Source organism: Schistocerca cancellata, chromosome 6, assembly GCF_023864275.1.
Source record: "Schistocerca cancellata isolate TAMUIC-IGC-003103 chromosome 6, iqSchCanc2.1, whole genome shotgun sequence".
Classification (NCBI taxonomy): domain Eukaryota; kingdom Metazoa; phylum Arthropoda; class Insecta; order Orthoptera; family Acrididae; genus Schistocerca; species Schistocerca cancellata.
In genome coordinates, this window is record NC_064631.1 from 198,701,584 (window position 1) to 198,989,941 (window position 288,358).

The 288,358-nt window shown below is 43.5% G+C and overlaps 1 pseudogene; it reads left to right on the plus strand.

Annotated features, from left to right (window-relative positions):
- Positions 1-179,913: 179,913 nt before the first annotated feature.
- LOC126089568 (5S ribosomal RNA) lies at positions 179,914-180,031 on the plus strand (annotated as a pseudogene).
- The last annotated feature ends 108,327 nt before the right edge of the window (positions 180,032-288,358 follow it).

Here is a 288,358-nt window from a genome sequence, read left to right on the forward strand (position 1 = left end):
ATGTTCTCTAAATCATTCTCTGTGTTAGGAAGCCGAATTTGGAACAATCTTCCTCAAAATATTAGAGAAATAAAAATCATTTCAAACTTCAAACCACAGCTAATGGCCCATCTTCCACCACAATAGCTATCTCTTCTGCTGCTGATTCTCGCCAGCCCTTCCTACCACACCACTTTTCCATCACCTTGCCTACAGAGTTCCCCATTGAAATTCTCTTCTTTCCTAACAACCATTGTCACTTTCCTTTCATTCTTCTCTCTTTAATTATCCCTTCCACTTCCTCTAATACCAAACACAGCTTCACTAATCAATTTCATTCTTAATGCCTCCACTGTTTTGTTATTATTATTATTATTAGTGTTGCTATTATTATTGCCAATTATTACTTTTAGTTAATAATGTAAATTATTATTGAGTTTGTTATGTAATGACTAATCAGCATTATTCTTAATTTTCCTCAATTCCTTAGTATTATTATTGCCATCACTTGTTGTTTTGGTTAATAATGCAAATTATTCTTCTTGTGATTGTTTGTAATATTTGTCTGAATGTGTTGTTTCTGGTCAGATATAAGAGAGAGCCTTAAGGTCCTAACTCGTTCAGGTTAAATAAGCAACAAATAAATAAATATATGGAGATCAAAGAAAATAGAAGTACTGCAAATCAAGACTCAATACATCAAGACTAATGATGTGCAGAATAGAAGTAGTTATAAAGCTGAAAAGAAACAACCACAGCAGACAAGAAGTCGGAAGCGTAGATTTTGAGATTTTATTTCAATATGGGGGTGTATACCAGATTAAAACTAGTAACAAGTTCAGCATGTTAGAAAATGGAGATTGTACTGACATAGAAGAAAGGAGCAATTATTTAACAAAGTGGCTTAGTCAAGCAACCAAATACACAGTAGGTTAAGGAAACCAAAACAAAAACTGATATGGATAAAGTTAACTGTTAAAGAGAAGACAAGTTTCAACCAAACGATAACAGAAGCATATTTGTAGCTTAGTTTCTGTACAAGTTGTGAATAGGTTTCCACTCCCTTTATTTTGTCCCTACTACCTCAAAATTTAAAAAAGGGTAATCCTGTCAACATCCTTAAAATCTTTCTCTAAAGCTACAAATCTCATAAATGTAGGTTCGCCTTCCCTCTAGCTTCAGGGTCAGTATTGCCTCCCATGTTCCTGCATTTCTATAGAATCTAAACTGTTCTTCGCAAAGTAGGCTTTCACCAGTTTTTTCTATCTTTTGTAGGTATTTGTATCACTGTTTTGCAAGAACGACTTATTAAACTCTATAATATGGCACATGTCAACAACTGTCTTCTTTGTAATTGGTATTATTATATTCTTTCTGAAGTCTGAGTTTATTTTGTCTGTCTGTTATCTTTAACACCAGGTGGAATAATTTTATCATGGCCGGTTCTCCAATAACAGAGAGAATGTCGTCTACCCAGGAGCCTTGGCTCCACTTAGGTAGATAGACGATTTAGAAAAAACAAAAGCTTCAAAGTTGGTTCTATAAACAATGCCAAAAACTAAATATTAAATCGAAATATGTGTATATGAAGTCAAGAGGAACCTCAGCTGCCACAAAAAAGCGATTACGCACACGAATTCTACGTGGAAGAAGAGAGGTGTTAAAAAGTGGTTTGCATGATTGACAAGGTGAGTAAGCATCTTAAAGTGGCACAATTTGGAATCACGCACCTCAACACCATATGAGTTTAATGTTTGTGACAGAAAAATGTGCCAATAAGTGCTTCAGCTACTTCACGGCACATTCTTATGCCAAAAAAGCAAGATATGTACGAGTAGCTCTCGCGATCGCAATGCAAGCATATCCACAACTCGAAAACAAAAGTTTTCAGAACGAGTAGTAAATCTTTAAGAAACAATACTTTCCGAAAAGCAGTTTGAAGTGTTAAGAAAATGTTCAAGTGTACTGCTTCCCATAAACATACAAGAAAATAGCTGAATGTGTTGTCAGTGGATATGGAATACACTTCAGATATGCAGAGTGCAGTTAAATACGTAACAGATCGTGAGCTATCTATAAAAATGTTTTGATTTGAACATCCTTGCATTGCAACCTGTGAACCTGAACGTCTTGAAGAGCTTATAAAGAAAATTGCCCAAAAAACATAGTTGGTGCGATAGCACCCAGCATCTTTTATGTCGGCTCATCGCGTTCAAATATAATCTTACCAGATTTCCAAATTCCTTGAAATTCTCCTTTAAGAGACAAATTCAGTTCTTCTCGAACTGTTGTTCACACAATCCTGGATGGCGACTGTTGCTTTCAGAAAATGGTTCAAATGGCTCTAACCACTCAGTCCCCTAGACTTAGAACTACTTAAACCTAACTAACCTAAGGACATCACACACATCCACGCCCGAGGCAGGATTCGAACCTGCCACCGTAGCTGCACTGCGGTTCCAGACTGAAGTGCCTAGAACAGCTCGGCCACAACAGCCGGCACTGTTGCTTTAATCATTCAGTTAATCACTTGGTTACAGAACTCCTGTTGGACAAGAAGTATAGTTGCGACCATGGGAGATCGACCAAAACTGTGGCATGAAAACACGGACTCACCAAACGGAATTGAAACTGTGCGGCATCACTCTTCACTACCCGTTCATTACGAGCTTTCGTTCCGGTCATTAAGAATTCAGCTTTATGACATTGCTATTCGTTGTGGGCTAAGAATGTTTGTTACTGCACAGGCTTGCTCTTGGACTTGATAGCACAGAGCAGAAAGTAAAAATAAACGTAATGAAATTAAGCTTTTCCACTTCTGTCTCGACAACCGGTCCTCGCATGAAGACTGCAGTCATTCTATCCACAATCCATCCGTGGACAGAATGAGAAGGAGAAACAATTTGCAGTGAGGAAAAGCTACCCTCTGTCACGGATTCTGTAGAGTGTAAACGTAGCTACAGTGAACCCTATCAGCAGAAAAGGAAATTTCACTGGTATCTCAACTCCTTTCTTTTATCTTTGTTAGTTCAAAAACGCGGATGACTTTTCCCTTGGTCAATTCATCGTGCTAACACATTTAGCTTGGTGGTAGGGTGATGACGTGAGGGGCGCTCCGTGTATTTACGTCTCCATTAACCGAGTCACAGCAGGTGTCGCTCGCAATAAATCGACGCCGTCGCGTGTATTCTGGCGTTATTCGAGGTGGTATCTCACAGCGGGAGTTATGGTCCGCGTGTTGCACGACCTTATTACTGCTTCCGTATTTTTCACTCGGGGCACGTTTCTGGGGTCGTTTGCTTCATCGCCGCCGTGCGTTACGAAACCCTCTGGCGGCCCTAGCAGCTCATTAGCGCCTAGCTCCATTCTTCCCGACTGCCTCATTAACGGCAGCTCCCCGTCCAGTCTTCCCGTCTATAAATAGACGCAGCAGCAGGCACGGCGGCTTCGTAATCCCCCTCTCTCTGTCGTTATGAATGCAGCCGTGTTCAATAGTGGACATTCAAGCGGGATAACGCGGTTGAAGACGTCAGAGGCACAAGCGAAGCGATTCGAGTCGTAAATGGCTATGTAATACTCGTGCAAACAAAGCTGACAACCGGCGCAGTGCCTGATGGGAGCGATTGTAAATGGGAAATGCCTTTATGGTCGCTCCCATCAGCCACCGCGCCGAGTGTCAACTTTGTTTGCACGTATAGTATACAACTCCGTCATTGCCTGTCCAAAGCCCGGTGACCAATCTCGCAAGTCATGGGGAAGGAGGAGGGGTAGGAGTAACAACCTCGTGAAAGAACCTGGGTTCATCAGGCTCCGGATGGCAGCACCGAGTTGAGGCCCCTACATAGGGTTACAGGCGAAGCCCGGCCAACGGTTTCGAAGGCGGAAGAGGAACGTCGCTTCCCAACGGCAGAGAGAGCGGCAGAGCCACTGAAACATCAGGTAGCGGCTGTACTCCACGTTATGGGCGGCTACCAAAGGGGTCTGTGTTCCCATGTCAGGGGCGGCCTGAACACATCTTCTGGGGATAACAACTTCAGCTGTATAACTGGATGAACACGAGCCGTCCCATCAAAAAAAAAAAAAAAAAATGTAGCGCATGGAGTGGATCGCACTATAGAATCGGGATTACCTCAGGGGGACAATGCCCCGTTGACCAAGGTTGACGCAAGTAGGCATTCGGATTCTGGGGGACCTTCCAAAAAGTGCATAAGGGAAGAGTCGGAGCTCCCAAGAACCTCAAAGACTTCCAGAATTGGAACCATAAATGTACAGACAATGACTAAGACTGGTAAACTTAAACAGGTAATAGATGAGATGAAAGAGAGAAGCATTGGAATATTAGCGATGCAAGAAACAAGATACAGTGACGAAGATACAGTGGAGTCAGAAGGCTTCGTAATACTGAAGGGGAAACCAGGAGTTAGAGTGGGAAAGGAAAGACATACACCTAGATGCTTTGGTACAGGGTTCATAGTAGACAAGAGATACGAGGATGGCATAACTGAAATGAAGAGTAGGTCACAAAGGATATCAACACTGGCATTTCAAGCAGGGAACAAAAAGTATACAATAATAAATGGACATGCACCTACAAATGACAAGAACAGGAAAGACAAGAAAGTTGCAGATAGTTTCTGGGAAGAGCTAGATGATACACTGACAAACATACCATATAGACATGTAAAGATACTTGTAGGAGATTATAATGCACAGATTGGAAGAGAGAAGCAACGTAAAGGAGTAGTGGGCGAGTACCCTGTACATCAGGGGACAAACAAAAATGGAGAAAGACTAATTGAACTGTGTCGAGAACACAAAATGAGATTGATGGTTCAAATGTCTCTGAGCACTATGGGACTTAACATCTATGGTCATCAGTGCCCTAGAACTTAGAACTACTTAAACCTAACTGACCTAAGAATATCACACAACACCAAGTCATCACGAGGCAGAGAAAATCCCTTACCCCTCCGGGAATCGAATCCGGGAACCCGGGCGCGGGAAGCGAGAACGCTACCGCACGACCACGAGCTGCGGACTGAGATTGATGACAACACACTTCAGGGCCAAACCATGTAAGAAAAAGACATGGGTAAACCCATGCACCCGCCTTGGGGAATTCCAACTTGACCACACAGCAATCAGCTGGACAAACGCTAAAGAGATCATGAACACAAAGGTCAGGAAGAAGACAAGAATAGAATCGGATCACTATCTTACATAAGTTAAGTGCCTTAGGATTCCAAACAGGGACAGACTGCCGCAGACGAAAAGAGGAACAGAAAACATAAAGGTAGACAGAGACAAATTAAGACACAATCGATCCAGATATGAGGAAGGAATTGAACCATTCAATGAATGGGACTATATGAAGCGAAATATGGCGAAACAGGCTGAACTATGAGGAATGGAAGAAAAGAAACGGAAGCACTGGTGGTGGAACAAGGAATGTGAGGAAGCGGTAGAGACTCGCAGAAGAGCTTGGAGAGACTGGAGCATCAAGAAGGACCTGGAAAAATGGGAAGTTTTCTTAGGAGCAAGAAAGGAAGCGGCCCGAACAATAAGATGGACCGGAAGACAGAAGATGAAGCAGGAACTGGACGAGATTGAGACCAACTTCAGAAAAAACAACAGCAGACAATTTTTCGGGAAATTCAAAAAGAGTCTGATTGGATACAAGAGAAGAGAACTGTTTATAAGAGATAAGAAAGGGGAGCTGGCTGTTAGTGCGAAGGAGAACTGTCGGATTTTTGCAGAGCAGTTTCACGACCTGCTGAACCGTGAAACACCTGACGAACAGCTGTAACTGGAGACTGACACAGAAGAGAGAGAGCCACTCCCTCCAACCAGGGATGAAGTCGCACATGCCATAAGCGATCTAAAGAATAATAAGGCAACTGGAGAAGATGGTATAGCAGCCGAGATGATGAAGTAGGGAGGCAACAAAGCGATAGACAACATGACCAACATAATTCACCAGATCTGGAGAACAAAGAAGTTGCCAGAAGGATGGAAGAATGCAATTGTAGTACCAATACACAAGAATGGGGACAAGAGAGATGCAAACAACTACAGAGGAATATCGCAACTAGAGGTCGGATACAAGGTACTGTCAAAACTACTGCTCAAGAGAGTAGAAGAACAGGTAAAAAGTACAGTTGGCGACTACCAAGCGGGATTCAGGAAGGGAAGAGGTTGTATAGAACGTATATTTATCCTGAAGCACCTAATAGAACATACGGCCTTAAAAAACAAAAAGACAGTAATAACCTTCGTGGACTTCACAAATGCATATGACTCCATCAACAGACAGACTCTTGTTAGGATCCTGAAGAACAGAGGACTTGATGGAACTACACAAGAACTCATAAAAGAAATTCTGACAGACACAAAAGCAAGGGTGAGATTCAGAGGAGCACTGTCAGAAGAATTTGAGATCAAGACTGGTGTTAAACAGGGAGATGGATTGCCACCATTGTTGTTCAATATAGCACTGGACGAAGTATCAGGCAGTGGAGAGCAATAAACGAGGAAATGGGAATACCAAAGACCCATGTTGGGGACAAAAAGGACAACAGGGCTCAATTGGACTGCCTAGCCTTTCCAGACGACATAGCAATAGTACGTGAGACGGAAGAAGACGCAAAGACACAACTCAACAACTTAAGTAAGGTAACCAGAAAGGTGGGACTGAGGATCGCCTATAATAAGACAAAGACATGAAATACCATTGCAGACTGGGAAACACCGGAAGGCACTGTGTAATTGGTGGACAAATTTAAATACTTGGGAGAATTTATAACAAGAAGGAACAGGAGCAGGGAGGGAATAACAGAGAGGATAAAGAATATGAGGCAGCCTTCTGCATGACGAGAGAGATATACAATAAAAAGAATAGATCCACAGAGGAAAAGATACGCCACTACAAGGCAACGGTGAGGAATGCAGTATTATATGCTGCTGAGACGATGACACTAGGAAGAAATGGGGCAGAACAACTAGGGAAAGAAGAGAGAAAAATACTGAGAAAAATACTAGGTCCCAAAAGAGGTGGAGAGAGGTGGATGTGAAGACCTAGGGAAGAATTGTACCGGAACATAAGAACAATATCCGGGGAAATCAGACTCAAAAGGGCAAGGTGTTCTGGACATGTAGTTAGGATGAGTGTGGACAGAATGACGAAGAGAGTGTGGGAAACAACAGCGAGGACAAGGGGAAAGACAGGAACCAAGTGGGTTGTCGAACTTCGGAAGGACTGGTTGGAATTGGGGATCAAGGTCGAAGGAAAGGAAGATTGGATGAACAAGTATACACTGACCAATATGCCGGAGATCAATGACAGAGAAGAACACAGGAAAAGATTAGTGTCACCAGTGGAGCCGACAGGAGAAAAGGACACTGAAGATCTCAGAAGAAGAGCGGGAGAGAAGAAGAGAAAGAATGAAGAGGTTCTGGAAGAAGAGGAGGAAAATGCAGTCCACGAAGGGGCTACCCGTGGTCCTACAGAGGCCGTAACGCAATACGAACAAGAAGAAGAAGAAGAAGACGTATAGTATACGCGCTTTTCTTACAGACTTTCCAGCAATCCAGTTGTCTACAAAATTGACACGCAATAGAAATTAACCTTAGTCGTCTTCGGTCGGTCATCCTTATTTAGACTTTCCATGTTTTCCCTGCATCACTATTGGGATGTTTCCATTGTCAGATTAGCCACGCAGCAAGAGTTAGCAAATGCTACGAGTCCCGCACCTGGATCTGAAGAAATCTGTCAAGTTAGATATGAATACTGTTCTATCTACCGTCGAACAGAAAGACGGTAGTGGCCAAATCCACAACGAGAAGTAACAATGGTTCAAATGGCTCTGTGCACAATGGGACTTAACATCTATGGTCATCAGTCCCCTAGAACTTAGAACTACTTAAACCTAACTAACCTAAGGACATCACACAACACCCAGTCATCACGAGGCAGAGAAAATCCCTGACCCCGCCGGGAATCGAACCCGGGAACCTGAGCGCGGGAAGCGAGAACGCTGGAAGTAACAATATTTTAGTTGATTATTAAAAGTATCTGTCGGAATTTGACAACACCGCAAACTTACAGCGGATTTCCCTAATGTTATCCGAGCTAATCTTAAAATCCTGATCAATTAAAGAGGGGCCTACTGATCACCAATAAGACAGTAATTAATCGATACTGTGTTTACTATTGTAAGTTTACTATTCCAGTCGGCTATATTTGTTGCAGATTATTTACTTTTATCATGATACTTCCATACGAGCCGTCTAGAGCACAATTCCCAAACTATGTTGGTGGCTTTTTCTTTTTTTGAAATTTTGACGATACTAATTATTTTTTAAATGTTTTACTGTCTTTTTTTGTCTTTAGGTGCGATTTAAAATTGACGTAATCGCTGAATAAAATAAGTTTTTCTCATTCTACCAAAAATTTATTAACCTCTAAAATAAAGGTATTCCATCAAAGTACCAGGATTCTCAAAGTGTTCTGTCGAGGAAAAGTTTGGGAACTCCTGGTCTACAGTGAAAGTTGCTTTCTTGAGGGGTGAACTATCGTTGTACACATCTTGTAGTTTCTCAGTCCCTGCGTTTCCTTTGCGCCGATGTTTCTTTGCAGGTCGCTGAGGAGTAATGGGTTACAATATTTGTTTTTATTTTATTTATTTATTTAACCTGTTCTGATTAGGGACATCAGGCACTCCTTTAGGTCCGACCAGAATTTCGCACGTGCAGTACCTTTTTTACATCATAGTCGCCAAGAAATACTACTGTTTAACAACAGTAGAAGATAGAATGAAATGTGATTTTTATCTAGTGACTGCAAAATTTGCCAACAGGAAAGTGAGAAATACTGTGGAATAAGGTTAACTTACTTGTTTTATAAATCGTTAGATGGGTATGTCCAGCAATAGTATTCACATGTCCAGATGAAGCAATAAGGCAAAGAGCTGACGGGCAGTGAACAATTTAAGCAATAGACTTCAAGAGGACGCAAGTGAAGTACACAGAATAGCCATATCAGCGGCTCAGCTACATTCGATTAAGTTTGAGAAAATCAAACACATGGAAAACATTTTTAAATTCAGATATTTATTGTCGTAACTGACAATGTGCTATTTGCATTAGCTGATGCGTGGAAGATGTATGATCAAGGGACTAGTGTATTTAGCATACTTCTGAAGTATTTAAGTTTTTAACAGCCTAAGAGAGCCGGCCGTTGTGGCCGAGCGGTTCTAGGCGCTGCAGTCCGGAACCGCGGGACTGCTACGGTCGCAGGTTCGAATCCTGCCTCGGGCATGGGTGTGTGTGATGTCCTTAGGTTAGTTAGGTTTAAGTAGTTCTAAGTTCTAGAGGACTGATGATCACAGCAGTTGAGTCCCATAGTGCTCAGAGCCATTTAAACCAACCAAACAGCCTAAGAGATCTTGAAAACAACTCCAATTATCGTCAGTGTTTACACAGACGATTGAGAAGAAAGCCTGCATGACGGACTGGTGCAGTCTGCTTAGCTTCTCAAACCAGACGTGGAGGCTGCTATTGACAGCAGAAACCACAAGCTTGAGCCAGAATCCGTATCGAATGGGCCCAATCCGGCAGGGGACCGTGTTCTACGGGTAGGACATTTGGTGATTGTATGCGACAACCCACACGTCCAGAATTGCTACAGAGTGGCTCCAGCAACATTCTTCTGAGTTTAAACACTTGACTGGAACAACAGTAGAACAATCTCTGTGTCGACTTTGATCAGGAGAGCACGGGTAACATACCGTCTTGCGTTATCTTGTTAAAAGATAACACTGCAGAGATAGGTCACCGCTACCGACCATAATACGTAGGAAATGTAACGGTTGCTGTCCAAATTACAGGCTATGTGAATCAAAAGTGATCGTGTTATGCACCCAGTGGCACCTCATACCATCACGTCAGGTGCTGGGTCAACATGTTGATGGCGGTGGTCATCTGGCAACGTTAGTTCTCGTTGAAGTTTCCGCACCTGCATGCATCCATTGTGATGCTGTACACCGGACCAAGACTCGCCTTAAGATACGACCGTGTGTCATTTTTGTGTCCCGTATTGTCACTGAGAACATCAATGTCAGCGTATTGTAACAACGGCTGTACAATCCTGCACGGCCAGGTGAACAATATGTCTGTCCTCTAGGGCGCTAGCCGTGTGTGGCTGCTGAGCTCGTGTATGGCAATGAGTATGGCCCTCCTGCAACCACTATCAGTACCCCCTCCCCAGGCGAAGATCCTAGTTACGCTCATATCATCCATCCATGTTGAGTTTTCTGTGGCTTGCCTCAGTGCATAATCCGAATACTGGGATGGTGCCTTTGAACGGGCAGGGCCGATGTCCTTCCCCACCAATCCAAAATCCGAGCTCGTGCTCCGAGTATAACTATGTTGTTGGCAACAGGGCATCATTGACTTCGCTCACCAAAAGTGACCTCTTCACGAGGGTTCAGTTTAAGCTCACAATAAGCCCCATATTTTAATACTCATTACCAAAGTTGAACCTAGTCATTGTTTGGTTAAAAATGTCGATGTTGGACAGAACAGTTATGAGGTACATATGTAAATTTAGGCCAAAAATATTCATGTTGCTTCAGCAAGAATAGAAACCAATTCTGCCTTCATGGCAGTGGCGACTGTTGTGTAAGAGCACAGGGGCACGTGAAAACCCTAACTTCTGACACCTTCCGGGTTTACTGGTTATTTTTCCTTGAATGCTGTTAAATGTAATGTAGATGTGGTAATCCGAAACACACGGCACTAAATCTACCAAGCTGTGTTACATTGCTCCTGTAGACTAAGTGAAAGTTGGCATCAGGGCCGCGAGCAGACCTTCACTCGTGCACGTTTTAAGGAGCTTCTGCGCATGCGCAATTGGTGGGACATTATTGCCTTATGGTTCAAATACATACGGATTTGATACAGTCAGCGCACAGTTCACGGCGTGCACTGCTAGCCCTTACCAATAAACTACAAGTTTATGTCAATCAAAATGGCTCTGAGCACTATGGGACTTAACTTCTAGGGTCATCAGTCCCAGCCGGCCGGGGTGGCCGAGCGGTTCTAGGCGTTACAGTCTGGAACCGCGCGACTGCTACGGTCGCAGGTTCGAATCCTGCCTCGGGCATGGATGTGTATGATGTCCTTAGGTTAGTTAGGTTTAAGTATTTACAAGTTCTAGGGGACTGATGACCTCAGAAGTTAAGACCCATGGTGCTCAGAACCATTTGAACCATTTCATCAGTCCCCTAGAACACAGAATTACTTAAACCTAACTAACCTAAGGACATCACACACATCCATGCCCGAGGTAGGATGCGAACCTGCGACCGTAGCGGTCGCGCGGTTCCAGACTGTAGCGCCTAGAACCACTTGGCCACCACGGCCAGCTTATGTCAATCCACCAGGTGGGGTACACTGCAGCAGAGTTTAATCTACGTTCGCTTGGCATAAATCCCACTAGGCATTAGCACACTCCACAGACATGCCATTTCACTCACTATATAGCAAAATTAGATTGTACATCAATACATGTTATAGCGATACGATAGGAAAACCTATTCTGTGAGATTCTTAATGAGATATAGCACATTAATTTTTGGGTTTTATCATACAGTAATCCACTTGAGGCGCTGAGAACCAAAAGCATATCATCATCGATTGTGAGACTGTACCATTTATTCATACTTCTGATATCTATTGATCTTATGCTGGGTCATGTTTATCTGTTCTGTAGGCCCACATTGTACGTATATATGAACGTTCCCGAAAAGCTGTCTCACTTGTTTTTCTGATATTCCCTTAAATACGGGGTCGAAGACGGTGTGCTTTTGGTCCTTATGGCTCTCAGAGCTTCATTTGTATTTTAGTCAAGTGAACATGTTGGGTGGTAGTGCTACTTGAATTTAATAATTTCCACAAATGGCATTTTGTGTCTGGAGTTGGTTGTCTACTGTTGCGTAATCGACTGTCCTGTCCTGTGTCTGTTGAACCTGTATTAATCGCTAACAGAAAAGAAAATTAGCAGGGAAAGTTAATCAAAGGAAGTAGAGCATCCCATACCTGATCCGTTGCCTGAGAAAGTGTAGAAATCAAATAAGCGTCACTACGCGCGAAAATTTAACAAAGAAGTGTACAATAAGTGTAAGTTGTTGAGTGGGTGCAACGCAAGAATGCCGACTTTCAGACCACAGGCTAATTCGTTAATGAACCATGGATCTCGTACATGTCCGAAAAACTAAAAACGAATGAAAACTCCCGCTTACACAAAAATGCGCAATCGAGATTAGCGAAAGCTTAAATACTATTTCCTTCTTGCCCCAAACTATGCATAATTAAGTATAAGGCAACAAAATTCCGCAAAAACAATTCTTCCTTTTTCAGAAAAGTTATGCATGTTACTATTATTATTATTATTGAAACTTTCCCTTTGAATGTAAGCAATCACTGTGCTCGTAAACTTCTACGTTATTTGGTACAGAAACAGATGAGTAAAACTGAACGTACTCAGACAGTTTTCTCTTTACTTATTCTGATCATTTCTAAACTGACACACAATATTTTTCGCGCAACGCAATCTGACTTTCATTAATCCCTACAAAAGAATAGCCCTGACCAACAATAGCCTATACCCATCATGAATCACTTACCTCACAAAAATCTTCGTTACTCGAACTACTGCGCAATACAGCGAGCGCCAATACTCCCAGCTAAATAAAAGATTCCAACTACTGAAGGCATTAACTGCTGATAGGCATGTAGTTAGCAAATGAAAGATTGTGATAGGGAACAAACAATGTATTTACCTTAATAGTGTTCAAAAGACATAATATATACATATATATAAATTCTTGACATCCATTTTGACAAAGTACCTTTTTCTGACGGACACACGTCCAGATCGTCCGCTCATATTAACATCTCAAAACTCTGGCATCTTTCTCCCAACATCCACCACTGCTGCCGGCTCACCTCCAACTGCCCAACGCTACGCGCTGTTCACATCCAACTGCCCAACACTACACTACCGAATATTCCAACAATGAGTCCAAGCAGCCACAGATTGCACACAGCGCAGTCAGCGATTTTAATACAGAGCACTACATGGCGTCACCTACATAGAAACATAAACAGCCTATTTCCGTTATTATTATTACTATTATTATTGACAGTGGCTGAAGTTTTATAAATATGTTGATAAGCATAAATGTTGTACAGCAGATACTATTAGTTTCGCACTCTCATATTTATCAGCTTATAAAAATTTGCCAACACCCAAAATGTGTACGTACGAGCCGCCACTTCTTCAAGGTATCGGATACAGCCTTCAAAAGATTAAATGATGTAAAAACAGGGAAACGAGGCCCTGTGTGACTGCAGTCTACTAGACGAATGACAATGAGTGTTCACAGAAAGTGTATCTCTGCGCCAGCCGGTGTGGCCGAGCGGTTCTAGGCGCTTCAGTCTGGAACCGCGCGACCACTACGGTCGCAGGTTCGAAACCTGCCTCAGGCATGGATATGTGTCATGTCCTTAGGTTAGTTAGGTTTAAGTAGTTCTAAGTTCTAGGGGACTGATGACCTCAGATGTTAAGTCCCATAGTGCTCAGAGCCGTTTGTTTGTATCTCTGCGTGTTGCTGTTTAAATGACTGTCCACCTTCGGTGATGGTGTCGATATCGACAGAGAGCGAAGCTAAATACGACACTAGAGGGTCAACTTTTTCCTTCTGTTTACATTACGTTTCTCCCGCCTCCACCAGCTTCGTCATGACCGCCGAGAGCTAGGCATAAAGGCTGCCGTGTTACGGCGGCGATGGCCCGCTTAGATCCTGCAAGTGGACAGCGGCTGCAGCTTTAGCTGTCTGGCTTTCGTGTCCCTCGAAAGCGCGGCGTCACGTCACGTTCCTTTGGCAGCAGTATAAGTTGCTGCTCTGTAACACCCACACTTGGTTATCGATCTTACTGGCCTGTGGTACACTGTAAAAACAAAGTCAGTGTACTAGAGTCCAACGATGCAGTGTGGCGAATGTTAGAATGTGTAAAATAAAATGCTGAGATTACGGAGCTATACTGAGTATACGATTTTGACAGTGTGTTTAAATCTTGATCTGGCTCCCAAGAGCTTTCAATCGTCGCTATAGCGTGCGCGTCTCCATGTGGTCGAAGAAGAGCTTCTAGTTTTAATTAAATATGGTGTTCTTAGTGGCTCCACAGACAATGACCTAAAGGACGCCGTTGGGGGATTGCATAGTCCTTGTAAATGGACCTGCCCTACCCATATGTCGTTTTAGATATCATCCACGTCAAATCAAATGCTGTGACTACAATGTGCACCACTCACAAAACACTGAATCTTGTTATTTTCAACGGACCGTACTGTACCACGTCTGAAAAAAGTGTACTGAATAAAGATGAATGTAGATGCAATCCACAAGACGTGTTCAGAAAATAAATGGATCTACCAGACAGCCATCTACATTACTGCCCATTGAAATTGCTACACCAAGAAGAAATGCAGATGGTAAACGGGTATTCATTGGACAAATATATTATTCTAGAACTGACATGCATTGTTACGCAATTTGGGTGCATAGATCCTGAAAAATCAGTACCCAGAACAGCCACCTCTGGCCACAATAACGGCCTTCATACGTCTGGGCATTGAGTCAAACAGAGCTTGCATGGCGTGTACAGGTATACCTGCCCGTGCAGCTTCAACACGATACCACAGTTCATCAGGAGTAGTGACTGGCGTATTGTGACGTGCCAGTTGCTCGGCCACCATTGACCAGCCCTTTTCAATCGGTGAGAGATCTGGAGAATGTGCTGGCCAGGGCAGCAGTCGAACATTTTCTGTATGCAGAAAGACCCGTAAGGACCTGCAACATCTTGTAGCGCATTATGCTGCTGAAATGCAGGATTTCGCAGGCATCGAATGAAGGGTAGAGCCACGGGTCGTAACACATCTTAACTGGAACGTCCACTGTGCAAAGTGCCGTCAGAGCGAACAAGAGGTGACCGAGACGTGTAACCAATGGCACCCCATACCATCACGCCGGGTGATACGCCAGTATGGCGATGACGAATACACGCTTCCAATGTGCGTTTACCGCGATGTCGCCAAACACGGATGCGACCATCATGATGGTGTAAACAGAACCTGGATTTATCCGAAAAAATGACGTTTTGCCATTCGTGCACCCAGGTTCGTCGTTGGGTACACCATCGCAGGCGCTCCTGTCTGTGATGCAGCGTCAAGTGTAACCGCAGCCACGGTCTCCGAGCTGATAGTCCATGCTGCTGCAAACGTCGTCGAACTGTTCGTGCAGATGGTTGTTGTCTTTTAAACGTCCCCATCTGTTGACTCAGGGATCGTGACGTGGCTGCACGATCCGTTACAGCCATGCGGATAAGATGCCTGTCATCTCGACTGCTAGTGATACGAGGCCGTTGGGATCTAGCACGGCGTTCCGTGTTACCCTCCCTAACCCACCTATTCCATATTCTGCTAACAGTCATTGGATCTCGACCAACGCGAGCAGCAATGTCGCGACAAGATAAACCGCAATCGCCAACCTTTATTAAAGTCGGAAACGTGATGGTACGCACTTCTTTCTCCTCCTTACACGAGGCATCACAGCAACGTTTCATCAGGCAACGCCGGTCAACTGCTGTTTGTGTTGAGAAATTGGTTGAAAACTTTCCTCATGTCCAGACGTTGTAGGTGTCGCCTCCGGCGCCGTCCTTGTGTAAATGCTCTGAAAAGCTAACCATTTGCACATCACAGCATCTTCTTCCTGTCGGTTAAATTTCGCGTCTGTAGCACGTCATCTTCGTGGTGTAGCAATTTTAATGGCCAGTAGCTCACTCATTTGTTACATAGTTTAATTCTTAATTTACACTCCTGGAAATTGAAATAAGAACACCGTGAATTCAATGTCCCAGGAAGGGGAAACTTTATTGACACATTCCTGGGGTCAGATACATCACATGATCACACTGACAGAACCACAGGCACATAGACACAGGCAACAGAGCATGCACAATGTCGGCACTAGTACAGTGTATATCCACCTTTCGCAGCAATGCAGGCTGCTATTCTCCCATGGAGACGATCGTAGAGATGCTGGATGTAGTCCTGTGGAACGGCTTGCCATGCCATTTCCACCTGGCGCCTCAGTTGGACCAGCGTTCGTGCTGGACGTGCAGACCGCGTGAGACGACGCTTCAACCAGTCCCAAACATGGTCAATGGGGGACAATCCGGAGATCTTGCTGGCCAGGGTAGTTGACTTACACCTTCTAGAGCACGTTGGGTGGCACGGGATACATGCGGACGTGCATTGTCCTGTTGGAACAGCAAGTTCCCTTGCCGGTCTAGGAATGGTAGAACGATGGGTTCGATGACGGTTTGGATGTACCGTGCACTATTCAGTGCCCCTCGACGATCACCAGTGGTGTACGGCCAGTGTAGGAGATCGCTCCCCACACCATGATGCCGGGTGTTGGCCCTGTGTGCCTCGGTCGTATGCAGTCCTGATTGTGGCGCTCACCTGCACGGCGCCAAACACGCATACGACCATCACTGGCACCAAGGCAGAAGCGACTCTCATCGCTGAAGACGACACGTCTCCATTCGTCCCTCCATTCACGCCTGTCGCGACACCACTGGAGGCAGGCTGCACGATGTTGGGGCGTGAGCGGAAGACGGCCTAACGGTGTGCGGGACCGTAGCCCAGCTTGATGGAGACGGTTGCGAATGGTCCTCGCCGATACCCCAGGAGCAACAGTGTCCCTAATTTGCTGGGAAGTGGCGGTGCGGTCCCCTACGGCACTGCGTAGGATCCTACGGTCTTGGCGTGCATCCGTGCGTCGCTGCGGTCCGGTCCCAGGTCGACGGGCACGTGCACCTTCCGCCGACCACTGGCGACAACATCGATGTACTGTGGAGACCTCACGCCCCACGTGTTGAGCAATTCGGCGGTACGTCCACCCGGCCTCCCGCATGCCCACTATACGCCCTCGCTCAAAGTCCGTCAACTGCACATACGGTTCACGTCCACGCTGTCGCGGCATGCTACCAGTGTTAAAGACTGCGATGGAGCTCCGTATGCCACGGCAAACTGGCTGACACTGACGGCGGCGGTGCACAAATACTGCGCAGCTAGCGCCATTCGACGGCCAACACCGCGGTTCCTGGTGTGTCCGCTGTGCCGTGCGTGTGATCATTGCTTGTACAGCCCTCTCGCAGTGTCCGGAGCAAGTATGGTGGGTCTGACACACCGGTGTCAATGTGTTCTTTTTTCCATTTCCAGGAGTGTATTTGCGTGTTTTTGGTACTTGCATTGTTTAATTCATAAATTTCGGGCGTATTATAGTATTTGAGAGTTGTAGCATCGCGTTTTAGTACCTGAATAGTGTAAATTCGCGTAGTCGTCTGTCTTCCGTTTTTGTTTTGTACGGCCAGTGTCGGTTGGTCACAGTCAGTGTGCTCCCTGCCGCCGTTGGATAAACAGCTGCAGCAGCAAGTCGTATACTCCTAGCTCACTCATTTGTTACATAGTTTAATTCTTAATTTATTCGCGTGTTTTTGGTACTTGCATTGTTTAATTCATAAATTTCGGGCGTATTATAGTATTTGAGAGTTGTAGCATCGCGTTTTAGTACCTGAATAGTGTAAAATCGCGTAGTCTCCTGCCGCCGCCGAGCAGTGTGTCAGCAGTGCGCAAGTAGCAGCATTACTGCTTTTACTAGGCAATATTGTGTTTTAATAACCGTTTAAATTTTGTGTCGATTTGTTTGCGCTCTCTGTAGATTAGTTCAGACGTTCTTTGCACAATAGTTTTTAGCATGGATAGGGACTGCAACTGCTGTGTTCGGATGCAGGCTGAGTTGGCATCCCTTCGCTCCCAGCTTCAGGCAGTGTTGGCTTCGGTCACACAGCTTGAGGCTGTTGCCAATGGGCATCACTGTGGGGGTTCGGATGGGAGTTTGTCGGGGACGGCCAGCTCGTCCCACGCATCCCCCGATCGGACTACGACTGTGGTTGCCCGGGATACTGCCCACATTGAGGCTGATCCCTCACCTTTGGTGGAGTGGGAGGTCGTCTCAAGGTCTGGCAGCGGGCGAAAGACATTCCAGAGGGCTGAACGGAAGGCCTCTCCACTTTGTCTGACGAACCGGTTTCAGGCTCTGTCTCAGGCTGATAGTGATCTTCGGCCTGACATGGCTGCTTGTCCTGTTCCAGAGGTTACCCCTCAGTCTGCAAGATCCGGGCGGTCACAGAGGGTGGGCTTACTGGTAGTTGGGAGCTCCAACGTCAGGCGCGTAATGGGGCCCCTTAGGGATATGGCAGCAAGAGAGGGGAAGAAAACCAATGTGCACTCCATGTGCATACCGGGGGGAGTCATTCCAGATGTGGAAAGGGTCATTCCGGATGCCATGAAGGGTACAGGGTGCACCCATCTGCAGGTGGTCGCTCATGTCGGCACCAATGATGTGTGTCGCTATGGATCGGAGGAAATCCTCTCTGGCTTCCGGCGGCTATCTGATTTGGTGAAGACTGCCAGTCTCGCTAGTGAGATGAAAGCAGAGCTCACCATCTGCAGCATCGTCGACAGGACTGACTGCGGACCTTTGGTACAGAGCCGAGTGGAGGGTCAGAATCAGAGGCTGAGACGGTTCTGCGACCGTGTGGACTGCAGATTCCTCGACTTGCGCCATAGGGTGGTGGGGTTTCGGGTTCCACTGGATAGGTCAGGAGTTCACTACAGGCAACAAGCGGCTACACGGGTAGCAGGGGTTGTGTGGCGTGGGCTGGGCGGTTTTTTAGGTTAGATGACATTGGGCAAGTACAGAAAGGGCAACAGCCTCAACGGGTGCGGGGCAAAGTCAGGACATGCGGGGACCAAGCAGCAATCGGTATTGTAATTGTAAACTGTCGAAGCTGCGTTGGTAAAGTACCGGAACTTCAAGCGCTGATAGAAAGCACCGAAGCTGAAATCGTTATAGGTACAGAAAGCTGGCTGAAGCCAGAGATAAAATCTGCCGACATTTTTACAAAGGTACAGACGGTGTTTAGAAAGGATAGATTGCATGCAACCGGTGGTGGAGTGTTCGTCGCTGTTAGTAGTAGTATATCCTGTAGTGAAGTAGAAGTGGATAGTTACTATGAATTATTATGGGTGGAGGTTAAACTCAGCAACCGAGCTAGGTTAATAATTGGCTCCTTCTACCGACCTCCCGACTCAGCAGCATTAGTGACAGAACAACTGAGAGAAAATTTGGAATACATTTCACATAAATTTTCTCAGCATGTTATAGTCTTAGGTGGAGATTTCAATTTACCAGACATAGACTGAGACACTCAGATGTTTAGGACGGGTGGCAGGGAAAGAGCATAGAGTGACATTGTACTGAGTGCACTATCCGAAAATTACCTCGAGCAATTAAACAGAGAACCGACTCGTGGAGATAACATCTTGGACCTACTGATAACAAACAGACCCAAACTTTTCGACTCAGTATGTGCAGAACAGGAATCAGTGATCATAAGGCCGTTGCAGCATCCCTGAATATGGAAGTTAATATGAATATAAAAAAGGGGAGGAAGGTTTATCCGTTTAGCAAGAGTAATAGAAGGCAGATTTCAGACTACATAACAGATCAAAACGAAAATTTCTGTTCCGACACTGACAATGTTGAGTGTTTATGGAAAAAGTTCAAGGCAATCGTAAAATGCGTTTTAGACAGGTATGTGCCGAGTAAAACTGTGAGGGACGGGAAAAATCCACCGTGGTACAACAACAAAGTTAGGAAACTACTGCGAAAGCAAAGAGAGCTTCACTCCAAGTTTAAACGCAGCCAAAACCTCTCAGACAAACATAAGCTAAACGATGTCAAAGTTAGCGTAAGGAGGGCTATGCGTGAAGCGTTCAGTGAATTCGAAAGTAAAATTCTATGTACCGACTTGACAGAAAATCCTAGGAAGTTCTGGTCTTACGTTAAATCAGTAAGTGGCTCGAAACAGCATATCCATACACTCCGGAATGATGAAGCCATTGAAACAAAGGATGGCACGCGTAAAGCTGAAATACTAAACACCTTTTTCCAAAGCTGTTTCACAGAGGAAGACCGCACTGCAGTTCCTTCTCTAAATCCTCGCACAAACGAAAAAATGGCTGACATCGAAATAAGTGTCCAAGGAATAGAAAAGCAACTGGAATCACTCAACAGAGGAAAGTCCACTGGACCTGACGGGATACCAATTCGATTCTACACAGACTACGCGAAAGAACTTGCCCCCCTTCTAACAGCCGTGTACCGCAAGTCTCTAGAGGAACGGAAGGTTCCAAATGATTGGAAAAGAGCACGGGTAGTCCCAGTCTTCAAGAAGGGTCGTCCAGCAGATGCGCAAAACTATAGACCTATATCTCTGACGTCGATCTGTTGTAGAATTTTAGAACATGTTTTTTTCTCGAGTACCATGTCGTTTTTGGAAACCCAGAATCTACTGTGTAGGAATCAACATGGATTCCGGCAACAGAGATCGTGTGAGACCCAACTCGCTTTATTTGTTCATCAGACCCAGAAAATATTAGATACAGGCTCCCAGGTGGATACTATTTTCCTTGACTTCCGGAAGGTGTTCGATACAGTTCCGCACTGTCGCCTGATAAACAAAGTAAGAGCCTACGGAATATCAGACCAGCTGTGTGGCTGGACTGAAGAGTTTTTAGCAAACAGAACACAGCATGTTGTTATCAACGGAGAGACGTCTACAGACGTTAAAGTAACCTCTGGCGTGCCACAGGGGAGTGTTATGGGACCATTGCTTTTCACAATATATATAAATGACCTAGTAGATAGTGTCGGAAGTTCCATGCGGCTTTCCGCGGATGATGCTGTAGTAGACAGAGAAGTTGCAGCATTGGTGGGTTGTGGCGAGGTGCAGGAGGATCTGCAGCGGATAGGCTCTTGGTGCAGGGAGTGAGAACTGTCCCTTAACATAGACAAATGTAATGTATTGCGAATATATAGAAAGAAGGACCCTTTATTGTATCATTATATGATAGCGGAACAAACACTGGTAGCAGTTACTTCTGTAAAATATCTGGGAGTATGCGTGCGGAACGATTTGAATTGGAATGATCATATAAAATTAATTGTTGGTAAGGCGGATACCAGGTTGAGATTCATTGGGAGAGTCCTTAGAAAATGTAGTCCATCAACAAAGGAGGTGGCTTACAAAACACTCGTTCGACCTATACTTGAGTATTGCTCATCAGTGTGGGATCCGTATCAGATCGGGTTGACGGAGGACATAGAGAAGATCCAAAGAAGAGCGGCGCGTTTCGTCACAGGGTTATTTGGTAACCGTGATAGCGTTACGGAGATGTTTAACAAACTCAAGTGGCAGACTCTGCAAGAGAGGCGCTCTGCATCGCAGTGTAGCTTGCTCGCCAGGTTTCGAGAGGGTGCATTTCTGGATGAGGTATCGAATATATTGCTTCCCCCTACTTATACCTCCCAAGGAGATCACGAATGTAAAATTAGAGAGATTAGAGCGCGCACGGAGGCTTTCAGACAGTCGTTCTTCCCGCGAACCATATGCGACTGGAACAGGAAAGGGAGGTAATGACAGTGGCACGTAAAGTGCCCTCCGCACACACCGTTGGGTGGCTTGCGGAGTATAAATGTAGATGTAGATGTAGCGTATTATTATAATGCACGCATTAAACTTAAACTGCTACTGATGGTTCAAAAAGTACCATGGGGATTTTCATTTGCATACAAAAATTGGTTTTGAAAATTCGCTATTCTATCGTTTGCCAATGTTACGTCCTCTATGAAGAAGACTGATGGTAAAAATCATGGCAACAAACGACTGGCAAAAGTTTCCCCGTGGCCAGTGACTGTGAAGTGAGAGACCCCGCACATTCTCAGGACGATTCGGGTACATGAAGTAATTGTGAACTGCACTCCAAGTAGTGCCACCCAGATGGGTCACATGCTATTGCGAGGTACCATAGATTTATACGTGAGTCTCCTTCTGTAGCCAGTAGAACGTGTTCTTTCTGGTTAGGAATACAAAATAAATCATGGCGTGCTTTGGTCCACCATTTGCACTTTTCCGAATCCTAGTCAAGCAACGCGATGATCGGAAGTGGCACAGGTTGGTTGATTCGAATGTCGTCTGTCAGGAAAAGTGATTTCTTTCCGCCACGCATCCTCACGCCCGTTATCATTTGCGTGGCTGCACATAAATATCAGACCTCTTGGTCACAAAATGAATACCCTGTTATGATTGCTACGCTCGCAGGGCCGAATCCTGCCTCGGGAATGGATGTGTGTGATGTCCTTAGGTTAGTTAGGTTTAAATACACTCCTGGAAATTGAAATAAGAACACCGTGAATTCATTGTCCCAGGAAGGGGAAACTTTATTGACACATTCCTGGGGTCAGATACCATGATCACACTGACAGAACCACAGGCACATAGACACAGGCAACAGAGCATGCACAATGTCGGCACTAGTACAGTGTATATCCACCTTTCGCAGCAATGCAGGCTGCTATTCTCCCATGGAGACGATCGTAGAGATGCTGGATGTAGTCCTGTGGAACGGCTTGCCATGCCATTTCCACCTGGCGCCTCAGTTGGACCAGCGTTCGTGCTGGACGTGCAGACCGCGTGAAACGACGCTTCATCCAGTCCCAAACATGCTCAATGGGGGACAGATCCGGAGATCTTGCTGGCCAGGGTAGTTGACTTACACCTTCTAGAGCACGTTGGGTGGCACGGGATACATGCGGACGTGCATTGTCCTGTTGGAACAGCAAGTTCCCTTGCCGGTCTAGGAATGGTAGAACGATGGGTTCGATGACGGTTTGGATGTACCGTGCACTATTCAGTGTCCCCTCGACGATCACCAGTGGTGTACGGCCAGTGTAGGAGATCGCTCCCCACACCATGATGCCGGGTGTTGGCCCTGTGTGCCTCGGTCGTATGCAGTCCTGATTGTGGCGCTCACCTGCACGGCGCCAAACAAGCATACGACCATCATTGGCACCAAGGCAGAAGCGACTCTCATCGCTGAAGACGACACGTCTCCATTCGTCCCTCCATTCACGCCTGTCGCGACACCACTGGAGGCGGGCTGCACGATGTTGGGGCGTGGGCGGAAGACGGCCTAACGGTGTGCGGGACCGTAGCCCAGCTTCATGGAGACGGTTGCGAATGGTCCTCGCCGATACCCCAGGAACAACAGTGTCCCTAATTTGCTGGGAAGTGGCGGTGCGGTCCCCTACGGCACTGCGTAGGATCCTACGGTCTTGGCGTGCATCCGTGCGTCGCTGCGGTCCGGTCCCAGGTCGACGGGCACGTGCACCTTCCGCCGACCACTGGCGACAACATCGATGTGCTGTGGAGACCTCACGCCCCACGTGTTGAGCAATTCGGCGGTACGTCCACCCGGCCTCCCACATGCCCACTATACGCCCTCGCTCAAAGTCCGTCAACTGCACATACGGTTCACGTCCACGCTGTCGCGGCATGCTACCAGTGTTAAAGACTGCGATGGAGCTCCGTATGCCACGGCAAACTGGCTGACACTGACGGCGGCGGTGCACAAATGCTGCGCAGCTAGCGCCATTCGACGGCCAACACCGCGGTTCCTGGTGTGTCCGCTGTGCCGTGCGTGTGATCATTGCTTGTACATCCCTCTCGCAGTGTCCGGAGCAAGTATGGTGGGTCTGACACACCGGTGTCAATGTATTCTTTTTTCCATTTCCAGGAGTGTAGTTCTAAGTCTAGGGGACTGATGACCTCAGATGTTAAGTCCCATAGTGCTCAGAGCCATTTGAACCATTTGAGCCTGTTACGATTAAATGTTACACAAATAAGGCTACTCACCACTACAACACATGTTCCAGGTTCAAGACCGATTATACTGAAATGCATACAGTGTATGTCCACAGGAACATACAGCCATCGGGAATACATGAGCGCATAAGCAGATTGACCTTTATCTATACTACCGTTCTGTTATCTAACAACATAAGTTTTAATTATTAGTTGTTGGATTTTACCTTGAGCTCATTGGTCTTAATTTTCGTTACAATTACAAAAGAAGAAGACTTTTTAGACACCTTTACTTTACTATTTTTCTTGCTTTCGTGTCTGGAGTAAGCTCTTCAAGTTTGTAAAACTATTTCTTGAAATACCACATAAACAACAACGAAGAACGTATTTCTCAAGTCCATTTTCAGTTTCCCACGCTTGTGGATTGCTAGTCAATCGCATTTTACAGTTGATTATTTTTACAGATGCCCATTTGGGTTATCTCAGTTGCTCTGATGCTTTCGTGTTTATAATTTTTTATATTTATCACCAACTCAAGGATGTCATTATATGAATAAGAGATCCTTTTTTGAATATTTTCCAGCTTTGTTTCGTAAATTGTTGATAATTTTTTTAGATATTTGTCTAATCAAATGTCAGTCATTAAGAAGAAAAGATAGCATGAACAGTCATACTAAAGCACAACAATAAGTACGTGATACACACTGTTCACATCATGTGTACCTTTTAGAGGTATGCCGACCCGTCTTCAGACGTACAGATAGCAGAAAATCGTACTCGTCGGCCACAACGAGCGCCTGGCGTAGATGGGGGCACAGGGCAGCCGTGTACCAGGCTGGAAACACGCGGGAAGTCACGTGCAATCACGTGACGTTTTCCTGGCTCCAGTTCAGGGGCTACGCGTTACGTAAACTAACTCTCCCCACGTTGTGTGATGTTTGCTTTCTCCTTCCCGGATATTTTTACGAAACTTCATGACCGTAACTTCATTAAGAGTGGATCCAGCCACTCGTTAGATTTTCATCCTGCTTTATTTTTATAGCGTCATTAAAGGTAATAGAATAATGTTAGTAAATAAGAAATAATAAATATAATGAAAAGCAGGTGTTGACAGATGTGAAAATTACCGAACTATCAGTTTAATAAGTCACGGCTGCAAAATACTAACGCGAATTCTTTACAGACGAATGGAAAAACTAGTAGAAGCCGACCTCAGGGAGGATCAGTTTGGATTCCGCAGAAATATCGGAACACGTGAGGCAATACTGACCCTACGACTTATCTTAGAAGCTAGATTAAGGAAAGGCAAACCTATGTTTCTAGCATCTGTAGACTTAGAAAAAGCATTTGACAATGCTGACTGGAATACTCTCTTTCAAATTCTGAAGGTAAAAGGGATAAAATACAGAGAGTGAAAGGCTATTTACAATTTATACAGAAAGCAGATGGCAGTTTTAAGAGTCGAGCGACATAAAAGGGAAGCAGTGGTTGGGAAGGGAGTGAGACAGGGTTGTAGCCTCTCCCCGATGTTATTCAATCTCTATATTGAGCAAGCAGTAAAGGAAACAAAAGAAATATTCGGTGTAGGTATTAAAATCCATGGAGAAGAAACAAAAACTTTGAAGTTCGCCGATGACATCGTAATTCTGTCAGAGACAGTAAAGGACTTGGAAGAGCAGTTGAAAGGAATGGATAGTGTCTTGAAAGGAGGATATAAAATGAACATCAACAAAAGCAAAACGAGGATAATGGAATGTAGTGGAATTAAATCGGGTGATGCTAGGGAATTAGATTAGGGAATGAGACACTAAAAGTAGTAAAGGAGTTTTGCTATTTGAGGAGCAAAATAACTGATGATGGTCGAAATAGAGACGATATAAAATGTAGACTGGCAATGGCAAGGAAAGCGTTTCTGAAGAAGAGAAATTTGTTAACATCGAGTATAGATTTAAGTGTCAGGAAGACGTTTCTGAAAGTATCTGTTTGGAGTGTAGCCACGTATGGAAGTGAAACATGGACAATAAATAGTTTGGACAAGAGGAGAATAGAAGTTTTCGAAATGTGGTGCTATAGAAGAATGCTGAAGATTAGATGGGTAGATCGCATAACTAATGAGGAGGTATTGAATAGAATTGGAGAGAAGAGGAGTTTGTGGCACAACTTGACTAGAAGAAGGGATCGGTTGGTAGGACATGTTCTGAGGCATCAAGGGATCACCAATTTAGTATTGGAGGGCAGGGTGGAGGGTAAAAATCGTAGAGGGAGACCAAGAGATGAATACACTAAACATATTCAGAAGGATGTAGGCTGCAGTACGTACTGGGAGATGAAGCAGCTTGCACAGGATAGAGTAGCATGGAGAGCTGCATCAAACCAGTTTCAGGACTGAAGACGACAACAACAACAACAGCAACAATGAAACATTATAAATGATTGAATCTAAGTTAAGGAATGGTAGTAAAATATATCGAATTCTCAGCTGGAAAATACTTAGTGCACCGTCCACTCAAACCAACATTTTGAACAATATCAGCATTCCTGCCTACCACTTTAGAAGCGAGAGGTGCATTCACACTAAAAAGGAGGCAAATCGAAGGTATAGAACTGTATGATTAGTGCTACTTACAAACATCTGCAGTTACTTGCAATATCTCGTGATGGAATTTTACGATTACAATACATTATCTCAGCAGAAAGTACTTCGGGCCTAGTGGTCTACTGATAACGCACTTGCCCGAGAACCGGTAGGTCACGGGACCGATTTCCAGTCGAACTACGGAAGCTTTTTCAGTCTTCCGTTAACCTAGCCTACGGTGTCCATCTCATTTTCATTGAAAAAGGGGATATTTAAAATAAATTAGAGAAAAACCTGGGACAATGAAGAAAAACAACGGGACATAAATATTGTATTGCCTAAATTTAATACACACACAAGTTTACCTTTACAACGTGCACTCAGATGATCCCAAATCACTTTTTACAATTATTCTGCCACACTATCACCGTACTTTTCACTTTTATGTCCTTTACCAAGAAGTGCATTTTCGTTTGAAATTGTATCATAAAAGTCAGTACACGATACACCATTAAAGTGTGTTTTGACAGTGAGAAAGGCCCTCACTGTTTCAGCTTTCATTCTGTTTTTTTTATCTGACCACAAAGAGTTCACTAACGACAACACACATTCCACTGCAGTATTTGACCCAGGAAAAGCAACTGGAATCACTCAACAGAGGAAAGTCCACTGGACCTGACGGGATACCAATTCGATTCTACACAGAGTACGCGAAAGAACTTGCCCCCCTTCCAACAGCCGTGTACCGCAAGTCTCTAGAGGAACGGAAGGTTCCAAATGATTGGAAAAGAGCACAGGTAGTCGCAGTCTTCAAGAAGGGTCGTCGAGCAGATGCGCAAAACTATAGACCTATATCTCTGACGTCGATCTGTTGTAGAATTTTAGAACATGTTTTTTGCTCGCGTATCATGTCGTTTTTGGAAACCCAGAATCTACTCTGTAGGAATCAACATGGATTCCGGAAACAGCGATCGTGTGAGACCCAACTCGCTTTATTTGTTCATGAGACCCAGAAAATATTAGATACAGGCTCCCAGGTAGATGCTATTTTCCTTGACTTCCGGAAGGCGTTCGATACAGTTCCGCACTGTCGCCTGATAAACAAAGTAAGAGCCTACGGAATATCAGACCAGCTGTGTGGCTGGACTGAAGAGTTTTTAGCAAACAGAACACAGCATGTTGTTATCAACGGAGAGACGTCTACAGACGTTAAAGTAACCTCTGGCGTGCCACAAGGGAGTGTTATGGGACCATTGCTTTTCACAATATACACTCCTGGAAATTGAAATAAGAACACCGTGAATTCATTGTCCCAGGAAGGGGAAACTTTATTGACACATTCCTGGGGTCAGATACATCACATGATCACACTGACAGAACCACAGGCACATAGACACAGGCAACAGAGCATGCACAATGTCGGCACTAGTACAGTGTATATCCACCTTTCGCAGCAATGCAGGCTGCTTTTCTCCCATGGAGACGATCGTAGAGATGCTGGATGTAGTCCTGTGGAACGGCTTGCCATGCCATTTCCACCTGGCGCCTCAGTTGGACCAGCGTTCGTGCTGGACGTGCAGACCGCGTGAGACGACGCTTCATCCAGTCCCAAACATGCTCAATGGGGGACAGATCCGGAGATCTTGCTGGCCAGGGTAGTTGACTTACACCTTCTAGAGCACGTTGGGTGGCACGGGATACATGCGGACGTGCATTGTCCTGTTGGAACAGCAAGTTCCCTTGCCGGTCTAGGAATGGTAGAACGATGGGTTCGATGACGGTTTGGATGTACCGTGCACTATTCAGTGTCCCCTCGACGATCACCAGTGGTGTACGGCCAGTGTAGGAGATCGCTCCCCACACCATGATGCCGGGTGTTGGCCCTGTGTGCCTCGGTCGTATGCAGTCCTGATTGTGGCGCTCACCTGCACGGCGCCAAACACGCATACGACCATCATTGGCACCAAGGCAGAAGCGACTCTCATCGCTGAAGACGACACGTCTCCATTCGTCCCTCCATTCACGCCTGTCGCGACACCACTGGAGGCGGGCTGCACGATGTTGGGGCGTGAGCGGAAGACGGCCTAACGATGTGCGGGACCGTAGCCCAGCTTCATGGAGACGGTTGCGAATGGTCCTCGCCGATACCCCAGGAGCAACAGTGTCCCTAATTTGCTGGGAAGTGGCGGTGCGGTCCCCTACGGCACTGCGTAGGATCCTACGGTCTTGGCGCGCATCCGTGCGACGCTGCGGTCCGGTCCCAGGTCGACGGGCACGTGCACCTTCCGCCGACCACTGGCGACAACATCGATGTACTGTGGAGACCTCACGCCCCACGTGTTGAGCAATTCGGCGGTACGTCCACCCGGCCTCCCGCATGCCCACTATACGCCCTTGCTCAAAGTCCGTCAACTGCACATACGGTTCACGTCCACGCTGTCGCGGCATGCTACCAGTGTTAAAGACTGCGATGGAGCTCCGTATGCCACGGCAAACTGGCTGACACTGACGGCGGCGGTGCACAAATGCTGCGCAGCTAGCGCTATTCGACGGCCAACACCGCGGTTCCTGGTGTGTCCGCTGTGCCGTGCGTATGGTACATGCACTTGAGCTACGGTCACTTTGGTGCACGGAAGTGCTTTGAAAATCTGTGGGAGACCTGATACTTCAATAACATGCTGAAGCGAATTCATTGTGTCATCGGAGTTTGTAGGCCCCGTCAGCGAGCAAAACCGCCCACTGTGTCATATGCCACACCACTACGTCCCATTGTTCCCAGCAGGCTCAGAGAACTCACTGTCGACCTGCTATAGCCTCTCGTTCGATCTCAGAGAGGCTATGCCTATGTGTTAAACTGTCGACCTGCTAGGGCCTCTCGTTCGATCTCAGAGAGGCTATGCCTATGTGTTAGTGGCGGTCGAACTCACCTCCAAATTCGTGTGCGTGACACCATTGCGACGAGCCACAGGAAGAACGGTGGCGGCAGCCTTTGCTAACCACTTCCTGAAAGAAGTTGGTTCCGTGAAGCACGTCATCTCAGACAACGGAACGCAGTTTACATCAAGACTTTGGAAACGTTTTTCAAGGAAAAGGAAAATTAAGCCAATATTTATATCCTTATTTCACGCAGCCTAGAATTCGAGTGAGCGAACTATTAAGGAAATAAACAAATTGTGTCGTTTATATTGTAGTCGCCATCATCGGTCGTCGGTTACGCACCTACGTACCTTCCAGGACCTTCTAAATGAGTTGCCCAATGCCTCGTCGAAGCTGCCACCTGCCCTAGTGCCAAAAATCACTGAGCCACCGAGTAAGATTAATGAGACTGTGCCTTGGCCAACACAACCGAGGTTACGGCACATAGCTGTGGTAAACCTCGCTTTGAAGAACATTAAAAAGGCGGCTGATGAGAGCATATAAAAGGAAAACTAGAGAAATAAAATTCACACTGGGGCAGAAAGTGCTCGTGAGGGCCCACAAATTGTCAAATAAGCGGACAGGGGTGTGCAAAAACTTTTTCAGTCCGTTCAATGGACTTTACCGAGTGACGCATATTCCACAGCCGAATGTTGTGGAAATAGGACTACGCACCCGAACATCAAAAGGGTTGCACCACACATCGAATGTGAAACCGTTTTTGGAATAGAGGTATTCGAGAATGAGTTATTGTCGCTTAATGAAGAGGTATTTTCTTTGAGGAGACGTAATAATGGACTTGTGTCAAGCAATCTTTAGCAGCAGGATATTTGTATATTATTTCGGTAGTGTTGTGTCAAGCAATCACGTATGAGGCGGTATAGTGTACAAAATGTAACTGTATCTATATTTTATTGTTTTGGTCTGAAGTAAATGTTCAAGGTAGCTCTCCTGGAAGCAGAATGTGTGGCAGCAAATAATTCTGCATTTTGTGGCGAAATAAATAAAAAAAATTAAATTTATTGATTTTTTGAAAAGAGAAAAAATTATGGATATGGAACTGTAACTTTAGAATTTTGAAAGGCGTTTTTACGGACTTTATTGACCGGCTTGAATCCGGACAAATTCAGTGCTGCGTGAAATTAGCCTGTAATGTAATTTACAATTCCGATTAATCACATTTTTGAATTCTACATCATTGTTGATTTAATCAGAGTTCTCACCTTAGACGTAGAATTAGTCCTTCTGCCACAATATTAATTCATTACTCGCCATCGATGTTCTTCTCTTTGTTGACCATGTGCATCTTCCTAAGTCGGCATCAGTTTACTTCACGAAGACGGTGGAAACCAAGGACTACAATGCTACGTGGCTTTAAATAATTCTCGTAAAACGTAGATACTTCTCACTATTTTTTATTCACAAGACAATAAGACTTGCTCTGCTCGTCGCACAAACCATAAATACTAACAAGATGGCTGCCTTTCCGCACACACCAAAAATTACGTCCATCCCCTACAAGGTAACAATCGAAAGTGTATCTTAACTCCTTCTCCGAGTATGAAACAAAAGAGAATCCAATATGAACATTACGGAGATTATATTCTACATCCCTCTCAATTTAATCTTTGCCGCGGCCTTTAAGGTATTGTATGTCTCTACGTCGGAATGTGTCATTACAGTGTACTAAGAGAAGAGGTCAGAAGACTACTGATCATGGTGACATGAAGTACCGAACTTAAATTTATTTTTGCTAGTATGCTAATCAGCAGTTAATAGTAAATTAGTAAATGAATGAATTAGCTCTAAAAAATATTAATGAGTTTAATATAATTGTATGATATAATAAGAATGATTTTTTTCAGACATGAGGTTTTGTGTATGTAATCCTATCAGTGAAATAATGTATGACATTTATGTATGTTCAAGGGGGTGCCAGTCAATGATTTCAGTCGATATCGTGGACTAGTGTTACTGACTCTAGAGAGAAAGACACCACACCACAAACCTGGGTAGCGGTGGTATTCTGTATCGCGCATGTAGTGCACACGGCTTAAATTAGCGGACGAGTTCCGTTGTGGTAACAGGTAGCTTTTGCATTTGATTGTATGTGGGATGCAGTTAAAAGTAGCTAACAGGTGTTGAAATGTCACTAACCGATTTTCCTTGTGCTGTCTTTATTCCTACTCTAAAAATGCGATCACAATCCCGTTTCAAGGAGCTCGAATAATCTTTCTGGTACCATAATTTAAACTGATTTAAGTAATCGCTACCTTTAAAAGTGTAATTGAAGGAGTAAGTCCACGAGATTCTGATATAACAGTTGTAATTTTCTTTATTATTCACAGATTATTGATTTCTTTTCAATATTTCATATTTATTGAATTAGCCAAATAAGTTTTCTTTGATCTGTGAGCACAACGCTCCCATGTAATTTACACTGAGTAATTCACTTTGTTCTTCTTAAGAAAAAGATCAGTGCATCAAACACTAGAGACTATTTTGCATAGTCATTACTGAATATCTGTTTAAGAAAATTGTTTGAACATAAAATTTTTATTCTTGTTCTAATTTTTTTTTTTAATTTCTTGCCCATGGTGCAAGTAAGCATTAAGGATTTAGTCAGAGTTCTATGTCATTCTATTTTATTTTCGATAAATTGGGAACTATGGTTGAAATTTTTAGTCCAATATTAATTAGATAAATGCCTTTTTTATGAAATCGTACTAGACCAGTTAAGTTTTATCCTTTTAACCATGCTTTTTGAGAAACAATGCTAGATGGTGGAGTTTGCAATGGAAATCGTTTACCGTATGTTCAATTTGTCAGTGCAGAATCGTTTGGGTGGAGGACACTGATGAACGGCGCGGCCAGTTAGCAGTGGAAGTCTGAGAACGGGAGATAGTGGTGCTCGGAAAACACTTCCGCTCGGGCGATCTGACGAGATACCTTCGCAGCAGAAGGAAGGCTGGGCAGCTACCACTACCTTCCCCTCCCTCACCACACACAGGCTGGTGGATCTGCCAGAGGCGGTCTCTGTGTCCGAGGGAGCCACTAACGGGACCAACCATCCGAGTCGGGGGCCGTACAGACAACAGATGACAGGCGCTTATGAAACCGATGAAACTGGAGATAGAGAAGGTCTGGCCGGTTGTCAAACCATAGCCACGTGGTCATATGGGCTGACTACATTTCTAACCCGGTGTGGAAGAGGGTGTGCCTGAGAAACTGACAGTTGCACGGGCACGCTGCGTTATTGAAGGACGGAGAAATTGTGGAATGGTCGATGTCTTCAGCTGCCTAGGATGGTGCGCAGAAGAGCCAATTAGCGCCATCCTTGCGCGAGGACATCCTAACAACCACAAATAGTTACTCAACCACAAAAACGAGCGTGACAAGAAGAGTTGGAACCGCAGTTTCGCGTGGCATTGTGAGACGCTGCTGAGGTGCCATCCCACCAAGCTGTCACCTGATACATATTGTGAGCAGTTGCTGCTGGGCAATTCTGGTGGCACTACATATTGGTCGATGCTCTGTGCTGCAGAGGGTGGCACGAAGAAGAGCCAGTCAGTGTCGCTCTCGTGCCAGAGTATCCACATGACCAAAACAGCATAGAGTCACGAGGATGGAAGAAAAGATTTAGGCTGGTTTTTCTGGAATGGGCTGTTCCACGACGCTGATACGCAGCAGCCGCAAGAGATTTGTTTGGCATTCTGAGTACTGAGGACGATATAATCGTCGCAAGTGCAAGTTGCGTCGACAAATTGCCCCCTGAGGTTTCTCAGAGACGACAGTAGCTGGGCGAGTTCTCACTGATGTTTCTGAGTACGGAGAACAATAAAACCGTCGGCAAAATGCACAATTGGATACACCAGTTCGAATTAGGTCGACAAGTTGCCTCCATCTCTACATAAATGTGAAAATTTGGAAGTGTCGAAAAGGATACAGCAATGTGATTGTGCAGTGCAATTTTCAGTGTGGCAGGTGATGTTTTGTGAACGAATGTACAGTTTTTCCAGCATTTTTTTTTTTTTTTGTCATGTTCATCATTCTTGAAAGGCCAAATCAAACAAAGACAGATTACCTTTATAAATGATTGGATGTACATTTTCTAAATTTCAAATGATGAATTTTGTGAATGATTGGATTAATTAACTCTTCAACATATTTGTGTAGTTGCAGTTTTTTTTTAGATATATAGATAAAACTTGTTTAGTCGAGATACCGTGTTCCCTTTTTTGTAAAATGGTATGTTAATGTTCCGGTAGCGTTGAGAGGAATCATTTTGTTGTTCACATGTTTCAGAGAGACGTTTTATGTCTGATGATTTGATCCATACTAGTTTTTTTTGGTGACAAGTCAGAACCTCGTTTCCAAGACTCTACTATGTTTATTACTATGATTTTCGTATGCTGTGTAACATTATGTCTATGTATTGTGTATGTTTATTACTATGATTATCTGTATACTACGTAACATTATGTCTGTGTGTCATATATTCTTACGGTATTGTGCATAATCATTCTGTTGTGGTACCTTGCAAACTAATCAATGTCCCTTTCTCATCAAATGAGGTCCATTTTTAATTCAGTAAATTAGCACCACAATTAACTTTCACTATAACTTTTAAATTTCATTAATTAAATATGATTGCGGATAAGATGTTCTATTGCGCACACTGTTTTAAATCATACCTACAGATGATTTTTGTTGTGGTACCTTGCAAACAAATGAATGCCCCTTTTGCTGACCAAATGAGGTCCATTTTTTAAATTCATTAAATTAGTACCACAATTAACTTTCACTATAAGTTTTAAATTTCATAATTAGGTATGATTGCGGATAAGATGTTTCATTGTGTATACCAATTTGGATCATACAATCACATCATTCTCTTGTGGTACTTTCTATATAAATGTTGTTCCATTGCCGACCGAATGAGGTCAACATTAAATTCTCTAAATTAGTACCACACGTAAACTCATACTATTGTGGTTTTTGTATAAACTTGTATTTATCCTTGAGTTTTGCAATTACTGGTTGCCTGAATGTATATGGTTTTTTTGTGAAATTTGCAAGGTGAAAAGCCCATTGGGTAACGTCATAGCACGGCAATAACGTTCCCTTCACAGTCTTTTTTTTTAGAGGGGGGGGGGGGGTCGGTGTGATGAAACGTCTCTGTGGAGTCGTTTCATAAGACTCTTGTCTCACTGCATCCTATTCTGTCCACCGCCTGATTGCGGTTCAATTTATTAATTCTTCCAGAAAGATTGAGCAAACAAACTAAGGCTTATTAAATGATATTATGTTTGATTTTTTTGTGTGCCATAGGAAAATATGACCTGTATTTATTACGTTTTTCCCTTCACCCTATCCTATGTGTGCGCGAATGTGACTGAATGAGTGTTTTTACGTGTGGTTTCGGGTTTCTTTTGTAGGGGACGCTGAGTTGGTTGTCGTCTGCTAGGAGCAGGTGATGTTTGCTTCTCGTTTGGAGGGTAGCACAGGATGACCAACTTAGGATCCCAGTACCTGGACAGAGAGGTTTACCCCTTTTAGTCTGAGGCTGGTTTGTTTGTCAGGTTGGTGGCGGAAGCCTACCCCTCTGGTAGCTTCCGTTGCATCAGTAGTTAGGCGAAGCTCGGTGGAGAAAGGACACTCTGCAGCTAGCGGTTGGTGAATACAGTTCGTAGCTCCTAGAGAGGGTTTCTGCTGATAGGAAGTAGGTCGAATTAGAACTTCCCTATGTTAAATTCATGTCATGTTTAAGTACTTCAGCTTAACTGAAGCGTGTGTAGTTATGTATTTTCCGAATGTGGCATAATTATTTTGTTAAAAATCGGCGATGATGGTGGATGAAATTAAAAGTGTGGACGTTGCTTTGTTCCTTTCGGACAGTCGTGGGTATGTAGAAGGAATGATTCAATTATTGTGTTCCACTTCCCTTTTGTATGCTTTTCCTTTCTTAATTGCGCTAGTCTACCATTTTTTGGCGAATTATTTAGTTAAATTTTTCATTCAGGCACCAGTCATGTGTGTTTATAGGATGTGCATCAAATTCTGTCATGAAATAAATGTGCTACGTGAAAGATAAACTCTGCGTCCTTTATTACCTGATTGTTTTAAAGTTAATCTGCTTGCTTGTGATGAACAAAAATGGGAAAAAATCTAAGTGAACGGTGTACTGTCTCAAAATTAAGAAATTATCACATCCAATTTAGCTCATATACGACATACAACGCTCTTCATCATGTTAGTTGCTTTAAAAAAATTGCATTCTTATAATTAAATTCTTAATTTAATTAAACTGATAATTTCCAGTTCAGTCTTTTCTTAATTGTTAGGAAGGGCTTGGGCTGGTGGCGACTCTGTAATTTTTAAATTTATAATTGTCCTTGTGAGGTGGCTTAACCAGAAACTGAACACAAGGGTTACATCTCCATTATTCTTGGTACGTAACGTATGTCGAGCCTTGGCTAGGATCCGTTTACAGTTCTACAGACATACTTTACACAACTTAGCGTAGCGAGAGCTTCATTTACTTCCATTTACTCTGCATTAACTGACCATGAAGCAAAACAAATATCAAATTCATCACGTCAACTCTCAGATAAAGTCATAGAAATTCTAGCGTCAAAGTCTTATCTCTCTTCATTCGCTGCATATGACGAAACCTGTTTGGTTTAAAAAATGTTTCAAAGCGGAATTTGTCATCATAATTAGTAGCAGAACCCACGGTGCTGTTTTCAATATTCCTTCTTGTAGCTTTTCTACATTTCCCACTGAAAACATGATACCCGATAATGGCGAAAAAAGGGAGTGACTTGTCGCACGTTAAATTACTGACTGAATCAGAATCACGGATCTGAAACACGAACTATTTTCGGATGAGTCCTGCATCGTACAACAAATTAAATGTTGATACAACATAAAAAAACAGAATCAAATTCCTTTCATGAGAAAGACAGTTTATTCGACGAGAAATTAGTAGTAATTTTGAGATTTCTGGCCACAGGCAGGTCTCTGGAATACTTGAAGTCTGGTGCTGTAATTTCCACAAAAACAATTAGCGAAATTATTATGGAAAACTGTGGAACAATTACATCTGACCTGAAAAGATATATTTTTTGCGTTTCGTGGTTATCTGATGAGAATGGTTTGTATTTGGCAGACATCTCACCAGCCATTGCATGTACAAAGGGCGTTCAAAAAGTTTTGTACAGTCGTATCTAATTTTTTTTATTTTTTGCAGGAGGGGAATGAAACTTTTTGTGAACATACTTACGATATTTAGCTGTAAGTTGCTGTATAAAAGTATTTTCTTTTATTTACAGGTGAGGTATAACGGACCGTGAAGTAGATGTCAGATTGCGACAACTGTCGGTGACGGAGTTCATCTTCAAGACCGGCGATGACTCTGCCACATCGATTCACAGGAAGTTGCTCCCTGTTTAAGGGGAGGACGCAGTGGATCGCAGCAGTATCCATCGGTGGTTGCAGCGGTTTAAAGAAGGTGATTTCTCTCTACTGGACAAACCACGCGCGATAGACCATCGACGGCAGTGAGTGATGTGAATAAGGAGACCATTGATCAAATCATCCAAAATGACAGATGTATGACTACACGACAGCTTGCTGAAATGACACGTTTGTCATTGGGTAGTGTGGTATCGCTGGTACAGTCACTAGGGTACAGACAAATCTGTGCACGTTGGGTGCCTAGATTATTGACAAGAGAAATGAAAACGTTGAGAAAAAATGTGTGAGAGGGTCCCATGAAGACCTTTACTGAAGAGTGGAAATATTGTTTTGACGGCATCATTACCCAGGATAAAACATGGTTGTTTTTGTCCGAACCTGAGAGGAAAAGCCAACGCATGGAATGGCGTCATCTGGGTTCCCCTCGGAAGAAGAAACAAAGACTTTCACGATCAGCTGGCCGAAAGGTGCTGGCCTCCTTCTTCTGGGATCAGTGTGGCGTCATTTTCATATACTTTTGGGAACCTGGCTCCACAATTAACCGGGACCGTTACTGTTTGTCAGTGGACAAGCTGCGACGTGCCATCAAGAGCCACAGACCACAGCTTTAGGGTTAGCTCATCAGATTACACCACGACAATGCCAAATCCCAAATAGCCCTTATGACGCAGGAGAAAATCAAGAAAATGGGTTGAAAAATTGTTCCTCATCCCCCCTACAGTCCGGACTCGGTTTCGTCTGATTTTTACCTATTTGGTCGTCTGAAGGCCCACCTGCGCGGTAAATCATTTGATAGTGAGAAAGACCTTATTTCCTGTGTCAAGCGATGGTGTAAAAGTCAATCCCCAGAATTTTCCAAAGTTCATTTACATCATGCAAAGAACGTTGGGCCAGATGCCTCACAGCTGATGGAGGGTACACTGAGAAGGCTCAATGTATAGCTAATTGTTCCAAGTATGTTCGCAAAAAATTTCGTTCTCCTCATGCAGAAAATAAAAAAAATTAGAGACGACTGTGTAAAACGTTTTGAACGCCCTTTGTATGTGACGTAGTTATCGAAGTAGAAGCATTTTTCCACACCCATGAGTAATTCAAGAAAGTAATACTATGTTTTCAAATTAATAAGGAAAGCCATGACTTAGTGAATCCTCCACTGGCTATTGTAAAGTGGTAAACGCAATGATTACTCCTGCATTGAACTACTGAAACTTTTTTGTATTAAAAAGCTACTTGAAAACATGAATTTGAAGCATGATATACAGGAAGACGGAGAGAAATCCTGAAGACGCTTCGTGGGTGGTTTATGAAGTTACGTCTACATATGAAGGCGAATATTTTCAAAGGTCACTATCGACCTCACACGCTTAGTACTTATTGACAATACTGAGAATATTTCTTGGAGCATCAACACTATTGGTCAATATTTCTGGTATTAACAATATGCCAATACCCGCTTTTAGGCGGTCAATATATTTACTGATTTTATTTATTTGGCCTCTAGCTGCTCAGCTGTTTAGTCACTTATATTGTTTATATAAGAATATACAGCCTACCTTTGCAGGTTAACTTTATCCTTTACCTAGATTTCAACGTTAGTAATAACGTCTTCTTCAGAACCTGCAAACAGTTAATATTATGATGTGCTAGTAAATTATATTAGATATGGTCATCCTACAGGATGCAACGTGTAGTACTTACATAAAATATCATTTAAATGTTTGCCTAAAACAAGCCATGTCCTAAGTCAATTTTATAAAACTTGATGCATAACCATAAGGTTTTGTCACTTCTATTAAACAAGCTGTAGCAAATTCACTTTAAGGCCGTTGTATGGGCCTCGTCGTGTGACTAGAGACTGCGGACTGTGTGCCTCACAGAGGTCGGCGCGCATGCGCGAGACGTATAGAGTCAAACTCTTATTACATACGCGTCAGATAACATTTTTGCTATGAATTAATTTTATACTTTACTATTGTAAGTTAATTACAGTATCCAACATGACTACGTTTTACATTAATATTAACTTTTTGCAGGTTCTGAAGAAGACGTTATTACTAACGTTGAAACCTAGGTAAAAGATAAAGTTAACCTGCAACTGTAGGCTGTATATTCTTATACAGGGTGTCACAAAAAGGTACGGCCAAACTTTCAGGAAACATTCCTCACACACATAAAGAAAACATGTTATGTGGACATGTGTCCGGAAACGCTTAATTTTCATGTTAGAGCTCACTTTAGTTTCGTCAGTATGTACTGTACTTCCTCGATTCACCGTCAGTTGGCTCAATTGAAGGAAGGTAATGTTGACTTCGGTGCTTGTGTTGACATGCGACTCATTGCTCTACAGTACTAGCATCAAGCACATCAGTACGTAGCATCAACAGGTTAGTGTTCATCACGAACGTGGTTTTGCAGTCAGTGCAATGTTTACAAATGCGGAGTTGGCAGATGCCCATTTGATGTAAGGATTAGCACGGGGCAATAGCCGTGGCGCGGTACGTTTGTATCGAACCAGATTTCCAGAACGAAGGTGTCCCGACAGGAAGACGTTCGAAGCTATTGATCGGCGTCTTAGGGCGCACGGAACATTTCAGCCTATGACTCGCGACTGGGGAAGACCTAGAACGACGAGGACACCTGCAATGGACGAGGCAATTCTTCGTGTAGTTGACGACAACCATAATGTCAGCGTCAGAGAAGTTGCTGCTGTACAAGGTAACATTGACCACGTCACTGTATGGAGAGTGCTACGGGAGAACCAGTTGTTTCCGTACCGTGTACAGCGTGTGCAGGCAGTATCAGCAGCTGATTGGCCTCCACAGGTACACTTCTGCGAATGATTCATCCAACAATGTGTCAATCCTCATTTCAGTGCAAATGTTCTCCTTATGGATGAGGCTTCATTCCAACATGATCAAATTGTAAATTTTCGCAATCAACATGTATGGGCTGACGAGAATCCGCACGCAACGGTGCAATCACGTCATCAACACAGATTTTCTGTGAACGTTTGGGCAGGCATTCTTGGTGATGTCTTGATTGGGCCCCATGTTCTTCCACCTACGCTCAATGGAGCACGTTATCATGATTTCATACGGGATACTCTACCTGTGCTGCTAGAACATGTGCCTTTACAAGTACGACACAACATGTGGTTCATGCACGATGGAGCTCCTGCACATTTCAGTCGAAGTGTTCGTACGCTTCTCAACAACAGATTCGGTGACCGATGGATTGGTAGAGGAGGACCAATTCCATGGCCTCCACGCTCTCCTGACCTCAACCCTCTTGACTTTCATTTATGGGGGCATTTGAAAGCTCTTGTCTACGCAACCCCGGTACCAAATGTAGAGACTTTTCGTGCTCGTATTGTGGACGGCTGTGGTACAATACGCCATTCTCCAGGGCTGCATCAGCGCATCAGGGATTCCATGCGACGGAGTCTGGATGCATGTATCCTCGCTAACGGAGGACATTTTGAACATTTCCTGTAACAAAGTGTTTGAAGTCACGCTGGTACGTTCTGTTGCTGTGTGTTTCTATTCCATTATTAATGTGATTTGAAGAGAAGTAATAAAATGAGCTCTAACATGGAAAGTAAGCGTTTCCGGACACATGTCCACATAACATATTTTCTTTCTTTGTGTGTGAGGAAAATTTGGCCGTACCTTTTTGTAACACTCTGTATAAACAATATCAGTTGCTGTCGCTGCATAAAATTGTTAAAAAAATGTCAGTAATTGGCAATCATTTTTCAATGGAGTACTTTTATGGGGTTCATCATTGGAATTAAATGTCTAATCAGCAAAGGGATTAACACTGTACACAGGCAACCAAGCTATTTGACTTTATAGGAGAGGACATCACAGAAAGGCGCCAACAAAACCACTGGCGAAATGATAACCGGCAGAGAGAAGGGATTCGACAGAAAAAGGGTGTCGCGTCTACACCTTTTCCCCAAACGTCGAGGAACGAAAGAGGCTGAAACAAATAGATCCCCCACGTGGCATGGTCCTTTACTCACGCGCTGTGGTTCATATCCTGAACACCTCATCGATTTGGTCTTAGCCGGTCATCCAGGTGCACTTGCGGAGGACTAGGAACTTCTGAACATGTCACTATATACTGTGACAGACCCACACATATACCACCCGGAACAGCACAGCACAAACAACAAGATGGGAATAGTGAGTCCCCCTTGATGCAAAACACTTTGTTATTTGTTTACTTACTTATACCCCACATAACAAAGTGTTTCGCATCAAGGAGCACTCACAATTCCCATATTGTTTTTTCTATGCAAACACGGACCAAATGGAAGAGTTCCAAGATAAAGTTATTAGCACAGCACAATTTCTACGACAGTAAGACGATTAGAACATACTGAATGACCTAACTGATAATGTGTCACGTAAGTTACACGAATTCTACAAACAAGAACAAATGCATACACAAATGAGAAGAACTACGCAAATATGGGAACGGGATAGTTGAAATGACACAGACACAATCACAGAAACAGATTCAGATACTGAAACAGATGCAGGCAGTGAGATTAATATACAGACCTAAATATAAGATAAGACTAAATCAAGGAACACAGAAATGGATCAGCTGTTATTTTAACATAAATAGAAAAGTCTTCACTAATAAGTGTAATTAAAATGATATAATTGGGATTAAACTTGGATAAAATAATACCTGTAATGGAAATGGCGTAATGAAGTAATGTAAAAGTAATTCAACTCATGTCTGTACACATAAATTATCAGATGAGTATTAAAGATATATTTTGTACGCTACCTCGAATATGACAGGCTCTATGATTTACCAAGTAGTCACACCCAAGATAACTATGTGGTGGGACCTATAAGGCAAATCTATTTACTTGCCTGCTATGTTTGATTTCTCCTTCATAAATGCAAGGTTCTTGTTATTTTAGAAAATTTTCCCGAATTTATAGGATGTCAGAAAGTGATAGTATGTTGTAATCTCCTTCTATCTTCCTAAATTTCTGTTCATAAATAAATCGTTAATTTCTTAATTACTTTGAAGTCTATAAGTGCTTAAAGCTGCAGTATTATTAATACCTATAGCAAATAAGAAATATCCAATAAGTTTCACATTTTGTACATGTACAATTTCGTATTATGGAAATAGCATCTATCTTAGTACCTTTTTGGCTGGTCGGTTGTAAAGGTCAGCAGCAAACAAATAAAATAACCAGTTACAAAATAAATGGATATTGTTTCGTATTTTGGTAGCGGTTAATGGTGTACACCTGTAGAGTCAAGCAAGTATTGCAGTGGCTGTAGCTCGATGTCTTCACATCTTGGAATTTAGGAATGACTGTCCGTCTAGAAATGACTGTCCGTCTCTTGAGATTATCATGGGATGTGCACATATATTTTTCGCTGTAGGGCTAAGTTAATGACAGCTGTGGATTGTGGAATTCCCAGTTTGTCCATTGCGGTATAAAGTTTGACCTGCTTACCGGCGTAGTGGAAGCAGCCAAGAAGGAGGTGATCCAGATCTTCAACTTTTAAGAGGTGACTTCGCACTGTAGAGAAGCTAAAACTTTGATTGTGTAGAGGTGTGCAGGATAATACCAGTGTCCGCTTCGCATTCTTACGGTTGATGTAGCATGTGGTCGTGAATGTTTTAACTTTGAACTCCATGGTGTCTTGGGAATCCATTCTTGAATCTCTGTAAGTTTTGACCTTCCGTCACCTGAGACTGTTCTAACAAGGGGAACTCCCCCTCCGATTTAGTGGTAGGAGGGCCTAGTGAACAGCCCTTCAAAAACTGAACACAGATCAAGCACGAAAACAGGAAGGTGGTGTACTAAACTGTGAAAAAAAAGCAAGAAGTCGAAATAGAAACAGCAACGACGTTGTGGTGCAATGGTCACGGTGTTTGGGTCACAAACGGGCCAGCTGTGTTCAAATCTGCCTCGTGTCAACTTTTTTTTTTTTTTCGCTGTTCACTGTATTCAAATTTGTGTCTTGTCTCTGCACAACTACTCTATTAGTAGTCGAAACGAAGTGGCTTTCGAATGGGAACCGCAAACATCTGATGACCAAGCGACATGTTCAACAAATCCTCTACCGAAAAACACATCTGGTATGTCATACACGGCTTTAGTGAAAGTACGCGAGTCATATACACTCCTGGAAATTGAAATAAGAACACCGTGAATTCATTGTCCCAGGAAGGGGAAACTTTATTGACACATTCCTGGGGTCAGATACATCACATGATCACACTGACAGAACCACAGGCACATAGACACAGACAACAGAGCATGCACAATGTCGCCACTAGTACAGTGTATATCCACCTTTCGCAGCAATGCAGGCTGCTATTCTCCCATGGAGACGATCGTAGAGATGCTGGATGTAGTCCTGTGGAACGGCTTGCCATGCCATTTCCACCTGGGGCCTCAGTTGGACCAGCGTTCGAGCTGGACGTGCAGACCGCGTGAGACGACGCTTCATCCAGTCCCAAACATGCTCAATGGGGGACAGATCCGGAGATCTTGCTAGCCAGGGTAGTTGACTTACACCTTCTAGAGCACGTTGGGTAGCACGGGATACATGCGGACGTGCATTGTCCTGTTGGAACAGCAAGTTCCCTTGCCTGTCTAGGAATGGTAGAACGATGGGTTCGATGACGGTTTGGATGTACCGTGCACTATTCAGTGTCCCCTCGACGATCACCAGTGGTGTACGGCCAGTGTAGGAGATCGCTCCCCACACCATGATGCCGGGTGTTGGCCCTGTGTGCCTCGGTCGTATGCAGTCCTGATTGTGGCGCTCACCTGCACGGCGCCAAACACGCATACAACCATCATTGGCACCAAGGCAGAAGCGACTCTCATCGCTGAAGACGACACGTCTCCATTCGTTCCTCCATTCACGCCTGTCGCGACACCACTGGAGGCGGGCTGCACGATGTTGGGGCGTGAGCGGAAGACGGCCTAACGGTGTGCGGGACCGTAGCCCAGCTTCATGGAGACGGTTGCGAATGGTCCTCGCCGATACCCCAGGAGCAACAGTGTCCCTAATTTGCTGGGAAGTGGCGGTGCGGTCCCCTACGGCACTGCGTAGGATCCTACGGTCTTGGCGTGCATCCGTGCGTCGCTGCGGTCTGGTCCCAGGTCGACGGGCACGTGCACCTTCCGCCGACCACTGGCGACAACATCGATGTACTGTGGAGACCTCACGCCCCACGTGTTGAGCAATTCGGCGGTACGTCCACCCGGCCTCCCGCATGCCCACTATACGCCCTCGCTCAAAGTCCGTCAACTGCACATACGGTTCACGTCCACGCTGTCGCGGCATGCTACCAGTGTTAAAGACTGCGATGGAGCTCCGTATGCCACGGCAAACTGGCTGACACTGACGGCGGCGGTGCACAAATGCTGCGCAGCTAGCGCCATTCGACGGCCAACACCGCGGTTCCTGGTGTGTCCGCTGTGCCGTGCGGGTGATCATTGCTTGTACAGCCCTCTCGCAGTGTCCGGAGCAAGTATGGTGGGTCTGACACACCGGTGTCAATGTGTTCTTTTTTCCATTTCCAGGAGTGTATTAGGAGTCTCTTACCGACACATCTCGTCTGTGCACTTAGTGAGGGAGATATGCCAGCTTGCCCGATTTTGCGTTCGTATGAATGTGAATGTGATCACTCCCAAGCAAATGATTAAAATGGCGCAAATGGCTCTGAGCACTATGAGACTTAACATCTGTGGTCATCAGTCCCCTAGAACTTAGAACTACTTAAACCTAACCAACCTAAGGACATCACACACATCCATGCCCGAGGCAGGATTCGAACCTGCGACCGTAGCAGTCACGCGGTTCCGGACTGAGCGCCTAGAACCGCGAGACCACCGCGGCCGGCGCAAATGATTAAAGCATAGCAGTTTGTCACATAAGCTGCAACAAACGAACCCAACAGTTTCACAATCACACAGTTTCTCTGTGCTCGGTCAAAACCTGTGTTTTTAAAGTTTTTGAAATTGCTTTCGGTTTTGGAGGCATTTACTCTTGAGTCCTATGTTGTAACATAGTTCACATCCGTTTATTTGTTGCTTCCCTTTCTGTGAGACGTCTATGTGATATCTCGCCTGCTCCCACTATTCGTCACGTTTACTTGCGACGGTAAAATTTTTTTATTACCGCATGACTCATGTTCTAAACTGAAGAGCCAAAGGAACTGGTACACCTGCGTAATATCGTTTAGGGCCCCCCCGAGCACGCAGAAATGCCGCAACACGACGTGGCATGGACTCCACTACTGTCTAAGGTAGTGCTGGAGGCAACTGACACCATGAATCCTGCAGGGCTGTCCATAAATCCGTAAGAGGTGGAGATATCTTCTGAACAGCACATTGCAAGACATCCCAGTTATGATCAATAATGTTCATGTCTGGGAAGTCCGGTGTCAGCGGAAGTCTTTTAACTCAGAAGAGTGTTCCTGGAGCCACTCTGTAGCAATTCTGAACGCCTGGGGCGTCGGATTGTCCTGCTGAAAGTGTCCAAGTCCGTCGGAATGCACAATGGACATGAATGGATGCAGGTGATCAGACAGGATGCTTACGTACGTGTCACATGTCAGAGTCGTATCTAGACTTAACAGGGGTCCCACATCACTCCAATTGCATACGTCCCACACCATTGCAGAGCCTTCACCAGCTTGAACAGTCCCCTGCTGACATGCTGGGTGCATGGATACATAAGGTTGTCTCCATACCCGTGCACGTCCATCTGCTCGATACAATCTGAAACGAGACTGGTCCGACCAGGCAACATTTTTCCAATCAACAACAGTCCAATGTCGGTGTTGACATACCCAGAGAGGCGGAAAGCTTTATGTTGTGCAGTTATCAAGTGTACACGGGTAGGCCTTCGGCTCCCAAAGCACTTATCGATGATGTTTACTTGAATGGCTCGCACGCTGACACTTGTTGATGTCCCAGCATTAAAATCTGCAGCAGTTTGCGGAATGGTTTCACTTCTGTAACTTTGAACGATTCTCTTCAATCGACGTTGGTCCCGTTCTTGCAGGATCTTTTTCCGGCAGCAGCGATGTCGGAGATTTGATGTTTTACCGAATTCCTGATATTCACGGTTCACTCGTGGAATGATCGTACGGGAAAATCCCCGCTTCATCGGTACGTCGGAGATGCTGTGTCCCATCGCTCGCGCGCCGACTGTAACACCACATTCAAACTCACTTAAATCTTGATAACCTGTCATTGCAGCAGCTGTAATCGATCTAATAACTGCGGCAGACACTGTCTGTCTCATACAGGCGTTACCGAACGCAGCGCTGTATTCTGCCTGTTTAGATATCTCTGTATTTGAATACACATGCCTATATCAGTTTCTTATGCACTTCGGTGTATAACCAACGTATAGTATGACAGTTGCCAAGACTACAGAAAGGCAACAAACATTTCAATGACCGGGCTGACAGTTCATAATGTTGTGAAGAAATAAATGAATAAAAGTAAAGGGGCACAACGTAGTTTTGAACACGAGTCGTCCGTTTCACAGTCCAGCACCGTGAGCACTTTTTTTAAGCTCATTTTATTCGTTATTGTTCAGTGTAGTTGCTTGGGGAGGACGTCCCTTGACAACTGTTGAAGTTCGTCGTTGATCGATTTAATCAGTTTTTTATTACACTGGACAGCTAGTTCTCTCCCCGAACACAATGAGCTACCGTGCCGGCGTAACCACGACGCCGTGTCTGTTTTAGCTCACTCGATATTCCAGTTGTGAAGCTTGGACGGTTCAGTGTTTCTTATTTTGCTTTTTTTTTTCACAGTCCAGAACACCTTCTTCCTGCTTTCAAGCTTGATCTGTGTTCAGTTTTTGACGGACTATCCTCTGGGTCATCTTACCACTAAATCTGAGGAGGGGTTCAATGGGGAGTTTCCCTTGTAAGACAGGTATTCTTCCCGTCATGTCACTCGTTGCTAATCGGTGAACAATTTCATTGTCTTTGATTCCGAAATGGTCTTCGGCCCAGTGAAGTTGCACTCCTTTGTATTATTTGATACACTGACATACAATCGCACCAAAAAGTATTGGCACACGTGCGTATTTATCGGTGCTGGTTACAAACGCCGCACCTATTGGTACACGGCACATGTACGTGCTACCTCACATACCAGACATTACAATTCTGCCCACAGTGCCTACCATTAACAAACAAATGCGCTGCGAAGGGCAAACATGTACCTCCTCTGCACACAAAAAGTATTGGCACAGAGCGTGGCTTCTCTGTATATTGCTGGGTTTTCAGGTACCGGAACGCCATCTGCTGACGCAGTAGACACTGCGTGTTGTTGACGGCCCAGTCGCTAGTATACTGCGCGATAGTGGTCAGCATGGGGCCGAAGAAGAAGGAACATTCAGTAGCGTTGCGTGAGAGAGTGGTATTGCTCCATTCACAAGGGAGAAACTATCGACAAATCGGTGCAGAGGCGTCTGTTAGCTACACCACTGTACGAGCCATCATTCATAAATATAAAGAGATTGGAACAACAGTGAATAAGTGTCGTCCTGGACGTCCAAAAGTCCCGAGAGCGTCGCCGTATCATCGCACTTGCTCGGAAGGGACTTGCTACAAGTAAAACAACTATTGCTGAGGTTGTTCAGACAACGTCCGACAAGACGGTTAGTGTTCAGACTACACGAAACGTGTTGAATGAGGCTGACATGCATGGACGTTCCCTCAGGAAAAAGTCATACAGATTTAAAATTTACCGGCAGAAACGCCTGCAGTTTGGCAAGCACTACATCAGCAAGCCGATGGAGTTTTGGAACATTGTGATATTTAGCGAAGTTCAATGTGTCCGAATTTGATGCAAGAAAGGAAGTTTGGCGCAAGCGGAATACGCACCTCGGCATAAAACACATGCATCCCACAGTCAAACACGGTGGGGGCGGTATCATGGTTCAAAATAGTTCAAATGGCTCTTAGCACTATGAGACTTAACTGCTGAGGTAATCAGTCCCCTTGAACTTAGAACTACTGCATGGGGGCTTAATTATAAAAATGATGAAAATGCAATAATTTTAGTAGCTGTGTATCCGGTTACGAAGTCTCGTAACCGGTTGGCCCTGAGTAGTATTAGTACGCAATCTGACTGCATTAAATAACAATAAAGAATGAAAGGAAATATCCGTTAACACAATTGATTAATTAAGTCCCCTGTAACTATAAAAGATGCGAAACAACAAAGCACAAGTTTAACTGTTCTGTGTGTGGTAGTGTGGTTCAACGTACATGTATCTGGCACGGTTCTTCCTCAATACGACAAGAAATTTTAAACACCATTTACAATGAAGTAATTAAAAAAGTCAGAAATACTATAATTGCACATAGAAACCAGAATTACAGTCTAATACATGAACACAAGCCAGATGCTTTGTTGACTGAACCTGTCACCAAGAGGCATTGTTATTTAGGAAATTTGAAATAAAAAAAATTTTTGTTGCCTCCATATACATTGACGAAAAATACACTGTGATCATTGCAACATCTTCCATCTATACATTACACCAACCGAACAGCATCTACACTCTCGCCCAACAGAACAATAACTGCACACGACATGCTCTCAACTAGTACTGCTCTCGACAGCCTCTCAACAAGCACTGCTCACGACAATCTCTGAACTACAACTGCCAGTGGAGGCGGTGGAATAATACTTCTTGACGCAATCTCTGGCGCTGTGACTCAGTGTAGCCACCTTTCATATGCCCCTCCTCCACGGGCTAGAATTCGATGGTATTTTGGCAGCATTGGTGGTGAAAATACCACCAAATTCGTCCAAAAAAATACAGACAAAAATAAAAGATGATATTAATAAGTAAATATCACATAACTAAATAAATTTTGCCTTTGCATTGAGCCTTCAGTAACCTAATATATAAAATACAGTATGGAATACAAATGCTTGCATACATGTGATTTTACATAATAGTTTACACAAGTATCCTTTGTTAAACAATGTGGTTAAATAATTCAATCAATAGCGTCAGCAATGACGAATAGGTACAGGTAAGAGTCTCATAACATTTCATAAATAGTAAATACACAAAAAAATCTGTTTATACAAATATTCACATAACATCTTTTCAATAGTTCAATAAACAAGTAGCACTCCTGAGAGTAGCTGACAGTTCCAACAGTAGCACCCAGCAATGATCAACAGGTGCAAACAGCAACAAGTGACATCATTTCAGTAGAAGCAGTTCCATCAGTGGCACCCAGCAATGTTGAGCAGGTGCAGACAGCAACAAGTGACATTATCTCAGTAGAAGCAGTTCTATCAGTGGCACCCAGTAATGTTGAGCAGTGCAGGTAAGAGTCCATAATGTTCACTATCACTAATTAGACATTTCATCAGAGTTCATCAGCAGTAATTAAACATTTCCAAGCGGCACCCAGTAATGTTGAACAGGTGCAAGGACGAACAACAGTTTGAATGCACACACAATTGCTTTTACAAAATTATTATCAATGCTCTTACACTAAACATACAAATTATAATAAACACACAAATGATATCAGATAATTGTCATATTAACTATTACAAATACACAAATATCAGTAAACCTATAATAATTATGGGTGTCAGTGCAAGCCACAACAAACAAGTAAAATAATATTTAGGAGATAGGTCGGTACCAATTATTTGGGATTAGGAAAGGAAAACACACAAAACACACTCACTCATCTTTCACCCACATATTAAGTACTACTGTGTAATTGAATAGTGTTAACTGTGTAATGCAATTCTGTCAAAATTTGATGTTCAACATGTGTATCAAGTAGTAGTGGCAACAGTGTATAACAGTCAATAATAGTTAGTCAACGTCATAGTCATCATGTCAAGACCAATGTTTGCCAAGCCAAATTAAAATGTACGGTTGCTGAACGACTGTCAGTGTGCCAAGATATGCAAATACTTCCTCTCTCCAAAAAAAAAAGTATATACTGCTTATTGATTTAACAAAGTGTGTGTGTAGACAATCTTCCTTCCACTTGAGTGTTCTAGTCTGCCATCTTCATCCTCCTTGTTCCATATAAACCAACAACAAAAAATATGCTGCTCACTTACTTTACCTCTTATCCACCAAAACTACAATAATCATCAACTTCACACAATCTCAATACCTCAATAATACCTCTTCAATACGTCGATACTTATAAACCTTATCACCAATATCATTTCACCTTCATAACAACTCTTTCCTCAAGTCCGTCTCCTCGAACAAGTACAGAAAAAATCCTAGTGCAAGCTTCAATTCATCATCCCATACAATCCGAAGACACAATGTCCACACAACCTCTGTGTAATCCACCTGACCCAAATCTTCTACTCAATATGAATTATAAAATACATTTTGGTTACTTTGTCCATCATTAAATAAAAGAAATGCATACATGATCTCTAACAGCCTTTAGTTTGAATAACTTTCAGTAAGTAAGTACGAGTACGGAGAGTGAATGATCGTAATATTTCACAGTGTGAACACCACTTCAAGAATCATGGCAAAACAGAAGCAAACATGTGGAGTATTTCTTGTGTCAAGTGTCACTTGCTATTTCAATTGCTCACGAAGAATGCAGTGTAATAACTGTCAATGGTCTAAACCTAGTGTTGGTATGTCATGTCGTTAGCTTCCTTCCTATTAGCATAAATTTATACAGCTTCCATAAAACGTCCAGCTCATGTGATTTCAATGAAGTTTCTTGTACTAATGTCGTTCGTAGAATTATAGCAGTTCATTTCCTTATCTTAAAATATAAAGCACTGAGCGTAAGCAAAACATGCAATAGCGAGTAAATATACCAGTAGAGAACAGAATGTTAACAAGTGGATGTAGCACAATCCCTATAACGAGGCTCTGCCAAGCGAACAATCTATAATTAATACCAAAGTGTGACCTAAACTCCATGTTCGTATACCGTATATCAGCATTTCTATATACCAAATTAAAGAGTAGTTATGACAACAAAACAAAAATGTGTAAATATGCAATCCATACGCAAGGCAGCAAGTATATATCTTACATAATAAACAGGTCATTTAGCATCATATCAGCATAAGCAAATAAATGTTCATATGTAATCTAAATAAGTAAACATGAAGGCGCAAGCAGATAAATCACAAAGTATGACTTACATACATAACCATATCAGCACGACTAATCAGGTGACAATTATAATTTATATAAATAAGCACAGCGGGCACATAATAAAAAAATATGACATCAGTGAAAAAGCAGAGCAGCCAAGCGATGCATAATATACGTAAGTAACAAGCCTGTTCATTAATCAATCATTGTCAAAATCAGTTAACACAAAGTGTCAATAGACGTTCGCAGTGACCTGTAAGGAACTTCTGGGAAGTTACTGTGGGGGGATGAGACGTGGCTAGCGTGTCCGGTGGGCGGATGTTCGGGTGTTCGCTGGCCGGGAAGGCAGTAGAATTTAGGGGAGGCAGAGGGGAGGGATAGGCGGCGGCGGCTTCCACGACAGGGGGAGATATCGATAGTCGAGCAGCAAATTACGTATAAAGTACTTACCTAAGTAGAAATATGTTACCTGAAAAATAAACTCAATTAATAGTTACCTTTTCAGTTTATTACTTTCCTCTTCGAAATTACATTCTTCCTGAAATTTTCTCGATAGCAAGTCCTCTTAACGTCGGACACACACAGGATTTACCTGAAGTTCTTAAATATTTTATACAACTGTATCCTGAAAAAAACTGAACGTTAATAACATAATTTATCAAGTAACTATAGGTTTATACTGAATTTAATCGGAGAAATTAGACTGCGTATTTGTTTACGGCTGTCAGTGCATTCTCACTGAGCGCTCAGCTGTAGGTACGCGTGACGTAGGAAGTATTTGTTTGCGGTCAACGACTGCCTTGTGCGGCGCGCAGACTTGAGTACGTGCCGCCGCCAGAACACGGCGCGGTATCCTTGTATTCTCTGCGTGTTTACATGTAACTGTTAGTTTCTCAAAAGTATGTCATTCCACAAAAATTCTAACGTTCGATATATGATGTATTCCATTAGAGCGCCGAGATTTAAGAGTTTCTACTTCGACAGTGTTATCATGAATAATTTTGCGAACTCTACATGGACCGTTATAAAGCAGAAAAAATTTGCGACACAAGCCTTTTCCTTTGTGAGACAAACGATGAGACTTAATTAACACCTTTTGACCAACTGACAAGATTTTTAAACGACCAGGACGTTTAGCTGATTTCTCTCTTCTGGCAGCCGCAGATGCAATATTTTGTAGAGCCAGGTTGACAACTTCAGAATGCCGCAGTTTCCGTGTAGGCGGAAAAGGAACTATTTCAGAAATGCGATTTGTCGGTGCTTCATTTTTTAATACCAGTATAGGTGGTAAAGAAGTTGAATCACTAGGGAGTTCATTCAGAATGTTTTGAAAAATATGAAGATACTGATCCCACGTTCTGTGATCCTGCTGACAATAAAGACGACACAATTTATTGATTTCCTTCATCGATCTCTCTGAAGCGTTAGATTGAGGGTGAAAAAGTGAAATGAAAATTGGTTTAATCTTACGACACCGTAGAGTACGAAGCCAAATTTTAGAGCGAAACTGTGATCCATTATCTGATATAACCTTATCAACATGACCCACTTCTTTAAGAAAATGTTTGATGAAAGCATTAGATACTGAACGAGCTGTTGCTTTGCGTAAAGGTGTAAAACACACATATTTTGATGTCAATTACACTACCAAAATGTACGCAAAACCATTAGTAGAACGAACCATTGGACGGAACAAATCGATTGCAGCCATCTCCTTTAATTTCGCTGGAATGATAGGAAACAACGGTGCTCTGTGAGAAATAGTTGGCGGCTTAGCCTTTTTGCATAATTTGCATTTGGCAAGAACAAATCAAATACGTTTTTCCATATTACTGAAGTAGCAATTTTCTCGTAATTTATGAAAGCATTTTCTGGGACCAAAGTGTGCATAACTGAAATGTGTATACCAAATCAATTTATTAACCCACTCATCCGGAATGCAAACTAACCAAACAGAGTTGTCAACCGATTTTCGTTTAAAAAGAATATCATTGCGAACTAAGTAATACTGTCTAATCGCTACGCTTTCCCTTGTCATAAGGCTGGTATCTATTGTCCTGTCTGTTTCGTCTGTCACTTCCAAAATTACCGTTAAAACGTCCGTTCCGATCATTATCCCTTTTCTCTGAAAATCTATTGTGATTACCGTTACTGAAAAAATTACAAGAAGTTCCGTCGTCGTTTTCATACTCAAGTTCTTGTAGCAAAGTCTTAAAAGTTTCAATGTCGTCTTTACATCTTCCGGCTAAAGCAATGTGTCTATCGATTGTGCCAGCTTAGTTAAACAAATGCGAAGTAATTCAGTCGGGCTATAAGGGTTGGAAAGGAATTGATTCTTTCGAATCATGTCTTCGAAGTATTCTGCCGGCGTGCGGAACTCAGACTGTTTAAAATTACGCTGCATAATAAGACTATGTTTGACTCTGTCTTGCGTGTTTCCGGACCAATATGCTGATAGAAATGCATGATAAAAATCATTTAAATTATTACAATCTCTAATAAGTGCGCGCATGCGCGTCGCCGGTTCGTTTTCTAAATATCCACACATAAATTCCAGTTTGTGACTTAGTGGCCAATTTGGTGGAAGTGCGTACATAAATTGATCTAACCATGAACATGGATGTATGTCATTCTTAGAATTGCGAAAGATCGTAAATTTCCGATCAGTTAAATAGTGTTTATAGTCAAAGTTTTCGCCTCGTGACGACAAAGACCTACCGCTTCTGTCCCAGTCCGAATGTCGATTATTGTCAAGTTCGCGCGCCTGGCGCTCTCTTGTTGCATCTCGTAAATGAAATAAATTATTTTCTTCAAAACCCGCTGCTATCTGTGATTCTAAATTTCTTCTACTGTCTTTTCCTACGATTTCGTTTTCAATTTGCTTAACTTGCTTTCGTAACGCCTCAAATTCCCTTTTAACGCGTTCATTAAATTTTCCTTGATTTTCAACATATTTATGTTCTGGTACTCTTCGGTTTCTGCAAATGGCAATGGAGCTGTATCATCTGAATCTCTGTCCCCATTTAAACTAAGACTTGTCAATTTATCTGAAACCTCCTCAACTCTTTCCGATAAGTCACCTATTTGTTCTTTCTGTTTATTTACGTCTTCCGTAAGTGTCGCGACTCGGGTTTCAGTATTCACACATTTAGTAGTTAACTGTTCATATTGTTGTGTTAGGTTATTTATTCTTTCATTTGGCACGGATTCCTCGATTCTTTCAAATATTTCTTCCTTATCGTGTGCACGTTGTAAATTTAACTCTGAAAATTTTTGTACTATCACGCGATCTCTTTCTTCCTGTTCTCTATCCAGTTCCTTTAGTCTAATTTCTATTAAAATTAATCTATTATTGTGAGAATTCAAAATCGGTTGTACTTCTTCTCTAATTTCTTTCTTTAATTCATCTTTCATGTTTTTGAAACAAGGCCCTATTCGTGAGTCTAACCGTGTTTCCATTGTTCCCATCTGTGATCCAAAATTTAATATAGCATCCATCAACTGCTCCATATTAACTGGTTCAAAATTCTTTTCGCCCCTAACATTTCCCGTAAAACTAACTTCCTTCGTCATAGCTGTAAAGCTATCTGTGTTCCATACTATTTCAGAATCTTCTATCGTTAATCTCATATTCTGAAAATTTTCCGATTGTGAAAAATTTTGAACTGGTTCCGGACTATTTTCCCGGCTTATTAAATTGTTTTCTAGTTCATTATTCATCATACTGTTCTCCTGTGTTGGCGAGTTCGGCATGTTAACAATTTCGTCATTCTGACTATCCATCATTTTTGCCTTTTTCATCGATCGCGTAATCATTTACAAAACATACAAAACTCGTCACTATACGAAAATTACACACAATATAACACTTTATCACCAACAATACCATTCACACGAAATGCTTCCCGACAAACACGATTAACAAACAATTTAAATCTTCATAATTGCACAAAATTGTCAAACCCGTATACAAGACATCAAAAATTAAATTCTGCAAAAATACCATTAGAAGAATGACAAGACAACTACAAGTATTCAATTACCAAATCTACACATGCAATTTAGACTACAATTACTAAACTACAAATTATTACAACAGTACTACTGTCTGCTATTTTTACTATCAGAAGAATTCCAAGGGACGATCTTGGCAGGGTCGCCACGCCACGAAAAATACACTGTGAATATTGCAACATCTTCCATCTATACATTACACCAACCGAACAGCATCTACTCTCTCGCCCAACAGAACAATAACTGCACACGACATGCTCTCAACTAGTACTGCTCTCGATATCCTCTCAACAAGCACTGCTCACGACAACCTCTGAACTACAACTGCCAGTGGAGGCGGCGGAATAATACTCTTTGGCGCAATCTCTGACGCTGTGACTCAGTGTAGCCACCTTTCACTACTTAAACCTAACTAACCTAAGGACATCACACACATCTATGCGCGAGGCAGGATTCGAACCTGCGACCGTAGCGGTCGCGCGGTTCCAGACTGTAGCGCCTAGAACCGATCGACCAAGCGGTATCATGGTCTGGGGCTGTATGGTGGCGTCCGACGTTGGAAATCTAGCTGTAATCCACAGTACAATGGATCATACGAGATACATTGACGTGTTGCGAGGTAATTTACACGCTAGTGGACAGACATTGGGCCTTAATGGGGTGTTTCATTTCCAGCAACACAACGAGCCCAAACATCCCGCCATGAAAAACCAGGAGTGGTTACTGTACAATGCCCCCAGAAGGGTTCTAACACCACCTCAGAGACCTGATTTGAACCCCATTGAGAACCTGTGAGCTCATCTTGACACACAAGTCATGAAAAGGCGTCCGTCCGCTAAAAATGACCTGGAGAAAGTGCTCGTGGAGAAATGGTAGAAAATTACCTCTGATATCAACCGGAATTCGATACAGAACATTCCTGGGCGTTTACGTGCTGTTATAGAAGCTAAAGGGATGCATAGTACTATTAGAAGGAGAACATCAATGAAGAAAAAGAACACACTGTCCGATTCATACGCGTGTGTAAATACTTTTATGGATGCAGAAGAGCGATGTTTATTATCATAACACTGTATGTTACTCTACGGACAGATGATTTGGACATATTTCAAAAAATGGTTCAAATGGCTCTGAGCACTATGGGACTTAACATCTGAGGTCATCAGTCCCCTAGAGTTAGAACTATTTAAACCTAACTAACCTAAAGACATCACACACATCCATGCCCGACGCAGGATTCGAATCTGCAACCGTAGCAGCAGCGCGGTTCCAGACTGAAGCGCCTAGAACCGTTCGGCCACACCGCCCGGCGGACATATTTGGAACCTATGTAATGTAAGGTGGCACGTGTCTGGGTTCTGTTATGAAATATATGTTTCGTTTAACCTACAACCCGCCGCGCGGGATTAGCCGAGCGGTCTCAGGTGCTGCTGTCATGTACTGTGCGGCTGGTCCCGGTGGAGTTTCGAGTCCTCCCTCGGGCATGGGTGTGCGTGTTTGTCCTTAGGATAATTTAGGTTAAGTAGTGTGTAAGCTTAGGGACTGATGACCTTAGCACGTAAGTCCCATAAGATTTCACACACATTTGAACATTTTTTTGTTTTTAACCCACAACCACTAAAATGTAACTGTACCAATAGTTTTTGGTGCGAATGTATTAGTTCCTGTACATCGAGCAGGTAACTGCTCGTTTTCAAGTTCCAGGAGTGATGTTTTCCAGCTTTCCGTGGGCGCTCCGCGTATCTGTTACTCGGCGCGCGTTGTGGCGAGCAGATGTGAGGCAGGCGGTCCTGCGACCGGCCGTCGCCCCTGCCGCCTGCCGGCGTTGTTTTTGTGGCTTCGCGTAGTCGCGGGCTGCAGCGCGCTGGGGCGCCGGAGGCGAGTCAGCGGTAGGCAGGCGCCAGCACGACAAGTCTGTCTGTCTGGACACAACCTGCTGCAGCTCTCCCTCCGTACGACCTGCAACATGCTTGTCGTGCTAACCGACCTAATGGACGGAGGTCTGTACAGATAGGAGAAACGCTACTGCCAGACGGACAACACGGATTTAGAAAACATCGTTCTTGTGAAGCACAACTAGCTCTTTACACACACGAAATGTAGAGTGCTGTTGACAAGGGATTTCAAATTGATTCCGTATTCCCAGAAGGCTTTTGACACTGTACCACACAAGCTGCTTGTAGTGAAATTGCGTGCTTACGGAATATCGTCTCGGGTATGCGACTGGGTTCGTGATTTCCTGTCAGAGAGGTCACAGTTCGTAGTAACTGACGGAAAGTCATCAAACAAAATGGAAGTGATTTCTGGCGTTCCCCAAGGTAGTTCAAATGGCTCTGAGCACTATGGGACTTAACATCTTAGGTCATCAGTCCCCTAGAACTCAGAACTACTTAAACCTAACCAACCTAAGGACATCACACACATCCATGCCCGAGGCAGGATTCGAACCTGCGACCGTAGCAGTCCAGCGGTTCCGGATTGCAGCGCCTAGAACCGCACGGCCACCGCGGCCGGCCCCAAGGTAGTGTTATAGGCTCTCTACTCTTCCGTATCTAGACAATCTGAGCAGCTGTCTTAGGTTGTTTGTAGATGATGCTGTCGTTTGTCATCTATTAAAATCATCAAAACAAATTGCAAAACGATTTAGAAAAGATAAATTGTATGGTGTGAAAATTGGGAATTGATCCTAAATAACGAAAAGTGTGAGGTCATCCACATGAGTGTTAAATCCGTTAAGCTTCGGTTACACGATAAAACAGTCAAATCTAAAGACTGTAAATTGAACTAAATACCTAGTAATTATAATTACGAACAACTTAAATTGGAAAGAACACATAGAAAATATTGTGGGGAAGGCAAACCAAGACTGCGTTTTATTCAAATGGTTCAAATGGCTCTGAGCACTATGGGACTTAACATCTGCGGTCATCAGTCCCCTAGATCTTAGAACTACTTAAACCTAACTAACCTAAGGACATCACACACATCCATGCCCAAGGCAGGATTCGAACCTGCGACCGTAGCAGTCGCGCGGTTCCGGACTGAGCGCCTAGAACCGCGAAGACCATCGCGGCCGTCTACTGCGTTTTATTGGAAGAACACTTAGAAAATGTAACAGATCTACTAAAGACACTGCCTACATAACGCTTGTCCATCCTATTTTCGAGTACTGCTGTTTGGTCTGGGATTCTTACCGGATAGGATTAGCGGAGTACATCGACAAAGTTCAAAGGAGAGCAGCACGTTTGGTATTATCACGAGATACGGAACGGAATGTCACTAACATGATACAGGATCTGGGGTGGACATCATTAAAACAAAGGCGTTTCTCTTTGCGGCGGAATCTTCTCACCAAATTTTACACGCCAACTTTCTCCTCCGAATGCGAAAATATTTTGGTGAAGCCAACCTGCCTAGGGACAAACGCTCATCTTAATAAACTAACGAAAATTAGAGCTCGCACGGAAAGGTGTCCGTTTTTTCGGTGCGCTGTTCGAGAATGAAATAATGGAGAATTATTGTGAAGGTGAACCCTCTGCTAGGCACTTAATTGTGATTTGCGGAGTATCCATGCAGATGTAGAAGTAGATATATCCGCAGCCACATCCGCCAAGTCCTTGATTCGCACCCCCTTCACGGATAGTAAAGTTCTGTAAATCACTTCAAACCGGTTTGTCTGGCCGCATCCGTGAGGATAGGCTTGCGCCTGGCCTGAATTATTGTAGGCTGAAGCCCGCACTCGGCTCTGAAACTCTGCTCCGAGTTAACGGCTCCAGTTACAGTACGTGTGGACTTAAAAACGTAAATAACACATTATTCCGGCAGGGCAAGTAACAGTCGTTCAGTTCCTCGACGATAGAAACCCGCTCCTCGGTCACGAACTCGGCAACTTCTACTTGCAGGTAAAAAACGGAACACTCGAATTTGGCAACTCTTCCCAAAGTGCATCCTGAGCGGCACGCACGAATTCGGCAACTTATACCAGTTCGTGGCAGACCAACTGCAAAAACTCAGCAGACTCTTCCAAGCCCGAACGAAGCAAGTGCACGACCTCCACCACTATTTACAACGTCCTTAAAGAGTACTGTAAACACTGGACCAATGAGCAGGACATAAAAGAAAACACATTGCACATAAACACGAAGATTTTATTACAAATTTCACACACAAAAATATGGGTGAAAAACTGCATTTCTTTTTATCTTACGTTGCGTTCGCGGCTGCTTTGTATAAAACGCAGTGTAGAAATTCTAATTTGCCAATTTCATTGTTTCTGTCTTGAGCTTGCCTCTCTTGGGTTTTGTGTCCATTTTTATGATGTGACCATTATTTATAGAGTTAATTGTTATGTAATCTAACCTCCCCATTATACTACAGAACCAAATATCAACTGAACTGTAATTGATCTGAATCAAACTTGACTTTTATTAAATGCGCAAAGGAAGTAAAACAATTATCAAGTCCTAGTCAAAATTTCCACTTACCTCGCGTCTTGACTACATTGTTGCAGATTTCTCGAAAGCACAACAGCAAACAGCAAACAGGCAGCGGCTAAGCTAGATTTCTGGTTCTAAATACATATTCAAATTATTGCATGTGGTGATGCGTAATGACAAACAGTGGGGCGGGAGAGTGACTATTCCTATGAAATTACATTCCAAGACAAAGATTTCAGAATGAAGTATATACTGAAAAGTCAGAGTAAAACTTCGCGTGATCTTAACACATAACATTGGCCTGAACAATACTATGCTTAACAAAGTGAACAATGATTCCAAAATCATACGAAGTTACCAGAGAATTTCTATAAAAATCAAACAGCTTAATCAATTAAAATGTTAATCCAAGATTCAGGGAAGTGGGGTGGTCTTTCTCCCAGCTCCGAACAAGTTAACTAGCTGACAGTAATAATTCCTTGCTGCGCAGTGTTGCAGTCTTACTTCAAACTTCTTCTCTTCAAAAAAATAATGATATTATTCAAAATTTATATTCCATTCACCTTTCAATGTACCCACCATACTCGTCGTTACTACCCTTTCTTCATCTAACAGATACAATCACAAGTCCACAGAGCACTACTAAATACCACATTTCAACTGAGAAGGTACCAGACTGCTCAGAGGCAAAGACTGTGTCACTAGAAGACCAGAGATCGTTTAACAGTAACGTAACTTTCTCTCTCTCTGACGTGCACATCGATGACATACAAAAACCAAATGACATGACCACCTTACAGTTATATAGGTATCATTTTGTTCATGTTTCAGGCTAACGTAAGGAGGAAATAGCGCATTTTATTCGTCATCGGTGTAATTTTCTTTTGCATAATGGACAAATTTGGTGAGTTTTTGGTCTTGTGGTTGTATACTGACCAGGTTACGAAAAACATTTGGCAGATCTTGTGGATTTGAGGAAGCCGAAAGATGTAATGCAGCCACTGGTCTTCTTTTACTGTTTCGGTTTTTGTACATCGAAGCCAAGCCAATTGTTTGTATTTTTCGCCACCTGAAATACGTAGAAAAAAATGTTCGTGGAAATTTTGAAAGACTTTTAAGGTCCGCAACTTAAGCAACGTACATAACCCTTGGTAGCGTGAATGATGTATAGCTAATTTTAGGAATAACTGTCTTCTACTAAAATAACAATTACAACCGTACTAACCAAGTTCCAGCCAATTGAAACCGAAAACCAGTAATGTTAACTAATGGGAAGACAACTTTCATAGTCTAATGGATGGACTGTTCGAAGTCAGTTACCACCGTTTTGGATTAAAAGACAGTTGCGTATTCCTACATTCATCTTGAACACACATTATAATTTTCGGGTAGCTTTCCTTCGTCTTAACTTTTATAAGGCTGAACACTAATGGTACGTACGAACCTGGCCGGCCGGTGTGGCCGAGCGGTTCTAGGCGCTTCAGTCCGGAACCGCGCGACTGCTACGCTAGTAGATTCGAATCCTGCCTCCGGCATGGATGTGTGTGATGTCCTTAGGGTTGTTAGGTTTACGTAGTTCTAAGTTTTCGGGGACTGATGATCTCAGATGTTAAGTCCCATAATGCTCATAGCCATTTGAACCATTTGAACGTACGAACCTCCAGAGTAACTGTGGAGCATGAGAAACTGGAGTAAGCGTTTCGCTGCTCATAGGTAAGAGTCATCCGTCAATATAGTTTCCTGCTGACATAGGTATTGTAGAATGCAGTTGCTTGAAAAAATAACACGGCCATTTTCCATATCATTATCAAGGTAAAAGGTTTTGCCTTTAGAGTTTTCACCTCCATCATCGCGGATTTTGGCGGTTTCGGCATTTCCTTCAAACGAGCGTGAATAATGTTGTTCCGAAAACACCTTAAGTCTTTCTGAAATCCGTACGTATTACAATGTTGGTCAGATCAAACTTAAACCAATATATTTCTGCATCTAAGAGTGACATAAAACATTTTTGTTCAAAATGATGGAGCACAGCAATCAGTCGTCCTTTTCTTTCAGGTTTTATTAAAGTAAATCTAGATTAGGGTAGTGCCCAGCCATTATCAACGCTAAGAAATACAAGAAGTACATAGTCAGGTGATAGCATAAAAAGATACAACTCGTAGCACAAGCTATATCACTTATACATAGATTACAAACCACTATTTCATGGTATCAATACATGTCCTAGTACGTCAGTCCCCTGTTGTTCGGGCTTCTGTCACAGTTCATTCAAGGCTACTGTATAATGAAGGTAGGCTTAGCGGAGAACACATCGATTGGCTATATGGCGCACTCTATACGAACTACGTAATTTGCAACAGTCAAAGAAAAACAGTTATAGTCCGTACTAAAAAGCTTCAAATTTGCATAGGAATAACACAAAATGAAATACAAGTAAAATTATTTACGTTGCTGTCTGAGTTATTGCCAAATTTAACAGTAAATATAGGAGATGTAAAAAACATTTTTCCAAATTCACTCCTTGTGAGTCAAACAATTGTTTTATTATTCTTTGAAACACACAGGTAATAATGTAGGCAAACACCTTTAAATTAAAATCAGTTCTAATAGTCGCAGCATATAGCATGTGCGTCCTTGTGTTCAGTAAATATTTTTTTTAAATTGTTATCATTCTGATGTTACTTACGTGTTTTAAAGAATAACGAAACAACTGGCTCACAAGGAGAGAACCAGGAAAAAAATTTTTTACACCTTCTATGTTTACTGTTCATTGTGGCAATAAGTCAGAGAGCAACGTATATAATTTCATTTTGTGTTATTCCTTTGCAAATTTGAAGCTTTTTAGTAGTGACTATAACTGCTTTTCTTTGACTGTTACATACTAAGTAGTTCATATAGATGGTGCCATACAGCCAAACGATGTGTTCTCCGCAAAGCCTACCTACATTATAAATGTTCAAATGTGTGTGAATTTATAAGGGACACTACTTAAACTAACTTGTGCTAAGAACAACAAGACACACCCATGCCCGAGGGAGGACTCGAACCTCCGACGGGAGGGGCCGCGCAGTCCGTGACATGGTGCCTCAAACCGCACGGCCACTCCGCGCTGCCCCTTCATTATACAGTAGCCTTCAACGAACCATGACAGAAGCCCGAACTGACTGACTACTAGAACATGCATTGATACCATGATATAGTGGCATGTTATCTATTTATAAGTGATATAGCTTATTCTATTAAAAGTCTTTTGCTGAGACCAAATTTCGTACTCTTTTTTTTTTCAAGAATTAACTGTCAGACCTCGAAATTAGACTACTGGATACTTACAATATACTTAATAGAAATGATACATTTACCGACTTCATACCGTACATTCTATATATCTTATGAAATACACAAACAGGTGTCAGACTGTGAGGAGAAGATTCCAATGCACTAGTTGCCCTAGGGAACCTACGCGTCACTTTATGGCAGCTTTCGGTAACTGAGTAGTTGAGCTCTATTACTGCAAAACAAACAGGCATAACTACAAGTTTTCATCTGCGTTATAACAGACGTACAGATCTACTGCATGCAATCCTGTTCTGTGAACGCAAATAGCACAATTTGACGGACATCGTATAACAAATAGGACTATAGGAAACAGAACCTACTTCAGATGATAGTGAATGGAAAATTAATGATTATAACAAAACAATTATTCGACAAAACTACAGTGAAGAGCCACAGAAACTGCTACACCTGCCTAATTTCCTGTAGGGCCCCTCGAGCACGTACATTTGCCGCAACACGACGTGGCATGGGCTCGACTAATGTCTGAAGTAGTGCTTGTGGGAAATTTCACCATGAATCCTGCAGCGCTGTCCATAAATCCGTAAGAGTACGAGGAGTTGGAGATCTCTTCTGAACAGCACGTTGCAAGGCATCCCAGATGTGCACAGTAATGCTAATGTCTGGGGAGTTTGGTGGCCAGCGGAAGTGTTTAAACTCAGAAGTGTGTTCCCGAAGCCACTCTGTAGCAGTCCTGGACGTGTGGCGGGTAGCATTGTCCTGCTGGAACTGCTCAAGGCCGTCGTAATGGACAATGGACACGAATGGATGCAGGTGATCAAACAGGATGCTTACGTGCGTGACACTTGCCAGAGTCGTATCTGGACGTATCAGGGGTTCCATATCACTGCAGCTGCGCACACCCCACACCACTATAGAGCCTCCACCAGCTTGAACAGTCCCCTGCTGACATGCAGACTCCATGGATTCATGAGGTTGTCTCTATACCCGTGCACGTCCATCTGCTCGAAACAATTTGAAACAAGACTCGTCCGTCCAAGCAACATGTTTCCAGCCAACAACAGTCCAATATCGGTGTTGACGGGCCAAGACGAGGTTTAAAGCTTTGTGATGATGATGTTTGGTTTGTGGGGCGCTCAACTGCGTGGTTATCAGCGCCCGTACAATTACCCAACTTTGCTCAGTCCAATTTCGCCACTTTCCTGGATGATGATGAAATGATGAGGACAACACAAACACCCAGTCATCTCGAGGCAGGTGAAAATTCCTGACCCCGCCGGGAATCGAACCCGGGACCCCGTGCTCGGGAAGCGAGAACGCTACCGCGAGACCACGAGCGGCGGACCTTTAAAGCTTTGTGTCGCGCAGTCATCAAGGGTCACGAGTAGGCCTTCGTCTCCGAAAGCCCATATCGATGATGTTTTGTTGAATGGTTCGCATGCCGACACTTCTTGATGGCCCCGCATTGAAATTTGCAGCAATTTACGGAAGTGTTGCATTTCTGTCACGTTGAGCGATTGTATACAGTGATCGTTGGTCCCTTTCTTGCAGGATCTTTCTCCGGCCGCAGCGATGTCACAGATTTGAAGTTTTACTGGATTCCTGATATTCATGGTACAATCGTGAAATCGTCGTACGGCAAACTCCCCACTTCCTCGCTACCTCGGAGATGCTGTGTCCCACCGCCCGTGCGCCAACTATAACACCACGTTCAAACTCACTTAAATGTTGATAACCTGCCGTTGTAGCAGCAGTAACCGATCTAAGAACTGCGCAAGACGCTTATCTTATATAGGAGTTGCCGACAGCAGGCCGTATTCTGCATGTTTACATATCTCTGTATTTGAATATGCAGTTTCTTTTGCGCTTTATTGTATGTTCTGAAATTTAATAAGCTCGAAATAAATTGTCTCTACGGAAGATATATGGTCTGGACTCTGTAGCCTACCTATACTGATGGGTCAAAACGTTATGAACATTGCCCACGACGAGACTGAACTCGTCCTGGTGGCGACCTAGGCACAGGTCACGGTAAGGAAACTATACAATCAGAGCAAAGGCGAGTGGGGCAATCATTCTGGCAACGATGGAGGGGAGCGGGGGCCTAAATGGGAATATCCACTTCCATAAGCGACTTTGACTGCTATGGCCTGGAGCCTACAAATGAGCAGAAAGGGCCAAGCTGTTTGGCTGTTCGATTGATATTGCCGTCAGCTCTGTGAAGAGCTGTTGAAGGGTGGCGACACTACGAGTGAGCGGCAAGATGTTGGACGTGGACCACACTACGTGGAGATCGGAAGTTTGCCCCACTCTGTACGTCGCTATTTACATATTCCTTAAAGCGCGGAATAAAGCGCGCCCTACAGAGAAAGGAAAGAGTCCCGTGTGGCTAGACGTGCTACAAAGTGCACATCAGACTACACGTAACCCAAGAAATCCCAGGTCATACTTATATCTCATCCAAAGTTAATCAGTCGGTACTTTCGCGAAGCAGTCCCTCAAATACTCCTCAATGGTACCCAACTACCATACCAAAAAACAGTAAAAGACCTTGGAATAATCTTGGATGAACACCTAAACTGGGAAGAACAAACAGTCACAGCTTGCCGGAAATCGCTCTCCTCCCTACATGCAATTCAAAAATTTAGAAAAATATTTCCAACCCATGTTAAACAAAAATTAGTCCAAACACTAGTCTTGCCTAATCTTTACTACTGTGATGTAGTTCAACACGGCACAAATAGTGAAAATTCGAGATGCCTCGAGCTAGTGATGAATGCTTGCGTTAGATACGTATGCAATATACGGTTGTATGATCATATCAGTCCTTCATACTCCCAGCTAGGTTGGATACGCCCACATAAGGCACGCGATCTCCACACGATGTGCTTACTTCAACGATTTCTTAGCCACTGGTGCCCCCAATACTTATCTTCTCACATTAAACACCTATCATCATTCCACAACCGCAATACCAGATCGGATACATCTAGCATCTTGGCTGTACCTCTACATAACACAAAATCTTTCTCTGTGTCATTCTCCATCTCAGCCATACGACTATGGAACGCGCTCCCCTGTGATCTGCGTCTTATCCAGAACCACTTAACATTCAAGAGGGAACTCAAGAATTACATATTAGGGACGGTATAGCCACCATTGTCGTGCCCCTCTCATCTTTTTCTTTCTCCTCTCCATCATAGCTTCAAATTTTACCATTCTATTTCTCCTCCTCTAACTTATCTACCTTTTCTATATCTCTTTCACTCCATTCTATCGTCTTATGTCTCTGCTTGATGAGAATAACTCACAAGCTGCAAGAATATAACGAGAAAATTCCCAACTAGCAATAGGACTGACATTCATAAAAGAAAAAATATGTTCATTTTCCTATACATAGTCATTACTATTATTATTATTCTTGATTATTATAATTACTTTTTGATTGTTATAATTATCATTGTAGTACTTTTATAATCTCTAATTTTTTCTGTAACATTAATACTGTATAACATGTTATATGTCCTTAATGTTCTGTAGAAACTGAAATTTGTTGAATCTGAGTATGCCTGGTTAGGTGTAAGAGAGGGCCTGAAGGCCCTAATCTTGCCAGGTAAAATAAATGCATAAATAAATAAATAAATAAATATGTAGTCGTCGAGTGGTAAAAGTATATAAGGAATTTTTGCTTTCTCTGCGGTTTGCTGCATTATATTTCGTGGCAGTGAACAACATGTAAAGACGAAAACGGTAATATTTGGCAAAAAAGAAAGAAAAAGGATGAGCATACGACGGAGAGGGTATTCTTGACATTTCTTCGGAGACAAATTAACGAAGCAGCACTCTGAAAGAATTACAGAAATTACTTTTTCCGATAAGTTAGCAGCTACTCACAGGTGGTTCGTGTTTCCCGTTGTGATCATCGCCGTACGTCTTGAAACCTGACCCATGATTGGCTGCTTCAAGGCCACTCCAGCGGTGGAACGTTTAACGCCGCTAGCTCTCGCATCCAAATCCCCAGATGTCAGACACTCAGATCGGTACCAGAGGTTCTATGGCGGTAAAGCGTGAACCAAAACTTCGATTTAATTTGTACTATGTGCTGTCGTCCAGAAGATGGGCGTAAACGTTAATTAAAAGTAACAACAGAACTACGGAGCACATCAAAAGGATAACTGTGAGTGAATCACCGAAGTTGCTGCCACGTGGAAGTTGGTACAGTGTTAGATCTACCCCCCGTAGATCCCATGTTCACATCCCCGTGGCAATTTCTTTTTCTGTGTTATGCGTGAAGTGTTATATAGGACAACGTGTTTATGACATGTAAAAGAGCTGTTCGGAGTTTATAGCAATGTTCTCTTGGCAGTCTGCTTTCGCTTCGTTTCTTTAGAAGTTCAAAAATGGCTCTGAGCACTATGGGACTTAACATCTGTGGTCATCAGTTCCCTAGAACTTAGAACTACTTAAACCTAACTAACCTAAGGACATCACACACATCCATGCCCGAGGCAGGATTCGAACCTGCGACCGTAGCAGTCGCGCGGTTCCGGACTGAGCGCCTAGAACCGCTAGACCACCGCGGCCGGCTCTTTAGAAGTAGTAAACCTATAGAGCACATTTGTAGTTTCTCAGAACACGCAATCGGTACAGAAAAATAAAGAAACAATTGCATCACACGTGCGGAAGTAATAGTAATAATAATAATTAATAATAAACAAAACAGTAAGATGAATAAAAATTACAAAACGTTCAACTAACGAAGCGAAAGCAGACCGCTGAAGGAACGTTGCTTCAAACTCCGAAAGATCATTTTACACGCCAGGAAAATGTTCCCTCATATAACTGTTTCATGCATAAACAGCTAAAAAAATTTCTTGATGCAATAATTTACCAATAGCTGTATGATTTGTAGAAGTTTCTTTTATTTTATGAACGTGTCTGTGTCGCCTGGCCACCAAGAGCTGTTGCATAACGATTTGATTCACGGATCCAGTTATATGGCCCTTTCCGTGTATAGCGATTTTACAACTATGATGAGTGGGGCCTGAAGATGGCATCAACGTAATGCCGAAACTGGTAGCACATAGAAGTTCATAAAATAAAATAAACTTGTACAAATCATACGACTGTTCGTAAATTATTGCATCAAGCAATTCATGCCAGCCGTCGTCCCACGATCCATAATGGATCAACGAAAGTTAAAAAAAATGGTCATCAGTGGGATTTGGACGCGGGACCTTTGGTACGACGACCGATCGCTCTACCTTCTCACCCACGTGACATCCTCAATACAGTTACTTACAGTTACGATTTTCCTGTGCTGCGCAGCTCTGGTGATACTTTTAATTACCGTTTACGAATGTTTTACTGGACGACGACACACATCATGAACTAAATCGGTGATTTGGTTCATACTCTAGCGACATTCCCGGCGGGCAGCGAGCAGCGAGGCTGCAGCGTAAATGCAACAACGCTACGGGCGAGTGGCGTGGCGAGGTACGATGTGCGAGCAGCGAGGTGACAGCAGCGAGGCTTAACGTCAACGTACGGTCAACCCTCCCTCGGTCCCAAACTTTTCGTAACTTCGTTGGGTCGCAATATGCCAATAAAGCACAAAATTTCAAACTGTCTTAACGACCATTCCCTTTTGGATCTTGGGGACGTACCTGGGTACTCGATTTCTTTAGGATCAAGATTAAAGAAGTAAAAAAACTGAAGGAAAAAACTTTTTCCTAGGCAAAACACACGATTTTAAAAATAACCATTTTTTAGCCTTCCACTGCACTTGACCGAAAACTTGGATTGAAATGTCATCTTGAAACGTCCCCTTTTGAAGAATTGTATACGAGACTGTGCTTAACCTGACACACAATATTTTTAGCGCAACGCAATCTGACTTTCAAAAATCCCTACAAAGGAATAGCCCTGACTAACATTAACCTATACCTTTCACAAATCACTTACCTCACCAAAAATCTTCGTTGCTCGAACTACTGCAAAACAGCGAGCGCCACTACTGCCAGCTAAATAAAAGATTCAAACTACGGAAGGCACTAACTACTGATAGGCATAGTTAGCAAATGAAAGATTTTAATAGAGAACAAACAATGTATTTACCTTAATAGTGTTGAAAAACCATAATATACATGTTCATGACATCCAGTCTTACAAATTTCCGAACTCCGCCATCTCTCTCCCCACATCCACCACTGCTGGCGGCTCACCTCCAACTGCGCAATGCTACGCGCTGTTCACATCCAGCTGCCGCTGCCCAACACTACAATGGCAGACAACAATGCAAACTAGCCACAGACTGCACACAGCACAGCCAGCGATTTTCATACAGAGCGCTATGTAACGTTGCCAATAAGAAAACATAAACAGCCTACTTACAATCTAAACGTTGGAAGAAAACACAGAAAACCACGTAGGGACTTCAGTCAGTTTCTGGTGATCTCAGTCCTCCTCAGACAGGCAGGACTTAGGTTCCTCAGAAAAAGTTGGAAGGTTGGCAACTTCGCACTCATCGCAAACCTCGTTTGCATGTGTGTTACAGATCGACTTGCCACGACGAAGACATGTCCACACGGCAAACTCCTCAGATCAGTTTCACGCACTTATGCATCTTCAAGGATGGTTCGACTTTATGATCATGCTGCTGAACTTCCTCAGGAAGATTCAGAGGATGGAGGAGTTCCGTGCCTCTTCTAGCTCCTTCTCTCCAGTTCTGGGAGACTAAATTTATGGGCCAACTTTCTGAGGAACTCCCTCCTGTGCAATGCTGCAAGATCATTGCCAAGATACACAAAGATGTTCACCTCAGCCACATTCATAATCAAATAAAAGATTACCATTGTCCAACGCTTGTTATTTCTGGATACATCATGAACACATTTGATCTCCACCATTTGTAGTGTTGTAGGATGTTATGGTCTCTGGCTTCTTGGCCTGTCCAGATGGAGGATCAATAGCATCGTCATTATAAAGGGAAGAAACGAAGATAACATCTTCTTACTCTCTTGTAATGTATGAGTCCAGAACTATAGCATCGTAGTACCCGAACATACTGTCTTACTGCTTCTTTCCTTTCAGATTCACAAAGGCTAGAGGCAACAGTCTCTTGTATTTCCTTACCATACCAACATAGGTGAGCTTACGCTTTGTGAACTCATCAACAAGCTCAAAGTCGGTAAACCACTTGTCTGAAGTGATATGCCGTCCACTTACCAATAAGGGATGAACCATTCATTTGAAGACATAGTCTTCTGAAATCCATTTCGTTGATGGTGACCTTTTCTCCAACATAATAGTTCTTTTGACAATTCCAGACAAATAGTTCAAAGATTTCACAAATAGAACAGAACCTGTAATACTTTTTTTTTCCTTCGCTCTAGGGAATTGCAATCGTCTAACCAAGGCACCTGTTTAAAGCGTCTTCGGATCAGGATTTGACAATTTTTTTTCAATTCCGTCGCTTTCACGACCCCAGAGCTCTTCCAAACTTTGACAGTTTCCTTTATAGGTTCTTGCGAGGTACAGTAAACCAACAAACATCCGAAATTCAGACGTATTTGTTGAACTAATGTCTCTCGCACAGTCAAAGTTCCCTTTGATGCTTTCCATATAGTGATTGGTGTATTTCACTATCATTCCAAGCATGGTATCAGTGAAAAGTGATTGCAACACTCAACTGGGGTTTTGCCAGTCTAACTGCTCCTACGACCCCTGGAAGTTGAGTGATAATATTTTCAGGTCCTATACTTACCCCTGTTTGGTGGTTCCATAGCCCAGTTTGTCTTCTTATCCTCACCTAATGTGAATGGTGCATCTTCTTCTTCAGTTTCACAAGCCTCTTCATCGTCAGAATCGCCAGTATACTCTTGTTCAGTAGCCACGTAATCTATTTTTTCTTCTGAGGCAATATCGGTTTCTTCGCCTAAATCTTCTGTTAGCACAGGATCCTCATCATCATCAGATTATTACCTCCTCGACATCCTACTCTTTAGTCAAATCGAATGTCTCTTCTCCATATTATTTAAGAATTTGGAACAAAGGACAAACGCAGTAAATTAGTTCGACATAACGAGTTCAGTCGCAATGTGCAAATAATGCACATCTCTCGATAACATCCTCGTTTTCTATACATTCGACAAAATAACCTTATAAACTGATAAAATAAAACCAATGAAGGTGAATGCACGAAAAAAATTCAAAATATGGACCTGGGAAAGTCTGACGCCTTGGGCTGCAATGTACTTTTTTGAAGAAACTTCCTGGCAGATTAAAACTGTGTGCGCGACCGAGACGCGAACTCAGGACCTTTGCCTTTCGCGAGCAAGTGCTCTACCAACTTTTTTTTATTATTCTTTGACTCAGTTTTTTTATTACAGAGGGCACGCAGCCCTCTGACCGAACACGCTGAGCTACCGTGCCGGCTTTCGCAGGAGAGCTTCTGTAAAATTTGGAAGGTAGGAGACGAGATACTGCCAGAAGTAAAGCTGTGAGGACCGGGCCTGAGTCGTGCTTCGGTAGCTCAGATGGGTTCGTCGGCACGGTAGCTCAGCGTGCTCGGTCAGAGGGCTAGCTGCCCTCTGTAATAATAATAAAAAAAACTGAATTAATGGATCAACAACGAACTGAAACGTCTTTCGACGTCCGCCCAGAGCAGATACAACGAACGAAAACGAACAAAAATGAGATTTTAAAAAAAAAAGATGACAGAGCACTTGCCCGCGAAAGGCAAAGGTCCCGAGTTGGAGTCTCGGTCGGGCACACAGTTTTAATCTGCCGGGAAGTTTCATATCAGCGCACACTCCGCTGCAGAGTGAAAATGTCATTCCACTTTTTTGAAGAATTGCTGTGGCTCCGCTTCCTGTGACAAGTGCAGTGGGAGGTTCGGGAAGGCCTACCCCAGCCAGGAGAGTGTTCGGGAGGGTGGAGCCACGTGTCGCCTGTGAGCAGAGCAGCCGACAGAAACACTGTAGCTGTGCTCTTTTTTTCACGAGTAGGTTAAGGCAGCACAAGTTTATATGCGGACTAGCTCCAGTTACTTAAGGGAGATGATAGTTAAATTGTGATGGGTGACTGGATTTCCGTACTAGGAAGAGGAAGAGAAGGAAAAATAGTAGGAAAAGGACTTGGAGAGTAACCTTTCTTAGCCCATTACCCCTGAGTACAATTAGACATTAGCTAGTTTCCCCCCTCCCCTCCCCTCCCCCCTCCCCCACCGTCTGTTGCCCTCTCACCTCCCCTAGCCCACATTATCACCAACTTTAGCACCTAACTAAACTGTAGAATGAAAGATTTTCCTTAAAACAATTTTTTTTTAAATGATGAAAGAGGAATGAACCGCAGTGAGGGTACACAGTTGTTACAAAACATACTTCCCCTGCATTACTGCTATCCACTGCGGCATTTTGTTTAGTTGGGCACTGCAACCCCATTTAAGATCAACTATGTTAAAATGTGCGCACTATAATTACTGTTCGTAAATCACTTGATTGCTGCACCCCTTAATTCTGAACTGACAGAAATTGGAAGACTTCCGGCTGTTAATGCTTTGTGTCTCACCACAGCCACTAGTAGTAATAATAATAATAATAATAATAATATTATATACAGCACTATAGTAGCCCTGATGTAGTTACTGCTGTATCGTGTTGTCGTTTATCTGTCTCTGGACTACTGCAGGTACTATCCCCAAAAAAGTTGGAGAAGATATTTTCGTGAGATATATAGCATTTGTTGCGTGTATGCTTCACGTTTATCATAAGCGATGTAGGGGACAAAGCACAACATATGTATGTAGTGGGTCGACTACGTGAGGAACCTGTTACCTTCACTGCATTAAAGCTACGTAATTATTGATAAGTTATAAAATCAGATATTAGAGTCTTACAAAACTGTGATGATAGCAATGATGTTTTGAAAATCATTTAGCTTCGTGAGGGTAACAGAATCGATTCGTTTGGTTTTTACCCCTCAGAAAATTTCATTTAACCCCTCACGGGGTAATTACCCCCAGGTTGGGAACCACTGGACTAGGAGAAAGGAATGAAAGAAGAAGACTACTGGTAGAATTTTGTGCAAAGTATAATTTAATCATCCCTACCTTGGTTTAAGAATCAAGAAAGAAGGGTGTTTAGGTGAAAGACATCTGGAGACACCGGAAGGTTTCAAATTGATTATATAAATTAAAAGAGAGAGATTTAGGATCAGATTTTAAACTGCAAGGGACTTCCAGGAGCAGATGTGGACCCTAACCGTAATTTACTGATTATGAACTGTATTTTAAAAGTGAAGAATTTGCACAAAGGTAGGAAATTAAGCAGATGGCACCTGGATAAGTTTAAAGAACCATACGCAGTTGAGAGTTTCAAAGGGAACACTGGACAACGATTGACTGAAGTAGGGGAAAGGAGTACAGCAGAAAACGAATGAGTAACTCTGAGAAATGAGGTGGTAGAGGCAGTAGAGGATCAAATAGATAAATAGACAGGAGATATCGAATGTAACTGATGAAATGAGAAAATATGAAATGGAGCAAATAAAACAATCGAAAGGGAATACAAACGTTTAGAAAATTAAATTGATAGGAAGTGAAAAATGGCTAAATAATGGTGGCTAGAGGATTAATGTAATGAGAGCATATATATCTAGGAGAAAGACAAATACCGCCCATATAAAAATTAAAAACCACCTTGGAGAAAAGAGAAGCAGCTGTGTGAATATTAACATCTCAATAACGAGTATTAAGCAAAGAAAGGGAAGCTGGACGATGGAAGGAAAACGTAGAGGGGGCTGCACAAGGAAAATTAAGTTGAAGGCATTATTATAGAAAGAGAAGAAGGAGTAGATGAAGATGAGATGGGAGATATGATACTGAGGGAAGACTCCGACAGAACACTGAAAGATACCCAGAGACCCTGACGCCTGAGGTAAACGACATTCCTTCAGAACTGCTGATACCTTTCGGAGAGTCAACCAAGACTAAACTATTCCCGCTGGTGTGCGAGGTACATAGGAAACAGGTAAAGGCCTCACACTTTTAGAAGAACGTAGTAATCCCAGTACCAAAGAAAACAGGGACTTACTGGTGTAAATATTATCAAACTAATAATTTAACAAGTCATGGCTGCAAAATACTGACAAGAATCATTCACAGAAGAATGGAAGAATTAGTAGTAGACAACATTGGGCAAGATCAGTTTTGGTTCCTGAGAAATGTTGGAAGACCAGAGTCAATACTGAACCTACGACTTCTGTTTGAAGACAGGTTAAGAAAATAAAAACATACGTTTGTAGCACTTGTAGATTGGGAGAAACCTTTTGACAATGTTGACTGGAACACACTCTTTAAATTTTTCAAGGTATCAGGGATAAAATACAGGAGCAAAAGGTAGTTTACAATTAGTACAGAAACCAGAGGGAAGTTATAGGAGCCGAAGAGCATGAGACGTAAGCAGCAGTTGAGAATGGAGTGAGACAGGTTTGCAGCCTATCCCTGATGTTATTCAATCTGTATATTGAAGGAAAGCAAAGAGAAATCGAGCTCATCGAGAACAAATAAAAGTCGTGAGGTTTGACGACGAGTAATTCAGTCAGAGACAACAAAGGACTTGGAAATCCAGTTGAACGGAATGGACAGTAACCTGAAAGGAGGCTATAAGATGAACATTAACAAAAGCACAACAGGGATTTGAAATGTTGTCAGATAAATCATGCAATGCTGAATGAATCAGATGAGGAAATGAGACACTAAAAGTAGTACATGGATTTTGCTAATTGGGCAGTAAAATAACTTATACCGGCCGAAGTAGAGAGGATATAAAATGTAGAATGGCAATGCTAGAAAAGCGTTTCTGAAGAAGAGAAATTCATTAACATCGAATATACACTCCTGGAAATTGAAATAAGAACACCGTGAATTCATTGTCCCAGGAAGGGGAAACTTTATTGACACATTCCTGGGGTCAGATACATCACATGATCACACTGACAGAACCACAGGCACATAGACACAGGCAACAGAGCATGCACAATGTTGGCATTAGTACAGTGTATATCCACCTTTCGCAGCAATGCAGGCTGCTATTCTCCCATGGAGACGATCGTAGAGATGCTGGATGTAGTCCTGTGGAACGGCTTGCCATGCCATTTCCACCTGGCGCCTCAGTTGGACCAGCGTTCGTGCTGGACGTGCAGACCGCGTGAGACGACGCTTCATCCAGTCCCAAACAAGCTCAATGGGGGACAGATCCGGAGATCTTGCTGGCCAGGGTAGTTGACTTACACCTTCTAGAGCACGTTGGGTGGCACGGGATACATGCGGACGTGCATTGTCCTGTTGGAACAGCAAGTTCCCTTGCCGGTCTAGGAATGGTAGAACGATGGGTTCGATGACGGTTTGGATGTACCGTGCACTATTCAGTGTCCCCTCGACGATCACCAGTGGTGTACGGCCAGTGTAGGAGATCGCTCCCCACACCATGATGCCGGGTGTTGGCCCTGTGTGCCTCGGTCGTATGCAGTCCTGATTGTGGCGCTCACCTGCACGGCGCCAAACACGCATACGACCATCATTGGCACCAAGGCAGAAGCGACTCTCATCGCTGAAGACGACACGTCTCCATTCGTCCCTCCATTCACGCCTGTCGCGACACCACTGGAGGCGGGCTGCACGATGTTGGGGCGTGAGCGGAAGACGGCCTAACGGTGTGCGGGACCGTAGCCCAGCCTCATGGAGACGGTTGCGAATGGTCCTCGCCGATACCCCAGGAGCAACAGTGTCCCTAATTTGCTGGGAAGTGGCGGTGCGGTCCCCTACGGCACTGCGTAGGATCCTACGGTCTTGGCGTGCATCCGTGCGTCGCTGCGGTCCGGTCCCAGGTCGACGGGCACGTGCACCTTCCGCCGACCACTGGCGACAACTTCGATGTACTGTGGAGACCTCACGCCCCACGTGTTGAGCAATTCGGCGGTACGTCCACCCGGCCTCCCGCATGCCCACTATACGCCCTCGCTCAAAGTCCGTCAACTGCACATACGGTTCACGTCCACGCTGTCGCGGCATGCTACCAGTGTTAAAGACTGCGATGGAGCTCCGTATGCCACGGCAAACTGGCTGACACTGACGGCGGCGGTGCACAAATGCTGCGCAGCTAGCGCCATTCGACGGCCAACACCGCGGTTCCTGGTGTGTCCGCTGTGCCGTGCGTGTGATCATTGCTTGTACAGCCCTCTCGCAGTGTCCGGAGCAAGTATGGTGGGTCTGACACACCGGTGTCAATGTGTTCTTTTTTCCATTTCCAGGAGTGTAAATTTAAACGTTTTCTGAAGATATTTGAGGACTGGAGCAAAGTGAAGACAGAAAGATGGTGGGACAACAGGGCTGGGGCTGGGGCTGGAAACTGTTTCAATTGTTACTGGTGATGATGTTGATAATTTGTAGCCTGTACGGAAGCGAAAGTCGACGATAAATAGTTCACACAAGAAGAGATTAAAAGCTTTTGAAATGTGGTGATACAAAAGCCTGCTGAAGATTAGATGGGTAGATCACATAACTAATGAGGAGGTTCAACAATGTAGGAAAAGATAGGCTGCTACTTACCATAAAGAAGGCACGTTAAGTTACAGACAGGCACGATTAAAAGACACTCACATATAGCTTTCGGCCACAGCCTTCGTCAGTAAAGACACACACATACACACACACACACACACACACACACACACATAACATTCACAACGTTCATCTTTCCTCCGAGATGCTGGAGGTGGCAGTCGTGGTGTTTCAGGTGTGCTTGCTTGTGTGTGCATGTGTGTGTGTGTGTGTGTGTGTGTGTGTGTGTGTGTGAGTGTGTGTGTGTCTTTACTGACGAAGGCTGTGGCCGAAAGCTATATGTGAGTGTCTTTTTATAGTGCCTGTCTGTAACTTAACGTGCCTTCTTTACGTTAAGTTTCACTCTATCTTTTCCTACATTGTTGATATTCCTAGCTGAATTTTCATTGTTTGATTAATTAGGAGGTTCTGAATATAACGGAGGAGAAAAGAAATTTATGAGATAACTTGACGAAAAGAAGGGATCGGAACTGAGACATAAGGTAATCGTCAGTTTAATATTGTAGGGAAGTGTGGGGGATAAAAATTGTAGAGGGAGCTAAGCGATGAATACATTAAGCAGCTTCAAATGGATGTAGGTTGCAGTAGCTATTTAGAGTTGAAGAGGCTTGTAGAGGATCGAGTAGCATGGAGATCTGCAGCAAACCAGTTTTCGGACTCAAGATCACAAGTAACCCAGATGGGGAATACATAGCTGAGATTATGCCCTCTATTTTGAAACACGCTGTAGAAAAGTCACGCTCCCAGGAAAGGGTAACGAAATTCAAGAAGACCTGTAGAGAATCACTGCCTTATGGCCGTTGCCCCTGAACGTAAATGTATGGAATAGCAGATAAACTGCGAAGAAGTTTCGCAATTTTTTAATTATATTACTTTCCATTACTCACTGGAAATACCAGCAATCAAATGACATCTAGGAAAATGTGTACGGCAGGCCTAAAGTGGAACAGCCTGTCAAAATTAGTTGCAGATAAAGTAGACGTCAGACAGAAATTTGTTGGAAGTGACCTAAAGGAATATGTTTTGTGGACGAAAGATGTACTACACTATTTCTCGTGTGGCGGATCACTGCATTTTGCTCGTTAGTTCAAAAATGGTTCAAACGGCTCTGATCACTATGGGACTTAACATCTGAGGTCATAAGTCCCCTAGAACTTAGAACTACTTAAACCTCACTAACCTGAGGACATCACACAAATCCATGCCTGAGGCAGGATTCGAACCTGCGACCGTAGCGGTCGCGCGGTTCCGGACTGAAGCGCCTAGAACCACTCGGCCTCAACGGCCGGCCGCTCGTTAGTCATGTGACTCTTGTCAGTTGGGATTAATAGAAAAGATGTAGAATGTGAAAACTATCTCTTAATGTAAAAACAAAAAGTACAAAGTTGTGCCGGCTTAGGTGACCGAGTGGTTCTAGGCGCTACAGTCTGGAACCGCGCGACTGCTACGGTCGCAGGTTCGAATCCTGCCTCGGGCATGGATGTGTGTGATGTCCTTAGGTTAGTTAGGTTTAAGTAGTTCCAAGTTCTAGGGGACTGATGGCCTCAGAAGTTCAGTCTCATAGTCCTCAGAGCCATTTGAACCTTTTTTTTTTTTTTTTTTTTTTTGCAAAGTTGTGCGAGTCTCGAATCGTACAGCAGTGGAAACTTTTGATAGCAGGATTAATTAATTACATCATACCCGAGGCAGGATTCGAAACTGTGACCGTAGCAGCAACGCGGTTCCGGACTGAAGCGCCTAGAACCTCTCGGCCATAAAGGCAGGCTTAAACTAGTCAGTTGCGTGTAGAAGTAACTGTGGAAGTTACAGTGTGTGGAGATGATAAGTGCAGTGAACGTACAGTCTCCGTTATAGATAAAGCAAATGATGAGGTACGATTTATTGATAGGATCCTGGAAAAAGAGACTACATACAAAAAATTGTACGAGCCATTATTGAATACTGGTCAAGTATCTGGGACCCATATCACAGTGAACTGACAGGACCGTTGAGTATGTACAAAGAAGGGTTGTGCAAATGGTCAAAAGCTTGTTTTACTAGCCATACGGTCCAACCGGAATGGGAAAAAATTCCTATGGGACCAAACTCTTGAGGTCTCAGTCCCTAGGCTTACACACTACTTAATCTAACTTAAACTAACTTACGCTAAGGACATCACACACACCCAAGCCCGAGGGAGGACTCGAACCCCCGACGGAGGGAGCCGCGCGGACCGTGGCAAGGCGCTTAGACCGCGCAGCTACCCCGCGTGGCAACTGGAATGGGGACAAAAATCTTAATTGGAAGAGGCTCCAAAAAAGACATAGATGTACAGAATAGCAGCGCGTTGCATCGTTGTTTCGATTAATAAGTGGGGGATCGTCACGTAGACGATCACTGAACTACATTTGCAGACGTCTCAGAGAGGCGATAAGCTTCACCTAAACGTCTATTGTTAAAATTCCGTGAGCGTTGACTTCCAATAAGAGTCAGGCAGATAAGACATTTGAGTTCACACGCAGCTTTACCGGCGGACGTGCTCGCCTCTCACTGTACGCTAATGAGTCAAGACAGATTGCAAATGATCGTGATATCTGAAGTACCCTCCGCCACAGAAATACGTGAAAGGTCCTAAGGTTTTATTTTACAACTTTTCTCCCAGTAACAAAGATGACTTTGACACTCCACGAACGTTCTACCGCTGTATAAAAAACTATTTAACGAAAACAGGAAATGACTCGAGCTCTCCTGGAAATCCCACGACATGAGATGTCCTCGCAGCCTTTTCGTAGAATCATCGAGACAAAGCCGGTTCGCAAGAGCCGGCGCCGTCCGCCGCGTTGTGGTAATCTGCGACCAGCTGTTCGCAGAACGTGGTGACGCTTGGGTGGCGTACTTAGCACAGAGCCAAAGGCTTCTAGAGAGATGAACAAACGAATGGCTTTTTTTACCACTGTTCGACTAATTTTCCGATCTGTCTCATTCCTAAAAAAAGATTTGACGCAACCCATTGGAACACCAAAAAATTAACGTAGCCAAAGATGTGACGTAGAAGAGACGTATATTTATGAATCACTGATAGGAGGTGGCAATGATAACAGACTTGTGTTGTGTGCTGTGTATGAACAACGTGGGGTACTGAAAGTGGAAACACTCAGCCCTTAATATCTGCGCAAGACTTGCTGAAAGAGCACTCTGTTCTTTCGAGCATTGCATTCGGTTAGTAGCCAGCAGTAGCTCCGTCATTCGAACTCACAAGTGTAAGACAACTTCAAACGTTTGATTATAACGGCAAATGATTAACACTTTCACTCATTACATTATTTTACAACACTTATTGTAAAATAAAGTTAAAGTATTAAATATTTGCCGTTAAGCATGCAAAAAAATGGCTCTGAGCCACTATGGGACTTAACTTCTGAGGTCACCAGTCCCCTAGAACTTAGAACTACTTAAATCTAACTAACCTAAGGACATCACACGCATCCATTCCCGAGGCAGGATTCGACCCTGCGACCGTAGCGGTCGCGCGGTTCCTGGCTGTAGCGCCTAGAACCGCTCGGCCACTTCGGCCGGCTAAGCATGTAAAACCTTTATGGTTGAAGACCATGTAGTTTCTCACGCATCTCGATGTTTACAACGTCATTCTTCCTGAACTATACATTGAATACAAACACACATATGTCACACAACTAGCTTAGCGCCGCTGCTCGCTCTCTTAGACTGTATGACCTGCAGAGATTTTTCTTGTTTTATTTTAATCGTATTTTTACGTTGTTCACAAATTGCAACACTTTCTCAACTTTTCACGCTAATTAAGGTCATATAAGCATGGTCTTTTCCGAATGAACTTCTGATCAAAAAGCGATTCTGGTTGCTGGGGGCCGTGTCATTTCTGTTCCTACATTGACATTGTTTATTGCAGCTAAATGATAATATGGAATGTAATACACGCCACACGGCGTTACGATATTTCAGTGTGGATGCACAACAGTTTCTGAAACTTTGTAGGAATACGATTAGGTTGCGAGCGAGTGGATTAAGGATACAGGGTGCTTACAAACGGTGGAAAAATCGATTTTTTTATGACTTTGTCAAATTCTATAGACTGTCCTGGTTACATTGATATATACATTTTATGGTTTCAAATGAAAAATGACCTATATATACCAAATTTCAAAGTTAGTCATGTATGCAGCCACGCCCCCTTTATTTCTGTTACAGAAACCAGTATTATTTTGAAAAGAACTGTGACCTTTCTGTTTCCAGCGATTATATGTATGATACGTTGTATATGTTGGTGACAGTGCAGGTTTCTAGTGTCTGTAAATGATTATCTTTGCTAGTATTGACTTTTGTTTCGCTGAAGCAGTTCGTTCACGTGTTATTGAATGTTTGTTGCCCAAGTGCTATTTATATTTGTGGAAGTACATATCCTTTAGTGTGCAATAAATACGAACTGTGCCACGCACCAAGAAATTCAAGAAAAGGAAATTTCGCGGTAACCAGTTCACAAACTAAGCAAGCCAAACTGTTGAAAGTAACGTATGTATTAGTTCTTCAGGGAAGAAACTCCCACATGTCACACACCTGGTGATTCAAATTTTTGTGTTAATAATGACGCTGTTTGTTGTGGATTTGTTGTTGTTGATGTGGTCATCTTATCTTCTTTGATAAAGGAAGTGGCGTAATGTAAACAATGGGATGGTGTAGGCTGTCTGAAAATTACTGAACAACAAAGTAGCAGGAATTGTTAGCGTCAAAATTAGTTGTTTTCCGTGTAGATCCTGCAATAAATCTACCTCGAAAATGACTTCGAATATTGTGCATAATTCATATGATGTGAATTTGAAGTTAGCGTATGCAATGCGTGCAGTAGGAAAACGGAAAAAAGGCTGCTCAACCGTTTTGTGGTTTGATGGACCTTCCACCTCCTGTCAGTATGTACATAAAAACACTTTTCAGTACCTGGACGGTTGTGTGTAAAGCATCTATGAAACGTGCAATAGAAGAAACTGCAAATATTAGTGGAACCAGGTAGATTGTTGTTGAACTTGATGGGACATGGAAAGGTCGAAGACATCGTTCCTTGAGTGGTGGTGTAAGTGCTACTTCTCTGGAAAATGGAAAAGTTGTTGATGTTGAGTGCTTAAAGTACTGCCACACCTGCCATGGTAACACTAAAGTACATACTGAACATCTGTGTTCTAAGAATTATGATGGTTACGGTGGAGGTATGGAGTGTGATGGAGCTCTAAAAATATATCAGAGGTCGGCGCCCTTTTATAACGTTAGATATACGAAGTACCTAGGCGATAAGGACTCTATAGCTTTCAATAAAATTAGTGAGTTCAATGTTTATGGTGACACCTTGGTAGCAAAACTGGAGTATTGTGGACATGTGCAAAAGAGGATGGGTGCTAGATTGAGGAAGCTACGAAGAGAAATGAAAGGAAAGTTGCTGTCTGATGAAAAATCTCTGTTGGTCTAGGCAGAGTGACAGAAACTCAGACCTTCTTCAGAGTTATTATGGACTGCCCATTACACGAACTGCACCTCTGAATGATGTTACAGCAATGAGAAAAGCTGTATGGGTACCTACTTTCATAAGTTGTCCACAGATGACCACCCTGGTCACGGCCTTGGCCTAAAGGAGCAGATTCTTGGGGTGGTTACAAAAAGCAAAAGAAAGTGTTCAAATATACCATCATAATCATTCTCTTACTGAGCCTGTTATGAATGAAATAAAACCAATTTTTTAGAGACGTGAGTGATCCTGTTTTGCTTGTCTTCATGGGGGCACTCAGAATACAAATGAAAGTTTCAACCATGGCATATGGGAAAAATTACTCAAGAATGTTTTTGTAGGACTAAATACAAGATGCCATGATATGTTTCAATAATGGAGTGATACGATGGTTGGAAGTCCTGAGAAATTTAAGCACAAAATGTGGCTCTAATATGGAAGATCAGTTGCTTGTGTGTGACAGACAATGAGTGCATGAAGCTGAAAGATTCGCTCTTACCAAAGAAGCAAGAAGTGCTAAAAGGAATTCCAAGAGGAAGCTTGAAGATGAACTAATGCTGCAGGATGGAGACCATGCTTCAGGAATGTTCTGAGCCATAGTTTAATTAGACTCATATCTTCATTCACAATTTCCCACAAGTTGTATTTTTCAGAATTCAGATACAAATATTTCCTAAAGTTTGTCAAGCATTGCTCTAATTTTTTTTGAAACTTGCAATAGCCCATATTTGTGTAGCAGACTTTAGCTTTATTGCAGAATCAACTAAATTATAGAAAAAATAACATTTTTATTAGGAAAAAATTATAAAAATTAAAATATAAGATATGATATTTTTTATCCTTGTAATACACATAATAGGTGGAATTAAATAGGTCTAGTACCTCAGCCATCACGTCATGCATATCTGGTAAAAATTTGGCCTCCTTCAAATGTATAACAATGGATTAAATGGTACCTCAATTTGAGGAAGCATTTTGGGGTAAAAATTGCATCAATTTCTTTGTAATTTTTTAATAACCCTAAGCAGGTTCAAAAAATTCAAAATACTTCTAATTTGTTTAGGAAGTGTGCTGCATTATCTGATATCAACAAAAAACCTGTAAAATATACACATTATAAACAGTGCCTGAAAGGAATAGGTGTTGATTTTTACATATATTGAGCAGGAAAAGTTGTAAGGTGTCAGGCAAATCCAACACCTTCCATGAAAACCCTAACGTGATAAGCAAATCCAGCAGTATGTCACATAGCTCCGAATAAATCGTGATGTTAAATTACCCAAAGTAAAACGAGTAACGAGTGAGCAAATGGAATATCACAGACTAACACAAGAATTCCTAAATGCATATCATACCTTCCCACTGTGAGACAGACGCAGTTCCGAGGGGAGAAACGAGAACAGAAGCCGAGAGCAGAACCATGTTAAGCTGGAAGGCCCTACGATAAGGGACGGACGGACACCCACGTCGCCAGCTAACTGCTAGGACCACACCACCCGCAAGTTTTTAGCGTGAGACTTTTTCGCGTCTCTGTTATGTCAAGACCACCCCCCAGCCAATGTTAAAAGCTAGAGCCCTCCAGAAGAACAGTATAGATCTTACGATAACACAAAAAGGGCTACACCACCCGCAAGTTTTAGCGTGAGACTTTTTCGCGTCTCTGTTACGTTAGGACCACCCCCCAGGCCATGTTAAAAGATAGAGCCCCCCAGAAGAACAGTATAGATCTTACGATAACGCTAATAGGACCACACCAGCTGCAAGTTTTAGCGTGAGACTTTTTCGCGTCTCTGTTACGTTGCAAACTTTAAAAACATTGCCCCGCCACGAAAAGTATAACGTTTCTCATTGGATAGACAGAATTTTTGTAGGCAGAGCTTAAGGTTAACATTGAGACCCTGATTGGTCAGATGAAAACACAGCCAGATAGTCTTTTTTTTAAACCAACTTCGGTAAATTGTAGTAAGGAAAAGTTAGGAGGGAGTTGCTTCCGAGAGGGCGAGCTGGACGGAGCTGCGCCGGTCGCCGCCCCCTGACGAACACCGACAAGGTAATGAATGCACGCGATGCCGCATTTTTGAGCGCATAAGGCTTCACTCAGAACTGCAGAAGTCTCATCTGTTACAACCCCTTTTTGCATAATACTAGTGTCGATCGTCAATTAAAGCTCATGGTGTTCACATTTGCCACTTGAAGTAAAAATCTGAAACGCAATGATTTTTCTGCTATATAGTTATTGAGAAGTCACATCAGCCACTCTAATTTACAACAAGTTAGATAAGTAATTAAAGATAATTGAGGGTCACTATAGACCATTTTGATAGTTTTCTCTTTTGTGAAACTTAATTCAAACCTAGATTATAGATGTGATATGGCATAGGTCATCCTTCGATCCATTGTAGAACTTGGAAACCCATTCAGGGAATATTCGTTCACATTTTTGTTGAACGCAGTTGGTTTTTACCATCCTGTATTAAAACATTTCCTTTTATCAATAGTGCAATTTATAAACGATGTTTTGTGAGTAGAATAAAATTTCCAATGGTAAACTTAATTGCTTTTTCGACGTTATTTTACCAGCCAACTAAAAATAGGAAAGCCTTGAACCCATTCCGCTAAATTTAGTTAGTATTAAGATTCTTTTACAGGGAGCGCAGTGGAGCTGACGCTGAAATCATTAAGTATTTGGTTATATCATCGCTAGTCTCACTGAACTCTTCTGAATTCTACATGTCATGTGTGGTCTGACGTCTCCTTACCAGCAACAGGTCCCAGGTTCAAACTAGTCAATTCCCTAAAAAACACACTCAGAGCGTCGTTGCGCGAAAGTGGTAGGGAGACACGATATAGAACAAAGAGACACCACGCAGAATGTTTAGAAAGCACCCTGTATCCTTAAGGCGACCGCTTGCGTAAAATGGGAAATCTGATTTCTTTAGTCAGATATGTCTGTGAGTGTCATGACTCTAATTGGGGTAATTTGCGCGTCGTGAATTACGCCCCCTCGACACATATACTCAGTTTCACTTTAATACTGACTTGTGTTTTTTTTAAATTCGGTCAGTAATTATATGAAACACTAAAAATCTAATTTTTGTTTTCCTGGATGTGGTTAGATAGGCAGCCTGCCACTAGAATCTGGTAACCAGGTGACCGTTTTAGCCATTAGTAACACACATAGCTTGTAAACATCCAGCCCCTTTTTTTTCATTCGTAGGTCGAAGCTACGGAGATCTGCATGAGATCGTGCACATACGGCTCAATACTTTTCAGCCAGTCGCAGCGATCTCACAGGGATTAAGGCATTACAAGTTGCAATGGCTGGGAAGCGATCACCATTACCGGCATTTAGCACACTACCGGGAGGAACCACCCGAATATCTTCCTCGAAATCGGAGGATCAGCGTTATTTTTAGTTCTTTTCTGGGGCGATATATCCGAAACAAAAATATGAAGGCCTAGTGTGTGTTTATTTGCCTGTGTATGTAAAAAAGCGAGGAGGTTCGATGACCTGCCCGCCATGTGACGCGCATCGTCGACGAGACGTTCTTGTTGTTGTTGTGGTCTTCAGTCCTGAGACTGGTTTGATGCAGTTCTCCATGCCACTCTATCCTGTGCAACCTTCTTCATCTCCCAGTACTTACTGCAACCTACATCCTTCTGAATCTGCTTAGTGTATTCATCTTTTGGTCTCCCTCTACGATTTTTACCCTCCACGCTGCCCTCCAATGCTAAATTTGTGATCCCTTGATGCCTCAGAACATGTCCTACCAACCGGCCCTTTCTTCATGTCAAGTGGTGCCACAAACTCCTCTTCTCTCCAATTCAATTCAATATCTCCTCATTAGTTATGTGGTCTACCCATCTAATCTTCAGCATTCTTCTGTAGCACCACATTTCGAAAGCTTCTATTCTCTTCTTGCCCAAACTATTTATCGTTCATGTTTCACTTCCATACATGGCTACACTCCATACAAATACTTTCAGAAACGACTTCCTGACACTTAAATCTATACTCGATGTTAACAAATTTCTCTTCTTCAGAAACGCTTTCCTTGCCATTGCCAGTCTACATTTTATATCCTCTCTACTTCGACCATCATCAGCTATTTTGCTCCCCAAACAGCAAAACTCCTTTACTACTTTAAGCGTCTCATTTCCTAATCTAATTCCCCCAGCATCACTCGACTTAATTCGACTACATTCCATTATCCTCGTTTTGCTCTTGTTGATGTTCATCTTACATCCTCCTTTCAAGACACTGTCCATTCCGTTCAACTGCTCTTCCAAGTCCTTTGCTGTCTCTGACAGAATTACAATGTCATCGGCGAACCTCGAAGTTTTCATTTCTTCTCTATGGATTTTAATACCTACTCCGAATTTTTCTTTTGTTTCCTTTATTGCTTGCTGAATATAGAGATTGAATAACATCGGGGACAGCTACAACCCTGTCTCACTCCCTTCCCAACCACTGCTTCCCTTTCATGCCCCTCGACTCTTATAACTGCCATTTGGTTTCTGTACAAATTGTAAATAGCCTTGGCTCCTTGTATTTTACCCCTGCCACCTTCAGAATTTGAAATAGAGTATTCCAGTCAACATTAGAATTTGAAAGAGAGTATTCCAGTCAACATTAGAATTTGAAAGAGAGTATTCCAGTCAACATTGTCAAACGCTTTCTCTAAGTCTACAAATGCTAGAAACGTAGGTTTGCCTTTCCTTAATCTTTCTTCTAAGATAAGTCGTAAGGTCAGTATGGCCTCACGTGTTCCAACATTTCTACGGATTCCAAACTGATCTTCGCCGAGGTCGGCTACTATCAGTTTTTTCATTCGTCTCTAAAGAATTCCCGTCAGTAATTTGCAGCCGTGGCTTATTAATTTGATAGTTTGGTAATTTTTATATCTTTCAACACCTGCTTTCTTTGGGATTGGAATTATTATATTCTTCTTTAAGTACGAGGGTATTTCGCCTGTCTCATACATTTTGCTCACCAAATGGTAGAGTTTTGTCAGAACTGGCTCTCCCAAGGCCGTCAGTAGTTCTAACGGAATGTTGTCTACTCCCGGCGCCTTGTTTCGACTCTGGTATTTCAGTGCTCTGTCAAACTCTTCATGCAGTATCGTATCTCCCATTTTATCTTCATCTACATCCTCTTCCATTTCCATAATATTGTCCTCAAGTACATCGCCCTTGTATAGACCCTCTATATACTCCTTCCACCTTTCTGCTTTCCCTTCTTTGCTTAGAACTGGTTTTCCAGGTGAGCTCTTGATATTCATACAAGTGGTTCTCTTTTCTCCAAAGGTCTCTTTAATTTTCCTGTAGGCAGTATCTGTCTTACCTCTAGTGAGATAAGCCTCTACATCCTTACATTTGTCCTCTAGCAATCCCTGCTTAGCCATTATGGACTTCTTGTCGATCTCATTTTTGAGACGTTTGTATTCCTTTTTGCCTGCTTCATTTACTGCATTTTTATAGTTTCTTCTTTCATCAGTTAAATTCAATATCTCTTCTGTTACCCAAGAATTTCTACGAGCCCTCGTCTTTTTACCTACTTGATCCTCTGCTGCGTTCACTACTTCATCCCTCAAAGCTACCCATTCTTCTTCTACTGTATTTCTTTCCCCATTCCTGTCAATTGTTCCCTTATGCTCTCCCTGAAACTCTGTACAACCTCTGGTTCTTTCAGTTTATCCAGGTCCCATCTCCTTAAATTCCCACCTTTTTGCAGTTTCTTCAGTTTTAATCCACAGTTCATAACCAATAGATTGTGGTCAGAGTCCACATCTACCCCTGGAAATGTCTTACAATTTAAGACCTGGTCTTAAATCTCTGTCTTACCATTATATAATCTAACTGATACCTTCTAGTATCTCCAGGATTCTTCCATGTATACAGCCTTCTTTTATGATTCTTGAACCAAGTGTTAGCTATGATTAAGTTATGCTAAATTCTACCAGACGGCTTCCTCTTTCATTTCTTACCCCCAATCCATATTCACCTACTATGTTTCCTTCTCTCCCTTTTGCTACTGCCGAATTCCAGTCACCCATGACTATTAAATTTTCGTCTCCCTTCACTACCTGAATAATTTCTTTTATCTCATTATACATTTCATCAATTTCTTCATCATCTGCAGAGCTAGTTGGCATATAAACTTGTACTATTGTAGTAGGCATGGGCTTAGTGTCTATCTTCCCCACAATAATGCGTTCGCTGTGTTGTTAGTCCTATTTTTTATTCATTATTAAACCTACTCCTGCATTACCCCAATTTGATTTTGTATTTATAACCCTGTATTCACCTGACCAAAAGTCTTGGTCCTGCTGCCACCGAATTTCACTAATTCCCACTATATCTAACTTTAACCTATCCATTTCCCTTTTTAAATTTTCTAATCTACCTGCCCGATTAAGGGATCTGACATTCCACGCTCCGATCCGTAGAACGCCAGGTTTCTTTCTCCTGACAACGACGTCCTCTTGAGTAGTCCCCGCCCGGAGATCCGAATGGGGGACTACTCTGCCTCCGGAATATTTTACCCAAGAGGACGCCATCATCATTTAACCATACAGTAAAGCTGCATGCCCTCGGGAAAAATTACGGCTGTAGTTTCCCCTTGCTTTTAGCCGTTAGCAGTACCAGCACAGCTTGGCCGTTTTGGTTAGTGTTACAAGGCCAGATCAGTCAATCATCCAGACTGTTGCCCCTGAAACTACTGAAAAGGCTGCAGCCCCTCTTCAGGAACCACACGTTTGTCTGGCCTCTCAACAGATACCCCTCCGTTGTGGTTGCACCTACGGTACGGCCATCTGTATCGCTGAGGCATGCAAGCCTCCCCACCTAAGGCAAGGTCCATGGTCCATGAGGGGGGGGGGGGGGAGGTCGACGAGACGAATCAACCGAATTGGGGTCAGGTGCGCCTACGTGAGGCTCGTCCGCCCTTCCGAGCATTTCCCCGTCCATTGTGAGTGATAGTAGATCCTATTTATGCAATAATGGTGTAAAATAAGAGTTAATCAATGATTTATGACTTTCCAAGTAAGCACACCAAATAAAAAATTAATCAGCCTCCAGGAGCCATCATGCTGATAGAGTGTTACAGAATGAAATGAAATGATCGTATGGCATTGTTGGCTGGGAGGCCCCATGCGGGGAAGTTCGGCCGCCGTATTGCAAGTCCTTTAGTTGACGCCATTTCGACGACTTGCGAGTCAGTGATGAAATGATGATGAACACACAACACCCAGTCATCATGAGGCAGAGAAAATCCCTGACCCTGCCGGGAATCGAACCCGAGAACCCGTCCGCGGGAAGTGAGAACGCTACCGCAAGTGTTACACAGACTATACGGAAATAGAAACACTTACGGTCGTCTGCATGATGTCACTGAAAGGGTTAACGCCATCCGTATACACTATGCATCACTGCCCAACATAACTGGCTTACGCTGAGTAAACTGTAACTACCAAGTTTGGTACTTGTGCGGTAATTAGTTTCCGTGCTATAACGTGTTAAATAGGGAAAGTTTAATTACAACCACCCGGTACATTGAAGTTGTTCTTTATAGTCTAGGCGTGTACTGTGACCATCCTACGGAGATAGAGAAGTATAACGTTACATGGTCGCTTATTGGTCTTCTATTCAAATTTTTTTATTCAAATTAAATGGCTGTCATCTTGTCGTGTGCTCAGTTAGATCTATTTCTATGGCTCACTGGATCTTGTTAACCACTGTTTACAAGTTGGAAAGAACACTTAAAATACATCATCACAATAAACTGTAATGTGCAGTAGGACTAATATGGCGGCCAAAACGATGCTAGTTTCTATTTAAATATCGATGTGTCTATCCTGGTGTTAGCTGTCACATTCAGTGAAACAAAGTATCGTTTGCATGGACTGCCCAGTAAGGCGTTTAACATGCCGTGTGTTCAGTCTGGAGGTTGTTCCGTGATGTTTTTTTGGCGTGTTTCTTCCCCCAAGCATTGGACCCACTTATTCAGGGTCCCGTATACATGAACCAGAATGTTTATTTGAACATTCTCGGTGACCAAGCGTTGCCCTTCCTTTCAGATCGTCATAATGAGCATGCTGTGGACTGTTACAGAGCCTTCCAGGACGCACGTACATGTTCATGGTTTGAAGAACACGCAGCTCCCCTATCGTACTTCAACTGTCCCGCTGAATCAGCCTACGTTAACCGCAAAGAAAATGTTTGGGACTGTTTGGAACAGTGGATGAAGCGTAGCAGTCAAGGTCCTCGCAGTCTGTTACCTCTGCAGGATCTGATCATCAATGTATGGCTTCAGCTGGATAGGGCCGAATTGAGGCGTTCATCGAGGGTAGGGCGAGAGTCCCCATACCCTTGTAATGCCTGTTTAGTGTCAAATGTTATTGTGCCGGTTGATAGCTATGTTACTTCTTATCAGTTGTTGGAATTCATCTTTACATGTTTTTATAATATAATCGCAGTAGCAGTCGAGTTTTAATTTGTGGCTGTGGCAGACAGCATAGGTAGTTACACTACTAGTGACAAGGTGCCGGCCGAAATGGCCGTGCGGTTAAAGGCGCTGCAGTCTGGAACCGCAAGACCGCTACGGTCGCAGGTTCGAATCCTGCCTCGGGCATGGATGATTGTGATGTCCTTAGGTTAGTTAGGTTTAACTAGTTCTAAGTTCTAGGGGACTAATGACCTCAGCAGTTGAGTCCCATAGTGCTCAGAGCCATTTGAACCAGTTTTGAACTAGTGACAAGTGTGTGGGTGCTCAAACGACAACACACAGGGCAGGTAGAAAGACATATTATGTGAGCATTCCAGGGAAGATTTAATAACGTTCACCGCGAAAGGCGACTCTTCTGGATTGGGAAATACGTGCTTCTGCTTTTGGCAGTGTTAAAGACTGACGACGGAGTGGAAGGAAGAAGACACGATAAGAAACATTTGCCGGAGTCTCTGTTTCGACTGAACCATCTCATATGAATTTGGTATACCGAGAACAACAATGCGAGATCACATGAAAAAATACTTCTAGGTCAGGCCTTTTCGATGGACGTACGTAAACGACTTACCGGATACAGACCAGAATGATGGATGGAGAGATGACATCACAGTTACAGGCAGTCAGCGTAAACCAGTTACGTCGGCCATTGATGCATAGTGTATACGGATGTTGTCACACTTTTCAGCATCAGCAAAGGCGTGAAGATGGTGCACTCAAGCGCCGAAACTGGTAGGTGTCATAAGGACGACTGTGGGCGTTTCATTTTCTTACAATAGTGTACGCCGTATTCCCCCGTACCTCTACTCCCAAGGATTGAAATACAAAAACCCGACTATACAGTGTGGGCGAGGAGTCGCCGTATCCCCTAGTATCGAATACTAATTGATTTTATTTGTTTTAGTGCAACTAGTTACTTGCGTCTTACGTGTCCAACATATCGATATGGTCCCCATCATGCTGTAAACACATTTCCAAGCGCTTCCGCGTTCATCCTCAACAGCGTAGCACAGTACTTCGTTTGTATCATAACGACGTGCATATACGTGCGCCTTAATGACTCCCTATAACAAGTTGTCAGGTGTGGTGAGGTCAGGGTTTCTTGATGGCCATTTCAAGCGGGCTGCTACTACTGATAAATCAAGGCTTGTCGTCTGTCCTGGAAAGTGTTCATTTAGAAACTCACGAACTCTAGAAACATATTGAGGGAGCACTCCGTTTTGCTGCAACCTTATGTGTTCTGCCAGCCCCTTTCCTCAATCAGAGGTATTAACCCTGTTTATAACATGTGTAAATACTTTGCGCCTTTCACATTCCCGTCAAGAAAGTACGGTCCAGGCAGATGTTGCGATGTCATCGCTGCCCATATCATTACACGAGGTGGGTTCCCTCCTAACACGACTGTGTAATGAGGAATCTCTTTGGCCCAAAGGACTATATTTCTTGCATGTGAGCAGCGATAAATGGCACATTCATCTGAAAACATAACCTTGGCACGCATGACTGCCTTTGCAAAGTGAGTTAATAAAGCACAGCACGCTAGACCACTCTCGTCAGTCGAAAAGGCATGACCTTAAAGTCTTTTTTCATGTGATCTCGCATTATTGTTCTCGATGTGCCGAATTCATATGAGACGGTTCAGTCGAAGCTGAAACTCCGGCAAATGTTTCTTATCGTGTCTTCTTCCTTCCACTCCGCGGCCTGTCTTTAACTCTGCCAAAAGCAGAAGCACGTCTTCCCCAATCCAGAAGAGTCGTCTTTCGCGGTGAGCCTTATTAAATCTTTCCTGGAATGCTCATATACGAGGTGCATTCAAGTTCTAAGGCCTCCGATTTTTTTTCTCCGGACTGGAAAGAGATAGAAACATGCGCATTGTTTTAAAATGAGGCCGCGTTCATTGTCAATACGTCCCAGAGATAGCAGCACCGTATGGCAGATGGAATTTTACCGCCAGCGGCGAGAATGAGAACGGTTTTAAATACTTAAAATGGCGACGTTTTCCTTACTTGAACAGCGTGCAATCATTCGTTTTCTGAATTTGCGTGGTGTGAAACCAATTGAAATTCATTGACAGTTGAAGGACACATGTGGTGATGGAGTTATGGATGTGTCGCAAGTACGTTCGTGGGTGCGACAGTTTAATGAAGGCAGAACATTGTGTGACAACAAACCGAAACAACCTCGAGCTCGCACAAGCCGGTCTGACGACATGATCAAGAAAGTGGAGAGAATTGTTTTGGAGGATCGCCGAATGACTGTGAACAGATCGCCTCCACAGTTGGCATTTCTGTGGGTTCTGTGCACACAATCCTGCATGACGACCTGAAAATGCGAAAAGTGTCATCCAGGTGGATGCCACGAATGCTGATGGACGACCACACGGCTGCCCGTGTGGCATGTTGCCAAGCAATGTTGACGCGCAACGACAGCATGAATGGGACTTTCTTTTCGTTGGTTGTGACAATGGATGAGACGTGGATGCCATTTTTCAATCCAGAAACAAAGCGCCAGTCAGCTCAATGGAAGCACACAGATTCACCGCCACCAAAAAAATTTCAGGTAACCGCCAGTGCTGAAAAAATGATGGTGTCCATGTTCTGGGACAGCGAGGGCGTAATCCTTACCCATTGTGTTCCAAAGGGCACTACTTCCAAAGGTGCATCCTGCGAAAATGTTTTGAAGAACAAATCCCTTCCTGCACTGCAACAAAAACGTCCGGGAAGGGCTGCGCATGTGCTGTTTCACCAAGACAACGCACCCGCACATCGAGCTAACGTTACGCAACAGTTTCTTCGTGATAACAACTTTGAAGTGATTCCTCATGCTCCCTACTCACCTGACCTGGCTCCTAGTGACTTTTGGCTTTTTCCAACAATGAAAGGCACTCTCCGTGGCCGCACATTCACCAGCTGTGCTGCTATTGCCTCAGCGATCTTCCAGTGGTCAAAACAAACTCCTAAAGGAGCCTTCGCCGCTGCCATGGAATCATGGCGTCAGCATTGTGAAAAATGTGTACGTCTGCAGGGCGATTACGTCGAGAAGAGTGGCCGTGCGGTTAAAGTGTAAATAGGCTGTTAATATTTTCTTATTGGCAACGTTACGTAGCACTCTGTATGAAAATCACTGGCTGTGCTGTGTGCAGCCTGTGGCTAGTTTGCATTGTTGTCTGCTATTGTTGTCATGAACGCCTATAGCTGGATGTGAACAGCGCGTAGCGTTGCGCAGTTATAGGTGAGCTGCCAGCGGTGGTGGATGTGAGGAGAGAGATGGCGGAGTTTTGAAATTACATATATTATGACTTGTGATGATATTAAGGTAAATACATTGTTTGTTCTCTATTAATATCTTTCATTTGCTAACTATCCCTATCAGTAGTTAGTGACTTCCGTGGTTTGAATCTTTTATTTATCTGGCAATAATGGCGCTCGCTGTATTGCAGTAGTTCGAGTAACGAAGATTTTTGTGAGGTAAGTGATTTGTGAAAGGTATAGGTTAAAGTAAGTCAGGGCCATTGTTTTGTAGGGATGTTTGATAGTCAGATTGCGTTGCGCTAAAAATATTGTGTGTCAGTTTAAGCACAGTTTTGTATAAATTGTTCAAAGGGGACGTTTCATATGTCGACCCTTAGCCGAGGATACCTCACTGGAATCTTCTGTTTTTTTCTTGTAGTTTGTGTATTTAGCGTAGATTTTGTTTATTGCTAGCGCGTAATTGTAGAGAGAATCTCCTTGGTAGTTGTGGTTTTTCATTGTTGCACAGTAAAACAGTTGTGGCATGCATGTAGATTTGCACCAAGCATTTCGCAGCTGCAATTAACTAGATACTATTTTCAGTGCTATGTTAATGTGTTCTCCTATTTTTGCACTTCAAATTGTGCTTTTCTGTGTTATCGTGTGAAATATTGAGACAATAATGGCGTGTGAAAAACGTAACACTAGGCTCCAAACTAAACTGAGAAATAATAGTGACGACGAGCGAAGCTTATCAGCACCGCCGAGTAATGAATTTACTAATGTTCAAAGTAGTAATTTGGTAACTGTGCATAGGGAAATGGAGCGGGCGTCAAATAATGGTGTAGACAGTGAAACAGGTAGTGAACAGGGAAGCATTATCGATCGATCGGTCGGCAACAGCTCGCCTCAGGAAATGGGACAAACACAGCAAAAGCTTCAAAAGTTAGACACAATGGAACAAAATCAGAGACAAACACAGCAACAGTTAGACACAATGGAACAAAATCTTCAAAAGTTAGACACAGTGGGACAAAAGCTTCAAAAGTTAGATTCAGTGGAACATAAGCTTGAACAAACACGTGAAGATTTAACTACTGAGTTACATAACATTGAATCGAAATGTCAAAAAGTCTGTAATGATGTAAAAACACAAATTTGTGAGCATTTTCAACCTATTTTTTCGCGGCATGAAAATGCATTATAGAATCACGAAGCAGCCATAAAAGAACTCCAAACTATTGTTCATGAAAATCATGAGACCTTGTGGGCTAAAATTGACCCAGTTGCATCTACCGATTCGGTTACGCAACTTGCAAAAACTCAGGAAAACTTAAAGGACACAGTAGAAAGACACATGGAGGAAATTAGTTCATTATCAGAGAAAGTAGTTGAACTTTCGGATCAGCTAAATAATTTATCTACGAAGGTAGATGTGAATCTGAATGACGCAAAACCGGTAGTCCTTAATGACACAGAAGAGAGCGAACAAATTAGGAAACTGAAACAAAATCTGAATCAAATTGATACGCAACATCAAAGAGAAATCCGGGAAGTACAAGATCAGCTGACACAGGTAATACAAGAATTACGTATTTCAGAGGACACTCGCGCTCCAATACAGGAAGAGGGACATAGAAATACGGAACAGCCACAAATTAATAACACAGGGCACTTCGGAAATTATGAAAGAAATTGGCAAGGTACACCGAATTTTGAGATGGAACCGCCGAAACGACGTAACAATGACCGACATGCGACTCGCCGACATGATGATTTTGATTATAAGCTGTTCATTACTACACGTAAATTCAAAACGTTTAAGAACTCTGCCAACGACATTCATCCACAAGCGTGGCTCCATCAATTCTCTCATTGTTTTCCTCCCAACTGGTCATTGGAGCACAGGTTAGAATTTATGTGTGGCTACTTGGAGAATGAACCAGCTGTAAGAATGCGATCGGTCATTCACGATTGTCACAGTGAAGGAGAATTTTACCATGCGCTCCTCTCAGCATATTGGTTCAAGCTACACAAGACCGAGTAAAACATAGCATCATGATGATGAAACACTTTGAACAATCTGAATTTTCCAGTCTTGTTAAATATTTTGAAGACATGTTGCACAAGAATCAGTACCTGTCAAACCCATACAGCCCCTCAGAACTCATCCGCATTTGCTTAATCAAATTACCTGAACATTTACGGCATATTATTTTGGCAGTACGTTGCAAAGACGACATTGAAGCTTTTCAGGGACTGTTACAAGAACTGGAAATTGACACTGACAATCGCGGAATGCGAAAACAGGAGTACAACAATTACAGGTCACATCTGTCACAATTCCGCGATGACAGAAATAATACACGACAAGGCTATTCCTATAACATAAATCGCGACCAAAACAGACACCACCCGTATGACAACCACTGGTAGAGTAATAGTTACAGAAAAAGATCACATTTCCGTAGTAATGAATATGACAGAGATTACCATAGAAACAGACAATTTGGCAGCCAGAACAATTATTATCACGAGAGACAGAATAACTTCAGACGCAACGGTCCACCGTGTAGTGGTAATTCAGGGAGAAATTCTCCACCACATGATCGACAAACAAGAAACTATGTAAACTACCGACAAAACGACAGACCTGAATTCCATCAGAACTAGAGAGCTTTAAACAGAGCTGGGCCCTCTCAGCAAGGCGAATTTGTGGAAGTTAGGCCTCCTAATCCCAATAACGGCGCGCGCCAACAAAGAGGTAGCAGACAATGACTCGCACCGCAGGCACCCGCGTGCGCCGGCTGGCTCAGAGAAAAATAACATAGATGCTAACCTTGAGAAAAATTCCAGTATTCTTTACGGATGAATACCGCATGATAATTGCATTCTAGTTGAAACTCTGTGTACTGAGAAGAGCAAAGGGTTACACCACATCTCACATGTGATTTATTGAGAGATAAACTGTTTTTTAATTTAGTCTTTGCTATAAAATTTTTCACTTCACGTTACTAGTACTCTTTGTCACACTTACAAACTGTTAACATGCAACTATGTTTTAAAGCTAACTAACTATCCAGTCAAGAAAATAGGTAACTTAGACAAGTAATTGCGAATGCATTGTTATTGCGAACAGACGACACAGTGTTGTTATTTATACATTCTTGCTTGTTAGTTGCACGATTATGTAACGACTATAAGGCTCACATACTTGGAACATATACCAGCACTGCTAATGAAATTTTCATGCAACATTTTGGTTTGCTTGAGAGTGGATTCTGGATTTAAGGTACTTTCAGTGAGATATCAGATGAGACTGATTAGTTTATGTGACAGCTACACGATTTTATCATGACGCTACTAATGAGCGACAATTTACAATGTTGCTTTTGCGGTGTATCTGTTTGATATCTGCACAGTTTTTCTGAATTCTTCTGTAAAGTAAAACATGTTTTAGTAGTAACTTTTGTGCTATTGCTACAAGGAGACAGCCTTTTCCGTAGGACAACAATATGTTACAGCACAGTACTTTCATCATCACAACAATAAGCGTAATAACTAAGATATCTCTACGCAAAGCATTTCACTGTTTATCATGAGGTAAGTACTTTGGTTTCTGCAGAACTTAGCTTTCGGAGGACGATAACTATGACACTCCCACAGAGATTATCTTACAGCAAGACGCACATTTAGCGCTACAGGACATGTATTTGAGTGATTAATTTCGTACTTAAAACATTTATTTTTAAAGATTTTTGAATTACAAAGAAAGTTTTCCGTGATACATTTCATTCCATTGCTGTAATCTGTAACACCTAAGGGTATAATTACATTAATCCTCAGGGGGGTACATGCTTACTTTGTGTACCATGTGTTTGGCAAGCACAAGGAGCCCTAGCTAATATGGTATTTGCTTATACAACTTTACACATCGGTACCATATTTCTCTAACACAAATTACACAGCTATCTGATCATTTAACTGAGAGAGACAAACTTTTTTTACTACGTCAGTGACACATGTTTACGCAATTACAGAGTTGGATTACTTCACACATACGAAATTGTATTTTGTCTGTACTTTGTGAACTGTTCATATTTTTTCGGAACCATTGTGATACTATGAGAGCTTTGTCTGTACTTTGTGAACTGTTCATATTTTTTTGGAACCATTGTGATACTATGAGAGCTTTGAATGATGTATTTGGTATGAAATCATGATTTTTAAAGTACGTTTGAGGCAGATGACACTATTGAAATGAGCAGAGGATATTTTTTATGGTTTGAAATTATTGCAGAAAGCTACGACTTTTTTGAGATTTGACTGAGGTGTTATGATGTTATTTTTACGACGACGATGTGTATTATGCTGTTGAGGTATGTTTATGTCAATAAGATGATGCTACCATATATGAGGAATGTGATTACGTGTTTATATGTATATGAATAATGAAAGAAGTTAAGGACTCTTGACTTGTGAAAAAGGATGTTGGAAACCGAGAATCGTACTTTAAGAGTTATGAAATGTGTGTGTAAATGCGTGAATGTATCACAATGCCGGCGAAATTTTTTTTGGACACTGTTCTATTCATAGGATTTTGTTTCTACACACTTGTGACGTAAATTTTCGACCTGTGAAATTTTCATATGAGACTGTCACTGTAGCGGAAACTGGTGTTGTAAATATTTCCGTAAGAAAGTTAAGTGACCACCTGCACGTAATGCGTCGTGAGCACACAGCTGTGTCAAACACCTGGAGAACAAGCCATTAGGGTGTGCCTTTCCGGAAGCACAGGTAGAAAAAAAAGAAAAAAGGCAGGCCTTTATCCTCGCCATTGACATTCCTTTAGAGAAAATATTGCAAATGCGACACCCTCATTACTTCCATTAACCTTGCTATTGACATTCCTTTGTAGAAAGCATCGCAAATATTACATGCTCATTACCTGAAAACATATGATTACTCGTACTTTGTGCTAATTACTGAAATGCTTATGAATTGATGGGAAATATTTGTACATCTGCACACCTGATTATGACAAGTGTCTTTCTACGAGAGTTGAGAGCTACTGACTTGCGAAATGCCACATGACTATTGAATGATATTTTTATGCTTTTGTTTGCGTAATTGCTTATTTCATTTGATATCTGGTTTCCAGCTGTGTTGCAGCATTGCTTTTATAAAATAAAATGCATTTGCTAATGTGAACACTTTCTGTCAACAGATCTATTAAATAATTATTTTATGATCCACATTCTTTAAAAAAGGAGCACTTGGAAAGGAAAGAACAATAAGAAGGAACTAGTAACAGTAACACATAATTTTCTTTTCAAGTACGTGGTAATATTTTTTTTACAATAAGTTGTTGTGGTGCACCACTTTAATTACATAGACATTAAGATGTGAATAGATATTTCCCTTGTCTGCATTGTTGTTTTTACTGTAATATTTTTTCTGCTTGAGCTTTGTCATGTTTAGATATAAGTTGCTGCTGCTGTTTGCCAGGCATAGTGCTACTGAATTTTAAATTGTGTTACTCTGTTAAGCTAGTTTTACTGCTGACTTATATTTATTGTTGCTGCACATTGGCTCATATTAGTTGTAATGTTGCATTGCTTGGTAATTTAGATTTGCTGTAGCTTGCTTTGCAATTTTCCATTTTTTTTGCATTGCTGTTTGTGTTAATTTGTTACATGATGCTGCATTGCCTCGTCCCTTGGTATATATATCTGAGCTCAGTAGATTTAAGTTAGCTTACGAGGGGTAGACTATATAAGAAACTAACTATGATGACTTGGAAGAAATGTATTGAGAAGCTATATGAAAATGATTTGTGCAAAGAAAAAAAATGGGATACTGTACAGTGGAGAAAAACTATTTTTGACAGAGGATGTGGACAGAATACAGAAAGCAAGCTTAGATAGTACTTTTTGGGAATAATGATGAATGAAGGGAGATCTCCAAGAAGCAAAGAAAGTTTTGTTTGCAAAATACTGCAGTACCAAATGTTACACTGAAAACAAAACCTGTCCTTTCCTTGTGTTATCCCACAATGTGTTTGTGTACCCTTGTGTATTTGTTTTCTTCCTGTCTCTGTGTAGTTTCATAGAATTTTTTCTTCTTTTAATATTAAGCTGTCTCTGTGTAGTTTCATAGAATTTTTTCTTCTTTTAATATTAAGCTACATTCACTATGATGAGGAATACTGTTATCCTCGAATATAATTGGCATTAATAATATGTTATTTACTTTGTAAAGATGTTAGACATTATTTATTCTGTTTTGTTTTAATGCTCATGTGTGAAGTTGATGTTTCGCAAGTTATTCTGATCTTTTATGTATTTACTTATGTCATAATTCCTGTAACACTGATGTATATGTTTATTTCTATTGTTTTTTAGAGCCTATATTACTACAAATGTTATCTGTATTGTTATGTTTTTAATGATGTATTTTGTACCTTTGTAATTGTATTCTTACGTCATAAAATTGTAATTGACACCAGTTCATCATATTATTAACTTGTAAGCATTCATTTCACTGCACACTTTTCTGTTGGTCATACTATATGGACAATATGTGAGAAGTAGGGACTGTTAGTGTTTGCACGTGTGTTACTAATTCAGCAAGGGACTGGATAACAGCATTGCTGGTTCTAAGGACAATTCCATAAACTTTGTGTGTGCACAAGTGATGGTTATGGACTTGCTATATTAACTGCAAGACTCTTCCCTGGTGATTGTGCACCCGCACAGTCACAACAGATGGCTGCTGGTCATCTCTACCAGGACTACAGTGGGCCTGTCCACTATTTCTACAAGGACTGCAGTGGGTCTGCACCTCTGGTGGCCCACCAATACAATACTCTCTACCAGGACTACAGTGGGTCTGCTCTGTGACGACCTACCTAACAATCTTCTTCAAAACGTCGAATGACTCTGCTGTGGGTTTGCTCTGTTGTGGCCCATTACCTGTCAGCATTTCAAGAGTCAGCACTCTCTTTCCGTTGGAAGGACAACACTACTTCTTCAAGACTGCATGGAAATCCACTACTTCTGTGTGCAATTTCTTTTACTAATGAGACTTTGTGAAAAACAAAAACTGTAATTACTATTATGATGAACAATCTTGACTGTCTTTATGGACTGTGAGAAAATTTTAGCTTTTGACCAACATTGTATAAATAAGTGTGTGCATTTGATATCTTTGTTATTGTAATTGTGAAAAATTTTTTCAAATCTGTATTGGCCACTGCCCAAAAAAATTTGTAAAATTTTTGTGGGGAGCATGGGGGCTATGTAAGTAGGCTGTTTATATCTTCTTATTGGCAACGTTACGTAGCACTCTGTATGAAAATCACTGGCTGTGCTGTGTGCAGCCTGTGGCTAGTTTGCATTGTTGTCTGCTATTGTTGTCATGAACTGCTATAGCTGGATGTGAACAGCGCGTAGCATTGCGCAGTTAGAGGTGAGCCGCCAGCAGTGGTGGATGTGAGGAGAGAGATGGTGGAGTTTTGAAATTACATATATTATGACTTGTGATGATATTAAGGTAAATACATTGTTTGTTCTCTATTAATATCTTTCATTTGCTAACTATCTCTATCAGTAGTTAGTGACTTCCGTAGTTTGAATCTTTTATTTATCTGGGAATAATGGCGCTCGCTGTATTGCAGTAGTTCGAGTAACGAAGATTTTTGTGAGGTAAGTGATTTGTGAAAGGTATAGGTTAAAGTAAGTCAGGGCCATTGTTTTGTAGGGATGTTTGATAGTCAGATTGCGTTGCGCTAAAAATATTGTGTGTCAGTTTAAGCACAGTTTTGTATAAATTGTTCAAAGGGGACGTTTCAAAAGGCGCTGCAGTCTGGAACCGCAAGACCGCTACGGTCGCAGGTTCGAATCCTGCCTCGGGCATGGATGTTTGTGATGTCCTTAGGTTAGTTAGGTTTAACTAGTTCTAAGTTCTAGGGGACTAATGACCTCAGCAGTTGAGTTCCATAGTGCTCAGAGCCATTTGAACCATTTGAACGTCGAGAAGTAACGCCAGTTTCATCGATTTCGGGTGAGTAGTTAATTAGAAAAAAAATCGGAGGCCTTAGAACTTGAATGCACGTCGTAATATGTCTTCCTACCTGCCCTGTGTGTTGTCGTTTGAGCAACCACAACACTTGTCACTAATAGTGTAACTACCACTGTTCACACCTGCCACGCCTCCAAATTAAAACTGCACTGCTATCGCGATTATGAAAACATGTAAACATGAATTGCAACAATTGATTCCAACAACTGATAAGAAGTAACATAGCTATCAACCTGCACAATAAAATTTGATACTAAACAGGGATTACTGGGGTATGGGGACTGTCGCCGAACTCGATGATCGCCTCAATTCGGCCGTATCCAGCTGAAGTCATTCATTGATGGTCAGATCCTGCAGAGGTAACAGACTGTGAGGACCTTGACTGCTACGTTTCACCCACTGTTACAAACAGTCCCAGACATTTTCTTTGTGATTAACATAGGCTGATTGAGCGTGACAGTTGAAGAACGATAGGAGAGCTGTGTGTTCTTCAAACCTCGAATACGTACGTGCATCCTAGAACACTTTATAAGTGTCCACAGCATACTCATTTTGACGATTTAAAAGAAGGGGCAACGCTTGGTCACCCCGAATGTTCAAATAAACATCCTGGTTCATGTTCACGGGACCCTGAATGAGTGGGTCCAAAGCTTGGGGGAAGAAACACGCCCAAAACAACAGGGAACAACCTCCAGACTGAGCTATGCCCTGCACACACAGCGTGTTAAACGCCTCACAGGGCAGTTCATACAAACGATGCTTTGGTCCACTACATTTGACAGGTAACACCAAGATCGACATATCGATAGTTAAATCGAAACAAGCATCGTTTTGGCCCCCATATTGTTTCTACTAAACATTAGAGTTGATTGTGATGACGTGTTTTAAGCGTTCTTTCCAGCTTATAAACACTGGTTAACATGAACACAGCTATTTAATTTGAACAAAAAAATGTTAATAGAAGTCCAATAAACGATCGCGTAACGTTATACTTCTCTTTCTCTGTAGGATGGCCACAATACATGCCAAGACTATAAGGAACTACTTCAATATACCGGTTGGTTACAACTAAACATTCCCTATTTAACACGTTATAACGCGGAAACTAATTATTGTACGAGTATCAAACTTGGTAGCTTTAATGTCAAGGACATAGGGTAGAGGAATAATGCAGATAGTTTCAATCGAAACACTTTTAATGTGCTGCTATGTTACATCATACCATTACATACTGGTGCTATTGACTACTACAAAATGGGCTCAATATGGCACCCATCAGTGTCCAGAAGAATCTGAAGACGCAGGATAGCATTGCAAAACGAAGCATGTCCTTAGGTACGCTGGCTACCTCTCTTGATATGCTCGACTGATAATTCGATCGTTTCCAAAAGTGTTTCGGAGAAGCAGTTGAACTTCGCGAGCGATGTGCGGTGTGGCCCCGTCTGTTGACCTCAGTGCGTCTCTCTCTCCTGTAGGGAGGGTATCACATGCTGGCGAAGCATTTCGCAGTAACGCTTGTCAGCCACACTGCACGTCTTTGGTCCTTGAGCGCCAACCTGTTCAAAAAAGATGGGCCAATGATGAACGTAGCCGTGAAGCCATACCATTTGGTGACACGTTCGCCATACAGAGGAAGTTTATGCACAGTGACTGGAGATGAAGATCCCCACACTTGGTAATTCTGTGTGTTCACCTCACCAGTCAGAGAAAAATGAGCTTCGTCTGCCCATAGGATGGTCCGTGGCCTTCCGTACAGTGGACCACGGGATGTTTAACTGCCGTGACACGGCACCCGCACTGCCTGACGATCGGGAACTGTCTGCCAAAGCAACAGCGATTTCATCAACCGCCTGTGGTGCAATCGGTCGTCGGCCTCTTCCCAGAGCGATGCCCAGTTCTCCTATTGGTTCGAACTTCTTCATCGTGCTCCGCACAGTAGGTGGAGAAAGACGACCCTTCCATAATCCTTTCAGCCGACGCTATTCTCGAAGTGCAGCTGCAGCATTACTCTTGCTTTGATAATAGAGCTTCACCAATAATACCCTGCCCCTTTTGTCCATGCTCGTGTTGAGAAGTCAGTAAGTGCACTGTGACTGGTCATGTGTGTAAGATTATGAGTCATGATGACTGATCACGGCAGCTGGTGGCCATAGTTGGAACTGACCGGTGGCACTGTTACGATGGAAATCATGCACCCCACACTCTGGACTTTAATGCTACCAAGTGTAGCACTCTTACGGTAATTAGTTTCCGTGTTACAACGCGTTAAATAGGGAAAGTTTAATTATAGCCACCCGGTAGAGTAAACTTTCTTTCGTACAGCGATTGTGGCCTGAAGATGAGGTTAATGCCTCCAAACAGATTACTTTATTCAGTAATCTAAGTACGTCAACTGTCCGCCCCCGCTCGCTGAGTGGTCAGCGCGACAGAATGTCCATCCTAAGGGCCCGGGTTCGATTCCCGGCTGAGTCGGAGATTTTCTCCGCTCAGGGACTGTGTGTTGTATTGTCCTAATTATCATCATTTCATCCCCATAGACGCGAAAGTCGCCGAAGTGGCGTCAAATCGACAGACTTGCACCCGGCGAACGGTCTACCGCCGGCCGGTGTGGCCAAGCGGTTCTAGGCGCTTCAGTCTGGAACCGTGCGACCGCTACGGTCGCAGGTTCGAATCCTGCCTCGTGCATGGATGTGCGTCATGTCCTTAGGTTACTTAGGTTTAAGTAGTTCTAAGTTCTAGGGGACTGATGACCTCCGATGTTAAGTCCCATAGTGCTCAGAGCCATTTCTTGAATGGTCTACCGACGGAAGGCCTTCATCACACGACAGCAGCAACACAGTACGTCAACAAAAGTCTGTGAGTTGTTGCGGCCTGTGAAAAATCTTTTTATGTTTGTGAAACAGTGACGATCGATTAAGACTCAATATGGCTTTAAATAACTGGCCGAATAATGTTGTCGGGTGCAAAACGACATGTGTATTCTTACTGGTCGCATGCACCGAACAGCAGTTTGCAATGTCGTCAGCTGTCTGCTAAAGAATATAGCATTCTTTGCTTGACACTGAAGTAATCTAGGCCACGAGACTCATATATATGTTACAGCCTTAAGCCAGTTACGAGTAAGATTTGTAGGTCTTATTTTCTCGCAAATGTGACTAACCGCACTTTGTGTCTTAATAGCAGCAGGTGACTATAAACTCGACGTTTTGCCATGACCTGGCTCCAGTAGCAGAGGCCAGTAGGCGCAGCCTCTCCGGTGTACTTTGCAGAGGGTCGTGGGGAGGGGAAGGGGGGAAAGGGGGGTGACACTGAGTGACAGCCAGCGCCTCTGCCCACTCACGGCCTGGTTTCATTTTGATGAGCGACGGACGGCAACCCAGGCAGGTGGAGCCGTCCACCGTGAGCTGGGGTGAGCGGCTAAAAGAGGCGAACGAGCAGCGCTTAGCCAACCCCCTGCCGACGGCGATTGCTCTCTGGTGGAGCGCGTAATGCGCGTTAACTCTGCACTTCAAACACAGGTGGGGGGCACGCAATTGAACACTTTACATTGCTGCGACACAAAGGGTACTCCAGCCATTGTGACTTACGAACAATTTAGAACTAAACACTCTTGGCTACTAAAATGGCAACACCGGAAGGGATAACATCGAAATTTTACCTGTTGTATGTATATACGCTAACGGAAAAAATAGCAACACCAAAAAAATAATTAAGTAGAGTAATGAAACTTCGGGATTACATTTCCTACACCATCTTTTCTGGACAATATGCATGGCTCTGTAATCTCCGATGGTGGTACACCAAAACCATTAAATATAAACTGTAGTATAAGACAAATCTATGTGTGGGCATCTAAACTTTTCGGAACTCGGCTTTGCTCCAAGTGACTTCTGAGAATTGCAGTGTTGGGGTATACCTGTACACTACGAAAGACGGAAAGCTTTTCAACGTCAATTTTCTGAAGAACAAGTCAACTCCTATATGCTGATGACGCTGCAATTGTTGCGAACTCTGCAAAATAGCTGCAAGAGCTAGTATCAAGATTTAGTCATGCATGTCGCCTATTGCCTCTGAGCACTATGGGACTTAACATCTGAGGTCATCAGTCCCCTAGAGTCAGAATTAGTTAAACCTAACTAACCTAAGGACATCACGCACATCCATGCCTGAGGCAGGATTCGAACTTGCGATAGCAGCAGCAGCGCTGTTCCGGACTGAAGCGCTTAGAACCGCTCGGCCACAGCGGCCGGCCATGCCACCTCTTCTCGATGAGTATAAACAGCAGTAAGACCGTATCTATCGTTCAGGGAGCTAGTACACATCCGAATATCACATTAGATGGAGCTCCTCCGCAAGTCGTGGATAGCTTCTGTTATCTTGGATTCACGATAGAATCAAACATTTCTGTTGACTAGGAGATTGATGCTCACGTTCGAAGAGCTTCAACAACTTTTGGCAGTCACTCTAGACGTGTTTGTAAAAAAAAAAAAAAAAAAAAAATCCGTCTCTTTGACCACCAAAAGTCTTGTATATCAAACTTACGCCCTCAGCATTCTTTTGTATATTGGGAAACATGGACAACATTTACCAAATAAGAACGTCGCCTTAATACTTTCCACATGCAGTGCATGATATCCATCGCCGAGTAGTGTGGAAGGACCGAGTGACAACGAAGCAGTACTATCGGAAACTATCTAGAACAGCATTCCAGCTATCTTCAAGCAGAGAGAACTCTGCTGGGTGGGACACGTCTACTGTATGGATCCTGAGAGATTACCACGTGTGGTGGTGCTTGGAGAAATTTCTGCAGCCAAAAAAAACCCTAGGGCGTCCTGTATTGAGGTTCAAGGACTCCTGTGAACGGAACATACAGAGCTTTGGCATCAACACCAACAGGTGGGCGGCATGGCTAGAATGAGAGCAGAGTGGTGTAATGATATATCATCTGGAATGTCGAAGCATGATGAAGGCTTGCTAGACAGATTGAGGCAGAAAATGCTTCGCAATGCAACCATTGCTCCTGTCTCAGCAGCTGGATGTATTTGTGACATGCGACAAGAGATGCCGTGCTGCAGTTGGCTTGATAAGGCATACGAAAAAATATAACTCATAACCAGAAGGACATTGTAACAATCTTCTGTCAAAATGTTGTCACCAATAAATATTTATTATACTCGTTTCTATACTGAAGCGGCAAAGAAACTGATATAGGCATGCGTATTGAAATACGGAGATATTTAAATATGCAGAAGACGGCGGTGCGGTCAGCAACGCCTATATAAGACAAAAAGTGTCTGGCGCAGTTGTTAGATCGGTTACTGTTGCTACAATGGCGTGTTATCAAGAAATAAGCCTTTGAACGTGGTATTATAGTCGGCGCACGAGCGATGGGACACAGCATTTCCGAGGTAGCAATGAAGTGGGGGTTTTCCCATACGAACATTTCACGAGTGTACCGTGAATATAAGCAACCCGTAAAACATCAAATCTCTGACATCGCTGCGGCCGGAAAAAGATTCTGCAAGCCGGGACCAACGACGACTGAAGAAAATCGTTGAACGTGACCAAAGCGCAATCTTTTATTGATTGGCGACTCCATGTTGTCTTGTGCACTACAACCAGATAACAGGTATACTTGAAAAAAGAGACAGCATTGGTCGTATATTTTTTACTATCGCAAAATCGATTTTCTGTCACTGAGTGACCATCTTCAGTGCTATATTGTATAACTTAAATTAGGATGCACTGTTGTCACTAAGCTTACGGCAATCACATAGACTCTTTCGGAGCCGAAGGCATACTTGAGTACCGTTGATGACTGGACGACACAAAGGATACACCTCGCCTGAGCCCGTCAGCACCGACGTTGGACTGTTGACGACTGGAAATATGTTGTCTGGTCGGACGAGTCTTGTTTCAAACCATATCGAGCGGATGGACGTGTACGGCTATGGAGACAACCTCATGAATCCATGGATCCTGCATGTCAGATGGGGACTGTTCAAGCTAGTGGAGGCTCTGTAATGGTATGGGACATATGCCATCGAAGTGATATGGGACCTTTGATACGTCTAGATACGACTCTGACAGGTGACACGTACGTAAGCATCGTGTCTTATCACCTGCATCCATTGTGCATTCCGACGGACTTGGGCAATTCCAGCAGGACAATGCGACGCGCCACACGTCCAGTACTGCTACAGAGTTACTCCTGGAACACATCCAGAATTGCTACAGAGTGGTTCCATGAACACTCTTTTGAATTGAACACTTCCGCTGGCCACCAAACTCCCAAAGTGTGAACATTATTGAGCATATCTGTGATGCCTTGCAACATGCTGTTCAGAACAGATCTCTGTAGTCTTACGGATTTACGCACAGCCCTGCAGGATTCACGGTGTCAGTTCCTTCCATCACTACTTCAGGCATTAGTCGAGTCCATGGCGCATCGTGTTGCGGCACTTCGGCGTGCCCGCGGGGGCCCTACACGCTATTAGGCAGGTGTACCAGTTTCTTTGGCTGTTCACCGGTATATGAAAATGTTAAAAATTGAGGACAATATAAAAATTTTACATCTAGCAGACAAAGGAGCCACTATGAATATATTAGAGGAAATTGAAGTACACACACACAAAAACAGCACCCCAGACTATATCCTTATTGAACAAACAGAGTTAACTAACACTCCTTTCCTGAAAAATTTCCAAAAATTATTTTCCAATCTCCAAAGCAAATAATACTAGTACACCTATCTGCAGATCAAGTAGCAAATTTATATGTTACTATAATTCTCATAATGCTAAATGTAATTAAATAATGTAGTATTTTACCTATACAGTACTATAAATATATGTATAAAAAACAACTTTATAATTAATGTAACAATATCGACTAAAAAAAATCAATATGTCTGTACTAGTGTAAAAGGCATTACAGTTGCGTAAATGAATATATGATCCTTTCCGAACATAGGACATCATCGTCAAATGTTACGATATATCATAGCATATTTGATACTCATACCTTTGCAAGCTCTTGGTATGTATCAAAACATATGGTGTGTGGTAGAAATCTTCTCAGTGACAAATTTAAAGTGTTCACTGAGAAAAATTTACGTGTGCTACAATAAGAATGCAGTGGAAATGTATTCACATCTGTTGGACGAATGCTATGAAAACAAACACTCCAAACGAACATTTCACGTAAGCGCATGCAACGAAAATCTGTAACGCAACCATCTGTGTGTGGCGTGTTTATAATTACGTATTATTTATATTTTAGGACAATTGATCTGTAAAAAAACACACCACATGTCATAAAGAAAGCGTCTGAGGATGAATCACAACGATTCGAAACCGGTAACGGTACCCTTTGAATAAAGGATCTGAAAGTAAATTTGTGGCTGGGTGCTGTCCCAACACCATCAACATCTGTCTTCAGACAACAGCCACGGTCTCCATCATGTCATCATATGACAAAATTGCGTTAAAAATTTAGTTTCAGAAAGACCTTACGATCGTAGCAACTGACAAGGGAAACTCCCCGTCGCACCCCCCGCAGATTTAGTTAAAAGTTGGCACAGTGGATAGGCATTAAAAAACTGAACACAGATCAATCGAGAAAACAGGAAGAAGTTGCGTGGAACTATGAAAAAAATAAGCACAATATACAAACTGAGTAGTCCATGCCCAAGATAAGCAACATCAAGGAGAGTCTGAGTCCAGGAGGGCCGTGGCCCTGTGGTTAGCGTGAGGAGCTGCGGAAGAAGAGGTCCTTGGTTCAAGTCTTCCCTCAAGTGAATAGTTTAATTTTTTATTTTCAGACAATTACACTCCTGGAAATTGAAATAAGAACACCGTGAATTCATTGTCCCAGGAAGGGGAAACTTTATTGACACATTCCTGGGGTCAGATACATCACATGATCACACTGACAGAACCACAGGTACATAGACACAGGCAACAGAGCATGCACAATGTCGGCACTAGTACAGTGTATATCCACCTTTCGCAGCAATGCAGGCTGCTATTCTCCCATGGAGACGATCGTAGAGATGCTGGATGTAGTCCTGTGGAACGGCTTGCCATGCCATTTCCACCTGGCGCCTCAGTTGGACCAGCGTTCGTGCTGGACGTGCAGACCGCGTGAGACGACGCTTCATCCAGTCCCAAACATGCTCAATGGGGGACAGATCCGGAGATCTTGCTGGCCAGGGTAGTTGACTTACACCTTCTAGAGCACGTTGAGTGGCACGGGATACATGCGGACGTGCGTTGTCCTGTTGGAATAGCAAGTTCCCTTGCCGGTCTAGGAATGGTAGAACGATGGGTTCGATGACGGTTTGGATGTACCGTGCACTATTCAGTGTCCCCTCGACGATCACCAGTGGTGTACGGCCAGTGTAGGAGATCGCTCCCCACACCATGATGCCGGGTGTTGGCCCTGTGTGCCTCGGTCGTATGCAGTCCTGATTGTGGCGCTCACCTGCACGGCGCCAAACACGCATACGACCATCATTGGCACCAAGGCAGAAGCGACTCTCATCGCTGAAGACGACACGTCTCCATTCGTCCCTCCATTCACGCCTGTCGCGACACCACTGGAGGCGGGCTGCACGATGTTGGGGCGTGAGCGGAAGACGGCCTAACGGTGTGCGGGACCGTAGCCCAGCTTCATGGAGACGGTTGCGAATGGTCCTCGCCCATACCCCAGGAGCAACAGTGTCCCTAATTTGCTGCGAAGTGGCGGTGCGGTCCCCTACGGCACTGCGTAGGATCCTACGGTCTTGGCGTGCATCCGTGCGTCGCTGCGGTCCGGTCCCAGGTCGACGGGCACGTGCACCTTCCGCCGACCACTGGCGACAACATCGATGTACTGTGGAGACCTCACGCCCCACGTGTTGAGCAATTCGGCGGTACGTCCACCCGGCCTGCCGCATGCCCACTATACGCCCTCGCTCAAAGTCCGTCAACTGCACATACGGTTCACGTCCACGCTGTCGCGGCATGCTACCAGTGTTAAAGACTGCGATGGAGCTCCGTATGCCACGGCAAACTGGCTGACACTGACGGCGGCGGTGCACAAATGCTGCGCAGCTAGCGCTATTCGACGGCCAACACCGCGGTTCCTGGTGTGTCCGCTGTGCCGTGCGTGTGATCATTGCTTGTACAGCCCTCTCGCAGTGTCCGGAGCAAGTATGGTGGGTCTGACACACCGGTGTCAATGTGTTCTTTTTTCCATTTGCAGGAGTGTATTATCTGTCCGTCCGTCCGTCCAATGTGAGGTAACTGCGCCGTAGTATGAGGACGCTACAGCTAAACGGAAAAATTTGAAAACGTTTTGACAGAGCAGAGGGAAAACTGTGCGACTGTGAAACTGTTGCATTCATTTGTTGCAGTTTATGTGACAAACTCTTATGTTTTCATCACTTTTTTGGGAGTGATTATCACATCCACAAGAAAACCTAAATCGGGCAAGGTAGAAGAATCTCTTTACCCATTCGCGAAGTGTACAAGTTACGTGGGTCGACAACATATTCCTGTCATGTGACGTACACGTCGTCACCAGTGTCGTATAGAATATATCAGACGTGTTTTCCTGTGGAGGAATCGGTTGACCTATGACCTTGCGATGAAATGTTTTCGGTTCCCATTGGAGAGGCACGTCCTTTCGTCTACTAATCGCACGGTTTTGCGGTGCGGTCGCAAAACACAGACACTAAACTTATTACAATGAACAGAGACGTCAATGAACGAACAGAAAGATCATAACTTTGCGAAAGTAAAGAATTAAACTTATTACTCAAGGGAATACTTGAACCAAAGACCTCTCATTCCCAAGCTGCTCACGCTAACCACGAGACCACGGCGCTCCTGGGCTCAGACTCTCCTTGATGTTGCCAATCTTGCTCATGGACTACTCAGTTTGTATATTTTGCTTATTTTTTTCATAGTTCCACGCAACTTCTTCCTGTTTTCTCGATTGATCTGTGTTCAGTTTTTCAATGCCTATCCGCTGTGCCAACTTATAACTAAATCTGCGGGGGGTGCGATGGGGAGGTTCCCTTGTGAGGTAGGCGCACAGAACGCGGAGAGCGGCGGGTTGCCGCAGTGTAGAAGCGGGCCAGCGGCTGCCAGCTGTGAGAATGAGCAAGCAGCCTGTGGCCGAGGCACGCGCGGTTGGCCGTGAATGAGGGCGGCCTGCAGCCCTTTGTGTGCGGACGAGGGCGTGGGTGCCGGGGCGGCGCCGCCACAATGGGTGCTTACCAGAGGCCGGCGGCCACAGCGCCGCGCCGCCGACCCGCCTCATCGCGCCTCCTCCCTGCATCTGCTGTGACACACGGCTCACCTGCCACTCCTTCACCTACCAACACTGCGGACACAATCTGGCTGAAAATCGCCTTGCCACAACACTCACAATTCGGCAGGGACTTTCGTGTTATTTGGCTAATTACGAGGGCAGTTCAATAAGTAATGCAACACATTTTTTTTCTCGGCCAATTTTGGTTGAAAAAACCGGAAATTTCTTGTGGAATATTTTCAAACATTCCCGCTTCGTCTCGTATAGTTTCATTGACTTCCGACAGGTGGCAGCGCTGTACGGATGTGCGTTGCAAACAACGGGCAGTGATCGAGTTTCTTTTGGCGGAAAACCAGGGCATCTCAGATATTCATAGGCGCTTGCAGAATGTCTACGGTGATCTGGCAGTGGACAAAAGCACGGTGAGTCGTTGGGCAAAGCGTGTGTCATCATCGCCGCAAGGTCAAGCAAGACTGTCTGATCTCCCGCGTGCGGGCCGGCCGTGCACAGCTGTGACCCCTGCAATGGCGGAGCGTGCGAACACACTCGTTCGAGATGATCGACGGATCACCATCAAACAACTCAGTGCTCAACTTGACATCTCTGTTGGTAGTGCTGTCACAATTGTTCACCAGTTGGGATATTCAAAGGTTTGTTTCCGCTGGGTCCCTCGTTGTCTAACCGAACACCATAAAGAGCAAACGAGAACCATCTGTGCGGAATTGCTTCGAACCTGAAACAAAACGGCAATCAATGGAGTGGCGCCACACCCACTCCCCTACCAAGAAAAAGTTTAAAGCCATACCCTCAGCCGGTAAAGTCATGGTTACAGTCTTCTGGGACGCTGAAGGGGTTATTCTGTTCGATGTCCTTCCCCGTGGTCAAACGATCAACTCTGAAGTGTATTGTGCTACTCTTCAGAAATTGAAGAAACGACTTCAGCGTGTTCGTAGGCACAAAAATCTGAACGAACTTCTCCTTCTTCATGACAATGCAAGACCTCACACAAGTCTTCGCACCCGAGAGGAGCTCACAAAACTTCAGTGGACTGTTCTTCCTCATGCACCCTACAGCCCCGATCTCGCACCGTCGGATTTCCGTATGTTTGGCCCAATGAAGGACGCAATCCGTGGGAGGCACTACGCGGATGGTGAAGAAGTTATTGATGCAGTACGACGTTGGCTCCGACATCGACCAGTGGAATGGTACCGTGCAGGCATACAGGCCCTCATTTCAAGGTGGCGTAAGGCCGTAGCATTGAATGGAGATTACGTAGAAAAATAGTTTTGTGTAGCTAAAAGATTGGGGAATAGCCTGGTGTATTTCAATGCTCAATAAAACAACCCCTGTTTCAGAAAAAAATTGTGTTGCATTACTTATTGAACTGCCCTTGTATATACACAGGGTGTCCCAGCTATCTTGTCCACCCAAAATATCTCTGGACCAAAACAGCTACTGGAAAACGGCTTTCACCGGTATCAATGTAGGGCTGGGGCCCATGAATGTACATATTTGGAAACATTCTAAAACTAAAGCATATGTGTTTTTTAACACAAACTTATGTTTTTTTTAAATGGACCTCCTATATTTTTTCTTCAGCAATCCATAGCATGACAAAGCACATACACAATAGCGTTGATTGCACCGCAATATTCCCATTACATCCCGAGCTATTGAGACGCGAAGTTGGCGCTTGAAACACCCGACATGCGCTGCTAGCGCACGTCCTGAGGCTCAGGCGTGAACCCCATGCTGCCCGTAATGTGATTGACATATGTAATCACACCTCCATACTTATCAAGAGGTCCGAAACAATGGTAAAACTTTTAGTCCACTTGCTCGTTTCACTAAAACCATCAACATGAATTTTACTATTACGAGTGAATGATTAACTGTCACTCGCGCTAGATCTACAGCAAAGTAAAGTTTTAACGTTGAACGGCATTACCTTTTTAGTAACGGATTAACGATAAGCGAAGTTAACTTTGTGACTAACGTTGCGGTACACAGATATGTTACAGAACCGCATCACCCCTAGCCTATGGGATAAATACCTGCTGGAATGTACGACGTTAATGCAGGATGGCAGCAGACCGTATTATTCGTTTCGGACCTCTTGATAAGTATGGAAGTGTGATTACGCATGTCAATCACATCGCGATTACGGGCAGCATGCGGTTCACGCCTGAGCCTCAGGACGTGCGCTAGCAGCGCATGTTGGGTGTTTCAAGCGTCAACTTCGCGTCTTAATATCTCGGGATGTAATGGGAATATTGCGATGCTATCAACGCCATTGTGTATGTGCTTTGTCATGCTATGGATTGCTGAAGAAAAATATAGGAGGTTCATTTGAAAAAACATAAGTTTGTGTTAAAAAACACATATGCTTTCGTTTTAGAATGTTTCCAAATATGTACATTCATGGGCCCCAGCCCTACATTGATACCGGTGAAAGTCGTTTTCCAATAGCTGTTATTGTTCCAGAGATATTTTGGGTGGACAAGATAGCTGGGACACCCTGTATATATACAGGGTGTTACAAAAAGGAACGGCCAAAGTTTCAGGAAACATACCTCACACAAATAAAGAAAAGATGTTATGTGGACATGTGTTCGGAAACGCTTAATGTCAGAGCTCATTTTAGTTTCGTCAGTATGTACTGTACTTCCTCGATTCACCGCCAGTAGGCCCAATTGAAGGAAGGTAATGTTGACTTCGGTGCTTGTGTTGACATGCGACTCATTGCTCTACAGTACTAGCATCAAGCACATCAGTACGTAGCATCCATAGGATAGTGTTCATCACGAACGTGCTTTTGCAGTCAGTGCAATGTTTACAAATTCGGAGTTGGCAGATGCCCATTTGATGTATGGATTAGCATGGGGCAATAGCCGTGGCGCGGTACGTTTGTATCGAGACAGATATCCAGAACGAAGGTGTCCCGACAGGAAGACGTTCGAAGCAATTGATCGGCGTCTTAGGGAGCACGGAACATTCCAGCCTATGACTCGCGACTGGGGAAGACCTAGAACGACGAGGACACCTGCAATGGACGAGGCAATTCTTCGTGCAGTTGACAATAACCCTAATGTCAGCGTCAGAGAAGTTGCTGCTGTACAAGGTAAAGTTGACTACGTCACTGTATGGAGAGTGCTACGGGAGAACCAGTTGTTTCCGTACCGTGTACAGCGTGTGCAGGCGCTATCAGCAGCTGATTGGCCTCCACGAGTACACTTCCGCGAATGGTTCATCCAACAATGTGTCAATCCTCATTTCAGTGCAAATGTTCTCTTTACAGATGAGGCTTCATTCCAACGTGATCAAATTGTAAATTTTCACAGTCAACGTGTGTGGGCTGACGAGAATCCGCACGCAATTGTGCAATCACGTCATCAACACAGATTTTCTGTGAACGTTTGGGCAGGCATTGTTGGCGATGTCTTGATTGGGCCCCATGTTCTTCCACGTACGCTCAATGGAACACGTTATCATGATTTCATACGGGATACTCTACCTGTGCTGCTAGAACATGTGTCTTTACAAGTACGACACAACATGTGGTTCATGCACGATGGAGCTCCTGCACATTTCAGTCGAAGTGTTCGTACGCTTCTCAACAACAGATTCGGTGACCGATGGATTGGTAGAGGCGGACCAATTCCATGGCCTCCACGCTCTCCTGACCTCAACCCTCTTGACTTTCATTTATGGGGGCATTTGAAAGGTCTTGTCTGCCCACCCCCGGTACCAAATGTAGAGACTCTTCGTGCTTGTATTGTGGACGGCTGTGATACAATACGCCATTCTCCAGGGCTGCATCAGTGCATCAGGGATTCCATTCGACGGAGGGTGGATGCATGTATCCTCGCTAACGGAGGACATTTTGAACATTTCCTGTAACAAAGTGTTCGAAGTCACGCTGGTACGTTCTGTTGCTGTGTGTTTCCATTCCATGATTAATGTGATTTGAAGAGAAGTATTAAAATGAACTCTAACATGGAAAGTAAGCGTTTCCGGACACATGTTCACATAACATATTTTCTTTCTTTGTGTGTGAGGAATGTTTCCTGAAAGTTTGGCTGTACCTTTTTGTAACACCCTGTAGATATTTACTTTATTTACGGCCTTCATGCCCTCTCTTACATCAGTCCAAGGTTTTATCCTACACCTGGGCAATAACGATTACAACCATACATGGAAACACAAGCGCCGAAAGACACTCCTTAGGGACTAACCATCTATGGTAACTTCGTAACTACGCAAACGACACAATAAGGCGAGCCCCTGCACATTAGCCACTGACTAGCTTGCTAGCTGAGCCTCTGCCATGAGAACTGGTGTAGCATTCATTTCACACTAGGTGAGGAGAGCCCTACTTCAACGTGACGAAGGCACGCGTCATCATGAGTTCCACGAGTTGTCCTATCGACTGCTGTGTGCATTCTGTATGCATCGACTGTTGTGTGCGTCTTGAATCTGCACTGTTCATTGCTCTAGGTTGATTTATAACATGAAGGCAAAATTAAATGGAACTATATGGTTTAATATTTCCAGCAACATTCGGAATTACTTTCAACTTCAGTTTCTCAGCTTAACGTTTCTGCCACACATGAATTATGTACAATTCATTGGCTTTTATAAAAATACGAAACACTTTAATTTTTCCCTATTTCACGTTTTTATCCACATGATTTATGCACGATTAATCGGACTAAAAAAATGCCTAGACACTTTCGTTATAGTTGTGATTCCTTCATTCAGATATTCGTTATGTTCATGAAAAACGCAATAACATCACACATTCTTTGGATTGCAGCTTAATAATTAATTATTTCATGTTTCTAGCCACAGGATTTAGACATGATCCATCGGATTTTTTTAAAAAAATGGGGAGCATTCATTTCAGGCTAGAAAAATAACAAAACACTTTCGTTATGGTTATGATTCCTTCATTCAGATATTCGTTATGTTCATGAAAGACACAGTAACATCCCACATTCTTTGGATTGCAGCTTAATAATTAATTATTTCACGTTTCTATCCACACGATTTATGCACGATTCATCGGATTTTGTAAAAGAAATTGACTTAAAGCTTTTTTTTTTTTTACTTTCGTTATGGTTCCTTCGTTCAGACATTCATTATGTTCCTGAAACACACAATACCATCCCAAATTGTTGGGATTACAGCTTAATAATTAATTCAACTGGGATGAGCGTAACAGATAACTCCTGTCACTTCGTTTGAACACATGTATTTACATTTACCTTTGACGTTATCGGTACAACCGCAAAGATCGATATACGCACTCATGTAGTCGATTTAGGTTATTTACGTCACGATGACGTAGTGTTACGTCACTATGACGTAGGGTTCTCCTCATCTAGTGTGAGATGAATGCTACCCTGAGAACTGGCAGTCGCAGGGAAGCCAAACACACCTCCCAACACGTATCACACTGCCAGTTCTTTTGAGGACCATCGAACTGACAAACCTACAACGACATGGCTATGTTACAGGAGCAGCAGCAGCAGCAGCTGGCCCAGGAGACATCGTCAGCTCCAGCACGAGCAGCGCTCACCTCCTCGACAGGACTGATCATTTTATGACAGTCTGGCATTGCTTCTATCGTAATGCTGCATGATACCCAACCACTAACATAACCTTACCTTGCACGATCTGTCACAGACAGCAAGAAACCGCTACTGCCGTACTACCCAACCTGACACTGTCGCAGAGGTTTTTTTCCCTTGGCACTTGCCTTGGCAATTTTTTCCTTCTGCCCTTAAAACCGCTCTTCTTTCAAGCTTGATTCCGTCAAGCCCTTTCGACCACTTCTATCACCCAGATGGGCCCGTATTAATGGGTAATATTACCCAGACGTACGGATAAAATCGCAGTTCGTCGCTCCTGCGATCTCCTCGATTCTAAATACTAACAATGCAGAGGTGACAGTAGGCCTTTTGAGTTGGTCACCATGCTTGTGCGAGCGTGGATGGGCTCACACCTTAAAAAAAAGGGTTTCACACATACAACAGGATGTTGCATCACAGTTACCTAGTTCGTAACTGAGTGTTCGGCGAGACTGAATGCCATACTGAGTTCGATTCTGTTCTGTCAGGGGGTTTTCCTTGCTGGGAGGACTGGAATGGGGTGCAATCAGCCTCGCGAAGCCGACTGAGTTACTCGACCGAGCTGTAGCGGCTCCAATTTCAAGAAACCCAACAACAACTGGAAGAGAGGTGTGCTGACCACATACCCATCCATACCGCATCCAATGACGACACTGCCAGGAATGATACGGCGGTCAGTCGAGCGCGATCGGATGTGTTTCAACTCAGAATAATGTTCCTGGAGCCATCCTGTGGCTATTCTGGACATGTGGGGTGTCGCACTGTCCTGCTGCAATTTTCCAAGTCCATCAGAATGCACAATGAACATGAATGGATGTAGGTGATCAGACAGGATGCTTACGTCATCTATCAGAATCGTTTCTAGACGTGTCAGAGGTCCCAATTCACTCCAATTCTACACGCCCCACACCATTACAAAGTCTCCACCAGCTTGAACAGTCCTCTGCTGACAGCAGGGTCCATGGATTCATGAGGTTGTCTCCATACCCTTACACGTCCATCTGCTCGATACAATTTGAAACGAGATTCGTCTGCCGGCAGGTGTGGCCGAGCGGCTCTAGGTGCTTCAGTCTGGAACCGCCCGACCGCTACGGTCGCAGGTTCGAATCCTGCCTCGGGCATGGATGTGTGTAATGTCCTTAGGTTAGTTAGGTTTAAGTAGTTCTACGTTCTAGGGGACTGATGACCTCAGATGTTAAGTCCCATAGTGCTCAGAGCCATTTGAACCATTTTTGAACCGACATTCGTCTGACCGGGCAACATATTTCCAGTCATCAACAGTCCAATGCCGGTGTTGACGACCCCAGGCGAGGCGTAAAGCTTTGTGTCGTACAGTCATCAAGAGTACACGAGTGGGCCTCCGGCTCCGAAAGTCCACATCGATGATGTTTCGTTGAATGGTCCGCACGCTGACACTTGTTGCTGGCCCAGCACTGAAATCTGCAGCAATTTGCAGAAGGGTTGCACTTCTGTCATGCTGAACGATTCTCTGAAGTCGTTGGTTCCGTTCTTGCAGGATCTTTTTCCGACCGCAGCGATATGGAACATTTGATGTTTACCAGTTTCCTGATATTCGTAGACTCGTAAATTGTCGTACTGGAAAGTCCCCTCTTCATCGGTACATTGGAGATACTGTGTCCCATCGCTCCTGCGTCGACTACAACACCACGTTCAAACTCACTTAAATCTTGATAATCTGCCATTGTAGCAGCAGTAACCGATCTAACAACTGCGCCAGACACTTGTCTTATGTAGGCGTCTCCGACCGCTTCGCCGTATTCTGCCTGTTTACATATCTATGTCTTTGAATACGCATGCCTATTCCAGTTTCTTTAGCGCTTCAGTATAGTAAGGTGCACTACTCTGTCAATTCCGAGAAAATCGCAAGAGAAGTTTTAAGACTCTATTACGTAACGGATGTATCTGTGTGTAGGTCCTAGATGTTACAGTTCGCCGGCCGGAATGGCAGAGCGGTTCTAGGCGCTACAGTCTGGAACCGCGCGACAGCTACGGTCGCAGGTTCGAATCCTGCCTCCGGCATGGATGTGTGTGATGTCCTTAGGTTAGTTAGGTTAAAGTAGTTCTAAGTTCTTGGGGATTGAGGTTAGTTAGGTTAAAGTAGTTGTAAGTTCTAGGGGACTGATGACCTCAGAAGTTAAGTCCCATAGTGCTCAGAGCCATTTGAACCATTTTTTTTTTTTGTTAGAGTTCATTGTGGTCAAGTGGTTAGCGTGTAACTGGCTGGGAAAGTCAGTTCAAAGGTCGTACGAAGACAAGACCACAACACCGTGTTTAATTACAGGAATGTGGTATTCAAACCAACCTTCGGGTCAAGCACAGCTTTAAGTTATTTACATGTAACAAGAACAGGAGCGTAACGCTAGTGATTTATCCCTCAGCCCTTTAGCGGGTGCAAGTATTTAGCTGGACTCCTTATTTCTTATTAATTAAGAATGGGTAAACTAACTAGATAATTTTCAAAGCAAAATATTTCTGATTTTTAAAAATACTGTTGGATTTGCGCAATGAAACGATTTAGCCTAAGCACACAAGTTTTTTTGTCATTTAAATGTATTATTATGTCGTTATTGAAATCTGAATGGTCAGCGTAAACATCCTTTCATAATTTTTTTTTTTTTTTGTCATCAGTCTACTGACTGGTTTGATGCGGCCCGCCACGAATTCCTTTCCTGTGCTAACCTCTTCATTTCAGAGTAGCACTTCCAACCTACGTCCTCAATTATTTGCTTGACGTATTCCAATCTCTATCTTCCTCTACAGTTTTTGCCCTCTACAGCTCCCTCTAGTACCATGGAAGTCATTCCCTCATGTCTTAGCAGATGTCCTATCATCCTGTCCCTTCTCCTTATCAGTGTTTTCCACATATTCCTTTCCTCTCCGATTCTGCGTAGAACCTCCTCATTCCTTACCTTATCAGTCCACCTAATTTTCAACATTCGTCTATAGCACCACATCTCAAATGCTTCGATTCTCTTCTGCTTCGGTTTTCCCACAGTCCATGTTTCACTACTATACAATGCTGTACTCCAGACGCACATCCTCAGAAATTTATTCCTCAAATTAAGGCCGGTATTTGATATTAGTAGACTTCTCTTGGCCAGAAATGCCTTTTTTGCCATAGCGAGTCTGCTTTTGATGTCCTCCTTGCTCTGTCCGTCATTGGTTACTTTACTTCCTAGGTAGCAGAATTCCTTAACTTCATTGACTTCGTGACCATCAATCCTGATGTTAAGTTTCTCGCTGTTCGCATTTCTACTACTGCTCATTATCTTCGTCTTTCTCCGATTTACTCTCAAACCATACTGTGTACTCATTAGACTGTTCATTCCGTTCAGCAGATCATTTAATTCTTCTTCACTTTCACTCAGGATAGCAATGTCATCAGCGAATCGTATCATTGATATCCTTTCACCTTGTATTTTTAATTCCACTCCTGAACCTTTCTTTTATTTCCATCATGGCTTCCTCGATGTACAGATTGAAGAGTAGGGGCGAAAGGCTACAGCCTTGTCTTACACCCTTCTTAATACGAGCACTTCGTTCTTGACCGTCCACTCTTATTATTCCCTCTTGGTTGTTGTACATCGTATCTCCCTATAGCTTACCCCTACTTTTTTCAGAATCTCGAACAGATTGCACGATTTTATATTGTCGAACGCTTTTTCCAGGTCGACAAATCCTATGAAAGTGTCTTGATTTTTCTTTAGCATTGATTCCATTATTAGCCGTAACGTCAGAATTGCCTCTCTCGTCCCTTTACTTTTCCTAAAGTCAAACTGATCGTCACCTAGCGCATTCTCAATTTTCTTTTCTATTCTTCTGTATATTATTCTTGTAAGCAGCTTCGATGCATGAGCTGTTAAGCTGATTGTGCGATAATTCTCGCACTTGTCAGCTCTTGCCGTCTTCGGAATTGTGTGGATGATGCTTTTCCGAAAGTCAGATGGTATATCGCCAGACTCATATATTCTACACACCAACGTGAATAGTCGTTTTGTTGCCACTTCCCCCAATGATTTTAGAAATTCTGATGGAATGTTATCTATCCCTTCTGCCTTATTTGACCATAAGTCCTCCAAAGCTCTTTTAAATTCCGATTCTAATACTGGATCCCCTATCTCTTCTAAATCGACTCCTGTTTCTTCTTCTATCACATCAGACAAATCTTCACCCTCATAGAGGCTTTCAATGTATTCTTTCCACCCATCTTCTCTCTACTCTGCATTTAACAGTGCAATTCCCGTTGCACTCTTAATGTTACCACCGTTGCTTTAAATGTCATCAAAGGTTGTTTTGACTTTCCTGTATGCTGAGTCTATCCTTCCGACAATCATATCTTTTTCGATGTCTTCACATTTTTCCTGCAGCCAGTTCGTCTTAGCTTCCCTGCACTTCCTATTTATTTCATTCCTCAGCGACTTGTATTTCTGTATTCCTGATTTTCCCGGAACATGTTTGTACTTCCTCCTTTCATCAATCAACTGAAGTATTTCTTCTGTTACCCATGGTTTCTTCGCAGTTACCTTCTTTGTACCTATGTTTTCCTTCCCAACTTCTGTGATGGCCCTTTTTAGAGATGTCTATTCCTCTTCAACTGTACTGCCTACTGCGCTATTCCTTATTGCTGTATCTATAGGGTTAGAGAACTTCAAACGTATCTCGTCATTCCTTCCGTATCCCACTTCTTTGCGTTTTGATTCTTCCTGACTAATGTCTTGAACTTCAGCCTACTCTTCATCACTACTATATTCTGATCATAATTTAAATTGTAAATAAATTGACAGCGCCATAACGTGTTTACCGTCTTTGTACAGTAGTGTAGAATTTTTTTATCAGTGTTCTTGTGCAATATATTTTATTCTCACTCTCTTGCAAGTTATAAATTATCCAATAAAATAAATAATTCCCTTAATTTTTGTTAACTTATGGTCCCCTCCCAACGTGTCAAACCAAACCATTTGTTAATATCTGTCAGTATATGTTCCATAAAGTGACTTGTAGTAATTTTCAGTTTAGCATCTGTGTAAACTTTCATAACCATTGAAGTCCAGATGGAGGGAAATGCGAATTTATTCTGCTAATCTTTAGTTTATGGCTGAATGCGTTTACCGCCGGACGAACATAAAACTGATAGGATTTATGGTCCTATATCGGAGCAGAGAAAAGGTCGTTATTTCCTGCTGTCATCCGTTGCCACAACTCAAAGCGACGTTTATACGTTTATCGATCTGTTAAGACCCCACTTGTTGCGCGTTTATCAGAATATCAACAGTAGAGTTCTGTGTCTCGTTATGTTGCCTTTGTTATTTCTTCTTTGTGTAAGGCCGAAGAACAGCGAGCAGATCACGCGTGTTAATCTGCGTTAATGTTCCTGAGTACACATTAAGCCTAACTCGCGATAAAGAAAAACAGAAAGAGATGCCCAACTGTGCAGAACTAGGCTTGTTCATTGTGGAGTCTGAGGCAACGAGGTAAGCGTGATACACGAATGATGTTATGTGCCGCCTGCAGATTGAACCTCCATAATGTTTGTAGAACGATACTCGCGGCAAACATCGCATCTCATTTTATTGCCAGAGAAATATTTTTAACACCCAGAGGTGTAGCTGCTACGGACTTGCTTTTGACACACGGTAATAGCCTCATACCAGATTGCCCGAGTGTATGGTTGAAGGGCGCGCATAAATGAGGCAGTAAGGCAAATTTTGTCGAATGTTGTGTTTCTGGTGGAACAGCGCTGTATATGGCGTTCTTTTACGCAAGTGGCAATAGTTCTCATTGCACGTGTCCTGCTGCAGAACTACAAGGGATAGCAAACAGATATTTTGCAAGCAGTACGCCAGAAGGAGGCGTGAGCAGCAAGCGATAAAGGAAAATTAGTACTGGCCGGTGGCAAAACATCAAAACGAAAATACTCTAGCAAGGTAAACTGAAGCACTCACCAAGAAAAGGAAAACTCGTCGTGGTGAAATAACCAGCAAGGAACGTCAGTGCAAGAACGATTTTTTTATTTATTTACTATTGGCTTCTAACATTCGTTTCAGCTGTCAAAAATTGAAAGGAATGACAAATACAGCAAGATAACATTTGACCTTTATCATGTACACATTTTAGGGCACACATTCGTAAATTTATCTTTAGACTGAAAATGCTGTATGTAATCACTTAATCTACTATATACAGCTACCAGGTAACCACTCGTTTCTGGTAACTGAGTTAATTCGTGAATTAAGTTCAGTGGCCACCATTCCTTTCAGATTTTCATGTCTTCTTGTGATGTAAACCTGGCTATGGCATCATATGCACCCACGGTTGTGCCTTCAGGAATTTTCCATAAATACTTAGAGCTGTTATTTTGAAATTGTAGTAGACATAATTTTACTTTCACTGAGTGAAGGAGTCTTACTACTTTTTGAGCTTTCATCACGTTCAGACTTTCTCTTTGACTATACGAAGCAAGCATACGTGGCACAGAGGATGTCTGATTGCATTGGGGGGTGGCGGTGTGAATGGAATAACAAAACTTCCGATGTGAAGAAATAGCACACCAGTTGCGTTAAAAAACAGTTGTTAATGCAACTAGTGTGCTGTTTCTTCACACCGGCTTTGTTCAAACACAGTTTCTGAAAATGATGAACAAAAATCTAAATGACAAATTGGTCTTTATGGTGGGCGGAGAAGTGTGAGCGGAAATGCGGACTTAATCGGCACTCAGCGCTACGAACAGGAACTACAACGTTTAGATTCACCACGAAATTTTGTCGCTACAACTGCTATGTCGCTTGTATTGACAGAAGTGAAAAGACAGGCAAGTCGACATGAAGTGTTCCGGACAAATCCGATATGTGACGTACAAGCAGTTACTATTGTTACCAAAGTGGCTATAGCCAAACGTGAATGTGCATCGTCTTCCTTTCAGATCTTGTTCTAAAGAGCGATAGGTAGATAACTAGTTTGTTGACCTACAGAATATCTAATAATAAATCAATACTCAAAAATGGTTCAAATGGCTCTGAGTACTATGGGACTTAACATCTATGGTCATCAGTCCCCTAGAACTTAGAACTACTTAAACCTAACTAACCTAAGGACAGCACACAACACCCAGTCATCACAAGGCAGAGAAAATCCCTGACCCCGCCGGGAATCGAACCCGGGAACCCGGGCGTGGGAAGCGACAACGCTACCGCACGACCACGAGCTGCGAACAATCAATCAATACTCTCATTTAGAATGTGCAGCCTTATTTTTATAGCCAAGTAGTTCGATGTCTGCTCCGTCGATATATCGATATGTCGATACGTTTTCCCGACATATCGGTAGCCGACAATGATATTTTTTTAAATAACGATATCTACATGTACATCTACATCCATACTCCGCAAGCCACCTGACGGTGTGTGGCGAAGGGTACCTTGAGTACCTCTATCGGTTCTCCCTTCTATTCCAATGTCGTATTGTTCGTGGAAAGAAAGATTGTCGGTATGCCTCTGTGTGGACTCTAATTTCTCTGATTTTATCCTCATGGTCTCTTCGCGAGATATACGTAGGAGGGAGCAATATATTTCTTGACTCCTCGGAGAAGGTATGTTCTCGAAACTTCAACAAAAGCCCATACCGAGCTACTGAGCGTCTCTCTTGCAGAGTCTTCCACTGGAGTTTATCTATCATCTCCGCAATGCTTTCGCGATTACTAAATGATCCTGTAACGAAACCCGCTGCTCTCCGTTGGATCTTCTCTATCTCTTCTATCAACCCTGTCTGGTACGGATCCCACACTGGTGAGCAGTATTTAAGCAGTGGGCGAACAAGTGTACTGTAACCTACTTCCTTTGTTTTCGAATTGCATTTCCTCAGTATTCTTCCAATGATTCTCAGTCTGGCATCTGCTTTACCGAAGATTAATTTTATTTGATCATTCCATTTTAAATCACTCCTAATGCCTACTCCCAGATAATTTATGGAATTAACTGCTGCCAGTTGCTGACCTGCTATACTGTAGCTAAATGATAAAGAATCTTTCTTTCTATGTATTCGCAGCACATTACACTTATCTACACTGAGCTTCAATTGCCATTCCATGCACCATGCGTCAATTCGTTGCAGATCCTTCTGCATTTCAGTACAGTTTTGCATTGTTACAACCTCTCGATATACTACAGCATCATCCGCAAAAAGCCTCAGTGAACTTCCGATGTTATTCACACGACACTCCCCTGCGGCACACCTGATATCACTCTTACTTCGGAAGACGGACTCACGGCATTTTTAAAAACATCAACAGTCCTAGTCGAAAGAGCATCATATAGAAGTATTCAGTGGATGACTGGAAACGAGTGAGTTGCACTGATGGATCACGACGGACACTGTGGCACTCAGATACGTAGAAGGGCTTGGGTCTGGTGAATGCCTCGAGAACTTTACCTGCCAACAGTGAAGTACGGAGGAGGTCGTGTTACGGTGTAGAAGTGTCTTTTGTGTTTAGGGTGTGGTCCCCTTGCTGCGCATGACAAAACACTACATGCGGAGGGCTACGAACACATTTTACAATTTTGTGTACTGGGTACAGTAAGCCCGCCCGGTTAGCCGAGCGGTCTAACGCACGGATTTCCGCAGTGGGAAAGAGCGCCTGGTCCCCGGCATGAATCCACCCGGCGGACTTGTGTCGAGGTCCAGCGAGCCGACCAGTCTATGGATGGTTTTTAGGTGGTTTTCCATCTGCCTCGGCGAATGCGGGCTGGTTCCCCTCATTCCGCCTCAGCTACACGATGTCGGCGATTGCTGCGCAAACAATTTCTCCACGTACGCGTACACCACAATTACTCTACCACGCAAACATAGGGGTTACACTCGTCTGGTGTGAGACGATCCCAGGGTGGGAAGGGAGGGAGGGGGGGGGGGTTTCCACCGGGGACCAAACCGCACAATAACTCTGCGTGCAGTGTGGGGTGGTGGAGTGGTGAAGTGGACTGCTGTAGTCGTCGTGGGGCTGTAGACCACTGCGGCTACGGCGAGGACGGAGCCTGTCGGTCGATCCTAGGTCCCCTGTTACCATACAATACAATACAATACTGGGTACAGTGCAGGAACAGTTCAGAAACAACGATTCTTTATAGCAGTATAACAGTCCACCCTGTCATACAGCAGCAACTGTGAGGATATGATTAAATGGTTTGAGGACAGTAACAACCCCGAAATGAAGTGCTCGCCCAGAGGCACGACCTGAACCCAACGGAACACCTTTGGGATGAGTTAGGACGTCGAGATCGCTGTAGACCCCGGCGTCCAACGACACTACCTTCTCTGGTTTCTGCTCCTGAGGAAGAATGTTGTGCCATTTCTCTACAGACATTCAGACTCCTCACTGGAAGTGTCCCCAGCAGGGTCCAAGCCGTAGTAAAGGCGAAGTGTGGACACACCCTGTATTACCGTCCAGGTAGTTGCAGTCCATCCCCAGAAACAGGAATGTAAGTCACCAACTGGAACACAGCCTTAATGGAGAACTATAATAACACAGGCATCAATCAATCGAATGTTTTTTGTTTGAAAATGACGTATAATGCAAGACCACCTGAACACAAAATGGACAGAATAATTACATCGGTTTCAAAACTAGGTAGACACCTTACTTCTGTTCTATTCTCAGCATCGTCTGCGTAATCCTAGTGGCTTCTTTAAAAGTAGATATAAGGAGATACATCTGGAAGTCAGGTTACAGCTGTACCGATAAAACCATAATTATACTTAACGTTGAGCAGTCTTTGTTCTTTATGAAACCGAACGAGGTGGCGAATTGGTTACGGCACTGGACTCGCATTTGGGAGGACGACTGTTGAAAGTGCATAGAAGTAAATGAACCACCTCGATCGAAGAAATATAATCAGCATGGGGCTAGACAATATCACGAAAGAGAAGAAGCGAAATCTATCAAATACTGTCATTTTCCTGCTGACAAAATACGACCATTTGTACGAAACAGTGAAATTTGACCAGTGGCTCTAAACGTTGAAGGTACCTTTATTGTTCATTCAGCAGCTATGAAGAAAAGTTTATGTTTACTATTGTATTACGATACACAATGTGCTACACTTGCTTCCTGTTAGTTTAATAAAGCTGTGAATGAAGAAATACTGGCAATGAGCACTACAATGTACAGGAAACTCGTCACATGAAATAACGTTGTATATCTATGCTATACAGCGATACTCTTCCATATAAAACAAAAAAAAACGGCAAAACAACATTCTTAGGATCTATTATTAAGCCCAGATTTACCATTTCACTCCAGGATTAAAGCAATTTGCTAAACGATTCCTTTTTTATTATTTCTTGAAATCAGACGTCTTTTCCCATTTCTATTAAATGGTGAGCTGTGCCGTACACAGGAAGTGGTGCAGTGGGGTGAGGTGACACATAATTTCCAGCTGGCAGGCAGCGATGAGACAGAGTCAGGAGAGATAGGAGCTGGAATGGAACATGAAGTGATGAAATGTGCTGCGTTGGGATACGGACCCTCTAAAAGCAGGCAGCGATGAGGTGGGTCAGATTAGACAGAGGCTTCGGCAGATCTAATGAAATGGAGTCGGGTCTGACATGCATTTTATACACAGCATGCAGTGATACAGAGGAGTGGGCTGGACCCATTGTAGGAGGGTGTGAAATGTAGCTTCCATTCAGTGGTTAGTCATTCAGTGTAATGCGATGGGGCAGGATACTGCACACACCAGAAAGGAAGGCAGGGGGATGGGGTCGAACATACATTTTCCATAGAGCAGACAATATCACAGTGATGTGTGTTGAGATGTGCAGTCTTAACACAATTAATGATGCACTCTATATGATGGGATTGTGCTTCCACACAGCGGAGTAGTGAAGCAACTTAAATCACCTAATAAAAGCAAGTCTTCCGGTCCAGACTGTATATCAATTATGTTCCTTTCGGAGTATGCTGATGTATTAGCTCCACAGTTAACAATCATATACAACCGTTCGCTCTACGAAAGATCCGTACCCAAAGACTGGAAAGTTGCACAGGTCACACCAATATTCAAGAAAGGTAGTAGGAGTAATCCACTAAATTACAGGCCCATATCGTTAACGTCGATATGCAGCAGGATTTTGGAACATATATTGTGTTCCAAAAATATGAATTACCTCGAAGAAAACGGTCTATTGACACACAGTCAACATCTATTTAGAAAACATCGTTCCTATGAAACACAACTAACCTCGTTATTCACATAAAGTGTTGAGTGCTATTGACAAGGGATTTCAGATCGATTCCGTATTTATGGATTTCCCGAAGGCTTTCGACACTGTGCCACACAAGCGGCTCGTAGTGAGATCGCGTGCTTATGGAACATCGTCTCAGTTATGTGACTGGATTTGTGATTTCCTGTCAGAGAGGTCACAGTTCGTAGTAATTGACGGAAAGTCATCGAGTAAAACAGAAGTGATTTCTGGCGTTCCCCAAGGTAGTGTTACAGGCCCTTTGCTGTTCCTTATCTATATAAACGACTTTGGAGACAAGGTGAGCAGCCGTCTTCGGTTATTTGCAGATGACGCCGTCGTTTATCGACTAATAAAGTTATCAGAAGATCAAAACAAACTGCAAAACGATTTAGAAAAGATAACTGAATGGTGCGAAAAGTAGCAGTTGACCCTAAATAACCGAAAGTGTAAGGTCATCCACATGAGTGCTGAAAGGAACTCGTTAAACTTCGGTTACACGATGAAACAGTGAAATCTATAGGCCGTAAATTTAGCTAAATACCTAGGTATTACAATTACGAACAACTTAAATTGGAAAGAACACATAGAAAATGTTGTGGGGAAGGCTAACCAAAGGCTTCGTTTCATTCGTAGGACACTTAGAAAATGTAACAGGCCTACTAAGGAGACTGCCCGCACTACGCTTGTCCGTCCTCTTTTAGAATACTGTTGCGCGGTGTGGGATCCTTACCAGATAGGACTGACGGAGTACATCGAAAAAGTTCAAAGAAAGGCAGCACGTTTTGTATTATCGCGAAATTTGGGAGAGAGTGTCACAGGAATGATACAGGATTTGGGCTGGAAATCATTAAAAGAAAGGCGTTTCTCATTGCGACGGAATCTTCTCACGAAATTCCAATCACCAACTTTATCCTCCGAATGCGAAAATATTTTGTTGACACCGACCTAGATAGGGAGGAACGATCACCACGATAAAATAAGGGAAATCCGAGCTCGTACGGAACGATATAGGCGTTCATTCTTTCCGCTCGCTATACGAGATTGGAATAATAGGGAATTGTGAAGGTGGTTCAATGAACCCTCTGCCAGGCACTTGAATGTGATCTGCAGAGTATCCATAGAGATGTAGATGCAGATGTAGATGTAGATGTAGATAGTGATGCGGTATAGTGGGTTGTGACAGGCTCATACACATAGCAGTCAGGTGTGCCATTCCACTACACTGAATCACCGCCTGCTGAGTGGAAGCTATATTTCACACCTCACTACAATGAATCACTGACTGCTGTATCGATGCTCCTATCCCACGCAGCCTTCATACAGCAGATCATGAAGCAGTGTAGTGAGGCATGACAAGGCATTCACAGAGCAGGAAACGGTTCAGTGGGATAGTGTAGTGCATATTAACTTACACATAACAATTAGTAATGCAATGATGTGGGGTGAGGTACTGGTTTCCACAGAGTAGGAAATCATGCCATGGTGTGGGGTATGACATGCAACTTCTGCACAGCAGGCAGTGTTATGGTGGAGTGAAATGGAACATGGACTTCGACAAAGTAGGATATGAAACACTGCAGGAAGCTGGGACATGCGACTTCCACATAGCAGAGTGTAATACAGTATTGTGGTTTGGGATAGAGGCCTCGACAGAGCAATATGTGATGCAGTGTAGTAGGGTGGAAAGTGATATGCAGCTTTCATACATCAGGAATGATGCAGAGTTATGAAGAGGGACAGGGTTATCCATATACCAGGATGTGCTGCATCGTACAGTAGTGGGAAATGCAACTTCCACATAGCAGACAGTTATGCAGTGTAGTGGGACAGTAGAGGAACTTCAACATATCAGAAAGTGAGGCTGTGGGGTGGAATGGAATGTGGAGCGTCCTTACAGCACCCACTGATGCACTGGAGATGGCTGGGACATGTATCTGACATAAAACAGTGATGCAGGTTATGTGGTGGGATTGTGGTGGAATTGAGCTTCCATGCAGGAGAGAAGGATGCAGTGGAGCAGTGTGGGACATTGTTTTGCACAGAGCAGGATACTATGCAGTAGGGTGGGGTAGTCATGCAACTTCCACACAGTGGGCATTGACGCAGTGGAGCAGGGTAGTACATTGTACTTCACAGAGCAGTATGTGGTGCAGTTTTGTATGATGGGTCATAGGGTTGTGGTGATTCCATTTATGGGATTTATGGGGAGCAACACATCAGTGGCAAGTGTCAGTTAGCACATGTAGGTCCCAGCGAAATGAAGTCTATGCCATTGTGGTGCCAGAAAACAGACTACATAATGTATCTTCTCTGTATGTTATGTAGACGTAGTTTACATCCTCAAAAACGAAATTTGAGTGTTAAAATAAGCTGCACAGACAGGTGATGGAGATTTTATGAACTGATCTACTTAGTGGTCCTTACCAAGTTATCGAATCGAATGTAATCTCATTTCAATAAAATTGACATATACATCCCTTGAGTGACATCCTTCTTCAAAACGTTTAAACCACACAAACACTCATAAATGACTTAAACAATTATCTCAGTAATCCTTTTTCATGGACTCAAATTCTCCATAGTCACTTTACAGAGTAAAACGTGAAATGGGATCACTGCTCGTTGCTCTGTTGCAATTTGTGGCGCAACAGTTGTCACACTACAGCCGCACGAAGATTACTTGTCACAACTGACTGGTTGAATGCACATATGTTGCTTACAGGTGTTATCTCAAGCTGTTACTGACACCGCTTGTACGTTAGGTCCCAGAACGTTTTGGATGGACTGTGTATAAAGCACTGTGTAAACGCTTTGATACATATCGCACATAACGATAACTATTCAACTGACGTAGCTTGGAAACTGAAGGAGACACAAGCCTAGACTGTAGAATTAAGTTATTGTCATCAGCCACCAGCATCTCAAAATAATAACGCACTGTGTTTACACAATTTAGTGTATTGGTGGAAATAAACATTATGAATGGAAGAATTAATGTCCCATTCATGGTGAGCACAAACTCGGAATGAGGAAGCATCGGGAAGTAAATCAATGCAGTCCATTTCAAAGGAAACATTCCAGCATTTGCCCTAAGCAAGTTAGAGAAACTATGGAAAACTTAAATCTGGATGACCAGACACGAATATTAACCGCTGTTGTCCTGATACGAGACCAGTGTTTTAACACCACTACTCTACCTCGCTCAGTGTGGCGGAGTCGAGACTGAATGTTGTATTCTGAGACACCTGTAAGAAACACCATAAGCTTTTGTTCACTAGGCTACTCAACATTTCAGACTGTAGATATCACAGAGGTCTAGAACATGTAGGTGACAGTGTGACAATTGGAAGTGGAACTCGTCCGGAAACAATGCAATTTACCGCCCAGACAGCCTGTAACGGCATTCATGGTGTATTTGCAGTCTGAACCGTTGGTGACGTCTGGACAACAGAAGCAAATTCAATGCCACATTTTCAGTCAGTTGACGTACTATAGTGTCACCCAACAGTATGGATGAAGGTATAGGGGTCCGTTATGACCATGTTGTTTGACATTCACATATGTAACACACCTACACAAAACGAAGTCTAGTGTTATTGCTTCACGACTTAAATTTTGACTTTTTTTACTTGAAAGTATGTACATATGGTGTATCTCCGTCTTTTACCGTTCATTTCGTTCACGGACATGAGTAATTTCAATTTTTATAGTAGTGCCTTAAACTCACATTTTACTCAAATTTCTTCACTTTCTAGCACAGAGGCCGGCAAGTAATTTTAGAGGGGGTCCGAAAATTTTTATCGAGGTGCAGAAGAAAAATCTCTAATTCCTTACTAATTTTTTATTTTAATTTTCACTCACAAAATAATATAAAATACGATAGATAGCCATATTTGTGCAGAAAAATCCAGAAAATAAACTGAATATTCAGTACTATTTTTTATTTTAATTTTCACTTACAAAATATGAAATACAATCGAGAAAAATATTTGTATTAACAATCAATGTGAGAAATTACATTTACGGACTTGAGCCAGTTTCCTGAAGGTAGATTCGCGTGGGGAGCACCTTATGCGAATATTGTCTTCAAGGTTAAGGTGGCACAGCCAGCGGTACAACCCTGACGCGAGGCTAGAGGTTTGCGCCCCCGTGACAGCTGTTCACATGCATCCTACTGCCCCCATAGACGCACAGATCTCAGCAGGATTGGTTCGGGACCACCATACCAGAATCCTAAGTGATTTACTTCCTCAAGCATGACAAGACAACCGAGAGATACAACGCAAATAGCTATGGATGTCTTCAGCTATTTGACAACAGTTACCACCCACTTTGGTATCAGAGGACGTGTTTACCTAGTTGGTGAGAAGCTTCTAGAGACGTCACGGAAGCGTCTGTAACGGATACCTGGCGAGTTTAATCCGATTGCAGGAAAAAAGTTACTCAACATGCAAAGGGACTCACATTATCAAATTAATTAATTAGCCTATCAATCTGATATCGATTACATGCCATCGGGCGGGTGGATGCGAGGGTGACACTACCGCAGGTATGATTCGAGAGTTGGAGTATTAAGGGAAGGTTTACTATCTCTGGCCCGAAAAAAGCATGTTCTTTGAGAATTTTTTTCTCGGTATATGTTATAGATATCAATGTCAAGTTTGATTAAAATGTTTATTGATATTTCCTCTACAAACTGGAATGTTTTCGACTGGAAATGTCGAACAGCACAAGTGGAAGAGCCGTCGGAACGAAACAAAATTTCGATGTAGACCTCCACGCGCGGTATGTCACATGTCAGCCGGCTCGTCTGAAATCCAAAATGAGTTGACGTTAGCGAAGTATATAAGATTCTGTAGGAGTTGTACCTCGCTTAATTTATTTGGACCATAGGAAACAAAATGGCGGCCATTACAAAAAAAGGATTTTTTCATCGATTTTTCGACTTCGTCACCCAATTAAAAATATTTATAGTTAATGGATCGGAATAAAAGTGGTACAACTCCTAGAATATTTAGTTAGCTTCGTCGGAAACAAAGAACCATGCCAATCGGTTCAGTAGATTTGAAGTTACCATACCGCGGGATAAAAAAACAGTCATTTTGAGAAAAGCGCGTTTGAAATTTTGACTACATATAAATGCAATATTATGCAACTTACGTTCAATCTGCTATTCCGGGTCCATAAACTAGTCCTTCCTCTTCCTCACAGAGGGCGTTCTGCTCGATCTGGGCCATCCTGCGCTGCTCCAGAGCCGCTCGAACGGCCGGTGACAAGCGGTTTTCGGCCGCTTGAATCCGGTGGTCGTCCGAATGCTTGGCGAACTGCGTCGAATAGAGTCCCAGGGTGACGTCCATCGTTGTCATGGTCTTCAGAATTGCTGAATACGCTTCGTTGAAGCTGCCACTGCCAGGAAAGTAGCAATCTCCACAGTCTTCGGACCAGAATGCAGATGCTTGCGGGATAACTTCCAAACACATGCGTTCAAACTTTCATTTGAATTTTGTGTATTTGTTTCCAAGCTCCGGTACAATAACTCGTCCTCCGAAAGGGCCTTGTAGAACTTCTTTGGAGAGCGGTTGGTCGTATTGATATTCGTCCAGATGTCCGGTAGCCTCTGCATGCGCCACTTGCACTATCTAGTTTCCCCAGCCTGACAATTTTGGTGTTGTGCGTGGTCATCCGTCGAACACTTGTGGAAATACGTTGCCCAAATTGCCTCCTTCATCTGTTCCACCGAAATGGAATGCCGTCGGATTGCCAAGCCGTAGTACGTCGTAAACTCCTTGATCAATTTATCAGTTTTAGTCCTGGGCAAGCACATAGAATAATTTTTCGCGGCTAGAAAGTCGAAATTCCCGAGAAAAACTTGTGGGTGAAAATGACCGATTTCAGGCAGGTGCATTTTTTTGTTCAACCATATTCGGAAAAACTGTTTCAGGGGTGTATTCCAAACACTTATGGATCCAAAAATGCAATTTTAAAAAAATCGATTTTTTGAACCAAAAGATAGTAAACCTCCCCTTAATCAGGAGTTTTTTCGTAGTGGTGAAATCTTTTAGCGAGACCTACACAGAATGAGATGACCATCATAATAAAATCAGCTCTATTGCCGAATAATTTGCATGTAGTATAAACCTGATATTTACAACTTCTCTGTGCACTTACCTTGAGAGATTTATGATCAACACATGGCCATCTCTGGTACCGAGGCAGAACCAGCTTCCATCAGAAAACGCCACAGACCTTGAGAGGTGGCAGAAGCTCCCTCTCATATTTCTATCTCACTCTGAGTAATTCGATTTTCCTCTCTAATTGCACGTGGTGAAAAGTTGCTATTCCTTCACATGCAGACTTCCCATGCAGCGTCTCTCGTCACCCAGGTGGTCCGGTGACAGGCGGGCTCTGCTGATCTTGAAGGGCTTAAGCCGACGGGTGTGAGGGAGTCGAGTGAATGCTTTCCAGACGCTGACATTGCCATAATAGCGGCGGAGACACACCCGCAGGGGCCTGAAGAATCGGCTGGGCTAGAGGTTCCGTTACTTCGCAGAAACGTAGTGGAAACACTTTCTGGCGGACAACCAGTGAGGCGTGGGAATGACTTGTGTACCCAGGCAGTCTTGGCGGAAAAAATTCCCGCGTTTTCTGCAAAATCATAACTGTGATTGGCTTGCTCAGGGCATAGCTCCGTGACGTAGAAAAATCGGCGCAGAAATTGACGCCAAGAATCCCCATTGGTGGAATGGTAGTGCTTCGGCAATAGAGTGGAATTTTCCGCCAGTTTTCGAGTTGCTGATTGGAACGTTTAACCACGGCCACTGTCGTGGGGGCAGGAATGTTCTGTGTTCGGTTTGTACGGGTGCTCTTGTGGGAGTCGGCTCTAGCCTTTCGGTCAGAGTAGGTTACAAGACTGAGCTCCCGCTGCTCTGGACAGCCTGCCTTCCGTTGGCTGTCTAATATACTTCTATTTGATTGTAACTGTTTGACGAAGTTGCTGAAGTTTCGACTTCAACATAAGTTTCCGAGTACAGTTGGCAATTGAGCGTTCTGCGTACAAGCGGCCTATGTTGTCCATCTTGGGCAGTTTTGGCTAAAGTTGACTGTATCGGAGTTACTGTGAGACTTCGCTTGTTAAAATCAATCACTGTACCATCAGTGATTGTATGGCGGGCCTTCTTGGTCTCCCTCAGAGGCGTATTTGTGTTGCTAGGAAGTCTTTAGTCTGGAACAACCAGACCAGGAGAATTTGTTTCGGGCTATACTCACGACACTATCATCACCACGTGGGACGTCGAATCAACCAGCCATCGCCTCCGGTATGCCAGATAGTGTCCTTGCAGTTAAGAAGACAACTTGGTAATGTATGTCCACAGCACCAGCAAAGCAGGCAATTTTGCTAGGTGATAATCAGAGCTCAGCAGAGCGCGCCTGTTCGTCTTTTCTAACTTTGTTCTGTCTTGGGTGTTCATTGTCTGAGTTACCACTACTGTAGCAGCAATTAATGTTGGGTTCGCTGGGTGTTTCTCTAAAGATCTGAGTCGCAAGGAATTGGTACACATACCACTTCGTCATAAATGTCACAATCTAGTTTATGGACAACTTCACCTTCACAGCATTTATTTGAGTATCCAGTTTGATCCAATTTGATGTATTGTAAATGTTTCATGTGTTTTGTTTATGATTTTGAGTTTATTCATAATAAATCAAATTGGTATTTTGGAAAGAACTTTCATTCTGCTAAACAGTAGAACAACCCTTTCATTTCTCTCTACGTTACTGAAACTTTCCTTTATTTAATTAATGTCTATCAAATTAAATTATTGCAGGTGCCAAACTCTTTTCTACTCCACTTGCAGGGTCGATTACAGTCAGTTCGCATTTCTTCTTAATCCATGTGCAACAGCAAAAGTAGGAGTTAGAAAAGGGGAGGCTTAGAGCATCATTTGGATATGAAGATTCGAGAAGAATTTAGTGTTAAGTACACTGCTAGCCCCGGCACCTCGCATAAAATGGCGACCCTTAGCCTCGGATCTTTCCTGTGAATCACTGATAAGCAAACAGTATTCTTAGCAGGAGCATTCAAATTTTTTTTCTCTACTTTTTTTTAACGATTAATACCCAACTTCTTTTTCTTGTAGTTCCGTGATTAGTTTTAAGTAGCGGCGCATGATTACAGTTTTTGTTTTCAGTGTATATATATTTTTCATTGTTTTTTGTGTTTCTTTGATGTGGTGTCCGTACCACATCGCACTTTGTCGGGTTTGTGTGCGGTTTCTGTACCACATCAAATTGTGCTTGTAATTACAGCGTTGGAACGGCGTTGTTGAAATTTTATGTCTATGTGTAAAAATACAGGAAGTAGATTATTTTTATTGTGCATTTTAGATAAATTTTGTTTTTCATGAATGATCACAAGAAGTAAGGCACGACTATTAGTGAGTGAAGCTAAAACAAAAGTGGATACCTTAATGGATAAGGGGCAGGTTACTGACGAGGATAGGTTCGGAGATGAGATGGGCACATTTTTAGCAGGACAAGGCGGCAGGTTCATTGATGAGGAAGGTGATTTGGACGCGATCTTAGAGCAACGTCGCGGCCGTGATTATGATAGTGAGGTAGAGGATGAAACAGAGACAGGCACACAGGTCGAGACGGTAGCAGAAGTTTATAATCAAACGAACGAGAGCAGACAGAGGCCAGCTCGATCACGTGAGAGCTCTAGCGCCCAGGTGTCCAGAGTTACATCGCCCATATGTGACGAGGATCAAAAAGATGACATTAACCCAATACTGAGCTTCCTACGATCAATGAAAGAAGAAGCTGACGAACAACGTAAGAAGGAGAAGGAAGAAGCGGACGAACAGCGTAAGAAGGACACTCAGACTATAGTTTCGCATATAGGGGAAATTCGAGGGGAATTACTAACAATAAAAAAAGAATGTGTGTGGAGAAGCAAAACAAATGTCAATGGTAGCACAAAAAGTAGCAGGCCTAGCCAAAACGGCAGCAACAGGAGCAATAAAAATCGCAAAAGCAACTTCTCAACTCGCAGGTCGCTTGCGACGTGCGTCACAAGCCCACTCAAAATCCCTAGCGTTCTTAAAAACTCAAGGTAATGTCGCGGTTACGAACATCACGAAACGAATGGAAGAAGTAGAGAGTCGGATAGCAAAACTAGAGCGAAACGGGCACACGAGCACTGCGCGTTCGGATACCAATGATGGAGTGCACAGAATTATGTCTCCGAGGAAAAGCCCGCCGTGCTCTAGCCCAGTGACAGAGTGCGGAACTAATAATGCACACGCAGAAACAGGTCGTAATAGCTCCAATAATTGTAGCCCACTTAGAAGAGTGAATGCTGAATGCCACGTCCACTGTGATACAGAGGTAGCAAATCACAGTTATCAGCAAGATAGATCAGGACACTCAGCAGACGTGCAAGTATCGGAGTGACAACACCAGTGCGAGGATCGGACAGGATTTTGATCAGAATCACTTCCTGTCGATACTAAAATTCCAGAAGTTCAAAGATAATGGTGGGTCGATGCATCCGAAGAGCTGGGTGATGCAGTTTACAAATTCATTACCGTCGTCATGGCCAACCCAGGCAAAATTAGAATTCATGTGCGGACACATCGAAGGCCAAGCCGCGGAAAAGATGCGGGGTGTGGCAGCGACGTGTCGGACTTATCATGAATGTGTTGGTGCATTCCTGCGGACCTACTGGTCAAAGGAAACGCAAGACGGGATTAAAGAGGAAATAATATTTTGTCCTGAACTGGAAGTGTCCGGGCATAGGAGCGCAACCAAATTTCTTGATAATTTACTCAAGAAGAATGAATTTTTAGGTAGTCCATATAGCAACGGAGAAATCATTAAATTTTGTTTTTCCAAATTGCCAGTTAGGTACCAACAGACACTTGTCGGCAAGTGTGGATCTGACATAGAAGCATTCAAGAGTCTATTGCGCGAACTCGAAGTAGCCTTTGATAAACAAGACGCAAAGGACAAGAAGAAGGGGCAAAGTAACAAATACCACGGGCCAGGAAGGGAGGACGACAACAGATCGCATAATCGCACTGGTCAGTTAGGAAACCAGGGTTACGGAAGTCAAGGTTACGCTATTCAAGGTTATGGAAACCAGAGACACGGAAACCAGAACGTCAGGGAACAGGGTCAATCTAGACAAGGAATCTGGGATAGGAGGAATAACGAACGGCAAAGCGACCGTAATTGGAGAGAGCGAAACCAAGGACAACAGGAGAACCAGGAGATTGAAATTAGACCCGCAAATCCTAATGCACGTCAGAGGAGGGGGAGTTTGACAAGGGATTGGCGCTAGTCCATAGGACTCCACAACATCTCTCACACAAAGAAGTTCGTGGAATAATAGTAGTTTAAGTGGTGTACATAGTAGAATAGGCAGACATATGAACCTTTCTTCGGGGAACAATAATCGTTGCATTAATAGATCAAGATTGTTAAACTATTAACACGCTGCCTTTTCTCGCATAAGAATTTACTGCTGCTAACTTTTTTTTGTTTATGTTCGCGATCTCCTCTGTCGATGGGATAAGAGGCACTACCTTTCCATGAGCAATGTTTTTGTCCTTTCCTGTCTGGTGTCCATGTTAAGGGATAATGATGAGTGAGGAGATGTCGCACAAACGGGTGCATACAAGAACTTGCTCTTAGAAGCGTTCTGAGAAGACGTGATACGCTCCATAACGGCTACAACCAGTGCGTGAGACGTTCATACCAATGCTTGCAGGCACGCGTCAGTGCACTGCAAGAATGTGGTATATTGCGTGATTTCGAGGATGAGTATGGGCATTATAGTTTTTACAGTGATGCGCCAGCATCGTTGTCTTGCAAGTCGGTGTGGACCTGTGAGCGTTTGACTCCAATGGTGCCCTAGACGGTAGAAAGGCGGGCATAAAACCTACCATGCCAATGTGCTGGTTGGGGATTTAGCGTTCTGCTCGTGACTGTCACAGATGAATAACCAAGGAATTATTCTTGGAGATTCCTGACATACTGTGTAGCTGGCGTGTGTTGGGCGACTGAATCCGCAACAGGAACCAGTCCTGGCTTGGTCATATTACATTGCCTCTGGAAACGTGTGTTTTGATCGCGAAAACCGCATCACATAGAAAAAGAAGTTACAACTATAAATTTATTGTCTTGTGTAGCCATGGCTAACCCAGTCTCTGGAGTTTCAGTGAGGCGTAGTGAGAACTCGGAGGCCATGTCGTACGGCGCGCACATCACTGCCGTCGTTAATAGCGGCGAGCAGCGAGACATCTCAGCATAACAGGAATTATGTAAGAGTAGTGTATAAGGTAAAAAAAAAGGAGAGTACCATATACAAGGATAAGTTAAACTTTAGAATTTAACAATAACTAGATCCTTAATATTGTGGGGGTTTCTTACCACAAGTGTTTGGCACGCGCCTGTTGGGATGCTATTTTGCAGGTCACCAAACCACAGACCCGAGATGGAGGGGCGCCGGGCGAGCGAAAGTAGAATAGTTGCATGTTCTTTATAGCACAGTAAAACTTCCACCTGCATAATAACATAATTTATTCCAAAGACATAGAATGTAGATCGTTGGCAAATGGTAGTTAATTCTTGAGCATATCTACTGTCGATCTATATAATTAATAGTAATATTAGTGTAGGCCCACACATTTAGTTGTTCATCCAATACGTAGCATCAGTTGTCACACACCATATACAATAGTGAGATCGGTCTCTACACAAATATCAAGATAAATTATTTCCACGTCTAGATTAGATACACCAAGATTTTGTTATAATGATAGCCATAGATTAATAATTATAAAAGTAAAATAAGAGTGTCTGAAACGACCGACCATCAATGTGTCGTTATGTAAATTTATTATAACATAGAAGGTCATGGGAAAAAGTTAGGCATAAGATATTTGTCAGAATTGTGCAGATGACGGGTATCCTGGCAATGCACAGGCCAGCCGGAGCAGAAACAAGAGGTCTTCGGCTACCTGCAAGAAGGGGAGCGTCAGCGCGCCACCCAACGAGAAGGGCGCGGGAGTGTCCGGTCCTACAAGCTGACAGTCACCGGACCGTATACCTGAGGGATTAGGCGGGATCCTCGCCGGGCCACAAGCGAAAGTGAGGCTGGCTGTTGACACTGACACGCAACCCACACGCAACAGCTTTCACCACGAGTGAACGCAAAACACCCAGAATGGAATTCACGCATACGAAATCCCAACGGCAAAAAACTGTACGAATATTCACTAGGCAGAAACTACATTATACTAGCGCCAACTGAACCGACGCACATTCCCTATCAGAGGGGACACAGGCCAGACTTGATAGACATAGCCCTCATCAAGGGCATTACATCGACACTCAACGTTGCCGTTGAAAACGATCTGCCCTCAAACCACCAACCTGTAATACTATACATCGAGGAAACACTGCAGCACATGGAACAACGCAAGATGTTGGACTACGGGCGTGCGAATTGGACATTGTTCAAGCAAACGCTCGATAGCCACATCCCACCTATACACGAAATTAATGAAACAGCACAAATTGACGAGGCAGTAGAAACCCTCACTAACGCCGTCCAGGACGCAATGGCAGGCACCATACCTGATCGCACCTCACAACAACGCAGGAAATCCTGGGCCTAAGCTCAATGAGGAATCGCCTCAGGAGACAATGGCAGCGCTCCAGGCGTTCGTACTTCAAACGCCACATTAACAGGCTACAGGGCATCATACATGATAAAATACAAACACATAGAGCACAACTGTGGAACCAAAAACTCGAAGGGCTGGACACCGCACGACCTGGCGTGTGGCAACTAGCCCGACACTTCACCAGGGAGAAAATATACACCCCAACGCTTCAAGGACCTGACGGACCTGCATACTCAGTGGAAGAGAAAGCAGAACTAATGGCCCGAACACTCGCAGCGTCACCTGGTACCATCAGATCCAGTGTTCACACTTGCTACTGACCAGGAGGTTACACGCATTCTAGCCCAACCATCGCGCGACGACATTCGACATGCTAGCACAGTCGAAGTCTTCTGGGCTATAATGCACTCCGCTGCTAGGAAAGCCGCTGGTCATGATGGCATTCAAAACCGTGTCCTCCAGGAGTTCACGGATATAGCAACTGAGTACCTAACACACATAACGAATGCCATGCTAAAACACCAACACTTCCCCGCCTTTTGGAAGACGGCCAAGGTCCTGATGTTCAGATAGCCGGGGAAAGACCACAGCCTCCCACAAAATTACCGACCCATCAGCCTTCTGAGCTTGCTCAGTAAGATTGTTGAGAAGGTGATTCTCAAACGCATCACTAAGCACTGCATAATAAATGACATCCTGAGACCGGAGCAATTCGGCTTCAGGAATCACCACTCCACAACAAAACAACTCCTACGGGTCGTTGAACATATAACATATGGCTTCAACATAAACAAAGGTACAGGGGCGGTGTTCCTGGACATCGAAAAGGCTTTCGACCGTCTGTGGCACAACGGCCTCATCCGCAAACTCAGCGATGCGGGATTCCCCGACGGGCTGCTGCGTCTAATACACTCATACCTCACAGACAGGAGTTTCAACACTGACGTGCAGGGAAAACAATCAACACGACACGGTATACACGCGGGAGTACCCCAGGGAAGCATCCTAGGGCCCCTACTGTTTAACCTCTACATAAACGATCTCCCAACCACACACAACACAATGATGGCAATCTATGCGGATGACACAGCCATCCTTGCGCAAGGTTGGAAACCATCAAACATTACGTCACGCCTACAGACTGCACTCAGAGAGGCCGAGCCTTGGTTGGAGAAATGGCGTGTTAGAGTAAACGTCGACAAGTGCGAAGCCGTTCTGTTCACTAGAAGACCGAAGCAACTGCGCAAACACCGCTACTGCAAACCAATAACTCTACATGCACGTCCAATACGTTTCCGCGAGAAAGTCAAATACCTCGGTGTCTGGCTGGACCGGAAATTACTCTGGGGGGACCACATACAACACATGACCAACCGAGCTAGCGCGAGGCTCAAACAGCTCTATCCTATGCTCAACAGGCGTAGCACACTGAACAGAAGTGTGTCGAGGTCCATGTCCATGACACTTATCCGACCCCTGATGATGTATGCAGCTCCTGTCTGGGGATACGCTGCGCCTACACGCCTGCGCCGTCTGCAGCTCATACAAAACAAAGTACTCAAAATCATAAGCAATGCTCCACGATACACACGCATCGCGGACCTTCACCGGGAATACCGACTTGAGACTCTCACGGAGGTAATCCACAAACTCACCACAAGACTATACAGAAACTCCAGACATTCGCAGAACCCGTTTATTCTGAATCTGGGGAACTACGACCACAACCATAGATGGAAACATAAAAGACCAAAAGACATACTTGTAAGGACATTACATCTATGGCCAAGCATACGCAAACATAACGGCACAGGCGTGCCCCTGTTAATTAGACGTCATTACTGGATATCCAGCTGAAATACACTGCCGAATAACTGGCACCACACAGGGAAGCCGTACCGTACACTGCATGCAAACAAGCTCCACACATCCCCCACACAGTGAGATGATCTATGGCCGATATCCCACTACTGTATAACGACCTTGATTGTTCCAGGAATGTAGCAGCTGCAGCAACTGGGACACATCGCCATCGCTTGTCACGGTAATGATGCATGATACCTATACTACCTTGCATGAGCTATCGCAGCTAGTAAGCCACTACTGCTCTTACTACCCATCCCACTGTCGCAGAGGTTTTTTTCCCACGGCACGAGCCATGGCACTTTTTTCCCTCTGCTCTTCAAATCGCTACCCTCACTCGCGTTTCGTCCACTATCTATCACCTGATGGACCGTGTTAATGCGTAGCCTTAACCAGGCACACGGACAACATCACAGCCCAGCATCCTGTGATCCACTTACTAGAAAACTAACATGTTTACGGAGGTGGCAGTAGAACTAGTAGTTTGGTCACCATGTTGGTGCGAGCGTGGAGGGGCCCCATCTCTATTTATTTATTTAGCCAGCTAGCTCTCCGTACGCGGCAGCCGTTTGGAGGGATTCCCTGCGGCAGACCACGTAGTCGTGAGTACACGAAGATCACATAAGGTGTCAGAACCTGCGCCTCATATGCCTCAGGACGCTATATAATCACCTTTTTCAGTTTTTACAACTCACTAGCATTGGCCGATCTGCATACACAATGCAGTATCGTGCCACAAACTCTAACAAATGAATTGTCTCATTTCTAACTTCTCACTTAGAGAGCAGTTGTATCAATCGTCGCTCCTAGTTCGATGCTGTCTGGATGACCTCACACACTTGTGGAGTCACTCCACGTGCCATCATCCCTCGTCGAACTGCAATATTGGGAAACGTAAAGTACTGTCCAGGGAGAGAAGAGACCTAGACTAGTGATGTATCCCAACTAGTAGACCTCAAAGACAATTCATAGACGTGAGGAGATCCTATCATTATGTCTTCCTATCATACTGCCATGATCATATGCGTGGGTCTTGCTGCAATCTCAACAGCATACTGCAGATGCTCCAGCACACTCTATTGCTGTTGCAACAACGTAGCAACAACACCCGACGTTTAGCCCTATGTGATGTCAGTACTGTGGCCCCATCCCGAAAGCCCCCTCCAATGCTCAAGACATGGAACCACGTGCATCAATGCATATGACTCAACATACCAACCCTCTCAGAGAAACTACCGAATTTGTGAAGAGTTTCGAATATTTCCAACAATGTGATTTAGTGCCTCATTCTCAGCACAGTCGTGAACATTGTGCAATGTGCAAGCACAACTTGACACCCCATTAACCTTGTTTTTTTTTCTTAAATTTCTTTCTCTACTGTTGTTTTTGTAATGTATGTTATACCTTGTATGTGTTTGTGAATTTTCACTGTAATTCTTATGTATGTGATAGAGTAGGGCGCACAAATTACAAATTACTGTATTGTTTTCTACACCATGTTTTTTTTTTTGTATTCTGTACTTATTGTTGTGTGTATGCAAACAGTGTGCCTAAAGTCCCCAAAAACTGAAGCAGATACCACCACAGTCTTTGTGAATGGACCATCAGTTCAGGGAACATTTTGTAAAGGTTGTTCTTGCTGCAGGGAGACAGAACGAAACGGGGGTTGTAATTAGATTCTGAAAGCTCACAAAGAGATTGTTAAATTAAATAGTATCATGTGTGATTGAGTTCAGGCTAGTTAAATGATTGAAATTGTTGTAACATCTTGGGCATTTAATTACGGAGCACTCCAACTCTGATTGTAAAGAATAAACTACTCCTTTGGCTCACGTGCCCGGGCCATATTTAGAGCGTGAATGTCTGTGTGAATAGGTGTTTGGAATAGGCTCCCTGGGTATGAATGTGTGATGTGAGTGTTAGAGTTCCATATTAAGAAGGTGAAGTTGGCTACATCATAAATAATCCTCCCTCTATGAGCTGCATTTTTCAGTTGCAGTTATTTTTGTTATAGAGTGCAGCATGTGGAGTCAGTTTGCAAGATTGTCCTTGGGCGATTGACTCACTACCTTGCTCCTAATTGAGCCAACCGCTCACCAATTACAATCTAAAATGGCGTAGGGGCTATGAGAGGTGGCATGAGGCCCCTCTCATATTTCTATCTTACTCTGAGTAATTCGATTTACCTCTCTAATTGCATGTGGTGAAAAGTTGCTCTTCCTTCACATGCGGACTTCCCACGCAGCGTCTCTCGTCACCCGGGTGGTCCGGTGACAGGCGGGCTCTGCTGATCTTGAAAGTGTTAAACCGACGGGTGTGAGGAAGTCGAGTGAATGCTTTCCAGACGCTGACATTGTCATAATAGCGGTGGAAACACGCCCACAGGGGCCTGAAGGTTCCGTTACTTCGCAGAAACTTAGCGAAAACACTTTCCGGCGGACTACCAGCGAGGCGTTGGAATGACTTGTGTACCCAGGCAGTCTTGGCGGGCAAATTACCGCGTTTTCTGCAAAATCGTAACTGTGATTGGCTTGTTCAGGGCATAGCTCCGTGACGCAGAAAAATCGGCGCAGAAATTGACGCCAAGAATCCCCATTGGTGGAATGGTAGTGCTTCGGCAATAGAGTGGAATTTTCCGCCGGTTTTCGAGTTGCTGATTGGAACATTTAACCACGGCCACTGTCGTGGGAGCGCGAATGTTCTGTGTTCGGTTTATTACGGGTGCTCTTGTGGGAGTCGGCTCTAGCCTTTCGGTCAGAGTAGGTTACAAGACTGAGCTCCCGCTGCTCTGGACAGCCTGCCTTCCGTTCGGTGTCTACTATACTTTTATTTGATTGTAACTGTTTGACGATGTTGCTGAAGTTTCAACTTCAACGTAAGTTTCCGAGTACAGTTGGCAATTGAGCGTTCTGCGTACAAGCGGCCTATGTTGTCCGTCTTGGGCAGTTTTGGCTAAAGTTGACTGTATCGGAGTTACTGTGAGACTTCGCTTGTTAAAATCAATCACTGTACCGTCAGTGATTGTATGGCGGGCCTTCTTCATCTCCCTCAGAGGCGTATTTGTGTTGCTAGGAAGTCTTTAGTCTGGAACAACCAGACCAGGAGAATTTGTTTCGGGCTATACTCACGACATTATCATCACCACGCGGGACGTCAAAGCAACCAGCCATCGCCTCCGGTATGCCAGATAGTGTCCTTGCAGTTAAGAAGACAGCTTGGTAATGTATGTCCACAGCACCGGCAAAGCAGGCAATTTTGCTAGGTGATAATCAGAGCTCAGCAGAGCGCGCCTGTTCGTCTTTTCTAACTTTGTTCTGTCTTGGGCGTTCATTGTCTGAGTTCTCGTTACTGTAGTGGCAATTAATGTTGGGTTCGCTAGGTGTTTCTCTTAAGATCTGAGTCGCAAGGAATTGGCTCCACATACCACATCGTCATAAATGTCACAATCTAGTTTATGGACAATTTCACCTTCACAGCATTTATTTGAGTATCCAATTTGATGTATTGTAAATGTTTCATGTGATTTGTTTATGATTTTGAATTTATTCATAATAAATCAAATTGGTATTTTGGAAAGAACTTTCATTCTGGTGATCGGTAGAGCAATCCTTTCATTTCTCACTACGTTACTGAACGTTTCCTTTATTTCATTAATGTCTAACAAATTAAATTATTGCAGGTGCCAAACTCTTTACTACTCCACTTGCAGTGTCGATTACAGTCAGTTCGCATTTCTTCTTAATCCATGTGCAACAGCGAAAGTAGGAGTTAGAAAAGGGGGGCTTAGAGCATCATTTCGATATGAAGATTCGAGAAGAATTTAGTGTTAAATACACTGCTAGCCCCAGCACCTCGTAACCTTCACCCTGTAATCCAATGAACTCGCATTTGACACCACTGAAGTAGCAAGTAGCAGTGGCTTGGGGTTAGTGGAATGCACGCTACAGGGCGTCAGCTCGAAGCTACCCTTGAAGTAATCGATTTGTAACCGTTGTGTCACTGTGATGTCAACTGCTGCTCATATAGCTGCGGTCGACGCAGTGCGATGCGCCAGAGCAATATGTCGAATACGATGGTCTTCGCTCTCGGTAGAGCCGTGTGATCGTCCGGAGCCTGGTCTCCTTGCGACTGTACGTTTTCGTGGCCACCCCTGCCAGCAACGATGCACAGAGGCTACATTCCTGCCGAGTCTTTCTGCGATATTGCGAAACAAAAACCAGCTTCTCGTAGCTCTATTACACGACCTCGCTCAAACTACACTACTGGCCATTACAGTTGCTACACCAAGAAGAAATGCAGATGATAAACGGGTATTCATTCGACAAATATGTTATACTAGAACTGACATGTGACTACATTTTCACGCAATTTGGGTGCATAGATCCTGAGAAATCAGTACCCAGAACAACCAGCTCTGGCCGTTATAACGGCCTTGATACGCCTGGGCATTCAGTCAAACAGAGCTTGGATCGCGTGTACAGGTAAAGCTGTCCATGCAGCTTCAACACGATACCACAGTTCATCAGGAGTAGTGACTGGCGTATTGTGACGAGCCAGTTGCTTGGCCACCATTGACCAGACGTTTTCAATTGGTGAGAGATCTGGAGAATGTGCTGGCCAGGGCAGCAGTCGAACATTTTCTGTATCTAGAAAGGCCCATACAGGACCTGCAACATGCGGTCGTGCATTATCCTGCTGAAATGTAGGGTTTTGCAGGGATCGAATGAAGGATAGAGCCACGGGCCGTAACACATCTGAAATGTTACGTCCACTGTTCAAAGTGTTGTCAATGCGAACAAGAGGTGACCGAGACGTTTAACCAAATGCGCCCCATACCATCACGCCGGGTGATACGCCAGTGTGGCGATGACGAATACACGCTTCCAATGTGCGTTCACCGCGATGTCGCCAAACACGGATGCGACCATCACGATGCTGTAAACAGAACCTGGATTCATCCGAAAAAATTACGTTTTGCCATTCGTGCACCCAGGTTCGTCGTTGAGTACACCACCGCAGGCGTTCCTGTCTGTGATGCAACGTCAAGGGTAACCGCAGCCATGGTCTCCGAGCTGATAGTCCATGCTGCTGCAAACGTCGTCGAACTGTTCGTGCAGATGGTTGTTATCTTGCAAACATCCCCATCTGTTGACTCAGGGATCGAGACGTGACTGCACGATCTGTTACAGCCATGCGTATAAGAAGCCTGTCATCTCGACTGCTAGTGATACTAGGCCGTTGGGATCTAGCACGGCGTTCCATATTACCCTCCTGAACCCACCGATTCCATATTCTGCTAACAGTCATTGGATCTCGACCAACGCGAGCAGCAGTGTCGCGATACGATAAACCGCAATCGCGATAGGCTACAATCCGACCTTTATCAAAGTCGGAAACCTGATGGTACGCATTTCTCCTTCATGCACGAGGCATCACAACAACGTTTCACCAGGCAACGCCCGTCAACTGCTGTTTGTGTATGAGAAATCGGTTGGAAACTTTCCTCATGTCAGCTCGTTGTAGGTGTCGCCACCGGTGCCAACCTTGTGTGAATGTTCTGAAAAGCTAATCATTTGCATATCACAGCATGTTCTTCCTGTCGGTTAAATGTCGCTTCTGTAGCACGTCATCTTCGTGGTGTAGCAATTTTAATAGCCAGTAGTGTAACTGAGGTGTTAATAACGCCGTCTTTGTCGCCTTAAAGCCATTCTTGACTGACACCAACTCACCACGTCAAATCTCGAAGGTAACTAATCCTCATTATCATTACAGCGTGCATTTACAGTAAACCTGATATGCATCCTAATAGTGGCGCTATCAGAGCAACTCTTATGCGACTGGTGAAAAATGGGAATAGACATCATCAAATGTTCAAATGTGTGTGAATTCCTAAGGGACCAAACTGCTGAGGTCATCAGTCCCTAGACTTACACACTACTTAAACTAACTTATGGTAAGAACAATACGCACACTCATGCCCGAGGGAGGACTCGAACCTCCGGCGGGAGAAGACATCATCTTTCTGATGTAGAAACACGCCTGTCAACTTTCGTTTATGTCACACAACTCCTTCTTGGTGTTTCTTTTTTTTTTTTTTCGTCTGTGTATTTTAAGAGATTCCAACGCTCCCCTTTATATGCTTCAGACATCAGGTGGAAGTGGATAATACGTTATGAAGTCAGTTCACGTCACAGTCTGGTTTATTTCTTGCCTCATATTTTCCGTACAATTCCGAAATGTACTCAAAAAAGTGAATCTCCCTCCCTCACCTGTCTCCACCAATGAAGTAGGCTGTAAGTTTCACTACTGAGACAATATTCATTAAAAAAAAAACATATCCGAGCGTGTATTCATTTTCTTTACTTTGTGTAATATGTACTTTTCGAAGTCTATATATTGGAAAATGTAAACCCGCCAGGGTAGTCGTGAGCGCTAATGCGCTGCTTGGGTAGGCACGCCAGCCCCGGATCGAATCTGCTTGGCAGATTAACGACGAGGGCCGGTATGCCGCCAAGCCTGGATGTGGTTTTTAGGCGGTTTTCCACATCCCGCTAGTTGAATACTGGGCTGGTCCCCACGTTATGCCTCAGTTACACGCATCGCAGACATTTGAAAACGTTTGCACTATTCCATGGCTAACACTAGACGCTGACAGCTGGGGTACACCCATTCCATCCTGGGGGGTTCGGGGTGTTGGCAGGAAGGGCGTCTCGCCACCCTCTGCAACTAACACTGCCAAATCAATAGTAACACGGCCGACCCAGCGTGTCGCCGGACAAAGGCCCCAAGAAAGGAAATGAAAGGGAAAATGTCAGCATCTGAAGACGCAGTATGAAGGCACTGCGCCTCTTCCAGAGGCAAAAAGCTCGCAGGGAAGATATTTACGTCTCGTGCAACTTGTAACAGGACATTGAAAATCACGAAAAATGTATCCATAGCCTCCCAGAATCTTAGGCAGCAGAGATATTACATTCTCTGCGATTTTTCGTTATGTTTTTGTCTGAAAACATTTCATACGACTTACTTCATGTATCGCTTGTTCTTTGGTGCCTTCTCTGTCTGCGACTGCACAGGTAGCAGAAGTACAATTTACACTATTTACATTTAATATGAAAATGGATCAAGTTGTGTGACTTTATTAATATTTCCTGTACTAGCCTTGTTTTTGAATGTATTTTACAGAACTCTCATCAGGAGCGCAAATGACTCGGGTGTTACTAATATGGTGGTGTTACTGATCAGCAGCCATTGCTAGAGCCTTAAATGCATACTGCATGATTAGTTACAGAATCTGCATTTTCAGCGTTGAAACACTTGCATTTCTCTCCACAGCCATGCGTCGCACTATTAGTAGCGGAACAACGATTGCAGATTGTACTGGTCCATAAATTCGTTCCAGTTATAATTCCGTTTTCTCTCTTTTTGCTAATCGTACGGAAAAAATAGTATTTAATCATGTACCCAAGAGAGAGGAGGAATTGTACGAGGTTCGTTTCAAAAGTCCTGCACATTGCGGTGGCGTGATCAGATCATCATGTGAGTTATGAAAGAGACTTTTGTCGTGATGGTCGTATTGTGTTTGCTGTTTTATGTGGCTGCGTCGTGAGTGAATCAGTTTTAAAATGGAAGCTGCAACCGGGTCGAGTCGGATTACACATAGTGACCAGCGTTCCTGCCTCAAAATCGAATCACTACATGGTAAGAACCCAACGGAAATTTTTCATACTTTGAGATGGGTGTGTGGGAATTGTGTAGTGGATCGTAGCACACGTGGTCTGCTCATTTCCGCAAAGGTAGTGGTAATAACTCAGGACTACCCAAGAAGTGGAATGCCATCAACTGCAACAGACTACACGTCTCAAGTTAGGCCTACTGTTAATTACATGTTGAGAGAGGATCGATGAAAAAGTATGAAGAAATTGTATACGAGGCCAAAATGTCTGTTACTTCAGTTTACACAACCACAAGAGAAAAGATAAAGATGAGAAAATTTGGTAGCAGATGGGTTACGCTTGATCTGAGTGAAGAGCGCAAAGCAAGTCGCAAAAGAATCGCGTAACGATTGCTTCGACGTTATCGAACGGAAGGAGAACAGTTTCTGGGAAGGGCCGTGGCAGTTGATGAAACCTGGACACGTGATTTGGAATCAGAACTGAAGTCTCAGTCGTCAGAATGGAAAAAATTCCTCCACCAACAATTAAAGATGGAATTTCATGAACGACTTAGAATGTAAGTTCTTTGCTATGTTTCCACGACTGAAAGACAAGACTATATATTATATACGTTATATCGATGACATCTCGTTACTGTTAGAGGGGGACAAGAATGAGGTTACCACATTTGCTCAAGCCATAAGCAGCATGCACCAAAAAATAGCGTTTACTACAGAAATAGAAGAAGCGGGCTCCATTAACTATTTAGACCTTACCATTAAGAAGGTTGATAACAGACATAAATTTTCGATTTTCAGAAAGCCTACATGTACAGATACTATTATCGGGGCCAGTTCATGCCATCCGCCACGATATAAAAGGGCCTTTTTCACCTCTATGATACCCTGACTTTTTAGAATCCCATTGGCTGACAATGAAATACGCCAAGAACTTAGTATATTAAGGGAAATTGCAGTAGCCAACGGTTTCTCAGCTAAAGATGTTATGCGCCCATACAATAGGATATAAAAACAGAAAGTAAATAGTAGGTGGACCAACAATCATCTAGAAAAAATGAAGAATAAAGAAAACCTGAAAACTATTCCAATGAAATTTTACGGAAATATGTCCCAACAGATAGAAAAGTGTTTGAGTAAATCTAAGGTTAGATGCGGTTCTCAAGTTAACAACACTCTGAAACTCCGTGTAAAACATAGTTTGAGTAATTCTGATAAATTTGACGGTTCTGGGGTTTACAAGATCGTTTGTAGTAGTTGTGACAAATTTTATATCGGTCAAACTGGCCGTTCTTTTAAAATCAGATTCAGGGAGCATTTGCAGTCACATAACAAAACCGCATTGGGAATGCATTTGGCAAAAACTGGCCACACTGTAGGCAAGATTGAGTGTTGTATGCCTATTCTACAAAGGGTAGAGAAGCGTCGCGCTCTCGCATTGTTGGAGGAGTTAGAGATTTACAAAGTCAAAAAGCATGAACCCACTAGAATGCACAACGCCTACTTTGCTTTGTTTGATAACGTGCTACAAGTACCTACTACTTTTTTTTCTTTATTGTGATTTCATTCCCCTGCCCCATATGGGCAGGGGAGGTCTGTCAGCAGCACAATCCGCCGCTCTTCAGCCGAGTGACACGACAATTAAAACAAGAATAAAATGGTACTCACATAAGGAGATAAAAAAGGGGAACATAAAACAGAGTAAGTGGAGAAAATGGAGGTAAAAAGACACTGACATGGAGACGTTCATGGGGGACAGTTAAAAAAGTCACCAGAAAGTTAAAAAAACTCAGTTGGCGATTCTTAAAACACAGAGAAGACACTGAATGCGCATGTACAGGTTAAAAGTCGGCCACAGTATTAAAAACACTCCGGAACAACACACTTAAAACCCACTTGGAGCACACATGACGAAGAATAAAACTGCCAGGTGGGGCCTGCCGAGGGAAAGGTCAGAGAGGATGAAGGGGAGAGCATGGGGCAACTGGGGAAGCGGCGGGATGAAGAGAGGAGGGGCATCAGTGGGTTCATGAAGAGGCAGGAAACATGCGGGGCGGGAGAGGAATAGGGAAGACAGGGCAGGAGGGAGCGCAGAGACACTGAAAGAAGGCACAAGAGATGGAGGGGGAGTAGGAGGGGGAAGCCACTCAGGAGGAGCGAGGGGGGAGGAGAGGGAGCCCTGAGGAGGAGGCAGGAAGATGGGGTTAGAGTTGGTAGGAAGGGTAGATGTCAGGGCGAAGCTCATCATCCGGGAGGGGTAGATGGTGGAAGTTGTGTTGGGAAAGGAGATGGAGGATGTGGAGATGGAGAGAGGGTGGGACACAGCGGTAAAGGCGCGGCAACTGGTTGGGGGTGGAGAGGAAGGGAGACACCAGGGGGTGAGAGGGATCAAGGCGGCGGACAATATATAGTGTGCGGATGTGTTCAAGGAAAAGGAGAAGGTGGGGGAAGGGGATGAGGTCGTAGAGGATGTGCGTGGGGGACGGAAGGCAGATGCGGAAGGCGAAGCGGAGCGAGTACCTACTACTGCCTCACGTATTTATACCTAGCCTTACTTGATGATTTATGTCGAGAACAGCAGGCATTTGCCTTACTTCCATACAATAGTCGCTCTAATCATGTAACTGATTATGTTCTACCTATTCATGGAATCTATGTCGAGACTATATAATTTTATTTATTGACTGTTAATATGTTGTTAACACGTTTTCTGTGGGAGACATGTCACGATGTATGTAAAGCCCGCTAGTGGTTAAGTTCTTAAGATCGGTGCGTGCCTACATAGCATCCCGGCGGCCAACCCAACAGAGGGCGCTGATCATCGATCTGTCTTTTTGCAGCTCTCATATGGACATTTTATCTTTCATAGGCAATTTATATTAATTGTTGACCTAAATTAACCATAAAAGGGTCGGACCTATTCTCTTCATATATTTCCTTTTAATAATTTTAAATGGGTAACTGTATTCGTCTTTTAATGTATCACAATTGGTTTCTATGATAGTTATCAATATTTAAAAGTCTGCTACATGTGTTTTATTTTATCTAATGTGTTTTTATCAGATTATGTTTTTTGCGTAAATGATGACTACATCCAAGCCCACAGTAGCGACATCTAGGGAGGATGTAGGCAAATAGATTTATGGTAGCTATTGTACTTCAGTAGCCAGTTGTAATAATGTGGACGATGTGGCCTTCTTTTAGATCTATGTGACGATGCTGTGCTGATTATATACATATATATATATATATATATATATATATATATATATATATATATATATATATATATATTATATTGACGATGCCATTATGGCCTAATCATTTTAGGACGTCGTGTAAAAAAGGTACGTTTTACCGTATTTTATCTGTACATTTCCCTGGTTGTATGATAGATATTGTGATACTTATTGCTGCATTATATTGAAAGACACACTGCTCACTAGGTGTATATATTTGTATACTGTAGATCTGAGAATAGTCATTACGGACTGAAACCGATCATCGTCCAAAGAACTGATATTGTGATCAAAGACTGGAATAAAAAACATTTGAAAGATGAAACTGATGATGATTTTTGTGGATGACATGAATGGCGTCACAACTGCAAATAGAGTGCCCCAAGGGACGTCTGTAACAGGCAGATACTACAAGCACTTTCTGCAAACTTTTTTGCGCCTGAAAGGTCATCAAAGAAGGCATGACATGTTTGCAGCTGGTGTCCTCATTTTGTACCATAATGCAATACTGCATTGTCCTACCGGTGACAGAAATATTCGACAGATATGGATAGGAAATACTTCCCTAGTGCTGATATGAGAACACCAGACTTTGCTTTGTTTCCCAAATTTAAGGAATATCTCTGTGGGAAATGTTTTGATACAACTGATGAGGCTTCCAGTGAGGTGACCCGAGTAATCAAACAGCTCAGTAATAAAGGTGCCTTGTTAGGGATACAGAAGTTGCCAAACCGTTGGGAAATTGTCATAAGCAACAATGGAGATTATACCGATGGGAAAAAAGTCATGGGATACCCCATAATATAGTGTCGGACCTCCTTTCGCCCAGCGCAGTGCAGCAACTCAACGTGACATGCATTCAACAATTCGTTGGACGTCGCCTGCAGAATTGTTGAGCCATTCTGCCTCTCTAGCTAGCCATAATTGCAGAAGCGTTGTCGGTGCAGGATTTTGTGCACGAATTGACCCCCCCCCCTCCCATCTATTATGTCCCATAAATGTTCGATGGGTCTGATGTCGGGCTACCTCGAAGCCTAAATCATTCGCTCGAATTATCCAGAATGTTCTTCATACCAATAGCGAACAACTGTTGCTTGGTGACATGTTGCATTGCCATCCATAAAAATTCCATCGTAGTTTGGGAACAAGAACACCATGAATGGCTGCAGATGGTCTCCAAGTAGTCCAGTTGGACCACAAGAGCCAGGCCATTTCATACAAACGCAGCCCGCACCATTATGGAGCCATTCCAGCTTTCACAGTACCTTGTTGACAACTTTATCCATGGCTTCATGTGATCTGCGCCTCACTCGAACTCTATCATCACTTCTTACCAACTGAAATCGGGACACTTCTGATAATGCCACGGTTTCCCAATTGTCTATGGTCCAAACGATACGGCCAAGAGCCCAGGAGAGGCGCTGCAGGCGATGTGCTGGTAGCAAAGGCACTCGCGTCGGTCGTCTGCTGCCATAGCCCATTAATGCCCAATTTCACCACAACTGTCCTTACGGATACGTACGTCGTACGTTCCACATTGATTTCTGCGGTTATTTCACGCAGTGTTGCTTGTCTGTTAGCACTGACAACGCTACGCAAATGCCACTGCTCTTGGTCGTTAAGTGAAGACCGTCAGACCCTGTGTTGTCCGTGGTGAGAGGTAATGCTCGAAATATGATATTCTTGGCACACTATTGACACTGTGGATCTCAAAATATTGATATTCCCTAATGATTTCTGGAATGGAATGTCCCATGCGTCTAGTTCCGACTACCATTCTGCATTCAAAGTCTGTTAATTCCCGAGGTGCGACTATACGAGGGGTGTTTGAAAAGTCCGTGCAAAAATAAAAACTACTTACGTGTTTAGGGTAAACCTTTTTATTTTTCGACATAGTCTCCTTTTAGACTTTACACTTCGTCCAACACTGTTCTAATTTCTTGATCCCTTCCGAATAATAGGAATTGTCCAAGTCTGCAAAATAGCTATTAGTTGCCGGAATCACCTCCTCGTTTGAATAAAATCTTTGTGCTGCCAGCCTTTTCTTCAAATTGGGGAACAAATAGCAGTCTGAGGGAGCCAAGTCTGGGGAATAGGGTGGATGTGAAAAGAGTTGGAATCCTATTTCAAATAAATTTGCGACCACAACAGCTGAGGTGGGTGCTGGTGCATTGTCATGATGGAAAAGGACTTTTTTGCGGTCCAATCGCAGGCGTTTCTCTTGCAGCTTGGTTTTCAAACGGTCCAACAACGATGAACAATATGCACCTGCAATAGTTTTACCCTTTTCGATGAGAATTATCCCTTGCAAATCCCAAAAGACAGTCGCCATAACCTTTCCGGCCGAAGGAATGGTCTTCGCCTTTTTTTTTTTTTTTTTTGCAGGTTCTCCCTTGGTAACCCATTGTTTATATTGTTGTTTGGTCTCAGGAGTATAGTAATGTATCCATGTTTCACCCACAGTGAGGAAACAATGCATGAAGTCCTGCAAATTCTTCCTGAATATTTGCAAACCATCCTTGCAACACTTCACACGATTCCGTTTTTGGTCAAGCATGAGCAATCGCAGGACCCATCTTGCGGATAGCTTTCTCATGTCCAAATGTTTATGCAATATATCATGTACCCGTTCATTCGAGATGCCCACAGTACTCACGCACCTGACCCCTTCTGTCATCCATCACCATATCATGGATTTTATCAATGATTTCTGGAGTCGTAACATCCACAGGGCGTCCAGAACGTTCAGCATCACTTGTGCCCAAATGGCCACTCCGAAAATTTTGAAACCGCTTATAAACTGTTCTAATCAAAAGTACAGAGTCACCGTTATGTTTATCAAGCTTCTCTTTAGTCTCCTGAGGCGTTTACCTTTCATAAAGTAATATGAAATTCTTTTTAGTCCATTTTTTTGACAATCACTCGACTTCCTTGATTCGCATGAATGCCAAACACAAAGAAATAGACCAATATGGCTGAAACTTTGTGTGCATTCTTTTCAAAGATGCTACTAACTAAACATGACCTCGATACGCGCCGGTGGTACCATCTCTCGGACTTTGCACGGACTTCTCAAACGCCCCTCGTAATCATCTCAGAAATCACTTCTCACGAGCCACCTCAGCACAAATGATAGCTCCGCCAATCCACTATCCTTGCAGACCTTGTGTACGCGATACTGCTACCATCTGTATATGTACATATCTCTGTCCCATGACTTACGTCACCTCAGTGTATATTGAAGGTCCAGAAGGTATTTGGAAAAATAAATTATTTTCTTGAATATTATCTCAATGTGGACCCCTGCCACGCCTTCACTGTTGTGTCCCCCTACCCTCCATCTCTACACCCTTCATCTCCTTTCCCAAGGTGGCTTCCATCAACTCCCCCTAACGGATGATGCCCTCTCTCCCTCCATTTACCCCTCCTATCAACTCTGATCCCCCTCCTTTCCTCTGTCCTTTCCCTAGCCTCCCTCTTCCCCCCCCCCTTCCATCCTGTTTCCTCCGCACCTAACCACTCCCTACCTCCCTCCTCTGCTTTTCCCCACTCCCAGTCGCGTCTGCCCAGGACCAACCATCGTCTTATGGGTCCTCATCCTCCATCGGCTCCTTTCCCCCCTACCCCCTTCGTTTTTCCCCTCCTTCCCCCCTTTTTATTTTCCCATCTGTCCAGGATCTCCGCACCTGCCCTCGGCTGTGGTATGTCATACTTGCCAACTTTTTAGGGCAGTGTTCAAGTGAATGTTCAGTGTTGTTCGTCTTTCCAAAGTGTTGCGAACAGAAGTCATCCTGTCGCTGGGTGTGAATTTTATGTCTCTTGCCAACAGAAACCAGACTGTTGCGGTGTTTTTTTAGTTGTCTGTCTATTATTTTACCTGTCTGTTTCATGTGTATTTTATTAGCATCATCATCTCTTTGTTCGCCGGCATGAGTGGCCGAGCGGTTCTAGGCGCTACAGTCTGGAATCGCTTGACCGCTACAGTTGCAGGTTCGAATCGTGCCTCTGGCATGGATGTGTGTGATGTCCTTAGGTTAGTTAGGTTTAAGTAGTTCTAAGTTCTAGGGGACTGATGACCACAGCAGTTAAGTCCCATAGTGCTCAGAGCCATTTGAACCATCCCTTTGTTCATAAATTGCTAAGCAGGGATGGCTAGTGGACAAATGTAAGGATGTAGAGGCTTATCTCACTAGGGGTAAGATAGATACTGCCTACAGGAAAATTAAAGAGACCTTTGAAGAAAGGAAAACCACATGCATGAATATCAAGAGCTCAGATGGAAACCCAGTTCTAAGCAAAGAAGGGAAAGCAGAAAGGTGGAAGGAGTATATAGAGTGTCTATACAAGGGCGATGTACTTGAGGACAATATTATGGAAATGGAAGAGGATGTGGATGAAGATGAAGTGGGAGATATGATGTTGCGTGAAGAGTTTGACAGAGCACTGCAAGACCTGAGTCGACACAAGGCCCCAGTAGTAGACAACATTCCATTAGAACTACTGACAGCCTTGGAAGAGCCAGTCCTGACAAAACTCTACTATCTCATAAGCAAGACGTATGAGACAGGCGAAATACCCTCAGACTTCAAGAAGAATATAATAATCCCTATCCAAAAGAAAGCAGGTGTTGACAGATGTGAAAATTACCGAACTATCAATTTAATAAGTCACAGCTGCAAAGTACTAACGCGAATTCTTTACAGACGAAAGGAAAAACTGATAGAAGCCGACCTCGGGGAAGATCTGTTTGGATTCCGTAGAAATGTTGGAACACGTGAGGCAATACTGACCCTACGACTTATCTTACAAGAAAGATTAAGGAAAGGCAAACCTACGTTTCTAGCATTTGTAGACTTAGAGAAAGTTTTTGACAATGTCGATTGGAATACTCTCTTTCAAATTCTGAAGGTGGCAGGCGTAAAATACAGAGAGCGAAAGGCTATCTACAATTTGTACAGAAAGCAGATGGCAGTTATAAGAGTCGAGGGGTATGAAAGGGAAGCAGTGGTTGGGAAGGAAGTGAGACAGAGTTGTAGCCTATCCCCGATGTTATTCAATATGTATATTGAGCAAGCAATAAAGGAAACAAAAGAAAAGTTTGGAGTAGGTATTAAAATCCATGGAGAAGAAATAAAAACTTTGAGGTTCGCTGATGACATTGTAATTCTGTCAGAGACAGCAAAGGACTTGGAAGAGCAGTTGAACGGAATGGACAGCGTCTTGAAAGGAGGGTATAAGATGACAATCAACAAAAGCAAAACGAGGATAATGGAATGTAGCCGAATTAAGTCAGGTGATGCTGAGGGAATTAGATTAGGAAATGAGACACTTAAAGTAGTAAAGGAGTTTTGCTATTTGGGAAGCAAAATAACTGATGATGGTCGAAGTAGAGAGGATATAAAACGTAGACTGGCAATGGCAAGGAAAGCGTTTCTGAAGAAGAAAAATTTGTTAACATCGAGTATAGATTTAAATGTCAAGAAGTCGTTTCTGAAAGTATTTGTATGGAGCGTAGCCATGTATGGAAGTAAAACGTGGACGATAAATAGCTTAGACAAGAAGAGAATAGAATCTTTCGAAATGTGGTGCTACAGAAGAATGCTGAAGATTAGATGGGTAGATCAGGTAACTAATGAGGAGGTATTGAATAGAATTGGGGAGAAGAGGAGCTTGTGGCACAACTTGACTAGAAGAAGCGATCGGTTGGTAGGACATGTTCTGAGACATCGAGGGATCACCAACTTAGTATTGGAGGGCAGTGTGGAGGGTAAAAGTCGTAGAGGGAGAGGAAGAGATGAATACACTAAGCAGATTCAGAAGGATGTAGGCTGCAGTAGGTACTGGGAGATGAAGAAGGTTGCAAAGGATAGAGCAGCATGGAGAGCTGCATCAAACCAGTCTCAGGACTGAAGACCTCAACAACAACATCTTCATCTTTCTAAAACAAATTCTGTAGGCTGAAGAGCGGCATACTAAGCTGCTGCCAGCCCGCCCCCTTCGGGGGGAATCGAAACTCAATAAAGAAAAAACATCAATGTGCAGAACTTTCGAAGTGACCCTCGTAAACTATCTAAAACTGTCACGAGAAACAGTAGAACAAAGATGAAAAAGCAACAAACGTACAAGAGCTTGAAATGAAACTGAGCAGAACAAATAGGCATTAACAGAGTGCCGGGCTACATTGGATTAGATGATCACGTGACGTCGGAGATCCGTTAACGCAACGTCCAAAACTTCTCGCTCAGAATCTTTGACACGACGAGACGCGAGAGTTGCTGCTCGGCTACAACTGATTTCTCTGCCCACACGACCCTCGCTCTCGCGCTGTTTCTGTACTAAGGAAGTAGGCCGACAGCTTGTCCGCTGACTTGCATGTCCCCGTGTCTCGCGAGCTGCAGCCAAGTGCGCAGTAGCCTCGAGGCGAGTCGCCGTTCGCAGAGGGCATCGTAACGCCGCCTCCCACACGAGTCCGCGACCTCCTTCTAATTCAAATTTTAAAGCCGCACAAACCGCCGACTGCCACACGACCTGAGCGCGCACACTGAACAACATCCTGAACGTCTAGCTGGAATACCGCGCCCAACAATACAACACATCTTTCGCTTAATCCCACAGCTCAGACTCTGCCTCTCACACCATGCTATACAGTGCTCCACGCCTTTCTTTTGTGTTCGTTTACCTGCTGTGGCGTTCGCTGTGTTATTCAGTGGTTTGGTATTTAACTAATTCGTAAATGAAAATGATAATCTTATTTTATTACAGTGTGTAATTACGAAATAATTATTCTCCCGGCTAAAGATTTGGTCAAGTTGCTAAAGAACTCCAAATTAACGTTGTGTTAAAGTGTTGTTTGTAAGTTGTGTAAGTATCATTAAATCACAGTTCATACAGCAGATTCTATACAACTATTTATTATGATGGAAACAGTTATCTTCAGCAAAATGATCATTAAAACCACCGAATATCAGCCGCGACAACACTGACGTATGTTACCTGAAACAATGTTCTTCGCAACTCGTGCGTAATTAATTTCAGCTCCATACATCAGCAAGAAAAGTTTGTTATATGGATCGTGCTATGAGCACTGTTTTTTAAAGAACCAATCTGATTCGAATTATTTTTATTAAAATGAGTTCGGAACCACCGGTGCACATTTATTTTTACACATTTTTATCACCTTCGGCAATTATGTCTGCAGAGTTGCGTAATTTGAATTTGCCGCTGAGATAATTGTTAATATGGCGGCAGACAATTGATAGATTTTCTATTGTTAGAGCAAATTTCCTTTTAACAGGATAAGTATTTGAAATGCTTATTAAAGTTTGCTTTCATATTGTGCAATATTTAGACTAATTTTCATCAAGCAAACCTTTGATACTTTCGTAAGAAACACAGATAAAAACGCGATACAAATCGCTATCATCAATGGCTGCGCTCCTTGCAGCGAAAAGAAATAATTAACACAGATAATGCTTATTGAGAGAGGAATTAAAATTACAAATAATTATTCACTCATATATAGTAATAATAATGAACTCTACTCTCAAGTAATAATTAACAAATAATTACAATTTCTTAACAGACCTCCGTTTGATATGCGTCTTGCGTCCACAACCTACAAAAGCCAACCAACAAAAGGTAAAAACAAAGGAAGGCAAACGCAGATCATAAAAGGAATTTACAATTATCATTGTCTTTGTATGATACACATCGATATGTCCAATTGCATCATAAAATATTATATAAATAATTAGTATTTATCATAATTTATTTCATGTTTTTTCATATGTCGGATAGATAATGTTTATATCTGTTAGAGGCATAATTTCCTCTCGTCGCACTGTAGCTAAGATTGCACTCGCTTCAACTTCTGTTCTGCAGGTAGGATCTAGACATTTACATTACTAGCTGCAGTATCTGGCTTCGTCTAGTCAGAATTAAGGGTCACCATTAAAAAAATTTTTTTACTCTTCTATTTTATCACATGGACTTTTTCATATTTTCGTTACAACACTTCCGTATCTATAGATAAAGTTTTAGTCACCCTCCATGGTATTCTGCGCCTTTGCGAAAACTAGCGTCAGGAACTACTTGAGAGATTTTGATGCGGTTTTCACTAATAAACAGTATGATTCACGAGGAAGATTTGTATACATAATTTTTAATTAGAGTATGATGAATGTGTAAGGTATGTTTTGCTATCCGCCCCCTATTTACTTGGCGTTAGGAGTGTCATCACGCTCGCAATGGTGTCCGATCATCGTGATTTTATATTTTCCGTGACTTCCTTAATTCGCTCCAGGCAAGTGACGGGATGGTTACTTACTTAAGGACACGTCAGATTTCCTTCCCATTCATTTCGTAATCTGAGCTTGCAATTATCGAAGGCCGGTGAACTGCTATCGACTTTTGTAAATTTTCGATATCGGGTGCTTGGGAGACACCATAAAGGACACTGCCAGTTTTCGTATCATATTTTGCGTATTATGTATACTGAAACGCCAAAGAAACTGATCTAGGTATGTGTATCCAAATACAAAGATATGTAACAGACAGAATACGGCGCTGCGGTCGGCAATGCCTATATAAAACAACAAGTGTCTGGCGCAGTTGTTAGATCGGTTACTGCTGCTACAATGACAGGTTATCAAGATTTAAGTGAGTCTGAATGTGGTGTTATAGTCAGCGCACGAGTGGTGGGACATAGCATCTCCGAGGTACCGAAGAAATGGGGATTTTCCCGTACGACCTTTTCACGAGTGTACTGGGAATATCAGGAATCCAGTAAAACACCAAATCTCCGACATCGTCGCGGCCGGAAAAAGATCCTGCAAGAACGGGACCAACGACGACTGAAAAGAATTGTTCAACGCGCAGAAGTCCAAACCTTCAGCAAACTGATTAAGATTTCAATGCTGGGCCATTAACAAATGTCAGGCTGCGAACCATTCAACGAAACATCATCGATATGGGTCCCCTCAAGTACACTTGATGACTGCACGACACAAAGCTTTACGCCTCGCCTGGGCCCGTCAACACCGCTATTGGACTATTGATGGCGGGAAACATATTGCCTGGTCGGACGAGACTCATTTCAAATTGTATCGAGCGGATGAGCGTGTACGAATATGGAGACAAACTCATGAATCCGTGGACCCTGCATGTCGGCAGGGGACTGTTCTACCTGGTGGAGGCTCTGTAATGGTGTGGGGTGTGTGCAGTTGGAGTGATATGGGACACCTGATACGTTTGTTACGATTCTGACAAGTGACACGGACGTAAGCATCCTGTCTGATCACCTACACCTTGTCCACTGTGCATTCCGACGGACTTGAGCAATTCCAGCAGGACGATGCGACACCCCACATGTCCAGAATTGCCTCAGAGTGGTTCCAGGAACTCTCATTCGAGTTTAAACATTTCCGTTGCCCACCAAACTCCCCAGACATGAGAATTATTGAGAATATCTGGGACGCCTTACGACGTGCTGTCCAAAAGAGATCTCCACCTCCTCCCACTCTTACTGATTTATGGACAGCTCTGCAGGATTCATGGTGTCAGTTCCCTCCAGCACTAGTTCAGACATTTGTCGAGTCCGTGCCACGTCGTGTTGCGGCACTTCTGCTTGCTCGCGGGCGTCCTACACGATATTAAGCAGGTGTACCAGTTTATTTGGCTCTTCAGTGTAACTATGCCGTTTCAAGACAACAGCGCATTGAAGATTCAGAAAAACACGTCGTTCTTGGTACAATTTGTTACAATTAAACTCCACATAATGCATATTGGCGATAAAGCGTTCGTGAGATTTGTGATACAGCACAAACACTAAGACTTCGCAACTTCATCGTGGTGTAGTTGTTATGAACGTGGAGTTATAAAGTAAAAAGTTGCTGGTCTCTGTCCTGCCACGTCCAGTTATTTTTCACTTTCGCTTTTCAGAGAGGTTCTGGGTCTTCCTTACGAATTAAATATAAGTATGTTCCGTAATATTCGATGGAAAAAAATTGAAATGTCGTGTGGCTAGGGTCTCCCGTCGGGTAGACCTGTCGCCTGGTGCAAGTCTTGTTAGGTGACACAACTTCGGCGAAAATCTCCGACCCAACCGGGAATCAAACCCGGGCCTCTTGGCATGGCAGTCCGTCGCGCTGACCACTTTTATTTATTTATTTTTTTATTTTGCTCGGTACTGTTCGTTTCGTTCGGTCTGGGCGGACATCACAAGACATCCGTTCAAGTCGGTCGTTGATTTCTATACTCATTTTTCTTTTCCATTTTTTTTTTTTAATTACAGAGGGCGAGCAGCCGTCTTTCCGAACACGATGAGGTACCGTGCCGGTAACCACTCAGCTATCGGGGCGGACATATTCGATGATAGGTACATATAAGAGTGCTATCTCTCTCTCACACACTCTCTCTCTCACTCTGTCATGAGTGAGTTGTTACCGGCAATAATTTATAAAGTAAATATGAAACAAGCAAATTCGACTAAATACTCAAAACACGTTGATCATGTGGTAAAACAGAGCACCTCTCAGAATAAATGGGATAGGAAAGACTGACACATTTGCAAAAGGATTAAAGGGTAACGTAGACTCAGCCAGAAAGTCTTTGACGCTATTTCATATTAGGGCGTTCAAACGGTACGGAATTAATATGCGCAGAGCTTCTGAATATGGTTTGGTTTAGCGACGAAGACCACTTTCATTTGGATAGGTTATTCAATAAGCAAAACTGGCGCATTTGTGGGACTGAGAATACGCATTTCGCGACCGAGAAGTCTCTTCACCCTCAACGGGTGACTGTGTGGTGTGCAATGTCGAGTCACGGAATAATCGGTGTGATATTCCTACCGAACGGTATGAGAATGTTGTGAAGGATGATTTCATTCGCATTATCTAAAGTGACCCTGATTTGGACAAGATGTGGTTCATGCAAGACGGAGCTCGACCCCAGCAGAGTGTTTGATGTCCTAGAGGAGCACTCTGCGGACCGCATTCTGGCTCTGGGGTACCCAGAGGCCACTGGCGTGGACCTCGATTGGCCGCCACATTCTCCAAATCTGAACATATGCGACCCCTCTTTGTGCTGCTATATTAAAGGCAAGGTGTCTAGCAATAATCCCAAAACCATTGCTGAGCTGAAAACAGCCATTCAGGAGGTCATCGACACGATCCATTTTCCAACACTTCAGTGGATCATGCAGAATTTTGCTATTGGTCTGCACCGCCAATGATTTTTTTTTTTTTAATTGTTCCGTGGGACCAAATTAAGGAGAAGTCTCCATGGTCATGGAACGAGTCAATACATGAAATTATAACACGATATTAGAAACAGATATAATGAAATATAAAAAAAACATATTCAGGTGACAAGTCGTAAGTTTAAATGAAGACAATCAACAATGTAACACTGGAATTTGCTTAATTTTTTTAGCTCTTCCAGGAGCTCCTTGACAGAATAGAAGGAGTGAGCCATGAGGAAACTCTTCAGTTTAGACTTAAAAGAGTTTGGGCTACTGCTAAGATGTTTGAGTTCTTGTGGTAGCTTATTGAAAATGGATGCAGCAGAATACTGCACTCCTTTCTGCACAAGAGTCAAGGAAGTGCATTCTACATGCAGATTTGATTTCTGCCTGGTATTAACTGAGTGAAAGCTGTTAACTCTTGGGAATAGGCTAATATTGCTAACAACAAACGACATTAAAAAAAATATATACTGTGAGGGCAATGTCAGAATTCCCAGATTTTTGAATAGGGGTCGACAGGAGGTTCTCGAACTTACAACACATACAGCTCGAACAGCCCGTTTTTGAGCCAAAAATACCCTTTTTGAATCAGAAGAATTACCCCAAAAAATACCATACGACATAAGCGTATGAAAATATGCGAAGTAGACTACTTTTCGTGTTGAAGTGTCACTTGTTTCAGATACTGTTCTAATGGTAAATAAAGCAGCATTTAGTTTCTGAACAAGATCCTGGACATGGGCTTTCCACAACAGCTTACTATCTATCCGAACGCCTAGGAATTTGAACTGTTCTGTCTCGCTTATAATATGCCCATTCTGTCTGATCAAAATATCGGTTCTTGTTGAATTGTGAGTTAGAAACTGTAAAAACTGAGTCTTACTGTGATTTAGCATCAAATTATTTTCCACAAGCCACGAACTTATTTCATGAACTACATTATTTGTTACTGTTTCAATATTACACACAAGATCCTTCACTATCAAGCTGGTGTCATCAGCAAACAGAAATATTTTTGAATCACCTGTAATACTAGAAGGCATATCATTTATATAAATAAATAATAAAAAATAGGCATATCGAAGATGTCACAACGTAAATCCGAATATCTCTAGTGACGTTTACATTTTGAATAGCGTGTGTGCACGCCGTACTTTGTAACTAATTTACGTTTTTCATACAGTTCAGTAATTGTGACTCTGTACGTATAGGTAATGACAAATATACATCCTATTCTACGTAACTTACACTATTTTTCCCCATAGTCCCCACACCGGTTGACACATTTGCCCTATCGCAGTACTAAATTTGAGACCCCTGACCACGGAACCACCGTCGGACTGCTGTCTTCGCTTCATTGTTACTTGTGACTCGCTTTCCTGCCAGGAACTTTTTCAGCGGTCCGAAGACATGCAAATCCAGATAATTTCCCAGTGAAATGCGCAGATCTTTTCGGCAGTTCTTATTGCTACATGTGGTCACGCACTGTCGTGCAGCAGACTCACGTAGACGCCGCAGAGAATCCATCGGCACCTTCGCCTGATGGCAGCCTTCAGAAGTGACAGTGTAGAACAATAACTGTCGGCATTGCTGGTTGCACCTTGTGGCACGATATCCAGCAGGAGCAGTCCACGGCTTTCCGTCACAGGCGAATACCATGCTCTGCTACTTGCATTCCGGCGTGAAATGCAATATCCACATTCCATCACTAATAACAATGCGGTCCAGGAAACCTTCATCCCGCTTCGAGTCTTTCATCATGTCATATAACTGCTCAGGCACCCGCCGACATGAAACCTTCAGGTACCCTAAGGACCCGTGAACGATGTCGTAAGCACTCCCATACGATATGCCAAGCTCCCGGGAAATGGCCGCGATATGCACACGTCGACCTGCTTTCACCATTGCATCCGCGGAGGAAATGTTGCCGTCAGTCAGCGATGAATGCTGCCTCCCCGACCGCTCCTTGTCATACAAGATTGCACGGCCTCACTCGAACTCACAACACCATCACATCACAGTATCCAAAGCGAGACAGTTTCCCCCATAATCGGGCTACATTTCCCGATTGGCGTTCGTCCCTCGCTCCATAGAAAGCGAATCACACCTCGTTTCTGTAACGCCACTGACGTGTGAAGCACAACCGCCATCTTTAATAACTGACAGCAGTAGATATTTGTCACTGCATATTACAAACTAAAGTCCCCCGCCCGTTTTTCTGTCTACCGTGAAAGCTAATCTCAGAAACTGCTATAGGGATTTTGATATGGCTTCCATTAGTATACAGACCGTGTGTGTCACGAGGAAGGTTTGTGTATGTAATTTACTACCGTTGCGCCAGTCAAATCAGAGAGGCTTCTGTAGTCCTCCGGTAGTGGTCTTCTGGTTTTAATAAGTACACTCTTTCCAAATCTCAAGAAAAGAGAAAGAAAAGTATTTGATAATGTAACCTGACTTCAAAAATTTCCAACTTTTTTCTGGTCAGAAATCCTCTGACTCGTATCCCCTGACAACCTCTTAATGTCAGACTAACACTCTCAACCAACGTTCTCAGTTACACTCCTGGAAATGGAAAAAAGAACACATTGACACCAGTGTGTCAGACCCACCATACTTGCTCCGGACACTGCGAGAGGGCTGTACAAGCAATGATGCGGTGTTGGCCGTCGAATGGCGCTAGCTGCGCAGCATTTGTGCACCGCCGCCGTCAGTGTCAGCCAGTTTGCCGTGGCATACGGAGCTCCATCGCAGTCTTTAACACTGGTAGCATGCCGCGACAGCGTGGACGTGAACCGTATGTGTAGTGGACGGACTTTGAGCGAGGGCGTATAGTGGGCATGCGGGAGGCCGGGTGGACGTACCGCCGAATTGCTTAACACGTGGGGCGTGAGGTCTCCACAGTACATCGATGTTGTCGCCAGTGGTCGGCGGAAGGTGCACGTGCCCATCGACCTGGGACCGGACCGCAGCGACGCACGGATGCACGCCAAGACCGTAGGATCCTACGCAGTGCCGTAGGGGACCGCACCGCCACTTCCCAGCAAATTAGGGACACTGTTGCTCCTGGGGTATCAGCGAGGACCATTCGCAACCGTCTCCATGAAGCTGGGCTACGGTCCCGCACACCGTTAGGCCGTCTTCCGCTCACGCCTCAACATCGTGCAGCCCGCCTCCAGTGGTGTCGCGACAGGCGTGAATGGAGGGACGAATGGAGACGTGTCGTCTTCAGCGATGAGAGTCGCTTCTGCCTTGGTGCCAATGATGGTCGTATGCGTGTTTGGCGCCGTGCAGGTGAGCGCCACAATCAGGACTGCATACGACCGAGGCACACAGGGCCAACACCCGGCTTCATGGTGTGGGGAGCGATCTCCTACACTGGCCGTACACCACTGGTGATCGTCGAGGGGACACTGAATAGTGCACGGTACATCCAAACCGTCATCGAACCCATCGTTCTACCATTCCTAGACCGGCAAGGGAACTTGCTGTTCCAACAGGACAATGCACGTCCGCATGTATCCCGTGCCACCCAACGTGCTCTAGAAGGTGTAAGTCAACTACCCTGGCCAGCAAGATCTCCGGATCTGTCCCCCATTGAGCATGTTTGGGACTGGATGAAGCGTCGTCTCACGCGGTCTGCACGTCCAGCACGAACGCTGGTCCAACTGAGGCGTCAGGTGGAAATGGCATGGCAAGCCGTTCCACAGGACTACATCCAGCATCTCTACGATCGTCTCCATGGGAGAATAGCAGCCTGCATTGCTGCGAAAGGTGGATATACACTGTACTAGTGCCGACATTGTGCATGCTCTGTTGCCTGTGTCTATGTGCCTGTGGTTCTGTCAGTGTGATCATGTGATGTATCTGACCCCAGGAATGTGTCAATAAAGTTTCCCCTTCCTGGGACAATGAATTCACGGTGTTCTTATCTCAATTTCCAGGAGTGTATTTCTTGGATATATCCGAATCTCTGACTTTGCCTACAATTTTTACCCTCTGCATCTCACTCTAGTACCATGAAAGAGCTGTCCCATCATCCTGTCCCTTCTTCTTGTCGTTTGCTTCCACGTACTTCTTTTCCCGACGATTATGCGGAGAACCTCCTCCTTTCTTATCTTATCAGTCCATCTTATTTTCAACATCACTCTACAACGCCACATATGAAACGCTTCGATTCTCTTCTCTTGCCGTAGCCGTAGAAACGCTATGTGATCAAAAGTATCCTGAAAATGACTTACAAGTTCGTGGTGCCTTCAATCGGTAATGCTGGAATTCAATACGGTGTTGGCGCACCCTTAGCCTTGACGACAGCTTCCACTCCCGCAGGCATACATTCAGTCAGGTGCTGGAAGGTTTCTTGGGGAATGGTAGCCCATTCTTCACGGAGTACGAAACTGAGGAGAGGTATCGATGTCGGTCGGTGAGACCTGGAACGAAGTCGGCATTCCAAAACATTCTAAAGGTGTTCTATAGGATTCAGGTCAGGACTTTGTGCAGGTCAGTCCATTACAGGGATGTTATTGTCGTGTAACCACTCCACCACAGGCCGTGCGCTATGAACAGGTAGCTCGATCGTGTTGAAAGATGCAATCCTAAAGGTGTTCTATAGGAATCAGGTTAGGACTCTGTGCAGGCCAGTCCATTGCAGGGATGTTATTGTCGTGTAACCACTCCACCACAGGCCGTGCGTTATGAACAGGTAGCTCGATCGTGTTGAAAGATGCAATCGTTATCGCCGAATTGCTGTTCAACAGTGGGAAGCAAGAAGGTGCTTAAAACATCATTGAGGGCTTGTGCTGTGATAGTGCCGCGCAAAACAACACGATCATACCATAACACCAGCGCCTCCGAATTTTACTGTTGGAACTACACACGCTGGCAGATGACGTTCACCGGGCATTCGCCGTACCCACACCCTGCCATCGGATCGCCACATTGTTAATCGTGATTCGTCACTCCACAAAACGTTTTTCCACTGTTCAATCGTCCAATGTTTACGCTCCTTACACCAAGCGACGCGTCATTTGGCATTTACCGGCGTGATGTGTGGCTTATGAGCAGCCGCTCGACCATGAAATCTAAGCTTTATCACCTCCCGCCTAACTGTCATAGTACTTGCGGTGGATCCTGATGCAGTTTGGAATTCCTGTGTGATGGTCTGGATAAATGTCTGCCTATTACACATTACGATCCTCTTCAACTGTCGGCGGTGTCTGTCAGTCAACAGACGAGGTCGGCCTGTACGCTTTTGTACTGTACGTGTTCCTTCAAGTTTCCACTTCACTATGACGTCGGAAGCAGTGGAGCTAGGGATGTTTAGGAGAGTAGAAATCTCGCGTGCAAACGTATGACGCAAGTGACACCCAATCACCTGACCTCGTTCGGCGTTTGTGAGTTGCGTGTAGCGCCCCATTCTGCTCTCTCACGATTGTGACTAATGATGTCGTTGATATGGCGTACCTGGCAGTAGGTAGCAGCACAGTGGATCTCATATCAAAAACGTATGTTTTGGGGGGAGTCTGGATACTTTTGATAACATAGTGTACTTGGTGCTACCCGTGCGAAGCCGGGGCTGGTCGCTCTTACATGCTACATGGGGATCGATAAGTCGCGCACATCTAAAAGTAATCGAGTAATTTGTACATATTATTTCATAACCTCAGATACCGTGTTTATGACATATGCTCAAAATGTATGCACTGTTCTGTAACTCATGCACGAACCTGTTTTACCATGTGTGAGACCACTTTGCAGACGGACACCGACGCCGATATTGCTAACCTCCGTATCTCAGTTGCCTTTGGCAAGAAGAAATTTCTGAGAACCTACTTCCGGAACACACCACTCTATGGTAATGAATGATGGACTCTGGAAAAATGGAGAGAGAAGCGAATCGAAGCGTTTCATACGTGGCGTTGTAGACAGATGGTGCAAATAAGAAGGACTGATAAGATAAGCAACGAGGAGGTTCTATGCAGAATCGGCAACAAAAGAAATATATGGAAACCACCGACAAGAAGAAGAGACAGGGTGATGGGACAGCTGTTAAGACATCAAGGATTAACTTTCATGGCACTAGAGAGAGCTGGAGGGGATAAAAAATGTAGGGAAATGCAGAGATTCGGATATATCCAAAGATAACTGCGTAAGAGAGCTAGTCTGAGATTAAGAAGTTGTCAGAGCAAACGATGTTGAGGTGCGCCACACCAAATGAGTCAGGGGATTTCTCACCAAAAAAAGTTCTAAATTTTTGAAGTCAGTTACAGGTTATAGGTTTTTTTTTTAATTCTTTTCACCCAAACATGTTTCGGCACCTCTGTGTCATCATCAGTGGGTTTCGTTTATTGAAAACTATAAAAAGTGAACATATTTTAGATTGTAACTGACCTTACAAAATGAGGCCTAAAGGAAGTTTTTGTTCGTTTTTCTTCTTACTGTGATTTTACATTATATGATTTTGCAGGACCATCGGTATGGTGGTCTGTACTGATCTGCGATTTGATAACACAATTACATTACAGGCTGCACCCATAGGTGTCCGCAAGGTGGAGGGGGGAGGAGGGGGAGGCGGGGGGAGCCACTCTTCCCCTCCTGGAATCTGGGTACGGGCTTCCTATTCATTTATGAATTTTCTCGAATTTCTAGCAACGACTGTCTGCGACACCACTAAACTTCAGATTAACACTGCTTAGCTTAGTGAGTCGGAAAGCACTGCGACTTTAGCAATTACTAGCTGCCTTGGGATTTTTTTGGTTTTCATGCCAATGACGAGAAATTACACTGATTAATTTTCCTTTGGATATTAAGTCACGACATACACGATCAATACCTCTGTTTATCAACTACGTCAGTGTAAACATAAAGTATAATAAGAGGACGTGAGAACCAAAATATTTCCAAACGATGCCAGTGCCAACATGCTCCCACTATAAACTGCATTCCAAATTTATCAGGATGTGCTACAAAAGACGTCGACAGTTTTTAGAAACTGTGTTGTGGATTCTCTTCCCGCTCATCCTCATAGGAAGTCCATGATGGAGTACGTTAATACGTATTGAATTTCAACTTCGTTTTGGAGCGTGTGTTCGTCCATTGCCCACAAGGCATGGGTTACCTCGTGTGAACAATGGCTTCGTTTTTTTCGAATTTGTAATTAGCAAAATATTGCAAAAGTCAGGTCCAAAACCAACAAAGACTCCCAAATTCTCGTTAAAAATTAAACTTTGACTGGTGGATATCCCACAGTGTGCTTTTATTGTCGTTGTTTCCTACCTGTTCTGCCAGCTACGTCTACCTGTCTTCTCAATCACAGCCGAGTATGTGTCTCCTATGAATAGGGACTACTCTGAAATATCGGACTTCTCCTCTAGTACAGCTATGAAATATACATATTAGAGCCACGAGAGTTATATCCCGGGCATGCAACAACTTCCACAACGACAATTAAAAATGTTATTGTCATAGCTGTGACAGCGGTCTTTTGAATTTTTTTAAAGCATATTGTGAATTTCGCACATAAAGTCCGAGGAGATACAGGTGTGTCAGAACGTGAACGGAACAAACGAATCTAACGACCATTAATGAAATTATGAAATGTCAAAACTGAATCACAAAGAAAAGGTAAATACGCGTAAACGTGTCGTGAGTCAAAAGGTTGTCATGATACAGACACAGATAGCAGATGTGAATCACTATGTTATCACAATCGATTATCATTTCTATGATAGACAGTGACTAAGTAGCAGAGTGATAAGTTACCGAGGAAGAGACCTTTTTCTCCTCTTGCCGCGTATCTTACTCATTATACACAAAGCTCGCAGCTGTCGTGCTCCCCGAAACGCAGTTACCCGAGGCTGCCCCCACCTACACCCACACCCACCTCCCCCTTCTCCCGCCACACCCACAAAACGTGGGAGACATTCCTGACAATTAAAGTGTTTCTTTTGACGTTTCAGTTATCTGTGACTGCGATATTAGGCGTTGTGAGCAGATGAAACTACTTTACTCTGGCCCCACTTGTGAGTTCTTTGATTGCTCTGGGTAAAGGCTCATCATACTGAACATATGAGATACAGGATGATTCAGAAATTATGGTCAATATTCAGGGATATGACACGAATGATGATTCGAAACAAAAAAAATCAAGTGAAAATGGGCTCCAAAACGTATACCTTAAGATCTTCTTCGATACTGTCAAATAAATCTCTCCTACTGCAAGCTCCTTGCTTTCCATATTTTGGGAAGTGGTAGTACGGATCAAAACAAGAAAAAGATGTCCAGTAAACATGTGCTCTAAAATGCATACCTTCAAAGTTATGAGGACTTCTTCATTAGAAGAGTTGTATTTCAAAGTAGTGAAGATCAACAACTAGTTGTAGCTCTTAAGGTATGCATTTTAGAGCACATATTTACTGGACTTTTTTTCTTGTTTTGGTCCTTACCACCACTTTCCAACATATGGAAAGCAAAGAGCTTGCAGTAGAAGGGATTTGTTCCACGGTATCGGAGTTTAAGAATTGCTCATAGCTCTTAAGGTATGCGTTTTGAACCCATTTTCACTTGACTTATTTGTTTCGAATGATCATTCCAGTCATATTCCTGAATACTGATCATCACTTCTGAAACGCCCTGTATTACACTGACGCGCCAAAGAAACTGGTATAGACATGCGCATTCATATACAGAGATATGTAAACGGGCAGAATGCGGCACTGCGGTCGGCAACGCCTATATAAGACACAGTTGTTATATCGGTTACGGCTGCTGAATTGCAGGTTATCCAGATTTAAGTGAGATTGAACGTGGTGTTATAGTCGGGCCACGAGCGATGGGACACAGCATCTCAGAGGTAGCGATGAAGCGGGGACTTTTCCGTACGAACATTTCAGAAGGTTACCGTGAATATCAGAAATCCGGTAAAACATCAAATCTCCTACATCGCTGCGGCCGGAAAAAGATCCTGCAGCAACGGGGCCAACGACGATGGAAGAGAATCGTTCAACGTGACAGAAGTTCAACCGTTCCGCAAACTGCTCCATATTTCAGTGCTGGTCCATCAACAAGTGTCAGCGCGAGAACCATTCAACGAAACGTCATCGATGTGGGCTTTAAGAGCCGAAAGCCCACTCGTGTACCCTTGATGATTGCTCGGCACAAAGCTTTACGCCTCGCCTGGGCCCGTCAACACCGACATTGGACTGTTGCCTGGTCGGACGAGTCTCGTTTTAAATTGTATCGAACGAGTGGACGTGTACAGGTATGCAGACAACCTCATGAATCCATGGGCCCTGCATATCAGCAGGGGACTGTTCAAGCTTGTGGAGGCTCTGTAATGGTGTGGGGTGTGTGCAGTTGGAGTGATATGGGACCCCTGATACGTCTCGATACGACTCTGACATGTGACACGTACATAAGCATCCTGCCTGATCACCTACATCCATTCATGTCCATTGTGTATTCCGACGGACTTGGGCAATTCCAGCAAGACACTGCGATACCCCACACTTCCAGAATTGCTACAGAGTGGCTCCAGGAACACTCTTCTGAATTTAAACACTTCCGCTGGCCGCCAAACTCCCCAGATGTGAATATTATTGAGCACATCTGGGATGCCTTGCAACGTGCTGTTCAGAAGAGATCTCCACCCCCTCGTACTTTTACAGATTTATGGGCAGCACTGCAGGATTCATGGTGTCAGTTCCCTCCAGTCCTGCTTCCGACATTAGTCGAGTTCATGCCACGTCGTGTTGCGACACTTCTGCGTACTCGCGGGGGCCATACACAACATCAGGTGTGTGTACCAGTTTCTTTGGCTCTTCAGTGTACTTCACTTTATTGCATAACTGAATAAAAGATTTACTCAAATGTGACATACTTCTTTTCCACAGACGCAATGGATGATTTAGAGCTTGTCATGAACTGGTAAAGCGTCACTTGATCCATTAATTAACAAACTTTTCTCTTGCAGTAGAATGACCCAAATTTAAAATGAACAGATCCATCAGAAACTTTATCACGTTGGTCCTATACTGTCATGTTGACTGCTGCAGCTGAGGTCTCAAACTGGATGAGCTCTTGCATGCTCCACCTATATTGACCTCAGTGTGAGGGCGCTATTTTGCTGAGAGGGGAGGCGTGCTGTTCAGGAGCGCGTCCCATACGTCGTTGCCGGTCGCTAATGTCTGTGCTGTCGACTCATGTTCCCCTATTTGGTGAGACAACGCAGTCTCCATATGATACCACATTAGGAATGACACTGAGAAAGGCTTTTAACAATACTAATTCACTTGTTTGAGTCTCATGATTACACTAACATTAACTGGTCAAAAGTATCCAGGCGCCTAGTTATGAACATTAATAAGTGGTGTGTCCGACTTTCACCTTTACGACGGCTTGATCTTTGCTGGAGACACTTTTAATGATGGGTCTGAACGTATGTAGAGGAATGATAGTTAATTGTTCAAATATGGTTCAAATGGCTCTGAGCACTATGGGACTTAACTTCTGAGGTCATCAGTCCCCTAGAACTTAGAACTATTTAAACCTAACTATCCTAAGGACATCACACACATCCATGCCCGAAGAGGATTCGAACCTGCGACCTTAGCGGTTAATTGTTCCTCAAGAGACGAATCCCCAGAGCATATTGATGTTGGATGCTGGGATCTGGAGCGGAGTCGACGTTCTGGGTCATCCCAAAGGTGTTCCAGTGGTTTCAGATTGGGACTCTGGGTAAGCCAGCCCATTGCAGGATCGTTATTGTCCACAAATCATTGCCTCACAAACGCTGTTTGATAACAGAAACAATCATCACCTCCGAGTTGTTACTCTCCTGAGAACAGTACACAATGTTGGACAGTTTGTTTATATCCTCTAGCTTATGGCAATTTCTTAAGCGCAATAAGACGACCAGACTCTAAGCACGAAAAAACCCCTAAACTGTAACACCACCTCCTCTGTACTTCAACGTTGGCACTACACATGATATACCCAAATACTACAGTTGGATTGGCACAGAGAACAGCGTGATTCGTCAGTGCCAATCACTCGTTTGCAGCCATCTATTGTGCAATGGCGTCACTCTTTACACCACCTCAAGCGTGGCTTAACACCGTCTACAGAAATGTGGGGCTAATGAGCAGCTGCTCAGCCATTGTACACCACTCGTTTTAACTCCCAGTCAATACGCAGGCTAGACTACCGGGAACACTTCCGAATTGACTAGTGATTTCTTCCTCCGAGTTCATGGGATTTTTTACAGCCATCCTCCGCAGTGCTCGATGGTTCCTCTCCGGCAGTACATAAGGCCTCCTGGTCGTCGTTTAGCTGTGTTTTCCATTTCGTAAATAAATCACCAACAGTCGACTTGAGCAGCTTCAGAGGTGGCGAAATATTTCTCATGCATTTGGTACTCAAGTGTCATTCACTGACTAGTCCACGAGCGAGGTCACTGTGCTTCCTCGACTAACCCATCGTGGCGTTGCTGCTTTTCTGCTGACAGCACAATTCTCCCAACCTCCTTTATACTCCCGTGACATCTGGTGGTCAGTTTCGTATTACGTAGTGGTCTTCCGGTACTTTTGATCAACCAGTTTACATTGTATTTCACGTTTAAGTTCAAAATGGTTAAAATGGCTCTAAGCACTATGGGACTTAACATCTGAGGTCATCAGTCCCCTAGACTTGGAACTACTTAAACCTAACTAACCTAAGGACATCTCACACATCCATGCTCTTGGCAGGATTCGAACCTGCGATCGAAGCAGCCGCGCGGTGCCGGACTGAAGCGCCTAGAAATGCTCGACCACAGCGCACGTGTAAGCACAGCTACAAATAACGACACCTCTCGACCGAATTTAGTTAATACAGTATTTGACAACAAACTTCAGTCCACCGTATTGGATTGTATGCTTACATGTCATAAACTGTCTACGTCAGAAATTTGCACGTTTTAGCAAATCGTGCAGTCCCGTCAGCGACGCCGTGGGAAAAAATCAGCATAGAATTATCTGAAACTTGCCAGCTGATTGGAACTGTGGACCAGACGCCTTTCGTTGGCAGTGTTCTTCCTGACTGGGCTATTCCCCTGTCCTACTTTCCAGATTTCACACAATCCTTCTGCATACCTTGCTAGTTACTACTCCTGGAACAAAAGATATCGTGGAAATTGGCATAGCCACAGTGTAGGGGTTTGTTTCTAGAATAAATCTTTCTGCACCAGTGTCCGCTGTTTTGGATTTTCCTGGCGGGTTAAAACTTTGTTGTGCGTCGGAATTCGAACCCAGAAACTTGGTTCTCGCAAGCAGTGCTTTTAATGGCTTGAGTTACCCAGACAGTGCTCATAATCCGACTTCAGAGCCATCTGACAATCTGCTGTGAAGTTTCAAAAAAGCATCCAACCCGCCGCAGGCTGAGAGATTCAGTGTGGGATCGAATTATCTTCTCAGAAGAACGAAAGATTAGTGTTCAGTGTCTCGACCACAATGCTGTGTAACTACAGGCAGCAGTAGCCGGCCGAGACACAAGCAGCAAAAGGGAATTAACTGATATTGTCACTTTTACGAGTCACTAACCAGGAGCGAATTTTATTATATCATCTGTGTCCTTTAATAGTTTAGTTTCTTGTGTTTCTGCGTGTTAATTTAATATCATTCATAATTAAACTCATCCTCTGGAAGCAGTCTTTGCAATCACGTCACTGTCTGTTCGAAGTATCCACCACTCGTTGTACGTAAAGGAACAATGAAAAATGCTATTACATCCTGTAGTTTCTCAACGGAAACGGACTCGGATGCCACATAGATCGCCGATTTCAGCTCGTCCAGCATGGTGACACGATTCCGAAGGACAGTGTCTTTCAATGCGACCCACAAAAAGCAGTCACAAGTAGCCAGACCTGGCGACTATTGAGGTCAGTCTATCCCTGCCCCACTAAATTTTGAATAATCCAGTGTAATGACTATATTTCCGAAGTATTCACCAAGAAAATAAAACACCTGTTCGGTGCGATGTGGCTTTGGCCCAGCTTGCATGAACCACTTGGTGCCTGGTCCAAATCTAGCTTTGCGGCGGGCGACAAATTGTTCGAAAATTGCAACATATCGTTCACTAGTGACCATTTCTCGCACGAAAAAATGGCCAATAATGCCTCCGCTGCGTGCCGCAGCGCGAACCTTTGGGACCAAACAGTGGTTTTGCTTCACACAAGTGGCGATTTTTCGGAACCCAAAAAACACCAGTTTTGTTCATTCACTACTCCATTCAGGTGGAAGTGCTTCAGCTGCCAACCATATGTAGCCAACATCAAATCCTTCGTTATCAGTCGTTGTGAGAATCTGGTTCGTAAAGTCAGCACTCTATCGCACAGCTCGTACTGGTACAGGCTTGTAGCTGTGAATTTTGAATGGAGATAAATGTAGGCTCTGTCTCAGTATTTTCTGCGTGCTGTCTCTGCTGCAGTTCTTCGGATGGATCCTTGGATTTTGCTGAATATTTCCAGAAACCGTGGCGACATTTTCGGGAGTAACTACAGCTTGCCTGAGGCCAACATTCTCCGCTACAGCATCAGCCACGCTAAAGGTCCGTTGGAATATGACGAAGGGCTTGTGAATCGGTTTCGCATCGGGTTATTTTGTAACTTTAAATCGCCTTTGAAAACTGTGCCTAGTTGCCGTAGGACTGAGTTCCAATGTGTGGTATTCCAGTAGACAGGAGAACGCGTTGTTCAATGGAATACATGATTTCAATCTCTTGCTTCGGTACGCTAACTTTCACGTTGCAACGGTGGAACTGATAGTTCTGAGCTGCGTTACACTATTTATAAAATGTTCAATTGTGTGTGAAATCTTATGGGACTTAACTGCTAAGGTCATCATTCCCTAAGCTTACACACTACTGAACCTAAATTATACTAAGGACAAACACACACACCCATGCCCGAGGGAGGACTCCAACCTCCGCCGGGACCAGCCGCACTATTTGTAGCCACTAATTATTGCGACTACAGCACCATCTGTTAGCAGATTTTCGAACTATTTCGAAACTTCTGTATAAAATTCTTACAGCTTTCACGATAAACACACCGGTTGTAACATTCGTCTATCGATCTTATCTATCGACATATTCAGTTTTGAAATCAGAGGTTCCTTCGCTGGAGACCTTGCACTAGGACTGTTGATATTTTTAAAAAATCGGGAATCCAATATATCGATATTTAAAAAATACCAGCATCGCCTATCGGTACGTCGAAGAAACATCGATTTATAGATATATCGACAGAAAAAATATCGATGTATCGGCCAATAAAACTATTGGCTGCACATTATAAATATTGGCAACGGCCTTGCCGCAGTGGCAACACCGGTTCCCATGAGATCACCGAAGTTAAGCGCTGTCGGGCGTGGTCGGCACTTGGATGGGTGACCATCCAGGCCGCCATGCGCTGTTGCCATTTTTCGGGGTGCACTCAGCCTCGTGATGTCAATTGAGGAGCTACTCGACCGAATAGTCGCGACTTCGATAAAGATTACCATCATAACGGCCGAGAGAGCGGTGTGCTGACCCCACGCCCCTCCTATCCGCATCCTCAATGAGGATGACACGGCGGTCGGATGGTCCTGGTAGATCACTCGTGGCCTGAAGACGGAGTGCTTTTTTTTACATTATAAATATACGACCGGTTATAAAGCTGTATATTTCAATATTCTGTATATCAACAAGCTAGCTGTCTGCTTATCCCCCTTAGAGCACATTCACGCTTGGCGATAACCACTTTGCTAACTTTCCGTTGGTAACTGTAAGTGGCACAATAAAAAGAGTTCGATGGGTCCGTCGTTCGGTTTCGTCATACATGGGATTTGTCCGGAAAACTTTATGTCGACTTCTCTGTGTTTTTCATTTCAACGCCAGCGACCTAGCAACTGTTGAGTCAAAATTACGTGGTGAAGCTGAATGTTGCCGAATTTCTGTCGGTACAGCCCTATTACGTTAGCTTTTCCCCTCTCACGTCTTCGCCCACCGCAAAGAGTAAATCTTGCCATTCAGATTTTTGTTTATCATTTTCAGCAACTGTTTTTGAAGAATGGCGATGTGTAGAAATGGCACATAGTTGCTTTTAAAAATTGTTTTTTAACGCAACTGGTGTGCTGTTCCCTGACGGCGGGTATCTTGTTATTCCTTTCATTCACACGGTTACCGCACAGTCCAATCGAACTAGGCCTGCTATTGATACATATTTTGCAAGACAGGTGGACAGAATGCAGGGAGCACAAAACTGCCAGGCGATGAATAACATGGGGCGTTGACCGCTGAGTCTCCGCCTACACGGCTCTATACCACAGGGCGTGTTCTGTTCAGCGAGTATCAGGTGAGCGCATGCCCCACATGCATCACGTTTTTATGCAACACAACCCGTCTTGCAGGGAAAGAAAAAGAAAAAAAAAAAAAGAACCAAACGCGGAAACCGATATGCTCTGTCTTATTTACATGTAACTGATTTTGCTAGTCCGATCAAATATTTCTCGAGCGTCAGTAGTTCAACGCAAACAGTGTCTGCCAGTCAGCTGCTCCGATTTCGTCAGCACGATGATGAGAGGTTATCAGTGCTTTGTTAATGTTTCTGACAAAGATACAGTACAATTTCCTTATAGATGGTAATGTACTCTTATCAGGGGGGGGGGGGTTAGGAAGATTCCAGAAAGAATATTTAAAAATCTTAGCCACGCCGATAAAAGCTTGAAGCATACAAAACTGTTTTGTTATACTTACACAGAGCGCGTGTGTCGTGGAATAAGTGCGAAGCTATAACAGTTTGAACCTTACTACACCGCAAGTTTTGGGACACCTGGAGTGGCTAAAAACTTCTTAATGAGCGACAGAATTAGCAAATGTCTTCTCACACGCCATTAACTGTGTACGAGAGTTAAATATAGCAAAATATTAACTTCCTGGTCAGTCCAGTATTTCTTTTCGTTCATTCCACGCAAAACAAATTCTACCATATTTCCCTACATAATTCACATTTCAGCTGTGCAAATTATTTAAAGCATTGTATCTCGACTCCAACTGTCAGTTTTACTCTATTCGTCGTACTGTGTAGAGTTTCGGACATGGCGAATTTTCAAGTACACTGAAGGGCCAAACATATTTGCACACCTGCCTAATATCTTGTAGGGCCCCGCGAGCACGCAGAAGTGCCGCAATAAGACATGGCATGGACTCGACTAAAATCTGAAGTAGTGCTGGAAGCAGTTGACACCATGAATCCTGCAGAGCTGTCCATAAATCCGTAAGAGTACGACGCGATGGATATCTCTTCGGAACAGCACGTTGCAAGCCATCCCAAATAGGCTCAATAATGTTCATGTATGGGGAGTTTGGCGGCCAACGGAAGTGTTTAAACTCAGCAGAGAGTTCCTAGAGCCACTTTATAGCATTTCTAGACGTGTGGAGTGTCGCTTTGACCTGCTGAAATTTCCCAAGTCCGTCGGAATGCACAATGGACATGAGTGGATGCCGTTGATCAGACAGGATTCTTACGTACGTGTAACCTCCTGTCAGAGTCGCATCTAGATGTATCAGGACTCCCATATCACTCCAATTCACACGTCCCACACCATTACAGAGTCTACAACGGCTTGGACAGTCCTCTGCTGACATGCAGGGTCCATGGATTCATGAAGTTGTCACTATACGCGAACACGTCCATCCGCTCGATAAAATTTGAATCGAGACTCACCCGACCAGGCAACATGTTTCCAGTCATCAGCTGTCCAATGTTGGTATTGACGGGTCCCGGCGATACTTAAAGATTTGTGTTGTGCAGTCTTCAAGGGTACACGAATGGGCCTTCGGCTTCAAAAGCCCATATCGATGAAGTTTCGTTGAATGGTTCGCATGCTCACACTTGTTGAAGGCCCAGCACCACTGAAATGTGGAGCAGTTTACGGAAGAGTTGCACTTCCGTCACGTTGAACGATTGTCTTCAGTCGTCGTTGGTCCCGTACTTACCGGATCTTTCGCGGCTGCAGCGACGACAGAGATTTGATGTTTTACCTGATTCCTGATTTTCAAGGTACATTCGAGAAATGGTCGTAGGGAAAAATCTCCATCGCTACCTCGAGGATTCTGTGTCCCATCGTTCGGGCGCCGACTATAACACCACTTTCAAACTCACTTAAATCTTGATAACCTGCCATTGCAGCAGCACTAACCGTTGTAACAACTGCGCCAGACACTTGTTGTCTTGTATAGGCGTCGCCGACAGCATATCCGTATTCTGCCTGTTGACATATCCCTGTATTTGAATACGCATGCCTGTACTAGTTTCATTGCCGCTTTAGTGTGTCTGGACAAAAGCATACAACACATTCATCAAATATCGGCGATGGAACACTATTTCATGCTAGTCCCTTTGCACATGTTGTGTCTGATATGCCACTGGTGACTTTTTTACAAGTATCTGCCCGTTGTTGTTGTTGTTGTGTTCTTCAGTCCTGAGACTGCTTTGATGCAGCTCTCCATGCCACTCTATCCTGTGCAAGCTTCTTCATCTCCCAGTACCTACTGCAGCCTACATGCTTCTGAATCTGCTTAGTGTTGAAACGTCCCCTTTGAAAAATTAATTAATTACTGTGCTGCTAAACCTCTAGCACTATTTGATTTTCAAACAGCTGAGCAGAACTGAATGTACTCAGACATTTCGCTCTTTCCCTATTCTGATCAACACTAAACTGACACACAATATTTTTAAGCGCAACGCGATCTGACTTTTAATAATCCCTACAAAAGAATGGCCCCGACTAACATTAACCTATACCTTTCACAAATCACTTACCTCACAAAAATCTTCGTTACTCGAACTACTGCAATACGGCGAGCGCCACTACTGCCAGCTAAATAAAAGATTCAAACTACTGAAGGCACTAATTACTGATAGGCATAGTTAGCAAATGAAAGAGTTTGATAGAGAACAACAATGTATTTACCTTAATAGTGTTCAAAGGTCATAATATATATAGCAGTTCATGACATCCATTCTTACAAATGTACTGTTTCTGATGGACACACGTCCAGATCATCCGCTCTCAAAAATACGCCATCTCACTTCCCCACATCCGCAACTGCTGGCGGCTCACCTCCAACTGTGCAAAGCTACGCGCTGTTAACAGCCAACTGCCCAACACTACAATGGCAGACAACAATGCAAACTAGCCACAGACTGCACACAGCACAGCCAGTGATTTTCATACAGAGCGCTACGTGGCGTTACCAATAAGAAAACCTAAACAGCAAACAGCCTACTTACATAGCCCCCATGCTCCCCAAAAAAATTTTACAAATTGTTATGGGCACTGGCCGATAGATATTTGTTAAGATTTTTTCACAAATGCAATAACAAAGAAATCAAATGCACACACTTGTTGATACAATGTTGGTCAAAAGCTAAAATTTTCTCACAGTCCATAAAGACAGTCCTGATCGTTCATCACAGTAAAATAACACTGTTTTTCTCAAAAAATGCACACGGAAATAGTGGATTTCCATGCAGTCTTGAAGAAGTAGTGTTGTCCTTCCAACGGAAAGACAGTGCTGACTCTTGACATGCAGGCAGGTAATAGGCCACAACAGAGCAAACCCACCGCAGAGTCAGTCGAAGTTTTGAAGAATATTGGTAGGTAGGTCATCACAGAGTAGACCCACTGTAGTCCTGGTAGAGATTACGAGTATTGGTGGGCCATCAAAGATGCAGACCCACTATAGTCCTTGTAGAGATAATGGTATTGGTGGACCATCAAACGTGCAGACCCACTATAGTCCTTGTAGAAATAATGGTATTGGTGGGCCATCAAAGATGCAGACCCACTGCAGTCCTTGTAGAAATAATGGTATTGGTGGGCCACCAGAGATGCAGACCCACTGTAGTCCTTGTAGAGACGGCCAGCAGCCATCTGTTGCGACTGTGCAAGTGCACAATCACCATCGAAGAGTCTTGTGGACAATATAGCAAGTCCATAAACCACCACTTTTGCACTCACAAAGTTTTTGGAATTGTCCTTAGAACCAGCAATGCTGTTAATCAGTCCCTTGCTGAATTATCAACACACGTGCAAACACTAACGGTCCCAAGTTCTCACATATTGTGCATATACTATGACCAACAGAAACGTGTGCACTGAAATGAATGCTTCCAAGTTACTTAATTTGCTGAACTGGTGTCCATTACAATTTTATAACAAGAGAATACAATTACAAAGATACAGAAAACATCATTAAAACATAATAATACAGATAACATTTGTAGCAATACAGGCTGTACAGAATAATAGAAATAAACATATACATCAGTGTTACAGGAATTATGACATAAGTAAATATATAAAATAATGAGAATAGTTTTCGAAACATTAATTTCACACATGAGCATTGAAATAGAACAGAATTAATTCTAAACGTCTTTAGAAAGTAAATAACATAGTATTTGAAAAATTCTACAACATAAATCTTATTAGCTAAACACTTAAAGACAGGAAAAAGACAAATACACAAGGGTACATAAACACATAGCGGAATAATACAAACGGAAAGACAGGGTTCGTTTTCAGTGTGACATTTGGCACTGCAGTCTAACCCAAAACTTCATTCTGTAGATCTTTCCTCTTATTTCAACATTTGTTTCCACCAAAAAAAAATCCTATCCAAGCATGCTTTCTGTATTCTGTTCACATCCTCTTTCAAAATTCTTTTTTGGTCAAACCATTTTCTTATAGCTTCTCAATGCATTTCTTCCAATTCATCACAACTCGTTTTCACATATAGCCTACCCCATCTTAAGCTAACTTAAATCTACTGAGCTCGGATGCTAAACTAAGGGACGAGGCAATGCAGCAGCACAAAACAATTAACACAAACATCAATGACAAAAAAATGGAAATTGGCAAAGCAAGCCACAGTAAGTTTAAATTACCAGGCAAATGCAACATTACAACTAATATGAACCAATGTGCAGCAACAAGAAAAATAAATCAGTAGTAAAACTGGCTTAACAGAGTAATACAAAGTGAAATTTAGTAGCACTATGCCTGGCAAACAGCAGCAGCAAATGCAATAACTTATATCTAAACATGACAAAGCTCAAGCAGAAAAAATATTGCAGTAAAAATGGCCATGTTTAATACCTATGTCACATCTTAACACTAGAGTGATGCATCACGATAACTAACTCTACCAAAAATATTACCAAGTAGTTGAAAAGAAAATTATGTATGCAGTTACTGTTATTAATCCCATCTTATTGTTCTTTCCACTCCAAGTGCTCCTTTTTCGAAGAATATGGATCATTATTTAATAGATCTGTTGGCAGAAAGTGTTCACATTAGCAAATGCACTTAATTTTATTTTATAAAACCAATGCTGCAACACAGCTGGAGACCAGATATTAAACAAAATGAGCAATCTCTCAACTAGAAAGACAGTAGATGTAAAATGTTTCTCATCATTTCATTAGGCGTTTTAGTAAATATCATAAATTAAGAGCTCCACAGTGTAATCATATGTTTTCAAGTTTGAGCGTGTCGTATTTGGGATGCTTTCGACAAAGAAATGTCAATAGCGAGGATAATGACCTCTTTTTTTTTTTCCTCCACCTAATGGCTTTCTTTTGTCAGACGACTATCTCTCCGCTGGGCGCCCAAAACGCATTACGTCAAGGTGACCTACCTTCCTTACCGAAGTATTTACGACATCAGTTTCCGCTACAGTGACAGCCTCATATAAAAATTTCACAGGTCGAGAATTTGCGTTACAAATGTGTAGAAACAAAATCCTGTAAATATAACAGTGTCCAAAAATGTTTGTCGGCATTGTGGTACATTCACGCATTTACACACATTTCATAACTCTTAAAGTACGATTCCTGGTTTCCAACATCCTTTTTCAAAAGTCAGAGTCCCTAACCACTACTCATTATTCCTTACCTTATTACACATATAAATATTCGTCAACACTTCTTCAATATTTCATCATAATAAATACGTAGCATAATCAAATTCCTCATATAGCATCAGCTTATTGATCATAAACTTACCTCAATAGCATAATACACATCGTCATCGTAATAATAACATCATAAAAACGCAGCCAAATCTAAAAAACGTCATAGATTTCAGCTATAATGTCAAAACCTAAAAAAATTCTCTGCTCGTTTCAATAGTGTCATCTACCTCAATCGTACTTTAAAAATCGTGATCCCATACCAAATATATCATTCAAAGCTCTCATAATATCTCAATGGTTCCGAAAAAATATGAACAGTTCACAAAGTACAGACAAAATACAATTTCGTAAGTGTGAAGTTATCCAATGGTGTAATTCCGTAAACATCTGTCACTGATGTAGTAAAATAAATGTTTGTTTCTCTCAGTTAAATGATCAGATAGCTGTGTAATTTATGTGTTAGAGAAATATGGTACCGATGTGTAAAGTTGTATAAGCAAATACCACATTAGCTAGGGCTCCTTGTGCTTGCCAAACACATGGTACACAAAGTAAGTGTGTACCCCCTGAGGATTAATGTAATTATACCCTCAGGTGTTACAGATTATAGCAATGGAATGAAATGTATCACGGAAAACTTTCTTTGTAATTCAAAAATCTTTAAAAATAAATGTTTTAAGTACAAAATTAATCACTCAAGTACGTGTACTGTAGCGCTAAACTGTGCGTCTTGGTGTAAGATAATCTCTGTGGAAGTGTCGTAGTTATCGTCCTCCGAAAGCTAGGTTCTGCAGAAGTCAATGTACTTACCTCATGATAAACAAAAGTGAAATGCTTTGCGTATAGATATCTTACTTATTACGCTTATTGCCATGATGAACGAAGTACTGTGCTGTAACATATTGTTGTGGTACGGAAAAGGCTGTCTCATTGTAGCTATACCACAAAAGTTACTACTAAAACATGTTTTCCTTTCCAGAAGAATTCAGAAAAACTGTGCAGATACAAAACAGAAACACCGGAAAAGCAACATTGTAAATTGTCACTCATTAGTAGCGTCGTGATAAAATCGTGTAGCTGTCACATTAACTAACCACTGTGTCATCTGGTATCTCACAGAAAGTACTTTAAATCCAGAATGTATTTTCAAGTAAACCAAAATGTTGCATTTAAATCTCATTAGCAGTACTGGTAAATGTTCTAAGTATGTGAGCCTTATAGTCGTTACGTAATCGTGCAACTAACAAGCAAGAATGTACACACACAATAACACTGTGTCGTCTGTTCACAATAACAATGCATTCGTAATTTCTGTTTAAATAAGTTCTCTTGGTTCTTGACTGGATATTTAACTTCAAACATTGTTGCATGTTAACAGATTCTAAGTCTGACAAAGCATACTAGTAATGTAAATTGAAAAGTTATATGGCAATGACAAAGTTAAAAAGCAGATTATCTTTCAATAAACGGTTTTACATGTGAAATGTGGTGCAAACCTTTACTCTTCCTAGTACACAGAGTTTCAACTTCAACGCAATTACCATGTGGTATACATCAGATTCTGTAAGGTCCATTGTAAATTAGAAATAATTTGTGACTCAAGTGTTTCTTCTTATGTGACAATGAATGAGCTTTAATGACAACTTTCTGACCAATATATAATTTCTTTGCATTTGCTTTACCGTGTAGTTTTCTCCTTTTGTCTGCTGCAGATTTTATATTTTTAATAGCCAAATCAATTATGTCTTTGTGTCGAAGTTTACGTGTATTCAGGAAAGGTACAAGCTCTCTGATACTGTTCGGTGGTTCTTCATTCTTCAGTACAAGAGTAGGTGGTAAAGCAGTGGAGTCATGAGGCATTTCATTCAGCACGTTTTGAAATAAGTGTAAATATCTGTCCCAATGCTGATGCTTTCTGTGACAACACAGTCTGCAGAGCTTATTGATTTCTTTCATAATCCGTTCGGAGGGGTTACAATGTGGTGAGTACAATGAAATAAAAACAGGCTTTATTTTATGATTCCAAAGCATGCGTGACCAAACAGCAGATCTGAATTGCAGTCTGTTATCTGAAATGACTTTAGCAACGTGGCCAACTTCACGTAAGAAATTTTTAACAAAGGCGTTGGGTACAGACCGTGCAGTGGCTCTGCGTAACGGAGTGAAAGAAACAAATTTTGAAGTAAGTTCAACAGCGACTAGAACGTACGAAAATCCATTCGATGTTCTGGCAAGGGGTCCCAAGAGATCAACAGCAGCAAATTCTTTTAATTTAGAAGAAATGATAGGAAACAACGGAGCACGATGTGAGATAGTAGATTGACAAAGTTTACAAATAGACAAGACTCTTCGAATTCTCTTTTCCATATTGTTAAAATAACAAGTGGTTCGAAGAATGTGATAACATTTTCGTGGGCCAAAATGTGCATAGCTGAAATGAATGTACCAAATGAGCTTATTAACAAAACAATCAGGAATGCAAACTACCCATAGCCTGTCACCAACAGTGCAGCGTTTGAACAGTATGTTGTTTCTAACCAGATAATAATGCCGAATCTGTGTGTGTGTCTTTTCATGCCATTTGCTTTTGATGTCTTTCCAAATCGGATCTTTATCTTGTTCATGAGCAATGTCCTTTAAAGATGTGGTGATGAAGTTTTCAAAGGCGACTTTCTGAATGTAAAGAATACTGAAATTTTTCTCGAGGTTGCCTTCTGTGTTACTTTTCTCATACCCAGCCGGTGCGCGTGACAGTGCGTCCGCAACAATGTTCTCCTTGCCGAGAATGTAGACTATTGTGAAGTGGAATTCTTGCAGAAACAATGCCCAAAGTTTTAACCTGTCATGATTTAATTTTGAAGACATAAGAAATTGTAATGCACGATGATCACTGTATACTTTTACGTGCTTGCCAGAAAGAAAGAAACGGAATTTGCTAAATGCCCAAACGATAGCTAAAGCTTCTAATTCAGTAATGGAATAATTTTTTTCAGATTTTGTTACCACTCGGCTAGCAAAAGCAATGGTTTTCTGAACAGTAGTGTCATTTTCTGTGGCTTCTTGAAGTAAATGGGCTCCAAGTCCGACTTTAGAAGAATCCGTGCTAAGGCAGAAATCTTGTGACAGATCTGGATGAGCTAGTATTGACGCGTTAAGTAGCGATTCTTTCAAAGAATTGAATTCCAACTGTTCTTGTTCGTCCCAGTTCCAAATAGTATTTTTTCCAGTGAGAGAACAAAGTTTTGGTGTAACAAGAATTTGTATATTCAGAAATCGACGCTAAAAATTTACGAGACGTAGAAAACTGCGGACTTGTTTTTTTTTTTTTTTTGTGGATCGAACTGGAATGGCTCTGATTGCTTCTAACTTTTCAGGATCCGGCTGAATGCCTTCAGAAGAAATAATATGTCCGAAAAACTTCACCTTTGTCCTACCGAATTCAGACTTTTCCAAGTTAACTGTAATTCCAGATTCTGCAAAAATATGTAACACGCTGTTGAGGATGCTGTTGTCTTGTTCCCATGAGGCTTCTGCTATCAGAATATCGTCCACATATAAGGTGATGCGACGTTTTAAGAACTTAGGTAATATGGAATTTAGCCCGCGAATGAATTCTGCCGAAGAAATGTTCAAACCAAAAGGAAGTTTCCGAAACTGATAACAAACGCCGAAACAAAGGGAAGCTGTGTATTTTCTACATTCTGGATGAAGTTCGATCTGATAAAAGCTGGATCTGAGATCAATAGAAGACAACACTTTTACACTATTAAAATTTTGAAGAAGTCCATCTAACGTTTGCGGCCTGTCTGTTTCAGGAATGATGATAGTATTGATTTGTCTCGAATCTAAGACAAGCCTGATCGATCCATTTTTCTTCTCAACAACATGTAATGGATTGTTGTATGAGCTTACTGCAGGTTCAATAACGCCCTCGTCAAGCATAGATTGTATTTCTGTTCTAACACGGTCCCTATAATGCACCGGAATTACGTGTGGTCTAACACAAAATTTAGTATGCTCACGAACACGAAATTGGTATTGAAATCCCTTGATTGTTCCTGTTTTGTGAGTAAAAACTGTGGAATGTGCTTGTAAAATCTCAAAAAGGTCTTGCCTATCAGTGTCATTACAATTCTCAATTGTTTGAATTTTATTCTGAATTAACTCATTAATATCAAATGCGCCGTCGATATCATCCCTGTCAGTACTTGCAGAGCGATTGTTAGTGTCAAGTTCCGTCGAAAATTCCGAACTGTTCTCTAACAGGAGGTAAAGCCGATTAATTTCTTTGTCATTGTTTCTTCAAATTTCAAAGCTATTGACTCACCTTCTTTCTCTAAACTTATTTCAGTATCGTGAAAGTTTAAGATTGCTTTGTATTCATTCATAAAGTCTACTCCCAATATAATTTCCGTCGACGATAATTGAACAATAAGAAAGTTCATAGAGAAGCTGGGGCTTTCACAAAAGAATTCTAAGTTGGTTTGTTGGCGTACATCTACACTTTTTCCAATGATTGCACCTTGTAATTTAATCTTACGTAACGGAAGTGTGGGACAATCGTTCGATTTGTTGCATTTGCTAAAGGCTGTTTCACTAATTACTGAAATGGGACTGCCAGAGTCAAGTACTGCCGTAAATTTTACGTCATTTACTGTAATGTGAATCACAGGATATGCAATGTTGTTATGTTTTACGTCGTGTTCCTGGAGTAAGATGTCCCTAATGTCTTCCATTTTTACGTAATTACTAGCTACAGCAGCTGCGTCGGCAGTTTCAGAAGTACGTTTTGTGGCTGCCAGCGGTATGATTCATTGCCTATTGTCTCTTTGTCCACGCTCGTCGTTATTGGGATTTGGAGATCTAACTTCTACAAATTCACCTTGTCGAGAGGGCCCCACCCTGTTTGAATCCCGCCAGTTCTGATGCAATTCAGGTCTGTCATTACGATCATATTGTCTGTCGTCATGTCGGTAGATTCCATAGTTTCTTTCTTGTTGGTCACGTGGTGGAGAATTTCTCCCCGAATCGTAACTGCGCGCTGGACCGTTGCGTCTAAAGTTATTCTGTCTCCCTTGATAATAATTATTTTGGTTCCCATATTGTCTGTTTCTCTGATTGTCTCTGTGATAGTCACTACTGCGGAGAGGTGATCTTTCCCTGTAATTATTACTACTTTGCCAACGGTTGTCATACGGGTGGTGTCTGTTTTGGTCACGCTTTGTGTTGTGAGAATAGCTTTGTCGTGTCCAGTTATTATTTCTTTCATCGCGGAATTGTGATGGATGTGACCTGTAATTGTTGTGTTCCTGTTTTCGCGTTCCGCGATTGTCAGTGTCAATTTCCAATTCTTGTAACAGTCCCTGAAAAGCTTCAATGTCATCTTCGCAATGTCCTGCCAAAATAATATGTCGTAAATGTTCAGGTAGTTTGATTAAGCAAATGCGGATGAGTTCTGAGGGGCTGTATGGGTTTGACAGGTACTGATTCTTGTGCAACATGTCTTCAAAATATTTCACAAGACTGGTAAATTCCGATTGTTCGAAATGTTTCATCATGATGATGCTATGTTTTACTCGGTCTTGAGTAGCTTGAGACCAATATGCTGAGAGGAAGGCTTGATAAAATTCTCCTTCACTGTGACAATCGTGAATGACCGATCGCATCCTTTCAGCTGGTTCATTCTCTAAGTAGCGACACATAAATTCTAATCTGTGCTCTAATGACCAGTTGGGAGGAAAACAGTGAGAGACTTGATGGAGCCACGCTTGTGAATGAATGTCGTTGCCAGAATTCTTAAATGTTTTGAATTTACGTGTAGTAATGAACAGCTTATAGTCAAAATCATCGTGTCGGCGAGTAGCATTTCGTTCATTGTTACGTCGTGTCGGCGGTTCTATCTCAAATTTCGGTGCATCTTACCAATTTCTTTCATAATTTCCGAAATGCCCTGTGTTATTATTTTGTGGCTTTTCCGTATTTCTAAGTCCCTCTTCCCGTGTGGGAGCGCGAGTGTCCTCTGAGATATGTAATTTTTGTATTACTTGTGCCAACTGATCTTGTACTTCCCGGATTTCTCTTTTGTGTTGCGTATTAATTTGATTCTGATATTCGTTGAATTTCTTAATTTGTTCATACTCTTCTGTGTCAGTGATGGCTACAGGTCTTGTGTCGTTCAGATCATCATCTACCTTTGCAGATAAGTTAGTGAACTGATCCGAAAGTTCGGCTACTTTCTCCGATAGTGTACTTATTTCCTCAGCGTGTTTTTCTGAACCAAGTTTCAGAGTGTCCATTTGTGTTGAAATCGTATCTACTGTGTCCTTTAAGTTCTCCTGAGTTTTTACAAGTAGCGTAATCGAATCGGTAGATGCAACTGAGTCAATTTTAGCCCACAAGGTCTCATGATTTTCATGAACAATGGTTTGCTGTTCTTTTATGGCTGCTTCGTGATTCTGTAATGCATTTTCATGCAGCGAAAAAATAGGTTGGAAATGCTCACAAATTTGTGTTTTTACGTCATTACAGACTTTTTGACATTTCGATTCAATGTTATGTAACTCAGTAGTTAAATTTTCACGTGTTTGTTCAAGTGTGGTGTCTAACTTTTGAAGATTTTGTTCCATTGTGTCTAACTTTTTAAGATTTTGTTCCACTGTGTCTAACTTTTTAAGATTTTGTTCCGCTGTGTCTAACTGTTGCTGTGTTTGTCTCTGGTATTGTTCCATTGTGTCTAACTTTTGAAGATTTTGTTCCATTGTGTCTAACTTTTGAAGCTTTTGCTGTGTTTGTCTCTGATTTTGTTCCATTGTGTCTAACTGTTGCTGTGTTTGGCTCTGGTGTTGTTCCATTGTGTCTGACTTTTGAAGATTTTGTTCCATTGTGTCTAACTTTTGAAGCTTTTGTCCCATTTGTTGCATTAATTGTAATAACAATGCACTGGTGTCTGAAACATGTTCCTCAGTGCTATTCGGCAATGCATTTGAACCGGCAATATTCGCATTTTGAAAAGCAGAAAATGTGTCTTGACTTATTTGAGAAAACGGCGGGGACGCAAAACCTGAATCTACAGTATTTGCAAGATTGTGTCCTGTCATTTAGGATTCCTGAGGCAAGCTGTTGCCGACCGATCGATCGACAATGCTTCCCTGTTCACTAATTGCTTCACTGCCTACCCCATTATTTGCAGTTCGCTCCATTTCCCTATGCACAATTACCAAATTACTACTTTGAACATTAGTTAATTCATTACACGGTGTGTAATTGTAATAACAATGCACTGGTGTCTGAAACATGTTCCTCAGTGCTATTCGGCAATGCATTTGAACCGGCAATATTCGCATTTTGAAAAGCAGAAAATGTGTCTTGACTTATTTGAGAAAACGGCGGGGACGCAAAACCTGAATCTACAGTATTTGCAAGATTGTGTCCTGTCATTTAGGATTCCTGAGGCAAGCTGTTGCCGACCGATCGATCGACAATGCTTCCCTGTTCACTAATTGCTTCACTGCCTACCCCATTATTTGCAGTTCGCTCCATTTCCCTATGCACAATTACCAAATTACTACTTTGAACATTAGTTAATTCATTACACGGTGGCGCTAACACACTGCTTTCGTCTTCACTGTCATTTCTCAGTTTACTTTGGAGCCTAGTATTACGTTTTTCACACGCCATTATTGTCACAATATATCACACGACAACACAGAAAAGCACAATTTGAAGATCAAAATAAGAAAACACATTAACATAGCATTGAAAATAATATCTCGTTAATTGCAAGCGCAGCTGCGAAATACTTGGTGCAAATCTACATGCATGCCACAACTGTTTTACTGTACAACAATGAAAAACTACAACTACAAAGGAAATTCTCTTTATGATTACGCACTAGCAATAAACAATAGCTACATTAATTACACAAACTACAAGAAAAAATCAGAAGATTCCAGTGAGGTATCCTCGGCTAAGGGTCGACTTATGAAACGTCCCCTTTGAAAAATTAACGAATTACTGTGCTGCTAAACCTCTTGCATTATTTGATTTTCAAACAGCTGAGCAGAACTGAACGTACTCAGACATTTCGCTCTTTCCCTATTCTGATCAACACTAAACTGACACACAATATTTTTTAGCGCAACGCAATCTGACTTTCAATAATCCCTACAAAAGAATGGCCCTGACTAACATTAATCTATACGTTTCACAAATCACTTACCTCACAAAAATCTTCGTTATTCGCACTGCTGCAATACGGCGAGCGCCACTACTGCCAGCTAAATAAAAGATTCAAACTACTGAAGGCACTAACTACTGATAGGCATAGTTAGCAAATGAAACATTTTCATAGAGAACAACAATGTATAGAGAACAACAATGTATAGTGTTCAAAGGTCATAATATATATAGCAGTTCATGACATCCATTCTTACAAATGTACTGTTTCTGATGGACACACGTCCAGATCATCCGCTCTCAAAAATACGCCATCTCACTTCCCCACATCCGCCACTGCTGGCGGCTCACCTCGAACTGCGCAACGCTACGCGCTGTTAACAGCCAACTGCCCAACACTACAATGGCAGACAACAATGCAAACTAGCCATAGACTGCACACAGCACAGCCAGTGATTTTCATACAGAGCGCTACGTGGCGTTACCAATAAGAAAACCTACTTACAGTGTATTCATCTCTTGGTCTCTCTCTACGATTTTTACCCTCCACACTGCCCTCCAGTACTAAATTGGTCATCCCTTGATGCCTCAGAACATGTCCTACCAACTGATCCCGTCTTCTAGTCAACTTGTGCCACAAACTCCTCCCCAATCCTATTCAATACCTCCTCATTAGTTATGTGATCTACCCACCTAATCTTCAGCATTCTTCTGTAGCACCACATTTCGAAAGCTTCTATTCTCTTCTTGTCTAAACTATTTATCGTCCATTTTTCACTTCCATACATGGCTACACTCCATACAAATACTTTCAGAAACTACATCCTGACACTTAAATCTATACTCCATGTTAACAAACTTCTCCTCTTCAGAAACGCTTTCCTTGCCATTGCCAGTCTACACTTCATTATCCTCGATACTTCGACCATCATCAGTTATTTTGCTCCCCAAATAGCAAAACTCCTTTACTACTTTAAGTGTCTCATTTCCTAATCTAATACCCTCAACATCACCCGACTTAATTCGACTACATTCCTTTATCCTCGTTTTGCTTTTGTTGATGTTCATCTTATACCCTCCTTTCAAGAGACTGTCCATTCCGTTCAACTGCTCTTCCAAGTCCTTTGCTGTCTCTGACAGAATTACAATGACATCTGTGAACCTCAAAGTTTTTATTTCTTCTCCATGGATTTTAATATCGAACTTCTCTTTTGTTTCCTTTACTGCTTGCTCAAAATACAGATTGAATTGCATTGAGGAGAGGCTACAACCCTGTCTCACTCCCTTCCCAACCACTGCTTCCCTTTCATGTCCCTCGACTCTTACAACTGCCATCTGGTTTCTGTACAAATTGTAAATAGCCTTTCGCTCCCTGTATTTGACCCCTGCCACCTTCAGAATTTGAAAGAGAGTATTCCAGTCAACATCGTGCAAAGATTTCTCTAAGTCTACAAATGCTAGAAACGTAGGTTTTCCTTTCCTTAATCTTTCTTCTAAGATAAGTCGTAGGGTCAATATTGCCTCACTTGTTCCAACATTTCTACGTAATCCAAACCGATCTTCCCCGAGTCGGCTTCTACCAGTTTTTCCATTCGTCTGTAAGGAATTCGCGTTAGCCCGACAAAAAAAAATTATCCAGTGAGGGAAGTGATTGCCAACTTGAGTAAAATATATTAAGAACGTGCAGGTATCAGCCTATTTATCAGTCTGACGTTGCACCCTGCCTGGCCTGAGTGCCTCATTCGTTTGAGAACGCTATTAAAGGCCTTTGTGTTCTCTGCTCAGGAAAGCTGGCCCGATACTGCCGTAACTGGACCTTGATATCCTGACTGCCGGCACTGGGATGCAGCTGACGCTCCAGCTCTTTCCACACGTGTTCTGCAAGGGACAGATCTCGTGGTCTCGCTGGGCGCAGAAGCACCTCATCATCATGCAGACAGTTCATACAGAAGCGTTCCGAGTGTGGACGAGCATTGTCCTGTCGAAAACTGGCACCACGATACTGTCGCGTCAGAGGGTAACACGCGAAGACACACAATGTTCGTCAGTTTCCATAGGCGTCGTCAGATTCCCTAGACAACTGGCAACCGCGACATGAGGTCATACCCGATGGCTCCTCGCCCACGACACCATGAGTAACACTGCTTATTTTTTCTTTTTTTTGGGGGGGGGGGGCGGCATCAGTCTTGTAACCGGTTTGATGCCACCGGCCACGAATTCCTCTCCTGTGTCAATCTCTTCATCTGAGAGTAGCACTTGCAACATACGTCCTCAATTATTTGCTGGATGTATTCCAATCTCTGTTTGCCTCTACAGTTTTTGCCCTCTACAGCTGCCTCTTGTACGATGGAAGTTATTCCCTGATGTCTTATTAGACGTCCTATCGTCCTGTCCCTTCTCCTTGCCAGTATTTTCCACATATTCCACATATTCCTTTCCTCTCCGATTCTGCGCAGATCCTCCTCATTCATAATTTTCAAATTCGTCTACAGCACCGCATCTGAAATTCTTAGACACTCTTTTGTTCCGGTTTTCCACAGTCCATGCTTCACTACCATACATTCTCAGAAATTTCTTTCTCACGTTAATACCTATATTGGATACCAGTAGACTTGGCCAGGAATACCCTTTTTGTCAGTGCTGGTCTGCTTTTGATGTCCTCCTTGCTCCGTCCGTCATTGGTTGGATATTTTGCCTAGGTAGTAGAATTCCTTAACTTCATCTACTTCGTGTCCATAAGTTCTAATGTTAAGTTTCTCGTTGTTCTCGTTTCTGCTACTACTCATTACTCTTGTATTTCTTCGATTTACTGTCAATCCATATTCTGTACTCGTTAGACTGTTCATTCCACTCAGGACATCATGTAACGTCATCAGCGAATCGTATCATTGATAACCTTTCACCTTGATTTTTAATTCCACTGTTGAACCTTTCTTTGATTTCCATCATTGGTTCTTCGATGTACTGATTGAACAGTAGGTAGTAAAGTCGACATCTCTGTCTTACATCCTTTTCAATCCGAGCGCTTCGTTCTTGATCGTCCACTCTTACTATTCCCAATTATCCCTCTCTCCCTATAGCTTACCCCTACATTTCTCAGAATTTCGAACATCTTGCACCATTTTACCTTGTCGAAAGCTTTTTCCAAGTCGACTAATCCTATGAACGTGTTTTGATTTTTGTTTAGTCTCGCTTCCATTATCAACCGCACCGCCAGGATTGCCTCTCTGGTGCATTTGCCTTTCCTAAAGCCAAACTGATCGTCATCTAACACATCCTCAGCTCTTTTCCATTCTTCCACATATTATTCTTGTCAGCAACTCGGCTGCGTGAACTGTTAACCTGATTGTGCGATAATGCTCGCACTTGTCAGCTCTTGCAGTCTTCAGAACTGTGTGGATGATAGTTTTCCGAAAGTCAGATGGTATGTCGCCAGACTCACACATTCTACCTTTTGTGTTGTCACTTCCCCCAGTGACTTTTGGAAACTCTGACTGTTATCGATCCCCTCTGCTTTATATGATCTTAAGTCCTCAAAAGCTCTGTTAAATTCTGATACTAGATCCCTTATCTCTTCTACATCGACTCTTGTTTCTTCTTCTATCACATCAAATCTTGTCCCTCATAGAGGCCTTCAATGTACTCTTTCCACCTATCCGCTCTCTCTTTTGCATTTGCCGGCCGGAGTGGCGGTGCGGTTCCGGGCGCTACAGCCTGGAGCCGAGCGACCGCTACGGTCGCAGGTTCAGAAGTTAAGTCGCATAGTGCTCAGAGCCATTTGAACCATCTTCTGCATTTAACAGTGGAATTCCCCTTGCACTCTTAATGTTGCTTTTCACCGAAATGTGAGTCAGTCCTTCCGACAATCATTTCTTTTTCGTATAAAAATATGGCACATCAGTCTTTGATCGCTATTTTTTTTATTTTCAGTAACCGGTTTCAGGATAGCTGCCCATCTTCAGATCTGTTAGGTTTAAAAATATAATTAACAAGAGAGATTGTACAGTTACCGATAGAACTATCTCAGTTTACAAAATTTTTTTGGAATGAATTAAAATAAAAACATACCACACACTGCAGTTACAGAGTAACCTGTCAGTACAGAACTATTGGTTCGCTGTCATAACTAAAGTAATTTTTAACCTGTTAGAACCCTGTATCACAGTTTGGAGAAACCTGATTGGTAAAAGTAAAAAGTGCCCTCTATCTGTAAAAATTGTGCGTATGTACTAAGATGCTATTTTATTACCATACATATTAATGTTGAATATACTTTTGAATAATAAGACAATTTTTAAAAATTAACATTTACATAATCTTTTTTAGTGGACCATGAACTGAAATAATTAAAAAAATTTAAAGAAAATTAAAAATATAATTAAAACATATGTATAATCTTTCGAAAACGTGCGTTTCCTCTTCTTTGTATAGATTGGTGGTGGAGTGGATTTTTATTCAAAGAACGATTGCGGCTATCCCAATAAGACAATCATGTCTAGTTTTGATTTTTTTTTCGATTTCTTCACATTCCTTAGCTTCCCTGCACTTCCTGTGTACTTCATTCCTCAGCGACTTTTATTTCTGTACTGCTGCTACGCCTTCCAAAACATTGCAAGAATTGGACCTCTGACCAGGTCGTCGCCATAATCGGCGACGACGCTCATCCTTGGCAGTGCAGAACCCCGCTTCATCGCGGAACTCAACGCGACGCCATTCGTCGGGCGTCCGTGTTTCCCCGTCACACCACCAATCCAAATGCAGCCATTTATGTTCTGGCGTTATCAGCGATCTACACGTGGGATGCTAACTGCCTCGTCCTGCAGCTGCTGGTCTCTGACCAATGGTGAAGGGCGACACAGAACGTTGCATTGAGTCCATTACTCGTTCTCGGAATGCAGGCTCGGGTGCGCTCGGTGCACGATACGGCGGTCCTCCCTCGTGGTGGTCACATGTGGGCAACCAAAAGCTTGACGTCGGGTACGTCTGCCCTCACATTCACATACAGTCTAACGTCGGGCCACTGTCGCAAGCAAATGCCCCACAAATCTGGACACTGCACAATTCGACCACCCGGCCAAATGGAAACCTACAACGAGGCCTGTTTTAAGTTTGGCAGGTGCTGATAACGCCTGTCTCACACGAGTACGCCGCATCTCCCTTTCCTTCACTTGGCATCCGGTAAGTAAGCCGTGCTGCGGCTCGCGTTGGTGCTGTTTGCAGGTTTCCACCCTCTGTTGGAGGCCAGACGGTATTGTTTAATTGTCATGGTTGCAGTTGTTTGTCTTCTTCTCATGTTGACTGGCGCCACTCGGTTTCGCAAGCGTTGCCTGTCCGCTAGTGGCAGCAGTGGCGGTTATCGATATGTAGCAACTGTTGCCGTATCTTTGAGGGACGTCGTTGTTTTTCCATGTCGTGTGAGTGGGCCAGTTCAGTTGGGAACTCAGGAGGAGCCAGGTCCGCGCCGTGCCAGAACACGCCAGGACTGCTGGCAGCACGCATGGACTTCCGGATGGAAGGGCTGCGGTCACGAAGGTGCACGACCTCGTCGTAAACCAGACCCAGCAAGCTTTAAGATGGGTGCATTTCTATCCCAGTAGAGAAACTTCCACCATTGTGATATCTCGCGATTCTCCAGTGACTTGGGTTCATGTTACTCTTCGCAGTGTCGCCGAGATGAAGAGCAGGGGTGATTCTTCTACTCTGGTAGTAGTGGTTCCTTTCTCGTTTGAGCTCTCTAAACATAGTATTCTGGGGACATAGCGCAGACCGCCGGTTCCGGCTTTGGCGTATTGTTCCATCGTTGCATTTGGTTTATCGCACGTCAGGTAGCTTCAGCAAGATTATCACTAGTCATTCGTTAGACTGCCACTAGTCTCAGTTACCAAGTGAATGCAACTCTTGGCTGCCTATCTCATCGGTCGCGAAAGTGTTTGTTGCCAGACCTTCTCAGAGGTCGATTCCTAGAGCACCGTCTGGATCAGTTGCATGATTTTTTTTCTTAATTAACCTTTGCTACTGTATTTGCTGTTTTACAGCAGGTTTCAAAATTTTTTTATATTATTGCCGTTCCTGGCGTGTAATGCCTTCAGCCGTGATTGTGGTCATTTGCCTTAAAATTTTAATTTGTTATTTTTATTTTAGCAGTAAGCCTTAAAACCTCATTTACTGCCATTCCTGGCGCCTGATGCCTTCTGCTGTGTTTGTGGCGACTTGCCTTTAATATTTCAATACCTGTAATTTGTAAGTTGCAGCGAGTTTTAAACAATTCTTAATCTATGCCATTCCTGGCGTGTAAGGCCTTCTGCCCAGATCACACTGGATTGCTTTTAAAACATTATCTGTTGTATCTGTATTTAATGGTGATTTGCTAAATTGTAACTCACTGAAAACACTATTATTTACACTGTTATTTATTCTTTCATTAATAACGTGTGGTATTTTTTATTTATTGTTGAGTCTTGAATTACTGGGTTAAAATAAATTGTATGTAATTGTAAAAGGCAACCAATAGTAACTGATTACGGCCCCGTCCACAATCGTAACCGAATATTGCCTTCCCTTAACAACCACCAGGTTTCAAAGGTGTCGAAGTTGAGTGACTTTTGGAAGATACAAGACGACTTAGACGAAAATTCCAGCTGGTGTGACGAATGACAGGTAGTCCTAAATGTGGAAAAACGTGAATTGATGTGCATGTGTAGGAAGATCAAACCTGTAATGTTCGGATACAGAATTACTAGTGTCCAGGGTGACACCGTTACGTCGTTTAAATACACTCCTGGAAATTGAAATAAGAACACCGTGAATTCATTGTCCCAGGAAGGGGAAACTTTATTGACACATTCCTGGAGTCAGATACATCACATGATCACACTGACAGAACCACAGGCACATAGACACAGGCAACAGAGCATGCACAATGTCGGCACTAGTACAGTGTATATCCACCTTTCGCAGCAATGCAGGCTGCTATTCTCCCATGGAGACGATCGTAGAGATGCTGGATGTAGTCCTGTGGAACGGCTTGCCATGCCATTTCCACCTGGCGCCTCAGTTGGACCAGCGTTCGTGCTGGACGTGCAGACCGCGTGAGACGACGCTTCATCCAGTCCCAAACATGCTCAATGGGGGACAGATCCGGAGATCTTGCTGGCCAGGGTAGTTGACTTACACCTTCTAGAGCACGTTGGGTGGCACGGGATACATGCGGACGTGCATTGTCCTGTTGGAACAGCAAGTTCCCTTGCCGGTCTAGGAATGGTAGAACGATGGGTTCGATGACGGTTTGGATGTACCGTGCACTATTCAGTGTCCCCTCGACGATCACCAGTGGTGTACGGCCAGTGTAGGAGATCGCTCCCCACACCATGATGCCGGGTGTTGGCCCTGTGTGCCTCGGTCGTATGCAGTCCTGATTGTGGCGCTCACCTGCACGGCGCCAAACACGCATACGACCATCATTGGCACCAAGGCAGAAGCGACTCTCATCGCTGAAGACGACACGTCTCCATTCGTCCCACCATTCACGCCTGTCGCGACACCACTGGAGGCGGGCTGCACGGTGTTGGGGCGTGAGCGGAAGACGGCCTAACGGTGTGCGGGACCGTAGCCCAGCTTCATGGAGACGGTTGCGAATGGTCCTCGCCGATACCCCAGGAGCAACAGTGTCCCTAATTTGCTGGGAAGTGGCGGTGCGGTCCCCTACGGCTCTGCGTAGGATCCTACGGTCTTGGCGTGCATCCGTGCGTTGCTGCGGTCCGATCTCAGGTCGACAGGCACGTGCACCTTCCGCCGACCACTGGCGACAACATCGATGTACTGTGGAGACCTCACGCCCCACGTGTTGAGCAATTCGGCGGTACGTCCACCCGGCCTCCCGCATGCCCACTATACGCCCTCGCTCAAAGTCCGTCAACTGCACATACGGTTCACGTCCACGCTGTCGCGGCATGCTACCAGTGTTAAAGACTGCGATGGAGCTCCGTATGCCACGGCAAACTGGCTGACACTGACGGCGGCGGTGCACAAATGCTGCGCAGCTAGCGCCATTCGACGGCCAACACCGCGGTTCCTGGTGTGTCCGCTGTGCCGTGCGTGTGATAATTGCTTGTACAGCCCTCTCGCAGTGTCCGGAGCAAGTATGGTGGGTCTGACACACCGGTGTCAATGTTTTCTTTTTTTCCATTTCCAGGAGTGTATCTGGGCGTAACGTTGCAAAGCGATACGGGGTGGAAGGAGCATTTGAGAACTGTGGTAGGGAAATCGAATAGTCGACTTTGGTTTATTGGTAGAATTTTACGAAAGAATGGCTAACCTGTAAAGGAGACTGCATGTAGGTGCGACCTATTCTTGAGTACAGCTCAAATGTTTGGGATCCGTACCATATCGAAGTGAAGGAAGAGATTGAAGCAGTTCAGAGGCGGGCTGCTAGTTTTGTTACCGGTAGGTTCGAACAGCGCTTAAGTGTTACGGAGATACTTCGGGGACTCAAATGGGAATCCCTGGAGGGAAGGCGACGTTCTTTTCGAGAAACTAGCTCAGAAAATTTAGAGATCCGGTATTAGAAACTGACTTTTAACGGTTCTACTGCAGTCATCGCACATTGCGCGTAGATCACGAGGTAAGATACGAGAAATTAGGGCTCATATGGAGGCATATAAACACTAGCTTTTCTCAAGCGCTGTTGCAAGTGGAACACGAAATGAAATGACAAGTAGTGGTACAGGGTACCCTCCGCCACGCGCTGTACGGTGGCTTGCGGGGTACCTATGTAGATACAGATGTAGATGTTCACGCCCCTTGTACACCGAACAAGACCTGGTAACAGCACTAAACATAATACTAATTCAGCCTGGTGGCCGTTCTATCTGTCACAGATGATTGCATCGCTTAATGACTTGCAAACCCGCCGATGGTGTTTAGTGTACGAAGTTACACCGACATCTGACCATGTCTTCTGGGTGCTTAAGGGGCTCCGGAAAGGCTCAAAATCATGAAAAGTTCAGTTTTTACTTTTTTGCGTTTTCTGAATCTGCAGACTATTACCTATTAATAGATATATAATTTATTCAATTCCGAAGACTACAACTATTTTTAAATTTTTTTTGAAATGTGTTCTACATGGGCGTGACCCACTGTGGCGCTGTTAAACTGGTGTCAAATGGTGTTATTATTAACATCCGTGTTCATCAGGTACATTTTAGTGATGTGAGATAAAGTATGTGTTGTGGCTAACCTGTGATGGTTCAATATATATCGCTGGTGTGATTGTCGATTGTTTCATGTTTATTTACTCTGTCGTTATCTCGAAAATATTCGTAATTAATTCTGTTTCTTGAGTCTCTGTTTTGTTGAAGTATAATAATGAGTAAAAGTAAAGTTATTAGAAATCCTCTGAAGGCTTTTAAGAAAAGGAGAAATGTTGGAAAGCCAAAGGTATGTGTTATTACTGTGAACAATAAAGACGAGCGATGCTTGCTTTAGACAAGGAACGCCTTCGGGCTGCAGACAGGGCTGTAAAGAGTCTAGAAATACAAGCAAGAGTAAACAGGAGGAGGAACAAGAGGAAGCTGGAGGAGGAGTTTGCAGAAGATGAAGATAATCCATCCTATGGACCTGGAATGCACTAAAAAGTTAATCCAATCTTTGTCGCTCGATTCCCAAAACTTTTATTTTCTCATACTAATTACATGTTTTCTAAGGATCTTCCAAACATATTTGTTTCAAACTTTCAGTAAATGTTACACAGTACCTTCTGCATAATTTAACACAGCCTTTTTCCAAAAAACTGTATATTTTTGAATATATAAATAAAAAATTGCAAAAAAATGTTGTGAATTTTCATTACAATTGAAAAAAATCATCTTTAATAACTGAACTAAAATTTTGTAAAATCCCTGTGTTAAGTTGTAGCCCATATTCCAATAAATAATCTGTAAAAAGTTCAACTTCCTACCTTAAATACTTTGTGAGGAAAGGTGTAATTTATAACCGTTATTTTAACATTGCAAGTATAGGGCGTTCCGGAGCCCCTTAACCGTTTCGTCAGTCAGTGTACATCGTCTATAAATGACCAGTTCGTTGGAAATGTCCTAAAACCGAAACTGTACGCTACTACAACAAGAACAGTAAAACTGACGGTTACAGATGATACTCGGGGTGTTTCCGTTAGAGCATACAAAAATGTAACAGGACATAGAAAATACGATATTGCAGCGCCTGTGTTATTCTGATTACAGTGCTAAGCTCCTTTGGACGTGCATGACTGTCCACAGGAACTTTGCATCGTAATCAGAATAACACAGGCGCTGCAATATCATGTTTATCTGCCGACACCGGGCAAGCGACTTCCAAGTACAATGTATGACCTGTACAGGAATATACGTAGTGGATGTACAACTACAGGTCTAGACGCGTGGAAGATTGGGGATGGCCGGAATTCGAGCAGGTACAGCCACATGGTGCCGGCACGGCACCTCAGCGTGTTCGGCCAGAGACCTGGCGTGTCTCTGTAATAAAAAAACTGAGTGAAAAAGATCAACAACGAACTTCAATGGATGTCATGTGACGTCCGCTTCGACCAAATACAACAACAACATGCAGAAAAAAAAGAAAAAGAAAAATGGTAAGGCGACCGCTTGCGATAAGTGGGAAATCCAGGTTTGAGTCCTGGTCCGACTCAAATTTTCATTGTCGTCACTCCATTCTACAGCTCATGATAGTCCTTACTCGAAATTGCGAATTTATTTGGTGTGGACATATACAATGCTCCACAGAACAATTTGAGGTAGGGAACCTTGGTTCGCAGAAGCCTGCTTAAGGAGATATAGAAGTAAACTTTGTCTAGTGTTGTGGACTGACAAGACAGCCAGTCCACAGTGACGGGTAACCGAAAGGCACGCGTTTACACACGCCGGCTGGCGTTAAGTCTGAAACAGGATACGTAATGAATGCTATAAAGAAAAGTACGTAGCTGCTGGAATACTTAACTTTAATCCATCATTTGTATACAGCATTCTTGATGATACAAGTGAGACTCTCTCTAGAAATGGTTAATGGCGCCTTGCTAGGTCGTAGCCATGGACTTAGCTGAAGGCTATTCTAACTGTCTCTCGGCAAATGAGAGAAATGCTTCGTCTGTGTAGTCGCTAGCAAAGTCGTCGTACAACTGGGGCGAGTCCTAGTACGTCTCTCTAGACCTGCCGTGTGGTGGCGCTCGGTCTGCAATTACTGACAGTGGCGACACGCGGGTCCGACATGTACTAATGGACCGCGGCCGATTTAAAGCTACCACATAGCAAGTGTGATGTCTGGCGGTGACACCACATCTAGCATTACTGTTTTCTAGCTTATTACCAACTAACATGCGTACAAGTTTACACATACTGTGCTATTTACACGTACGCGTACATTCTTTATGTCCTGCAAGGAAACAAAGATGACGAGCCTGACCACTAGGAAGTCGTGATGCAGGTTTTATTTGCTTTACTTGCCCATAAGGTGGTTCTGTTGTATGTATTTCCACTGTCCCATGCCAGAACGTGCCATGAATCAACGACAGATCCATTCATTACTCTGTGCTACTCAGAGACGTACAGTACAACACAGTGCAGCAGTACCTGTACAGTTTCGCAGAACTCACTGACGTGCAGCTTCTGTATGGGGAAGTACATTGCAATGCTCTCGCTGCTGAAAGCTTGTACAGGGGACGATTTCCTAACAGACATCATCCGTCACGACAGGTGTTTATTTCTCACGATCGACGAATGAGTGAGACTCGATCATTGGAAATAAGGAACGAGGGACCCGGCAAAATGAGGACCACACCAGGGACATTTGTCAGGGTGCGTCAGAAGCTTGTTCGCCGATGTCACGCTTGCTATGAGGCTGATGGCCGTCAGTTTCAGCACATTTTGTTAAGGTACAGTACCAATGTTGTCAATGAGGACAAATTGTGTCAATGATTGTATGTGCAGTTAACTGTAACTGATGTAAATAAATAAGTACAGAGTAATGTGATTTTATTCCTAATATGTCCTTGAACTGGCTTCACCGACCCCTCCCTGCCTCAAATTGTTCAGCGGAGCATCCTATGTGTTCTGTTAAATTTTTGCACGCTCTTACGGAAACAGCCTGTATGTAGTCGCTTAAATAATTAAACAACATTTTAAAAAGCAACTGGTCACGTGACGACTGAGTCACTACTCAGCAAATGTGGTAGTAGGTTAGCTTGGAAAACTGTTAATCGATTGTAGGAGCTGAAAGCCGGCTACCAGAACCGCATTTACTCGTAAAATATTGCATGTGTTAGTTGACCGACCAGAAACGAACTTGGGAACTGGTTTAGGGAAAATATTTGGGGGCTCTGAACCGCGCCGGAGATTCTGTAATGGTTTGGGCGGTCATTTCGTGGTTTTGTGCCTGTGTTGTCAAAAAGGCATCATTACTGGTGAAATCTATTAAACTATTTCAGAAGACCATGCTCCCAGCAAGGCATCACATCTTTCAGAACAATAATGTTGCGGGTTACTTTTAGGAGCTTGAGAATATTATAAAATATCTTCCCTGGTACACACAAGAATGAGATTTGAATAACGTTATACTTTTGCGATATGTATTAGGAAATAAATAAGAGTCCCGTAGGCTCCTTTAGCGCCTCTGAACGGGACTGGAAAAGTTTCTTCGCGACGATGGACACAAAACGCCATTGAAAACCTTTCAGGTTTTACGTTACAGTTCGTAGTGAGTGACGGTAAGTCATCGAGTAAAACAGAAGTGATTTCTGGCGTTCCACAAGGTAGTGCTTTAGGCCCTCTGCTGTTCGTTACCAATATAAACGATTTAGGAGACAATCTGAGCAGCCGTCTTAGGGTGTTTCTAGATGATACTCTCGTTTATCGTCAAGTGAACTCATCAGAAGATCAAAACAAATTGCAAAACGATTTAGAAAAGATATCTGTATCGTTCAAAAATTGGCAATTGCCCCTAAATAATGAAAAGTGTGAGGTCATCCACATAAGTGCTAAAAGGAATCCGTCAAACTTCGGTTACACGATAAATCAGTCAAGTCTAAAGGCCGTAAATTCGACTAAATACCTAAGAATTACGATTACGAACAACTTAAATTGGAAACAACACATAGAAAATGTTGTGGGGAAGGCTAACCAAGGACTGCGTTTTTTTGGCAGAACACGTAGAAAATGTAACAGATCTACTAAGGAGACTGCCTACACTACGGTTGTCCGTCCCCTTTTAGAATACTGCTGCGCGGTGTGGGATCCTTACTAGATAGGATTGGCGGAGTACATCGAGAAAGTTCAAAGAAGAGCAGCACGTTTTGTACTATCGCGAAATAGGAGACACAGTGTCACTGACGTGATACAGGATTTGGGGTGGACATAATTAAAACAAAGGCGTTTTTCGTTGCGGCGGAATCCTCTCACGAAATTTCGATCACAACTTTCTCCTCCGAAATCGAAAGTATTTTGTTGAGGCCGATTTCTATAGGGAGAAACGACCATCGTAATAAAATAAGGAAAATCAGAGCTCGCACGGAAAGATATTCACTGAAGAGCCAAAGAAACTAGTAGACCTGCCTAATATCGTGCAGGGCCCCTACGAGGACGCGGAAGTGCCGCATTACGACGTGACATGGACTCGACTAATGTTTGGGGCGGAGCCCCGAATCCTCCCGCGGTCAGAAAAATTGTGCCGAAACCTCCCAAGCCCGCAAGGGTCTGAAAAACGATGGGACTGAATCCTCCCGTTTGAAGCAGGAAGCAGTTCTAAAAGTTATGAATACTCCAAGCAGGCAAAGGAAAGCATATGAGGTTACAGTAGAAGATGTAAAAATTTATCGCGTGTATGTTTAAAAGTGTTATCTTTTATCTTACTGAGATAAAGTCCAGCCGGCACAGCGCCGGCGACTAAGTCCCGCTCAAGGCACGCGCAAAGCGTGCATAAGTGAATCAATATTTTTTGTTTAAAGCGTGGGAGGGGTAGGGGAAAGAGATAAGGAACATGGCAGAGATAATTACATTATTGTCTATAATACAACATGTAATGTGTCAGTTTGGGAGGATTCGGTCCTGTTACCTGCTTACCTACCTGGTTTCGGAATGATTCGGGGCTGCGCCCAATGTCTGAAGTAGTGCTGGAGGGTATTGACACCATGAATCCTGTAGGGAATTCCATAAATCCGTAAGAGCACGAGGGGATGGAGATCTCTTCTGAACAGCACGTTGAAGGCATCCCAGATATGCTCAATAAGTTCACGTCTGGGGAATTTTTAGGCGAGCGGAACTCATAAGAGTGTTTCTGGAGCCACTCTGTAGCGGTTCTGGACGTTCGGGGTGTCGCATTGTCCTGCTGGAATTGCCCAATCCGCTGGACTGCACAATGAACGTTAATGGATGCAGGTGATCAGACAGAATGCTTACGTACGTGTCAAATGTCAAAGTCGTATCTAGACGTATCAGGGGTCCCATATCACGAGTACTGCAAATGCCGCACAACATTACAGAGCTTCCACCGGCTTGAAGAGCCCCTGCTGATATGCAGGGTCCATGGATTCATGAGGTTGTCTCCATACCCATACGTGTCATCAACAGTCCATTGTCGGTGTTGACGGACCGAAGCGAGGCGTAAAGCTTTGTGTCGCGCACTCGTAAAGGGCACACGAGTGGGCCTTCGGTTCCGAAGGCCCATATCGATTACGTTTCGTTGAATGGATCGCACGCTGACACTTGTCGGTGGCCCAGCATTAAAATCTGCAGAAATTTGTGGAAGGGTTGCACGTCTGTCACGTTGAACGATTCTCTTCAGTCGTCGTTGGACGCGTTCTTGCAGGATCAGCCGGTCGTTGTGGCCTAGCGGTTCTAGGCGCTTCATTCCGGAACCGCGCTGCTGCTACGGTCGCACGCTCGAATCCTGCCTCGTGCACGAATGTGTGTGATGTCCTTAGGTTAGTTAGTAGTGCTTAGAGCCATTTGAACCATTTTTTCCGGCTGCAGTGATGTCGGAGATTTGATGTTTTACCGGATTCTTGATATTCACAGCACACTCGTGAAACGGTCATACGGGAAAAACCTCCATCACTACGTCGGAGATGCTGTGTCCCATCCGCCGACTACAACACTGCGATCAGACTCACTTAAATCTTGATAACCTGCCATTGTAGCAGCAGTAACCGATCTAACAACTGTGCCAGACACTTGTGTTATATAGGCGTCTCGACCGCCGCCCCGGGTTCTGCCTGTTTACATATCTCTATATTCGAATACGCATGCCTATGCTAGTTTCTTTGGTGCTTCAGTGTCGGTGTTCGTCTTTTCCGCGAGCTATTCGAGATTGGAATAATAGAGAATTAGTGTGAAGGTGGTCCCACGAACCTTCTGCCACGCACTTAAGCGTGATTAGCAGAGTATCCATGCATACGTAGATGTAGGTGTAGATCTACGTGCGTAGGTCACCAGGTGGAGTCAAATTGTCGTGGATACCACAGTTGGTTCTACATCATATTAAGAAACCGTTTGGCTCGGTTTGTCATTACAGGTCAAAGTTGGAAAAAGGTTTTTTTTTAAATTAAAGTGTGTAAGTAGGCTGTTTAGGTTTTCTTATTGGCAACGTTACGTAGCGCTCTATATGAAAATCACTGGCTGTGCTGTGTGCAGTCTGTCACTAGTTTGCATTGTTGTCTGCCATTGTAGTGTTGGGCAGCTGGATGTGAACAGCACGTAGCGTTGCGCAGTTGGAGGTGAGCCGCCAGCAGTGGTGGATTTGGGGAGAGAGATGGCGGAGTTTTGAAATTTGTTATATTGGATGTCATAAACTGCTATGTATATTATGCTTTTTCAACACTATTAAGGTAAATACATTGTTTGTTCTCTATTAAAATCTTTCATTTGCTAACTATGCCTATCAGTAGTTAGTGCCTTCCGTAGTTTGAATCTTTTATTTAGCTGGCAGTAGTGGCGCTCGCTGTATTGCAGTAGTTCGAGTAATGAAGATTTTTGTGGGGTAAGTGATCTGTGAAAGGTATAGGTTAATGTTAGTCAGGGCCATTCTTTTGTAGGGATTTTTGAAAGTCAGATTGCGTTGCGCTAAAAATATTGTGTGTCAGTTTAAGCACAGTCTTGTATAATTTTTCTAAGGGGACGTTTCAAGTGGTTAGTTCTTGTGGTTTTCAGTGTGTTGAACCCTGATATGGTAACAAAAAAAAAATCCATGTCGCCCACCACTGAGCATTTTCCGTTTGTGATAATTATTCGACGTTAGAGTTTCCACTGCGCGCTAGTGTGTACGGCTGCGGAAGACGGTTAGGCTGTAAGTAGTTCGCTGAGAAAGAGGTCGCCAACCGTCGTGACGAGCTGAGGCTGCGCAGGTAGCCATGGGGTCGCCTGCGCAGAGATTCAGCACTTGGAACGCGCCGCGTACGTTGCTGCCTGGCGACCGGTCGCCAGGGCACACATTTGAATCTGCCCGTGGGCGAGGCCTCAGCTCACAACCGTCGACTTCGACGCCCGCGGATGGAACTCCGCTAAGACAATGCCACTCTCTCCTTCTCTCTGTCTCTCTCTCTCTCTCCCTCTCTCTCTCTCTCTCTCTCTCTCTCTCTCTCTCTCTCTTTCTCCGTTGCGACAATACCACACCCTTCTTCTCTCTGTCTCTCAGTCTTCCTGTCTCTCACAAACACACACACACACACACACACACACACACACACACGGACACACACAGACAATGTGCTAGAATTCCATTTTCTTTACCGCCGTAATTACGTCTTCCATTCCAATATGTTCCCTGGTCAGTGTATCATACGGTTTCTTCCGTCTCGTCTCTTCTCGCAATTCCCAACAAACATCTCTCTCCATTGCGTTAAGCGACTCTCAGTTTCTCCAAGGATTTCTCATCAAAAGTCCGTGTCTCAATGCCGTAAGTCGAAACTGAGTATGGACAAAACCAGAATAAAAGGTATAGTAAATATGGGTTCTAAAATGCATATCTCGAACCCTGTAAGCACTTGTTCGTCTTCGCTTCTGTGAAACACATCTCTTCTAATGAACAAATCCTCACAGCTCATGAGGTATGTATTTTAGAGCCCAGACACCACACTTGCTAGGTGGTAGCCTTTAAATCGGCCGCGGTCCGTTAGTATATGTCGGACCCGCGTGTCGCCACTATCAGTGATTGCAGACTGAGCGCCGCCACACGGCAGGTCTAGTCTAGAGACTCACTAGCACTCGCCCCAGTTGCACAGCCGACTTTGCTAGCGATGGTTCACTGTCTACATACGCTCTCATTTGCAGAGACGACAGTTTAGCATAGCCTTCAGCTACGTCATTTGCTACGACCTAGCAAGGCGCCATATTCTTCAAGAATGTATTCTGAACAGATAATATTGTGAATCATGTACCGTCAAGAGCGACGTTCATCATTAATAGATTAAAGTTAAGTATCAAACTAATTGTGTCCGCATTCTGAATTCTAATTCCTTGTCATGTTCCATACCTCACGTCAGTGTAGCTCTTCCCTCCTCACGCCAGCCTGCGTGAGCTAAAACCCGTGCATTTCGGCCTCCTCTCGTAACACGGTGTTCGCTCTTAAGCCAACACAATACTGAGAATTCAGTCATCCTTCTATTTAAAAAAAACGAGGTTGTTAGAGATAACCAGTACCAATTGTCTCATTGATTCATTAGTCCGTGGTTTAGTAAGACATCTACAAAAACCAAATATCATCTATCTATCGTTATTTTAAAAATGAAAGTGCTCAAAGGAAGTATTTTTCACTCTAAAGATTAATTACGATGGTTGGGGGTAATAAGAAACGTCTGATTATAGTCAAGCGTAATGGTGTCAGAAAGATTGGGAACCACTGTACTAGACAGTCGCTCACCAGTTTGTAATTTAATTAGTTAAGAAGAGCGCACAATGTTTTCCTTTCAAGTGGCAGGAACAACTCCTGTCTCAGTGGAGCAGTTCTGAGACGCAGAGCTAGGACTGAAAAGGCCGCAGTCGGCGAGAGGCGTCGCTAATGAAAGCTGTGCTGGGAGCTCCGTCAGCTCCGCAGATTCCCGACACGAACGGATCACAGAGAGGCGCCCAGCCGCCGACAAAGGCGCCGCTGTGGCCGCTCGGAATTTAGCGCGCGCCGCCACACGACAAAATTAGAAACAAGGCGGAGAGGAGCCGCGCCCGCCATCTGGCTGAAAGGGCGTTCTCTCATCTGGCTTTCTAGGGAACGAGCTGCCACGGGCCAGCGAAGCGGGAAGCGCCGCCATAGATTACGCCGGACCGACAGCGGCAGTTCTGTGAAGGAGAAAAATTATCCGCACCAGCCTCAACAGGCAAAATCGACCCGTACTGCCCTTATTAAAAGCGTCAGTCTTTTGAGTGGTACGAGGTCAGCCTCCATCTACTTCTTCAGCGACCAAAGCCCTCACTAATCTGTTCACTTAAGCCAAACTTTGCCTGCCCCTACAGTCTTCCTCATCGAGCACTTCTTTCGGGGGCAGGTTAACTACACCTGGACAAGAGGATTGTTGTTGCGGCTTTTATCTACACAAGCACTTAAACAAACTGGAATGCATTTTTCTCGCTGCACAGTGTGTTTTTATATCTTATAGAAAGCAAAACACTTCACGTTGATGAATTGTTACGTACAGTTAACCGTTTTCCGCCAAAATATACGTTTCCTCCCAAGTAGCCATAGGTTACACACTGAAGCGTCAAGGAAACTGGTATGGGCATGCGTTTTCAAATACAGAGGTATGTAAACAGGCAGAATACGGCACTGCTGTCTGCAACACCTATATAAAACAGCAAGTGTCTGGCGCAGTTGTTAGATAGGTTACTGCTGCTACAATGACGGGTTATCGAGATTTAAGTGTGTTTGAACGTGATGTTATAGCGATGCGACACAGAATCTCCGAGGAAGCGATGAAGTGGGGATTTTCCCATATGACCATTTCACGAGTGCACCGTGAATATCAGGAATCTGGTAAAACATCAAATCTCCGACATCGCTGCGGCCGGAAAAATATCCTGCAAGAACGGGACCAATGACGACTGAAGACAATCGTTCAATGTGACAGAAATGCAACAGTTTCGCAAATTGTGACAGATTTCAATGCTGGGCCATCAACAAGTGTCAGCGTGTGCACCATTCTACGCAACATTATCGATATGGGCTTTCGGAGCCGAAGACCCACTCGCGTACCCCTGATGACTGCACGACACAAAACCACAAGGCTTTAAGCCTGGCCTGGGCCCGTCAACACCGACATTGCACTGTTGATGACTGGAAACACGTTGTCTGGTCGGCAACCCGTGATACGTATAGATACAACTCTGACGGGTGACACGTACATAAGCACCCTGTCTGACCACCTGCATACATTCATGTCCATTGTGCTTTGCGACGGACTTGCTGCAGAGTGGCTCCAGGAACACACTTCTGAGTTTAAACAGTTCCGCTGGCCACCAAACTCCCCAGACATGAACATTATTGAGGATATCTGGGATGCCTTGCAACGTGCTGCTTAGAAGAGATCTCCACCCCCTCGTACTCTTACGGATTTATGGACAGCCCTGCAGAATCCATGGTGTCAATTCTCTGCAGCACTACTTCAGACATGAGTCGAGTCCATGCCACGTCGTGTTGCGGCACTTCTGCATGCTCGCGGGGGCCCTACACGATATTAGGCAGGTGTACCAGTTTCTTTGGCTCTTCAGTCGCACTGTCACTTCACTTATAAAACATGTAACTAGGCTGTTTATGTTTTCTTATTGGCAACGTTACGTAGCGCTCTGTATGAAAATCACTGGCTGTGCTGTGTGCAGTCTGTGGCTGGTTTGCATTGTTGTCCGCCATTGTAGTGTTGGGCAGCGGCAGCTGGATGTGAACAGCGCGTAGCGTTGCGCAGTTGGAGGTGAGCCGCCAGCAGTGGTGGATGTGGGGAGAGAGATGGCGAAGTTTTGAAATTTGTTGTACTGGATATTATGAACTGCTATGTATATTATGGTTTTTCAACACTATTAAGGTAAATACATTGTTTGTTCTCTATTAAAATCTTTCATTTGCGAACTATGCTTATCAGTAGTTAGTGCCTTCCGTAGTTTGAATCTTTTATTTAGCTGGCAGTAGTGGCGCTCGCTGTATTGCAGTACGAGTAACGAAGATTTTTGTGAGGTAAGTGATTTGTAAAAGGTATAGGTTAATGTTACTCAGGGCCATTCTTTTGAAAGGATTTTTGAAAGTCAGATTGCGTTGCGCTAAAAAAATATTGTGTGTCAGTTTAAGCACAGTCTTGTACAATTTTTCTAAGGGGACGTTTCAAACATTCGACACCCCTTTTGTTTGGTTGTTTCCAAATTTCGTAAGCTAAATACGGTGAAACACTATCACTGGTCTGGCACTAGCGGCAAGATCTTCCTTGAGAGATCTGTGAGTGATTGCTATCGTAGCTGTGCGTTTACTTGTTATCTTTTTTTATTTGTTTACATAACTGTTGGCAACCTTACGAAGCAAATATAATTTTCATCCGAAATATCTAGAGATTAGAAGATACTTAAACCATTCTGTAGCGGGGCTACTATTTTTAGCCACTATCTAATATAATTGCAGCGCTGCCATGGCTATTGCAAAAAACCATGGGAGCAGCTAGTCCGAAGCGTACCAAACACTGTAATGTCAGAAGCAGCAAAAACTCGTAGGACTACGCTAGGCATCTACCACACTGTGAGCCAGGCCAGGGGTCAACACCGTATTAACGACAACACAGCAGAAAAAAAGAATTATTGCACCGTTGGTGGCCGCTTCCATTACATCCGAGCCACGGAGTTACAGTGGAACCTCGCTTAGTGAGCACCTCCCGTAACGCAAAATTCGCGAAATGAGCAAAACAGATTGTAAAAAAATGACTCGCTTAGCGAGCAATGTTTCGATTTAGTGTGACGTCACCAGCCGTTCGAGAGCGGCCGGGAGAAACGTTCAACAATATGAACACTTTTCATCGCCGGCAGTGGCATATGAACAATGCAGTACGTACTGCAGTCTGCGGTTAGCGTTCTTTCTGCTACCATTTAAGTGTAGCTTGTGATCCGCACCTTCCAGTGTGTCCTGCGCTTAGCTGCTGAGAGGTAACAAGACTTTGTACACGTGCTTTCTTGTGCATCTGAGGCAGCAGTTCTGCTGAGTCGTTGGTGTCACCATGGGTCATTGAAGGAGACAGAGAGCTCACTCCCATTAGCATCTTCTGGTACTTTTATGTCCAAACTGTATCGCAACATATTTTATAATGTAATAGTCCCATACAGGTAATACTCGATTCCTTAACGTTGCGTTATAGTTGCAGACAATATTCTATGCTGCCAATGATTTCTCAGCTAATTATTTCATCTGCTCTTTGTATTACAGTGAGGGGTTGTAAGTAGGCTATTTAGGTTTTTATGTTGGTAACGCCACGTAGTGCTCTGTATGAAAATCGCTGACTGCGCTGTGTACAGTCTGTGGCTGGTTGGACTCATTGTTGGAATATTTTCTTCAGTAGTGTTGGGCAGTTTGATGTGAACAGCACGTAGTGCTGGGCAGTTGGAGGTGATCCTCCAGCAGTGGTGGATGTGGGGAGACAACAGCGCGTAGCGTTGGGCAGTTGGAGGTGAGCCGCCAGCAGTGGTGGATGTGGAGAGAGAGATGCCAGAGTTTTGAGCGGACGATCTGGACGTGTGTCCCTCAGATCAAGGAAATTTGTTTAATTGGATGTCACAAAATGATTTTTGAACGCTATTAAGGTAAATACATCATTTGTTCTCTGTCAAAATCTTTCATTTGCTAACTATGCCTATCAGTAGTTAGTGCCTTCAGTAGTTAGAATCTTTTATTTAGCTGGCAGTGTTGGCGCTCGCTGTATTGCAGTAGTTCGCGTAACGAAGATTTTTGTGATGTAAGTGATTCAAGAAAGGTATAGGTTATTGTTAGTCAGGGCCATTCTTTTGTAGGGATTTTTGAAAGTCAGATTGCGTTGCTCTAAAAATGTTGTGTCAGTTTAGTGATGATCAGAATAAGTAAAGAGAAAACTGAGTTCGTTGAGTCTTGCTCAGATGTTTGAAAATCAAATAACGTAGAAGTTTACCAGCACAGTCATTCATAATTTTTCAAAGGGGTCCTTTCAGGGTCTTATTATTTTCTGCAGCCACGGAGCTTTTCTCAACTGGCTCGCACAACATGGAACCTTACTTAAAAGCACTAGAGGATCATAAATGTGTTCAGAGTTGAAATCAACCCTCCAAAGCAGGTAAAACTTGGAGAATTCGCCATATCCCACCTCAGCACAGCGGGCAACTCTGTGGGGTTGGTCTGTCTACTGTACGCTGAGGTGACAAAAGTCATGGGATACCACCTTTCAACTGACGTAGTGCACCAGCTTGATGTGGCATGGACTCCCCTGCGGAAATATTGAGCCACGCTGGCTCTGTAGCCGTCCATAATTGCGGAAGTGGAAGATTTTGTACACAAACTGATCTCTCGATTATGTCCCATAGATTTTCGATGGGATTCATGTCGGGCAATCTGGATGCCAAAATCTTCACTCGAATTCTCCAGAATGTTCTGCAAATCAATTGTGGCCCAGTGACATATTGCATTGTCATCCACAAAAATTCCATCGTTGTTTGGGAACATGAAGTCCATGAATGGCTGAAAATAGTCTCCAAGTAGTTTCACATAACCATTTACAGTCAATAAATGGTCCAGCTGGACCTGAGGGCCCAGTCCATTCCATATAAACACAGTTCACACTGTTATGGAGCCACCAGCAGCTCGCACAGTATCTTGTTGACAACTTGGGTCCATGGCTTCATGGGGTCGAACCCTACCACCAGCACTTACCAGCTGAAATCGAGACTCATATGACCAGGCCACGGTTTTCCAGTCGTCTAGGGTCCAACAGAAACGGTCACGTGTCCAGGAGAAGCGCTTTACGCGATATCATGCATGTTACTGAAGGCACTCGCGCTGGTCGTCTGCTGCCGTAGCCAATAGCCCATTAATCCTAATTGATCACTCGTCGTGCGCCCTCATTGATTTCTGTGGCTATTTTATGCAGTGTTGCATGTCTGTTAGCAGTGAAATCTCTACACAAACACCACTGCTCTCAGGCGTTAAGTGAAGGTCATCGGCCACTACGTTGTCCGCAATGAGACATGATGCTTGAAATTTAGTATTCTTGGCACACGGCACACTGTTGACTCTATGGATCTCAGAATATTGAATTCCCTAACGATTTCCCAAATGGAATGCCCCATGCACCTAGCTCCAATTACCATTCCGCCGGGCGGCCATAATCACGTCAGAAATCTTTTCACCTGAATCACCTGAGTACAAGTCACAGCTCTGTCAACGCACAGCCCTTTTATACCTTGTTTACACGATGTTACTGCCATCTGTGATATTACATATCGCTATCCTATGAATTTTGTCACGTCAGTGTAAAATTGCTCGATGTGAGACACTCAGAGAAAGCCTTTTAAGAAAGATGAAATCGAAGGTATTGCCTTCAGCCCGGTGAAGCGCGAAACAGTCCATTTTCTCTGCGGCTAGACCAGGAACAAATATTTGTTTAAAATTGTAATGACAGAGACTCTAATTGGCTCATAATAATAGTTTCTGTGGAAGGCACGCTTTCACGCTTTTGTCTACGTATAAGCGTTTGAAAAAGCCGGGGTTAGAAACCTGTCGTGGAGTGGCAAAGATTTCCTGCCTTCGTCTCTCCACCAGACCATCGTTGGTTAACCTTGCCAAAATCCGTGAGAGCAGGAGTTTATTAAATTTATTTATAAATTTACTAATGGTCGGAACTCGCAAGGTCTGCTGCAATTGCCCGGCGAGATTCCTACACTGGCAGAAACATCCAGGTTTTGGGGAGGTGCTGCGAGGTGATCGGTGAGAGAACGCTTCCTGTTGAGCCATCATGCAGAAGGATGTCTCCGTATTGTAACTGGGTACAGACGGTGAGCTGGCCTCAGAATCTCCAGCCAGTTTAAGGATGGTAAAAATAAGCAGGTGATGAGCCACAGAATTAAGGGGGACACACAGCTAGTTAACTTGTCGCAGGTTTTAATTGCACAACTTCTGCAGCCAACTAGATGCTTCCTTCACGCTCTTTAGAGATTCTACTTTTTGCGGGTTCTTTCTTTAGACCACTAACCATTTTCGCAGTCGCTGCCCGTGTCCGCGATGTTGTTTCATGTTACGCTTTCATGTGACCACCTATCTGCGCCAAGGCTATATTTCATAATTACAATGTTTTGTCTTCTTATTAAATGCTTACATACCCAAATCAGTCGATGATTTTTTGTCTGAACCTTTATGGTAATAAAGCAAAATGTTATTGTGAACAGTAGATTCTTTAGTAGTTAGGTGGGCCCCTTCATCTATATAACCGTGTACGGTTTGGCACCCTTACTTTCATGCTTAACTGGATCACCCCCAAATAGTTTTCTTTCAATAAGACATTTGTGTTTCAGAACACTGTTTTTCTTACATTTGCATAATCTTATGGGGGAGATCACCTGGGGCCGGACTTATAGCATCTTAGGTATGTGCTGAACACCTCAACTGACACCTCATACTTGACACCCACTGTTTTTAGCTGGTAGCCCGAGAATAGGAGAGGGAGGGGGGAGGGAGGGATGGAGGGGGTATTGCCACTGCGAGGTGCCGCTATTGGTGTTGTAGGTTTTCTTCAATAAAATGTGTTGCTAGTGACGAAGTTTCTCCTGGCAACAACCCACTGCCTTAGCTCATCCCCACCACCGTAGATGTTGTCCACCCCAGGCCTCTACAGCGCATAGCTATGACATCAGACAAACAAACTCGTCCTACGTAAATGAGCCAGATAAATTTTCCAATGCGTTGCTTAAGCCAGTAGCACGTAGCGATCTCACAAACAGATTTGGAACAGCAAGATGTGGAACAGCAGCCTGCGACCGCGTCATGGAGTACACCCAGGAACACAAATAAACGTGCCTAAAAGCACACGGGCAGCTGTATGCGCCATGGAACTAGACCCTAGAACAAATTATCGACGCAAGCCGTTTGACTGTCCATCGAAAATCAAAGACATGTCACATGTTCTGGATACGGAAAAGGCCTATGCAAGACAGTACACTGCTGCCAGCAGCTTGTTTTACGTGCTTGCCTTGGATAAGAGAAGATAGCGTCAAGTTAATGTATCAACGCAACCAGTCGAGGCGAAAATATTCGTTCCACCCTACGATATACACTGAAGAGCCAAAGGAGCTGGTACACCTACGTAATATCATGTGGGGTCCCTGAGAACACGCAGAAGTCCCGCAGCACGACGTGGCATGGACTCGACTAACGACTGAAGTTGTACTGGAGGGAACTGACACCATGAATCCTACAGTGCTGTCCATAAATCCGTAAGAGTACGAAGGTGTGGAGATCTCTTCTGAACAACAATTTGCAAGCTATACTCGTTAACGTCTATAACTGCGGAGTTTGGTGGCCAAGGAAAGTGTTTAAACTCAGAAGAGTGTTCCTGGAACCACTCAGTAGCAATTCTGGACGTGTTTGGGTTGTCGCATTGTCCTGCTGGAATTGCGCAAGACCGTCGGAATGCACAACGGACACGAATGGATGCAAGTGGTCAGACAGTGTGCTTACGTACCTGTCATCTGTCAGAATCGTATCTAGGCGTATCAGGGGTCCCATATATCATTCCAGCTGCATACGCCCCACACCATTACAGAGCTTCGACCTGCTGACTTGCAGTGTCCACGGAATCATGATGTTGTCTCCATACCCGTACACGTCCATCCACTCGATATAATTCTAAACGAGACTCGTAAGACGAGGCAACATGTTTCCAGTCATCAACAATCCAATGTCGGTGTTGACGGGACCAGACGAGGCGTAAAGCTTTGTGGCGCACAGTCATCAAGGGTACACGGGAGGGCGTTTGGCTCCGAAAGCCCACATAGATTATGTTTCATTGAGTGGTTCGCACTCTGACTGTTGTTGATGGCCAAGCTTTGAAATCTGCAGCAATTTGCGGAAGGGTTACACTTCTGTCACGTTGAACGATTCTTTTCATTCGTCGTTGGTCCCGTTCTTGCAAGATCTTTTTCCGGTCGGAGCAGTGTCGGAGATTTGATGTTTTACCGGATTCCTGATATTCAAGGTGCACTCGTGAAATGGTCGCATGGGAAAATGCCCACTTCATCGCTAACTCGGAGATGCTGTGCCCCATAGGTCATATACCGACTATAACATCACGTACAAACTCAAATCTTGATAACCTGCCATTGTAGCAGCAGCAACCGATCTCATAACTGCGCCAGACATTTGTTGTCTTGTATAGGCGTTGCCGACCGCCTGTTTACATATCTCTGTATTTAAGTACGCATGTCTATACCAGTTTCTTTGGCGCTTCAGTGTAGATAGCTTGCAGATACAGATTGGCAATTATTGCACTATATGAAAAAAAAAACGTAAATTAGTTACAAACTACAGCGGGGTATTCACTTTACGCAACATTTATACGTCACTACAGATATTCGGATGTAGGTTATATGTTCGATATGCTTGCCAGCATTGGCGATGATGTGGCGCATACGAACAGCATGAACCGCTGAGCATCGATGCTGTCGATGTTCTCCTGAATGGCTGTTTTCAGCTCAGCAATGGTTTTGGAATTGTTGCTGTATACCTTGTCCTTAATATAGCCCCACAAAAAGGAGTCGAGTGTGTTAATATCCGGAGAATATGGCGGCCAATCGAGACCCGTGCCAGTGGCCTCTGGATACCCAAGAGCCAGAATGAGGTCTCCAACGTGCTCCTCCAGGACATGACTCTCCTTCTTCGATAGGGTCGAGCTCCGTCTTGCATGAACCACATCCTGCCAAAATCAAGGACACTTTGGGTAACGGAGATGAAATCATTTTCCAAAACCTTCACGAACCGTTTGGCAGTCACCACGCCATCAAGGAATATCGCACACAGTCACCCATTGAGTGTGAAGAAGCTTCTCGATGGCGAAATGTGGAATCTCAGTCCCCCCAAATTCGCCAATTTTGCTTTTTGACGAATCCATCCAAATGAAAGTGGGCTTCGTCGCTAAACCATCCCATACCGTGCCCCGCGGCCAATCGTGCAGTTTGAACGTTATAACGCAAAGCGTTCAGAAGTTATGACGATTTTATTTCATATAGTTCAATAACAGTCACCCTGTAAAACCAAGCAACTACTAGCTAATAGCTTGAAAAGATGCGTACGAGCAGCCATTCCTCCCATGCTGTGTTAATGAGTGAAATGAAAACTTTACTTAAATATGGTGCAATAAAAAGTACCTTTTGCCAAGCATTACTTAGCAAGCCGCAGGGTATACGTGTGGACGTGGATAACGTTTGTTATTTTGTGCAAACGTCATTTCTCCGGGCCGGCCGCGGTGGTCTAGCGGTTCTAGGCGCTCAGTCAGGAACCGCGCGACTGCTACGATCGCAGGTTCGAATCCTGCCTCGGGCATGGATGTGTGTGATGTCCTTAGGTTAGTTAGGTTTAAGTAGTTCTAAGTTCTAGGGGATTGATGACCACAGATGTTACGTCCCATAGTGCTCAGAGCCATTTGAACCATTTTGAACCGTCATTTCTCTTCCTTGTCTAGTCCGCTTTGGTTTATGCTTCCGAGAGGTGTGCTACTATGTTTGATGCTACGCCAGACTCCACTGACGGTTCTATAGTATAGTTCTGTGTCTAAATTTTGTAATGTCGTCGCAGAGTGGCCTTTGGTGCCAACGAGGCACAGTGGTCCACTGCACAACATTTCGCATTGACAAACAACTCTTACTGTTACTCTAACGTCTCTCATAAGCGCTCCTGAGTTGGATTGTAAAACAACGTTGTTCAATAAATATTATCGCTTTGTAATTATAACTATTCAGTGCTTCAAATAACCCATCAACTTGCTTCCTTCATAATGATTTAGTTTTCACAAACAGACTGCTTCCGGATAATGTGTATTGCACCTACCACTTCCCTTAACGGATAATACTACGGAATGATATGAAACGGAACGAACACATGTAATCATCTATAAAGGGAAATGAGTACAAGATATTAGACAACGACCAGTTCAGATACGAGCTGCTAACGTCTTAACATATTGCTGTAGCCGATGCTAGATTATGGCAGAGATAATAGGTGAACTTAAATGGGACTCGTTGGAACAAAGAATTCGTTATTATTTTGAATCTAGCGACCAGCCCCAGTTTTGCACTGGCAGTACCAGCCTTGTCTGCCGCAGTGGTTAAGCATTATTCACTGACCTTCATCGTGAATCAGTCTATTACAGAGATCTCTATCAAAATCTCTACAGTAGTTCCTGAGATCAGCCTTCCCACACAGACAGAAAAACGCAGCAGGGGACTGTAGTGTACAGTATAATGTGTATAGACAAGTTAGAGATTCGACAATTGAGGCAGATTGTGCAATAGTCCTACTGCCTCCACGGTTTACCTTGCGCAAAAATTATAAGAATTAGGTACAAAAATTAGATGGTGTACAAATGCATTTAAACAGCAATTTCCCTTTGTGTCCATAAACACCTGGCCTCGCACATTCACCCTGTGGGTGGACAGGTGCCACTCCTTCAGCAGGGTCCGAACAGGCACAAGGAGGGAGGGATTTACTAGTTTTTGGGAGCTCCAACGTTAGGCGCGTAGTGGCCCCTTACGCAGATATCGTTCAGGGCTGGAAAGGAAGCCAGTCTGCACTCGTTACGTCTACCAGGCAGCCTCATCCGAGATTTGGAGGCGGCCTTGCCTACGGCTCTCGAGATTGCAGCGTGCAGTCGTCGGTAAGTTTTGGCTCACGTCGGCAACAAAGACTCTTGTCGCATGGTTTCTGAAGCGATTCTCAGTTCGTACGGGCAGCTGGCAGAGGTGGTGAACACTGCTGGTTTCGCGCGCGGGGTGCGAGCATAGCTCGCAATTTGCAACGTTGTTCCTAGTGTTGATAGGGGTTCTTTGTGTTGTGGGTTGGCAAGAGAGCCAACCGGTATACTAGAGGAAGCCGAAAGGCACGCGTTTTAGCTCACGCAGGCTGGCGTGAGGTCTGGAACAGGACAAGGAAATTAGACTTTAGCAAAAAACGTACGTAGCTGCTGTAATACTTAACTTTAATCCGTAACTGGTGAACGTCGCTCTTGACTGTACATTATTTACAATATCAATAGTAACTGGTAATGGCGCCTTGCTAGGTCGTAGCAAATGACGTAGCTGAAGGCTATGCTAACTATCGTCTCGGCAAATGAGAGCGTATTTTGTCAGTGAACCATCGCTAGCGAAGTCGGTTGTACAACTGGGGCGAGTGCTAGGAAGTCTCTCTAGACCTGCTGTGTGGCGGCGCTCGGTCTGCAATCACTGATAGTGGCGACACGCGGGTCCGACGTATACTAACGGACCGCGGCCGATTTAAAGACTACCACCTAGCAAGTGTGGTGTCTGGCGGTGACACCACATTTTGGTTTGGAGCCGAGTGGAGGGTCTCAACAAAAGGCTTCCTCGACTCTGTGACGGTCTTGGCTGTAGATTTTTAGACCTACATTATCGTGTGAGGATTTGTGGGACTCCGCTTGATAGGTCAGGCGTTCACTACACAAAGGAAGCAGCTACTCGGGTACCAGAGTACCTGTCGAGTGCACTTGATGTTTTTATAGGCTAGGCGATAGTCTGGAGTGTTCTGATGAACTCTGGCCAGTCGATTCACAGCAAGAGAAGTCAAACAGCGCTAGAATAAGGACACCTCGATTGTCACATCGTAAACTTTCGAAATATTCGTAGTAAAGTTCCCAGTTCCAGAATTTACTGCCATCCAGGAAAGTTCTCGCGCTCAAATTATTCTTGGGGCCGAGAGATGGCTGAAACCCGAAGTGGAAAGCTCTGGAATATTTACCGAGTCGTGGAACGTATATCGGAAAGACAGAGTAGAGGACTTAGGAGGGGGAGAGTTCGTTGCATTTGACAAAAGTATTGCCTCTATTGAGGACGAAGTGGAGTGTGACTGTGAAACCGTCTGGTCCCGTGTAACAGGTCTGTGTTATACCAACTTAATTGTGGATTTTTTTCCGGCCACCCGATTCTGCTGTGACAGTTCTAGAGTCATTCAAAGAGAGTCTACAGTCAATAGCGCCTAAATACCCAGATCATGCAATACTACTTGCAACCGACTTTAACCTGCTGAGTATAGACTGGCATGTCTATGGGTTCATTCAGGGGGGGGGGGGGGGGTAGAGACAGAAATACTTTTCAGCACGTTTTCTGAAAATTGTCTTGAGCAGCTAGTTGGGCAGCCCACACGCAATGAATATATCTTAGACCTTGTAGGTACACATAGGTCGGACCTTATCGACAATGTCAGTACAGAAACGTGGATTAGCGATCATGATGTCATTATAGCAACTATGATTACGAAAGTTAATAAATCAGTCAACAAGGCTAGGAGAGTGTTTCTGATAGATAGAACAGATATGCGGATGTTAACATCTCACTTAGACAGTGAATTTGCATCACTTAATTCCACGGGTGGATGTAGTGGAATTATGGACAAAGTTTAAGCAGACTGTAAATCGTGGTCTGGGGAGTTACGTGCCTAGTAAGTGGATAAAGGATGGAAAAGACCCTCCATGGTTTTAATAACGAAATTCGACAGATGCTGAGGAAACAGAGGCTGTTGCACTCTCGGTTCCAAAGGAAACTCATAAATGACGACAAGCGAAGCTTAGTAGAGATTCGCGTCTCTGTGAAAAGACCTGTGCGCGAAGCATACAGCAACTACCACCGTCAAACCTTAGCAAAAGATCTGGTAGAGAACCCGAGAAAATTCTGGTCGTACGTAAAATCGTTAAGCGGGTCTAAGGCTTCCATTAGTTGATCAGTCTGTCGTGACAATTTAAGATAACAAAACGAAAGCCGATGTTTTAAATTTCACGTTCAACAAATCGTTCAGACAGGAGACTCGTACAAACAAACCGTCATTTGACCATCGGATAGACGCCCGTAAGGACGACACAGCAATAAGCATATCTGGCGTAGAGAAACATCTGAAACCAAATAAATCACCAGGTCCGGATGGAACCCCAATTCGATTTTACAAAGAATACCCGAGGGCATTGGCCCCTTACATAGCTTGCATTTATCATGAATCTCTGCCCAGCAGCAAGTACCAAGCGACCGGAAAAAAAAACGCAGGTGACTCCAGGATATAATAAAGGTAAAATAACGGACCCGCAAAATTACAGACCAATATCCCTAACTTCTGTTTGCTGCAGAATCATTGAACATATTCTCAGTTCGAATATAATAAACTTACTTGAGACTGAGAAGCTTATGTCCACAAATCAGCATGGTTTTAGAAGGCATCGCTCGTGCGAAACTCAGCTTGCCCTTTTCTCACATCATATACTGAAAACTATGGACGATGGGCAACTGTTAGATTCCACATTTTTAGATTTCCGGTACGACCATATGTAATAAGTACATACACTCCTGGAAATGGAAAAAAGAACACATTGACACCGGTGTGTCAGACCCACCATACTTGCTCCGTACACTGCGAGAGGGCTGTACAAGCAATGATCACACGCACGGCACAGCGGACACACCAGGAACCGCGGTGTTGGCCGTCGAATGGCGCTAGCTGCGCAGCATTTGTGCACCGCCGCCGTCAGTGTCAGCCAGTTTGCCGTGGCATACGGAGCTCCATCGCAGTCTTTAACACTGGTAGCATGCCGCGACAGCGTGGACGTGAACCGTATGTGCAGTTGACGGACTTTGAGCGAGGGCGTATAGTGGGCATGCGGGAGGCCGGGTGGACGTACCGCCGAATTGCTCAACACGTGGGGCGTGAGGTCTCCACAGTACATCGATGTTGTCGCCAGTGGTCGGCGGAAGGTGCACGTGCCCGTCGACCTGGGACCGGACCGCAGCGACGCACGGATGCACGCCAAGACCGTAGGATCCTACGCAGTGCCGTAGGGGACCGCACCGCCACTTCCCAGCAAATTAGGGATCCTGGGGTATCGGCGAGGACCATTCGCAACCGTCTCCATGAAGCTGGGCTACGGTCCCGCAAACCGTTAGGCCGTCTTCCGCTCACGCCCCAACATCGTGCAGCCCGCCTCCAGTGGTGTCGCGACAGGCGTGAATGGAGGGACGAATGGAGACGTGTCGTCTTCAGCGATGAGAGTCGCTTCTGCCTTGGTGCCAATGATGGTCGTATGCGTGTTTGGCGCCGTGCAGGTGAGCGCCACAATCAGGACTGCATACGACCGAGGCACACAGGGGCAACACCCGGCATCATGGTGTGGGGAGCGATCTCCTACACTGGCCGTACACCACTGGTGATCGTCGAGGGGACACTGAAAAGTACACGGTACATCCAAACCGTCATCGAACCCATCGTTCTACCATTCCTAGACCGGCAAGGGAACTTGCTGTTCCAACAGGACAATGCACGTCCGCATGTATCCCGTGCCACCCAACGTGCTCTAGAAGGTGTAAGTCAACTACCCTGGCCAGCAAGATCTCCGGATCTGTCCCCCATTGAGCATGTTTGGGACTGGATGAAGCGTCGTCTCACGCGGTCTGCACGTCCAGCACGAACGCTGGTCCAACTGAGGCGCCAGGTGGAAATGGCATGGCAAGCCGTTCCACAGGACTACATCCAGCATCTCTACGATCGTCTCCATGGGAGAATAGCAGCCTGCATTGCTGCGAAAGGTGGATATACACTGTACTAGTGCCGACATTGTGCATGCTCTGTTGCCTGTGTCTATGTGCCTGTGGTTCTGTCAGTGTGATCATGTGATGTATCTGACCCCAGGAATGTGTCAATAAAGTTTCCCCTTCCTGGGACAATGAATTCACGGTGTTCTTATTTCAATTTCCAGGAGTGTATATATGATAGTGGCTCGAAGATTCCTTAAATAATAGAACCCATTAAGCTGTCCTCGATGGCGAGTGTTCATCAGAGGCAAGGGTACCGTTAGGAGATCCCCAGGGAAGTGTGACAGGACCACTGTTGTTCTCTATATACATAAATGATGTGGCGGTCAGGGAGGGCAGCAGTCTGCAGTTGTTTGCTGATGATGTCGTGGTGTGCGGTAAGGTGTCGAAGTTGAGTGACTATGGGAAGATACAAGACGACTTAGACACAATTTCGAGTTGGTGCGGTGAAAGGCAGCTACCCCTAAATGTGAAAAAATGAAAGTTAATGTCGATCAGTAGGAAGATCAAAGGTGTAATGTAGTAATAGTATCCTGCTTGACCCAGTCAAGTCGTTTAAATGCCTGCACGTAACGCAGAAAACTGATACGAGGTGGAAAGAGCACGTGAGAACTGTGGTTGTTGTTGTTGTTGTTGTTCTTGTGGTCTTCAGTCCTGAGACTGGTTTGATGCAGCTCTCCATGCTACTCTATCCTGTGCAAGCTTCTTCATCTCCCAGTACTTACTGCAGCCTACATCCTTCTGAATTTGCTTAGTGTATTCATCTCTTGGTCTCTACGATTTTTACCCTCCACGCTGCCCTCCAACGCAAAATTTGTGAGCCCCTGATGCCTCAGAACATGTCCTACCAACCGGTCCCTTCTTCTTGTCTAGTTGTGTCACAAACTCCTCTTCTCCCCAATTCTATTCAATACCTCCTCATTAGTTACGTGATCTACCCATCTAATCTTCAGCATTCTTCTGTAGCACCACATTTCGAAAGCTTCTGTTCTCTTCTTGTCCAAACTATTTATCGTCCATGTTTCACTTCCATACATGGCTACACTCCACACAAAAATTCTCAGAAACGATTTCCTGACACTTAAATCTATACTCGATGTTAACAAATTTCTCTTCTTCAGAAACGCTTTCCTTGCCATTGCCAGTCTACATTTTATATCCTCTCTACTTCGACCATCATCAGTTATTTTTCTCCCCAAATAGCAAAAATCCTTTACTACTTTAAGTGTCTCTCCGTCAGCATCACCCGACTTAATTCGACTACATTGCATTATCCTACTTTTGCTTTTGTTGATGTTCATCTTATATCCTCCTTTCAAGACACTGTCCATTCCGTTCAACTGCTCTTCCAAGTCGAGAACTGTGGTAGGGAAGGGTAATGGTCGACTTTGGTTTACTGGGGGAATTTCGGGAAAGACTGGTTCACCTGTAAAGGAGACCGCATATAGGACGCTGGTGCGACCTATTCTAGAGTACTGCTCGAGTGTTTGGGATCCGTACCAGGTCAGATTGAAGGATGACATCAGAGCAATTCAGAGGCGGGCTGCTAGATTTATTACCGGTAGGTTCGGACAACACGTGTAACGGAGATGCTTCTGGAACTCAAATGTGAGTCCCTGGAGGGAAGGTGACGCTCTTTTCGGGTAACGCTGTTGAGTAAATTTAGAGAAGCGGCATTTGAAGCTGACTGCCGAACGATTCTATTGCCGCCAACGTACATTAAGCGTAAGGACCACGAAGACAAGATACGAGAAATTAGGAAACATACGGAGGCATACAGACAGTCGTTTTTCCTTCGCTGTAATTGCGAGTAAAGGAAGGGAAATGACAAGTAGTGGTACAGAGTACCCTCCGCCACGCACTGTTCGATGGCTTGCGGAGTATCTAAGTAGACGTAAATGTAGATGTAGATGAAACAGAGTAGGATACAAAGACGCTAATATTGGTCCTAAATATCCTTTACCCTAAACCGCACATGGCTCGACATACATATACATCTACATGACTACTCGGCAGTTTACACTTACGTATCTGGCAGAGGGTTCTTCGAACCACCTTCAGACTACTTCTCTACCGTTCCACTCTCTAACAGCGCTTGGAGAAAAAAATGAATATTTAAATCCTTCTGTACGAGCTCTGATTTCTCTTATTTTATTATGGTGATCATTTCTCCATACGCAAGTTGGCGACAATAAAACAGTCTCTTACTCAGAGGAGAAAGTTGGTAATTGACACTTCGTGAAACGATCTCGCCGCAAATGGAAACGCCATTGTTTTATTGACTGCCACCCCAACTCGCTTATGATATCCGCGATACTCTCTCCCGTATTTCGCAATAATTCAAAACGAGATGCTCTTCTTTGAACTTTCACGATGTCCTCCGTCAATTCTCTGTGGTAAGACCTCTTGCAACTTCTAAGTGTCCTGCCAGTAAAACGTAGTCCTTGATTTCCCTTCCCCACAACATTGTCTACGTGATCGTTCTAACTTAAGTAGTTGCTAATTGTAATTCCTGAGTATGTGGTCCAATTGTCAGCCTTTCAATTTAGTGATTTATCGTGTAACCGATATTTGATTTCTTCTCGTACTCACGTGTGTGGTCTCACATTTTTCCTTATTCAGAGACAATTGTCACTTTTTGCACCATGCAGATAAGTCATTTTGCAATGCGCTTTGATTTTCTGATGTCCTTACTAGACGGTAAATGGCAGCATAATCTGCAAACAGTCTAAGAGAGCTGCTCAGATTACCTTCTAAATCGTTTACGTAGGTTAAGAGCAGCAGAGGACCTGCAGCACTTCCTTGGGGCCTGCCGGATATCACTTCCGTTTCACTCCATGATTTTTCGTCATTAATGATGAGTATATGTTTGGATTAAATGTTCTGTAGATACAAAAACTGATGAAACATATACTCAGGAAGGACAAAATGTTTCAACTTTGTCGTGTAGACATGCTTCAGTGGGTAGTTCATCACTTCACGGACATCGGAACAAAGAACGTAGCGTAGTCTGCTTTCCATTACGTCCGCAGCCGGTTGACGCTCGTCGCTCAGCTACAAGAACTATATCGTATATGATACCGGGACGACCGTCTTTAATTCATGAGTCCAAAATACGTAGGAATGGCAGTGCTCAGATGTCAGCAGAAATCGAAACACCGCTGCCACGAATAGTCACAGGAAATAAAACGCTGCGTTCAATATTTGTCGACCTCCAAGTAGGTCGATCAATAGGCCCAAGTGAACGGTCGCGCGGCGGCATTACCCGTATTAGAACGTCGCGTCAGAACAGGTACTGCTAACGTAACAGTGTTGCGTCTCATCCAGAACTGCGTATTCATTAAGTTCAGTCCTCCCTCGCAGTATACAGGGTGAGTCACCTAACATTACCGCTGGATATATTTCGTAAACCACATCAAATACTGACGAATCGATTCCACAGACCGAACGTGAGGAGAGGGACTAGTGTAAATGGTTAATACAAACCATACAATAATGCACGGAAGTATGTTTTTTAACACAAACCTACGTTTTCTTAAATGGAACCACGTTAGTTTTGTTAGCACATCTGAACATATAAACAAATACGTAATCAGTGCCGTTTGTTTCATTGTAAAATGTCAATTACATCCGGAGATATTGTAACCTAAAGTTGACGCTTGAGTACCACTCCTCCGCTGTTCGATCGTGTGTATCGGAGAGCACCGAATTACGTAGGGATCCAAAGGGAACGGTGATGGACCTTAGGTACAGAAGAGACTGGAACAGCACATTACGTCCACATACTAACACCTTTTTATTGGTCTTTTTCACTGACGCGCATGTACATTGCCATGAGGGGTGAGGCACACGTACACTCGTGGTTTCCGTTTTCAATTACGGAGTGGAATAGAGTGTGTCCCGACATGTCAGGCCAATAGATGTTCAATGTGGTGGCCATCATTTGCTGCACACAATTGCAATCTCTGGTGTAATTACTGTCGTACACGCCGCAGTACATCTGGTGTAATGTCGCCGCAGGCTGTCACAATACGTTGTTTCATATCCTCTGGGGTTGTAGTCACATCACGGTACACATTCTCCTTTAACGTACCCCACAGAAAGAAGTCCAGAGGTGTAAGATCAGGAGAACGGGCTGGACAATTTATGCGTCCTCCACGTCCTATGAAACGCCCGTCGAACATCCTGTCAAGGGTCAGCCTAGTGTTAATTGCGGAATGTGCAGGTGCACCATCATGCTGATACCACATACGTCAAGGCGTTCCCAGTGGGACATTTTCGAGCAACGTTGGCAGATCATTCTGTAGAAACGCGATGTATATTGCAGCTGTTTGGGCCCCTGCAATGAAATGAGGACCAATGAGGTGGTCGCCAATGATTCCGCACCATACATTTACAGTCCACGGTCGCTGTCGCTCTACCTGTCTGAGCCAGCGAGGATTGTCCACGGACCAGTAATGCATGTTCCGTAGATTCACTGCCCCGTGGTTTGTGAAACCCGCTTCATCGGTAAACAGGTAGAACTGCAACGCATTCTCTGTTAATGCCCATTGACAGAACTGCACTCGATGATTAAAGTCATCACCATGTAATTGCTGATGTAGCGACACATGAAACGGGTGAAAGCGGTGGCGATGCAGTATGCGCATGACACTACTTTGACTCAGTCCACCGGCTCTCGCAATGTCCCGTGTACTCAAGTGTGGGTTCATGGCAACAGCAGCTAACACACCGACTGCACCCGCTTCTCCTGTGACGGGCCTGTTACGGACCCGTTTGCGTGCTACGACCATACCTGTTGCATACAGTTGGCGGTAGATGTTTTGCAATGTGCGGCACGTTGGATGCTCTCTGTCCGGTTACCGTTCTGCATACACCCTGCAGGCTTCAGCTGCATTTCGTCGACACTCGCCATAGATGAGTATCATCTCCGCCTTTTCAGAGTTCGAATACACCATGGTCACAGTTCCTACAACACTACACTATCACAGACGTCTGGTAACACGGTGTACTACAGTTGGTCTGCGTGCAGAGACGAATGCAGAAAAAAAATAGCAGCAAGCGCTACATGCGGACACTGCGACAGCTAGACCAAACCACAACAGTGCACTACAGCCACACTCGTAAACACGGTCGTCATCGTAAACATGTCCCTGCAGATGCTGCTCGCCGACCGTGGCCCGTGTTTGTTACAACACGCAACTGAACGTCGGAGGTTTCAAGCGTCAACTTTAGGTTACAATATCTCCGGGTGTAATTAACATTTTACAATGCAACAAACGGCACTGATTACGTATTTGTTTATATGTTCAGATGTGCTAACAAAACTAACGTGGTTCCGTTTAAAAAAACGTAGGTTTGTGTTAAAAAAACATACTTCCGTGCATTTTTGTATGGTTTGTATTAAACAATTACACTAGCCCCTCTCCTCACGTTCGGTCTGTGGAATCGGTTCGTCAGTATTTGATGTGGTTTACGAAATATATCCAGCGGTAACGTTAGGTGACTCACCCTGTATATTTCGCCGCTCAGTAAACTATCAGTCTTACGGTCCTGCAAGTCGTCGGAATAATTCTATATTTTTCAAGAGTTTCTTTCACTACACCACTCTGCCTTATAACGCACCTGTGACAATGACATTAGCTATTCACAGTTCATTTTTTGAAAGTGATTTGAAGATAAGTCGTTAGGACTCAGCGTGTGGGAAATGGCCCGATAGTAAACGTCACTGATGCAAGACACCCATCAAAAAGTTGCTGAATGGTTTGAAAACCTTACGTTGTATTCTCGAGATTTTTCATTGTTATTCGCTTTTCTTTCGCACCATATAATGATTTTTGACAGAGTACTCGCGCCGTTTCCTTTACGAAAAGTGTCTGTGACGAAGTAATGCAAGTAGTCGTTTGTAGGTCTGTCGTGGTGACATCGATTGAAACCAAGCAGCTACATTATCGGCTGCGACTGAAGTCATACGGAAGATCGCGTACTGGGAAATGTTTGCCTAGCAAGGATACGCTGGTGTCTGGGAGCTTGTTGGCGACTAGGTTGATGAATGGGTTGTCCTAAAGTGCAAACGCCAATAGAGCAGGAAGCAATAGCAAGGCAGCGAAGGAAATTGATATTTCAACTCGTGTAGAAGATGACAAGAAACAAGGGCTGATCTCGATATTTATTTTTTTAGGTCCCACGCCTCAGTCGGTAAAATTGGAACCCTTGTACACTGAAGCTCCAAAGAAACTGATATAGGTAAGCGTATCCAAATACAGAGATATCTAAACAGACAGAATGCGGAGCTAAGTGAGCAGCAAATTGCTGCAGATTACAGTGCTGGGCCATCAACGTGTGCCAGCGTGCGAACTATCCAACAAAACATCACCAATATGGGCACTCGTGTACCCTTGACGACTGCGCGACACAAAGCCTCGTCTGGGCCCGTCAACAGCGACACTGGACTGTTCTTGACTGGGAACATGTTGCTTGGTCGGACGAGTCTTGTTTGAAATTGTATCGAGCGGATGGATGTGTACAGGAATGGAGACAACCCTGCGTGTTGGCCGGGGACTGTTAAAGGTGGTGGAGGCTATGGAATGGTGTGGGCTCTGGCTCTGAGCACTATGGGACTTAACATCTATGGTCATCAGTCCCCTAGAACTTAGAACTACTTAAACCTAACTAACCTAAGGACATCACATAACACCCAGTCATCACGAGGCAGAGAAAATCCCTGACCCAATGGTGTGGGTCGTGTGCAGATGGAGTGATATGGGACCCCTGAAACGTCTAGATACGACTCTAACAGGTCACACATATGTAAGCATCCTGCATCCATTCATGTCCATTGTGCATTCCGACGGACTTGGACAATTCCAGCAGGACGACGCGACATCCCACACGTCCAAAATTGCTACAGAGTGGCTCCAGGAACACTCTTCTGAGGTTAAACACTTCCGCTGTCCACCCGACTCTCCAGACATGAACGTCATTTAGCATATCTGGGATGCCTTGTAACGAGCTGTTCAGAAGAGAGCTCCACCCCGTCGAACTCTTTCGGATTTATGGACAGCCTTGCAGGATTCATGGTGTGAATTCCTTCCAGCATAGCTTCAGACATTAGTCGAGTCCATGCCACGTCGTTTTGCGGCACTTCTGCGTACTCGCGGGGGCTTTACACGATATTAGGCAGGTGTACCAGTTTCCTTTGCGCCTCAGTGTAGGATGGCTGGTTTGTCTGTCCGCCTGTCTGTCCGTTGTCCGGAACCGCGCGACTGCTGCGGTCGCAGGTTCGAATCCTGCCTCGGGCATGGGTGTGTGTGATGTCCTTAGGTTAGTTAGGTTTAAGTAGTTCTAAGTTCTAGGGGACTGATGACCACAGATGTTAAGTCCCATAGTGCTCAGAGCCATTTGAACCATTTTTCTTTTGTCCGTTGTCCAACAGTTAAGACTCCTTTTCCTCAGGAATCGGTAAACGTATGAAGTCACATGCTAATGTGTAAGGTCTCTTGACGGTTTAAAAATTTTAAACTTCTGTGTCAAAGAAATCGAAAGAAACGACCATTTACGTCACATATTTTGATGTTCGAAAACTCATTCATCGAAACGTATGAAATACTTCCCATTGACCTGGAACTTTGAAGTTTGTCAAGAATCAACGTTTCACGGTACCAATAAAGGGAAAAATCCGAAAATTGTTAAATTTTAATTGCATCACATAAATTTGTTTTTGCCATTGCAAACTTACATTGCATTTGTAATCTGTCAGAAATCTCAAGAACGACTGTAATGATTTTGATCTACACTCCTGGAAATTGAAATAAGAACACCGTGAATTCATTGTCCCAGGAAGGGGAAACTTTATTGACACATTCCTGGGGTCAGATACATCACATGATCACACTGACAGAACCACAGGCACATAGACACAGGCAACAGAGCAAGTATGGTGGGTCTGACACACCGGTGTCAATGTGTTCTTTTTTCCATTTCCAGGAGTGTAGTTTTCAGTATTAGGTAGAGTGATTCACGAGTAAGGTTTTGTGTATGTAATTTAAGAATAGTTCGCGGTACTGGCTGAGCTACGATGAAATGAAGTCCCATGCCACTGTGAGAATTATGCCTTTGCCGCACGACTAGGAAGTTTACAATCTACGCCTACAGCACGTACAGCATCAGTCGAGTCTCAAAGCAAAGAACTATTGGTAATTAATGCAGGATTGCACATCCACTGTTTGCGATGAGGTTATGATAGACCATAACCATTGAACCGTTCCACAGAACAGTTCACAATAGGCCTCAGGCCGGCTGTGCCCTGTTCTTCTCTGGAGACATCCGTCAAACCGCACCATTAATCTCATGAGGAACGAGAGCTGACGAAGTCAGCAGCTGTGCAATTGCCATTTAGCATAGCATATTAACATACCTCCAAAATTAATAAAATAAATTAAAAGTTACTATAGCGAATGTGAAATTACACAAAAATGTACACTAGAAATTTAAAATTAAAGTGCTCTCGGAAGTCTTTAAATTCATGGGAGTGATATCGATGCTGATATCAGGCAGAAATCGGCCAGATTCTCGATTACCTGGATGGATGGACACGTAATTCAGTTTTTTTTTACGGAAGCTTCTGTGTGCGACACCTACCCGTGTTTATAAGGATTTTTTAAAAATATATCCATAGAAGAGAGAGGAGTGTGATTCTATACATTTATGTGATCGTGTTGTCAGACTCACTAAACAGTTTAAAATCAGATGATGCCTGTAACAAAGAGAAAGAACCGCGTGGTGTCTGCTTACAGTATTAGTGGTGAATATTTTGAACACGTCACACCTTACAAACTTTTAGGAGAAATTTTAAGAATCGATTTAAAATTTCACGATCACATAAAATCGGTTTTAGGTATTGCGAACGAAACTGCGTACAAGACGCTAGTGCGACCATTTCCAAAAGACTATTCCAGCGTTTGGAGTCCTAATGAAGTAAGCATGACAACAAACACCGAACGAAAACGGAGATGCGCTGCTAGGAGCCTATCAGGTTATCGTAACCCAGAGGAGAGTGTAAAAGGGATCATGAGAAGAAGACGAAAGAGATTAGGGAGCCTATGGGTGCATATAGACACTCATTTTATCCTCATTCAGTACGCCAATGGAATAGGAAAGAAAACTGGATCCGACATGCACTGTCCAGTAGCTTGCGTAGTAGATGTAGGTAATTATATAAATAAATAATCTCTTACTCGGGGAATAAGAGCACTGCAGTAGATACAGAGATCTTGCATCACGCTTCTAGGAGAGGCCTTACAAAGGAAGTTTCACATCGCAACCCCCTCCCCCCTCCCCCACACCCTACACAGATTTGGTGCTAAAATGGCCTAGCGGATAGCCCGTCAAAAACTAAACAGAGATCAAGCTTGCAAACAGGAAGAAAGTGTACTGAACTGTGAAAAAAGAAGCAAAATAGGAACAGTGGACTGTCCAAACTCAAAATGTGCACCACCGAGTGAGTTTAAATAACAGTGACGTCGTGATTTTCATTCAAAAAATTACGAACTTTCCGACCGATCACTGATGGGTCTGTTCTCATTCTATAGTCTACACGTTCATTACAGAAAATGAGTCATGTGGAAAGAATACGTTACCGTCGCAAGTAAACGTGATGAATAGTGAGAGCAGGCGAGATGCAACATAGACCTCCCACAGAAATGAAAACGACAAATAAGTGGGTGTAAACTATGTTACAACAAAGGAATTCAAGAGCCAAAACTTCCAAAACGGAACGCAAGAGTCATAACATGTGGTACATGTTGAGAACAAATAGGTACGTACGTCTGCAGGTCCCTTCTTTACACCTCGCTGTCGCGAACGTACGTTACACCACGACAAACACAAATTTGAATACAGCGAACGGACACGTTAATGACCGGACGAACGGTTCATAATTCTGTGAAAAAAAAATATGGCGCTTGGGAGATACAGACACAGGTCTCTCGCTTCACAGTACAACACCGTGACAGTCTAATCACCACGCCATTGCTATTCACCTCCGCATAATGCAGAGTTCAGTACACCTTCTTCCTGTTTTCAAGCTCGACCTGTGTTCAGTTTTTGACGGGCTATGCACTGGGTCATCTTACCACTGAATCTGACGGGGAGTTTCTCTTGTCAGTGGAGGTTGTTTGCAGTGGCCTTCCCCTGACCAGCCAGGCAGTGTCAAGTGTGTTTGCGTATCGTGTGGACGACTGTGATGAGTGCTTTACAGTGCAGTGTTGGCTTCGTGTTGTTATGGATGAAAGGACGGGATAGGGCGATACCCGGTGCCTAACACATAGCCTACTCCTCTAGAAGAGCACCAAGGGGAGCCGCCTAACTTACGTCCACACCCGGCGGACGGATCACCATCAACAGCGTCACATACCCCTCCTTCACGCGGTGAGGTTGAGAATTTAGTCCAAGACACTGGCGCAAAGACTGGTGATAGAAGCTTCACGCCGTCACCTCTCCTCCCCTCGCCGGCCAAATACTGGTAGTGCGAATTTCATCCGCCACCAGGATTCGAACCGACTTACCTCCGAGTCGAGTTCCGTCGACGTGCGTTAGCGACTTCGGCTGCGGAGCCGAATACATGTATATCTTGGAAAAAAATGTAAAGTGTTTGTTTCCCTACGCGACGTAGATCAGGATAAGAAACACTGGCCTGCGTAGTATAATCCTGGGTGGACTCTAGACTGTGATTTTTTCTACCGTCTACAGACTCTAGGGATTCATCGGTGGGAGGGTACGGAACAAGAAGTTCTAATGAACTTACGTACGGAAATGCATGGTTTCCATAATAGAGCCCATTTATTCCATAATACATTGTTACATAGACTGCGGTCTAATAAGCTCTGTACCAAGCAGCCACAAATACAGTATGTGTTGAAAATGGTTTTCATGCGCCTCAAAGCATGCATGTAAGTGCCGTAGCATGTTCTGTCTCACACGTTCAGATCGGCCACGACGCATCCAAACAGTATCAGAGGCAACATGTATACGTTGCTCCAGTGTCTCCACATCTGGAATGGGCTATGCATACACGATACTTTTGAGATGGCCCCGTAACCAGAAATCGCACAACTTGAGATCCGGTAAACGACAGAGCATGCAACTGGACCCCCCTCGTCCGATCCACCGACCAAGGAAGACTCGACTGAGATGCGTCCAGAAGTTAAGGGCGAAATGGGCTGGAGCGCCATCATGTATCAGTTACATAATCCTTCGAATCATCAGTGGCACTTCTTCCAGCAGGGGAGGCAAAATCACCCGCAAGAAACGCCGATAGTTCCGACCTGTTAGGCGACGTGGAAGGTAGACTGGTCCCAAAATACGGTCGTTAATCACCCCGGCCCACACATTCCAGATGCACCGATGCATACTATCCCACAGATGACTGTTATGGAAACTGAAGATGCCACTCTGCGTAAAGGCGGCCTCATCTGTGAAGAGGATGGATGACACAAATCCCGGTATCGTGGTTTGCTGCTGAAGAAACTAGTGACAAAATTGCTCCAGACGTGGAAAGTCTGTCGCTAGTAAGCACTGCAAACGTATTGTACTGTTCCTGTCTGAATAGCACTGAGTAATGAATGGGTCTGCCGTTGATTCATAGGACGTTCTGTAATAGGACAATGCAAACACAATACAACAGAGCCACCTTATAAACAAGTAAAGTAAACAAAGCCTACATCATGACTTCATAGTAATTAGCTTCGTCCCGTTTCCTTGCAGGAAATAAAGAATGTACACATAAATGAACAGCACAGTGCGTGTAAACTTGTAGTGAGTGAGTGAGTGAGTGAGTAACACTCTAATTCTTGAAACTTCCTGGGTTCCCAGGTAGATGCTGTATTTCTTGACTTCCGCAAGGCGTTCGATACAGTTCCCCATAGTCGTTTAAAGTAATAGCATATGGACTATTAGACCAATTGTGTGATTGGATTGAAGAGTTCCTAGATAACAGAATTAAGAGTGATTTCAGGTGTGCCGCAGGGGAATGTCGTAGGACCGTTGCTATTCACAATATACATAAATGACCTTGTGGGTAACATCGTAAGTTCACTGAGGCTTTTTGCGGGTGATGCTGTGGTATATCGAGAGGTTGTAACAATAGAAAATTGTCCGAAATGCAGGATGATCTGCAACGAATTGACACATGGTGCAGGGAATGGCAATTGAATCTCAATGTAGACAAGTGTAATGTGCTGCGGATACATAGAAAGAAAGATCCCTTATCATTTAGCTACAATATAGCAGTTCAGCAACTGGAAGCAGTTAATTCCATAAATTATCTGGGAGTAGGCATTAGGAGTGATTTAAAATGGAATGATCATGTAAAGCTGATCGTCGGTAAAGCAGATGTCAGACTGAGATTCATTGGAAGAATCCTAAGGAAATGCAATCCGAAAACAAAGGAAGTAGGTTACAGTACACTTGTTCGCCCACTGCTTGAATACTGCTCACCGGTGTGGGATCCGTACCAGATAGGATTGATAGAAGAGATAGAGAAGATCCAACAGAGAGCAGCGCGCTTCGTTACAGAATCATTTAGTAATCGCGAAAGCGTTACAGAGATGATAAACTCCAGTGGAAGACTATGGAAGACAGACGTTCAGTAGCTCGGTACGGGCTCTTGTTGATGTTTAGAGAACATACCTTCACCGAGGAGTCAAGCAGTAAATTGCTCCCTCCTACGTACATCTCGCGAAGAGACCATGAGGATAAAATCAGAGAGATTAGAGCCCACACAGAGGCACACCGACAATCTTTCTTTCCACGAACAATACGAGAGTGGGATAGAAGGGAGAACCGATACAAGTACTCAAAGTACCCTCCGCCACACACCGTCAGGTCGCTTGAGGAGTATGGATGTAGATGGATGTAGATACGCATATTAGTTGTAAATAACCTGAAAAACAGTAGTGCTAGACAAAGCGGTAGACAAGTTTACTTCCATATCTCCTTAAGCTGCCTTCACCGACCCCAGGTTCCATATCTCAAACTGTTCAGTGGAGCATTTTTGCACGCTCTTACGGAAATATCATGTTATTGTAAACAGCAATTACACTTACATGCGTCGATTTCTTCCGTTAAGAATAACGCATCGAGTTCTGTCTCTTAGAAAGTCCTCAGTCCAGTCACTACCGTCCGATTCTGCATAACCTCATGTTTTATTCACTAAACGGCAGTGCGGAAATGTATCGAATGCCTTCCGGAAGTCACGAAACGCGGCATAAACCTGGATGCCCTTTTCTACTGCGCTGAATTTCATGGACGAAGAGAGTTCGACAAGATCTTTGTTTGTGGAATCAATACTAATTTTTATAGAGGAGTTTGTCGTCCTCAAAAAACGTCATGATACATAATCATACAGCATTCCAAATGGCTGACGTCAGTTATGTTCGGCTTTAATTAAACAGAAATGACACGTTTCTTACAATCGCTCGCTGGGGTTCTTTCGCGTAATCTGTGGAGAATCGCACAAGTATATATCATGTTCTACAGATAGCTCTCGACTGTGAGCAGTTGCTTTCTATTCCAAAAATGGTTCAAATAGCTCTGAGCACTATGGGACTCAACATCTTAGGTCATAAGTCCCCTAGAACTTAGAACTACTTAAACCTAACTAACCTAAGGACATCACACACACCCATGCTCGAGGCAGGATTCGAACCTGCGACCGTAGCAGTCCCGCGGTTCCGGACTGCAGCGCCAGAACCGCTAGACCTCTCTATTCCGCGATCACGTACATTCTAAGATAATATAAAAAGGACGCACCACGAAGGAATTATCCGAATGACCAGAGGAGACGTTTCTGGAGATGCTCCAGACGGCGGCGGGATACCAATCTGAAGGTCACCCGCCATACAGCCCGGAAATCAGGAGTGACAGTCTGGGGCGTCATTCCATTTCATAGCTGGACCCATCTGGCTGTCATCCGCGACACCGTCACATCACAGCGGTACATCGACGATATTCCTTGTCCCGTTTTATGACCCTTCATTGCAAGCTTGCCTATCAGTAATACAGGGCGGTCCATTGATAGTGACCGGGCCAAATATCTCACCAAATAAGCGTCAAACGAAAAAACTACGAAGGACGAAACTTGTCTAGCTTGAAGGGGGAAACCAGATGGCGCTATGGTTGGCCCGCTAGATGGCTCTGCCACAGGTCAAACGGATATCAACCGCGGTTTTTTTTAAATAGGAACCCCCACTTTTTATTACATATTCGTGTAGTACGTAAAGAAATATGAATGTTTTAGTTGGACCACTTTTTTCGCATTGTGATAGATAGAGCTGTAATAGTCACAAACATATGGCTCACAATTTTAGACGAACAGTTGGTAACAGGTAGGTTTTTAAATTAAAATACAGAACGTAGGTAAGTTTGAACATTTTATTTCGGTTGTTCAAATGTGATACATGTACCTGTGCGAACTTATCATTTCTGAGAACGCATGCTGTTACAGCGTGATTACCTGTAAATACCACATTAATGCAATAAATGCTCAAAATGAAGTCCGTCAACCTTAATGTATTTGGCAATACGTGTAACGACATTCCTCTCAACAGTGAGTCGTTCGCCTTCCGTAATGTTCTCACATGCATTGACAGTGCGCTGACGCATGTTGTCAGGCGTTGTCAGTGTATCACGATAGAAAATATCCTTCAACTTTCCCCACAGAAAGAAATCCGGGGACGTCAGATCCGGTGAACATGCGGCCCATGGTATGGTGCTTCGACGACCAATCCACCTGTCATGAAATGTACTATTCAATACCACTTCAGGCCGGCCGGAGTGGCCGTGCGGTTCTAGGCGCTACAGTCTGGAGCCGAGTGACCGCTACGGCCGCAGGTTCGAATCCTGCCTCGGGCATGGGTGTGTGTGATGTCCTTAGGTTAGTTAGGTTTAATTAGTTCTAAGTTCTAGGAGACTGATGACCTCAGAAGTTAAGTCGCATAGTGCTCAGAGCCATTTGAACCAATACCGCTTCAACCGCACGCGTGCTATGTGCCAGACATCCATCATGTTGGAAGTACATCGCCATTCTGTCATGCAGTGAAACATCTTGTAGTAACATCGGTAGAACATTACGTAGGAAATCAGCATACATTGCACCATTTAGATTGCCATCGTTCCTTCCTCCCATAATGCCGCACCATACATTAACCCGCCAAGGTCGCCGATGTTCCACATGTAGCAGCCATCGTGGATTTTCCGTTACCCAATAGTGCATATTATGCCTGTTTACGATACCGCTGTTGCTGAGTGATGCTTCGTCGCTAAATAGAAAAAAAAAATGGTTCGAACGGCTCTGAGCACTATGGGACTTAACTTCTGAGGTCGTCAGTCCCCTAGAACTTAGAACTACTTAAATCTAACTAACCTAAGGACATCACACATATCCATGCCCAAGGCAGGATTCGAACCTGCGACCGTAGCGGTCACGCGGTACCAGACTGTAGCGCCTAGAACCGAACGGCCACTTCGGCCGGCACTAAATAGAACGCGTGCAAAAAATCTGTCATCGTCCCGTAATTTTTCTTGTGCCCAGTGGCAGAACTGTACACGACGGTCTAAATCGTCGCCATGCAATTCCTGGTGCATAGAAATGTGGTACGGGTGCAATCGATGTTGATGTAGCATTCTCAACACCGACGTTTTTGAGATTCCCGATTCTCGCGCAATTTGTCTGTTACTGGTGTGCTGATTAGCCGCGACAGCAGCTAAAATACCTACTTGGGCATCATCAGGAGGTCGTGGTTGACGTTTCACATGTGGCTCAACACTTCCTGTTTCCTTAAATAACGTAACTATCCGGCGAACGGTCCGGACACTTGGATGATGTCGTCCAGGATACCGAGCAGCACAATAGCCATACATCAACACTATATCGACCTTTTCCGCAGTTGGTAAATGGTCCATTTTAACACGGGTAATGTATAAGCAAATACCTTCCGCACTGGCGGAATGTTACGTGATACCACGTACTTATACGTTTGTAACTATTACAGCGCCATCTATCACAAAGCGAATAAAGTGGTCTAACTAAAACATTCATATTTTTTTACGTACTACACGAATATGTAATAAAAATGGGGGTTCCTATTTTAAAAAAACGCAGTTGATATCTGTTTGACCTATGTCAGCGCCATCTAGCCGGTGAACCATAGCGCCATCTGGTTTCCTCCTTCAAGCTAGACGAGTTTCGTTCTTTGTAGTTTTTTCGTTTGATGCTTATTTCGTGAGATATTTGGCCCGGTCACTATCAGTGGACCACCCTGTGTAATACCCGCCTGAACCGGGCGACAGCTTCTACTGTTTGTTTTCGTGCTTGCCAAACCAGCCTCAGCCAGCAAAGTCGCTGGATCTTTCCCCAGTTGAGAACGACTGGAGCATTAGGGGCATGGATCTCCAACCATCTCTGGATTTTGACGATCTAACGCGCCGATTGGACAGCATTTAGCGAGGTATCCTTCAGTAGGACGTCCAGCAACTCTATCAATCCGTGCCAAGCCGAATAACTGCTTGCATAAGGGCCGCAGATGGACTGGGTGCTCAGTTTGTGAAGCTCTTTCTCTTGAATAAATCATCCGATTTTTCTGAAATTGTAATCATTTGTTCATCTGCACGAGTACGTCTACATCACATCTACCGATTTCCGTCCCATCCGCAAAATTCCTTCGTGGTGTGTCGTCTCTTTTTTGTGTGAGTGTATTTCAGTATTTACCATTTCGGCGTTCTTATGATGACTGAAAGGAGGAACTGTGTAACTCCTTCCAAAGTGGAACTGTGGCGTCACCGCCAGACACCACACTTGCTAGGTGGTAGCGTTTAAATCGGCCGCGGTCCGTTAGTATACGTCGGACCCGCGTGTCGCCACTGTCAGTGATTGCAGACCGAGCGCCGCCACACGGCAGGTCTAGAAACAGATCCTAGCACTCGCCCCAGTTGTACAGCCGACTTTGCTAGCAAAGCTACACTGACAAATACGCTCTCATTTGCCGAGACGATAGTTAGCATAGCCTTCAGCTACGTCATTTGCTACGACCTAGCAAGGCGCCATTACCAGTTAATATTGAGATTGTAAAACCTGTACCGTAAAGAGCGATGTACACCAATTATGGATTAAAGTTAAGTATTCCAGAAGCTATGTACTATTTTTGGCTACTATAATTCCTTGTCATTTTCCAAACCTCACGCCAGCCTGTGTGAGCTTTAACGCGTGCATTTCGGCCTCCTCTAGCTATACGGTGTTGGCTCTTCTGCCAACACATCAGGAACAATATCGGAATATACAATTCAGCGTTTCTACCTTCCCTGTCATATATTTACGACCACTGTTCCTGCGCCGTATTACGAGGCTGCCAATCTGTCGTTTCCACGTCTACCCCCCCTAACTACGTTGACTACACACAATCAACTAGCACATACACATACACACACACCACTTCACTGTCACAACTTACGTCAGCGGTGGAGGCTGGAGCGACTACGTGGTACATTATGTACCGCCTACAGTGCTCCAGATCGACCAGTCTGCTCTTTTATACGAGCGACTAACATTGTGTGCGGTGAGCTTATTTTTGGACGACGTCTGTGTCAGGATGTTTGCTTGCCTGCAACTTTCTCACTTGGAATTCTTTAATTAGTCCCTCTACGGTGCTCTTTTTCTACTCCACACTTTCCAAAAAATGAAAAAATTGGCCAGTCGTCACCTGATAATAAAGATACGAAGAAGCGCTATGCAATCGCTGCTTTCCACGTTTTCAATATATTGCAATGCGTTACAGAGCCTCTGTTCCGTCCAAAAGTAAACGCTTCGTAATTCCGTTTACTGATCGCTCGTTTCAGATGCTGCCACTGTAACTTACCTGTTTTTCTATACCAACGAGTAGTTTGCCTCCAATGGAATCAACTAGTTCCAAAACCCAACAAACAAATGTGTGTGTGTGTGTGTGTGTGAATCCCTAAGGGACCAAACTGCTGTCATCGATCCCTATACTTACACACTACTTAAACCAACTTATGCTAAGAACAACACACGCACCCATGCCCGAGGGAAGACTCGAACCTCCGGCGGAAGGCGCCGCGCAATCCGTGACATGGCGCCTCAAACCGCCCGGCCGCTCGACGCGGCTAAAACCCCAAACAGGCAATCGATCACAATTCACGTAGGCTTTACGAACAGTAGCATCACATGTGGCCAGTACTAGAGAACGTAGACAATACATATTGTAAATAGTAAATTATTCGTAATAATAATAACAATAATAATAAACCGTAACTCTTTCACTAATCTTTAATACGAAAATAAGTCAAATGAAAACCTTAAATATTTTTTAATTGTTATTAATTCTGCAGAAGTGGTACAAAGCTGTATTAGTTTTGAACATAATCTCCCCCACGCTCAATGCAAGTCCTCCAGCGCTTACAAAGTGCATAAATTCCTTTAGAAAAAAACTCTTTTGTTAGTCCGCGCAACCACTCATGCACCGCGTGGCGTATCTCTTCATCAGAACGAAATTTCTTTCTTCCCACTGCGTCTTTGAGTGGTCCATACATACAGAAAATACCTGGGGTAAAGTGTGGTGGGTATGGTGGATGAGGAAGACACTCAAAATGCAGGTCTGTGATTGTTGCAACTGTTGTACGGGCAGTGTGGGTCCTTGCATTGTCATGTTGCAAAAGGACACCTGCTGACAGCAATCCACGTCGCTTTGATTTGATTGCAGGCTGCAGATGATTTTTTAGGAGATCTGTGTATGATACACTGGTGACACTGGTCCCTCTAGAAATGTAATGCTTCAAAATGACACCTTTTTCGCCCCAAAAGAGTGTCAGCGTAACCTTCCCTGCTGATAGTTCTGTTCGAAACTTCTTTGGTTTTGGTGATGAGGAATGGCGCCATTCCTTCCTCGCTCTCTTCGTTTCCGGTTGGTGGAAGTGAACCCAGGTTTCGTCCCCAGTAACGATTCTCGCAAGGAAGCCATCACCTTCTCGTTTAGAGCGGCGACGAAGTTCTTCACAAGCATCAACACGCCGTTCTCTCATTTCAGGAGTCATCTGCAATGGCACCCATCTTGCAGACACTTTGTGAAACTGGAGCACATCATGCACAATGTGGTGTGCTGACCCATCACTAATCTGTAAACATGCTGCAATGTCATTCAGTGTCACTCGGCGGTTTTCCTTCTCTATGGCTTCAACTGCTGCAGTGTTCTGTGGAGTCACAACTCGATGTGCCTGACCTGGACGAGGAGCACCTTCCACTGACGTCACACCATTTGCGAACTTCCTACTCCATTCGTAGACTTGCTGCTGTGACAAACATGCTTCACCGTACTGAACCTTCGTTCGTCGATGAATTTCAATAGCTTTTACACCTTCGCTACGCAAAAACCGAATAACAGGACGCTGTTCTTCCCTGGTGCAAGTCGCAACTGGGGCGACCATCTTTATACTGATACCGCGACGGTATGTGTGCATCTGCAGTATGCTACCACCTATAGGCCATTCAGCACGCTATCTGTAGCACGCTTACCAACTTACAGGACAACGGCGCGAAATTTCGATTTGTTATTACAAATTTAAGGTTTTCATTTGATTTACCCTCGTACAAATATCAAAGTTATGAATAAACGTCGCGATAAAAACACTCTTTATCAGCTCCAAAATAAAATTAAACGACAGAGCGAGGTGGCACAGTGGTTACCACACCGGACTCGTATTCGAGAGGACGACGGTTGATACCCGCGTCCCGCCATCCTGTTTTAGGTTTTCCGTGATTTCCCTAAATCGTTTCAGGCAAATGCCGGGATGGTTCCTTTGAAAGGCCACGTCCGACTTCCTTCCCCATACTCCCGTAATCCGATGGTACCGATGACCTCGCCGTTTGGTCGCCTCCCTCAAACCAACCAACCAAAATTAAACGAAAATTTGTAGCATTTGGAATTGTGCTATAACATTTTTACACTGAAACTGCCTAACGTGTAAAAAATGTCTGTCGAATGGGAACTCGAACCGGAAATCTTGCCTTTCACGGACAATACGAGGTGCATTCAAGTTCTAAGTCCTCCGATTTTTTTTTCTCCGGACTGGAACGAGATAGAAACATGCGCATTGTTTTAAAATGAGGCCGCGTTCATTGTCAATACGTCCCAGAGATGGCAGCACCGTACGGCAGATGGAATTTTACCGCCAGCGGCGAGAATGAGAACTGTTTTAAATACTTAAAATGGCGACGTTTTCCTTACTTGAACAGCGTGCAGTCATTCGTTTTCTGAATTTGCGTGGTGTGAAACCAATTGAAATTCATCGACAGTAGAAGGAGACATGTGGTGATGGAGTTATGGATGTGTCGAAAGTGCGTTCGTGGGTGCGACAGTTTAATGAAGGCAGAACATCATGTGACAACAAACCGAAACAACCTCGGGCTCACACAAGCCGGTCTGACAACACGATCGAGAAAGTGGAGAGAACTGTTTTGGGGCATCGCCGAATGACTGTTGAACAGATCGCCTCCAGAGTTGGAATTTCTGTGGGTTCTGTGCACACAATCGTGCATGACGACCTGAAAATGCGAAAAGTGTCATGCAGGTGGCTGCCACGAATGCTGACGGACGACCACACGGCTGCCCGTGTGGCATGTTGCCAAGCAATGTTGACGCGCAACGACAGCATGAATGGGACTTTCTTTTCATCGGTTGTGACAATGGATAAGACGTTGATGCCATTTTTCAATCCAGAAACAAAGCGCCAGTCAGCTCAATGGAAGCACACAGATTCACCGCCACCAACAAAATTTCGGGTAACCGCCAGTGCTGAAATAATGATGGTGTCCATGTTCTGGGACAGCGAGGGCGTAATCCTTACCCATTGCGTTCCAAAGGGCACTACGGTAACAGGTGCATCCTACGAAAATGTTTTGAAGAACAAATTCCTTCCTGCACTGCAACAAAAACGTCCGGGAAGGGCTGCGCGTGTGCTGTTTCACCAAGACAACGCACACGCACATCGAGCTAACGTTACGCAACAGTTTCTTCGTGATAACAACTTTGAAGTGATTCCTCATACTCCCTACTCACCTGACCTGGCTCCTAGTGACTTTTGGCTTTTTCCAACAATGAAAGACACTCTCCGTGGCCGCACATTCACCAGCCGTGCTGCTATTGCCTCAGCGATTCTCCAGTGGTCAAAACAGACTCCTAAAGAAGCCTTCGCCGCTGCCATGGAATCATGGCGTCAGCGTTGTGAAAAATGTGTACGTCTGCAGGGCGATTACGTCGAGAAGTAACGCCAGTTTCATCGATTTCGGGTGAGTAGTTAATTAGAAAAAAAAATCGGAGGCCTTAGAACTTGAATGACCGACTGAAATGAAGTGCACATATGGCATGTTTGGTTACGAGTCCCCTACTGCGGAGTTCGGCGGCCTAGTCCAAGTCTCTTCATCTGACTCCGCTTCAGTACTGAGGAGGACAACACACACATCCAGTTCTGAGCGGAGAAAACCGCCGACCTGTCCGGGAATCGAACCCAGAGCCCCATAATCTGAAGTCAGCAATGCTAACCACAAGACATCTAGCTGCTCATTCTGACTGACTAAGGTGCTTACCATTACCAGCGCTTTTCACATATGGATACCGCCTTGTTCAAGATTCTTAGGGCGGCTTTGTGTCAGAATGCAGCACGCATTTATGGCTTTGAAACCTTGTGTGTCTCTTGCCGGTATAGATCATTGGAGGACAAATTAAAACGGACTCATTCAGGTGGGCTAGGATTGGAAAGTGTTCAGGGTGCTTGTGAATGCATTTGGAAAGGATGGATTCAAGGAAAATATTTGAGGACTTCCACAGCTCAGAATAAATAACTTGTACAAATAATGGTGTTATATTTCTAAATGTTTCTAGAAGGGAAAAAGGGGATTCTTTAGGGTAGCAGTATGTGGTGGAGTCATGACCCACGTTGTGTTGTGTTTATTTGGAACAGTAGGTTTTATATAGTTTCTTTTGATTAGTATTTTTGGATCTGTTCATGGTGTGGAGAAAACTAGTAGTTGAGGGCAAAAGGTACAACGGATGTCACTACGAGATCTTGGGCACGTCGAGACATGGAGTGGTTAAAGATTTCTTGGTATACCCATCTTCGGATAGACCAGGGGATGCTGGCTGTTACGGTATTCTTTTTGGAATGTGAATAAACCCTGCAGCTGTATTTAAAGATGTTTCCTTACTTTTATTCATTGCAGTGCTACAATGCACCATATTCTTCACTTGTTATCAGCTGACTGATCTTCCAGCCTGGAGATGATAAGCAGGTAACTCGAGCAAATGGTTCATTAATAAGACACCACTACTCAAGCGCGATTGTACTGTCAATACCATAAGGAGGAAGGAAGGAATTCATGGTCGTGGACATCAATATGAGCCCGCCTTTTGTTGAGGCGTACCGTGATGGTTACCCATTTATCTACACTCCTGGAAATTGAAATAAGAACACCGTGAATTCATTGTCCCAGGAAGGGGAAACTTTATTGACACATTCCTGGGGTCAGATACATCACATGATCACACTGACAGAACCACAGGCACATAGACACAGGCAACAGAGCATGCACAATGTCGGCACTAGTACAGTGTATATCCACCTTTCGCAGCAATGCAGGCTGCTATTCTCCCATGGAGACGATCGTAGAGATGCTGGATGTAGTCCTGTGGAACGGCTTGCCATGCCATTTCCACCTGGCGCTTCAGTTGGACCAGCGTTCGTGCTGGACGTGCAGACCGCGTGAGACGACGCTTCATCCAGTCCCAAACATGCTCAATGGGGGACAGATCCGGAGATCTTGCTGGCCAGGGTAGTTGACTTACACCTTCTAGAGCACGTTGGGTGGCACGGGATACATGCGGACGTGCATTGTCCTGTTGGAACAGCAAGTTCCCTTGCCGGTCTAGGAATGGTAGAACGATGGGTTCGATGACGGTTTGGATGTACCGTGCACTATTCAGTGTCCCCTCGACGATCACCAGTGGTGTACGGCCAGTGTAGGAGATCACTCCCCACACCATGATGCCGGGTGTTGGCCCTGTGTGCCTCGGTCGTATGCAGTCCTGATTGTGGCGCTCACCTGCACGGCGCCAAACACGCATACGACCATCATTGGCACCAAGGCAGAAGCGACTCTCATCGCTGAAGACGACACGTCTCCATTCGTCCCTCCATTCACGCCTGTCGCGACACCACTGGAGGCGGGCTGCACGATGTTGGGGCGTGAGCGGAAGACGGCCTAACGGTGTGCGGGACCGTAGCCCAGCTTCATGGAGACGGTTGCGAATGGTCCTCGCCGATACCCCAGGAGCAACAGTGTCCCTAATTTGCTGGGAAGTGGCGGTGCGGTCCCCTACGGCACTGCGTAGGATCCTACGGTCTTGGCGTGCATCCGTGCGTCGCTGCGGTCCGGTCCCAGGTCGACGGGCACGTGCACCTTCCGCCGACCACTGGCGACAACATCGATGTACTGTGGAGACCTCACGCCCCACGTGTTGAGCAATTCGGCGGTACGTCCACCCGGCCTCCCGCATGCCCACTATACGCCCTCGCTCAAAGTCCGTCAACTGCACATACGGTTCACGTCCACGCTGTCGCGGCATGCTACCAGTGTTAAAGACTGCGATGGAGCTCCGTATGCCACGGCAAACTGGCTGACACTGACGGCGGCGGTGCACAAATGCTGCGCAGCTAGCGCCATTCGACGGCCAACACCGCGGTTCCTGGTGTGTCCGCTGTGCCGTGCGTGTGATCATTGCTTGTACAGCCCTCTCGCAGTGTCCGGAGCAAGTATGGTGGGTCTGACACACCGGTGTCAATGTGTTCTTTTTTCCATTTCCAGGAGTGTATATAATTACATAGTTAGCCAAAATGTGGCCTGAAGATGGTGCATTATAGTGCTGAAACCGATAGCAAATGAAGAAAACCATTGAAATACATTCGAAGCATTCATCATTAAAAAATGGTCAAAGTTGGGATTGATGGGGATGGTGAATGTGTCTTGAATGTAGGAGGTGGAAAGTCTGGCTTTTCTTAGGCTGTCAAGGAGGACTCGGTTGTTGTGAAGGAGTGGATAGTGTGGCTGTCTTGCTGGAAGAAGTGAGTAGTGTGGGTATCCTGCTGGAAAGTGTCTTTATACGAAAGTCTTCCTCGAACAACCTTCCAAATGAGATACAGTGTTTACCACCTATTGTGAAGCACCAGGTGCTTATAATTAAACTTTTTCCTATTTAACACATTATATCATGAAAACTAATTACCATATAAGTACCAAACTTGGTAGCATTAATGTCAAAGACATGGGGAAGAGAAACAATGCAGAATCAATTCAATTGTAACACTTTCAGTGTGTTGCTACGGTACATCATACCATTACACACCGGGACCATTACTGCTACAAAAGGGGCTCAATATGGCGCCCATCAGTGTACAAAAGAGTCTGAATGCGTAGGATTGTATTCCGCACAGCAAAACGAAGCATATCCATAGATATGTTGGCTACCTCTCTTGATGTGCTGCGCTTCAGATCAGCACATGTGTCAATGTTCCCCTGCTAAATCCTTCCTTCCGGTAGCCCGACAACCGGAAATCAACAGGGAGTGGTATCAGGTGATCGTGCCGGCCAAGCATTTGGAAACGATCGGCTGATAATTCGACCGTTTCCAAATGTGTTTCGGAGAAGCTGGTGAACTTCACGAGCGATGTGCCGTGGGGCCCCATCTTGTATGAAAACTGCTGTGTTTAATGCGTCTCTCTCTTGTGGGAGGGGTATGACATGCTGGCGAAGCATATCACAATTATACTGGCCCGTCACACTGCACGTCTTTGGTCCTGGAGCGTCATCCTGTTCAAAAAAGAATGGGCCAGTGATGAATGTACTCGTGAAGGTGACACATTCACCATACAGAGGAACTTCTTGCACAGTGACTGGAGGTGAAGATCCCCAAACTCTTCAGTTCTGTATGTTCACCTCACCGCTCAGTCCGCCCTGATAGCTGAATGTTCAGCGTGACGGCCGCTGTCCTAAGAGGCCCAGGTTCGATTCCCAGCTGGGTTGGAGATTTTCTCCGCTCAGAGACTGGGTGTCGTGTTGTCTTCATCATCATTTCATCCCCTTCCGGGGCGCTGGTCGCCCAATTTGGCGTCGAATGTAATAAGACCTGCAACAATGCGGGCGCACCTGCCTCGTAAGGGCCCTCCCGGCCAATGACGCCAAACGCTCATTTTACCTCACCGCTGAGAGAAAAATGAACTATGTCTGTCCATAGTATGGTCCAGGGCCAGCCCTCGTCAACTTCAATCATTGTGCGTCCAGTGGTGCAAGCTGTTGTATGATAAGGATCTTGTATGGATACCATTTGAGAATGGTACTGTGAACCACAGGATGTTCAACTGTCGTGACACAGCATAGGCAATGCCTGATGATCGGGAATTGTACACAGGATTATCTGCCATAGCAGCAGCGATTTCATCAGCCATCCGTGGTGCAACTGGTTATCGGCCTCTTCCTGGAGAGCTCAGTTCTGTAGTAGATTCGAACTTCATCATGGTCCACATAGCAGGTGGAGAAAGTAGACCCTTCCGTAATCCTTTCAGCCAGCAATATTCTCGAAGTACAGCTGCAGCATTACTGGTGCTTTGGTAATAGAAATTTTTGGAAATTTGTGGTAAGGTCTTATGGGACCGAACTGCAGAGGTCATCGGTCCCTAAGCCTACACACTACTTAATCTAACTGAAACTAACTTACACTATGGACAACACATACACCCATGCCTGAGGGAGGACTCGAACCTCCGACGGGGGGGGAGCTGCACGGACCGTGATAGGAAGTCTTAGACCGCGTGGCTACCCTGCGTGGCTTTGGTATTAGAGTTTCAGCAATAATGCCCTGCTCCTTTTGTCCAAGCTCAAGTTGACATGTCAATAAGCGCACTGTGACTGGACAGGTGTGTGAGGCTATGAAGCACGATGACTGATCACGGCACCTGGTGGCCGTAGTTGGAACTGGACAGTGGCGGTTTGACGCATGGAATCACGCACACTGTACTCTGGACATTAATGCTACCAACATTGCTACGTCGGTATTCGTATGGTAATTACTTTCTGTGTTATAACGTGTTAGATAGGGAAAGTTTAATGGTAACCATCCGGTACTAGATGTGCGCTCTCTGTCGGAATGTGCACTTGCGAAGTCAAAATTCAGATGTCAAAATGAATCAGATTAAATGGCGCTAGACGTGTCATTGGTCATAAAATGTTTTCTTTTTGAAGAAATTAAAAATATCACCGGGTCCCACACTTTATCCAGTTGGAAGAAGCCGTCACGATGAATAAGATCTCGCACTAAACGTATTTCCCCCAGTTCCTTCGTAACTCAATCCCAGATGGATCTTGTCGAGGCCAAGTTATCAGCCGCTGGTATAGTCAATCACTACTGGCCATTAAAATTACTACACCAAGAAGAAATGCAGATAAAAAACTGGTATTTTATCATTGGACAAATATATTATACTAGAACTGACATGTGATTACAATTTCACGCAGTTTGGGTGCATAGATCCTGAGAAATCAGTACCCAGAACAACCACCTCTGGCCGTAATAACGACCTTGATAACTCCTGGCCATTGAGTCAAACAGAGCTTGGATGGCGTGTACAGGTACAGCTGCCCATGCAGCTTCAACACGATACCACAGTTCATCAAGAGTAGTGACTGGTGTATGGAACGAGCCAGTTGCTCGGCCACCATTGACCAGATGTTTTCAATTGTTGAGAGGTTTGGAGAATGTGCTGGGCTGCGCAGCAGTCGAACATTTTCTATATCCAGAAAGGCCCGTATAGGACCTGCAACATGCGGTCGTGCATTGTTGTTGTTGTTGTGGTCTTCAGTCCTGAGACTGGTTTGATGCAGCTCTCCATGCTACTCTATCCTGTGCAAGCTTCTTCATCTCCCAGTACCTACTGCAACCTACATCCCTCTGAATCTGCTTAGTGTATTGATCTCTTGGTCTCCCTCTACGATTTTTACCCTCCACGCTGCCCTCCAATGCTAAATTTGTGATCCCTCGATGCCTCAGAACATGTCCTACCAACCGATCCCTTCGTATAGTCAAGTTGTGCCACAAACTTCTCTTCTCCCCAATCCTATTCAATACCTCCTCATTAGTTACGTGATCTACCCACCTTATCTTCAGCATTCTTCTGTAGCACCACATTTCGAAAGCTTCTATTCTCTTCTTGTCCAAACTAGTTATCGTCCATGTCTCACTTCCATACATGGCTACACTCCATACAAATACTTTCAGAAACGACTTCCTGACACCTAAATCTATATTCGATGTTAACAAATTTCTCTTCTTGAGAAACGCTTTCCTTGCCATTGCCAGTCTACATTTTATATCCTCTCTACTTCGACCATCATCGGTTATTTTACTCCCTAAATAGCAAAACTCCTTTACTACTTTAAGTGTCTCATTTCCTAATCTAATTCCCTCAGAATCACCCGACTTAATTTGACTACATTCCATTATCCTCGTTTTGCTTTTGTTGATGTTCATCTTATATCCTTCTTTCAAGACACTGTCCATTCCGTTCAACTGCTCTTCCAAGTCCTTTGCTGTCTCTGACAGAATTACAATGTCATCGGCGAACCTCAAAGTTTTTACTTCTTCTCCATGAATTTTAATACCTACTCCGAATTTTTCTTTTGTTTCCTTTACTGCTTGCTCAATATACAGATTGAATAACATCGGGGAGAGGCTACAACCCTGTCTCACTCCTTTCCCAATCACTGCTTCCCTTTCATGCCCCTCGACTCTTATAACTGCCATCTGGTTTCTGTACAAATTGTAAATAGCCTTTCGCTCCCTGTATTTTACCCCTGCCACCTTCAGAATTTGAAAGAGAGTATTGCAGTCAACATTGTCAAAAGCTTTCTCTAAGTCTACAAATGCTAGAAACGTAGGTTTGCCTTTTCTTAATCTTTCTTCCAAGATAAGTCGTAAGGTCAGTATTGCCTCACGTGTTCCAACATTTCTACGGAATCCAAACTGATCTTCCCCGAGGTCGGCTTCTACCAGTTTTTCCATTCGTCTGTAAAGAATTCGCGTTAGTATTTTGCAGCTGTGACTTATTAAACTGATAGTTCGGTAACTTTCACATCTGTCAACACCTGCTTTCTTTGGGATTGGAATTATTATATTCTTCTTAAAGTCTGAGGGTATTTCGCCTGTCTCATACATCGTGCTCACCAGACGGTAGAGTTTTGTCATGACTGGCTCTCCTGAGGCCATCAGTAGTTCTAATGGAATGTTGTCTACTCCCGGGGCCTTGTTTTGACTCAGGTCTTTCAGTGCTCTGTCAAACTCTTCACGCAGTATCTTATCTCCCATTTCATCTTCATCTACATCCTCTTCCATTTCCATAATATTGTCCTCAAGTACATCGCCCTTGTATAAACCCTCTATATACTCCTTCCACCTTTCTGCTTTCCCTTCTTTGCTTAGAACTGGGTTGCCATCTGAGCTCTTGATGTTCATACAAGTGGTTCTCTTCTCTCCAAAGGTCTCTTTAATTTTCCTGTAGGCAGTATCTATCTTACCCCTAGTGAGACAAGCCTCTACATCCTTACATTTGTCCTCTAGCCATCCCTGCTTAGCCATTTTGCACTTCCTGTCGATTTCATTTTTGAGACGTTTGTATTCCTTTTTGCCTGCTTCATTTACTTCATTTTTATATTTTCTCCTTTCATCAATTAAATTCAATATTTCTTCTGTTACCCAAGGATTTCTATTAGCCCGCGTCTTTTTACCTACTTGATCGTCTGCTGCCTTCACCACTTCATCCCTCAGAGCTACCCATTCTTCTTCTACTGTATTTCTTTCCCCCATTCCTGTCAATTGTTCCCTAATGCTCTCCCTGAAACTCTCTACAACCTCTGGTTCTTTCAGTTTATCCAGGTCCCATCTCCTTAAATTCCCACCTTTTTGCAGTTTCTTCAGTTTCAATCTGCAGTTCATAACCAATAGATTGTGGTCAGAATCTACATCTGCCCCAGGAAATGTCTTACAATTTAAAACCTGGTTCCTAAATCTCTGTCTTACCATTATATAATCTATCTGAAACCTGTCAGTATCTCCAGGCTTCTTCCATGTATATAGCCTCCTTTCATGATTCTTGAACCAAGTGTTAGCTATGATTAAGTTATGCTCTGTGCAAAATTCTACAAGGCGGCTTCCTCTTTCATTCCTTCCCCCCAATCCATATTCACCTACTATGTTTCCTTCTCTCCCTTTTCCTACTGACGAATTCCAGTCACCCATCACTATTAAATTTTCGTCTCCCTTCACTACCTGAATAATTTCTTTTATCTCGTCATACATTTCATCTATTTCTTCATCATCTGCAGAGCTAGTTGGCATATAAACTTGTACTACTGTAGTAGGCATGGGCTTTGTGTCTATCTTGGCCACAATAACGCGTTCACTATGCTGTTTGTAGTAGCTAACCCGCACTCCTATTTTTTTATTCATTATTAAACCTACTCCTGCATTACCCCTATTTGATTTTGTATTTATAACCCTGTACTCACCTGACCAAAAGTCTTGTTCCTCCTGCCACCGAACTTCACTAATTACCACTATATCTAACTTTAACCTATCCATCTCCCTTTTTAAATTTTCTAACCTACCTGCCCGATTAAGTGATCTGACATTCCACGCTCCGATCCGTAGAACGCCAGTTTTCTTTCTCCTGCTGAAATGTAGGGTTTCGCAGGGATCGAATGAAGGGTAGAGCCACAGGTCGTAACACATCTGAAATGTAACGTCTAGTGTTCAAAGTGCCGTCAATGAGAACAAGAGGTGACCGAGACGGCCCCCCCATATCATCATGCCGGGTGATACGCCAGTATGGCAATGACGAATACACGCTTCCATCGTGCGTTCACCGCGATGTCGTCAAACACGGATACGACTATCACGGTGCTGTAAATAGAACCTGGATTCACCCGAAAAAATGACGTTTTGCCATTCGTGCATCTCGACTGCTAGTGTACGAGGCCGTTAGGATCCAGCACGGCGTTCCGTATTACCCTCCTGGATCCACCGATTCCATATTCTGCTAACAGTCATTGGATCTCGACCAACGCGAGCAGCCATGCCGCGATGCGATAAACCGCAATCGCGATAGGCTACAATCCGACCTTTATCAAAGTCAGACACGTGATGGTACGCATTTCTCCTCCTTACACGAGGCATCACAACAACGTTTCACCAGGCAACGCCGGTCAACTGCTGTTTGTGTATGAGAAATCGTTTGGAAACTTTCCTCATGTCACCACGTTGTAGGTGTCTCCACCGGCGCCAGCCTTGTGTGAATGCTCTGAAAAGCTAATCATTTGCATATCGCAGCATCTTCTTCTTGTCGGTTAAATTTCGCGTCTGTAGCACGTCACCTTCGTGGTGTAGGAATTTTAATGGCCAGTAGTGTGTTAAAGAATCGTGTCAATGAGTTTCCAGCTCGTCATCTTCAGCCCTGAAGCCGACGATGCAGTCGGTTGATAACGGGAGAAGAATTCGTGAGTAGCCTCATGAGTGATGAAGCAAACAGGTGCTGCGGAGGAGCAGTTGTGAACTGACCAGGGTCTTCCCCTGCAGACAGCAGGCGGGTCCGAGACTCCTGCCTAGGACCACCTGACCGAGTCGGTGCGGGCTAATTGCGCCTCGCTAACAAGCGCCACGGTCGTTAACCCGCTGCTGGGCGCTGGCCGCTCTTCCTTTTAATTACCCTGCCTGCTGGCTCGCGCGCGACGTCGCCGTTTACTACACTCTCGCTATTGTTCCTGTGGAGGGACTCTCCCTCTCGTTATTCAGTGTCGCGAATTTTATTCCCTCTCTAAAAATATGGACGGCTCAATACCGTTGGCGTCCGAACAGTACAGTAACTACGTGGGTAATTGGCGCTCTGAGTCAGCTTGACTTGTACTCCCCCACCCCCAGCCAACGTCAACATAGCCAAATTCTTTTGTTTAATACTAATCGCCGATTATCGCGTTTATTTGTTAGCATACATTTCAATAGTTATTTTTGTTTGATACAACAGGAAGCGTGGGACGACCAACAGACCAAAATTGTACTGCTTCCAACAACATAGCAGTTTGTTTTCCGTTGGTTCAATGCGATCAAAACATACATTTTACACTTTCATTGTAATGGTTCATATTGCGTAGCGGGAATGGCTCCATCTACAATCATGCTCATAAATTAAGGATAATGCTGATACATGGTGAAACAAGGCACTGCTGGGTTGCGGGTTTAAATCACCGCCGGGCCTGACCGTGCGGTGCATTTGACCTGCGGTCGCCAACCGGCGGCGCTGGCAGCAGAGGTGTGTTGGTGCACGTCAGAGTACGGTGCAGCGAGTAAGTTCAAAAATGGCTCTGAGCACTATGCGACTTAACTTCTAAGGTCATCAGTCGCCTAGAACTTAGAACTAATTAAACCTAACTAACCTAAGGACATCACACACATCCATGCCCGAGGCAGGATTCGAACCTGCGACCGTTGCGGTCGCTCGGCTCCAGACTGTAGCGCCCAGAACCGCACGGCCACTCCGGCCGGCGCAGCGAGTAAGTGTGCAGACATTTTCAGACGTGCTAATGGTGACTGTGTGTTGAAAATGGGTCAAAAAACACATATTGATGACGTTATGAGGGGTAGAATACTAGGGCGACTGGAGGATGGTCAAACACAGCAGGTCGTAGCATGGGCCATCCGTGTGCCACAATGTGTGATCTCAAGATTATGGCAACGATGCCAGCAGACAGGAAAAGTGTCCAGGCGCTACAGTACGGGACGTCCACAGTGTACAACACCACAAGAAGACCGATATCTCACCATCAGTACCCGCAGACGGCCACGGAGTACTGCAGGTAGCGTTACTCAGGACCTTACCGCAGCCACTGGAACAGTTGTCTCCAGACACACAGTCTACAGACGACTGAACAGACATGGTTCATACGCCCGGAGACTTTCAAGGTGCATTCCACTAATCCCTGGTCACAGGAGAGCCCGTAAAGCCTGGTGTCAAGAACACAGTACTTGCTCATTGGAACAGTGGTACCAGGTTATGTTCACGGACGAGTCCAGGTACAGTCTGAAAAGTGATTCTCGCCGGGTTTTCATCTGGCGTGAACCAGGAACCAGATAGCAACCCCTTAATGTCCTTGAAAGGGACCTGTATGGAGGTCGTGGTTTGACGGTGTGGGGTGGTATTATGATTGGTGCACGTACACCCCTGCATATCTTTGACAGAGGAACTGTAACGGGTCAGGTGCGGCACGTCATTTTGCACCAGTATGTCCGCCTTTTCAGGTGTGCAGTGGGTCCCACCTTCCTCCTGATGGATGATAACGCATGGCCCCACTGCGCTGCCATCGTGGAGGAGTACCTTGAAACAGAAGATATCAGGCGAATGGAGTGGCCTCCTGTTCTCCAGACCTAAACCCCATCGAGCACGTCTGGGGTGCTCTCGGTCGACGTATCGCTGCTCGTCTTCAAACCCCTAGGACACTTCCGGAGCTCCGACAGGCACTGGTGCAAGAATGGGAGGCTATGCCCCAGCAGCTGCTCGACCACCTGATCCAGAGTATGCCAACCCCGTGTGCATGGTTATCATATCCCATTTAGGCGTCGGGGTACATGCGCAGGAAGCAGTGGTGTTTTGTAGGACATGTGTTTCGGGACGGTTTTCTCAACTTATCACCAATACCGTGGACTTAAAAATCTGTGTCGTATGTGTTCCCTATATGCCTATGCTATTAGCACCAGTTTCGTGTAGTGCCATGTTGTGTGGCACCACATTCTGCACTTATCCTTAATTTATGAGCATGAGTGTAGTAGCATGAGTGTAGTAGCCGCAAACAAGAAACAAGGTTGGTCGTATCAGGGAACAATATATGTTACGCATCTCCTGCTCAAGATAGTCCAATCCGGATTCTCACATTATTTCCTTTCATTCTCTTCTTCTTCTTTTACTACTATTACTACAATATCCTTTCCCCCCTCTCCTATTTTTCCCTCCCTCTAGCGCTTTTATTTTCCCTTACCCATTTTTAGAATTTCTTACCTCGATCAGTAAAACAGGAGCCCTTGTATGATCACATTGTTGTCCGTTTCTCTGACTGTTAAGATCGCTTTATCTCAGGAACGGCTAGACGTAACAAGTTTAAATTTATGTTACACTAAGGTCGAGTTGTAAGTAAACACAAATGATTAGTAAATAGTGCCGCAGCAAAACAGAACTACAAACAAGAAGCGATCGAGAGCAGTTATGTTTACCTGAGAACTTAAAAAAAAATCTCAGAAATTCCCCGACGCCCGAACCTAGAAGGAACGCCGCCAAGTGGAAGTTGTGTTTCGACTTGTTTATAGTGAAACGGTCCCTTGGCGGTGTAAAAAATTTAAGCGTCTAAGTCAGTGCAATCAAAGGCACGGCAGTTTTTTGTTACTCGCAAACTTACTCATGAAAATCTATATGTTACGTTCCACTGACTTAGAGTGACGAAACTTGACAAGAAGCAAGGTTTCACAGTACAAGTAAAGCAAAAAATCCGAAAATTATTTAGTTGTTGTTAATAACATAAAAATATTTTTTGCCATTATAAACTTACATTGCATTCCTAATCTGTCAAAAATCGCAAGAGCTACTGTAGGGTGTTTTATCTGATAGAGTGATTCACGAGGAAGGTTTGTGTATATTATTTACCAATATTTCGTGCTTATTGGCTGAGCTATGATGAAATGAAGTGCCCTGTCACTGAAAATGATGCCTTTGCTATATAGTTGCCACAGGCATAAGGCCGCCCGACTAGAAAGGTGATAATCTACGCCTACAACACGCACAGCTTCTGTAATGTCTCAAAGCAAAGAAATACTGGTAATTAATGCACTATTGCACTTCCATTGTTTGGGACGATGTTCTGATAGACCATAAAGTAACCACTGAACCGTTCCACAGAACAATTCGACATTAGCGTCACAATAACAGCCCTATGGCCGGCTGTACCGTATTCTCTGGAGACTTCTGTCAAATCTTTCCAGTAATGGCAACAGGAACTAGAGCAGGCGAAGTCAGCGCATCTGCAATTACCAGTTAACATAGCGGATTAACAAGGTCAAGGGCCTTGCTGCAGTGGTAACTCCGGTTCCCGTCAGATGACCGAAGTTCAGCGCTGTCGGGCTAGGCTAGAGCACTTGGATGGGTGGCCATCCGGTCTGCCGGACAGCTGTTGGCAAGCGGGATGCACTCAGCCCGTGTGAGGCGAACAGAGGAACTACCTCATTGAGAAGTAGCCGCTGCGGTATCGGAAACTGACATATGGCCGGGAGAGCGGTGTGCTGACCACATGCCCCTCCATATCCGCATCCAGTGATAATTGTCGTCTGAGGATGACACGGCGGCCGGTTGGTACCGTAAGGCCTTCATGGCCTGTTCAGGCGCAGTATAAATGTATAACTCCCATCTAATAGTTCCAATCTTTTCTTGTTGTGCATTTTCAACTTTTCGCGGCATAATGGATAGTTCATTGAATTTCGGGCATGCAGCCGCGCAAATAAAACTTCTTCCACTGATATTTCGGCTGCGTGTCGTCCGGCCATTCTCAGAGTAAGTCGCAAGTTTTATTTGCCCGGCTGCATGCCCGAAATTTAATGAACCATTCTTGCCCGTTGGAATCGACCAAACATCTTGATTAATTCATTTACCAACTACATTTAATTTTCTTTACTACCATAGGAGTGAGCGAAATATTACATACAACTTGTACAGAAACCAGATGGCACTTGTGGGTTGAAATGGAAGAAATGGTTCAAATGGCTCTGAGCACTATGGGACTTAACATCTGAGGTCATCAGTCGCCTAGAACTTAGAACTACTTAAACCTACCTAACCCAAAGACATCACAAACATCCATGCCCGAGGCAGGATTCGAACCTGCGACCGTGGCAGTCGCGCGGTTCCGGACTGAAGCGCCTAGAACCACTCGGCCACCGCGGCTGGCGGAAGAAATGGTTGAGAAAGAAGTGACAGGGTTACAGCCTATGTCCGACGTTATTCATTCCGTACATTGAGCGAGCAATAAAGGAAACCAAACAAAAATTTGGGGAATGAATCAAAAATTCGGAGAGAAGAAATAGCAAACTTTGAGGTTTGCCGATGACACTGTAATTTTGTCAGAGATAGCGAAGAACTTGGAAGAACAAATGAACGGAATGGACAGCGTCTCGAAAGGAGGTTATAACATGAACATCAAGAAAAGCAAAACAAGGATAATGGAATGTAGTTGAATTCATTCAGGTGATGCTAAGGACATTAGACTAAAAAAAGAGATACTGAAAGTAGTACATGAGTTTTACTCTTTGGGCTGTAAAGTAACTGATAACAGTTGAAGCATAGATGATATAAAATGCAGACTGGAAATGCTAAGAGAAGGTTTGTGCAGAACAGAAACTTGTTAAACTGAATATAGATTTAAGTGCTAGGAGCTGTTTTCTGAAGGTATTTGTTTGGAGTTTAGCCGTGTGTGGAAGTGAAACATGGACGACAAACAGTTCAGACAAAAAGAGACCAGAAGCTTTTGAAATGTGGTGGTACCGCGGAGAATGCTGAAGATTAGATGGGTAGATCTCCTAAGTAATGAGGTGGTACTGAAAATAATCGGAGAGAAAAGAAATTTGTGGCATAATTTGGTTAAAAGCAGGGATCGATTGTCAAGAAACATTCTGAGACATCAAGGGGTCAGCATTTAGTATGGGACGGAAGGTTGGGGGTTAAAAATTGTACCGTGAGACCAAGAGATGAACAGTAAGCAGATTCATAGGAATGTAGGTCGCAGTAATTATTCGAAGATGAGGAGGTTTCACGGGATAGAGTAGCATGGAGAGGTGCATGAAACCAGTTATCGAACTGAAGACCACAACAGCAACATAATTACTACCTTCACTTCAATATGATCCATAGCTTATTTTCTTTTTTCACCTAATAATCTGCATATCACATTTCTTCCTTCCTCAAGGGAATCTCTCAGTTTTTCAATGGCTTTCGCATTATAAATTCATGTCTCATCGTCGGCCGTCCGCTGTGGCCGAGCGGTTCTAGGCGCTTCAGACCGGAATCGCGCGGCTGCTACGGTCGCAGGTTCGAATCCTGCCTAGGGCATGGATGTGTGTAATGCTCTTAGGTTAGTTAGGTTTAAGAAGTTCTAAGTTCTAGGGGACTGATAGATGTTAAGTCCCATAGTGCTCAGAGCCATTTGAACCATTTTTGTCTCATCGTCGTAAGTCAAAACTGGTAATACACATTGACTGTAAACTTTCATTCAGATTCATGAACGTATAGCTTTGAAAACTGTGTTACATTAGTAAAATCGCTTCAGGGCAGTTTTACTTGATGCCAACAAACTTAAAAAAGGTTGTTTTCGAACTAAGTGTTATTCTCATACTAACATGTGCCTGTGAAACAGATTTTAAACGAGTTTTTGGGAAGAAAAGTACGAACAGCTCGGAGAGCTACGAAAAAGTCACGCCTAAGCCTCGCTAAGAAACATCGAGAAAGAAGTTAAGACATAAGAGTTGAAATGTGTCAATAGAAAATCAATCAGGCCAAAACATAAATAAATCAAAGTAATACACCGATGAACATTTTTTATAAGGTAAGAAATATGTAATAACAATTATAGTGTGTAAGAAAAATGTTAAGAAACATGTTTTGTAAAATGTATTGAAGTTCTTTGCATGTCGATGGTGACAGTGAAGTATCCGCACCTAGCTCTTTGTTGGCGGGAGAGCCCGCGCATTGATACATGGGGAGAGCGGCGAGATGCGCGCAGCATTGTTGACAGAACACCCTTGAGTCAATCTTTGTACAGTGAAGTTGTGTGTAGAGACAGAGCGGTGTGCCTGTTCGCTACCAGCTACATAGTACTTGAAGAATACTATAATTATATAATTGGTAATTATTTGTCATCATCATCATCATCATCATCATTTAAGACTGATTATGCCTTTCAGCGTTCAGACTGGAGCGTAGCCCCCCTTATACAGTTCCTCCATGATCCCCTATTCAGTGCTAACATTGGTGCCTCTTCTGATGTTAAACCTATTACTTCAAAATCATTCTTAAACGAATCCAGGTACCTTCTCCTCGGTCTGCCCCGACTCCTCCTACCCTCTACTGCTGAGTCCATGAGTCTCTTGGGTAACCTTGCTTCTCCCATGCGTGTAACATGACCCTACCATCTAAGCCTGTTCGCCCTGACTGCTACATCTATAGAGTTCATTCCCAGTTTTTCTTTGATTTCCTCATTGTGGACACCCTCCTGCCATTGTTCCCATCTACTAGTACCTGCAATCATCCTAGCTACTTTCATATCCGTAACCTCAACCTTGTTGATAAGGTAACCTGAATCCACCCAGCTTTCGCTCCCATACAACAAAGTTGGTCGAAAGATCGAACGGTGCACAGATAACTTAGTCTTGGTACTGACTTCCTTCTTGCAGAAGAGAGTAGATCGTAGCTGAGCGCTCACTGCATTAGCTTTGCTACACCTCGCTTCCAGTTCTTTCACTATGTTGCCATCCTGTGAGAATATGCATCCTAAGTACTTGAAACCGTCCGCCTGTTCTAACTTTGTTCCTCCTATTTGGCACTCAATCCGTTTATATTTCTTTCCTACTGACATTACTTTCGTTTTGGAGATGCTAATCTTCATACCATAGTCCTTACATTTCTGATCTAGCTCTGAAATATTACTTTGCAAACTTTCAATCGAATCTGCCATCACAACTAAGTCATCCGCATATGCAAGACTGCTTATTTTGTGTTCACGTATCTTAATCTCACCCAGCCAGTCTATTGTTTTCAACATATGATCCATAAATAATATGAACAACAGTGGAGACAGGTTGCAGCCTTGTCTTACCCCTGAAACTACTCTGAACCATGAACTCAATTTACCGTCAACTCTAACTGCTGCCTGACTATCCATGTAAAGACCTTTAATTGCTTGCAAAAGTTTGCCTCCTATTCCATAATCTTGTAGAACAGACAATAACTTCCTCCTAGGAACCCGGTCATATGCCTTTTCTAGATCTATAAAGCATAGATACAATTCCCTGTTCCACTCATAACACTTCTCCATTATTTGCCGTAAGCTAAAGATCTGGTCCTGACAACCTCTAAGAGGCCTAAACCCACACTGATTTTCATCCAATTGGTCCTCAACTAATACTCGCACTTTCCTTTCAACAATACCTGAAAAGATTTTACCCACAACGCTGATTAAAGAGATACCTCTGTAGTTGTTACAATCTTTTCTGTTTCCATGTTTAAAGATTGGTGTGATTACTGCTTTTGTCCAGTCTGATGGAACCTGTCCCGACCCCCAGGCCATTTCAATTATCCTGTGTAGCCATTTAAGACCTGACATTCCACTGTATTTGATGAGTTCCGACTTAATTTCATCCACCCCAGCCGCTTTATTGCACTGCAATCTATTGACCATTTTTTCCACTTCCTCAAATGTGATCCTATTTTCATCATCATTCCTATCCCATTCTACCTCGAAATCTGAAACATTACTGATCGCATTTTCACCTACATTGAGCAACTCTTCAAAATATTCCCTCCATCTGCCCAAGGCATCCACAGGATTCACCAGCAGTTTTCCTGAACTGTCCAAAATACTTGTCATTTCCTTCTTACCTCCCTTTCGAAGACTGCCAATTACACTCCAGAATGGTTTTCTAGCAGCTTGACCCATAGTCTCCAACCTGTTTCCAAAGTCTTCCCACGATTTCTTCTTGGATGCTGCAATTATCTGTTTGGCTTTGTTTCTTTCTTCAACATAACTTTCTCTATCTACCTGGGTTCTGGTATGTAGCCATTTTTGATACGCCTTCTTTTTCCTTTTACAGGCTGCCTTGACTGTATCATTCCACCAAGCTGTTTGCTTCATCCTACTTTTACACACTACTGTTCCAAGACATTCTTTAGCCACTTCTAGTACTGTGTCCCTGTACCTTGTCCATTCCTTTTCCAATGACTGTAATTGACTACATTCAACTAACTGGTACCTTTCTGAGATCGCTGTTATGTACTTGTGCCCGATTTCCTTATCCTGAAGTTTCTCCACTCTTATCCTCCTACATATGGACCTGACCTCCTGCACTTTCGGCCTCACAATCCCAATTTCACTGCAGATTAAATAATGATCAGTGTCATCAAAGAATCCCCTGAATACACGTGTGTCCCTCACAGCCTTCCTGAATTCCTGATCTGTTATTATATAGTCAATGACAGATCTGGTTCCCCTGCCTTCCCAAGTATACCGGTGAATGTTCTTATGTTTAAAAAAGGAGTTTGTGATTACTAAGCCCATACTGGCACAGAAATCCAAGAGTTGTTTCCCGTTCCTGTTGGCCTCCATATCCTCTCCAAATTTACCCATAACCTTTTCATACCCTTCTGTTCGATTTCCAATCCTGGCGTTAAAATCACCCATGAGCAGAACACTGTCCTTATCCTTTACTCTAACAACTACATCACTGAGTGCCTCATAAAAACTATCCATCTTATTTTGATCTGTCCCTTCACAATGCGAATATACTGACACAATCCTAATTTTCTTGCTAGACACTGTCAAATCTATCCACATCAGTCGTTCGTTTACATACCTTATTGCAACTACGCTGGGTTCCATTTCTTTCCTGATGTAAAGCCCTACACCCCATTGTGCTATTCCTGACAGGTAGACCTTGTATTCTCCCACTTCCTCTTCTTTCTCACCCCTTACCCGAATGTCACTACCAGCTAAAACGTCCAGCCCCATCTTACTTGCAGCCTCTGCCAGCCCTTCCTTCTTCCCAGAGTAGCCCCCATTGATATTAATAGCTCCCCATCTCATTACCATTTGTTTTTCAAGTCGTATCTTAGGAGTCCCTGGTTTGTCAGTTAGAGGTGGGACTCCGTCACCTCCAAAGGTCCGAGGCATTTTGCTCTGATTGTTGCCAGCATCATATTTAAAGTACCAGGGAAGCAGGTTGCTAGCCTTACTTGCCCCGAGTCCCATTGGGTTTTACCCCTAACGGCTGAGGGACTAACCGGTGGATTTGATAGTCTTTGCCGTATGAGCACAACGGTGACCACGACTCAGAATATGTCTGAGATGCCCAGCCTTATTCCAAAGTAACTGGTATCCCGACTGTCGGGACCACTTACTTGGCCACTCATACGTTGCCCGTGGTTCATGAACTAGGACATGACTACAGGAACCCACACCATGAACCACGGTAATTATTTATGAATTATTAAAAATGGACGTCATGAAGGCATCAAAGGTATTTAAGCGCTAACTGCATATTGTAAGTTCGTTAAATCTGTTTTATGTAAACGATCCCCAAACTAAAGTTTTATAAATTTAATCATTATAAAGAGTTAAAAGTTTATATTCAATCATTTTCAGAATAGATCAGTTTATCTCAGTCAATATCGTATTACTTTTCATTGAACCCAGTAATCACAAGATTTAACGTTTGTTAAGTTTTCTCAATTTTTTTATTTAATTGTGTCATTGAATTTTGCACCAGTAACTTCAATCAAAAAAGCAAATGAATAATAAGTACAGTTTTAGCTCAGATATTTGCAATCCTAGTAAATTAATGCCAACCCAAATAATTATCAACAACAGATCAGAGTGAGTATATTCGGACATGCAGTCAGATGACGTTATCCAGAGGCGACCCAGTAAAATAAAAGATAAGGAAAATATATATGTATGTTTGCAGGTTCACTGCATAGACAACCAGAGTACTAAGGGCCACGGCGTAAGCTTATGTGTTCACGTCGAAATAATCTTCTTTTCATCAGTCACATTAATATTGCTACCAATAAGGCACAAGGTGTACAACATTGTCTACGCTAAAGTCTATAGGATCAGACACGTTGTCAAAAGCAAGTCCAGACAGGAAAGCTGCAAGGCGCAAAAAGTTCAGTTCTCTTTTTTTCTTTCATTAGACGGAAACTAAGTTAAATTATTTTATTATAGACGGGAAGGTTATCGTCCAAACGCATGAAGTTCAATCATTATTTCTTTTATTTATTCGACGGGAAGGTTTCGGAGTAATAATAGGAATACAGTATGTTATGGAAAGGATAAAGGCCCTAAAATGGAAATGGCCAGGACATATCGCACCGACAAATGACAAAAGATGGACAAAGACAGCACTAGAAGTGAGTCCCAGAGAAAAATGGAGACCGCAAGGTAGGCAACTCGACCGCTGGAACACAGAGCTAAAACTAAGAGCTACGTGAATTTTCCGACTAGGGCGCTTCTGTAGGCGGTTCTGTAGCCTTCTGTAGGCGCCACACGTACCGTGGCACCTCCGGTTCGGCTAGTTGATAAAATATCGGTTTATCGACAGCTTCTCCAAAATATATCGATAATTATCGGCAATATTTCTTCACCTATATATCGATTTATCGACATAAAAATGGCAATACGCAACCGACATTTTTATTTTATGTTATATTTTTTTCGCAATTTTCGATGAATATTTGAAGTTGTTCTTTCGAAACTGTAGTAGAACATGATTTTACTTTCACTGTGTGAAGGAGTATAACTACTTTTTGAGATTTCATCACTTCCTGTCTCTGTCTCTCTGATTGTGTGAAGCAGGTATAAGTGACACAAAGAAAAAGTCCTATTGCACTGTGGGGGGGGAATGAAATAAGAAGATATCCGATGTGAAGAAATAGCACACCACTTGCGTTAAAAATTGTTTTTTAACGCAACTAGTGTGCCATTTCTTCACATCTTCAAAAACATTTGCTGAAATTCATGACCAAAAATCTAAATGACAAGATTGGTCTCTGCGGTGGGCGGAGAAGTATGAGAGAAAACGCTCGGTGCTACCAACAGAAACTGCACCGTTTAGCTTCACCACGCAATTGCGACACTGCAACTGCTAGGTCGCTGGCGTTTGCAGAAATGAAAACCCGGGAAAGTCGACATGAAGTGTTGCAGCAAATCCGATCTGTAACGAAACCGAACGACGAGCCCCACGGGCACCTTTTATTGTGCCACTTACATGGAGTTAGATTGTTAGCAAAGTGGTTATCGCCAAGCACGAAAGTGCATCGTTTTCCTTTCAGTTCTTCCTCTAAGGGGGGTAGGCATGCTGCTAGTTTATTGAGGTCCAGAATATCTAATAATAAATCAATACTTAAATATGCAGCTCTAAAACTGGCAGTATGTTTACAATACGCAGCCGATTTTGTTTTGGACGGTCCGTCGATGTTTGCTCCATCGATATATCGATATTCCTATAACTTCTTTCGTTATGATGATGGTCAATAAAGACACATGTTAAATATCGATATATCGGATACACTATATTTTTAAAAATATCAAGAGTCCTACTTCCGACCGTGGCTTTTATGTACTCTGTGAATAAAGGAAGTAATTACAACAGCGAAAGGGAAGCCGTTCTTCTCAACGGTAGTCATCGGTATCGCGTGTACAGAAAACGTGACGAGTATACGAACTGGCTGTGCGTGAAATTCGGAGTGAGTGCTGAGAATGTTTAAAAACTGCGAATGGCAGCGTTCATTTGCGTTAAAACGCGCTAGATTTTCTCAATTCTGTCTTTTGTTCTAGCTGAAACGTTTTATTTCAAATTAAGATAAAATCAGTAATTATTTAACTCGGTACATTGGTCTGGTAATTCAATAATTGTCAAAAGAGTTGATTTTATAAAAGGGCTACTATTGTACCTACTTCCTCAAAAAAAAAAAGAGAGAGAGAGAGAGAGACAGAGAAGAAACAAAACTACTCTGAGAAATAAATGTGTTTCAGTTTAACGAAAATATTTCTTTTCTGGGTAACCATCCTTCGCCACTTCCATGTCCATGCCTTTACTACCAGGACTATTTCAATTCTTATCCACATGACAAAACAGATTTTAATAAAAAATAAACGAAAGCGTAAATGTAGTAAGAGAGCACGCGAAGGAAGGACAGTGCCTGTTTTCCACATTTTTAAAGAGTGATTTCAAGATTTGAAAGATAAAGATTTGGAGTGCCTAGTTGAGATAAATCCAAAACTGGATTGTGCAGAGGAAGAAGAGCTATGGGAATGACTCAGAAAGTTGGCTCCAATTCAGAGATTCAACTGAGTAGAGACAATTTGAAATTAACTGAAGGTAACAGCTTTTTTTCTTTTTTTAACTGACAATGGGTCTTTTTCTGACAGAAGAAGTCTGATGTTTGCGAAGAAACGGAGAGAATCCTGTGTGAAAATGGAACTGTTCTTATGGACGGGACAGCTGACAGTTGTTCGAAACAGTTCAAACAAATGTACACAATACACTCGACATTGGAACCACAGAATACGAGACGAATATATTTCCTCTTTTATTTGTCTTGCTCTCAGACAAAATTCAAAATCCAGATGGACCTTTTTGTGAATTCAAAACTAAGATGTCTCTATGGTCAACGAAAACTGCAATGTTAGGCTTTGAAGTAGCTACAATTAAAGCCATGAAAACAGTGTTTCCCAGAACACTGAAATCCAGTTGCAATTTTTACTTTAACCAATTACTGTGAAAGAAAATATAAGAACTGAGATTAACGGAGGAATATAGGTATAGAGTAGAAATCTCACTGTTTTGTAGCATATGTGCTGAAGTGACACACCTTTCACTAAACCGTGCGAATGTTAATAATGGAGGAAATGTCCAGTGGAGAAAACGTCATGAAACTGGCAGATTATATGGTCAATCAGTGGATGAAAAATCCTAGCACAGCGATTGAAATGGTAATATTTTTAACCAGCGGCATAAGACCACTAATGCTGTCGATTCCCTGTGAGTCCTACTTTATACAGATGGTTGTGTGAGCTCGACAGTTCAGTATAAAATGTCGAATCAAAACACATTCAGCCACCTAAATTTCCAGTTGTTCTTTTATTTGAGCAACCAGTTTCAGCACTAAATTGTGCCACCTTCAGGCCCCCTGACCGACATGTAGGAAGAACCCAACCTGTGGCCCAGTCAAAATAGGTGCTAGCATTCAGTGATTGCTACTTCAGCGATCTCTTAAATTTCACTTGCCCACAGTTAACAGTCATTGGTGGTATTCTTCCTATACGTCGGCCAGGGGTCCTGAAGATGGTATACTGTAGCGCTGAAACGGTCGCTCAAGTAAAATAACAACTGGAAATTTATACGGCCATAATGTTTTGATTCGACATTTTTTTAATGCTGTCGACGCTTATCACAGGAAAATAAATTCAACAATAAATCAAAAACATCCGAAAGTCTACTTTCTTATAAATAAGGTGAATGAGGAAGCAGTACATGTCATATTTGAAATAAAAAAAGATTCAATTGGCCAGCCTCTTCAAAAAAGATAAGTAAGATACATATGTCCAGACAAAATATTAAAAGGCATTATAAAAAAATATAACGACTAGGGGGGATTTAACAAGATGTTAAAATCTCTTTTTACAAAAAAATGAACGAGAAATTAAAATACATAAAATAAGACCAAAAACTTTATTGTTTTGCTGAGTAATGTTGTAGAAACAAAAAAGGTAAAAATGAATAAATATTTAAACTTGGCCATGTACTACGTGCATAGCCCGCCTTAACCGTGGATAAAATGTGAAGGCATACTATTATTATCAAAATGGTCGGAAAATTCGCGGCTGAAATAATTGTCTTCGGAAACGTTACGTTGACGCCATAAGTCGCAAATTCCACAGTCGGAAAGTCCACGACACCGAAGAAAGACGGAAGCTTGAGCTAGCAGAGAACAACAGGAGACAGACAGGCGTGGAAACAGCGAATGAAGTTGTATTTGTTAGCTTATGGTTAAGAAGGCTGAATTAGCTGAACAATAAGTAAATAAACAAACACAAAATCTTTAAGACTTCATTTTCATTATTTCTGCTGCTTTATTTTCATGTGCTAATTAGATATTACGTTAGTGTATCATAACTGATTTTCAGCCCCAGTTCGAGACTTGCTCTATGAAGATTTTCTATTCCTTTCGAAACGTCTCTGAACTACAGGTAAGTAGTATGTGTCCAGTAAAACTTACGAGGTCTAGAAATAATACACTAGCATGCCTTCCTTTCTTGTCTTCCCAGTTCAAATACCTGACAGCTTCCTACAGTTCTGCTTACATTGATTTTGTGATGTTGGATCTCTTTGTCTGATTCCACCTTAGATTCTGAATTTCTCACTCTTCTATTTCAGTTACCAGAAGCTGTAACACTTGCAAAGACTACATTGATGCCTTGTTTCTATAGCGTGGCCGAGCGGTTCTAGGCACTACAGTCTGGAACCGTGCGACTGCTACGGTTGCAGGTTCGAATCTTGCCTCGGGCATGGATGTGTGTGATGTTCTTAGGTTAGTTAGGTTTTTAGTAGTTCTAACTTCTAGGGGATTGATGATGTCAGCAGTTAAGTCCCATAGGTCTCAGGGCCATTTCAACCTTGTTTCTAAAACGCTTGTAAATACGGATTTTATTAAGTATGAATAAGAGCTTTCTCAAACTCTATGATTCCTCGGTAATTCATACTCAGTACACCATTCTGTCCCCTGTTCTATTGTGTTATGCCCACTTCCAACGCCGAAGTCATTCTTCGCTTCGTTGAAATCCATTATTCTTTCGGTGGAATGATGAAAAATGTAGTGGAGTATGCTGTAAAGTCGTTGAGAATATATTTTTTTTAAAAAAATAACAGAATTTACATATAAAACGATTCAGCCTTAACTTCAAATCAAATGTAGATGTTACTGAATTAAGAAGTACATACTTCAAAGTACAAGGAGACTAGAGTACTTCAGAAATGTTCCCTGTGTTTTCTACTTTTACTTTCCGTATTTTAGTGTGATGTCCATAACTAGAAACAGAAAAGGAATTCTTCATTTCCCTTGATAAATGGTGCGGACAAAATTAAATAAGTCAGCGAACTACGCTGTGACAATACTCATTCAAAAATACAATAGTTATAAGTTTCCTTTAATTTACGTCTATGGTCACAATATTTTCTGTTTAACAGATTACCGGTTTCGGTCTTTAATGACCATCATCAGATCTGTCTCATAAAATCCAAGTCCTAATGCACTGAAGCCATAGTGGCAGTAGTTTTACTGACAACATGACTCGTGCATGTGATGTGATTTATATGTATTTGACGATGCTGGTGCTGATTCCGCATTTAACAGTTGACTATGCCACTATGGCTGCAGTGCATTAGGACTTGGATTTTATGAGACAGATCTGATGATGGTCATTAAAGGCCGAAACCGGTAGTCTGTTAAACAGAAAAGATTGTGACCATAGACGTAAATTAAAGGAAACTTATTGCATATACGGGTCACTGTGTTTTTTCGCGACGATGTCGCAACTTCTGAATACAATAGTTGTCCCACGCTATTCAGTCAGCGGTGCACTCACATACTTGGAGAACAGATGTGCATCAGGGGCTTTAATTAATAGAGCCAAAACGCTGTGAAAACATTGGCAGAGATACGCCGAAATGTATTATGTTTATTCAAATGGTTTCAGACTAAGCGTGATAGACTGCAGGACAGCGCACATTGAAGAAATATTTTTACCACTCTAAACGATGAATCAGCGAAGAGAATCAACAGACTGAAGAATAACTCTGACTTCAAGATTCTTGCATTTGCAAACGATGTAGTACGCCAGCAAATGAGTTTCAAGTACAACAACAGCTGAAGACGGGAATTTTATACTCAAGCGGTTGGGTCTTAAGCAAGTCTAAAACGGTAGTTCTTACTCGCTTGTCGTCCGCCTGCTTAGCTGGGTGGTACCGTCCTTGCCTCCCATGCACTGGGCCCGGGTTCGCTCATCATCATTTCATCCTCATCATCGGCCGCAAGTCGTCGAATGTGGCGCCACTGAAATAAGACTTGCGCTTGGTGGCCGAACCCGACTGGGATATCCCGGCCAACAATGCCAGACCATCATTTCATTTCACCTGCTTGTCGACACAAAGCATCACTCTAGAGGAAATACGATTGGAACAAGTACTCGAGTACTGCTGGCAGTATAGCAACAACACATACCCAACCATCTGTAGAAATCACTAATAGATACCACAATGAGAAATACTTTCACCGTCTTGTGAGAAAGTAAGGATATGGAAGATATTTACAGATCGAAACTAATACTCTACAGGAGTTTCTTTGTAAAATATACTGCGTACACCCTAATACCCTGCTCCCAAACCAACAGAAGTACCAACAACATCTGTGAGCGTTAGAGATGAAGTTTTTAAGAACTATAATTAAGGAAGTGAAGAGGGACAAAAGAGAAACGGACGATTCTCGTCTGATCCGAGCACAAAAACCTCTGAGATCAGGACCGTTCTTCTCAACGAACAACAAAGACATGGTTTGAGATTTAGTTTGGTCATCTCTAATGAATGAAGTCGCAACAAACTGCAAGAGCGTGTAAAAGCAGCCATTACATTTAAACTTTAACCAGCGACCGCGCAGCATGTTATGCGTACCCAGAAAACTCCCCTGTTGCATCAAATTTGGCTTATAAGTTAACAATATCACGATCTGACAACTTTTAGTATAATATGCTGCAGTGAACAAACTTTCAAAGTGCAACGAATAGTAAAGTGAGCTGCCTATACCCAAGTGAATGCCTGACATTAAACTATGATTTAGATTATTAGAAGTACTAAACAGGCGAATTAGAAAATCATTAGGACTACAAAACACAGCAGAAGGTTGGAAAGTACAAAGTAATGCTGAAATATTCCAAAATATAGAAAATATTTAAAACGTAATGAGAAAAAGAAGACTCATGTTTTTGGACATTTATTTCGAATACAAGACAGAAGAGTAATTAATAACATTTTCAGTTATTTGTAGGGTAAGAAGCCCACAAAAAGCTGGGTTAACGAAGTAAAAAAGGGTTTAGAAAGAAACAATATAAAAACAGAAGATGTAAACAACAGAGGAGGCTTTCGGGAAAAAGTATTGAAAATGGAAGTATTCCAAGGCAGGGTAGCTGGAAAGACTGGTTCAAAATGGGCTGAAGACAGAAACAAGAAACACAGTGAACAGATGAAAGCATACTGGAAGAAAAAAAGCGGCTTTCAACATAAGGTAAATCAAGATAAATTCTAACCAAAAATATCCAACTGTCCTAATGCTGTTTATCGTTGTTCGTGCATTACTCCTTACAGGAATTATATGTGCAATGCAGATGCTCCTGCACACTATTTTTTAACACCTAACGTATGGAAAACGATTCATTGGAAAGCAAAGTTTCAAAGTGTTCAGCGCTGAGACACGTGTGTCCACAGTGAGCCTTATGTAGCTGAAAATTGCAGATAAAGTCGAGAAACGCTGTTTCTGCTGAGGCCAGTTCAAGATACACTTGAAATACATTGCACGTGAACGTGGGGCTTTTATGAGCGAAAGCTTACGTGAGCACATGTGCGGGTGAGAATGAAAGGTCAGAAGACTGAAAATTATTTTGAGACGGGAAGAACTCACGAGAGAATTGTATACAAGAGCTCACGAAAAAAGCATATAAATGTTCTGCGGATCAAGTTTTCTTACAGAAACACACATTTGCACAAGACAGAAAGATAATCCCATATTCAAAGCAATCTCGGCAATATTATTTAAAGCGTGGGAAGGTAATGTGATAAGCGACTAGTATGCTCGGATGATTCAGTGAAAAGTACATATTAATCCCACGTATTCTGACAAAGATGCAAACTGAACAAACAGCTAGCACTGCTCACACGAAACACAACTGCTTAGCACGTCCTGTAAATAAACCTGAAAAATCACCTTACGTAAAATTACGCCAGTGCAGCGCGAGGAAGCAACCATCTCGTCAATAACCCTGGACGAAACAGTTTCAATGTGCCCACCTCAGTATGAGAAGAAAAATCTTTGTACATTACAAGTCGACAACAGACAAAAGATTTTCACAGCTCCGAGTGGAAATCAAGAAATGAGTGTATCCGACAGACCACGCTGACCTGCAGAACTCAACGCGCCAAGCAAAATGACTGTTTCGACTTAGTATTCAAATTACTGGGTAGAGACATGCTTTGCTCTTCCCAACCAAAGATAAAGCTACTCTAGCATATGGAAATGTTCAGCCAACTAAGTGTTTAACAACTTGTGTTTGAATACATGACCAGAAAGTCGATAACAGCAGAAGGCTTTCATGTGGTTTGCCCTTCGACCATAGATACTAGTAGACTGGCCTTGCTGTGCAGAAGCTATAGGGCTGGTGTGGCTCCAACATAAACCACGTGACTGTTGGCAAAACGTGGCGGGATTTCAGATCAGCGGTCTGCCATCCTATGTTTGTATCGTATTTTACCCACATTTCTCAATTGACTGTCAAACGCTTCCTTTTTTATTTGCGAAAAATTATGGCAGAACTACATTTGACCTGGATTTGCCCACAGTATCATTTATAAAATCTAACAAATACATGGAACGCCCCTCTGGTGGGCAGCGGGACGAAATTACTATAAACTATCAATTAAAGTAAAATGTCGTAAAAATTCTTTTAAACACTAAGAGTGGGCTCGTGTCAAAACTTTAAATATTGGATTAGCCGCGTTTTGAGCTCTAGTCACTTAATAAAAGAAAATGGGATATGGGAATTATGTCAACTATAGGTGCCAAAATTGTCGACTTTAGGAGCAGGTCCATTTTAGAGTATCAATTTTAGGTGCACTTCAAAGATCCAGTTCCTACTATTTTTTACAAAAGTTTAAACTATCAGTTTAAAAAAATATATTTTTAGATGAAAGGTGAGACTTTGAAGTATCAGAAAATAATTTTGGAGCCTACATTTATTTGATAGTATTAGAAGGTAGAAAAAAATTCTCTTCAAGTGTCGACTATAGGTGCTCTTACCTTATTATAATCTCACTTGTATGTACAAAAAGGCGATGCCGATGGCTTAAAGTTTTTCCGTTTCAGGGCCTGTATCGAAAGCTCCCTTCGGTTTTCATCCTTAGGGAAACATATGAGTAGGAACGAGAAACAGTTATATTTACTTCTGTAACCGAATTATCACAGATAGTTTCCAAAATTTAATATTGACTTTACAGTCTGACTTTACAGTCATCACTTTCAACACTTTAATTTACGTGATACTCTATTTCAAGTGTAAAAAACATATAAAAGTCACTTCAGCAGATTTCAGTAAACACATCTGCACTGTCATAGAAACACACGTGAAATGTAATGCCATTTTTCCCGACAAAACGCTGAGTACAGCCATAAGCACAACACGAAACAACCATGTTTTGCCAACATTCACGTGACTTTAGCCCAGAGATGTTGGAGCCACGAAAATGACGTCAGGGCCAGTCTATTATATTTATGGTCGAAGGGTTTGCCAAAGAACTCGAAGAGAAGAGACCAATTGTACTGCCAAGGAAGATGAGGATTGATCAGATTGTATGTGATCTAGCAGGACGTGTCTTGGATTTGCAGCAGATTATAGATGCAGATATCTATTTGAAAATAAATACAGCAAAAGTGCTCATTCACCGCACCCAGGGAAAGAAAGATAGTTGAAGAAGATGAAAAGGATGATGACGGACTACTTTTATGACTGAATTTTATTCGTACTGGTCCGTAAATCGATCCAGAACCCCTATCTTTCCTGTCTCTTGCTAGCTGCCAATTTTGACCTTTGTCTCAGATTGTTTCACCTGTACCAAGATAAGCAAGAAGCTAACAATGGCCAGGTTCCCATGACGTAATTTATAATGGTGCTGTCTGATGTTGCTAAAATGATCATCTACCTTACAGCTTCTTATTCTGACTGTGACCCAGACATTGGCTTCCTCTTGTACTTGCAGGCAAAATTAACCTTGGCATCTAATAATCTATTAATAGAAATTAAGGAGAGATGAGGAGACTACAAAACTATATAAATAAGAGTATGTTAAATAAAACCATGTGAAATAAAGACTGGTGTTAGACAGGGAGATAGCTTATCACCTTTCCTGTTTAACTGCATTTTAGAGAAAAACGTGAGGATATGGAATTAAGAACTTACAAATTAGAAAAATGAATCAATAATTCTCAGAAGAAAAATCAAATGAAATTGAGGTAAACTGCCTTATGAATTTGCAGATGATTTTGCAGTACTTTCAGAAGATCTGAAAGAAGCAGTTACTGAAATAAATCATCAGGAAAAAATAAGGAATTGAACTTGCCTCAAAAATTAAGCTGAAAAACCGAAATCCACGGCAAACACAGAAAAACACCAAAATATATAGAAACAAAATTAGGTAAAATAGACAGAGTTAGCAGATTTAAATATCTTGAAGAAACTACACAGCAGAATGGGTTAGAAAAATTTGGAGCAGGTATAAGAGTAAATAAAGTGGAAAAAGCAAATCGTTGGGCAAAAAATATCTATCACGAGAAATGTATATTCAGAAAAATAAAACTAAAACACTATACCGAAGTGGTAAGACCAGAATGTTTGTATCCATTTCAATGTTTGATGGTGAACCGTGAGCTGGACAGAATAGAGATACTTGAAAAACGGATTATTCTGAAAGTAATGGGTGCAATACAAACTACAGATGATTGTAAAATAAAGAGGAAATCTACGAAAATATAGAGAAAATATCAGACGTGGTGACAAACCGAAGACTTTTCTCCTTTATATACTTCTATCGAATGAATGAGAACAGGCTAATGAAGCAAATGGTCCTCCATTTCTCGAAGAGGAAATTGATGCTAGCATGGATTACAGAAATAAGAAAAGAACTAGTAAGAAATAACAACAAAGAATCGGAAATAACGGAAAGAAACATTATGAAGAATAAAATACAATATTTAGAACGCTTAGTATTCAGAAGAAATAAGAAACCGGGAACAATACGCATCGGGAAAAGGAGAAGGTAACATGGGTAAATATGAAAGGCTACTGGGAAAATAAGAAACAACAAAGCAAAAAGAAATAATTAAATTGTTTCATGATCCTAGTTGCTCAATATAAATATAAAAATAGATATCAGATACTCTGAACCACAAGAGCCTTACTTAATTTCTTGCCATGCGGGGTAGGCGAGGGGTCTAGGGCGCCTTGCCATGGTTCGCGCAGCTCCCCCCATCGAAGGTTCGAGTCCTCTCTCAGGCATGAGTGTGTGTTATCCTTAGCGTAAGGTAGTTTAAATTAGATTAAGTAGTTGAGCCGTGGTAAAAATTGCTGTTTTGAAGAGCGCGCCGCAGCGTGTAGTGTTAAGCAGTCGCCCTCCGTTTCTGGCGGTGGCGCCGCTGTGGCAATCGCAGCTTTGGTGTCTCCCTCTGGTGGGAAAGGGGAAAGGTTGCCTGTTCACGTGCATTTAAGGGGCGCTATGAGCTCGCCGGTCGGTCAGTCTGGGTCAGTCTCCCGTCCCCAGCTTGCTAGTCTGTCTCTCCTCCACATTTGCTAGGCAGTTTAGTGTCTGTCTGTCGTTCGGAGTGCTAGTATGTCTGTCGTTCGGATCAACCTTTAAAGCCGGCAAAATGAGAGTCTTTCCACTCCGCCAGTAAGAGAACTCAGCGAGTGGTCGCCCGGTCAGGGCTTAGTTCCTGCATCTGAGTCCGCCAGTCTGCTTGAGTTTGCTCAGGCAATGGTCATTGGCGGTTGGATCGATCGGCTGGTCGGTCGCACACTCAAACACAAGATGATGTGTCCGTCTTGAGCGTCGGGGCATGTGAAGTCGCAACGTAAGTCCAGTGGGCCGCGGATTTAGCGAGGGGTAGTGACTTCGCGGTCGACACGAGAGCAACAGGAGTCAACGCATGGCCAGTGCGAGCTACGACGCTGTGAGACGGGAGATCGTCGCGCCTTCCTGCATCCGTTGAAGCGGCTGGCAGCGGACGGTCCGGGAGAGCGATTTGGGGGTGCCGCGCCAGGTCTTCTCGAAAAATCGCAGTTTATTAGACGTTAAGTGATTTGTGATATGTTGTTTGATTTACTCTTGTTAAATTCTACTCGTTTTCTTGGTGAGGTCACCAGCCGTTTTGCTTTGGGGTCGTCCCACCATTCTTCTCCGTTTGCCCATCCGCGGGAAGGTGGTTGTTTATAAATTTGGTGGTCCGTTTCTCCCTTGTGGAGTAGGAGCGGGTTAGAGCAACCTGCGGTTCGGGTTGTTCGGTAATCTCCCTATCCATCTACCATACGTTAGTAGCTGCCTCTGTCGTGTTTGTCGGATTTGGTGTGTTAACGAATTTATTGCTTGGAGTGTAACGGTCTAATACCTGAAATATGATTTGACCTTTGGAAACTTTGATATTATTGCTTACGATCTTGAGAGGCGGTATCTGTGTACTGTAGAGCATCTTAACTATTGTATGGCCAACCTTGTAGAATATTATATAAGATTCCATTTCATGGGCTTTTATTTAAATGATCATCTTAGTGTATAAAGTTGCCATCCTTTCACTGTAAGACTCTTCTTAGAAGTTAAAATCAAGTTGCACCTTCAGTGGCAAGGTTAATATTTTAATTGTTAGTGTTTTGTACCACTTCCATCCCTCGAACCGGGGGTGCATAGTTTGTGTGCTTGAGTAAATTGTTAAAACTCTTAGTTTAATGTAATCTGGTGTGTTGCAGATTTGCACCAGTGTAGTCTTTCAGAGGCTGTTGTGAGCGGTCGTAACTACGGCCATGTCAAAAGGGAGAAGCACGGTTCTATGCCCGAAAGCTCATACAGTCAAAACTTGTTTTCTCTCTGCCTCTGCATAAATTGTAACTTTGATATTTAGAGGGCGTTTACTGATTATAATTTTAAATCTGTTTCTTTTAAAAAATGCTTTTAGGCACTATTAAAGTGAATAAAATTCCCATTTGTTAAAAGGAATTTGGTTATGATTTCATCAGTTACTCCCTGGCAACTACTTCCATGCTTACATAGTGTGATTAAATGTGTTAATGTTCTTGATGAATCGTAAGTAAATAAAATAAATTCTTAAAAATATTCTTTGAAAATAAATCACGGTTTAGTAGTGTGTAAGCCTAAGGGATGACCTCAGCAGTTTGGTCCTATATAATTTACCAAAAATTTGTAGTTTCCAATTTACTTAATTTCTTAATGTGATAGCACTGAAATGAGTGGAAAGACGAGCTTAAACTGTTCAACTTTAGAAGGTTCTTGCACCTGCAATCATTATTTGGTCAACAGTATAAATGAAAGCGAGAGAGATATTCTGCCAAATGGAGCTTCAACAGCAGTAGAACGTTTACCGGCAACGTGGATGACTCATGTTTGGCTGTCATCGTATCATCGTACTTTCAAGCTATCATCATAGTATTTGTGTTGGCGTAAGCTGTCGCCAACACACCGGTCGGCAAAGATGAAGCACAGATGGATTTGTAGGCGCTGCGCCTATCACAAGAGAAGCCACAGACACACTGACAAGCAACATGCAGCCAACGCCCTCTTGACAGCATGTATTTAGGCCGCCGTCGCTGACCGGAGGGCCTCGTTGACACACTCATCCAGTTTGGCGTCTGTCAGCTTACTTGAGGAACAGGTTTAGTTCATCAGAGGCTACGATCGTGCATAGCGACCAGATTATTGACTATTACTGATGAGCTTGTGTGACAGAACATGGACTCTATTCAAGTAACAGCTTCCTGTTCATGTAAATAAAGAACTGTATTAATCCATGTGTGCTTTTGTATTGTAGAAAGAGGATACTGGCCACCATAACAACATCCTCTCCCTTGCTTCCTTGCAGTAAAAGACTCTACAGTATCCACTAGTCAAACTGTCAAACTGTTGTGAGCAACAAGATGCTAAATGGTTTACTCGTCAAAAACTGGCAGCTTTCTCTAAACTTCTGAGCCTTTGGCTCTCAAGAAGACATCGAGCCTAAACTGTTGGCCTATGTGTCCTAGGGGTTGAAACTCATTGGCGCCATGTGCATCGATCTGTTTTATGATTTCATGTACTCCATGCAAGTGCCCCTCCCACAAGTCACTTGTTTGCAAAGTATGTACCGTGTGCCTTGCACGTTGAATGGCCAGTGCCAGAGATCTCTACACCGCATCACGTGTCATAACTCGGTCACTTCAGGAACTTGGACTGTTGCTGTCAGAATTCAGTTTCACCGAAGTGCTCTGGACGAGGAAATTCCACACTTGCTTCTAGCTCCTGCCCTGGTGTGCTTCAGATGTTCTGGTGAAAGATGGCGGTATTTCAGTGCTTCAGCGCGCTGTATTATACGGCTGGATGAGATTGCTACCTGTTGTATGCTATAACCATGCAATTAATTCATGTCAGTTTACTATTCTCGTTTTCAAGTAGCTATGTTTTCAAGTAAGACTTATCCACAGCAGCTTCTCCTGCCACCTATTTGTCGTTCGCCAACGGGACTTCTTTATTCCTTTGTGAACCCATGTGCTCATGTGGGTGGTGGTATTCAGTTATAACTATTCCATCCACGAATACAAATTGTTTTGAACTCTCCCCCCCCCCCCCCCTCTCTCTCTCTCCCTTCCCCCCATAAAAGCCAATGGAATTATTTTGCATTTTTGATTATGGATTTCAAGCGATTATATGATTCATGAACTTGTGCCCCACTTGTATTGGTGATCTGTACTGTCCATTGAAATATTACTTTTAAAGTCAATTGAAATTTGCACAGTTTTAGAAGGAACCCATATTTCAATAGAATACCCTTTAAGTTTTGCGACGTGTCCTGATGAACACTCACCAGTCGACGTGCAGGCAGGGAAATCAGGGCGCGCTCAGTGTAAAGACACTTCAGCTATCAAGATATTAGCAGTAAATTTTCAGAGTGTTCAGAATAAAGTTCCTGAATTTACTGCCCGCCAGGAAGAGTGTGGCGCGCAAATTATTCTCGGGACTGAGACCTGGCTGAACCCTGAGATAGATATTTAGTGAGGGTTGGAACGTGTATCGGAAAGACAGATTAGACACCATAGGAGGTGGTGTCTTCATTGCAGTTGATAAAAATATTGTGTCTACTGAGGTCGAAGTAGAGTGTAATTGTGAAGTTATCTGGACGCCTTTAACAGGGCTAGGGGAAATAAAGTTAATTGTGGGGTATTATTACCGGCTACCAGGTTCCACCGTGACAGTTCTAGAATCATTCAAAGGGAGTCTACAGTCTCTATCGCAGAAGTACCCAGATCATGCTATATTAGTCGGAGGCGACTTCAACCTACCTAGTATAGACTTGGATGTCTATGGATTCATTACATGTGGTACAGACAAGCTGTCGTGTGAATTACTTTTGAACACATTATCCGAAAACTCTTTTGAGCAACTAAATCGACAGCCAAGGCGTAATGGAAATATTTTAGGTCTGGCAGCCACGAACAGACCAGACCTCATCGACGGGGTCAGTGTTGAGACAGGGATTAGTGATCATGATGTTGTCATTACGACTATGGTTACGAAAGTTAAAAAGTCGGCCAAGAAGGCTAGGAGAGTATTCTTACTAGAAAGAGCAGATAAGAAGTTGTTAGTGTCTCACTTAGTAAATGAATCGGCTTCATTTACTTCCGGTACGATGGACGTAGAAGAATTATGGGCAACTTTTAAACAAATTGTAAATGACGCATTGGAAAATTATGTGCCGAAAAAGTGTGTTATGGATGGAAAAGGCCCACCGTGGTTTAACAGCGCAATTCGGAGAATGCTCAGGAAGCAAAGGCAGTTGCACTCGCGGTACTAGAAAGATCTGGAGAATGGGGACAGGCAAAAGTTAGTAGAGATTCGTGCTGCTGTAAAAAGAGCGATGCGCGAAGCATTTAACCACTACCACCGCCATACCTTAGCAAAAGGTCTTGCTGAAAACCCAAGGAAATTCTGGTCTTACGTAAAATCGGTAAGCGTGTCGAAGGCTTCCATTCAGTCACTCACTGATAAGTCTAGCCTGGCAACGGAAGACAGCAAAACGAAAGCTGAAATTTTAAATTTAGCATTTGAGAAATCTTTCACGCAGGAAGATCGTACAAATATACCGCCGTTTGAGTCTCGTACAGTTTCCCGTATGGAGGACATAGTGATAGAGAACCCTGGGGTTGTGAAGCAGCTGAATGGTTTGAAAATAAATAAATCGCCAGTTCCTGATGGGATTCCAATTCGGTTTTACAGAGAGTACTCTAATGCATTGGCTCCTTACTTAGCTTGCATTTATCGCGAATCTCTTGCCCAATGTAAAGTCCCGAGCGACTGGAAAAAAGCGCAGGTGGCGCCAGTATATAAGAAGGGTAGAAGGACGGATCCTCAAAATTACAGACCAATATCCTTAACATCGGGTTGTTGCAGGATTCTCGAACATATTCTCAGTTCGAATATATTGAATTTCCTGGAGACAAAGAGGTTGCTGACCATGCATCAGGACGGCTTTAGAAAGCATCACTCCTGCGAAACGCAACTCGCCCTTTTTTCACATGATATCTTGCGAACCATGTGAAACGTCCCCTTAGAAAAATTAATGAATTACTGTACTGATAAACCTCTTACATTATTTGATTTTCAAACAGCTGAGCAGAACTGAACGTACTCAGACATTTCTCTCTTTACTTATTCTGATCAACACTAAGCTGACACACAATATTTTTAGCGCAATGCAATCTGACTTTCAATAATCCCTACAAAAGAATGGCTCTCACTAACATTAACCTACACGTTTCACAAATCACTTACCTCACAAAAATCTTCGTTACTCGAACTACTGCAATACAGCGAGCGCCACTACTGCCAGCTGAATAAAAGATTCAAACTACTGAAGGCACTAACTACTGATAGGCATAGTTAGCAAACGAAAGATTTTGATAGAGAACAAACAATGTATTTACCTTAATAGTGTTCAAAAGTCATAATATATATATAGTAGTTCATGACATCCAGTCTTACAAATTTACTGTCTCTGTCCAGATCATCCGCTCTCAAAACTCCGCCACTTCTCTCCCCACATCCACCACTGCTGGCGGCTCACCTCCAACTGCGCAACGCTACGCGCTGTTAACAGCCAACTGCCCAACACTACAATAGCATATACTCCAACAATGCAAACCAACCAGAGCCTTCACACAGCACAGTCAGTGATTTTCATGTAGAGCGCTACGTGGCGTTATCAACATAAAGACCTAAACAACCTACTTACATAGCCCCCATGCTCCCCACAAAAAGTTTTACAAATTGTTTTGGGCAGTGGCCAATACAGATTTGAAAAATTTTTTCATAATTACGATAACAAAGAAATCAAATGCACACGCTCATTGATATACTGTTGGTCAAAAGCAAAGATTTTCTCACAGTCCATAAAGACAGTCCTGATCATTCATCACAGTATTAATTAGAATTTTATGCACAAAGTCTGAGCAGTAAAAGAAAATGCACATGGAAGTAGTGGATTTCCATGCAGTCTTGAAGTAGTAGTGTTGTCCTTCCAATGGAAAGACAGTTCTGACTCTTGACATGCAGACAGGTAATGGGCCACAACAGAGCAAACCCACAGCAGAGTCAGTCGAAGTTCAAGAATATTGGTAGGTAGGTCATCACAGAGCAGACCCGCTGTAGTTCTGGTAGAGAGTATAGTATTGGTGGGCCATCAAAGGTAAAGACCCACTGCAGTCCTTGTAGAAATAATGGTATTGGTGGCCCATCAAAAGTGCAGACCCACTGCAGTCCTTGTAGAGATGGCCAGCAGCCATGTGTTGCGACTGTGCAAGTGCCCAATCACCATTGAAGAGTCTTGCGGACAATATAGCAAGTCCATAACCACCACTTGTGCACTCACAGAGTTTTTGGAATTGTCCTTAGAACCAGCAATGCTGTTAACCAGTCCCTTGCTGAATTATTAACACATGTGCAAGCACTAACAGTCCCAACTTCTCACATACTGTGCATATATTATGACCAGCAGAAACGTGTGCACTGAAATGAATGCCTACAAGTTACTTAATTTGATGAACTGGTGTCAATAACAATTTTATAACATGAGAATAAAATTACAAACGTACAGAAAACATCATTAAAAACATAATAATACAGATAACATTTGTAGTAATACGAGCTCTACAAAAGAATAGTAATAAACATGTACATCAGTGTTACAGGAGTTATGACATGAGTAAATAAATAAAATAATGAGAATAGTTTTTGAAACATTAATTTCACACATGAGCATTAAAACAGAACAGAATAAATAATGTCTAAACATCTTTACAAAGTAAATAACACATTATTAGAAAAATTCTACAACATAACTCTTATCAGATAAACACATAAAGACAGGAAGAGCACAAATACACAAGGGTACACAAACACATAGCGGAATAACACAAAAGGAAAGGACAGGGTTTGTTTTACTGCAGTATTTTGCACATAAAACTTTCTTTACTTCTTGGAGATCTCCCTTCGTTCAACATTATTCTCAAAAAATCCTGTCTATACCTGCTTTCTGTAATCTATTCATATCCTCTTCCAAAATAATTATTCTTCGTTGCACAGTACCCTTTTTTTAAAAAAACTTTTTTCGTATAACTTCTCAATGCATTTCTTCCAATTCTCTTATATAGCCTACCCTCCCTTAAGCTAACTTAAATCTACTGAGCTCAGATGTATAAACTAAGGGATGAGGCAATGCAGCAGCACAAAACGATTAATACAAACAGCAATGAAAAAAATGCAAATTGGCAGAGCTAGCAGCAGTAAATCTAAATTAGCAAAGAAAATGCAACACTACAACTAATATGAGCCAATGTGCAGCAACAAGAAAAATAAATCAGTAGTAAAACTGGCTTAACAGAGTAATACAAAGTGAAATTTAGTAGCACTATGCCTGGCAAACAGCAGCAGCAAATGCAATAACTTATATCTAAACATGGCAAAGCTCAAGCAGAAAAAATATTACACTAAAGACAACAATGCAGATAAGGGAAATGTCTATTCACATCTTAATGTCTATGTAATTAAAGTGGTGCACCACAACTTATTCTACAAAAGAAATTACCAAGTACTTGCAAACAAAATTATGTATGCAATTCCTGTGAAGGGAAATGTCTTTTTGTGCTCCTTCGTTTTTTTTAAGTAGATCATAAAGTTATTATTTACTGGATCTATAGGCATAAAATATTTATATTAGTACATCTATAAAATTTTATTTTAACCAATGCTGCAGTGCAGCTAGAAACCAGATATTAAACAAAATGAGCAATCTCTCAACTACAATGACAATAGATGTAAAATGTTTCTCATCCTTTCATTATGCATTTTAGTAAATATCATAAATTAAGAGCTCCACAGTGTAACCATATGTTTTCAAGTTCGAGTGTGTCGTATTTGCGATGCTTTCTAGAAAGGAATGTCAATAGCGAGGTTAATTGTCTCTTCACCTAATGGCTTTTTCTCCAGGCAGGTGGCACAGCTGGGTGCTCACGATGCATTACGTAAAGGTCACTTAACTTTCTTACCGATATATTTACGACAGCAGTGACAGTCTCATATAACAATTTCACAGGTCGAGAATTTGCGTTGCAAATGTGTAGAAACAATATCCTATAAATATAACAGTGTCCAAAAAAATTTTGGTGGCATTGTCATACATTCACGCATTTACACACATTTCATAACTCGTAAAGTACAATT